This window comes from Mastigoproctus giganteus, chromosome 9, assembly GCF_048544385.1.
Source record: "Mastigoproctus giganteus isolate SK-2022 chromosome 9, ASM4854438v1, whole genome shotgun sequence".
Taxonomy (NCBI): domain Eukaryota; kingdom Metazoa; phylum Arthropoda; class Arachnida; order Uropygi; family Thelyphonidae; genus Mastigoproctus; species Mastigoproctus giganteus.
Window position 1 is genome coordinate 89,938,526 of NC_143583.1, and position 288,358 is coordinate 90,226,883.

The following is a 288,358-nucleotide window of genomic DNA, read 5'->3' on the forward strand; positions in this document are numbered from 1 at the left end:
CAAGGTCCATAAGACAGAAACTTTAAGTAATGGCACTTGACAGTCAAAGAAAGATCAAAGCATGTTGCATTGATTTGAACAGATCCATCATATGCACTTCACATGAACATGCTACACAATTAACAGATTCTACTTCGTTGTGCCTATGTATAGACTATGTTGTACCTATATTTACATATTTAGCTCATTAGTGTACATGGTGTCTGTGTTCAGTTTTCCATATTTGATGTTTCTCAGTCTAATTTGAATAGCCCTTATATGTAACCTGTGAATAATTCCAAGGTTAAATGTTACTGCAGTGCTTTATTCTTCAATTTTCTCTAATATTTATAATACATTTTGATGAATGTATGCAGGAGATACTGAAATGAAACGAATGTTCACTTTCCTGAACCTGCAGCTTTTATACTGCCAGTGCAGGAAGTTTAAATTTTGGATGAAATATTTTACAATTACAGTTATGTTCCATAAAATATGTACATATCTTATAGCCAAAAAAAAAGCCTGTACAGCTTCATTTTAAGGATTTTGCCTTAAGATTTTTGTTTTAACTAGCCTGGTTTCATATAAAATGTATAATTGTAAACCTAAAAGAGATGCTCAGAACCTTCAATGTTTCATCATTCCAATAAAAAAAAAAAAAATTTGAAAAATGTTAGTCAAGATGACTAGATTAAGAAAATGGATGTGTGTGAGATGTTTTTTAACAAACAAAAAAAGAAAATATTTAATAAATGGAAGATATATTTGTGAGTAGAGAAGTTATGAACAGCAATTAAATAATACATTATAAAATATATTCAGCTTAAAGTATATACTACACCAGGGGTTCTCAAACAAAATATATTTTTATCTTTATTGTTTACATTGAATTTTTTTTTCAATGACAACACACCAATTTATAACAAAATGAATACATCAAAATTAAAAAATAATGCCTTTGATACATGGTTTATTTAAGGTTATCTTGCCTTAATACAAATAGATTAATCCTTGTCATATATATTAGTCAAAGCCTTTATGTGGGGATGAAGAATTGTTATTAAAAGTATAAGGTCAAAAACATTTTTTTTTATTATTATTATTATTTTTAATTATTACATTTTTTTTTTCATTATTACATTTACATTTTTTTCATTATTACATTTACATTTTTTTCATTTTAAGCTTCACAACTATGATTAGTTCTGAAGCTTAAAAATCTACTTGTGCAAAATGTTGGCAGGCTGTTGTATGCTCACAATGAAAAAAAATTGATCATGCATAGTGGAAGTTTAGCGAAACTTCTTTATAGAATCTTTTGATTATTTTCTCTGGCTTCTTTGTTCAACTCCATCATACACTTCAATTTCTTCTTCTGTCGAAATAGCTTAGATCTCTCCTTTGTACTTAATGGAGGTGGTGTCAGTGGTCGCATTGCACGTATACATGATCTATATGCCTTACAATGCTCAATATTAGTCTTCGGCATGTTGTATTATAAATTTTTTTTTGTTGAAATTTTTTATAAAATACAGTAGTGAATGACAAAATAAATATTTTAGTTTTTCAAATCGGGCTGCTAGAAGCTGAGATATAGTGGTTTAAAACGTAAATGCAACACGTGTGCAAGTTCACTGTGGCCACACTGTAAGGGTACTGATTGCATCATGTGTCGCTGCTACATGTGGCGCCACATTGCTGGTGCCTGGTACGGAATGGTACAGTGGTGGGGGCAATGAATCATTTCTTGTTGCATTTTCGTGGTGATTTTTTTGTCAATCCATGGATGCAAGTTACTCCCATGCGAAAACTGCCTGGGGATAAATAAAGAGTAAAATATCTCGTGTCACTACCTCTTATTACTGAAATGCTGGGATAGAATAATGATTTGCATTATCTAGGCAGGCACTCCTCATAATAGCATAAAATATTTAAAAATATTTCATGACAAAAAAACAAATTTAAGTCTGGTTCTCTGTTAGATATTTTTGACATATAGTTGGTTAGCTTAGTCCATTTCTGTATAATGCAATTTCAAGTACTAATTTTTTTTCCTTTTATTTTTTATATATTGAAAAATTTTTTTTCCAAGATAAATTAAACGTAAGTTTCCTAAAATATTTTAATAAAAGGTTCTAGGAGTATTTTTGAAATTTAATTTTATATAGCATTAGCACGAATAGCTTACTAAAACAGTGCTGCAATAATAATGTCTTACACAAAGGAATAAAAAAATATATTAATTCAAAATATAATGAATTTATTTTTATATCTCCATTTAAATCAAACATTATTTTTACTGGTTGCTTATAAGTAAAGGAAATGTCTAAAATTTATTAAATAGTATATAATTAGACATCTCAGTAATGAAGATATACCTCATAATTCCTATTGCTTACCAATATTTTTCATTACGTATATGAAATGCACAATTAATGCAGATAACTTTCATTTGCCAGTATCGATTATATAATACTATTTGGGGAAGCCATGTAGAAGGCTTGAGAATTGTATGTTGGAACGCAAGGATGCTATCTAGACTGAAGTTCATTTACTTTGCCCTCTTCAGATATTACTGATACGAGTAGATTGGTCAATTTAATTCTGATCATGTTGAAGTTCTTGACTGTACCATCATTCTTAAGTTTGAGTTCCTGTGTCCAGCCTGTAGGAATTGAAATTTAGGGTGTACATCCTGTTATTGGAAGTCAGTGTTGCAGTATATGAATGTTGCCATTCTTTTTAAGCTTTTGACAGCTACAGCCCTCAGTCTGTTTTTTTTTTTTTTTTTCATTACTACTAGGTAGCTGTTCATATCTAATTTTTAATATTTTATATGTATTTATTTTTATCTTATTTTGTAAATAAACGTAACTTGATGTATTGTGTGAAATTATGTGAGGTCTTAATATAAAGTAAAGTTTTGCAAGGAAAACACTTAATCCACATGGAAAAAAATAAGTTCAGTTTATTTTTATACTTAATATAAAGATACAGTTCCTATATCTAGTACAAACACATACTAAACTATATGCACTGGCTACATTCCTGGATCAAGTGTGCAGTCCTATCATCAGGTCAATAAGAGGTAATTCTACTTATATAAGTTAGTGTGTGTTCCTTGTAATTCATATTACTTAATTTTAATTTTTACTGTTCGTTCAGTTGTCGTAAAGTCTTATTATAGTAACCCCACTTCCCCAACCTGATTAGTTAAATACTGCTTTAATTGAAGAGGTGTTTAACAGTTCTCCAGTCTCCAACAGAATTTGAACCCAAGTTATAACTTAAACCCAAACAAGTGGCAAAGGGTCAACAACCTTTCAAGGGTAGTGTGTTCTAAAATTTGTAGTGCTATACACATAATATGTACCTAGCATTAATAAACATTTTACTGGTGAGTTGGTGAAATTGGGGGTTCGATATAGACAGAAACTATCTTTTGTTAATTTGTATGCAAAAATGGCTGCATACAAATGAGTACAGATTTTTGAAATGCATTTAGGGAGCTTCATTTTGAAAAATTTAGCTGGAACATGAACACACTGGTTTGTGTTCATTGTGACTTTTTGTAGCAGTATTAAATGTAATTGTTTCTTTGTGGTTTGCAGTATCACTTTGCACCAGTGCAATAGGATATTATTCACCCCCCCCATGCTCCAGTGTCACAGAGAATGGTTATTTTGGATTTAGAAATGATTTTCTCATAACTGGTTTTAAAAAAAAAAATTCTCAGAATATTAGGAAATGTGATTGGAATCTGCATAATAAGATGGCAGGGAATATCATAACATATATGCAATTTTAAGATGGTAAAAGTTCTTTAAAAACCAACCATCCTAAATAACATTATTAAATTTCAGTTACATACTTGCAACTTCTTTTTTGAAGGTCTAATTTATATTGTGCTGATGATGACTGAAACTATTCAATCATTGGACTACTTTTTCGGTCCTTTTATTTTATTTTCTAACACATATTGAGCATTCTTTTAGACTTTTTTCTTTTATTAAATCTAATTACTACTTTATCCTTAATCATGTTTCTCAGAATGTGCTTTCATTTGTTATAGGGTCTAAATATTTGGCAAGAGGAAAAGAAGTTGACATACCCACATAACTTGTGGGCCATATTTTCAGGACCCAAAAAACAATGAAAAAAAAAAAAAATGATATAAACATGAATGCTTAAGAGTTATAGCTGTTTGAATTTTAAAAAAATGGCTATGCAGTTTTTTCAATGGTAAAAAATAATTAAAAAGAATAAGTAAACACGTATCTAGCATGAATAAACATTTTACTAGGAATGTGTATGCTTATTATTTTATTACCATTGAAAACTCCTTAGCCATTTATATATAAATTTCAAACTGCCATAGCTGTTTAGAATCAGGAATATGTGAATATAAATTTTTTTTACGTTATTTTCAGGTCCTGAATCAATGCTGAACATACAGCCTGCATGTTATGTAGTACCCTGTTCTTCTCTTTCCTTTTTATCTTTCTTCTCTGCTACTTATATATTGATGACTTTTCATTACATTTAAATCTGAATATTCCATTTCAATTTTGCCTTATTATTGTAAGTTAAGAGAAAAGTGTTATTAATGGCTTGAATAACTATATTTGATGCCTAATCTTAAAATAGTGCATCAACCTCTGCTGAGATTTCTGGTAGCTAAAGCATTGTAATTACATTACCATTTAAACTATTGGATGACATTAGATAATGTCACTTTTACTTCTCTTATGTAAAATTTAGAACTGCCAGAAAACCATATATACAGCCAAACTGAGACCACTCTACTGGCCCCCCTGTGAAATGCCTAATTAACAAATTAAAAAAAGAAATATTAATACCAGATCTAATTATTTACACAGAAAAACATACACCAGTTAATCCTGCAATATACACTGCAAAACCCTTCATCACTTACAAAATGCAAAATTTTAAAAATGACCTTTTGTGTCTAAAGAATGTGGTAATTTCTCCAGACCATGAGGTGCTGGTATACTATATCACTAAATTGTATGTTCTATGATTCGTTTGTTCACTGGTAAGATGAAAACTCTTGGGGTTCATGAGCCTTTAATTAATGGCACTTAATTAATGATTAAAAATCTGAAATATTTTCTGCCTTCCAAAATATAGTCAAACTTTTACTGCAATAGCTCCTGAGGGTTTTTTTTTTTTTTAAATGATTTTTGCAGAGTAATTGAGCAAGAGAAACTGTCAGGCATTGTGCTGGGCTCTCTTTGCAACGAAGGGAATATCAGTGACATGGCATCTCACACATGCCAGTTAACTTGCTTTTCCTCTCCCACTAGTTATACAAACAACTAACCTCAAACAAGTTTTTTTGAAAGATTTGTTATTGTTTCCACATAAATAAGGATGAGCACATAAAATGCAATATTCACTAAAGATGTTTAATACTCTGTGGGAAGCAACATATGTTTTGAATTTGATGCACTTCAAGTGTACCAGATTTGAAATGAATTTTGAAATAAATCTGAAAATGGAAATAACTGATAGTAAAAAAATATATATATGTTTTTCTTAACCTTCTGGAGATGTCAATTTTGAAAGTAGTGCAATACCAGTGATCCTCATGAAGGGAAAGTTTTTTTCTGCTGTGAGCATAAAGATCTGTAGACTGTGGTAAAGAACTGTCCCAGGTGTTCTATAGATATTGGTCTTACATGAGGTTTTTTTGAAATATTCATTATTTTGAATAATAAACAAAAACCTGGAAAGTGACTTTCATTCAGAATAGAGTCAGTATTCTCATTTCATGTGGTTCCAAATTTGAAGAAATTTGAAAATGGAAATAAATAGTATCTAATATATACACATACATTATTTTAAAACTAGTTTTATGTTTGAAATTTAACGTGCTTAATGGACTTTTAAACTGCAAAATATAAGAGACTAATTGAGCCATGTTTATATATATTGAAAATAAAAGATGTACACAAAAGACAGCAGGTTAATTAATGATCCACCTCTTGCAAAATCCCTCCACTCTGTCTCATAGACATTCATTTTCTGCTGCATGCTTTTTTGTAGATACTTCCTTGGGTGCTGTTCTTTTGAACTTGTATCTGTAATTCTCCTGCACTTCCAAACCAGTGTGAACACATGCCACAAGCAGTCTGCATCCATTCACTGTCCAACTCTGAACCCACAGAACCAACTCTTCAATCATTCATCCCTTGTACTTCTGTTTTTTGGAACAACTTTACTTCACATGTATTTCCTAAAAATTCAAGTTTGGCACCAATAAGTGTCTTCTCGGCCTTGAAACTTGTGCACGGTGTTAAGTACTACAGATTCTAAATATCTTTTTTTTGTTTAGAGTTTTCATAAAAAAAAAAAAAAATACACACATATATATATATATAATGATAAATTTACCCATTTGCTTTTTTTTTTAATCTGTTGGCTGTGCATTCCACATTGTGAACGAGGAAACTGAATGCAGTCTACTAATACCAAAAGGTTAGTAATCCCTAGTCTAGCAAATTAAGACCAATCTGTATAATCAGACTACAGTATCCAGATTCAGTGTGTGTGCAGTCTGACCATACAGATTGGTCTTTATTCTCTAGGCTAGGGATTATTAACTTTTTTGGTTAATAATCTTAAAAAGCTCAGAAAAGCATGTATGGAATAGGCCAAGCTTTCTGATTGAAGAATTTGTTTCCTAAAATAATTTTGCCGTAGTCATTCATTTTTATTTAAAAAGATTTAATTAGTATCAACAAAGAGAGGATTTAATGTATTGTTTCTCAAATTGAGGAAATCTGCAACACAGCATCACTTTGCACTAGTTGGCTAAATTGTGAAAGTGCAACTGTATTGTGTGGTCTGTGTACTAGTACAGAGTTTTGCATGCTATATGATTGACTCTATGGGACACCACAAAATACAGTAAAATATTTATAATTACCTGTGTGCCATAACCATAAACTTCTCTGATATGTTACCATCCTACAGTTAAAATTTTTATCTCACCTATGATGCAGAGCTAGTTTGTACTTACCTTATGTGGTGTCAAATTCATATGCTTTCTGTATAATATATTTTGCAACAATGTGGTCATCGTTTGGTTCTTTTTCTTTTCTTTTTTTTTGTTTACTGTTCCTTAGCAAAGAAATGCATAGGTATTAAGAAAATTAACAATTCCTAGAAAATGACATTCTTATTGGAATAAACAAAAACAATCAACTCCTTTTTATTAATTAGGTTTGAAAACCAACATTACAGCAAAAAAAAAAAATTATATATATATCAGAATGGGGGCAGTGTTAGTGAAAGCAAATTTAAGGATTGCTTAAGGTCAAAAACACTGCCCCACTGCACGTTGCCCTGTTGACAATGTACTTCTTTATCTTAATTCATCCACTTTTGTACTCATTCAGTATTTACATAATAATTTTTAAATTTTTAGTCATTTGCTCAGTGGTTCATGTAGGTTTGGCTAGTACTCATGTTCTATTTTAATTAGGATTTATTTATATATGTAAAATTCTTTTAGTCTGCAATTTAGATTTATGCTATGTGAAAAATATTTTGCAAATATAGAAAGTATTTGGACACTCCTCCACAAACATTATATAGCATGCCAGAAATTCATACATATTGGCTCAGACATGCTAATGGCTAATCTTTAACATTAGCATGTCTTAGCTAATATGTATGAACATATGGGTCTACCTTTGCAGCAGCAGCAGCATATTAGGAGACAGTGTGGCTTGGGAATCAGAACTCAGATTTTCAATATGGAATGGCGATTGAGTGCAACATCAGTGAACTTTCTGGATACACACTGGTATGAATCTTCCAAAATCTGCTCTTGCAGATATCCAGAGATGGAAGACTGTATGTTATACCCAAACAAAACAGTGGTTCATGCTCGCACATGTCATCTGCAGAAAACATAAAGTAGGCCCAAAAGGCCACACGAATACCCACCAGTCTGTTAAACATCTTAGGGAGCTGCAACACCAGTGAACTTTCTGTGCACACCCTGCAACTTGTCTGGACCTCCTAAAATCTAATCTGGCACATATTCAAAGATAGAAGACTATATGTTATACCCAAACATAAAGAGGTCTTGCCAACCTCGCGGAATGTGTTCAGCAAGCCATTAAGAGGTGGGTTTATATTTCATGCATGTCACCTGCAGAAAACACCATGAAGCAGGCCACGGGAACACCCATCAGTCTGTTAATCATCCTAGAGAACTGCATAGCCTTAGGTTCAATAGTAGGGAAGCTTTATATAAGACCAATATTGTGATTTCAACTGCAATTGGAGTGATGTCCTCCCCTCCCAATTTTCATGGACTCTAGAGCAATGGCAGAAGTTATTTTTTGTTTGTTATTTGGTTTTTAGGAGCATTAGCAACTAAGGCCATATTGTTCCGGGGATATGCAGTGGTCATTCCCCGACCTTTCCACATCCTCCGTATTTGGTGGTCATAGGCTCGAACCGTGGTCTAATCAAGAAACGTATGCTACGCACTGCTGCTCCTGCCCACAGAGGTGCCAGAAGAAGTTATGGAGGGACAAATCTTACTACACATTTTTTGTTTCAGTGGATGTGGAGATTGTTTTTTTTTTTTTTTTTTTTTTTTTTTAGGAGCATTAGCAACTAAGGCCATATTGCTCCGGGAATATGCGGTGGTCATTCCCTGACCTTTCCGCATCCTCCGTATTTGGTGGTGACGGGCTCGAACCCCGGTCTAATCAAGAAGCGTGTGCTACACACTGCTGCTCCTTCCCACCTGGCTATGGAGGCGCCTGTGGAGATTGTCTAGAAAGTTCTTGTCAGAGTGTATCATCTCAACCACAAAATTTGGCAGAGGTGGTCTGATAGTATGCAGCTATTTAAGCTAGTTCAGGCTTGGTTCATTGGTGGTAGTGGCCAAAACCAGGAAGTCTTCATCTACTTGTATGTTCTGGATAATAACATACTACCCCCACTGTAACAGTTCTATGGCAACAGGCCCTTTCAATATCTGCACAATAACAATCCATGTCACATACAGAATTGGTTTGTGGATAATGATGTTGAAAATTTGGACCACCTGGCTCAGAGCATGACCTCAACTCCATTCAACACTTGTAGGTTGAACTGTAGTGCCAGGTTATGATGCAGCCAGAACAGCCTTTTTCCAGATTGGTTCTGGCAGTTGCTATGTAGGAGGAATGGAGGCATATTTTGACCAACACCTACCAGAAGTTGGTAGAAAGTACACTCAGGAGGGATGAGACAGTTATATAGGTCAAAGACAGTCCTACTGTGTATTAGGTTTTTGAATAAAAAGTGCCTTTTGCAACTACTTACTTCTGTTTGCATCTGAATATGTTTCATCATATAGTGATTATATAGGTTGTCAAAATAAAAATGCAACAACTCACTGGAATTGGCATACTGGTACATTAGAGTATATTCCACATGTGCACCATTTATAGCATGGACTAAGTCAACTGATACTGCAGGTGTGACAGAAGCTGCTGCATGTATGTTTTTAGCTCTCTAATGTTCTATGCTTTTCACTTCATGTAACTCCACAAAAAATGTTGAACAGGGGTAAGGTGACCAGAATATTGGATTCCATTTCTGTCCAGATAAGAGACACCATGAGATCAATGTGTAGGAATTCTATCCTGTTGAAATATGAAATTTAGCTGACAGTCTTCTATCTGCAGCGTCACAAATAACTGACATATATCTAGGTTACAGAACCTGTTAGTTTTTCGGCTTAAGGGGGGAATGAGACCCAACAATCTTATTACTCATAAGGCCTAAGTGATGAATTTACACATTATGAAATGTTGCTTTGTCAAGGAACACGACTCCATTCAGGTAATTAAGAATATTGGTTGAGACTTTGGATCATTTGCATAGCATTTCTCCAGATGATGCATTTATGCAAACAGTTGCAGCCATGTTCAAATGACTGTAGGAATAATTAAGTTTAAACCCACACTTTTGTGGTACAATCCACAAAATAAGTATGTATCGAATTTGAATAGGTTTTAAAAAACTTTGAACTTCCACTTAATAATACAGATTCCTTTCTGTTGTAGCCTTAGTTTTTTGTAATAAATTTTTAAAATTCTGTGAGATTTTTCTGGCATGATGGATATACTTCTTTGGCACTGCATACATTCAACATCCTCCTCCTCCTCTGTTCTAAATTTTTCACCACTATGTTGTTTCAGGATGCTATTGATTTCATAGTTTTTCATCCAATAATTTAAATGAAAAAAATCTAAACAATTCTCTTCAGCTCAATAGTTGTATGCCAAATATATGAAGTTATGCTTGTACCAAAACAGACGACTTTAGTTGAGTCATCCATAAGATATTTTGCCTTTTCTCAAGGGATTTCATAATTGAATCTTAAACAGAGAACTTGTATAATATAATATCTATATAAAATTCAACAATCTCACCTTCCTCCATAAAAAATTATGATTCAAAGCCATTACATTTTAGTGTGAACACCTCTACCTCTGTATAGTCCTTTTCTTGATTTACATACTTTTCATTTACACATTTTGGCTTAACAGCTAAACAATATGTACCATTTTTCAATTCAGGGTGGCTTAGTTCTTGATTTAACACAATTATTAACAATGCATGTGACTGACAACTGTTATTTATACTTGCTATGCAAATATAAATTGTAACTTTATTACAAAATTCACCTGATTAAAAATTTCACAAATGTCTGATGACTAGTCCAGTTTGTGCTGGATGATGTGCAAAATTTTTAATCAGGTTAATTTTATATTAATTATTTGTATAATTAACTGTACTTTTTCTATATAATTTATATAAAATTCTATTTAACTAAATATCAATAGTTTGTATTTAAAATTATATATTTCTTAATCGCAATTTAATATTGATTGTATAATTTTATTTAATTATAACTAATTTTAAAAATATAACTTGTAACTATATTTTCTTTTGTATTGTAACCATAAATATGATACATAAAACTGTTTTGCTTAGTTTGCCTTAGGTTTAACAAAACATAAGTCTAAAAGAAAATATGAAATAAAAAGACAATACAAAATAAAATCTTAAATTAAAATATAATAATAAAATTTAAAAGAATAAGTAAGAGAACAAAATATAAAAGTACGAAATAAGAATGTGTGGCTGTGAATGTATAGCAGCTCTGCACTGTAACTTCATTCTCCGCATGATAAATAAACATTTAAAAAACACTTGCTATACAAATAATCTTGTTATATCGAAATCAACTAACAGAGATACTTTTTGTGCCAACATATCACACAACAAAATCTGTGGATTACATTCCAAAAACTTGAAAAAGATCATTAAGTGAGCTCTCCATTCATTAGCAATACAGAAAATTTACCAACACCAGATGCATCTAAAGAGTGAAAAAGCATTCAAAATTTCTGTCTTCAGAACAACAAAATAAGCATATAACTGACCCTGAATAGGTTTTAAAAAAAAAAAAATATGTTTGAAATATTCCTTTGTTAATATATTGCTTTCCACTGTATCTCTGCCAGTTTCTTTTGTAATAAATTTTCAAAATCTGTAAGATCATTTGTAATCACTATGTAATAATCCCTGGTATTGCACAATGCATTTTAAACATGAATAAATGTCTATAAACTGGCTATCATTTAGGAGTTGAACTTTATATATAACCTTGGTCCTTGCATGTTCACAATGACAAAATAAGCACATATTTAATTTTATTAGGTTTAAAAAAAAAAAAGTTCTGTTGTTCCTTTATTAATATGTACTGCTTGCTGCTGTACCTTTGTTAGTTTTTCATAATAAATTCTTAAAATCTCTCTAAGATCATTTGGGAGTTCAACTCTATATATCATCTTGGCCCTTGAATGCAACTCCTTTTCCATTAAGCCTTGTTGGAAATTGCTATTGATTTACAGTTTTAATTTATGTTGTGCTTTTCTGTCACACTATTATGTAAAACAAGAAAAGACTGTGTGTGTGATCGGCTTATGCAATGTTTAGTTCAAGTGCATGTAGCTAGCCCTTAGTCACCAAACAGCCTACTAGCATAATAAACATACCATATTGAAATTTGATGTGCATTTACATCATGCTGTTTGGTTTTTAGGAGCATTAGCAACTAAGGCCATATTGCTCCAGGAATATGCGGTGGTCATTCCCTTGACCTTTCCGCATCCTCCGTATTTGGTGGTGACGGGCTCGAACCCCAGTCTAATCAAGAAGCGTGTGCTACGCACTACTGCTCCTTCCCACCTGACTACGGAGGTGCCATCATGCTTCATAACAATGATTCTAGGGTATTTATTATTCACAAGACAGGGTCACAGTTTGATGTTATAGAGGCTGATGGTGGCAGGCTTTTTATAGTTCTTTTAAGAAGATATATGCAAATGGCAATCCTAGTGTAAATAGTTATAATTATAGGTTCAACTGGAACTTTTATAAACAGCATTTTCATGATCAAACAGGCTGAAGAATGTATTAAAAGCTATAAAAATAAATTTTTAAATACTTTGGTATATATATTATATTTTAAATCATGTATGGGGGGGGGGGAGATCTTGCAGTCTTGAAAATTTTAAATAATGAACCATTTTGTGGAACCAGATTATACCAGGCTAAGATGTTAATTATATTTAAATTATTCTTTTAAGTTTCAAAAATAAAGCTTGCATTTTTTAATCTAAAGACTGTTTTATAAAGATATATAAAGAATCAAGATTTAGAGGCACCTCCATTTTATCAAGGTTTGCATACAATTGAATGTGATAACAGAGAAATTAAAGCAAACTGACAAAGAAACAACACTGTGAAAGTATTTGTTATGGAAAAAAAAAAAGGTCTATAATTAAATGAACTATCTGAATAGAGCAAAATTTTATGTGCTATGCATGTTTGAAGTTAAAGCACATAAAATATATATTTATTACAAGCTGTTCTTCTATTTCTTGTTCATTGTTGTTAACTATTAAATATAAAATTGTGGTATTTTCATTTTATCAGAATAAAACATTTATTAATAAAAATAATTTAGAGATTTACTGTTTTTTTTTGCAGTGTAAATCTATCTGTTGATTTATATACTAATAACAAACACTACTATATTAATTAATTAATTATTAGCTACCCTACCACACTATTTGGTTCAGTTACAAAAAGCTATGTTTTTATCACAAACCTGTATAATATCACCTGATCATGCCACCTTTTGTATCAGAGCTCTTCACAGTATATCTTCCTCCAAGGTACCTTCAAACTAGGGTTACAAACACATCATGCAACTGCAGTGGCTCATGGATTGTTTTCACTTTACATAATATGGTTTTATTAAGAAAGGGAGGTTGTTCTATTTTGTAGGATTCATATAAAATGTCCCGAATGCTCGTAGACAAGCTTTCATGATGTGCGCTAAAACATCCCAGTGCAAACAGTAGAAACTAGATCACATATAACTAGACCATAACTTCATTAATAAAATCACAGATAGGTGTGCATCCCTTATGGGGACTGTCCACTATACATTTCCAGACTCCCTCTGATTCTGGACTAAAGAAAGGTGAAAGGAGATTTGAAATAAATCTAAACTGTATTATCTTATTTTAGCATTGGCAGACTTTAATGAGGCATCTACTTTTGTGAAACTTTAAATGTTCAGCTTTTCTATATTTTAGTATTATCTATATAGTGTAGGAATGTCACAGGCTTTTGTATTGCTGGCCCAAAGGAAAAAAAAAAAAAAAAAGAAAGAAAAAACAACACAAATTATATGCTTCCCTCCTACCACAGGTAACCCCCAGTGGTCCTTTGAATTTTTTCAAACTGTCAGCCTCAACTACCTGTGGAGGCAACTATTCCAATAATCAACAATTCTCTGGCTAAAAGAAAACTTCCTACAATTTAGTTTAAACATTTTCCCCTGTAATTTTAATTTATAGCCGTGTAATAAATACTGCAATTCTTTTATGTCAGTGAAAGTTCTGTTTTTATTCATTTAGTAATCCCTTTCAGAGCCTTATAAACCTCAGTCAGGTCCCCCTCTAAAGTTCCTGGTTGCCAGATGACAAATCTTGGCAACCAGGCACCTTAGTGGTCACCCTTTTGCTGATCTCACCATGTGAGTTGCCTGTCTTTGGACTATTTCAAGAAGCTTAATATCCTTTTTTTATCAGATGGTTTCCATACATGAACACAGTATGATGTCCTGGCTGCATATTTACACTGATCAGAAAATTTCATATCTGCTTGTACTTTTAACTCCCAGATCCCTTTTTTCCCTCTACTGTTTTTAATTGAATTCCACCAAGCATATAAATTATTTTGGGGTTCCTATTCCCTAAATGTAAGACATTGTATTTTGCTCCATAAAAATGCAGCTGCCACTTTTTGACCATTCTTGAATCCTGTACAAGTCATCCTGAAGGCACACTGCTTGACACTGATCATTAATAACTTTCCCAATCTATATGTCACCCATAAATTTTAACGTCATGCCCTTTATTTGATATCATTCATGAAAATGAGAAACAAATGGTCCAAGAACCAAACCTTGAAGAACCCCACTCCTGACAGTGCACCAATCTGAAGGATATCCATTAATCACAACCCTCTGCCTTCTGCCCTGCAGCCACCCTTCAATCCATCTTAGAATCTTTCCAGTAATTCTAACATGTCCAGCTTATAGAGTAACCTCTCATGAGGGACTGAGTGAGTCAAATGGCTTGTAGGGAACAAACTGTTCCCTACAGCCAGCTTAAAGTAACTGTGTTGAAATAGATTACCAGATTAAATATGATTTTTCCCTTAACAAAACCATGTGTGTTCTTCAGAATTTCATTGATACTGTCTAAATGTCCCTGGATTGCACACTTAATCACTGCCTATAAAATTTTCCCTACCACTGAAGCCAGATTAACCAGTCTGTAGTTACTAACTTCACTCTAAGAACCATCTTGGTGGGGGTGGGAGCAAGAACACTTTTTTTTTAAAATCCTGACTCTGGTCTTGAAATTTCACTTAAAATATACAATTTTTTTTGATTTATTAGCATGACTATATATTTTTTAGAATAAAATATGTTCATAATTATGTCAGCTTTTTTTTTTTTAATAATTTGAATAATGTAAGTTGCTACAACAAATGATTTTTGCAGATATATAAATTTTTAAATTAACAGTGTATCAATATATCTCGCTGAATTTTTTTTTTTTTCCTTCCTGGGTAAAATTTTCTATGCTCACCTTAACTGTAACTCACTGTGTTCGTGGTTTCAATAGTTAAAATTATAAAAAGAACCTAAATATGTAAATAAATAAAATATCTCCAACTTATGTTTTAATTTAGTAGCTAATAATGTGTACAGCAATACAAAATTATTTTTTTTCCCCTTCCAACACCTACTATATACAGCAGAACCTCAAAAATCTGGCATTTTTTTTCAATACAGGTAACCCCCGTATAACACAGTACTTCTACAACATGGTTTCGCTCTAACACAATTGATAAATTGCAGCAATCCTTGCACAACACTGTACTTATATAACATGGTTAAAGAATTTTGGCAAACACCTCGCATAACAGGGTATTTTTGAGCTTTTGTGTGGGGGAACGCTGCTATTATGTTGGATGTAATTTTTCAACATTTCCACTCTTTTTGAAACCCCGCTATTGACTCATTAGTCAAAAAAAATTTTTATTGAGCAATCCCTGTATTTTATTTTGTTGGAAAATCCCCGTGTTATGTTCTGTGCTATTGAACTTGTGGAAAAATCTAGATTTCAAAGTTTTATCACTATTGGATAGCATGCCAGGCCATCCAAACGTTGAAGTTAGGTTTCTACCACCACAGTTGTACTAGATTAATACAATTTCTTTCATACAGCCATTAAATCAAGGCATTATATCCACCTTTAAAACTCATTACATCAGAAAATCGTTACAATGGATTTTGGAAAAAATTGATTCCGAATCTATTGAATTAATGGAGGCATGGAAACATTTCTCAATTGTGGACTGTATCAGAATCATAGCTTTATCGTTCAAAGTAAAACCGTCAACATGAAATGCGTGCAGAAAAATGTATGGCCAGAGTCAGTTCATTCAAGAAATATGGTCGAACCGGCAGAAAACGGAATCGGTGCGATAGTAGAACTTGCTACATCGGTAGCAGGGTAAGGTTTTGATGATATGACTATTGAAGCCCTTTGGCACACAATAGCTTTAGATGCTGATGTGCCATAAAACTCCTAATAAGCAACCAACCAATTGAGCCCTCATGGTTAGCACAGTTGATAGAATCGCCCTCTTCGCCACAGCAGCTGGAAAAGACCTGAGTTGGAATTCCATCGATGACGGGGGGGGGGGGGGGATTCTATGGGTCTTTTTCATGTGACTAAGTTAGTTAGGCTCAGGCCAGGATAACATGGTTTTTCCCTTCCGGAAACTCGGGTTTTTTGTCCCTCAAAACAGAAAATCGACCGCAGGACACATGCAATTTATAGACAATATATGCAGAGCAATATGGCCGTAGTCGCTGATGCTCCTAAAAAAAAAAAAAGATATGATTACTGAAGATGTTCAAGAATCACTGGTAGAAAAGAGGCTGGCGAAGCAGATTTGGTGGAAATGGCATCGGAAGTAAAACAAAATCAATTCAGAGGATGATAGGGCAGATGAAAATTCTAAACTTCCAAATTTTACACTAAAAAGCATACAGGAAGGCATAAAGTTAGCTGAGCACTTAGAATCTTATTTTTTGAATGCAGATTCTTGAATGAAAGGAGCCCAAAAATTTTAAAGGGAGCTTCAAAAATGCTTAGTTCCATACGATTAAGTTCACAAAGGTTTATCGAGCAAAAGCAAACAAAACCAGATTACCGAATTTTTAAAGAGCAGAAGATACACGAAAATCAGCCTCTTTGTTAATATTTTAATAGTATGATATCATATAATAATATTAAAATGTTAGCAAAAAGGCTTTGTGCATCAGGAATAAGCATACTGAAACAAATATTGTAACTAAGACAAAAAATATAAAATAAAACTATTAAAATAGTGAAAAAATAAAGTACAATATAATGGAAACTTTATAAAGAATAGAAGGTAAGACAAATAGAAATAAAATGCAGTATACAGGTAAATACTAAAAATGATAAAGTATTAAAAGCAATAAAAAGAAAATATACACAATGAAGCTTTCAAGCAACTTTATCAACTTCAAAGATAAGTAATATGGCAACCGCCATGTTTTACAGAACACATCTTTGCAATGCCTATGATCCTAGGAGCACAGGCTATTCATCAATCCAGTGTTGCCCACTCTGCTGTTGCTGAGCATTTTTGGCATGAGCAGCATGTTAATTATAATCCACATTCCAACACTGAAATTGACTGAACACATGATTCTTATCATTGCCCCTGGTTGGAAGCACTCTGTATAGCTGTGGTAGTCCCAACATTAATTGTAATCATGGAACCAGCATATACCCTATTATGGAAGAGGTTATTTTACAGCATGGTGAGCTTATAATGTGGCAAATGTATGTCCTATTTATGCAGTCTGACCAATGATGTTTTTCCCCCTCTCACCATTCATGATTGCATTGTTCTAGTGCATGTGTGTTATTCTACAAAATATGATGAATGTTGTACTACTGGTCTTCAAAGGTGATAAGAGAGCACATTGCTCCAAAAGCTTCTTGGTGTATATTTTGTGTTTGTCACTTTTAGTATTTACACTGTATAAAAAACATTATGGGAATCCTGTTGTCTTGAAACTTTACTAGACGTACTGGGTATTTGTGATTGAGACCTGCTAATAGCAGGTCTCGATAACACAAGCTGTCTGTCCAACATTATATTAGTGGGTCTCAATCACACAGGTTGTCTGTCCAACATTAGCATTAGTTGAGGCATATGATACAAGAAAGCAAGCTTATACAGCATCAGCCAAAAAAAAAAAAAAACGCCCTTCCCATTTGGTCACTCCAAATGTTTGTCTAGTTCAGCCTTAAATTTATTTAAGCTATCAACTTCCACAAACAGATGGAAGTCTGTTCCAGCAATCAACTACCCGCTGGCTAAAGGCAAACTTCCGCACATCTATTCTACAACTGTCTTTCCTCAATTTGAATCTATGTCCCTTCAGTTTCTTAATCTGAGCGAGTGGAAATATCCCATCAGCATTGAGCCTGCTCAAACCATTCAAGGTCTTATACACCTCAATCAGATCACCTCTCAGGTGCCTAGTCTTCAGATGCTGCAACTTGCAGAACTTAAGCCTTTCTTCATAAGTGCACCCGTTTGTTCCTCTCACCAATCTTGTTGCCCTTCTCTGTACTCGCTCTAGCAAATCTACATCCTTCTTAAAATGAGGCCTCCAGATCTGTACACAGTACTCAAGGTGTGGCCTGACCGTTGCCTTATACAAAGAGATAATCACCTCCTTTTCTTTGCTACCAAAATTCCTATATATCATTGACAAAACTCCATGACCTGCTCTGGCAGCCCACCTGCACTGCTCAGAGAACTTCATATCTGACTGCACAATTACCCCCAGATCCTTTTCATTCTCAACCTTCCTGAGTGCAGTACCACACAGTTGGTACGTTTCTCTTGGGTTACTGCTACCCATATGCAGTACTTTGCATTTGCTAATGTTAAACTTCAGTTGCCACTTCTCAGCCCATCTGCCTAACTTTTCTAGATCCTGTTGCAGTAGCATACTGTCTTTACTGTCATTAACAACCCTGCCAACCTTTGTACCATCTGCAAACTTGGACACTAAGCCTGATATGCCTTCAGTGATATCACTGATAAATACACAAAACAATTGACCCAACACCGAACCCTGGGGGACTCCTCTAATAACATTATTCCATGTAGAGCAGTGTCCATTTATTATTACTCTCTGCCATTTCCCACTCAACCATCCCTTTATCCATTGCAGCAAGCTGCCTTTAATGCCATACAACTAAAATTTGTACAGTAGTCTTGGATGTGCAATAGTAACAAAAGCTTTCCTAAAATCAAGTATATGATATCAAAATTATTTTTTGCATCCAGTTCCTTTGTGACCACGTCGTAGTATCCAATCAAATTGGTCAGACAAGACTTCCCCTTTAACAAACCCATGCTGTGTCTGAACTACAACTGCAGTCTTGTCCAGATGATCCTGCAGTGTTTCTTTAATCAGTGACTCCATTATTTTTCCTGGAACAGAAGTTAAACTAACAGATCTGTAATTACTTGTGTCACCTTTTGTGAATTGGGGATACATTTGCACATTTCCTTCGAGTCCAAGGATGCCCTCATAATCATGGTTAAGGGCCTGCTTACTTCCTTTGCTGCCTCCTTTAATATAACTGGAATAGATCCCATCCACCCCAGGTGCCTTTCTTATGCTTAACTTCAACAATTTCTCCTCCACTTTGCTCTCAGTTATTACAAAATCACTTAGCTCCCTGTTAGAGTTTGATAAACTTCTGGCATTCCCCTCCTTGAATACGTGGACCAATCCTCATGTGTAAATATAGATGCAAAATACTCATTCAGTTTATCAGCTACATGAGAAGGATCAATAGGCAAACCATCTATGTTAAGTGGACCAATCTGATTCATCCCCTTCCTTCTAAAGTTTACATAAGTAAAGAACTCTTTGCTATAATTCTTTGCGTCGTTTGCCAAAGATTTCTTGTAATCTGCTTTTGCCTGTCTATCCTCCTTTGTGACTGGATTACAGACTAGCTTATATCTGCCATAGGCTTCTGTGTCACCTGATAATTTATATGCATCCCATGCATTTTTCTTCTCTGCCACGAGCCTCATTAATTCATCTAACATCCATTTAGGCATGAACCTTGAACAGTATTTCTTTGTCGGTGTGAAAAGCCTAGTAACCTCCAAGGTTAAGTCCCCAAAGGCTTCCCATTTAGAATTCACCGTTGATAACATCATCAGTTGATCCCACTGTATAGAATTTAAAAACTGTCTGAGACCACTGTAGTCACTTTTACGAAAACAAACTCTTCCCATTACCTTTGATGGTAGTTTCATCTTTAAGTAAATCCCACATCAGTACACTGTGATCACTCTCACTAGTGGATCCTTTATCTGCAAATTCTTAATGCATTAATAATCACTGCTGATAATCAAGATCTCTCTCCCTCTGGTTGCCTCTCGAACACATTGCTGTAGAAAACAATCTTCCAATAAACCTCCAATAACATTTTAGTATTTACCTGTATATTATATTTCTATCTGCTTACCTTCTATTCTTTATAAAGTTTTCTTATATCACTATTATTTAATAAAATTTTATTCTATATTTTCATATATATTATTGTTAGTAGTTACAAGATTTGTTTCAGTGTAATATTCAAATGTGATTCCCAACAATATTTTTAGATTTATTTAGCAAAAAAGCATACTTATTTTATTATGCAATCAAAAGTTCTCCTCAAATTCATATCAGTAAAATTAATTTTATCTGATCACATAACTGCATTAAATTAGGTTATGCTACTGGCTCACATGAGTTTGCTAAGTATAGAATACATACATTCCTGACGTTTAAGTAAGACTAAATGCAACTAGGCATAACATTTTAAGAGTTATAATTATCTATATAATAATGGTGTAGATACACCATAGACAACTCTTAAATGAAAAGCTACGATAATAGTGTAAAGGGCATCATTTCATCTGTATCTTGTGAAGGATGAGCACAATATGAGATACAAATGAAATGATGACCTTTACACTACTATCGTATTTTTTTGTTTAAGAATAAATAAGTCCATAAATCCAGTATCCTTGAGGATGCTGGATTTATGCTTCTTTTTACTAAATAACTCTCCTTTTGATGACAAAAAGGTTACTAAATAGTTAGTTAATAATTATAGGTCATTTATAAATTTTGCGTCGAGAAGTATCTTTTAACAATTTTCAAAGCTGGAGTTTTCCTGGCAAGGAGGTACTCAGAGAGTACCTCCTTGCCAGGAAAACTGCGCCGGCACCTCCCCACCACTGCAGCCTCAACACTGGTGTTGAGGCTGCAGTGGTGGGGAAGTGCCGGCGCAGAGTCTTGCATGGCCCTCACCTGCCAGTCGCTTCTCCCACTCGTCATTCACAACAACTGGAAAGGCTCAAATAGACGTTTTTGTTATTTCCTCGGTTTTAGCCAAGCCGGGGGTACAAGAAACTTTTTTCAGTTACCATAAAGCTCTCTATTTGAGATACTACACTAACGACCATTCGTGACTACGGACCTTTCATCCTGAGTGCCCGGCACTTAATAGTTGACCGATTTATTAGAAAATTATAATGCTGAATAGAGATTTTTTTTTGTGAAATCTTTACTCTAGTTAGCATAACTATATGCATCATAAAAATATCACTTTATCATAGAATTCCTTTCTAATTCGAAAATTATAACTTTTTTTTTTTTTTTTAACAAAATCAGCACTGAGGACACAAATATCTTTTTTTTTTTTTTTTTTTTTTTTTTTTTTGGTAGTTGTTGGTGCATCAGTTTCTGTGGCCATAGTGCACCTCCCAAGGTAAAAACCTTGGGAGGTGCACTATGGCCACAGAAACTGATGCACCAACAACTACCAAAAAAAAAAAAAAAAAAGTACTTTGATCCAAGCCCGAGGCGGGATTCGAACCCGCGACCTTTGGGTTGCCAGGCAGGCACTTTACCCACCTGGCTAGCCCGGTGGGCACTATCATCCTTCACTTTGAAATGCAACATTTTTGTATTTCTTCCTATACATTGCATATTGTTCTTATATTAATTAATCATTAACTGTTAAATGTTAAGTTAATTACATCACATTTCCCACAACCTGAAAATGAAAAATTGCAGTATTATTCATTACTGCAATTTTTGCAGTAATGAATAATACTGCAATAGTATTAAAATTGCAGTATGAGCAAGTATTTTACCATTTCCATATTGTGTAATACACAGAAAATCTTGCACATGTCTAAACACTACACTGTATTTCTTTGACATCTTACTGCGGGACACTGTTAAATTAAATTTAGCTTTACACAATGCATACAAAAAAAAAAAAAAAACAAACTTTCATATAATGTTATAACATATCTAACAGAGTAATGCCTATACCTTGTGATAAGCAACTAGCAAGCTTAATGTCCAATCTGTTAACTAAAGATGAAGGATAAAATTAAGCAGAAATTTGCAATATTTTTTAAAAATTCTGAATTTAATGGAAAAGTTGTGGTCTTACTAACTTTGTGAAAAGATGGAGGAAACACTGTTAGAATGGTGAGCCATAGAAGGAATCAAAAAGACAGTCTCCAACAAAAATCTGGAGTTGGCAGCTATGTTCTTGGTATTTCAGAACTGAATCTCTCTCTCTCTCTCTCTCTCTCTCTCTCTCTCTCTCTCTCCTATTGCTGTGAACAAACAAAGATTGTTTAAAGCTGCAATATTATTAAATTACAGTTAAATCACACCTTACTCTACATGTCTCTAATATCATGTACAATGCTCCTAACATTTTAATTTTTAAAAACAGCATTATTATTGCATCCTTGTTCCATTATTTCACCAGAAGAGATGAGGGGTATTAGGGAATCTCCCAAAAAAAAAAAAAAAAAAACATTTGTAGCTGGATGGGAAAATCAGTTCACACAACCTCCAGATTTATAAAAAAAAGTTACTTTACAAAAGTATTTTTTTAAAATAACTACTGTAATTACAAATATGAAATTTATTCATATTCAAAGTGACATAAAATGAACATTTGTTGTATCACTGGCAAGAGTCTGTACCTTGAAAACAGATGATCATGTTTCTTTATAAGACTTTACAAGTTTTGGTCTACTTTTTAAAAACATCTCGTTTACAAATGAGTTTCTGAATAAACTATCACTCATTGAAATTAAAAAATTTAAGAGGAACTCACTGGAGAAGGTACACTCAGAAGGTTCTGTGGCGAAGCAATAAACTGACTAGTATAATTTTTCATTTATGTTGCACTTGATAAAAGTTCTATTAATAAAAAGTGTTGTTTATCCTCACCAGAATTCTGATTCCAAAATTACATTTTGTGGCCAACAATTTTGCTAGTATCTTTGACTTAAGAAATTTTTTTTTAAAGAAAACTTAATTATTCACAATGTTAACAGTTACAGAAAACTGAAGTGTAAGCTACTCAATTAACAAGGGAATTAATAACAATTAATGGTAACTTAAACTGGCATAAAAGAAATTGTAACTAAACAATGAGTATCTGACTCACCCAAAAACAGACCATTTATTCCAAATCTAGCTATATGGAATAAATGGTCTGTTTTTATGGAACATTACTTTTGCACCTTTTGTTGTTTTTTTTTTTTTTTTTTTTTGCCAGTACGTGAAGGAAAAAAAATTAGAAGTTAAAAATGGACTTTCTAAATAATCATCATATGTGACTTTTATAAAATTCTGTAGTATATTTGTACGTATAAAGAATGAAACCATATTTACATTATAGAAGGAAACAGACAAAAATCTAAGACTAAAACATCTTTCAAACTGTAGTACTTCTGGGCATGTTTACTATAATCATTTATATAGTATGAACCAGAGCTGTAATGCTCAATATGTTCTATGTTGATATCAATATTTGTAAAATAATAAGAGAAGTTTGCCTCAATACTAATGTAAGATTTTCAATTTTTTCGTTTTAATTTCTGGAGAGTATCATACGGAAGTGTTCTACGTACTCTATTGAGATAAACTTCTCTTATTATTTTACAAATATAATCATTATGAATCAACAGGGATTACCTTTATTTTAGATATAGGAAGCTTCTTTTGCAACTCTCCTATTCCAACTCGCTAATAATTCATGGGGAAGGCGATATCAATTTTGCAAAACATGTGGGACACCTTCCCCACTGTCAGAACCACAATGTTCAGACCGTGCGGTCTCAACAATGAGCGCCCTCCTAGTCCAACTCGCTAATAATTATTAGCGAGTTGGACTAGGAGAGTTGGAAAAGAGGCTTCCTATATCTAAAATAAAGGTAATCCCTGCGATTCATAATATAATAGAATATAGGAATTATTGAGCACTTAATAGCTCTCTATTATCAAATATAATCATTTATGAAGTAACGGTTGGATTAAGCAGTTTTCCATACCCATCCTTTGCTTACACCTCTAGCTTCAGAAACCTTTTTAATCAAATTCAGGTTTTAAGTAATGATGCTTGAATATGAAGTAAATTTGCTATACATTTTAAAAACATTACTTTCATGCCTCTTGTTGATTTCAGCAGGTATACTAGAAGAAAAACTATTCAACAGCACTTTATACAAGCACATTACAAACTGTAGAGCTTCTGAGCATGTTTACTATAATCATTTCTTGTGGAGCAACAGATGGATTAAGTAGTTTCCCACACCCATCCTTTGCTTATACCGCTAGCTTCAGTAATCTAGTGCCTCTAGCTTGATTACAAAGCTAGTAGCACTAGCTTTTTAATCAAATTCATGTTCAAGGAAAGAAAGTAATTGAGTACAGTGATGAAGCTTGAATATGAAATAAATTTGCTATATAATTTCTAAAACATGCCTCTTGTTGATTTCAGCAGGTATACTAAAATAAAAACTATTCAACAGTAAATTTTATTTTATTAAATTCAATGTGAGAGAACACAGTGGAGAAGTATGTACTAATTTCTCAAGGAATAATTTTCCCATTTCTTTTTTACTTCCCAATACTCAGACCAATTTTAGGACAAAACTAAATTTGGTCTTTGAGGAAATACAATTTTCTTGATCTTTTATACCAAACAAAAACTGATGGAATAGGCCACCTTTCCTTCTCACCTCATTTTGCTACCTAAGGCTTAAGCTTTTTTTTCTAAGATAGTGACTCTACTTGCAAGGCCAGGAGTATGCTGGTATATTACACAAGATATATTAAAAATTTAAGTTTAAGACATCAGATGTCTCCATAAAGTATTTGTAAATGAACAATGAGGAATTAATGCATAGGCATGGAGCAGAGACAATCTTACACTGAAGAGTTAATAAGGGTACTTTCCCATATTTGTGTAACTAAATTTACCATTTATTTCAATCTATTATTTTCTTAATGCTTCACATTACACCCAGATATATTAACCATTTAACCATGTTACTGGTGATAGCAACAGTCACAAACAAACAAACAAAAGTTAATTTCAGCCTTAATATAATTTAACTCACATCTTTAATAACTCAGTAGTTTTCAATACAGCTGACATAAAGAACTTCTACTTACATCGATATCGGCTGAAGTAACTTATTTTTTGGCAATCTTCAGAGTTCATGTTACACAAAATTTTCACATCCCCACCTCACAAAGTTAAATAATTAAAGGAAAAAACTCCTTGCACTACACAGAAGATTAAAAAAACCTTAATTAAAAAAAAAAAAAAAAAAAAACCCTCTTTTACATTATATTAGTATTAAGTACATAGTATTTATTTTCTCCAAAATGTCAGTGCACATTACAAATTAAAGACAAACTTGAGATCACATAACTTATTACAAATTTACTTTTTTTGTAGTGCTGTGTGCATTTGTTTTGATCTCTAAAACTAACATAACTTTCTGTGTATGAATAATAAAAGTAATGTAACCTGCATAATTTTTATCCATATTTGGCTCATTCATGCTCCATCCCTGTTATCTGAGATTCTCAACAACGTACGTAAAATGCACAAGGCATAATCACATTAAAAATGAAACAACAAAATAACCACTAATTTTGATATGCACAACTTTCTTTGCATTAAAAGAACAATGCATTGTGAATAAATAAAAAATGTCAACAATTTGTCAAATAAAAATTTTGAGTGTCTTCCCTCCCAGCCTCGGGCAATGAATGAAACTGAATAATCCATACAAGATCTCCTTCAAGGTACTACACAACATTTTTTTTTTATGTGTGGTTATTTACTAGGTACAATGAAATAATTATTAAATCAGCAAGATAAATTATTAATTTTAAATATAAATTAATTGTTACTTGTAAGAAAAATTTACAAATTAAAATAATTTCTAAATACCAACATGGTATTAAAAGTAATTAAGACCAGTATTTAGTCCAGTCATTATTTTCTTCCCTTCTTTTTGTTTTGAGCAGTTAGACAAACTGGATCCTGTCCACTTGCAATGCAAAGCTGTTTCTTCAAATCAAGAAGCACTGCCACTTCTCTATCTATTTCTTCTTTAGAAACTTTATTTGATTTTATATGCCGTACCTTTTCACCCTATAAATAATTAAAGATGTATTATAATAATAATAATAAATAATGTTTGTTATAAATAATATAATTTTAATTTCTTGAGAGAGAGAGATATACATGTAAATTAATTCATTCTAATAAAAGATTAAAGAACACTACACTTTTTAACTATTTTTAAATTAAAGAAATTGTGTCAATTATAAGAAAAACATTAGTTGCAAAGATACACTGCTGCACTATTTTAATTAATTTAATTATGTAGTTGTCATTGTCAAGTCTAGAAAAATAAATTTAATGAGGGCTAATTACAGTGGCTGGAGACTAAACACCTGTGAGGTGATCTGATTGAGGTGTACAAGGCCTTGATGAATGGTTTGAGCATGCTGAATTCTGATGGGATTCTTCCACTTGCTCAGATTACAAACCTGAAGGGGCATAAATTCAAATTGAGGAAAGACAGCTGTAGAATAGAAGTGTGGAAATCTGCCTTTAGTCAATGGGTGGTTAATTGCTGGACAAACTTTTAGAGGGAATAGGTATGTGAAATTGTTTTTTTTTTTTTTTTTTTGCTGATGCTATGTAAGCTCATAATGCTTGCTTTCTTGCATCACATCCTCCATTACTATTATACAGCAAATGTTGCACTTTCTTCTTTTTCTCAACCAAATGTTGAGACATAATTTAGTTGTGGTAAAAAGAGGCAATAATGCTTTTGGATGGGAATAAAAATTATCAGCAGCAACCATTTTTTAAAAAAAAATTTTATATCTAACAGCAAGGAAATATATTATGCATTAAAAAATTACTTTATGTAATTACACTATATTCAAAATAAATTATACACTAATGAATTACACTTCTGTTAAATCACTTGGGTTGTTGGACCTTTTGTGTTCTGCAGCTTCTAAGGAAATAATGACAGTTAAGTGTGACCTGATCTTGGATTCTCTTCTGTCAGTTGTAATGGATCATTGAAAAGATTGTTGGAGTTAGGATCTGGTGGCCTGTTGTTTGTGTAATGATCTTTTTCTTGAAGAGGGGTGGAGGTATTCTTACCTGATATTGGAACCCTGCTTGCTGACAGCTGCGTCTCTGTGGCATTTAAATGAAGTAGCCTTCTTTGAATGTTCTTCTATTATAATTTGAATCTGTGGATAGCACTACGGTTTTATTAAAATCCCAGGACTCCCTGAATTCTAAGGCATGAATGGCTATTTCAGTTTTATCCACTTTTCCATACTGGATATCTTTTTTGTGTTCTTAAAGTATTTTTTGGACCTATGTGGACCTATTTGCAGTTGCAGACTATAATTTATATATAGGGTCTCTTTGGTAGTATTCATCTTGATTGGAGTTGCTAAAAATGGCTTTTAGTGAGGTTGTACCTGTGTAGCGGGGATAAATGTCTTGACAGTTCTTCTCAGAAATCATTTTATTATTACAATACCGGCGCCTCCGTAGCCAGGTGGGAAGGAGCAGCAGTGCGCAGCACATGCTTCTTGATTAGACCGGGGTTTGAGCCGTCACCACCCAATACGGAGGATGCGGAAAGGTCAGGGAATGACCACTGCATATTCCCGGAGCAATATGGCCTTAGTTGCTAATGCTCCTAAAAACCAAATAACAAACAACAACAAACATATTACAATACCACTCAATCCGCACAACTTATTTTAATCAATTAAATAATTAATAAATATATAACACAGTTTTCTTGCAATTAGTGCTCTTTCCTAATGAATATAATAAATAAAAAACTGTAGCATTTGTTGTAACTACTCCTCATTAAATTTATTTTTTTAGACTTAACAGTTTCATAATGCATAATTGATTAAAAATAGTGCAGTGCATCATCATCACAACTAGTATTTTTCTCATAATTCACACAATTTCTTTATTTTAAAAACAGTGCAGCATTTTTTAATTAAAAATTAATAGTAGTGGTTAAACTGTTGTTTAACCACTACTAATACAAATGAAACACAAGTAAAAAAAAAAAAAAAAACACTACCTGCTGAGCTATCAAAGCAGTAAGTTTCTCTATCTCAGCTTGATCAATTCCATTTGTAATTGTAATACCAGATGATGCAGAAGCAACTTTCGATTTAGGTGCATCAGAATTCTAGGCCAAATAGAGATAAAATAGTCAGTAAGCAACAACTGTCACTGATTATTCTGAACTAGAAATAAAATCAATTACTAAAATAAAGGTAGAGAACTATTTCTATAGCATTTTTATTAAACAAAATATAGAACAAAAAAACAAAAAATTGGTGAATAGATAAAGAGGATGGAAGATTCACTTTTATGACAAGGAAAAAGTCGCACCTAAGATTATAAAACACTTATTGAAAACTAATGGAAGGAACAATAGATGAAAAACTGAGGCAAAAAAATTAGCACTAACAATATTCATTTTTGATTTTTACAAAAGGGGACCGCAATTTTTAGTAAAGTACTTGAAGGGAAGCCACAGATAATATATATCAGTACAAGTGCTGAGAAGGAAAGGAGTAAGTAAGGACAATAATACCACTTCATCAAGTTGGAAAGCCTGCAGTGAGAACAATAACTGAGAGTGTATAATGTGTAGCTGAAAAGCTATCATACCTCTACCATAAGATTTAAAAGTACACTAAATGAAAATCTTCCATACCTGTTGCAATGGCAGTGCAGAGTGTATGGAGAGCTGCACTGCCACTAGCATAAAGATAAAGCTGTACAAATATAGGTTCATCAATAAGTTTACTGACCCAGATATCCACTGCAAGATTTTTTCTTTACTGCCAGAAATCTTATTTGCTTTCTTGTACAATTCACACACACAAAAAAGTCACTTTCTCAGATGAATATGTGAATAAAGGAAAATCTGCATTTTGAGTGACAATACACAATAATTAATTCTCAAGAATTACTTATGAATAGTGTAAGCATGCTAAAGGAATGCATATTGCACCATGTACAATTCTCAAGAAATGTAACTGACCATGTAAAAACACTGTGGATAAGCATGACTGAAAATTGCATGTTGCAGTGATTTCTGTCAACATAGTAATACACCCACCAATGCAGCAATATGCTGTTTATTTGCTATGTATACTGCAATATATATTATACATTCATTCATTGGCTGGTACAAATGAATATATTTGAGATGAATGAATGGTGGCTGTGCAATTCGTAACTTCATAGTAGGTTAGTTTTTGGAATAATTTGTAGATTTTATTTAATATAATAAACTAAAAAAACTGCATCACCTTAAAAAAAGTAATAACATTTGTAGTGAAATGTATAAGATATTCTTTGATTGCAGTCATTTTGTTTGTTGTAAAGCAAAGGTATTGTGTCAGAAAATGCTTCTATTGCATCAGACAGTAATTGCAAGGTATTGCATCAGCTATTTCTATAAATACGGCGTTGGAAGGGTATACACGTTCATTAGCATCCTGTTTTGCAGAGGTGCAAGCATGGCTCCATATGTTCAGTTGACACCAAGAAAAAAAAGTGTAGCTGCTGCTCTGTCCCAGGAAGGGCTTTCTACACATGCTATCACTGAAAAAATAGGCTGCCACCAATCGACAGTATCCCTGGTGCTGAAATTAAAGTGTGAAACTGGTGATGTGAAGAGAAGACCTGGATCAGGCCATAAGAGAGTGACTGCACTTTCCCAAGATTGATATTTGAAACTTCGTAATTGCCATGCTAGTGCTCCTGATCTAAAACTGGACTTTGAAATGGCCACTGGTGTTGAAACAAGTGCAGAAACTATCCAAAGACGGCTTTCAGAATGTGGTCTGCATGCCTATCGGCCCAAGAAGAAGCTTTTGTTGACCCAACAAATGAGGAAGAAGCACAACTTACAATACAAAGCCCAAAGATATTGTGGCGAAGATGGAAATGCCTGGAGGCATTTCTGGCGTGAGTCATGAATTCGTCATTTGTATAGCCTGTACCATATATTTTAAGGTTGATCTAGTGGACAAACCTAGCTCAACTACAATTCTTTTCTTTGCACCTGATGTAAGGAGTGTACCAATCTCAAATTAGAACTTGGTGCATTACGAGAAGAATTTCAGTCACTGAAGAAATGAGTGCTTGTCTAGAAACAAATGTAACTGGGAGCTCATCATGGACTCAAATATCTTATGACCAGTCAAGTGATGCATCCTCAATTTGGATCCCAGATAAGAACAGTCATGTGCATACCACTCCAGTTGAAGGTGATCTAGTTTTAATGGGAGACTATTGTCAAGGAAATGGGTAATATTTTTTTGTAATAAAGATAGGTGGACTACAAGAAGGATGTTTACCAGGAAAAACAACTAATGATGTTACCAACAGACTGCCAGATTTTAAGGGGGGGTACAGAGAGCATTATTATTCATGTGGTGACTAACTATATTAAACAAACATGACCTGACCATTTGTTGGATAAACATAGGACTATACTAAAAAAATGCAGCGAGTTAGGTCAGAATGTGCATGTGTCTGCAATCCTGCCCAGACAGGATAGGATGAATTATATATGCTGAAAGCCTTGTGGATTATTTCAAAACTTGAGGGAATCTGCAAGACTGGGGGGGGGGAGGTATTTTTTAACATCATGGCCCACACTTGTAGGTAGCTGGGTAGGTTGAAGGAGGAATCTATTTTACAGAGACAGTATTCATTTGAACAATGGCGGATTTTTGTCAGTATCACTGAGGATACCTTAAGGGTTCAGGGAAACTGCTAGTTAGGGGAAGAAGGGTAATATAGATCTGCGTTTATCTGATGCATATAGATCAAAGTAATGTTTGCACTCACTTCAAGAATTCTTGTTTGTCGCCACAACAGCCAATATTGACAAGATGTTCTGAGTGTAGCAACATTTCAAATGAGATGCAACGGGATGTGAAAGATAGGGAAACAAGCTTAATTACCTTCAATAGGTGTGCCAGGGTATGAGTATTCTTCTAAACTATAGAAGAATACTCATAGAAGACATATTCTTACAGAATATTTAAAAAAGAATATATGATGTCAGAATTTGCAGATGACGTAAAGATTGGTAGAGTAGTTAATGATCAGTACCAAGCTGCGCTCCTCATGAATGACTTGAACAGGCTGCAAGAATGGTCAGAAAAGTAGCAGCTATATTTTAATGCAGAAAATGGAGAATAGCAACTCCAAAATATATATACTTGGTGGAGTTGAATTAAAAACAGCAGAGGAAGAAAGGGATCTAGGAGTTAAAATATGGGCAGATATAAAGTTTTCTGAGCAGTCTAAACAGGCTGCCAAGAAACCCATGATGTTCTATCGATGATTTATCGAACATTATCCTGTAGAGATATGGAGGTCATAGTCCCACTATATAAGGTGATTGTAAGACCACATTTGGAATACTGTGTTCGAGTATGAAGGCCTCATCTGAAAAAAGACATTGAGCTTCTTGAAAGGGTCCAAAGACAAGCAACTTACATAGTGAGATCAGCAAAAGGGCAATCATATGAGGAAAGACTGAACGGGCTACAGAGCTTGGCTACCAGGCACCTCAGAGTTGACCTGATTGAGCTTTATAAGGCTCTAAGAAGGTAGTAGTAGTAGTGGCATGTGATGCAAGAAAGCATATGTATGAGCTTATGCAGCATCAGCCAAAAAAAAAAAAAAAAATCACACCATTCCCTCCAAATGCCTGTCCAGTTCCTCCTTAAATTTATTCAACCTGGAAGTTTGTTCCAGCAATTAACCACCCGCTGGCTAAAGGCAAATTTCCGCACATCTATTCTACATCTGTCCTTTCTTAATTTGAATTTATGCCCCCTTAGGTTCGTAATCTGAACAAGTGGAAGGATCCCATCAGAATTCAGCGTGCTGAACCCATTCAAGGCCTTATACATCTCAATCAGATCACCGCGCAGGTGCCTAGTCTCCAGCCACTGCAATTTGCAAAACTTAAGCCTCTCTTGATAAGAGGATCCCTTCATTCCCCTCACCAATCTTGTTGCCCTTCTCTGTACATGCTCAAGTAAATCTACATCCTTCCTAAAATGAGGCCTCCAGACCTGTATGCAGTACTCAAGGCGTGGCCTGACCATTGCCTTATACAGAGGGATAATCACCTCCTTTTCCCTGCTAGCAAAATTCCTATATATCATTGACAAAACCCCATGACCTGCCCTGGCAGCCTGTCTGCATTGCTCAGAAAACTTCATATCTGCCTGCACAATTACTCCCAGGTCTTTTTCATTTTCTACCACCTTACATGTAGTACCACACAGTTGGTACGTTTCTCTGGGGTTACTTCTACCCATATGCAGTACTTTGCATTTGTCAAGGTTAAACTTCAGTTGCCACTTCTTAGCCCATCTGCCCAAATTATCTAGATCCTGTTGCAGTAGCACACTGCCATTAACAACCCTGCCAACCTTTGTATCATCTGCAAACTTCGACATTAAGCCTGATATACCTTCATCAATATCATTGATAAATATACAAAACAATAGTGGACCCGACATCGAACCCTGTGGGACTCCACTAATAACATTAGTCCAAGAAGAGCAGCACCCATTGATTACCACCCTCTGTCTTCTCGCACTTAACCATCCTTTTATCCATTGTAGCAACTTACCCTTAATACCATTCTGCTCCAATTTGTACAATAGTCTTCCATGTGCAACAGTGTCAAAAGCTTTCCTGAAATCCAAATATATGATATCAAAATTATTTTTTGCATCCAGTTCCTTTGTAACCACATCATAATATCCTATGAAATTTGTCAGACAAGACTTTCCCTTAACAAACCTATGCTGTGTCTGAATTATTGCTGCAGTCTTGTCTAGATGATCCTGCAATGCATCTTTAACCAGCGACTCCATTATTTTACCCGGAACAGAAGTTAAACTGGTCTGTAATTACTCGTGTCACCCTTCGATCCCCCTTTGTGAATTGGGGATACATTTGCACATCTCCAGTCCATGGGAACCTCCCCTGAGTCCAAGGATGCTCTCATAATTATGGCTAAGGGTTTGCTTAGTTGCTTTGCCGCCTCCTTTAATATAACTGGATAGATCCCATCCACCCCAGGTGCTTTTCTTACATTTAACTTCAACAGTTTCTCTTCCACTTTGCTCTCAGTTATTACAAAATCATTAAGTATCCTGCTACAATTTGATAACCTTCTGCCATTTTCAAACCTTAATAATTCCTCACGTGTGAATGTAGATGCAAAATACTCATTCAGTTTGTTTGCTAGAGCAGGATCATCAACAGTCGAAGCATTGATGTCAAGTGGACCAATCAGATTCATCCCCTTCCTTTTAGAGTTTATATAAGTAAAGAAATCCTTGCTGTTTTTCTTAGCATCTTTTGCCAAGGATTTCTCGTAATCTGCCTTCGCCTGCCGAACCTCCTTTGTGACCTGATTACAGATTAACTTATATCTGCCATAGGCTTCTGAGTCGCTTGATAATTTATATGCATCCCATGCATTTTTCTTCTCTGTTACGAGTCTCATTAGTTCATTTGACAACCATTTAGGCCTAAACCTTGAACAATATTTCTTAATAGGTATGAAACTTTTAGTAGCTTCCACGATTAATTCCTTGAATGCTTCCCACTTAGAATTTACTGTTGGTAACATCGTCAGTTGATCCCACTGTACAGAATTTAAAAAAGGTTTAGTAAAATAAATGAATGCAGAATTTTCACTATTATAGAGAATTCCAGAACATGTGGGCATCAATTCAAATTACAAGGAAAGAGGTTTAGAATAGATTGTATGAAGTTTTATTTTAGCCAGCAAGCCATTTATTGCTGGAAAATGTTGCTTTCACATTAAGTTGAGGCTGACGGTTTGAATAAATTTATAAAGATCAACTGGATAGCTACCTATGTGAAGAGGAAAGAAAATAATTTGTATTTTCTTATCTACTTGTTTCTGCAAAGGTATAATGAATCACTGATAAGATGGTTTGCCCCCAAAATCCAAATTCAATATTCTAGGATATTCCAAATGTAGACACTTACAACTGGCAGATTAAATAAATATAATTGCAATTTATCAGACCATCCACAAAACCTATCAGTATTGTTCTGAAGGAACTTAGCCTACCTATTATTATTAGCGGGTGTGAGACCTGGTTCTACTAACATCCTGCTAACAAAAAAAAAAAAAAAAAAAAAAAAAAGAAAAATATATTAATAAGAATTATGTCAGAATGAATTTTGGTATTCCTCCAGTATGGTATTCACTTTTGATCTAGACCATTAATTATATTTTAATTTAAAAAATATAGCTATTAAAAAAAATCATTTATAGTATGTTTGTGTACAAAGTATGAAGTTTTATTGCATTTAGTCCCATTACTGTACCTTTGCATCCACTACTGTACTGTTAATTTTCCACTGAGCCTTGGCGTTAACTTCATTTTGGCTCACTTTGCATTACCGACTTTAGGAGAGAGGTAGTTAGGATATTAATTTTTTTGGAAAAAAAGACTTGTTAATAAAGATACATTATTTGCTTTGATTACATAATATTGTGTCATTATGAGGAACAGCATTTAACTCTTCCTTGCCTTTTATCTCAAAAAAGCTACATGGTGCATAAAGTAAACCACATGCTTATTCTTGGATTTTTTATTGACATGCCTGCTACCTTTATATCACGTGCAATTTATTTCTTTACTGTATCATTCATTCTCTCATTAGTATCATTAAAGAGAATCCAAACAAGGGAGAGTCCAGCACCTCGAAGGACTCCACTTATAACTCTGGCCTACTTTGAAGAGTGACCCATTTGTAACAACTCCCTGCCACCTGTCCTTCAGCCTTCCCTCAGTTGACCTTAGGAACTTGCTTATAACCCCTACATGCTCAAGCTTGTACAGCAATCTCCCATAGAGAACCTTGGCAAATGCTTTGTTAAAGTCTAAGTATATAATGTAAAAATTGTTCCTTGCATCTAATATCTGTGTGACCACTTTATAGTAGTTTATGTGGTTGGCCAAACAAGATTTTCCCTTTATAAAGTTGCGTTGCGATCCACTTAAGTCTATCAATCTCATCTTTAGCTCCACTTTGTATGGCACATTTTCCAATCCAAAGAGTTATGTCAACGTGTAATGATGACCAAAGTGTGATGCACTGCTTTGACATTATCAGGTATACACCAACATGTTCTGGTATAAAGAGACCAAACCACTTTCAAACTCAGTAGTTTTTCTATTAGGCACTCCTTGGTAACAAATAATATCAACAAAAAAAAAAAGAAAGAAAAAAAAAAACAAAGTTAAAGAGTTTCTCACATGAAACAAAAATGAGAGAACAGAATAAAAGGGTATCAAGCACACTTTTCACTCAAATATAAAAATAATTCAATAAACAGAAACATGCACATAAACCATGTATGGGACAATGCATTTATTGATACACACACATAAATAAGGAATCCTCATCTGTTCCCCCCCTCAAACACATGTAGTCTCAAAATAGAAAAATGCAATTGTTAGTTATTAGGAGTCATATTACCATGGACAGATCTAAACAGACCATAAATTCTTAATTTTTACAGTATGAAAGATTAGTGAACATAATTTCCATTTCATTTTTGAAATATTCACAAATAATATAATAAAGCACTGAAAATGTTGCCAACAATCTACAAAATGCACACAAAAAAAGAGAATATAATGATAAATCAGGATAGGAACATTGTTCTTAATATGGTACTAATGTCAATGAACTTCTATATAGATCACCAAATATTATTCAGTGTTGGGTGAAAGTTTCCAAAAAACTGCTCAAACAGAAAATTAAAAAAAAAAAATCGATTAAAAATTATCATTAATTGATGAATGCAATAAATCATGTTAACACTTAATAAAAGGTTTTTTTTTTTTTTTTTTTTTAAATTAAAGATATCTAAAACATAACAACAAAAATTCCACTCACTTTCTCTGGGGATACTTGTCTGCCAGCATATTTCTTCTTTAGTTTTTCAATATAATCTTGTTCGATTTTTTTGAAAAGGGGACTTGGCTTAAAAAAAACCGGTTTATAACATTTAAAACTATCAAATTTAAATAATCCCACAGACAAATAAATTATTATTCTAAATAAACAGCATTTTTAATGAATATTTTGGCATATTGTATTATAAAAAAAAAAAAAAACCTTATTATTATTATTATAATAATAATAATAATAATAATAAGGTTTTTTTTTTTTTTTTTTGTTGAAAAGATGAAATACATAACACATACCTTTCCTGTGGTGTGACCAGGCGGCAGAAGACATGTAAATTGTGGGACAAGGGTGTGACATTCATTAGGAGTATTCAGCTGAGCTCTCAAGTTCAAGCATGTATCAGGCATATAAGGGTCAAGTAAAGTAGCAAGCAAACATGCAATATTTGCACTCAGTCCCATTATACTACCTGCTCGGACTCTATATTACAAAAAATAAATAAATAAATAAAAAAAAATATAAACAAAATGACACCTGTTGAATAAAAGCATTCTGAATTTTGTCAGTTATAAAAAAAAAAAAAAAAAAAGAAAAACAGAGGATAAATTTACTAAAGCTACTGTATACATTAAATGGTAATGATTTAGAAAGCATATCTCTCAATATCAATTTCATAAATTTCACTCCAGATTGGTCAGTATCTTACTAATTCAAAAATGACAATAAAAATCTCCAAACTTTTTTCTTTGCAATTACATAGCATTTCTGTTTATGCACACAAAAAAAAAAAAAAAAAAACAAATGCAAGCAAAAATTAACTGATCATTTTCAAATATGATTCCATTAGGCTCTCTCGCCCTGGAAATTAAAATTAACGGAAAAAAAAAAGGACTAACAAACTTTATATTTAGAATCATGCTGTTAATCATTAAAAGTAGTAGCATGTGATAATTAATTTTATGCAATTTTAATTGTATACATTCGAGAACTGTGTGTAGATATTATAAAGCAAGCAAGTTTGACTTTTTTTATTGTTAATACATTAGCAATTATGCACTGAAAAGTAATATTAGTAATCAGATGGGGCTCTAACAGAACCCTATCCCAAGGCTTTAAATGCTTACTTATAGTGTAAGCATTTTAGAATATTTCTCACTCATTAGGTGTGTTTGTAGTTAGTTGTTGTTGTTTGGTTTTTAGGAGCATTAGCAACTAAGGCCATATTGCTCCGGGGATGTGCGGTGGTCATTCTCTAACCTTTCTGCATCCTCCGTATTTGGTGGTCACGGGCTCGAATCCCGGTCTAATCAAGCGTGTGCTACGCACTGCTGCTCCTGCCCACCTGGCTGTGGAGGCGCCTGTCCGAATAGTGTATATGTGGTGGACATCGTCAAAGCCAAGTTATGTCAGAGATCTGGGTATTTTCTTGCCATGAGTATGCCTATCCAAAAGTTTCATTACTTTATGCATGTCCTCCCCAACATTTCTTACTACTGAATACATCAAATACATCATGAATAGTCAAACTAACAGAACAAACTTAGCTGCAAAAAGATCTACACCTCCCAAACACTTCCTTGTTCATTTCACAAATATACATGGTCTCAGTTCCAATTTCAATGATGTATGTTTCCACTTACAGTCTGCAAAGCACTAACGTACTTTTTCTGACAGAACTCCAATTATCGGTTGAATCAACCACTGCTCATCTTGTCCTAATTATTCGCTGTATGATTCCTTTCACTTCAAAGGTGGTACTTGTGCATATGTTGCTCTGATATTCCCTATCTCTCTATCCAATTCTGTCAAATCCATCTGTTGTCTCTATCATTCTCCCAGCAACTCCACTAATCACTTGGACTCTGACTAACTCTCTTTAAAAATTTTCCTAACAGCAAGGTAGGTAATTTTCCTTTTGCGATTTTAATGTTTCCAACTTTCGTATTATAGTCAAATGGATCCAGCCAATCAAGGTGCAGAGACTTTTGCAATTACTAATGATTTCACACAGATTGTTCATTTTTCTACCAGAATACCTGACAATCCTAACTACATAGCCAACAAACTTGATCTTTTTCTCGCAAACAACTCTTCCAAGCATACAGTCAAGGTGAGTGGTACTCTAGGCATCCTGGTCCTCTACAATCACAACTTGGTGATAGCTGCTTCTACAACTGAACCCGTCTCTCATGGCCATTCTCAATCTTGTGTTGTTTAGAATCACAAGAATGCCAAATGGGATGATCTGCAAGATTTCTTTTCTTCTTGTCTTTAGTTGGATTACTATTTTAATCGTCTAATGTCAGTGTTTGCTCAGATCATGTCACTGAAATTATTCTTGTAGGGATGAAATCCTTTATTCCACATTTCACTTTAAAATCTTTTTATTTATCTAAACCTTGGTTTTCCAATAAATGTGCTAAAACTCTTCAAGATAAGTATGTTGCACACTGTAATTGGCTTGAATCCAAATTTCCAGGTTCATTTTCTGCCTACAACAAAGCTTGCAACAATTGTAAAGCAGTTATTAATCAGCCCAAACTAGATTTTGAACAGGCTAATAGTAGAAAATTTGCTTTTCTACTCTTAGTTGATCATTCTGGTATCTTGACCAGAAAGCTACTGACCATGACTTTTGATCATCTGTACTCTCACCTCTGTCAAACCAGTTTGGTTCTATTGCCACCTCAGCTAAAGATAAAGCTCACCTGTTAAAATCCTACTTTTCTTCTAACTTGTGTATTGATGACCTTGGTAAACCACCTCCTTACCATTCTCAGTACCCTCCATTCAATGCCTATTGCGATCCTCCTCCAAAAGGATGTGAGAAGAATTCTGAACAATCTTGATACCAAAAAAGTGCGAAGTCCTGATGGTATTTTTCCACTTGTTCTCAAAACCTGTGCTACTGAGCTCCTGTTCTCTGTTGCCCTTTCACACTTTCTTATTCCACTAATGTTTTCTTGCTGCTTGGAAATTTGCTCATTTCCAACGAGTTCCTAAAAAGGGTTACAAATCCCTCCATTCAATTATTGTCTCATTGCACTTACTTCTATTCTTTCTGAAGTAATAAAGAAATCCATTAACCACCCAATACTAAACAATCTAGAAACCTTCCATCTGATCAATGATTGCCAATATGGATTCTGTCAGTGTCAGTCTACTGGTGATATACTGGCATATGTTACCCATCTATAGATAAATTCAATGGAAAAGTTTGGCAAAATTCAAGCAGTTGCTTTTGACATTTCAAAGGTTTTTGATTGTGTCTGGCATAAAAGGTTTCTAAATGAGCTTCCACCTTATGGTTTGCCAAGTGTTTTTTGTAATTGGGTATCCATTTTTTCTCTCTGACAGCTCACAGTCTAACTTCTCCACTAATGCTAGTGTTCCCCAAGGTTCAGTTTTCTCCCACTCTTTTCCTCTTGACTATTAATGACCTTCTTCCATTGACCAGAAATCCTATCTATAGTTTTGCTGATGATTGCACATTGAATTCCATCTTCCAGTTTAAGAAACCTTGGCCTGCACAAACCACTTCTCGAATATTCACTAATAATTCCTTAAATGCTGATCTCCAGTGGGACAAAGATAACTTAGTTAATTTTGATCCTTCTAAAACTCAGTCCTGTCATATCTCACAAAAAGGATTCTTCAGCTCCTATGCTTATCTTCGATGATACTCAGATTTCTAGCCAAGATCACGTAACTCTATTAGGGATTACTCTGACTTCTAATCTTTCTTGGCATAAGCACACCACAAATACTGCTTCCTCTGCATCTAAAAAAAACTTGGTTTTCTCTTTCACTCTTGGCACTAGTTTTCTTATAAATAGCTACCCACTCTGTCGAGATTTCAAATCAGACATACCATTGAATACTGTTCCCACATGAGTAATTAATGACCCATCTGTAAAAAACTAATGACCCATCTCTCATTCTCTGTCTCATAGACATTCTGTTTCTGCTGCATGCCTTTTCTATAGTTACTTTCATGGGCACTGTTCTTCTGAACAGTGCCTGCCCATGGAAGCCAGAGGATGAACTTCTATAATTCCCACCTATCTCCCTTCCAAATCAGTTTGAACACATGCTGCAACCAGCCAGCATTCTTTTATTGCTCAACTTTAAGGTCACAGAATCAACTTTTCTTCTTCCTCATTTATTAGTCTAATGTCAACAAGTATCTTCTTTCATCTTCTCAACTTTCAACCCATGCATGCTCCCAAGTACAATAGGTTCTAATACCTTTCGTGCTTGTGATTTTCATTAAAAAAAAAAAAAAAAAAAATAGGAATTAGGTCTTAGTTAATATCACATATGGTTGACCAACATGGAGGATACACTAAAATAAGTTGAATTAACTAGTTTACTTTTGATTTTCACGAAGGCTTCTTGTTGTTCTGGTCCCCATTTTAATTTACCCTGTTTTTGTGGGCTAAATCAGAGGATGAACTAACTCAGAACAATTAGGGATTAGAAGTTCCCAGAAAACTACATAATTGTTAAATGTTTGTTGAGGAGGGTTGCATCCATGATAGTCTGCATATTGTTTTCCCTCCCTTTCCTCTTCTCTGAAAGAATTTCAAACTCAGCCCTCTCAAAATAAGTGATAAACAATAAACCAAATATACTCTCATGGAGGACCACTGAAATGGAAATGTGAATATACTTAGTTACCGTCCTATCTTTACATAATGAAAACTGCATATGAGAAATATTATGCTTAAGCACAGGAATCTAATCCTCTTACAGTATACTTAGTATAACTTTTACAGAAATCTTTTTTACAACATGATCATTTGTCTATCATTCAACACACATTACTTGCATTTTTCACTTCTATGAAACAGAAGGTTTAAGGTCCTTTAAAATGGTCTGTGCTTATCACATTTATAAAATCTCCTAAAAGATGGATTGTTTAATATATAGCCTTTACAAATTTTAATTTCCTGGTTTAATTAACAGCCCAAAAATCCAATCTTTTGCTCCAAAATGTGAATAGTCGCACTAAGTAAATCATGCAGTACCCTATTTTTATTGAGGAACCAAGGGGTTACACAAAAATAGCTGATAAGTTGTGAGTCCAACTTTTGATAAAACTACATTAAAATAAAAATAAATTTTCTGTTTACACTCTGAGATGACCAGTGTCAGAGGAGTTCACAAAATAGAATAAAAGAAACATCACCATACTTAGCAGTCACACAGGGCTTCACTTCAACCACTGTCACTGAAAGTGCTGTACTTATGCACCCTTGCACATGACCACCCAGCTACAGCAGTCATTAGGAGATTAATTATTACCATTTCAGTCCCAAAATAATAAGTGGCTCATTTACAAATTAATTTCAGAAGACAACAGGCTCTTTTAGTTGGATGACTCTGTTGCATTGCTTTTTCAATGAATAGTGGCACTTCGACTTAATTTAAATGCAAAGTATTTGAATGCTTTAATATACTTTTTCATTCTATGATTTTCAACTAAACTGCTTTTTAATGCAAATTTGAAATTTCTGTAAATGGCATCAATGCAAATCAGAGCTCTGCTTTCTCTGAATTTTTGTTATTAAAAACAAAAATCGTGCGCTACAGTGATCTATGTTATAGGAGGGCCAGGTGAGCAACAAATTACATGCAAAGTCTACCCATATGTAAGATGTGTTTGTTTATGAAGATAAAAAATATCTGTGAAAATCTCAATATGACTGGAGGAATGAATAAATGATAGTTTTGTTTCATTAATCATGACCAAAACTCATCATTCAAAATGTTGAATATAATAATGATTAATGAAGGAATAAAGACAAAATAGATTGTTTTCAACTGAAGAAAATTTGGTAGGGGAAAAAAGGTTGATTCTAGTAGGAGTAAAAGAATTTGGTATCACACCACTACTTTGTGATCATGCTCGAATCACAAAGGAAAAAAGGAAAAATATTACAATAGGGTTATATTTTCATTGTTTCAAGATATTCTCACACTAGAAACATTTCTGTAACTATTCACTCATTTGGCAAAATGCAGTATTCACATATTGGCTAAATAACAGAGTGATTTTCATTACAATTATTAGTACATAAAAATAATTCACAGTCACCTGAGAAGTTTGTTACAATGGAGTTTCCTGTACAATCTGTAAGGAACATGTTACAAATACGAGGAAATTGGTTTATTAACCTGAATCCATAGACCTAACAGTTTATGATTTTTAATCTAACATTTACATCAATCAATATACTGTAGATCATCAGTTATTCGGAACATCAGTTATCAGGAATAATTTGAAAGGCTGATTTTGTCCTTTTTTTTTTTTTTTTTTTTTTTTTTTTATTAACCTGGTAGTATAGTAAGCACCGGTTATAGTGATCACGCTTGCAAATTGAATTTTGATTCTAATAAGCTAAAGATCAAGTTTACTACCCGTTTATAACAGATTGTACAAACAAAGTACAAACAAACAAGTTTAATGGTACAAACAAATTGTACCATTAAACCGAAAACTGCAAATTGTTTTTATTGTTTTATGGTTGTGACCTTAGAATTCTGTGACCTTCAGAAATATGCTGTAAAATATCACAGAGACTACTGGGTTTTTTTGGAAACTACAAGTGAATTTCAGATTAGTTTAGCTTCAGATTCAGTAAGAATAATATCGGCCCGAAACTCTGCGATTTATTATTTTTCTAAATTTTTTAAGGCAAAATGTGAACGAAAAGAAAATGCGTAGTTTTAACATTGCAACAAAAAACGGAATTTATTAATAGAATTAGAAAAGGTTAAAATTTAGGAAATCTCTGCAAAGAGTTTAATATGGGGACTTCAACAATTTACCAGAATTTACCTATAATTTACCTATAATAGAATTTGTGTCAATTATGGATAATGAAGGAGGATCTAGCAGGAAAACTATGATGTTGAAAACTGAAAATGCTGCTTTAGAGCGTGCACTTTATTTGTGGTTTCTTCAGAAATGAAGCTTAGGTGAACCAGTGTCTGGCTCAATGTTGTGTGAAAAAGAATTGTATTTTAATCAAAAATTAAGAGGTAATGAAGATTTTAAGGCAAGTACAGGTTGGCTGAAAAACTTTAAACTGAGACACGGTATGCGTGAACTAGATATTCAAGGCGAGAAACTTCATGCAGACGAATCGGCAGCGGTGTCCTTTAAAAGTAAGTTTGCTTCACTTATAGCAAATTAAGAGAAAGAAACGTTTATAATGTTAATGAGATGGACTTATTATGGAAAGCATCACCGAGAAAAACCCTAGCCACTAAAAGAGAAATGCCTGCACCAGGTTTTAAGATGAGAAAAAAGCGTGCTATAATTGCTGTAATGCAAATGCTGCTGGGACGCACAGATTGTCTGTGTTTGTTATTGGTAAGTCGAAAAAACTGAGAGCATTTAAAAATCTTTTAATTTGTCTATTTTGTATAAAAATCATAAAAAATGCCTGGATGGATGTTTCTGTTTTCCGAGATTGGTTTATAATTTTTTTTATTTAATTAATCTTAATTATTTAATTTAATCGTAAGGTAAGATTAAATTTATTTAATCTTACCTTACTTTCGATTATCCGGAAAATTTAGCTATCCAGAAGAAGCCTGACATCAATTATTCCAGATAACTGACGCTCTACTGTAATTGTTATTAAAAACAGCTGTTTATTTTGATAAAATATCAAAAAAACAGAAACTGAAAAATTAATGTAATACAATTTTAAATTCACACAAACCACTCCTAAAAAAATTACAGTAAAATATTGGTAAAATGAAATCATTTCCCATCCCCTGAAAAAAATATTGCAAAAATGTTTCATTTTAATGAACATCACTGTAAAGAAAATATCAGTTTAGCACAATAAAAATTCAAAAAAAAAAAAAATAAAATAAAATCATTAGAATAAAAGTTGTAAAAGAAAATAAAAATAATTTTGGTACACACACTTTTTGATCTTTAACATCTGGCACTGACAATGATTTACTAACTATGCAGTTAATTGTCTGTTTAAGATTAGTAGCTTTTGATCTATCTACCATTCTAAAGTCTTACTGGAGGAATTTTGAAAGTAACAAGGGCTTACATAGTTACAATTAGTGAAAAATGTTGATAGATGAGGTACAAGCATTGAGATTATGTTTATAGTTTTATAAATTTGAAAATGGAAGAGAATGTAGTAGTTTCATGTTTATAATGTTTTTCTTTTTTTCCCCAAGCAGAATAATAAAAGTTTGTTTTACTGAAAATAACAAGGGTAAAACAAAAAACTTAAAATTTTCATATAAAAAAATATAAAATTGCATTTAATAAGTAAGTTTCATAAAAATTATTTTGTAATATGTAACATTGTGTTGAGGTTTTTTTATTGTATTTCACTATAATGAAATTTCTTTATAACATATTTGTTTGCCTGTATAAATTTGTCACACTTACATTTCACTAATTATATACAATAAGGAAACAAAGCTGACTGTGAAATCACTACACTCTGCTCACTAATACTAATATGTATCTACACATATTAATGTGTATTAATATGCACTTCCAAATGCAGGCAATTAAAAAACCTAATAACTTTTTACCTTTCTGCTTGTGCACCTTTTATTAACTCCCATGGTTTATTGGACTGAATATACTGATTACCCATACGGCTTATGTTTAAGATAGGACGAATTGCATCTCGTAATCTAATGAGAAATATAAAACAATTAAATAACATAACTGATAACGAGTGGCATATAAACTAAAGTGACTAGAATATATTCTGTTTTAAAACTGCACAGCACATGTGTTAAAAAAAAAATCAATGCAGAAACACTGCCAAAAATATCTTTTACTTTGATTTACAATAAGAAGGATGAAATTCTATGGAATAAAATTCAGTATTTACATACTATATTCAAAAAGATTAAAAGTTTATTGTGATAAAATATCAGTAAAACAGAAATTGAAAAATTAATGCACACAAATCACTTAAACAAATACATCAATAATATTATAGATTATCGTTAGTACAAGGGGTTAAAAAAATGAAATATAGTGGACCCTGGCTTTATGATTGGTTCACTATACAATCAAATCACTTTACAATGGACTCTTCATAATAAAATACCATTCGCTATACAATATGTCATAAGCAGGTCATTATGATCATGTTTGCAAATTGAATTTTAATTCTTTTAAACAGTGATTCCAATAAGCAAAAATAGGAGGAATATTATCCACAGGAGATAAAAGTAAAGATCACAAATTGACACTTTATTACATTAACAATTAACAAAATTAAACGATACTTGAAAATTGGAAAAATATTTTCCACAGGTTAGCAAAATAAAAATAAATTTATGCTTATGTACATAGCTTAATTAATACAATATAGTATGTACATATATTAATACGTACATACCAACTACAGTAGAACCCGGATAAGAAGTTTTCCAAGGGACTGGAGGTTTAGAACTTCTTATGCGGGAAAACTTCTCAGAATGGAAAATGACCTAAGGGTATGAAATATTAATTACACAAATAAAAATGAAAAGATACACATACATAAGTTAAAGATGATTTTTAAGTATTATTTCAGAATTTATAAATATTTTACTGTGCCTATGGAAAACATTTTTAAACTGAGGATTTCTAATTGCTTAATATTCTGTTCATTAAACTCATCACCAAGTTGGAAGAATGAGCTCCTTTGGAGTTTCAACATACCATAAAAGGTCACAATTACAATAAGACAGCAACAATCCACTAAGTAATTCAGACTGTTCATAACCATCAGAACTTAATGCTTAATGTGGTCGACATATCCAATTATGGATATTGATGAAAACAATTGTCACTTCCATTATATCAAAATGTTTATACTGAAAAGGTTTCAGAGCTGAAAGCCTCAGACTACAGAAAATTCACAGCAAAATTCACTAATTGCACAAGTTAGTGCATAGCATCATTTTAGTATGTAGTAAATCACTGAAGTAGGTGAAATGGCATAGTTTCTGTGATATCTCACATTTGTGAATGCCTTCATAACGAGTTGCCCCGATACTGAACTACCTCAAATAAGTAACACTTCGACAATGGATTCTCGAAGGCAACACTTTGCCAATGGGTTCTCATCATATACCACCACTCCTGGGTGCTGGTATTTGCCGAAAATAAGTAACATTAATCTTCTCCACTGGTAAAGAGTTGCTTATTGAAGGTAGTGCAATATCAGGACAGCTCATTGTGAAGGCATTCACAATTTGAGATACATGTATATCAAAAATTATGACATTTCACCTACTTCAGTGGTTTAGTACAAACTAAAATGATGCTTGGCACTAACTTGTTCGATTAGCAAATGTTTATATTGTTTAATATTTTTTAATATTAAAAATAAATAATTTCTATATTTAAAAAATGTATTAAGTGGGAAAACATTATAAGAATACACTGTATATACTTTATTATGAACTTTTTATGCGGGAAAACAGTACATTACAACATACAGGAATCCCTCGATTAGTGCAAGACTCAAATTAGTGCGGTTTATATTTAGCTACCAATTTTCGATTAGCACAGTATTTTTGCTTGGCCTAAAGAAACTAAAGCTGGTGATGCTACAAAAGTCAGTACTAAGCTAAGAAATTAAATACACTGCTAAAGTATGCATAACATTAGAGAATATTATAGCAACACATCGCTTGTTTTCTTAGTGAGCGCGCGCCTCTATTCACAAAAGGAAGTTACTGTTTATTTCGTGTCGTGTCATACCTTCTCCATCAAGAAATAAACAAAAACGAACGCAAGATACAGCGTGGGAAGCTAGGTTGTTTTTCTACCATAAGAAAATAAAAAGAAACGGATTATTTCAAACGTGTATTATTACAACAATTGAAATACTTTCTAACATTATGCACTCTGAAGGACAACACTGGTTGCACCGCATTTATTACGTACATGCAGATCAGTTGCTTTCAGTTGTTCTTGCATTGCGTCTTAATGTGCAGACTCCCGTGTATCTCCCACCATTAATTACTGTGTGAGAGAGGGAAAACTAGGAACTGAGTAACTGCAGCTGATGAGAAGCTTTCCAGTCTGTTTACAGATATGGTCACCATCCTATCTTTAAGTGCTCATCTGTGCCCTGCTTCTTTATTATAACTAACTTCATTTACAGTATATAATCATGGCCACTAAGAAAACTAGTGAAAATAAAATGCATGCACATCTGAATTTTGTGCAGAAATTAAAGCTATTAGAGAAATTGAACTCTGGTGAGTCCGTTTCAAGTCTGTAAAGAAGATGGCATGCAAAACACAAACTATGCCAGATATTGTAAACGGCACGGCTAAGCTTAAAAAACTTTTAATGAGTCTGACACTAAAGGCTCATCAGTATCTCAACTACAGCTTCTTAGCTCTGACTATTTAACTTTTACAGGAATTACTATATGATCATTATATATTATGTATCAAACAATAAAGGTCAAGGTAAATAAAAGCTGTTTTTTTTTTATTGTTTTAACTTTATTTCAGTGTTTCTAATACAAAAATATACGAAATAACTGTTTAAATTTTCAATTATGTAGATACAAAAAAAAAAAAAAAAAAAATCAATTTCATGGACTTTTGGCAGTACCAGACAGCCCTTCCCTCCTATTAGTCCATAAATGAATTACAGATGCTAATTCTGAATTAGCATCTGTAATTCCTCACTCTCTTCCAAACCAGTCTCAACCAATCAGCATCCATTCACTGTGCAACTCCAAACTCAGAGAACCAACTTTTCTTCTTCCTCCTCATTTATCCCTTCTAATTCTGCTCTCTCGAATTACCTTCCTTCACATGCAGTTCTCAAAAATTACAATCTAAAAAAAATCAAGAGTAATGTCAACAAGTACCTTCTGCTCTCTCAGCCTTCAACCCATGCACAGTACTAAGTACCATCTTTTGTGTTTGTGGTTTTCATAAAAAAAAAATTCGAAAAATTATATAATGGGCATACGTGCATTGTTGTAAGTTTTAATTCATAATAAAAAAAAAGTTTCATATATGAGATGTGATCAAAAAGTTTGGGGACAACTAATATCTGAGAAATAAAGATGCATACTGGCTATCTGGATGGATAGCCAGTATGCATCTTTTGGAATTGCTTATAGATCCTGTGTTGAATTCTGAATAATTTCCTAAGTTGTTGGAAATCTGTCAACCTTTCAAAGGTGGACTTTAAGCTCTAGAGAAAAAAAAACAATTACAAGGAGCTAAATCTCATTTTTATGGCATTTGGGGGCCCACACAAATAGTCTTGTGCAATAAATTCTTGAGCAGAAAAATGCCAAATGTTCAAGGTTGTCATGATGCAAGTGCCGATTCTCATGAGCCCATTTTTTTGGCTGTTTTCTCCTAGCAGGATTGAGCAATCATCACAGAATTGTTTTATAGTATTCTTGGTTTACTGTTTGACCATACAGAACAAATTTAATGAACAATGCCCTGCGAGTCAAAAAATATGATAAGCATGATCATCACATTTGATTGAGATTGCCTTGCTTTTTTTTTGGCCTTTTAGAAGTTGGGGTTTTTCACTGAGAGGACTAACACTTTGTTTCTGGTTTTCATTCATACACCCACGATTCATTACTTGTAATGATGGAAGAAAAAGTGGGTCAGCACTTGATTTTTGTGACCATCAATTAACATGCAAAGTACAATACTGGGCTGGTTCCCAGTATGTTCCCAAACCTTGTGTTAAAATTAAATAACATGTCCATAAGAAATACCAATTTCACTAGCACTTTTCAGACAGTTTAATTTTGATCACTCCTGACCAGATCACAAAAAATTAAATTATTAATTTTTGATGATAAAGTGGGGATCATTTTTGTCAGATGAGCAGGCTTCTCAAAACCTTGCAAGCATCAATAAATAAAAAAAAAAAAAAAATCTTCAAATGACAATACAGCATCTTCTCCAAAAACTGTTTTTAGCATTTTGTAGATTTCTGTTGCACTTTTCCCTAATTTGATGAAAATTTGATGTTCTGTAAAATTAGTCATTCTAAAATGCAACAAAACTCATAAAACATCTATTTAATGCATTGTAATTCAGTTGCTGTTATGTGAGTTTCTGGTACAAGAGTTACTTAGGCCATATTGCACCTACCAAAGTTATTAAGGCTACATGTGATAACTGCCCAGGGAGCAGTTGTAAGCAGTCATACATTTGAATTTGTTTAAGGTAGAAGAAAAAAAATTCAGAGTTCTGTAATGTTATCTATGATTTGTGGCTAAGTGACATAGGTTTTTGTAGATTTGAGAGGAAATTGAAGGTCGACTGTAGGGCATGATTGAATAAGGTACATTCAATGAGTATGTGCTTTATAATTAGTGGTTAAAAACAGTGTGTATACTGTAGAGGATTATTTCATATAAGCAGAAACAGATGACTGAGGTGAGTATGATCTATTCAGGTTCTGGATAGGATAACTTATTTTCTATTTTTACAGAGGCTGGAAGTCCATAACTGTGGTTCAGTTTTCAGTTGAAACACCTCGTCATGTGTTTTCATTTTTCATAGAAGTTTTCACTGTCTCATACATATTCTCTGCATCTATAATCAACATGTGGGGCTAGATCATTTGTTGAGGCTATGCTGGAGGGATGTTTTGCAACACCATTTGCACTTTCATTTCTTAGAATATCACTGTGGCCTGGGATCCAAGAGAAGATAACAGTTAAAAGTAATAGTAGAAGCATGTGATTGCAAGGAAGCCAGCCTATGTAGTATCAGCAAAAAAAAAAATTTCACACATCCATTCCCTCTAAACGTTTAGAGGGAATGGATGTGTGAAATTTTTTTAAATTTATTTAAGCTATCAACTTCCACTGTGTGAAATTTATTTAAGCTATCAACTTCCACAACAACAGATAGAAGTTTGTTCCAGTAATCGACTACCCACTGGCTAAAGGCAAATTTCCACACATTTTTCTACAACTGTCTTTCCTCAATTTCAATTTATGCCCCATCAGGTTTGTAATCTGAGCAAGTAGAAGAATTCCATCAGAATTGAGCCTGCTCAACCCATTCAACGCCTTATACACCTCAATTAGATCACCTCGCAGGTGTCTAGTCTCCAGACACTGCAATTTGCAGAACTTAAGCCTTTCTTGGTAAGACCACACTGCCGACTGGGCTAGCCAGGTGGGTAAAGCGCCTGCATGGCAACCCAAAGGTCGCGGGTTCGAATCCTGCCTCGGGCTTGGATCAGAGTAAAATGCAAAAACCTTGGGAGATGCATTATGGCCACAGAAGCCGATGCGCCAACAACTAACAAAAAAAAAAAAAAAAAAAAAGACCACCCCTTCGTTCCCCTCACCGACCTTGTTGCCCTTCTTTATACTCGCTCAAGCAACTCTACATCCTTCCTAAAATGAGGCCTCCAGACCTGTAGTCAGTACTCAAGGCGTTGCCTGACCATTGCCTTATACAAAGGGATAATCACCTCCTTTTCCCTACTAGCAAAATTCCTGTACATTGACAATACCCCATGACCTGCTCTGGCAGCCTATCTGCACTACTTTGAAAATTTCATATCTGACTGCACAATTATGCCCAGGTCTCTTTCATTTTCTACAACCCTAAACGTAGTTTCTCTGGGATTACTTCTACCCATGTGCAGTACTTTGCATTTGTCAATGTTAAACTTCAGTTGCCACTTCTCAGCCCAACTTTTCTAGATCCTGTTGCAGTAGTACACTGTCATTACTTAACAACCCTGGCAACCTTTGCATCATCTGCAAACTTCGACATTAAGTCTGATATACCTTCATCAATGTTGATAAATATACAAAACAACAGTGGGCCAACACTGAACCCCGGGGGACTCCACTAATAACATTAATCCATGAAGAGCATCATCCACTGATTACCACTCTGTCTTCTCCCACTCAATCACTTTTATCCATTGTAACAACTTTTACTTAATACCATACTGCTCCAATTTATACAGTAGTCTTCCATGGGCAACAGTGTCAAAAGCTTTCCCAAAATCCAAGTATATGATATCAAAATAATTTTTTGCACCCAGTTCCTTTGTAACCACATCATAGTATCCAATCAAATTTGTCAGACAAGACTTTCCCTTAAGAAACCCATGCTGTCTGAATTATCATTGTAGTCTTATCTAGATGATCCTGCAATGCATCTTTAACCAGTGACTCTATTATTTCCCCGGGAATAGAAGTTAAACTAACTGGTCTGTAATTACTCGTGCCACCCTTAGATTCCTCTTTGTGAATTGGGGATACATTTGCATATCTCCAGTCCGTAGGGACTTCCCCTGAGTCAAATGCTCTCATAATTTTGGCTAAGGGTTTGCTTACTTCCTTTACTGCCTCCTTCAATATAACTGTATAGGTGAATTGGGGATACATTTGCATATCTCCAGTCCGTAGGGACTTCCCCTGAGTCAAATGCTCTCATAATTTTGGCTAAGGGTTTGCTTACTTCCTTTACTGCCTCCTTCAATATAACTGTATAGGTGAATTGGGGATACATTTGCATATCTCCAGTCCGTAGGGACTTCCCCTGAGTCAAATGCTCTTATAATTTTGGCTAAGGGTTTGCTTACTTCCTTTACTGCCTCCTTCAATATAACTGTATAGGTCCCCCCCCCCCGGTGTCTTTCTTATGTTTAACTTCAACAATTTCTCCTCCACTTTGCTCTCAGTTATTACAAATCCTTTAGATCCCTGTTACAGTTTGATAAACTTCCAGCATTCTCTTCCCTTAATAACTCCTCATGTGTGAACGTAGATGCAAAATACTCATTCAGATTGTCAGATATCTGAGCAGGATCATCAACAGTTAAACCATTGATATCAAGTGGACCAATGTGATTCTTTGCCTTCCTTCTAGAGTTTATATAACCAAAGAAGCTCTTGCTGTTTTTTTTAGCATCCTTTGCCAAAGATTTCTCATAATCTGCCTTTGCTTGCCTAAACTCCTTTGTGACTTGATTACAGACTATCTTATACCTACCATAGGCTTCTAATAATTTATATGCATCCCATGGTAGGATATTTATATGCATCCCGTGGTAGGATATTTGTGGAAGAAGTTCCATGCTGCATTTTTTCCTCTTTTTACTTTGTTGCAATCTTCGTTCCATCAGTGATTGGTATGCCTACAATTTCTTAATTGAGGCTGTGGATGGCAGCCGTCGCAGCTAATAGTACCTGCATTGTAATATGTTCGATGACAGTCAAATGGAGAAGACTCAATAATGAATTCATCAAAAGAGAGGTGGCTGATATATTTTGTAGTCTGCTTTGGAATGGGTGATTTTACATATCAGCAGATAGCTATCACTGCTGAGAGGATTATCAAGCACTCAATACTTGGAGAGAGGATTGGAGAGCAGATCGAGAGATCTACTGCAGAGGTTTACCCAGTAGGAAAATGGATGAGTGAGTAAGCTAGTATTCAGTAATGTTTAATTCTCTGTTGAGTAGCATTTCAATTAGCTCTCCATGTCCATCTGAAACAGAAAAATCACATGAAGGATGATGTCCATTAAAGTCTCCTAATAAGCAAACAGGAGACAGTAAATGCAAGATAAGGTTTTCTAGTTCCTGAATGACAAATGGATGATTGAGTGGAAGATAAATTTAGACTAGTGTCAGAGTGATAATAATTACTATATGTGTGGCAACAGCTTCTAAGGAGGTTTGCAATGAAATGAATCTGGAGGGAATCCTTGAGTCCAACACTATGGCTACACCTCCATTATTAGTGTCAGATCTAGCTGTCACTCAGGGCCATCCAATTCAGACTGTCTAAAGAAAATGGTTGAGCCATGTATTATTACCATGTCTAGACAAATAACTAAACACATTACAAGTTGCAATTTATAGATACAAATTAAGTCTCTGAACTTTTAAATCACACACACCCTCATGTATCTTAAAAGAGTTACTATAAAACACAAATAATGTGCAATACAAAGGGAGACTGAGAGAATACATACTCACTTGATGTTATCCATTAGATTCAAATAACGCTGCAATTCACGAGAAATTTCAGCCAACAAAACCTTGTCATTATCATTTAATTCAATTTCTGGAATCTTTCCTTCAAAGTTATTGGCAATAAATAAAAGAGATCTAAAAAAAAAAAAAAAAAAAGAAAATTAATGCTCATTAACCTATCTGTCCCACCAAAACAACTATCTACAAGATCCCTTTCCAAAAGAAAAGAAAAGAATAAACTGAACAAAAGTTGATAAAACACAAATTTTTTGCTGTTTATACATCTGTCATCTATAAGCATTTAGATTATTCCTTTTTTATTTTTCATCTTGTATGAAAAAAAGAAAAAAAAACTGGAACAAGAAATTTGAAATGACACTTTATCACATTAAATTTTAGCATTATATGGTTTAGATTGAAATAACACACAGAGAGAGAGAGAGAGAGAGAGAGAGAGAGAGAGAGAGAGAGAGAGAGAGAGAGAGGCTTACATCTGGTGAGTATGGGCTTGGCACACCCAGGGACCTGAGCTGGATATCATAATCATTCTTTTTCCTGATTATTCTCTCTCTCTCTCTCTCTCTCTCTCTCTCTCTCTCTCTCTCTCTCTCTCTCAGAGTAACTCAGAATTTTTTTTTTTTTTTGGCTGGTGCAGCATAAGCCCCAGGCTTCCGTGCACCATATGGCTTAAATTAATATTAAAAAGGCTTAAAACATGATTTGGCTGAATGACAAGAAGAGCAAAAAGAGATAACACAGCTTAACAAGCATTTTTCTTTTTTTTTAATAATTATTTCAAAAGACTGGAAACTATATACATGTAAGTATACAAGGTGCAGCTAAAAAGAAATGATAAACATATTTTTTAATCACTTATTATTTTAAATACAACAATTTCAATGTTTATCCTCTTCAAAGTCCAGCCACGCTAGACTTTGAAGAGGATAAACATTGAAATTGTTGCATTTAAAAGCTTTCCAGCCACGCCTATGCAGTGCTCCATTTGCGATTTCCAGAATCTAAAACAGCAGCAGAAATCCTCAGAATATACTGCCATTAATTGCTGCATTGTGTTCTTCTGAATGTCTGCCAAATCCTCAAATCATTTTCCTCTGAGGTGGATTTTAATTTTCAGGAACAGAGAAAAGTTGCATGGCACTGTATCTGATAAATAAGGCAGGTGCTCCAGTACCTTGTTTTTCATTAAAAACTTTCTCACTATAACAGCAGAATAATGCGGGGCATTATCATGAAGCAAAAACCATTTGTCCAGTGATAAACTGGGCAGTGTCTTTCCAATTTTTTCACAAAGTCTTCCTAAAATCTCAGTGTAGAGTGTCTGATTAACAGTCTGATTTGGCAGGACAAATTCAGGATGAACAACACCATGACAAAGTAAACAACAAGCATGGACTTGATCTTCAATCAAGACATTCTTACTTTTGCTAAATGGGGAGAAGAGGAAATTTGCCACTGCATGCTTTGACACTTCTGCTGAATTCTGATGGGATCCTTCCACTTGTTCAGATTACGAACCTAAGGGGGCATAAATTCAAATTAAGAAAGGACAGATGTAGAATAGATGTTGGAAATTTGCCTTTAGCCAGCTGGTGGGTAATTGCTAGAACAAACTTCCATCTGTCGTTGTGGAAGTTGATAGGTTAAATAAATTTAAGGAGGAACTGGACAGGCATTTGGAGGGAACGGCGTGATTTTTTTTTTTTTTTGGCTGATGCTGCATAAGCTCATACACTTGCTTTCTTGCATCACATGCCACTACTACTACTACTTGGTTTGTGGATCATATTGAAAGACTCAGAATTCATCTCCTGTAATTAATGGATCCAAAAAGTCCAAGTTTCATGAATTTTTTTCCAAATTTACACTGCAAACTTCCACACGTTTCTGTTTTCGATTGTCTGTCAGGACATGAGGAACCATTCACGTGCATACCTTTCTCATTTCCAACCACTCTGTCAAAATTTTTCTTAGTGTTTCTTTGTCAATGTGCAATTGTTATGTAATTAGTTTAATGCACATCTGATGGTCTTGGCATACAATCTCTCAAATTTTTTCAACATTCTTGTCTGTCGCTGCAGTTGGTCTTCCTATCTTCATGGACACTTTCCCATTTCTCTCTGAGCTGTTTGTGCCATTCATACATATGTGGCTGACTCGTGGTTTCATCACTTTACACTTTCTGTAACATTATGTTTCTGCATCAATTTAGCAAGTTTCACTAAAAATTTAATAGCACCTCTTTGCTCTAAATTGCAATCACTCATTTTTCTGCCTAAAAGTAAAAACACTGATTCAATTCTAATCAAATAGAATTAAGTAAAAAGAAACTAAGACAAAAAGTCCAAAATTCTCTAAAAACAAATATTGACCAGCAAGTAGTTCAATGGCAATTATTTGTAAGTTCTGCAACTAAGAAAGACAAAGAACGGAAAAAAAAAATAAAAAAAATTGACTGTAGATTTTTTCTTAGTTGCAGAACTTAAAATTTGCCTTTAGGGCAACAATTTTTGCTCCAAATGCAAATTAAAATTATAATTCAGACAAGCATTTCCAGACTTTTTGGGAACTAATATCAAATCCAATTTCTTCCTATTATAAACATTTCTGAGAAAACAGAAGTTACAACAGTACTAGGTGCAATAATTGCTGATGTACTCGACACAGGACCATATTATTTAAAAGTTCACAGTTCATAGTTTTATCAGTTAATTTATTGATGAATCAATAAAAACCACTTGAAAATTTATACTATTTTATGTGCTTGACAGAACAGAGGTTGTCGATGCAAATCTTATATTGCCAGATTTGTCATAAGGCAGATTTGCACAATTTTTCCTGTCATTATATGGTAGGTTATACATTAGTTCAAGGATAGGAAGCCAATGACCCGCATGCCAAGAGTGGCAGGCACAACAAAATATACAGGTGCATGCTACTGTCCAGAGTTTGTATTATGAAATTCTAGTTTATTTATTTGAATATCAGTGTTGTTACATTTTTATAATAGCAATAAAGACTACTTACTAATTTTATTCCATTATTTTTTTTTCTATGTCGTGAATATTGTCATTTTTGTTTCAGTTTATTTCTGATATGCAGAGCAGAAAAGGTTCACCATCACTACACTTTTTATTACCATAAAGAATACCACACTTGACATTGTGTCAACTGTTTGCAACAATGTGACCTCATGGTATGAGACATTTAGAAAGTGCTTCATGGTATATAAAGAACTTGCTTATGCATATGGCACTGCTTATTTGTTGTTTGGTTTTTAGGAGCATTAGCAACTAAGGACATATTGCTCCCGGGATATAGAGTGGTCATTCCCTGACCTTTCCGCATCCTCCATATTTGGTGATCACGGGCTCGAACCCCGGTCTAATCAAGAAGCATGTGCTACGCACTGCTGCTCCTGCCCACCTGGCTATGGAGGCGCCGCATATGGCACTGCCAATACAATGGTTCCAACATACATTTTACTGCAAGTATAATGTAAATGGCACTTTTTCAAATCATTTGAAAGGATCAGAGATCATGTACAAATATATTAGTGTCTGACTGTTCATATTCCAGTATTCTTCAACCTATTTCTAGTTTGTTTTATGAAATCTTTTTCCCTTTCAGTACAATTTATTTCAAAACAAGTTGAGATTTGGCAGTTTTATAACATTCTTCAAATAGGTCTCTGGAAATAGGAAAGTTCTGACTCATAATAACTGTAATATGCAGTTGGTGAAATACACCAACTGTATATGACTCAAACTTTATTAACATAAATTAAAATAGAATAAAAATAAAATAAGACAGGATAAAATTTTGTTGTAAAAAATAAAACAGTACAGTTAAAAGCAACAAAATGATAGATAAAATTAAAATATACAAAATAAAAATGAATACCGCCTCCTTTATCAACAGTGAAACTTGACTCTCATGGCACATTCTTAAATAACATCAGCAGTATCAGGGCTCATGGCACGTGTTACTGTAGGAGCATGGGAATTATCCTCCACATGACATGAAGACTGGAATTGTCTCGGGAGCATGCTATATGGAGCCGTTCATTCCATCCAAGAATCATGGGTTCAAAGAGAGGATGAACATAGACTTCCCTATCTCTATTGATGGTATTATGTTCCGAAGAACAAATCCACAAGCCCTTGAGCCATTTCCGGTTCCAATACCTATGCAAGCAATCAATGATGATGGCATCGCCTGAAGAAATTTGGTGCTTTTCCTCCCAGAAGTGTTCAGCCACAGTAGATTTTCCCATAGTCTGCAGTCTTTATTGTGCTAATCTGTTCTCCATACGACCTTTAAACCTGCCTTCTGCCTGTCCAACATAGCACTCCCCCACATCCTGGACATTTGATCTCACATATAACCCCACTTGTACCCTCAATAGGTACAGGATCTTTTACCTTTGACACAACTGTGTGCAATCTCCTGTCAGCTGCACACACAGCATGTTTGGCAGGTGCATAATATTCTAGAGATCCACTCTGTTAAGCCTGGATAGTAGGAAATGTATGCAGTAGCAGCAGGTGAGAATGCCTCTCTCTTCACTTGTGTTCAGTTTCTCGAATATATTTGTCCAAGATTTGTGGGTAGCCGCATTTTCAAAGATCCGCTGTGACACATTTAATCTCCTCCATTCTATCCTCAAAGGTGATGCAGTGGAACTCAGCCTTAATAGAGCCCTAATTATACTATTCGTATGATTGTTGGCTTGTACGATGTTGTAATGTGTGTATTGTCTCTAGCACATAGGTTTCCTATACACACTCATTTTTATTATGGGGCCATCCCTACAAACCAAAACATCAGGGAAAGAGAGGGTACCGTCTATTTTCACCAAATTTACCTCTTCATGCATGTGGAGGATAATTCCCATGCTCCTACAGTAACACGTGCCATGGGCTGTGATCCTGCTGATGTTATTTAAGGATGTGCTATGACAGTCAAGTTTTACTGTTGATAAAGGAGGCAGTCGCCTTTGAAAGCTACGGTTGTTTTATCACTTTTATCGGTTTTAATTTGTAATATTTTGTATATTTTAATTTTGTTGTATTATTTTTTCACTTTTAACTCTACAGTTGTCAGTGTATTTCATTTTCACAAGAAAAAACAAAATATTTAAGTTGGAAGAGAATGAATGACGAATTCCCCAAAGAAAGAAAAATGTGACCAGACAAAGTCAAAGATAGCACTGGCTTCAAAGTTCCAGAAACTTGATGTGGATAATAATTTCGAATGCAGAATGAATGACTACTGTAGGAGAAAATGAAACCCTCGAATAAATTAGTCACACGAACAATTGATAATGGCGAAGGAGAAGTGCAATTCAGAATGAGACCTCTGAACAATTAAGTGAGAAAAGAGAAGCAAATGAAGCCAGAAACTCTAATTAAATTGAATGACGTAAACAGAAATTGAGACAAGAAGTCCAAATTCTTAAGAACCAAATATCACACAAGGTTATGACCCAATGACAATTACTTGTGAGTTTGCAACCAATAAATTTTCTCAAAGAAAGATTAAAGACAAAAAATCCAACAACTGTGGATTTTTTGTCTTTAATCTTTGTAGCCACAAAAAAACTGTGGCTACAATGGCAAATCAAAATTAAATTCAAATGAGGATTTCATGTGAACACATGTTAAATCTACCTTCTTCAATATTATAAAAATTTCAGAAAAAACAAAATAAAACTTATAATAGCACTATATAATTTGCTTCAGTGGCTACAAAAATCATTGATAAACCCAGTGTGGGACTATGTTGTTTTAAAGTTTGTGGTCAGGTTTATCATCTGAGGTTCAACTGACATTGGCTCTTGATGTTTGTTATTGTTTGTTTGTTATTTGGTTTTTAGGAGCATTAGTAACTAAGGCCATATTGCTCCGGGGATATGCGGTGGTCATTCCCTGACCTTTCTGCATCCTCCGTATTTGGTAGGCACCTCCGTAGCCAGGTGGGAAGGAGCAGCAGTGCGTAGCACACGCTTCTTGATTAGACCGGGGTTCGAGCCCGTCACCACCAAATACGGAGGATGCAGAAAGGTCAATGGAATGACCACCACATATTCCGGAGCAATATGGCTTTAGTTGCTAATGCTCCAAAATAACAAACAAACAAACGTACCATATTTGGTGGTCATGGGCTCGAGCCCTGATCTAATCAAGTAACATGTGCTATGTACTGCTGCTCCTGCCTACCTGGCTAAGGAGGTGCCTTGGAAGTTTATAATACTGTACATGCTTGATAACACAGAAGCTGTTGACGAACATCCTAGATTGCCAGATAGCCTGTCACAGGGTGAATTTACATAAAATTTTTAGTTAGTTGGAAGGAGATGTTATGTGATTTGCTATTTTAGTAGTTAATGAAAAAAAAAGACACTGCTTATCACCTGAGAATTTGTATAAGCTATTTACTGATGCACTACCACCTTGATCTAAACTTAATATAGGTTGTCTACATTAGCAAGTTTTATCAAAACCTCCCATCATAAGGCCCACAGAGGGGAAGCAGCAAAAGAAACAACAGTATAAAACTACATTAAAAACTTTTAAGAACTGCATTAAATTTAAGAAACTGTTGAGATTTTATGCATAGCTTGCTGCAATACAAATAGTATACAATTAAATTAAATACAGTGGTTATTCCAAAGGTAATGCACACTGTGCACAGGCTCCTCACTTCATATGCCTGCACAACTGACACTTATCAGGATAATAATTTGAAATTTAACTTCAACATTAGGGTGCTTGAAACAGAGTTCCTGCATTGAATGTTTGTGTAGGAGCTTTTAATAATGGATGGTGATATTCCTTCAGGTCAAATTGCAGTTTCAGATCAAAATTGAAATTGTATCTAATGCTTACACAAATTTAAAATTATTGCAGTAGTGTGTGGCGAGTCAAAAATAGATCATAACATGATTCCACACTGGTCTCCAAGGTTTTGTGAGGTCAGATCAGTGCTGAAGACAAACAATGCTCAGGAAGACCAAGAACCTTTATGAACAACATATCAGCAGTCATTATTACCACCATTTTGGAGAAAGACAGATGTATGACCTTTGAAGAAACAGCCAACAAATATGGAATATAGAGATCATCTACTCACTGAATTTTAACTGACATGTTACAAAAATGAAAGGTTGCCACACAATGGGTCCCACACCTGCTGTCAGAAGAAGAATGAGCAAAGTGTAAAGGAATTACAATGCAGTTACTCACACATTACTGACAAGAAGGTGAAAGTTTTAAAACACATTGTTGCCATTGATGAGACATGGCCACATGATTTTGAACCTGAATTTAAGTCACAATAAGCTCAGCAGAAGCATCCATCTTTGCCATGCCCCTCTAAATGTTGTAAGCGACAATCAAAAGTGAAACGTGGCCTACAATTATCACAGTATTATTGCAGTTGATCATGTGCCACTTGGAAGATCAGTAACTGGAGACCACTATGTAACATTTCTTCATCAGAAGTGACCACAGATGTCGGAAGCTGGTGTGCCTGCACTCCACAGTAATTTCACAGTACATAAGGGAAACCTTGGAGACCGCCTCAAAAAACAAGAATACTCCATGATAATGCAAAGCCTCATATCAGTCTGTACAGCCTGTTTTCACTGATTAGAAGTGGGAAGCACTACCTCACCCCCTTATAGTTCTGATTATGATCTATTCCTCAAGCTCAAAGAACCACTATGTGAACAAGGATTTCTATTTTAGAAGCTTTGAGCACAGCCATGTTCCAATGCATTAGACAACTTGACTTCTGCAGACAGTTAATCGGCATTCAAAAACTATCTGACTGTTGGGAAGCAGTCACAAGGTGTGAAAGTGACTACATTAAAGGTTTTAACCTAAATTGTTATTATAAAATAAATTCATTTTAAATTAACTGCTTTTATACATTAGTGCATTTACATCATTACTACATAGCTGAAATTTTTGACAAGCCATAGTTTGTACAATAGCATCAGTATTGTAACATCTCAATTGTAAAATCCTTCATATCAACGTTGCCCTCCTTATACTTGAAATAAGTAACACTTCCCCATTAGAGAAGACTACTGGTACTTATTTTTTGTTGAGCACCGCTACTGTTTTGAAGCTGTTTGGCTTCTCATCATGAGCAAGTAGGTATTCAGAGGTATAAGGGTTGACAACCCAGTTGCGACTTATTTACACAATACGAGAGCTGCCAAAAGGTGTGCTATTAATTAAAAAATTAATAATAATTACCTATTTCCATTATTGTTTTGATAATTATCTACTTTTATTTTTATAATCAAATTCAGGAAATTGTAGTCAGGAAATTGTTTTTTATTCTTTCTGAAAACATGTTCAAATAGCTGCTTTCCCAGATTACAGATAAAGATAAGAGCAGGCAGTGATTTGTAAGCCGAACGTGACTCGGGACACTAAACTGCAGGTCTGCCGACTTGCTTTGTTTCGGTCTCAGTCTGCTTCAACCTATCATGCAGTCAGGTTGTATACAGTGTTTATGTGATTTCTGAATTGTGACTTTATTTATTATATTATTTTGCAATCCTTACAATTTAAAATGGCATCAAGTGACAGAGGAGTTAAAAGAAAGAGTGTGAACTTGAAATTACAACTAATTGAGAAATTAGAACAAGGCGTCTCAGTAGCAAGTGTTTGTGAAATTTACAGCATAAAAAAAAAAAAAAAAAAAAAAACGGTTTCTGATACCCATAAATCAAAGGCCAAATTGCAACATAATTTTATATTGTACAGTACTGTATATTGTATTAAAGCTTTTTTTTTTTTTTTTTTACATTAAGAACAATAAAAAAAAAAAAATGCCTCTCCCCCAAGTTACATTCGATTTAACAGACTTCGGCATTAACGGACACCCCTTCTCTCCTATTAGTCCGTTAAATCGAGGGTTTGCTGTAGTTGAATTTTTTAGACAAACCAAAGTTTGTACACTGACATCATTATTGTAACATTTCATATGAGGTGTTACAATAATGATGTCAATGTACAAACTTTGGTTTGTCTAAAAAATTCAACTATGTAGTAATGATACCAATGCACTAACTAATGTCATAGTTTGAGGCTTTCTGCCCAAAATTATTATTAGTCTAAGAAGCACACCTTTTGGCATCTCTCACATTGCATAAATAAGTCGCAACTGGGTGTCAATCCTTATACCTCTGGGTACCTGCCCACTCACTGATGAGAAGCCAAACAGCTTTGAAACGGTGCTGTCTGAGTAGTGGTACTCAACTAAAAATAAGCAATAGTAGTCTTCTCTAATGAGAAAAGTGTTACTTATAAGGAGGGAAACTGGATGTGAAGGGTTTCACAATATGAAATGTTACAATAATAATGGCAATTGTATAAATTTTGGTTTGTCTAAACAGTTCAACTACATAGTAATGATGCACTAATTAATGTCATAGTTTGAATTTTACATAATTTTAAGCTTTCTGCCAAAAACTATTATTAGTCTGCTTTTATTCATTACTTTTGAGATAGCCCTCATACAAAAAAATTATAAAAAATATGTGACATTATAAGTTAATATGAACAGGTTAAGATGATTAACAAGAAATTAAGTTTTTTGAGTACAAACTTGTTCGTATTAGAGGTAATATAGTAAAAAGACAAAATTCTTGGTTCCAATAAAATTAAATTAGAATAACACTACTTACCTGTTAATGAAATTCCCTAGATTATTAAGTAACTCTGAATTATTTTTTAACATCAAATCTTGCCAACTGAATGAAGTGTCCTAAAATAAAAGTACAAAATTTTCTTATTTAATCAGTTGCAGTCAAAAATAAACAAGTTAAAAATGACAAAGCAACAAACAACATGAAAAGGCATATTGTGGAGAGCAATTTATTTTGTTTTATGCTGCAATTGGGTTCAAATAATATGAATTTCAATACTTAGCCTCTTCGTAAATACATATACAGGCCTATGTTTTTTTCGTTTGAGGACTCCTGGGAGTACGTACACAGATCTAAGTTTTTAAAAAGTCATTTCAAGCACATTTTAAATAATGCATCTGTTTCTGCATGAACTGTCTTCAGATTTGTCCAGTACATGCTGCCATCTATCTGTGTTTCAAATAATATTAGACACAGTTTTAAAAAATGACAGTATACAATAGCTTTGAAAATCAGAGGAGAGGAAACATTGCATCCGTTGACCATTATTGTATAATTTTGGCTTAAAAAATTGAAGAAATTTTTTGAAACTCAGATCCAAAGCAGATGAAAAAAAATTATGAGATATATAAATAGATGTAGAGGATATACTACGTATATCTTAGTGCACATGCATCATTTATACACAGCCAATTATAGATTAGCAAATTTGCAATAGCAGCATCATTAAGTTACATCTCATATTGTGAATGCATTCACGACAAGTTGCCATGACATTGCACTACTTCGAATAAGTAATGCTTCACCCGAAGGAGAAGACTGTTGTTATTTATTCTCAGTGGATATCATCACCCAGACGGCACCGTTTCAGGGCTATTTGGCCCTTCTTTTTTGGTTTAGGTAGGTACCCCAGTGATGTAATGATGACAAAACAGTTGTGAAGTATATCTCCACAATATGAGAGATGCCCGATGGTGTATGATATAAGTTAGGACTCTAATGCATTAAGGGCTTATGCCTCAAGCTGCGTAATGCATAAGCCCTTAATGCATTAGAGTCCTAACTTATATCATGCACCATCAGGCATCTCTCATATTGTGGAGATATACTTCACAACTGTTTTGTCATCATTACATCACTTGGGTAAAATTATTTAAAATTATTTTCAGTGGGACCAACTGATGATGTTATCAACTACAAATTCTAAATAGGAAGCATTCAGGGAAGAAACTGTACAAGCTATTAAGGTTTTTATACCAACTAATTCCCTTTCCTTCAGGTGTTAGCATAAGCAAAGAATTCTTTGCTACTTTTCCTCTGAATCCTTAGTCAGAGAGTTCTTGTCATCTGCCTTAAAATAACTTGCATAACTTGCCTAATCCCTATTAGTGACTTAATTTCAAACTAGCTTCTGCTTACTGTATGGTTTGTTTTTCTTGATAATCTCTAATCATCTCATATATTTTTCTTTTATGCCACTGGTCTCATCAGTTTGTTTGACATCCATTTAGGTCTAAACTGTGAACAATATCTCTTTGTTTACTTCCAGATGTTTGTCTTTGATCATTCTCATCATGCCCATTGCATCCCTTGTTCCCCTTCTGAAACCAAACTCTCTTCTCCCATGTTTTACTTCATCCTTCTATTTAATATTCTTATCATTAACTTTACTACATGAAATACCAACCTTATAGGTCAAATAGCTTTACATTTCACTGCATGACTTTTCTTTGCGATTGGCATCATTAATGTAGTCTTAAAACCTTCTGGCCATTTCCCCTTTCTCATATATTAACCTATACATTTCTGCTAATTCCCTTAGGCCCTCATCCCTAGTAACTTTATAAACTTCACTTGAATTCAATTGCTACCTACTGTCTTACTGCATGTGAAATTTTTTTGGAATGTTTACTGATGTTTTATGAATTGTCTTTTAAGCCAGATTCTCTGGTTACTGTGTATTTAATGTACAAAAATTCTATTCTGGAAAAGGGAATTAAAATTTATTAATTATCTTGTCATTCTAGAAGTGGTTCTTAATTTTATGTACAGTTTTAAATATTAAATTAATATCTTGATTTTACCTGGCCTTCTGGTCGGATGTAGAGCAAGTAAAACCTCCAGATATCAACAGGAATACCTGTATCTTTGGCATCATTGCCAAACACTCCAATTCCTCTGCTCTTAGAAAATTTTGTATCCTCGTAATTCAAATATTCTGAAAATCATGAAAGAAATTATGGTTTTAGAGCAATTAAAATTTTTTTTAAAAAAATTAGACTATATAAAAGGAGACAAGCTTAAAAAGTGACTTATTCTGCTGTTATTAAATAGCTGTGCTGATTTCAAAAATTGTCTTCATTTTTTTCCTACTATGTAAAGAATTTTTAAATTAAGAAAAAAAAAAACCTCAGTAACATAAATGAAATAATTATATTTTAACATACTAAATATTTTGCATTGCAATACAAATTGATAATGCATGATTATTATGCTGGTTAAAGGAAATACAAAACTTACAAAAGAATACTGGTATGAAATGAATATTTATCATAATTTATCCTGATTTCCTTTATGAAATCTACATTCTGTGGCCTGCCTTTTATGTATTATTTCCAGATCCCTATTATTAATGTTTCAAACCAATAGGATGGCATTGACAGTTTTCTTATGATTATTTTTCTGTCTTCATTTTTCTCTTGAACTATTCATCCATCTAAGGCTTGATTTTCTACTTCCTTTTGTTTTATTAGCATGGGCCACACTTGCAGACAGATTCCAGACTTGTAAATAGATATTTTCCGAAACAAAGGTAGTTTTTGTCAATATCATTGAAGTTACCTTAAGTGTTTAGAAACTGATAGTTAAGGGACAATAAGGGAAATACAAATACATATTTATCTGATGGTATGGGTTAAAGTAACTCTTGCACATATCACTGTTTGCTGCTGCAACAGATGATACTGGCAGGATGTGCCAAGGTCATGATGTTTCAAATGAATGGAAAACTAATGCTAGGAAAACAAGGTTAAATAACTTCAAGGGGTGTGTCAAGGTAGCAAACTGTAAAACACTTAAGTCTTAACAAATATATATGGTAGTGTCAGGAGTATCATCAAAAATGAGCAAATTCAGGCTCCTGATTAAGACAACTAACACTGACACAAAAATGCCAATGGAAATGCAGTGTTACCTAGAAATAAGGGATAAAGAGTTTCACTATGGGATGTATGGGGGGGGGTTGTTGAAAAGTTTTTAGCCCCATACAGATTGCAAACTTTTATGAGAGACAATATTGCCAATGTGTGTGTTGTCTCTTCTTGTGTGTTCACAGAAAATTTCAGGTTTGTAATATTCTGCTTTAGAGGGTGCTGAAGTGAACAAAAATGGCAACTGTTTTTGAGAAAATCAAGCACTGTGCATTCATTGAGCACCTTCATTTAAAGGGAGTGCTGCCAAAAGAAATTCATGAAGACATGCAGCAAACATTAGGGGAATCTTGTCCTTCATACACCATGGTCAAAATCTGGGTTACATGCAGCAAACATTAGGAAAATTCATGAAGGCATGCAGCAAAGAGAATCTTGTCTTTCCTACACCATGGTCAAAAACTGGGTTGAAGATGCACCCCACAGTGGGAACCCTATTAGTGTTAACACCTGCAAATGTGAATGCCATTCATGATCTGATCATGCAAGACCACACAATAACATTGAAGCTTGTTTGGTTTTTAGGAGCATTAGCAACTAAGGCCATATTGCTCTGGGGGGGGATATGCGGTGGTCATTCCCTGACCTTTCCGCATCCTCTGTATTTGGTGGTCACAGGCTCGAACCTGGTCTAATCAAGAAGCGTGTGCTACGCACTGCTGCTCCTGCCCACCTGGCTACAGAGGCCCCCCACACTGAAGCACATTGAGACAACTTTCAACATCTCCCATGAGTGAGCCCACAATATTGTGGCACATGTTATAGGAATGGAAAAAGGTTTCTCTGAGGTGGGTCCCTAAAGCAATGAATGCAGATCAGAAGCGAGAAAGAGTGAGGTGTTGTCACGAGATTATGCAGCACTTTAAAGCTAACGAAGCTCACTTTTAGGGATGGGTGCACCATTTCAACTCTGAAACAAAAAAAATGATCGAAACAGTGGAAGTATGCCTCTTCTCCCCCCTCTACAAAGCTTTAAGTGCAGAAGTCGGCCAGGAAAACCATGGCACCCATCTTATGGGATGTAGAAGAAATGATAATGGTTGATTTACTGGAATGAGGTGCCAATATCAATGCTAAGTATTATTCTAACTAGACATTTACATGAAGAATTGAAGCTCAAGATGTGTGGGGAAATTGGCCAAAGGAGTCATTTTGCATCAAGACAATGCACCGATGCACACAGTGTTTGTGACTCAGGTAACACCATGTGACTATGGGTCCAAGCTATTACAGAATCTGCCATACTTTCCAGATTCGGCTCCATCGGACTATTTCTAAATCTCAAAAGAATTTGAAAGGACAGAAATTCAACAGTGAGAATGCTCTGGTGGATGCAACAACTGTTTTGAGTCAAAATCTGAATTTCATTTGAGCAGCTTGCAAAAGCTAGCAGATTATGTCAGAAAGTATTTGGGGGGGGGGGGGAACTACATTGAAAAATAAATGGGTTTCACAACTTTCCAGTATTTTTCTATAAGAGGCTAGAAATTTTTTAACCTCCTTTTGTATAATATATTTAGGAAGGACAGATAAATAAAAGAGGTAGGGGAGGGGTCATACTTCTTATCAAAAGCAGCTTGAGCCCGATTAAAGATTTGTCAGATTCAGAATTTTGCATACCAGCACAGTGTGGTGTGAAGCAGGTATTTATAAAGGCAAAAATAAGCGGAGGTGTGCTTGAATTTATTCAAACTACCCATCCCTACTACATTTGATGGGAGTTTGTTCCAACAATTGAACACCTACTTGGCTGAAGGAAAATTTCCATCTACCCTGCAACCATCTTTCCACAGTTTAAATTCATGCCCCCCATGTGCATAATCTAAAAAAAGAGAAAGGACTCCATCAGCACACTGAACCTACTCAATCCATTCAAAGCTATAAACATCTCAATCATATTTTCTCATAGGTGCCATGGTCTCCAGGCAACTAAAAGTCTTTTTTGTTGAACTGAAGCCTTTTCCAGTAAGAGTACCCTTTTGTTCCTCACTAATCTTGTTGCTCTTCTCTGCACCCATTCAACAGATCCAACATCTTTCCTAAACTGAGGCCGCCTCCAGACCTATGTGCAGTACTCAAGATGTGGCCTGACCATTGCCTTAGACAATGGGATCATCACCTCCTTGTCCCTGCTGGAAATATTTCTGTATATCATTCACAAAACACCATGAGTTGTCCTGGGGGGGCTATCTGCCCTGCTTAGAGAACTTCATATCCAACTTCATAATCACCTCTGGCAGTGAGCTAGATGATTTTGTAACAACTGAGAGCAAAGTGGAGGAGAAATTGTTGAAGATAATCATAAGAAAGGCACCTGGGGTGGATGGGTTCTATCCAGTTATATTAAAGGATGCAGCAAAGGAAGAAAGCAAACCCTTAGCCATAATTATGAGAGCTTCCTTGGACTCAGGGAAAGCACCCATGGACTGGAGATGTGCAAATGTGACCCCAATTCACAAAGGAGGATCAAAGGGCGACACAAGTAATTACAGACCTGTTAGTTTAACTTCTGTTCCAGGGAAATTAATGGAGGCATTGGTTAAAGAAGCACTGCAGAATCATCTAGACAAGACTTTAGTTGTAGCTTGAACACAGCATGCATTTCTTAAGGGGAAGTCTTGTCTGACCAATCTGATTGGATACTATGTGGTCACAAAGGAACTGGATGCAAAGAATAATTTTGATATCACATATTTGGATCTTAAAAAGGCTATTGATACTGCTGCACAAATTGGAGCAGTGTGGTGTTGGAGACAAATTTCTGCTCTAGATAAAGAGATGGTTTGTTTGTTTGTTATTTGGTTTTTTAGGAGCATTAGCAACTAAGGCCATATTGCTCCAGGGATATGCAGTGGACATTCCCTGACCTCTCTGCATTCTCCATATTTGGTGGTCACGGGCTCGAACTCCGGTCTAATCAAGAAGCGTGTGCTACACACTGCTGCTCCTGCCCACCTGGCTATGGGGGTGCCAAAAAAGGATGGTTGAGTAGGAAAAGACAGAGTGGTAATCAATGGACACTGCTCTTCTTGGACTAATGTTATTAGTGGAGTTCCCCAGGGTTCAGTGTTTGGTCCATTGTTGTTTTCTGTATTTATTAATGATATCGATGATGGTATATCAGGCTTAATGTCTAAGTTTGTAGATGATATGAAGGTCAGCAGGGTTTTTAAGGACACTAATGACAGTACACTACTGCAACAGGATCTAGAAAAGTTGAGCAGATGGGCTGAGAGGTGGCAACTGAAGTTTAACATTGACAAATGTAAATTACTGCATATGGGAAGTAGTAACTCCAGAGTAACGTATCAACTGTGTGGTACTACATTGACAGTGGTAGAGAATGAAAAGGACCTGGGGGTAATTGTACAGTCAGACATGAAGTTTTCTGAGCAGTGCAAGAAGTCTACAAGAGTAACTCATGGTGTCTTGTCAATGATATACAGGAATTTTTCTAGCAAGGATAAGGAGGTGATTATCCCCTTGTATAAGGCAATGGTCAGGCCACACCTTGAGTACTGTATACAGGTCTGGAGGCCTCATTTTAAGAAGGATGTAGAGCTGCTGGAACGAGTACAGAGAAAGGCAACAAGATTAGTGAATGGAACAAAGGGTTGCTCTTACGAAGAAAGAGCTTAAGTTTTGCAAATTGCAGTGTCTGAAGACTAGGTACCAGCAAGGTGATCTGACTGAGGTGTACAAGGCCTTAAATGGTTTGAGCATGCTCAATGCTGATGGGATTCTCTCTTGTTCAGAATAATCACCTGAGAGGGCATAAATTCAAATTGAGGAAAGACAGTTGTAGGTTAGATGTGCAGAAGTTTGCCTTTAGCCAGCGGGTGGTTGATTGGTGGAACAAACTTCCATCTGTTGTTGTGGAAGTTGTTAGCTTAAATAGATTCAATGCTGAACTAGACAAACATTTGGAGCGAGTGGATGGGTGAAATGAGAAGGGTGTTTTTTGTTTTTTTTTTTTGGCTGATGCTGTATAAGCTTGCTTTCTTGCATCATATGCCTTTACTAATGCTAATTGCACAGTTAGCCCCATGTCTTTCATTGTTCCCTACACGAAACATTAATTGGGCTAAATTTAGAGCATCTCTGAACCTTGACTTTAAAGCGACAGCTCCAAACCTTAACAGCCTCTCTGCAGCTGAATATGCTTTTTATGTACAGTCATCCCTCTTCAGAGCCACTGAATATGCTGCCAAGCGAAAGAAAGTGCATACTCCTTGGTGGACACGGGAACTTACCGATCTCCGAAAACAAACGCATGTGGCACGGAGAGCCTTTCAACGACGAAGGCACTGGCCTGATCCTGAAGTTAATGCTCTCAAGCAAGAGTACAAGGAGAAGCGAAAAATCTACCATAAAGTCATCGCAGAGAACAAATTAAGGTCTTGGAGACAACTGGTTTCCCAAGCAGGGAACACTGACCCCTGGGGGCTCATATACAAGATCTGTAGGAACAAAATTATCTGCCCAAATATATACAACACAGTACAATATCAAAACAGTGAAACATAGGACTGGAACTCAACAGTTGAAAAAATCATTGAAGACATCTTTCCTGAAGATGATCCCAATCTTGACAATATGCACCAAATTCAGATTCGAGCAGACAATGCCACTTACGAAGGTACCCGGGACGTTGATCTTTTCACTGCTGTTGAACTTGGTGCTGTGTTGACCAAGATGAATCCCAAAAAGTGTCCAGGCCTTGATCTGGTAGAAAATGCAGTCATCACCAGATTTCATGAGCTCTACCCTAATATTTTGTTAAATCTTTACAATAAGTGCCTCTTGGAAGGCATATTTCCCAATTTATGGAAGCAGGCACTGCTTAAAATTATTCAAAAACTGGGAAAACCTAATATGGACCCAAGAGTGTACCGTCCAATCTCTCTGTTAGCCAACCTGGGAAAGCTGTTTGAAAGAATGATTGGTCCCAGAATCCAAACTATCCTAAACTCACAAAACCTTTCATCCAACTCGCAGTATGGCTTCAATAAAGGATCCTCCGCGGAAGATGCCAAAGCAGCCCTTGTAAAACACTGTACACATTCCACAGCAGTCTATGAGATGGCTATATCTTTGTGGATTTTGAGGGTGCTTTCGATACCCTTTGGTGGGAGAGTTCCCTCAGGTCCCTTAGATTGGCAAACTGCAATCAATATCTTTACAAAGTCATAAGATCTTACTTCAGTAACAGATCAATTCAGGTCACTGCCCAACACCTCTCATATTCAAAATTTATAAACAGAGGTTGCCCACAGGGGTCAGTGCTAGGACCACTCCTTTGGAACTCCATACTTGACCAGTGGCTCACCAGAAGCTTTGACAACTGCATCAATTTCGCCTATGCAGACAACTTGGTTATTTGCATTGCAGGAAGGTCCAGGAGAACCCTTGAGGACCGTGTAAAGAATGTCCTGGATGATCTCACATAAATTAAAAATATCAAACACAAAAACAAAGCTAATGATCCTCAAAAACAGGTTGGATTACTGCAGACCCCTAAAGCGCTTATTCATGGGAAGCAAATTCCATATGTTGCACAACCTAAACACCTTGGCATAATATTGGACGACAGGCTCAGTTTCCAACCACACGTGAACAGCTTAGCAAACAAAACCAAAGCCTTCACTGCAGCCACCATCAGGATCTCCTGTTCGGATTGGGGACTCACCAAAAGAACTCTGTCTCTCTACTATAAAGCTGTGTTCTTGCTGATTGCCTCCTATGCTGCTGGGGTCTGGTTCCATAGGGTCACTAACAGTAAAATTCGGGCCAAACTCCTTCCCATGCAAAGAACTATGCTGCTTGCAACACACCGAGTAACAAGAACAACATCAACTAATGCACTGCAGGTTCTATCTGGGGGCCTTCCTCTGGATCTGTATATAGCTTCTAGAGGTTTCATCTACAAACACAAAAGAGGCCTACCAACCTCACTCCTTGGAATGGACTGCAATCCTACTACAAATATCAAACAGCAAAAAATAAACCTATGGAATAAACTCCTCTCCCTTTGGCAGGTTAGATGGGATGAAAGTCCCACTGGAGCGGTCACCAGACTTTTTATCCCGGACGTCACCTTTGCCATGAATAAGCCACATTGTAATTGGTTCTACCCACCCATGAGCAAATCCTACATCCTAACAGGACATGGTGCTCTTAAAGCGAAACTGTTCCAATTCGGACTGGCGACAAATCCTCATTGCTCCTGTGGGGAAGAGGAATCCTGGAACCTCCTATTGTCCTGTCCCAACTATGAAGAACAACGGACAACACTTAAAAATAAGGTTCAGAACATCTCAGAAGTCAATCTTAAAGCCTTAATTGAAAATGAGACTAACTTTCAAGCCCTCCAAATCTTCACCAATGAAGTCTTCAGCAGAAGAATGCAGATGCTTCACCACACTGGATAATTCAACAAATTCTTGCTGAGCTGTTCTGTGTCACCTACCAGTCATCCTGGACTTGAATTCTCTTAATCTCTGAGGTTGCTCAGAGATGTCAACCACTGGTGTTTTTTTTTTATTTTATATTTATTTATTATTAATTGATATATTTTATTTATTATTTTATTTTTATTAATTTTTTTATTTATTTATTATTATATATATATATATTTTTTTTTCCCTGCTAGTACTCAGGATTGGGCATCCTGAGTACGGGATTGCTGGCATCCACTGGTATTGCACTACCTCCGGTGGATGCAGGATTTTAGCGCATTACCGAAGCACAGATAGTTGATTATGTCCGGCTCCACGTGCCTTGGGATGGGCATCAGGCAGCAGTTGCTCAGGTGTTGGCTGCTCACATTTCAAGCCCTGATTACACAGATTCTGTAGTCAAGATAGAGACAATTTGTGGAGATAGACCCAGGTCCTGGAGCCGCTACAAACAGGCCACATACATACCCATATCCTGAGTGTGGCACCACACAACTGGTATGTTAATATGTGATTACTGCTCCCCATATGAAGTACCTTGCATATGTCAATATTAAACTTCAACTGTCATTTCCCAGCCCATTTGCCTAATTTGTCTAGATCCTGTCACAGTAGCATACCCTGATTACTATCATTAACCACCCAGTCAACCTTTGTATCATCTGCAAACTTCGACATTAAGCCCGATCTGCTTTCATTAATATCATTAATAAATATATAAAACAACAATGGCCATAGTACTGAACCCTGGGGATCTCCACTAATAATATTAGTCCAAGAAGAGCAGTGACCATTGATAAATATTGTCTTTTCATACTCAACCACTCCTGTATTCATAGCAGTAACTTACCCTTAATGCCACAAGGCTCCATAAATTAGAGCAGTCTTTTATGCACATTCATTCATTCATTTATTGATTGATTAGAAGATAAAATGGACAAGGCATAATTCCTTATGGGTTTAGGTAATTAACTATATAATATGGGTGTAGATACACCATAGTTTACCCATAAATTTGAACTATGTATGTAGTGTAAAGGCATTTTAATTTTATGGGTATGCCTTTAAACTGCATACGTAGTTCAAATTTATGGGTAAACTATGGTGTATCTACACCCATATTATATAGTTAATTACCTAAACCCATAAGAAATTATGCCTTGTGCATTTCATCTTCTAATACATTATTATTTATACACCATTTGGCACCTCTCATATTGTGGAAATAACTTCGCAACTGTGATGGCATGTTGCATTACCAGGATACCTGCCCATTCACTGATGATGAAGCCAACTAGCTTCGAAACAATCGTCTGGGTGGTGGTATCCACTGAAAATAAATAACAATAGTCTTCTCTACTAGAGAAGCGTTTATTTGAAGTAGTGCAATACCAGCTATCTCGTTGTGAAGGCACCCACAATATGAGATATAATTAAAATGATGCCTTTACACTACATATGTAGTTCAAATTTACGGGTAAACTAGGGTGTATCTACACCGATATTATATAGTTAATTCATTTATTGAGTAAATGAATAAGTGACTGGTATGTTAATACTGTCTAAGTTTGCAGTGATATGAAGGTTGGCGGGGTGGTTAATGATAGTAATTAGGGTATGCTACTGCATCAGTGAAGTTTTTTGGCACCCCTCTTCATATCGACTTTCATTTCAAGATTGAAAGTGCACAATAGTATCAAAAGCTTTTTTTCTTTTCTGAGTAGCACAAACAATTTATGAATGAAGCATCCATAATGATTTAATTTGGCCATTTGCTGACAGAAAACCAGAAAAAAAATGTTAAAAAAGTTTGAAAAGTTATTTCACTTGACTGTGGAGAGAACAGGTTTGCATTAACATTTTGGACAAAATTCAAGCAAAACTAAACTTCCTGAATGACATCATTAATAGTAGTAGTAATGGTGTAATATAGTACAAGGAGCCACAGGTTTTGCTGCACTGGCTGAAAGAAAAAAAGAGCAAATAAGAGAAGGGAAGCAAATAATACAAATTATTTGCTTCCCTTCTCACATAGGTAACTATTCAGTTGACTGTTGAATTTATTCAATCTGCTAACCTCAATTACCTGCAAAGGCAACCTGTTCCAGCAATCAACAATTCACTGGCTAAAAGAAAAGAGAATGACAAGTATTTCAGTATAATGTTAAGATGAAAAGGCAGAACAGTGGAAGCCAGTGAATTTTCCAAAACTGGAAAAAAAAAAAAAAAAAAAAAAACAGATGAACAAATCAAAATTCATGTTCATTATTTTTTTTATCAAAAGATATCATTCACTCACAATTCAATCTCTAAGGGTAAACTGTCAATCAGACATTCATTTTTCTCAAGTACTTCAAGTTCTGAAGTTTTTGAGATAAAAAGTTGTGAACAGTGGTTAGAGAAGTGGATGTCGCATCGAGACAATGCACTATATCATACTGCATTATATCATCATGGCAGTTTTGGAATCAAAAATGGATCCTTCACAAGGAACATTTTTTTTGTGGATGTGAACACACACTCAGCAACTCATGCCCTGACCACTCAGCTACAGCTTTCTTTTTTAAATTTCACTAGTTTATTCTCAAAGAGTTTCATGGTTTATGCTGAGAATACACCATAAAACTTTCAAGGCAACTGAAGAAATTAGTTAATAATAAAAAATGGTATCCTTATTTTTCAATAATAAATTCTTTAAAATGATTTTAATCTACTAAAAAAACTGATTTATACAGACAGCTAAATATCAGTATTTCAAGTCTTTCTTACCTACTGCTGCTAAATTATTGACAACAGTATAATTGTCATCTGCTCCTAATTGGGAAGCAGGAAAAATAATGCTATGGAAAGGCACATTATCTTTTGCCATAAACTGGTACAATTGTACTAAATCAGGTCTTTTCCACCAATCTTTCCAATTTTCAGTGTAATTAGCTGTAATAGACAGATATCCAATTGGAGCATCAAACCAGACATAGAACACCTATAAAAGTATTAAAAAATATTTGTATACCTATATGCCCTCAAGAATATAAAGAAAAATTTATTTTTACTGGATAATTATGTATAAAAACATGATTAAACACATTTCCCAATATTTGAAAAAGTGATAAAGCTATTATTTTATAAAAGTATAAATTAATATTATAAAAATAATATTAACAATAAATTAATATTATTGTTAAAACCTTAAAAATGAAAATGACTTAATTCAAATTAAATAACAATCATTCACAATCATGAATGTTTTTTGGAGGCTAGATACTTTTTTTTGGCATAATATTTGTTGGGGATTTAAATAGCATGGTAAGAAATGGCAATTATCCTGGAGAACTATTTTAGGAAAATCTGGAGACAAAGATAAACCTAATAATAATGGTAACAGGTTTCTAGAATTTTGTGCAAGCCTTTCAGAATAAAGAATGACACAAGTTTTCGTGGAGCAAGCATAAGAGAAACACAACAGCTGTAACATAACTGCATCATCAATTCCCAAAGTGTGGTATGTGAAAGGTTTATATAAAGATGATATAATATAAATAAAATTGAACAAATTTATTTCTTATAATTTTTGCTTGATCAGGAAACCAGTCAATGTCTGTATTATTGCTAGTCTTGTTATCTACATAATGTAATAACAGGTTTAATTCAACGTAAACGCCTTGCTCTGGATGTTTGATTGCATTAGAAGAGATCCACGGATTATTATTTTAATTGCATCCACACTAACGATAAAATTCTTAATTCAGTTATTTCACATTTGGTCAATTTTACTGTTAAAAAAAAAAGTCTTAGGCAGAGGATATATATATATATATATATATATATATATATATATATATCTGTCCATGGCACAGTATCAGAGCCTAAACATTGACTGATTTCTAGAAAATTCAGTTTCTGAGATTTTCATAAAATTGCTGAGCAATTACAAGTTTTGTGAAAAACAGTTAATATAACAGTAATTTACATTTGATATAATTATTACACTACATTGTTAAATAAATGTCTGTGTAATAGCACTGACTGTTTCATAAATAATTATACATTTCCATCTTCAGAGAACTGGGCCAGGATGGAAATTACATGCATTCTGGCAGTGCTCAAACAGCATTCCCAGACTTTCCTTCTAAATTAATAATAATTAATTAATGCACATCATACACTGCAGTAGATAAATTACATGTGCAACTATGAAATGCAGCAAAGTTCTTTGTTTTGTTTATTTCACATACAAGGTGTGAACAAAGGGTTAGTGAAGTGAACTAATATTTAGGAGCTGAAGCTTACTAGCTTTTTGGTTGGATCTCCTTTGAAGTACAGCCAGGCCTTTCATAATGCAAGTTCGATTAATGCGTTTTTCAGTTAAATTATACTACTTTTCACAACACAAATTTTTCAGTTAGCACAACCTTTTTTTAAGTGATAGTTGAAAAAGATTTGAATCATGCACTAAGCTTACCGCATGTCAGGCGGGCAATAAACAAGCATTTGCCCGCTGCCCGCCTCACTGTGTTCCATCAACAATCAGAGGCAGACGTATTACTTGTTTATCTCCCGCTAATAAAGTCATGTGCAGACTTGCATTTAAAAATTCAAATTTTTAAATGCAAAAAATAATTTTAATTGTTAAATGAGCAGCGAAAATGTTACTGCAAAGGAGATAATGGTAAAAGAACTAGATGAAATCTTTCGCATCTCAAAGAATCTCAAACAAAAGGTTTGAGGTTCTCTGCAATATTTATTTCGCCAGGGCCTAGAGAGGATTGTTGTCGGTTATCAGAAATTGATTTATGAAAAAAAAGAAAGTTAACATTGTTCAAATGACTCTTCAAATATTTCCATAACAAATAGTTTCTCCATCGTGTATTTTATGCAATAAACATTTATTTCTATAATTATTTTCATTATCTTTTACATGGAATATAATTAAAAAGTTATTTAAAAGGTATTTTTAAAATACTGTATGGACATTCCTGAAGGTCATGGAACAATTATAATTTTTCCTGTTGATTATTATATTCGATTAAAGCATCTCCTTTTTGTGCAATGCGCTCAACAGGATGAATTAATCATGTTAATCAAGGCCAGCCTGTAGTCTACTTGGCACTGCACAGGCAGATTTCAGTGCTTTTGCAACTTCAGGAAGCATTTCTGATAGGTTTCTTTTTGAAATGCTATTAGTTGCTCTGATGCCTTCTGAATAATTCTCTCATTCATTGCAAATCTGTAATCTTTTCAAGGGGACTTTTAAACTTTGGAAAAAAAAAAAAAAAAAGCAAGGGTCCAAATCCAATGGGTATGGTAGATGGCAGACCACAGAAGGAGTGTTTTGCAAGAAGTCCTTGAATGGAGAGAAATGAGTTTACAAGAGCAGTACATCAGCAAAGATTCAGATATGCAACAACTCACCATTCTCTGTGCTCATCAGTGAGGTTCTAAGGCACAAATGTGGCTGAAATGAGTTGCATTCCCAAATCATGTGTTTAAACTAACTGACATATTCCATTAAGAAATACTAGTTTTACTAACAACTTTATAGATAATTAAACATTGATTATTGTGTCTTCTCTGAGAGATGTTTTCAACATTTTGTGGGTAGGCAACAAAACATCTTCTATTCAATGTGTGCTAATTGGGATTGACTGAAAATAAATGAGTAATTCGTGCACTACTGTGTCTAGATGAGCCACAGAATGTGCTGCAACAAGTTGCAATTTGCTACAGTACAGCAACTTCAAGATTCAGTCAGTCTCCAAACTTCATGATTACATTTTGAGCGTGTGTGTGTGTGCGTGCACGCATGTGTGTCTCAAGATGTGACAGGAAGGAGTTTATGATGAAAGTCTTGTTAATATCAATTTGGCCCTGGAGAGGTAATGCAAGACCCAGAAGTTTGAATGTTTCTCAGCAGAGCTAGTGCTTATTAAAAGAAGGGACTGTTTTTATTGAGATAGGATACACTTGAATAGAAAGGTAAAAGAATATTTCTTGGTACTATTGTGGCAAAGTTAGGTGACTAAGAATACTGCTACTTTGAGAGGAGGGGGGAGAAATACACAGACTGCAGTTTAACCCTGTGTTAGTTATGAAGGGTTGATTTAACCCTGACAATATTTCAGCAATTTGTCCTTCACTGACTCTCCACACAGCTGAAACTCCTAATAACTATTATTGAAAATGTTTCCTTTGAATTCTCTGCAGAAAATTCCAGAAATGTCTGTTAATTATCACACAAATGGTAAAAATTCATGATTAAGATAAACCTAATTATATGCACATGTTGACTGATATATATCATGAACAGTTATTGATAGTAAGTTTGCTTTACTGCCACGTGCTTTCCTCCAATTGGTAAAGCTCTCTGGCTTTATTACATTGATGCAATGTCCAGAAATCATGTTTGCTTCACATTTCACCTAGTGAGCACTCATGTCATTGACATGATCTGGTTTAATTTGGAAAAACAGCACAAATTTCACTGAAAACCAAAAACTTAAAATCTAGACCTCTTGGAAAAACAGAAGAAGGCATCTTTCTCAGACAACACACAAACGGGGACTGAATTTTAAATTAAAGACAATTTTTTTCCCCTTTCAAATCCAGGGATCAAATGGCTTCAACATAAAGAATATGAAAAATAAAGATATACCTTTCTGCATTTCTAGGAATAGAAATGAATAAATTAAATTATGAACTAACTTAATTAATAATAAGAGAAATTTCCTTATCCTCCTTATATAAAGTAAAAAATAACATTTTTTCCTTACTTTATCTTTGTAGCCTTCCAGTGGAACAGGTGTTCCCCATTTCAGATCTCTGCTAATACATCGGGGTTTCAGGCCATCTTTTAACCATGAAAAAGAGATTACTTTTGCAGTATTTGACCATAATCCATTTGCAGTTGCTTCATTCAAATGATCTTTAATTTTAGGCTCCAACTATGGTTAAAAAAAAGAGAGGAGATGGGATGGAATGGGAAGGGAGAACAGGGAAAGAGAAAAGAGAAGAATCTGTTTAAATTAGAATGGCACGTTAAACTTTCAGGCAGGTTAATGTTATTAGTATCTGCATGTATAACAATATCACTATTTGTAAACTTAACATAATTATTCTACAATATCTTTAATATTAACTACAATATTAACTTTTCTATGCTACATATCCTTATATGAGGGATGTTTGATAAGTTCGTGGCCTGAGTATGAAAGGGTTGTGGTATAGTGTTAAAAATTTCTGTACTTAATGTATAAATAGTTTCATGCAGTTTCAATAACATCTTTTTTTTAATCACGGATAAGTCAACAAAGCTATGTGAATGAGGAAAGAGGGACAAAATCAGTCACCATGCAGTCATCCAATTGTAAAAAAAAAAAAAAAAAGAGTCTAATGAGAAAAGCAATAGTCCCTTTTTATATGAATATAAAAAAAAATGTAAAGAATGTAAAGGCAATAGTCCCTTTATTTCAAATAACCATATCCTCAATTCATGAGGATATGGTTACAACATTCGAGGAGGATGCCCCTTCCTATTCCGTGGTTAAGAAGTAGGCAAGAAGAATTTAAACAAGGGAGGGAGAGCCTGGAAAATGACTCATGCTGTGGAAGGCCTGCAACATCCACCATTCCAGCAGTTGTTAACAGTGTGCATAATCTGGTGATGAGTGATCAACAAATGACAGTTTGACACATTGCCAGCATCTTGGCATCTCATCTGAATATGTAAGATGCCAAGATGCTGGCAATGTATCAAAATTTTATTGCATAATAACAGATGTTCTTTGCATTGTTTTTTAGCAGATCCAGCAAATTTCCTTACATGGTTTGCGACTGTGGATGAGACATGCATCCATCACTTTCAGCCAGAAACCAAGGAGCAGTGCAAACAGCAGAAACAGATTTTCTCCTTGTCCAAGAAACCAAGTTGATTCCTTCTGCTGGTATGATGACTGCACTGATTTTTTTGGATGCTGATGGGGTGTTGTTAGTGAATTACTAACAGTAATGCCAGAAAGTCACAGGGGTATATTATGCAAACCTTGTTAGGAAACACCAAAGTTCAATGCTGAGGAAAACTCAGCAAATGAGTCTTGCTGCATCAGGGCAACATGCCTACTCACAAGTCTGTCAATGCCATGGCTGCACTGCATGAATCTGGCTATGAAATCCTGGACCATCTCCCATATTTTCTAGATATAGCATCATCGGGCTTTTACCTATTTTCTAATTTGAAAAAAAATACTTGGCTGACATCCATTTTTCCAATAAAAGTAACATCATTACTGCAGAGGATGCATTCCTGGAGACCCAATAGAAAAACTTTCTTTGCGGCTGGTTGTTGTTGTTGTTGGTTTGGTTTTATTGGCGCATTAGCTACTAAGGCTATAATGTGCCAAGACCATGTCATTTATAAAAAAGTTTAAACTTTCAGTGACCTAATTAGTTAGGTCCCTATGTCCAAGGGTATAATAAATATATAAAGGAAAAGTGTATATTTTATATTCGATTAAAAATATTTATTGATTTTAAAAAGCTAAAAACAGCTGACACATTGTCATTGTCGGATAAAATCTGACTGAGTGTATATGGCTCAGTCAGATGATTAAAAGCAGTAAGACGGATATTTCTAAAATCTGGACAATCAATTAAAATGTGTCTCATGGATAAAACTGTGCCACAGTTCTCGCACATAGGACAGTCATCTGCCCTCAGCAAAAAAGAATGTGTAACATGACCGTGTCCTATGCGGAGACGAGCTAGAACAACTTCCTCCTTACGAATCCTGCGCAGACTAGACTGCCACGGTTCAATTACAGGCTTTATACGATGTAATTTATTCTCAGTCTGCCTATTCCACGAATCCTGCCATTGGGAATGTAACTTTTGCTGTACTATTTGCTTGTAGTCTGTATAGGGGACTAACAGGCAGCAGTTATTATTGGGAATTGCTGATTTGGCTGCGGCGTCAGCCAAATCATTTCCCCTAATCCCAATGTGGCTCGGAATCCAGCAGAAGCGGATGTCATATTCGCGTTCATGGAGAACGTGAATCTTCTTCTGAATGCTAGACAGAACTGGATGAGGATTATATCTAACAGATATTAAAGCCTGTAACATGCTAAGAGAGTCGGAATATAAAATGAACCGTTGGTATTGGCATTCACTAATGTGATCCAAGGCTAACTCTACAGCGTGCAGCTCTGCAGTAAATATACTGCATTCAGAGGGAATCTGCTCTGATATAGTGCTGTCTGTAAAGACAGCAGCAGATCCCACATATGATTCTGACTTCGAACCGTCTGTGTAGACTGGCTCGAAGTCGGAATATTCAGTTCGGTGTGCTGAATGAAGCTGCAGGTAGACACATGATGGAGTGTCCGACTTTCCCCAGTTTCTAAGCGACAAGTCGCATGCCGGGACACGAGCATGCCAGGGTGGAAAGGGTTGCTTTGATGTTTGGGCAACCTTGTCTACCTTTTTGCGGCTGGAATGAATACATTGCAGCATTGGCAGCAAAAGTGCCTTGACTCCAAAGGGGAAATATGTTGAAAAGTAACATGAACTTTTCAAATGTCCCTCGTACATTCCCTGTTTCTCTAATAACTGAATTACACAGAAATAATATTTTCTATTGGACCAGAGCCTTCTGCTCTGGTGATCCCTCTCTGCATCCATATACATGAATAAACAGAAACATTGTGTTACAGTTCTGAGTACCTGATGAATCTACAGCTTCATCAAATCATTTTCACAGACACTCAATCTTGTCGATCAAAACACCAAATTTTTGCTTCATTTTTTAACTGTCTTCTCAAAAAACGCATACAGGAGAAAAATTTGTACAAGCGGCACCATTAAATCCTGCTAGAGACAGATTCAAACACATGTCACATTCAGTATAAACAACACGATCATGACTCTGGATAATTTAAAAAATCAAGTTTCCAAGCAATCAATCAAAAGTTAACTGTTCTATTTCTGTGATCACTTCAGGTATTTAAATCCATTCCTCTCACATGTGTATCATCTGTATGGCAGTCAATATAACTTAAAGAAAAGATTAGTGTTCAACTTGCAACTTTTTTTTAATTACTTTTGTTTATTCCCCTTCACTTTATTTTTAATGCTTGTTTTAGTGGTTTTAAACTTGACACATTCAATGGGGTGCACTTCAGGAGAGGTTGAAATTTTTAATGATTTTCCAGCTTTCTTAGTTTCGTTCTTTTCACTTTTATCATATTTTACATTTTTTTTTAAAATTTCAAATCTTCTTTATAAGAATTTGGATATGCAAATTTATAGAGGTGAGTTATCTTTTTAAAAATAAATCACCTCTGTAAATTTCATCCAGCACTCTTAATGGTGTTCTTTTCACTTTCATTATTTTTTACAATTTTTTATTTATTTGCAAATCTTTATGAGAATTTAGATATGCAAATTTATAGAAGTGAACTTTCTTTAAAACAATAACTCATCTATATTTTAAAAAGAAATTTCTGGACATACTTTTTATTAGTATTTTGGATAACTAGAAGTCTTCAGGTCTATAACTTTGGATAGTATTATTATGTAGGGAGATGTGTCCTAACACTTTTATCAATTTATAACTTTTTTTTTTTTTTTTGTTAGTTGTTGGCGCATAGGCTTCTGTGGCCATAATGCACCTCCCAAGGTTTTTTTTTTTTTGCAGTACTTTGATCCAAGCCTGAGGTGGCTAGCCCAGTCAGCTATTTATAACTTATGTTATGCCATATAATCAATATATAAAGTCATAATTATATTCTTTGGATTAACTAACCTTGGGCAAGTCAAGAAAAAGATGTTGAGAACTCTTAAAAGATGGAACCGCTCCACATACTTTACAATGTGGCTGCTTTAATTCTGTAGTATTAATTAATTTGCCACATTTGTCACACTGGTCTCCTCGAGCATCTTCATAGAGGCAAAAAGGACACGTACCTTCTACAAACCTGTCAGCTAGAAACCTAGAATACATATTGTTAAAATATCTCATTTAAATAACACCTTACTGCAATCAAAAGACATTATTAAAATCTTAAGTGTAAATCTAATCCCATAAAAATCTATTTGTGGATCATCCTACCTGTCCACTACCAAAAGAAATACATTCCACTTGCTATGAACTTCATACAAAATGCTTAAGTCAACAATATTGTTATATGGGTGTATCAATAGTTTCCGTAACCTCCCAACTTACAAATACTATACATTCCTGAAAAATAGTTTGTACATCAGGAGCATTTTTCCAATATAATGACCCCTAAAAAAATAAAATATTCACTCCCAAAAATGTATTGATAACTGGAATAAGAATGAGATTTTAAAATAATATCTTTGTTGTAAGACAAAACATTTCACAGATGCAGCTTTCCACGAAGAAACACATTCCACAAAGGTAGCTTTCAATGAAGAAACATACAAAGGCAGCCACTAACAGAAATTACTGATATATATATATATGACTGCAGACTGTTGCCATGTTATGCTTAGCATTCACATTAGCTGAAAAATGCTCACCTTAGTTGAGTCAAGGTATAAAAAGAAATGCTTGCATTAGTCAAATTTGAAATGGTAGGCAGAGCAGTGTATTATTTTACAGTTTGTGGTACTTATATTTGTGTTGTAGTAGTGTCAGTTACTTTACTGCAAGCAAACAATAACAAAAAATGAATTCGGCAGTGATCCCAAATATAGTCCAATTATGATATCAAACTTTGTCATCTCCATCCTTCTCTTACCACAGTCCTTATACCTTCATACACAAGAGTATTATTCTTACTATTCTTATTCTTAGTATTATTCTTACTAACTTCTCTAATCCCATTCTTTCTAAACATTCATTGTGCTGACTGTCAATTTTCTAGTTGTCTGGACCGAGCTAGTAAAAATGTTGCAGCTTTTATACTATTGACCTTATTTTTCTAATGACCATACACTACTTGTTCATTTACCCAGTAGAATACATGTTTTCCATCCTGGTCCATGTCCTTCAAAATCTAGCTAAACCAGCCTAATCTGTAATAACCACAATATGTATCCCTATTAAAGAAATGGCTAATATATCATTTTGCTTAACAACTTCAATTATGAAATAGAAATTTTTGTATGCCCAACACTCAAATATATTTGGAGAAAATACTGATCCAAAATAAATCAATCCTTGGGTAAGCTGCACATTTCCAACCTAAAACATATTAGATGAGTATACGTACAACATAAAACATCCAGAAAAGCATATAATCTTTTTTATGATAAAGATGACCAGAGACACCTATTCATGGCTTTAAAGCACACACATTAATAGCTTCATTAGAAATCACATTAAATGCAGGATGCCACCAAATAAAACAAAACTGAAACTGCATAATAATCTATATGCCCATCGTGCACTGTGTGATAAAGATGACCAGAGACACCTACTCATGGCTTTAAAGTACACGCATTGATAACTTCATTAGGTCTGTATTTTAAAAATATAAAACAATTTCTGATATGCATTTGAAAAATACATATCAGAAACATCAGTAAACTCAAGAAGAAAACTGAACTTGCAATAAAACTGTAAAAGGGGTGTGATTTCTGGATTAACACTCCTAAGCAGTAAGACAAACACTCTGGAACCTGTTGTTGAAAAAAGGGAATATTACAAAATAAACTTAATGAATCTGTATGAGAAAAAAAAGACAGCGATTTTGGCCGCAAAGCCACTTCATGAACCAATGTTCATAGCTAAGGATAAGCCTCAAATTAGATTTTAATTACTTAAAGGATCAAATAAAACAGCCATAGAAGAACAACACAGGAGAACACATGAAGGTAAAAAAAATAACAAAATAATTTATTACATGGATTAATAATGAACTCTGGTCAAGCCAAGTTTAAGTAACTAATTGCTTAAGAACAATATCAGATGCTTAAGACATCCTCAAAATTATCAGAAAAACTGCATTTTTCTCATCAAATTCTAGTCAAATTTGATACCCAAAAATTGAACAGGATGACAGTAAAAGATTAAGTGAACACAAATACAAATCAAAAAAAAAAAAAAAAAATTAGTTGGCTTTATCAGGATTAACGATAAAAAAAAATAAAGAAAAAAAGTGAATATATATATATTTATGTAGCTGAGTGGTCAAGTGAAAAGAGTGCATAGCACGTGTTCCTTGAGTGGACCGGGGTTCGAACCCGCTACTAAATACAATAAATATTTGTATTGATAATCTATTGTAAACTCTACTGACCTGGTTGTCATGCTGGATTATAAACAGAAATTTTAATTTAATGCTGATTGAGTAAATGATTGATTTAATTATTTGCACCAGACACCAGAGACCTGAATTTCAATGATACAGCCAGTGTAATAACATCGGCATAAAATGGTTGGAAGGAAGGGCAAAATGGCTCAAAATTAAAGCAGATAATAATCTTCCCAACCGAAGTATTTTGTATTATATATATGACTGATTAGTCTCAAAATTAAAAAATCATTTCAATATAACCACCTTAAGAAAGAGGTATAGCAATATAATCATGAATATAATCGTGTGTGTGGGTTCCCTGTAATGAATTTTCTGCAGTGTAAGTATTTTTTGTGGAATTCTGATTTCTGACAACTGAGAGCAACAGGTGTGATCTTCTCTTCTGATTTTCAAAGCTATTTCCATGATGCCATCTATTATAAATTGTGTCTACAATTAGCTAGAAACACAGATAAGAGATGACAGCATATAATGGAAAAATTACAAGAAAAGCTATACATTAACAAGTACAGTGTTTTATGTCATTTTAAAAATAAAGATTCTCCAAAGAATTTTGAAGATAACAGATGTTACAGAATTTCCTTGTGTGTGGCACTAGCATTACAAGCATTTTATATTGTTTTTCCCTAGAAATTGATAACTATCAAATTTTTTTATATGTTTAAATTAAACCAATATACACAATTAACACATACACACACTGCCACCTATGATTTCTACCTATGCTGCTAGATGAGAAGACTTTTATCGCCCCACAGTTGAGTTATTCAATCTTAGGTAATGGTATCTAGATGAAAGAAACACTTTGGTTTTCATCCAGTAATCTGGGCTTATCTGTGTTTCATACAGGCTAGATGAAAAAGCACTCAACTAATATTTGCATCAGAGAGCACGAAATGTGTTAAGTTGATAACTAATATAAATATTTACACAGATAATCAATACAAATATTTAATGTGACTATGTAAATCATAAGCTCTTACCTTTCACACTTTTCACAGAAAAGTTGCTCTGTTGTGTCTTCCAAAATGTACTGCTTGTTATAAAGTTTCCAAAATATATCTTGGGATATCCTGTAAAATTACAAGCATTAGCTATATTTAGAGATAAAGATTCTAAAGTTTATCTTCAGTATTTAGAGGTCAAGAATAATTTTTATTCTCATTTTTAAGGTGCATTATTGTCTAAAAGAACCTGTATTGTTCTTAACTGAAATATATTTTCAGTACAGCCATTCCCCGACTTACGTAAGGGTTGTGTTCCATGGAACTCTACATAAGTCAAATTTTACGTAAGTCGGAATTTCCCTAAAGGCTTATGCAGCACTCACAACTATGCACACTGAATTTGATTGAAGCAAAAAAGAAATGCTGAATGAACATGTAAATAGAATTATTTATTCAATTTTTTTTATTTCATGCACAGGAAAAATTTCAAAAGACTGTCAGAGTTCCCTTTCCTGAAATCCCTGTCCTTATTTTTAGCAACAGACCTTACTTGTCACCACTCCCCTTTATACTAACGTGATCAATCCCTGTTATAGGTTCTTGAACTGTTAACAATGAATTATCCTGTATCAAATCCAGAATATTTTTACTCCCAGTGCTTTTCTAACATGCTGATATACACTGCCCTACCATTAATATCCAGACACCCCTCCAATGATGGCTGATCACATCCTAGTCAAGCACCACATGCCAGACAACTATAAATATGTTTGTGGCCTTTGAGACAGTAGTGTAATTATAAATGCAAATGCTGCAATCAACAGAGTTAACGGACTTCCAGCATTGAGTGATAATAGGGTGCCAAAGAAGCAAATCGGTCTGTACATAGAATTTTAAAGGCGCTGATTGGTGATGTGACTGCAAATTGAAGCAGATTACTGCTGAAACTATCACATAACATCCTGTAAAAATTCCAAAGCTGATGGAGTGACAGGAGAGCCGTGCAGAGAATCATTTGCTCAGAACACAGGTAGGCGCACACGCGCGCGCGTGCACACACACACACACACACACACACACACACACACACACACACACACACACACACACACACACACACACACACACACACACACCAGTGAGATGACTGAGACACATATCAGCACCAGTACAGCATGTAGGATGCTGCAAAATACAGGCTACCACAGTTGTGCAGCCATCCACAAGCCATGCTTTCCATTAGACTACAGACCAATGGAAAGCAGTGTTTGGAGTGATGAGTCATGGTACATGATCTACCAGTTTGAAGGTTGAGTCTGGGTGTGGCAGACGCCTGGAGAAAGCTACTTGCCTGACTGTATTGCCCTGAAAGTGTAGCAGGAGCAGCATGCTGGTCTGACACTATTTTTCATGGTTTGGCCTGGGACTATTCGTTATTTTGGACCAAAACATGAATACTAAGGTCTATCTATACATCTTGGACAGTAATGGTTACCTACGTTGTGGCAGCATGCCACAGATGATCCATACCAGTGTCAGCAAGGGCAATGCTAAATTGTCCACATTGTGACAGACTGGTTTGATGACATTACTGAAAAAAAGTTGGACTGGCCAGCCCAGAACCCTGACTTCAATCCTACAGACAAACTCTAGGATGAATTGGATTGTCAGGTGCATGTGCAAAGAGACTGTCAAAAAAACAGAGCTGAAGTGGTCGCCACTTTGAAGGCTAAATGGCAGAAAATATCAGAAAACATTACAAAAAAACTAGTCAAGTTTTTTTTGAGCCTAGAGGCTGTCATAAAGGCTAAAGGTTTTGACACACATTATTAGTTTCCTTGTAAATAAATAGTAATGGTAAGGCATTAATTTTAAAATTTTGTCCTCCACCCTATGGTGAGTTATAAGGACCCCCAGCAGGCTTAATAATACCTCTACTACTTTAAAAATTGCCATATGTCTGAATATAGTTCAAAGGAATGCAAGAATCTATGTACAGTTTTACCCACAACAAAATTTCTGTATATTCCTCCAATCTAGCAGTCCCTCAAAACAGTTACTATGCCTCAATTGTAACAGCAAATATTCTTATATCTCTTCTTTTTTGAGTGTATCATATCTCTACAAAAAAAAAAAAAAAAAAAAAATGCAACCCTTATCTGAAACTGACAGTGCAGAAAAGAGCTTATAAAAAATTTTTCCATTATACGCAAAATTGAACCCAGGCCTCTCCTGATAGTAGTGCAGAAGAATCATGGTGGCAGCCACTACGTCAGCTCCAGGGATATTTTTTATCACTTGATAATGGGTTCATAACCATTACACATGATTGTTTGTTTGTTATTTGGTTTTTAGGAGCATTAGCAACTAAGGCCATATTGCTCCGGGATATGCGGTGGTCATTCCCTGACCTTTCCGCATCCTCCGTATTTGGTGGTAATGAGCTTGAACCCCGGTCTAATCAATAAGCGTGTGCTACGAACTGCTGCTCCTTCCCACCTGGCTACGGAGGCGCCATTACACATGAAAAACAGTATAATTATGCTGATGGTTCAATGGCAACTTTCTTGGAGTGATTGATTTAGCTTGAATTTACACAATATTTAATGAAAAATGGACTAACTTCATATGGTCATCGAAGATCACATGATCAAGATACAGTAAATTTGGAACTGGAATGATACTTACAAATTTTCTCATCTTAGGTAGTTGATCCACAGATGGCTATGTCTTCACACACTATTCTCCATAATGATATTAACAAAATTTGATGAAACATTTGTTGAAAATAAAATTATTTACTTTCATTTTATTTTATTATGCTATTTATGAGCAGTTTGCCTTTAAAATAGGCAAAAGGCTCATATACATATAGCTTTTTTTTCACACAACCAAAAGTTTTTCCAACATGACACAGTTAAAGTATATAGCACAGCAAAAGACAAAAAAAGTGAAATAATTAATAATCAGAGAGCAGATAATGAAGAAACATACTTAGTTTGCTGTTCAGTTGTAGTTCTTCCAAAGTAATCAAAGGATATATTAAACCACTTATAAATTTCTGAATGTAAATTATTATATTTGTCACAGATTTCTTTGGGGGTTAATTTTTCTTCCAAAGCTTTAGTTTCTGTTGCTGTTCCATATTCATCTGTTCCACATACATAGAGTGTATTATACCTTCTCAGACGACAGTACCTGTTTATATAAAAAATTCATTAAATTCCTTATCTCTCTCTCTCTCTAAAATAAACAAAGGTATATCCTAATTTTATTTTTAAAAAAAACAAAAAAAAAAAAAAAAACAGAAAATTTTGCCATTATAAAATCCACAAGTTCAACTGTATTTAATAAGAAAAATATCTACAGGAACACTACATCTCTAATACAATGCATTAGAAGTGCAATTAAAAAGTTTATTCACCTAATGGAATTCCACTTATTCAAAAATGCTCAGCAGATAATCCAGTGGTATTCCAATCAACTTAGTTACATTAATACACTGTAAAGTTGTGTAAACAGAAGAGTGATGGATGGCAGACATGATGACAAATGTTTCAACTTGAAGCGGCAGCAATTTTCATTTGCACTTCTTTGGAGGAGATGAAAAGAATCTTACTTAGCTGAAGATAATTAATGTGATTCTGTGAAAAAAACAGCATCACAGTTATTATTCAAACATATATTTATATCTTTGGATAAAATGTTCCCAAAGTGCATATGGGACATAGGATAGGATCACATAAATTGGATGTAAGACAATTTGGTGCGCATGACATTTCACTGTGATAACAACTTGGTGAAAGACAATTGGTGGGTACAACAATTTAGTGAGTACAATCATTCAGTGTGAGCACAACAATTTAGCGAGTACAATCATTCAGTGTGAGCACAACAATTTAGCGAGTACAATCATTCAGTGTGAGCACAACAATTTAGTGAGTACAATCATTCAGTGTGAGCACAACAATTCAGCATGTTACATAAAGACTAAAAATGAAGAGTCCCCCCCCCCCCCTTCACCATCAGGTAACTAGTTTTTGTTTTGTTTTTTTTATCAAGAAAACAAGGCAAATCATATGCATTTTACAGCCATTATATACAGAAGCCTCACAGCTTTAGGTGTTTGGTGTAAAAATAAACACACTTTTAACTACCTTCCTCCATCCTAACCAAGTAACTTCTGGATTAAAAGCCCTTAATGAGATGCCATGGGCCTTGGAGCAAAAAATGCCTCACTATGCCAGATTGCCTTTCCCTGTAGGGAGCTTAGATTCCATCCAATTCTAATTCTTCATGGAACCCAGCAGATCTTACCTAAAAAAAAGTTCACATTAATGGTTAGTCATACACGTAATTCTTGCACAAAATTCACTGAATCATCTTGTTGTACTTACTAAATCATTGTAACTACCAACCGTCTTTCCTCAAATTGTCACATACAGTGAAATGTCATTATACAAATTATGCACCAAATTGACATGGGCACACGGGACATTCTCCTCAAATACTAGATTATACCTTGGACACTAAGACATAAAAAAATGAAGTTCCTTAGAACCATTTTAACAAAAACAAGAGCAGACAGAATTCGAAATGAGAGGATTACAAAAAGATTACTTAACTACTGACACAAAAATAGCCCAGTCTAGGATTAAATGGCTTGTATACATGAAAAGAATGAAGGAAAACTGCCTAGACAGGTATTTTTAAAATCCATCAAAAGGAAAGAAACTACAAGAATGCCCTGAAGAAAGAGATGAAAGGAAGGTGTCAAGAGGAGTTTGAACTGGTCAATTATTGAAGAGTTGTTGTTGTTGTTGTTTGGTTTTTAGGAGCATTAGCAACTAAGGCCATATTTCTCCGGGAAAATGCGGTGGTCAGTCCCTGACCTTTCCGCATCCTCCATATTTGGTGGTGACAGGCTCAAACCCCAGTCTGATCAAGAAGCATGTGCTACGCACTGCTGCTCCTTCCCACCTGGCTACGGAGGCACTTAATTATTGAAGAAAATAAAATCGTAAACTTAGAAGTAATAGAGAAAATTAACTTAACTAACCAGATACTAACCATCTTCAATAAATGTAAAACATATTCTTAATGATAGTTCTTTCATAATGACATTCAAAAACAGACTGCCTTAGTTTGTTTATAACTTTAACTGTTTATGCCCTGCTACACATAATATCAAAATGGTAATTATAATTACATTACTGAAATTACGCTTACCTTATCTTTCTTTTTTGCCAAATTGCCTCTCACGTTAAACATTACTAAATCCAGACACAGTCACTTTCAAAGCACTCTCCTTGAGCAGTAATAGATTTCTGCCACCACTGGTACAATTGCTTGTAGCAGTTCTGAAACTGTTTTAGCTGGATAGCACATAGAACATTAAGTTGAATCAATAACCGCTTTTTCACTGTGGAAGAAATAGTCTCAATAAATGTCACTTTATTTTCAAAAAAAGAAAAAAAACTGCATGGTGAAAAGTCAGGCAAGTAAAGGGGATGTTGCAACACAATATTGTGCTTAGCAACCTCTTGTTGCATGGCAGCATGCAGGTGCATTGTCATGCAACAACTTCCAATCTTTTGCTGCCCACCATTCTGGATACTTTTTGCCAAATTGTCTCTCACAGTCAGTACAATAACCTGTATGTATCTTTCCTTATTTACAGTGGCATATCGAGGGATAAAATCAAAAATAACTTTCACAGCACTTTTCTTTTTGACCTATCTTGCAGAAGGTTTTTGCCCACAGTGAACTGAGGCAATTTCTAAGTTGATGATTCAGAAAACACTAAGTCTCACTCACAGTGATGATGGACTTTATGAATAATGGATTATTATTAGACTTCCATGTTATGAGATTGCCACAAATTGCCATCTGCTCATTGCACTCATTGTTGGTAAGCATCTCAGGCACCACATGCTGAACAACCCAATGCATATTCAAATCAATACTTAAATTCCAAGACAGCTTCTGTGTGAAATGTTTAAAGTATCTACAAGTTTATCAGCAGTCATACAGTGGTTTTTATGCAAGAGTTACCTGGTGTTACAATTTTTCCAGATATACAAACAGTTAAAGGTCTTTCACAGAATGGTTATTATCTGCTCTTCTATCTAAAAATTTCCAACATCAGATCGGGAATCCTCTCCATAAATCATATGCATGATTTCCAATGTTTCAGAAGCAGACTTGCCAGTTTGCAAAATTTGGTGTTTGAATAACATTTCAAATGTGATACACCTTTCACACCTCTCCTTGTACCTTTATTAATGATAGTACACTACATTCTATTTTCACAAACCCTGTTATGTACCAACCTTCTCAACTATCCACCATCAATTTCTTAAATGATAATCTCCAAGTAATTCTTCAATGGGAAGGAAAAACAACTTCAAATAACTTCAATTTTTCTAAAACCCAGTTATAAAAAAAAAAAAGTTTGTCTGGCCTATGCTCAATCTTCAATAATATTCAGATTTGTGGAGGTGATCACATATCTTTAACTGGAGGATAACTCTGACTTCTTTCTTGGCATTAAGTATATTACAAATATTGCTTCCTATGCATCCAAAATCCATTCACTCTCGGCATTGCATTTCTTCTAAACAGCGTCTGGCTCTGTACAAATCATAAATTCACCCTATGATGGAATAGTTACATTCCTCACTAAACTCCCTATTATACAAATGTTTTTTTTCTGAAGCACTGACTCTATATCAATGGCTCACTTAATATCACTGTTTTTTGTATTAGTATCTATAATACACCTTTTCCTTATAAACCAGGAAACATATGCATTGGCTAGTTGACATCCATTCACAGTTCAACATACCAAACTAACTTTTCCTCATATTTCCTGGAAATTAGAATCTACAGAAATTCAAATTCACTGTCAATAAGTATTTTCTGTTTTCTCTATATGTATGCATAGTGCTGAAGCACTATAAGTTCCAAATGACCTTTCTTTGCTTGGCATTTCAATAAACATACACATGCACATACAAAATGTATAGAGCCTCCACTATTCAGAAAGGGACACCACTCATCTGAATGAGCAAATTCAGGTATTTAAAAAAAAAAAAAAATTCAGTCTCATTACTTTATAATCATATCTCACTGAGTAATTTTGAAACACTACCTTAAAGCAGTCTATTTGGAGGGGAACAGGGGAAAGGCAACATTTGTGCAAATAATATCAATGGTTACATAAATCTTTATATCAGCAAAACCATTTCTGATACTCGTATAAATTTTATACTATTAAACTCAGTGTGGGTGTGTGTGTGTGTGTTAGTTTGCTTCTTCCTTTTCCAAGATTCAACAAATCCAGCGTCAGGTCATCACAATACACAAATAAAATTCAATCTTGCACTTTGTGCTTTATAGTGCAATCCTGTTATGTTTGTTTGTTATTTGGTTTTTAGGAGCATTAGCAACTAAGGCCATATTGCTCCACGAATATGCGGTGGTCATTCCTGACCTTTCCGCATACTCCGTATTTGGTGGTGACGAGCTCAAACCCCGGTCTAATCAAGAAGCGTGTGCTACGCACTGCTGCTCCTTCTCACCTGGCTACGGAGGCGCCAATCTTGTTATAGTAGCAGTAAGGTCAAATGGCATTTTTTTTTTTTTTTTTATGATCATGGTGAACTGAATCTTGCAAAACATGCTGAAAATATTGGCAAAAATAAAATGTGATGGACTTTTAATTCTAAGCTATGATCAACACTCTGTTACTACATGAACAACACTCTGTTACTTCATAACTTGCTGCCATTGTTATACGATACAACGTATATCCCAAACTAGATAGCGTAAGGTTTAACATAAAACTAGATAGCGTAAGGTTTAACATAAAACTAGATAGCGAAACACGTAGTGCTGTAGTAGAAATCTGTTAGCTTAGTATAGTATTATCAATTAATCAGTAAAACTTAATCTTATTAAATTTCATTTTCAATTAAATTGTACTTAAACAGAATCATGACCCAGACTAAAGCAGCAAGCACAAAGTAGCAGTAGTACTATGGCTCACAGGAGAACAGAAGGGGGCAATTCTCCAACACATCACAGTCTAAAAAAATGTGCAAAATGTGAAATGTTTGCTGACCTGTCTAGAACAGGACATGATCTAGCCAAGGATTATGTCTTTGTGTGTGCTAGGTGCAGAGACTGTGAGGAAATCAGGCTGCAACTCAGCATTCTGATGGGTGTATATGAGAGCTTCAGGTGTAGGGTGGATGCCCTCGAGGAAATTAATAAGAGGGCCCATCAAGCTCTCAGCTGCCTAACTCAATGCCAGAGCTCACTCCTGTGCATCAGGCAACACAGCAGCAATCTCCAAGGAAGAATGCACTGGTCCTACAGGAACTAGTTATTGTTGGTCACTCTATTGTCAGAGAGACGGGGAATATATTATGCAAAAAGGATAGGTAGAACAGGACCAGAGTATGTCTGCCAGAGGCAAAAGTTGATGACAATGTAGAAGAGATATCATCTTCACAAAAGGTGATATTGTTGTACACGTTGGCACTAATGACCTTAAGAGTAAAACATCTTCAGATTTCCTTCACAAGTACAGGTCAATGTTGAAAAAAAGTCGCAAGCTAAGGTTGCATTTGAAAGTGTCTGCAATTCTGCCCTGGAGAGATTGTGCAAGGGTCACAAGGTAGAATTTTTTTCAGCATGGTCTGTGCTTGCTAACAGAAGAGATTACTTCTACAGGGATGGGATACACTTAAATAGAAAGGGTGCAAGAATATTTGGTGATGCTATCGAGGCAGAGTTAGGTGGGTCGAAAACTGTTAGATTGGGGAGATTTGCAGACTGAAAGATTAATAGTACCCGCAAGCAGAGGCGAAAGCGATTCTTGCACTGCTGTGTTATCCTAACAGAGCCCATGTATTTATTTGTTCCATGATGACCCCCAGCAACTTGCTCTCTAGGCTGCTGGGGTCATCATGGAACAAATAAATACATGGGCTGTGTTAGGGTAACTAAGAGTAAGAACAGGTGCATGTATACTTGCATGTACATCAATGCTAGACGTATAGTAAATAAATTTGATGAATTTGAACTACTGATCAAGGCATCAAAGGCAGATACTGTTGGGATATCAGAGACATGGTGTCACACAAATATAAGCAGTGCAGAATTGGAATTTGGGGAGTACAATGTGTACAGAAAGGATAGACAAGGTAGGAAGGGAAGAGAGGTTATGCTGTTAGTTAAGAAACACAAAATCTAATGAAGTGCTTCCAGTTGACATGGTAGGCCAGTGCAATGTTGAGTCTGTTCGGTGTGACATAAACACTGGGAAAAGGAAAATGAGAGTAGGAGTGTGTTATAGGCCTAATGACTGATGAGTACAACAAACAATTGTGCAGAGAAATAGAGTGGACCAGTAAATCAGAATGCCTTGTAATAGGGGATTTTAACTTTCCAGATATTGACTGGAACTTGTGGGTTGGTCACTCACACACTAGCAAGACTTCTGTGGATTTATTGGAGGATTGTTTTCTATAGCAGTATGCTCGAGGGGCAACCAGAGGGGGTAATACTCTTGATCTGATTATCAGCAGTGATGACAAGTATTAGAAATTTGCAGATAAAGGAACCACTAAGTTACAGCGATCACAGTCTACTGATGTGGGATTTACTTAAAGATATAACTACCATCAAGGGTAAAGGGAAGGGTTTTTGTTTTCGTAAAGGTGACTACAGTGGTCTCAACTGATGATGTTAAAAACGGTGAATTCTAAATGGGAGGCCTTCAGGGAATTAATCTTGGAAGCTACTAGGCTTTTCATACCAACTAAGAAATAATGTTCAAGATTTAGGCCTAAATGAAGGTCAGATGAACTAATGATGCTCATGGCAGAGAAGAAGATAAATGCGTGGGATGCATATAAATTATGCAGATGACACAGAAGCCTATGGCAGATATAAGCTAGTCTGTAATCAAGTCACAAAGGAGATTAGGCATGCAACGCCTGATTATGAGAAATCCTTGGCAAAGGATGTAAAGAAAAACAACGAAGACTTCTTTACTTATGTAAACTCTAGAAGTAAGGGGATGAATCAGACTGCTCCACTTGATGTTAGTGGTTTGACTGCTGATGATCCTGCTCAGATAGCTGACAAACTGAATCAGTATTTTACATCTATATTCACACACGAGGAGTTATTCAATGAGGGGAGTGACAGAAGTTTATCAAACTCTAACAGGGAGCTAAGTGATTTTGTAATAACTGAGAGCAAAGTGGAGGAGAAATTGTTGACATTAAACATAAAAAAGGCATGTGGAGAAAATGGGATCTATCCAGTTATATTGAAGGAGGCAGTGAGGGAAGTAAGCAAACCCTTGGCCACAATTATGAGAGCATCCTTAGATTCAGGGGAGGTCCCCATGGGCTGGAGATGTGCAAATGGATCCCAAATTCACAAAGGGCGACACAAATAATTATAGACCTGTTAGTTTAACTTCTGTTCCGGGGAAAATAATGGAGTCACTGGTTAAAGAAGCATTGCAGGATCATCTAGACAAGACTGCAGTTACAGTTCAAACACAGCATGGGTTTGTTAAGGGAAAGTCTTGTCTGACCAATTTGATTGGATACTAAAATGTGGTCACAATGGAACTGGATGCAAAAAATAATTTTGATATCATATACAGTCGAACTTCCCTATAACGAATTCGATAAATCCGGCGAAAAAATTCGTTATAGAGAAATTTCGTTATACAGAGAATATCTTTTTTATTAGAAATTGTTATCTAATTAGAAAATGAAAACGAATCTACATTTATTTTTAATGTATTTTATTTCAAAAACACGTATTTAAATTACGTTTACACAATTTTCGCCGGTAAATAACACAAATTAAAAAAATCTGTAATTTTCGTTTGCACAGTACAATTAAAAAATTGTCTGATTCTCAAAGAAAACCTCACATTTGTTCAGAGCATTAAAAACATTATCAGGAACATTTTCACAAAACTGCAGACCCATACGAACCGTTTTAAAAGCGTTAATCATTTTTTCGCGAGTTGGCTTTTCTACAGGTTGTTCTGATGCGTCTCTTCATCATCATCGTTAATTTCTTCATGATCATGGTCGCGTCTAACACTGTTCAGCAGTATTTCAACTTCATTTGGATGATCTGCCGTGATCTACATAAACATAACTATCCATTCTTATTTCATTTTCAATGTTTCCAGATGATTCTAATAATGTCCAAAAAGTTGTTCGTCCAGTCGTTGTTCGACTTCTGTATTCAATGCAAATCCCGCTTTCGAAAACCAATTTTGAATAGTGTATTCAGTGACAACGTTTGTCCAAACTTTTGCCAGTTCAGAGATGCAATCTCCAAGGTTAATTGTAACCTCCAAGTTTCTATTTTCTGATAACACATTGACAATCTTCATTATTATTCTCTTTCTATAATGAAATTTAAAATTTTTAATAATGCCTTGGTCCATTGGCTGGAGTTTTGATGTTACGTTTAGTGGTAAAAACAACTTCGCACTTTTAAGTTTGGCGGAAATATTGGCAGGATGTGCCGGACAGTTGTCAGTTACCAACACCATTTTCCTTTTTTTCTTTTGTTATACGCTTGTCTAGTTTTAATATCCATTCTTCAAAAATATCACTTGTCATCCATGCTTTTTTTTATTAAAGGTGTAGTCAACTTCCAAAGATTTTGTGCCTCTAAAACATCTCTTGGGTTTTTTGATATTCCGATGACTAAAAGTCTTAATTTTTCACTTGCTGTCATATTTGCTCCAATTAGCACAGTGATTCTTTCTTTGCTTTGTTTTCCGCCAAAACATTTATCATCCTTAAAAGCAAGTTCTATTCGGTAAACATTTAAAGAATAAACCCATTTCGTCAGCATCAGAAACATCCTTACGCTCATATTCTTCCAAAATATTCTTTAAGGTATTGTTCCTCCAACTGTTGCCATCTTCTTCGCTTACATTAACATTTTCTCCAAAAATAACCTTTTCCACAATTCTGTGGCGCTTCTTAAATTTATCTAGCCACCCAGTGCTCGCATTAAATTCTGTATGTCCAAGGGACTGTGCAAATTTCAGAGCTTGTTGCTTAATGATTAGGCCCGATATTGGGATATTATTTTCACATATTATTTGCACCCATTTTAGAACAGCTTTATCAACATCTTCGTATATACACAACTTAATTCGCTTCTTGTCTGCTCCTCCAATTGCATTTAAAATTGATTCTGGATTTTTTTTAAATCATAGATAAACTGCTTGCAGATATGCCACATTTCTCCGCAACATCTTTTTTCTTAAAACCCTGGTCAATATCATAACAATCTTTGCTTTTTCATTAATACTTAAACACTTTCTCTTCGACATTGTTTTCGCAATTGTAAAAATTACTGGACTGTGGCTCTTGCCGATACATACACCACAAACTTCGCTGCGCTGGCCATACAGTGAATTGTTAGTACAGGTACCGCCTACTGAATGATGTTTGCTTGCCAATTCAACAGTATCACTCACTTTGAAGAAATATACGACTTTGTGAATTTCTTTTATTCTGCTTTCATTCATATATACACGAAAGAAAATTTATGATTAACGTATGCTGTATGTTACTTTTCAGAAAAAAACAAGAGCATATAGCCTATGTGATTGATGACAAACGAAAAAAAAAAAAAAATTCATGAATACCATCTGCTGGGGGTCCAGTTAAACGAGAACGGCCATATCATATAATGATTGACATGAAGGTCACGTGGTACAGTTGAGGTGAGAAGCGAATGGCACTCAGTAGGCGTTACTAAAAACCGATTATGGTAGCATTCTATGTATTGCCGCCGCAGCATGCTAAAGGTTTACCGCAACGAATTTCGTTTTCACCTGAGCCAACATCAATTTACAAATCTACCCTATTTATTGCAAAATTTACGACCACTTTTAAGAAAACCCATTTGGTTTAATAACTGTAACAAAAATGAAATAAAGACCCTCCTATGGGCATCAATGGCCACACGTGTTCACTAAAAGGATGATTATTTAATTCCAGATGCTAATGCAAAATTTTGGAGGGAAGGAGGCAGTATATTTGAGTGGCTGTTTAGCAGTAAATGCTTGAAAATCTTCAAAAATGCTTTTACTAATTTTTTTAAAAATTCGTTATAGAGAGACTAACACTTCGTTATATGGAGTTAATTTTACATGTAATTTCGTTTCAAGGTGCAATGTTTTGCGAAAAAATTCGTAATACAGAGAAATTCGTTAAATAGAAGTTCGTAATAGAGAAGTTCCACTGTAATTGGATTTCAGGAAAGCTTTTGATACTGTTGCAGATGGAAAACTACTGTACAAATTGGAGTGGTACAGCATTAAGGGCAAGTTGCTGCAATAGATAAAGGGATGGTTGAGTGGGAGATGGCAGGAGTGGTAATCAATGGAGACTGCTCTATGTGGACTACTGTTATTAGTGGGGTCCCCCACGGTTCAGTGCTGGGCCCATTGTTGTTTTGTGTATTTATTAATGAAGGTATTTCGATGAAGGTATATTGGGCTTAATGTCCAAGTTTTCAGTTGATACAAAGGTTGGCAGGGTTGTTAATGATAGTAAAGACAGTATGCTACTGCAACAGAATCTAGAAAAGTTAGGTAGATGGGCTGAGAAGTGGCAACTGAAGTTTAATATTGACAAATGCAAAGTACTGCAGCATATGGGTAGCAGTAACCCAAGAGAAATGTACCAGCTGTGTGATACTAAACTCAGGGTGGTGGAAAATGAAAAAGACCTGGGGGTAATTGTGCAGTCGGATATGAAGTTCTCTGAGCAGTGCAGATGGGCTGCCAGAGCAGGTCATGGAGTTTTGTCAATGATATATAGGAATTTTGCTAGCAGAGACAAGGAAGTAGTTATACCTCTGTGTAAGGCAATAGTCAGGCCGCACCTTGAGTACTGTGTACAGGTCTGGAGGCCTCATTTTAGGAAGGATGTAGAGTTGCTAGAACGAGTACAGAGAAGGGCAACAAGATTGGTGAGAGTAACAAAGGGGTTCTCTTACCAGGAGAGGCTTAAATTCTGTCAGTTGCAGCATCTGGAGACTAGGCACCTACGAGATGATCTGATTGAGGTGTACAAGGCCTTGAATGGTTTGAGCAGGCTCAATGCTGATGGGATACTTTCACTTGCTCAGATTATGAACCTGAGGGTCATAGATTCATATAGAGGAAAGACAGTTGTAGAATAGATGTGTGGAAGTTTGCCTTTAGCCAGTGGATAGTTGAATGCTGGAACAGACTTCCATCTGTAGTTGTTGAAGTTGATAGGTTAAATAGGTTTAAAGCTGAACTAGACAAACACTTGGAGTGACCGGATAGGTAAAATGAGGAGGTTTTTTTTTTTTTTTTTTTGGCTGATTTTTTTTTTTTTTTTTTTTTGTAGTTGTTGGCGCATCAGCTTCTGTGGCCATAATGCACCTCCCAAGGTTTTTGCAGTACTTTGATCCAAGCCCGAGGCGGGATTCGAACCCGCGACCTTTAGGTTGCCAGGCAGGCACTTTACCCACCCGGCTAGCCCGGTCGGCCTTTTGGCTGATGTGCTATAAGCTTGCTTTCTTGCATCATATGCCTCAACTAATGCTAATCTAATAATAATTTAGCCAATCACATCTGGCTTGGTTTTGTTATACAGCACATTTTATAAATGATCCAGTGAATTCATAATTGGTTTTACTGTGATTCTTTTATGTGTACTATATTTTTCAATTGAGCAAAATTTGTAGAAGCAATAAAGTCAATTTTATTACATCAAAGATAAGAAGAGAAAGGAGACATACATGGTATTATTGCACAATAATTAAATGGAAATTAATCACTATTTTCCTTTTTCTTTTATGAGCTGTCTGCATTCACTGTGGGAGGTCCTTCTGCAGCCTTCATACTAGAATACAGGCAGCAGTAGCACCATTACAGCAGAATTCTATGGGGAACCTCCTAAATTGAGGACAGACACTAATTTTATATATATATTTTCTTTTTATTAATTTTAATTATTAATTAATTATGACCTTTATTTTTATCCTTTTTTTCACATGCACGTTACAACAGTTTTCCTGGAAAATATATTTGCTGTAGTTTCAGCAATATGTTCACGTGATAAAATCACGATTAATTTACATTTAAAGAACTCATACTGTTAGAAGTTAATTGGCATGAGAACCTGCGGCTAAATTGTGCCTATTCATGATTTCTTTATAACAAATTATTTTTCAATACTATTATGCTTAGAGATAATTATAGAGTTGTACACACTTCAAGTAGTGGAATGGCTGATAAGATTTGTTTATCAGCCTTGGTAATGATAAACAAATCTGTGATTGAGATAACAGTTCCTGCAAGTCATTTAGAGACCTAAAGATGGATTTATGAATGCACAGTTTGTGAGACACTGAATGAGGACATGTACAACTGAATTTGATAGAATGTGCACTGCGGAAAGCTTTCTCACTCAGTAAAAAGCATGTTAGTTGGATGACCAATATGGAGTATTGCCAGAACTACCACTTCCCGTCTGCTTCATTCAAAGCTAGATACCCATAAATGCCGTTTCTTTTTAATCTTCAGGAGGCCGACCGGGCTAGCCGGGTGGGTAAAGTGCCTGCCTGGCAACCCAAAGGTCGCAGGTTCGAATCCCGCCTCGGGCTTGGAGCAGAGTAGAAAATACAAAAAACCTCGGAAGGTGCAATATGGCCACAGAAGCCAATGCGCCAACAACTAACAAAAAAAAAAAAAATCTTCAGGAGTTCATTACTGACTTCGGTTCATCACAATTAAGACCAGTGAGCTCTTCACGTAGCTTTTATAAGATTTTTATATCTGTGTAGGGTACCTTAAGATGATGAGCAGGTACAAATTGTCAGATTGTTCAGCAGCATGGTCTGCACATTCATTCCTTGAGATGCCAACACAACTTAGTATCCAGCTGAGGGTGATTGTGTGATAGCAAGTTTGGAAGTAGCATAACCTAGATTACATCTTTTTTTTTTAAAATGGGAAGAGGGAGATAAATTAAACTGAATGCAACAACTGCACCTAAGAGTCTGTATATATTACAGACTGTTTAATGTGGCAATTGCATATTTTTTCAAGGGGTTCTTGCTGTAAATAATGTATTCTATATGAAAGAATATTGCAAAATACAGGAAACCACTACAATAGCTATATTAATTTTGAATCAATGATATAAATATGTAATTTCTAAGTTTCCTAACACGTTCTGTATGTTGTAGCCTGACAAAAAATTCTTTCCCCCCAGTTTTCCTCCAAGATGTTGCTCTCGACCCATTTTGCACCCTATCATTGCAAGAAGGTGATGACAGGATTCAAAGTGGATCCAGAATAACAACATCTTGGAGAACATGTTGAAAATCAACATTCCAACTGTGCATAAGCTCCAGCAGTTGAAGTTTTGCAGTTGTTTACTATAGTACATTAAGGGCATGCCCAAACTAGGTTGATATTGGCCACATAATTATATAGTAGAGTTCCCTCCTGAGGTATAAAGTACGAGTTTGTTTCCTTCTATGTTTAGGCTGTGGGCCAGGGATATTCTCAAAATTCCCAGAGCTAACCAAAGAGACTTGTGATGGATGGTATTCAAACATGATAATAAATTTCTCTGGGCACTGTCTCAGACTGCAGATCAAAAATCTAAACAAAACCAAATTATGCTATACAGAGTTACAAAAGCACTTCTATATGCACTCAGGACAGGGAAAGACAATATTTATTACAAAAACAGTCTAAAGGTATACTATACATGCAGCAAAGTTAAGTTTATTCTCCAGTAATAAACCCAACGTATAAAAGTTATTGGCAAGAGGAATCAGATATTCAAACTTTGAGTATCTGATTTCTCTTGCTAATAATTGTCAAGCAAAAACATTGGCATTAATATAATATTATTTAGTATACATGCTTGTTGGGGACCAGGGATAATCTCAAAGCTGGGAAAAAAAGTAAGTATTTTTACTTTTGGTCAGTTAACTTAGAAATACTCAATAAATCATCTAAAACTACAAAACCATCTAATTTCATTTAAATCTGTGGAATTAAATACTTCACTTCCTTATTTTTTAAAATATATTTCTGATTCTGAGTGGTTTCTGTTTTTTTTTAAGATAAACTGATGCTTTTCCATTTATTAGATGATTCAAGAAGAGTTCTGCTGTTGTCATATGCTGGTGCATTACCTCATTACAAAGAAGTTATGAAATTCTACTCTTAAGCATGTTTTCCACTTTTTTTTTTGGATAAATATGATTTGATTTTTTACTTCAAATCTGGCACCTAAGTTTTTTCAGCATCAATATCTGAAGCAAATTTGTCAGACCCATCCCTATTCCCCATAAAAAAAAAAAAAAACACATTTAAACAGCAAATCAAAAGTACCTGGCAAATACATCAGCACTAAGAACAGCCCCAATAATATTTCCTAGATGAGGAACATTGTTAACATAAGGCAAAGCACTTGTAATCAAAATGTTCTTTTCTCCTTTTTTGGGTAACCTGGAAAGATCAAATATATAGATATAATGATATGAAATAATAAAAATAAAAGTTTATTATTTTAGAAAATAAATGCCTTTACAGACAATTTAAAATCAACAAATCATTTATAAAATATATTTATTTTAAAATTATGAACTACTTAAATTTCAAATAATTTCTAAAACTGGTAGTAAAGCAAAAAAAAAAAAAACCATGCATATTGGCATACTTTTTTGGCATTCATTTTTTTAAAATAAAAGCAATAAATAACTAAAAATTGTACACTTGTAATTTAAATGTTAAGTAAGGTGTGCTGCAAATTTTGTTTCAATGGACTTTTTTTTTTGTTCATTTACTTAAAAAAAAAAAATGGTGAATTAGATATATAGTACATTGAACAATAAGAGCACATTTGTTCTCTGAATTTTTTCTGGTCATACTTCTCCAATTCACACACAGTCAATGATGCAAACTGAAGGAACTAAAATTCATAAAAAAAAAACACTTTGAACTTATGTAATTCAAAGGGTATATATGTCACAAATAAGATAAATACGATCTATTTTCTTTATTATCTGATTCAAGAGGAGCTTTCAAATACATTCAACAAACTAATAGATTTTTTATTATTTGACATCCTTTGTACACTAGCATGCTGCTAAATTACTTAACAACGACTTTAAAACTCAAATAGATAGTGAATTTTTTCCTTTTTTTTTTTTTTTTTTTTTTTCAACCTGCAAGTTTAAACACCTGCAAATTACAAGCAAAACCTTTAGGATTCCAATAGGTTAGGTAAGGTTATTGCATGCTTCCAGTTGCAGGATGTAGGGCTATCTTTGATGAAACTTCACAAAGTATGTGAAACAAATAATACAACTTTGCTGAAACAAAAGAAGCATTGAAATCCAACAAGTGATGGGTTTGACTCATCACTCCAAATCATGTCAAAGTATTCATGTAATGGCTGGTCTTCAAAGAAGGATGGTGCACAATTCACAAATGCCTGATGCCATAACACATCTATATATTAAATTATTCAGAATTCACATAACCTGAAAAGTGACATCATGATTTGTTAGAAAAAAAACATGGCATCAAACATTGTGACAGCTTATTCAATAACATTCAGCAAGAATATTGCATTCACTTTTATAAGGTGAAAGAAAGTGTTACATAATACAGCAATATACTGTGCTTTCAGCAATTTGAATAACTTATTCGTAGCTGCAAAATAACATCCTTTATTCACTACCGAGTCCACTCTCCAAATGGATGCATGTTTTGGTTGCCTGAATGGTCAGCACAGTAGTACATCTGTTTGAATTGAGTGATTCAAGCCCCCTTGATGCTAAATACCACTGATGATTGTATTCATTGTCAAAATGATGTTGAAAACTACTCCAACCTAATGGTCATGCTGGAGTATAAACAGAATATTTAACTCCTGGTTACTTCTCAAGAAAGGATATTATATACCTGCTTCTTTTTACAATAAAGGTTACTCAAGCTTTTGTAGATCCCTGCCTCTCTAAATGGTTTCATCACCTTAGCAAACCTTAAAGAAACAATTTTAATATAATTTGAAAAATAAATATATGTGCTATACTGATCATTATTTTGGAAATCTTGCAATGCTGTCACATGGTTATCAAGAATTATGAATATATTTATAATACATTTACTATTAATATATTATAATAGCCTAAATAAAAAAGTAAAGTAGAATTATGCAATGGTAGTGAAAAATTACATTCTGTCCTTGCAAGATGAAGGCTAATTCTCGGGACTCTTCTGATTATCATTATTGTTGGATTTCTGGAGATTTCGCATTCTCTTCTAAGTTTAACTGCACACTGCATTTATCAACAAAGCCTCAAAATGGTAAAGTACTAATTGATTATGATTATCCAGTGGGAAGAAGAAAACTTATTCAAATTTCTTCTAAAATTCAGTAGAAAATCTCATTTCTTCCAAACAAAGGTTCTGCAGTTCCCATGCTCACCTTCAGCAACATTCATTATAGACATATATATATATATATATAAGTGTAAAAATAATATGTTAGAAGAAATAAGGAAAGACAAAAAGAATAAGATGACCATGACCATATTTACTCCACACCGTGGATGGTCGTGTAAGGATTTGGCATCAACAACATGAGGCTCTTGATCAATCATGCATGGTATCAAAAGTGCAGGCGGTTATATGGTGTGGAGCATGTTTCACTGGCAGGAACTTGGACCCCCTGGTGCATGTGGAACAACATATCACTGATCTCCGCTATTGTCATCTGCTTGCTCACTGTGTACACCCCGCTATGTTTCACTTTTTCCGAATGGCGATGGTGTCTTCCAAGATGACAATGCAAGGAGCCATTGGGCACTCGTTGTGCAGGAATGGTTTGAGGAACATGTTATTTGTTATTTGGTTTTTAGGAGCATTAGCAACTAAGGCCATATTGCTCCGGGATATGCGGTGGTCATTCCCTGAATGACCTTTCCGCATCCTCCGTATTCGGTGGTGACGGGCTCGAACCCCGGTCTAATCAAGAAGCGTGTGCTACGCACTGCTGCTCCTTCCCACCTGGCTACGGAGGCGCCCTTGAGGAACATAGTTCTGACTTCCAGCATATTGATTGGCCTCCGAACTCCCCCGATATCAATCCCATAGAGCACTTGTGGGACAATATGGAAAAGCATATCAGGCATCTGGATACACCAATCACCTCCATACCTGCATTGCTGGCCACATTACACACAGCTTGGTTGGCCATACCTCCCAAATGCTTCCGACATCTTGTTGAATCAATGCCATGTCGGATAGCTGCTGTACTGAGGGCAAAAGGAGGACCTATAAAGTATTAGGTAGGTGGTCATAATTCAGTGATCACTCAGTGTATATCATAATGTTTCATTTGCTGTAATTAAACATACTTAAAATGTGAATTACATTTTTTGTATGGTAAAGTAATTTGACCAGTTCAATTAAATTCCATCAATAAGCCTTTAGAAATTCCTCCAGTCTATAAAGGGACCAGAACCCATACCTCTCCAAACAAATAAAAATGGTGAAACAGCTATATCGTCATGCAAAGTACACTGGTTTCATTTAGAGTATAAGAGTCCTGTCCTTTCACACTGGCAACTGCAAATTATGATTACAATGTCCTGGCCAAGGTTAAAACTTTCTCTTGTAGAGGAGTATCTTAAATTCACAGAATGCTTTCTCAAATATGTGCACAAATGTTGGTGCAGAATCTACTTTCTTTTTAATTCATACCATATTAGAAAAAGAATAGGAAGGACAGCAGTATTCTAGCCAAGTTTGAAATTCATATATATCATAATGTTTCATTTGCTGTAATTAAACATACTTAAAATGTGAATTTCATTTTTTGTATGGTAAAATAATTTCACCAGTTCAATTAAATTCCATCAATAAGCTTACTCCCATATGCTATCCCTTACTCTGACATTATCAAACTGATGGAGCTTGTCACATGAGATAGAATTGTATTTTGTGCCCTGCCACAGAATTGTATTTTTCGCATGTAGAAGAGAACATTTTAATACTTATGCCCAAAACAATAGGTTGTTTATACATTCATTGATGAAAAGCTAATAAAACTGGAGAGCATGAAGATACTGCTACCTCGTTTAGCAGGTTTAATTTGTTTCACAGCAAGCTATGAAAAACATAAAAAAAATAAAATTTGTTTGCATATATCAAAGTAAATTTTAAATGTTTATCTTGCATGAGAAAAGATACTAATTTAACAATGTTGCCAGGAAAGAGTGATATGTTTTTAGCTCATTCTTGAATGAGATCATACTACCAAGCAGCTTGAGGCTTTTGCCTTTAAATGTTATTAGTCCATACAGTTTCATTTAAGTATAATGTTTAATCAGTATTTAAAATGTAAATTACATTTTTTGTACTGGAGTAATGAAATGAAATGTAATTTCTTCACTCCAACTTATGTTACATTTTAAAGATATTATACAGAAAGCAGATAACAGTAACTGGATAGTAATTTCAAATAATTATCAACACTAACTATATCAAGTTTTGAAGATACTGACACATTATTGATAACTGATTGTCATTAAGTATTATTAAAAACCAAGCTGTTAAACCTATATCTGCCTACAGGAACTTCAAAGTAAAAGAACTTTACATCCATATACTACAAGATATTATAATTAAGAAAGCTAACATGCCTTATATAGGTGGTGTTATTAAACTCCAGAAACTCCACTAAGAAATTCAACTCAGAAATTCCAACAGTGAACTTCTCTAAGTTTAGGCTTTTTAACACTGCACAAACAATTGATTCTATTGATTACTAATGTTTAACTACAAGACTAATATTTTAGACTGTAATTATTTATTTATAGCCATCTACCAAAGTAGTTAAATTGGCATCATTTTAATTATATCTTATATTGTGAATACCTTCACAACGAGCTGCCATGATAAAACGTTTGCATAAAATGGTGCTGTCTGGGTAGTGGTATCCGCCAAGGATAACTAACATTAGTCTTTTCCACTGGTGAACTACTTATTGGTGAACCACTGGTGAACCACTGGTGAACTACTTATTCGAGGTAGTACAATATCATGACAACTCGTGAAGATGTTCACAATATGAGATATGATTAAAATTATGCCAATTTAATTGCTTTTGTAGATGGCTATGAATAAATCTGATGCACTTGCACTAACCTATATGTTAGTCATACTATCATGTAGCTTTTGCCCTTAAATGCTATTAGTCTATACTATTGTACACCATCAGGCATGTCTCGTATTGTGGAGTTATACTTGTAACTGGGTTGTCACTATTGCAACACCAGGGTAACTGCCCACCCACCGAAGAGAGGCCCATAAGCCTTGAAAGGTTCCATCTGTGTGGTGGTATCCACTGAGAATAAGTGACATTAGTCTTCTCCACTGGTGAAGCATTAATTACTCGATATTGTGCAATATCATGGCGACTCATTGTGAAGGTATTCACAATATGAGATATAATTAAAACAATGCCAATTTAACTACTTTGTTAGATGGCTACAAATAAATCTGATGCGCTTGCACTAACCTATATGTTAATGTAACTGTATGATCTTAATAATCTAATAATATAACAAGTAATACTATTAGAGTTATATTTTACCACTAATTTCAAGCAGAAATGAATAAGATGTCATGAACTGAACAACATTTTAGTGAAACCTAAGGATCTGTAGAACAAGATGATTGAGGTTTTACTTTGCTTTGTTGGAAACTTATTTTAATAAGTGAATAAATAATAATAAAAAAATATATATACACACTGATGAGCCAAAACATTATGACCACCTACCTAATATGATGTTGATCCTCCATGCGTGCAGTCAAAACAGCTCATACCCAGCGAGGCATGGATGCTACAAGTACCAACACGTAACCAGCAGATCCTTTAACTCCTGTAAGGTCCATGGTTGAGACACTGCAGATCAGAGTTACTGTTCCAACACAAACCACAGATGCTCAATGGGACTGATGTCTGAGGAATTTGGAGGCCAGAGCAATACCTGGAAGTCTACCTCATGTTCCTCGAACCAGTCTCAAACAATCCGGGCAGTGTGGCATGGCACATTATCCTGCTGGCTGAAAGACAGCACCACCAGAGGGGAAGACTGGTACCATGAAACGGTGTACCTGGTCAGCAATGATGTTTAGGTAGGTGGTAGACATCAGAGTGCCCGGCACATGGATGACTGAACCCAGGGTATCCTAGCAGAACATCACCCAAAGCATGACACTGCTGCCACCGGCTTGTTTTCATCCCATGGTGCATCCAGGCACCATCACTTTCCCAGGTAAACGATGCACACATACCTTGCTGTCCACATGGTGCAACAGGAAATGTGATTCATCAGACCAGACGACCATCTTCAAATCACTCAAGGTCCAGTTTCAATGCTCGTGTGCCCATTGTAGGAGCTGTCGCCTGTGAACCATGGTTAGCATGGGCACTCAGAGTGGCCTGTGGCTACGCAGCCCCATTTTCAGCAGGGTTCAATGTATTGTGTGTTGTGACACATTACTCCCATCACCAGCATTCCAATTACCAGTGAGTTGCACCACAGTTTGCCCTTCTGTTGCCACGTACCATCCGGGAGAGCCTTCGCTCACCTCGAACATCGATGAGCCGTGGTCGTCAAACACCTTGCCGGCGGTTCATGGGTTCCCCCTCTTTGAACCACTTTCAGTAGGTATTTTTTTTTTTTTTTTTTTTTGGTAGTTGTTGGCACATAGGCTTCTGTGATGAATTGACGTTCAGGTGCCGTCCTACATAAGATACTATACTACATGTGGCCATAATGCACCTCCCAAGGTTTTTGCAGTACTTTGATCCAAGCCCGAGGCGGGAATCGAACCCGCGACCTTTGGGTTGCCAGGCAGGCACTTTACCCACCCGGCTAGCCCGGTCGGTTCAGTAGGTACTAACCACACCTGACCGTGAGCACCCCACCAGCTATGCCCTGACCCAGTCATCTGGCCATTACGATTTGGCCTTTTAGAGTTGTCAAACTCGCTTAAGTCAGCTGCCTTTCCTATCTGAAGAACAAGAGTAACACTGATTAATGGAGCTCAGTATCAGGTGTTTTATACCGTGTCCTGACCCACGCACACATCCAGTCACGGCCAACGCCCATGGCTGTGACGGGACAATTGCAACTTCATCTAAATCTATATATGTACATTGTATTCATTTAGTTGCAATAAAGACTCTCTCTCTCTAGTTCACCTGCAGCTGCTTTGATTTGCATAACGACTTGCTGGTCATAATGTTTTGGCTGATCGGGGTGTGTGTGTGTGTGTGTGTGTGTGTGTGTGTGTGTGTGTGTGTGTGTGTGTGTGTGTGTGTGTGTGTGTGTGTGTGTATATATATAAGGATTTAAATTTTAAAAATTCATTCTGATGGCAATAAACCACTGTGTAAATAATGCACTCACATTATGGAAAACATTTTGGAAATGAGAGAATTAGGTAAGTCATTATAATAATATGAGGGGAGTATAAAAGGGCAGTGGCATAGTGTTAATTTCTGTACTTCATGAATAACACTTTAAATAATCACTCACCAAGTTTCATGCAGTTTCAATAACATTTTTTTTAAATTACAGGTCCTGAAATCAACACAATAAATTGAATGAATGACAAAAGATGGACAAAAATCAGTCACTGTGAAGTCACCCAATAGTTTTGGGAAAAAAGGGCCTAATGCCAAAAGCAATTCATGAGGATATGGTTATAACACTGGGAAGGATGCCCCTTCCTATTCCATTATTAAGAAGTGGGCAGCATAAATTAAATGAGGGTGGGAGAGCCCGAAAGACCTGCAACATCCATCACTCCACAAGTTGTTAACAGTGTACATGATCTGGTGACAAGTGATCAATGAATGACAGTTCAGTACATTGTCAGCATCTTGGCATCTCATCTGAATATGTGTAGCATATAATAAAAGATGTTCTTACTATGAAAAAGGCACCAGCACAAAAATGGCTCCCAGAGTTGTTGACAGCAGATCAAAAATGCATAAGAGCTGTCAAGTCAAGTGAGCATTTGCATCGTTTTCAAGCAGATCCAGCAAATTTCCTTCCAAGATTCCTTCCTTCGAGTCTGGGTGCGAGTTTAGCCTGTGCAGACATTGCTCCTTAAAGCTCTTCAAACAGAGAAGTTTTTCCTGATTTATTTTCTGCTTTATTAGTTTAAATTGTCATATTAACTTATTTTCTAGAGTAGCTTTATATTCCTAGTTACGATACTTAGTTTAAAGTTTAAATTAGACAGAGATTTCGTAGATATTACTTAGTATCGGTAACGGTATCAAATCCACGTGTCACAAATTGAACGAGAGGTCTTTTAACCAAATTTAGTCGATTTATTAACCAATTGTTATATCAAATTATCTTCTATAAGTAGATTATAGATCTAGTCAGGATCCTTAGTTTATTCTAAATTGAGATAGCGAGATTTCGAAGCTAATCAATACTTACGAGTCCGTAGAAATACCGTTCGTGAATTCCCGCCATTTTTACACGATAGCATAAGCTTAGTGTAGTATACTGCATAATATAATATTGTCAATTAATCAGTAAATCTATTAATCTTGATAAACTTTATTGTCAGTTAAATTGTATTTTTAACTCTATATATATATAACGACTTAATCGTAACAAATAAGTAATACATAACTATAGTGGTACACGTGATACGGAAGTTGTATAAAGGGAACACTAGATACCGAAAAAAAAAAATATATATATATATATAACATAACTGTTTTGGGATATAACTTAAGGATTTAATTTTTGTTTTAAATTTTATTGAATTAAATTGGAATCATGACTCTGACCAGAGCAGCAAAGCAAAAGGCTCAAGCTAATGGGAGTGCTGTGGTTCAGGGGAGAACTGAGGGGGGCAGTTGCCCTCTGAATCACAGTCTATTAAAATGCACTGTTTGCTTGATGTTTGCGGAGCAGTCGGGTACAGGACATGATACTGCCAAGGGGGATGTCTTTGTGTGTGCACGATGTAAGGAGTGCAAGGAAATCAGGCGACAACTCAGCGTTGTTATGGGCCTTTATGAGACCTTGAAGGACAGGGTGGATGCCCTCGAAGGAAATAAATTGAGGGGCCCATCAAGCTCTCAGCTGCCCACATCAACGCCAGAGCTTGCACTTGGTCATCAGGCAACACAGGGGCAGCCCCCTAGGCAGAATGCGCTGGTCCCAGAGGAACTAGTAGTTGTTGGTGACTCTATTGTCAGGGAAACGGGGAACATGCTTTGTAAAAAGGATAGGTGGAATAGGACCAGGGTATGTCTGCCAGGGGCAAAGGTTGATGACGTTGTAGAGCGGATATCATCTTTTAAGGGCACAAAAGGTGATATAGTTGTACACGTTGGCACTAATGATATTAAGAGTAGGAGACCGGCGGAATTACTTAGCAAGTACAGGTCACTGTTGAAAAAAAGCCGTGAATTAGGGTTGAACTTGAAAGTGTCTGCAATTCTGCCCAGACACGATAGGAGGGAGTATATGATGAGAGCCTTGTCGATCAATTCGGCCCTGGAGGGATTGTGCAAGGCTCAAGGGGTAGAATTTTTTTCAGCCTGGACTGTACTTGTTAACAGGAGAGATTGCTTCTACAGGGATGGGATACACTTAAATAGAAAGGGTGCAAGAATTTTTGCTGATGCTGTCGAGGCAGTGTTAGGTGGGTCGGAAAACTGCTAGTTGGGGGGGATACAAGGACTAATAGATTAACAGTAGCCACTGGCAGAGGTGGAAGTGATTCTTGCACTGCTTCTATTCAAATGAGCAGAAGTCTGAAAAACAAGATGCAGGATATTTCAGAGACTGCTGGTAGTCATTGCGTTACAAGTAAACACATGGGTTGTGTTAGGGTAGCTAAGAATAGAAACAGGTGCATGTATACCTGCGTGTACACCAATGCTAGGAGTTTGGTAAATAAATTTGATGAATTTGAGGTATTGCTCAAAACATCAAAGGCAGATATTGTTGGGATATCAGAGACGTGGTGTCACACAGATATAAGTAATGCGGAACTGGAATTTGGGGAATACAATGTATATAGAAAGGATAGACAGGACAGGAGGGGAGGAGGGGTTATGCTATTAATTAAGAAACACATAAAGTCAAAGGAAGTGAAGCCAGTTGACATCGCTGGACAGGGCAGTGTCGAGTCAGTTTGGTGTGACATAAGCATAGGGAAATCAAAATTGAGAGTAGGAGTGTGCTATAGGCCTAATGACTCTGATGAGTATAATAAGGAACTGTACAGGGAAATAGAGTGGGCCAGTAAATCAGAGAGTCTTATAATGGGGGATTTTAATTTCCCAGATATTGACTGGAATTTGTGGGTTGGTCACTCGCACACTAGCAAGGCTTTTGTGGATTTATTGGATGATTGTTTTCTACATCAGCATGTTCGTGAGGCAACAAGAGGGAGCAATACTCTTGATCTGATTATCACTAGTGATTCTTCATGCATTAAGAACCTGCAGATAAATGAACCACTAGGTGGCAGTGATCACAGTGTGTTGAAGTGGGATTTACTCAAGGAGGTAACTACCATCAGAGGTAAAGGGAAGGGTTTTTGTTTTCGTAAAGGCGACTATGATGGTCTGAGACAGTATTTAAATTCTATACAGTGGGACCAACTGATGATGTTACCAACAGCAAACTCAAAATGGGAAGCATTCAAGGAACTAATCTTGGTGGCTACCAGGCTTTACATACCAACTAAGAAATATTGTTCAAGGTTTAGGCCTAAATGGTTGTCAGATGAACTAATGAGACATGTGGCAGAGAAGAAAAATGCATGGGATACATACAAATTAATGGGTGACATGGAAGCCTATGATAGATATAAGTTGGTCTGTAACCAAGTCACAAAGGAGATTAGGCAGGCAAAGGCAGACTACGAAAAATCCTTGGCAAAGGATGCAAAGAAAAACAGAAAGGAGTTCTTTACATACTTGAACTCGAGAAGGAAAGGGATGAATCAGATTGGTCCACTGGATATTGATGGTTCAACAGTTGAGGATCCTGCTCAGGTGGCTAACAATCTAAACGAGTATTTTGCATCTACATTCACGCATGAGGAGTTATTCAGGAAGGAGAATGATGTAGGTAAAGTAAACATTGGCAGTGAGCTGGATGATTTTGTAATAACTGAGAGGAAAGTGGAGGAGAGATTGTTGAGGATAAACATAAAAAAGGCACCTGGGGTGGATGGGATCTATCCAGTTATATTAAAGGAGGCAGCAAAGGAAGTATGCAAACCCCTAGCCATAATTATGAGAGCTTCTTTGGACTCAGGGGAGGTACCCATAGACTGGAGATGTGCAAATGTAACCCCAATTCACAAAGGAGGATCAAAGGCTGACACAAGTAATTATAGACCTGTTAGTTTAACTTCTGTTCCAGGTAAATTAATGGAGGCACTGGTTAAAGAAGCACTGCAGGATCATCTAGACAAGAATTCCGTTATAGCTCAGACGCAGCATGGTTTTGTTAAGGGCAGGTCTTGCCTGACCAATTTGATTGGATACTATGATGTAGTCACAAAAGAACTGGATGCAGGGAATAACTTTGATATTATATATTTGGATCTTAGAAAGGCTTTTGATACTGTTGCACATGGAAGACTGCTGCACAAATTGGAGCAGTGTGGCATTGGAGGCAAATTGCTGCTATGGATAAGGGGATGGTTGAGTGGCAGAAGACAGAGAGTGGTAATCAATGGACACTGCTCAACGTGGACTAATGTTATTAGTGGAGTTCCTCAAGGTTCAGTGTTGGGTCCATTGTTGTTTTCGGTGTTTATGAATGATATTGATGATGGGATATCAAGTTTAATGTCTAAGTTTGCAGATGATACAAAGGTTGGCAGGGTCGTTAAGGACACTACTGACGCTATGCTGCTGCAACAGGATCTGGAAAGGTTGAACAGATGGGCTGAGAGGTGGCAAATGAAGTTTAACATTGACAAATGTAAAGTACTACATATGGGTAACAGTAACCCCAGAGCAATGTATCAACTCTGCGGTACTACACTGACAGTAGTGGAGAATGAAAAGGACCTGGGGGTAATTGTGCAGGCAGATATGAAGTTCTCTGAGCAGTGCAGACGAGCTGCAAGAGTAGCTCATGGTGTCTTGTCAATGATATACAGGAATTTTTCTAGCAGGGATAAGGAGGTGATTATTCCCTTGTATAAGGCAATGGTTAGGCCACATCTTGAGTACTGTATACAGGTCTGGAGGCCTCATTTCAAGAAGGATGTAGAGCTGCTGGAACGGGTACAGAGAAGGGCAACAAGATTAGTAAATGGAACAAAGGGTTGCTCTTACGAAGAAAGGCTTAAGTTTTGCAAATTACAGAGTCTGGAGACTAGGCACCGGCGAGGTGATCTGATAGAGGTGTATAAGGCTTTGAATGGTTTGAGCATGCTCAATGCCAATGGGATTCTTCATCTTTCTCAGAATAATCACCTCAGAGGGCATAAATTCAAATTGAGGAAGGACGGATGTCGGATAGATGTGCGAAAATTTGCCTTTGGCCAGCGGGTGGTTGGTTGGTGGAACCGACTTCCATCACTTGTTGTTGAAGTTGATAGCCTAAACAAATTTAAAGCTCAACTGGACAGGTATTTCGAACGAACGGAGGGGTGAAATGGGAGAGGGTTTTTTTTTTTTTGGCTGATGCTGAATAAGCTTGCTTTCTTGCATCATATGCCTCTACTAATGCTAATGCTAAGATTTGTGCCCATAGATGAGACATGGGGCCATTTTTGGCCAGAGACAAAGCTGCAGTCCAAACAGTGGAGACAAAGGAGCAGTCCAAACAGTAGAAACACAGCTCTTCTATCCCATGAAAGAAAGCCAAGTTGATTCCTTCTTGTTCTGCTTAATCCACTAACAACACTCCACCAGCATCCCAAAAAAACTGATGTGAGATGATTGCATTGGTTTTTGGGGATGCTGGTGGAATGCTGGGTAATAGTGGATTAAGCAAACACCCTGTGAGGCATTTTTTGTGAAACATCAAAGACAAAAACTGAAACTCAGCAAAGGAGTGTTTTTCCACCAGGAAAACAGAAGTCTGTTATTGCCATGGCTGCACTGCACGAGTGCAGTTTGAAATCTTGGACCATACCCTATATTCACAAGATCTAGCATCATGGGAATTTCACCTATTTCCTATTGACAGTGATATCACTGCTGCAGTGGATGCATTTCTGAAGGCCCAAGAGAAAACTTTCCTTACAGCTGGAATCAATGCACTGTAATGACTATGTTGAAAAGTAACGTGTTATAGAATCCTCAAATAAACTTTTCACATTCGGGCAGCAAAGTTTTCAAATGCCCCTCATATAATTAATTAAAATCACAAGTTGTATATGATATGTATACGTATGGTAAATTTATAGCATATGTACTTTTATGGCATACATGATAAATTCTGATATATATCTTACACTGGATGTTGCACAGGGTGAAGAGGAGGCAAATTGCTACGTCCAGAGAGCCATGATTTTACTGCAGCATCTATTTCTTCTTCTGTTACACTTCTATCTGGTTTAATCTAATTAGGAAGGGAAGGATAAACAAAAAATAAATAACACACACACATACTTCTCAACATAGTGAACACAAGATGTCTGCAATCCAGGAACAGATTTAAAAGTGTACTGAAAAATAGCAGAAATATTACAAACAAGCAGAATTAGTGCTTGTTTGTGATATTTCTGCTATTTCCTATATACTAATTCTGATTTTACTGCAGCATCTATTTCTTCTTCTGTCTGGTTTAATCTAATTAGGAAGGGGAGAAAAAATAAAAAATAAATAACACACACACGCACACACTTCCCAACATAGTGAACACAAGACGTGTGCAAAGCAGGAACAGATTTTAAAGTGAATAGGAAATGGCAGAAATATCACAAACAAGCAGAATTAGTCACGTCAAGGTGCTTACAATATTTCAAACTGCCAGATGCCATATCAGAAATTTGTTACTACATGTAATGGCCACACATTTCAATCTCATAAAGTCAACTGATCTAGTGAAAGGAAGAATGAGGGCACTGTAAGTGTGCATAAATGGTCAAACAGGCCAAAAAATTAACAGATAAGAATCTGTCATTCCTGAAGAAAGTAGCAAAAGCAGAGAGGGAGAAAGAGAGATCCTGGTATATTGCTGGAACTATGAATATCCATGGGAATGTCTGTAAGTGCATCCAGTCTATAGCATGCTGCACAGCTTGGGTTTTTATGGCAGAGCTATTGCTCACAAGCCCAACATCACAACAATAAAATACCATCCATTGTTTGCAGTGGTGGCTAACACATTATGAACAGCATAAACAAGTGTTAAGGAACAAAAAGTTGCATTACAGACTTCAGATCAGGTAATTAAGTGGAATCAATGTGCTGCAGCATTGCCTGGGTGAATGCCTGAAAAACATATCATCTACCACCACAGTGTACCCACAATGAAATTCTGAGGAAAGAGGATATGGTGTGGGTATGTTTTTCATAGTTCAACCCCTTACTACCATCAATACTAATTCATATGCTGATATCTTTTACAATTCCATGGTACCCACTCACTGGAAATTCTAGAGATGTGGGCCCTCCAACATGATAATATATCCATCCCATACAGGGAGCATGCAAAAACCTGGTATGGGGATAATGAAGTCCAACAACTTGCTTGTCTGGCCAAGAGTCTAATTTGATCAGATATAACATGAATTGGGATGAATTGGAACTCTGAATTAGGGGATGGCCAATATGCATCTCCTCTGCAGGTGAAGTGGCAAATGCACTGGTGGAGGAATAGACACAAATATGTGCTGTCTGTAACAAGAAATCAATTCATCACTGCTACAATATATTGATATTATCACTGGGACCAGAGTAGGCCTAAAGCTAAAAACACAAGTTTTAAGGTTTTAGATTTTGTTTTCCAAATGTGATAGTGTCTGAACTTGAATTAGTATAGTGTATAGTGGACCCCCACTTTATGATTGGTTCACTGTATGATCAAATCACTTTATGATGGACCCTCCATAATAAAATACCATTCATCATACAATATGTGGTAAGCACTGGTCATTTGATCACATTTGCAAATTGAATTTTAATCCTATTAAATGGGAATTCTAATAAGCGAAAATAAGAGGAATATTATCCACATGCTATAAAGCACAAATTTACATTTTTTGCCTTGCTAAATAACAAAATTAAATATGTGAAAATCAAAAGAAATATTTTCCACAAGTTAGCAAAATAAAAATAAATTTCTGCTTACATGCTTAGCTTAATTAATACTGTAATATGTACATAATAACTAATTGATATTTCTGTTCACTGACATTTTTTTTTTTTTTTTTTTGTTATAAAATTTAAAACAGATAGTATGAATCAGAGCTGTAATACTCAATATGTTCTACGTTGATAATGATATTAGTAAATTAATAAGAGGAGTTTACCTCAATATAGTACGTGGAACACTTCCGTATGATACCCTCCAGAAATTAAAACGGAAAAAACGAAAAAATCGACAACTTACCGGTACATTAAAGTAAAAAATAAATAATTAAAGTAAAATTATAAATAATTAAATAATCAATTTAACACAATTCAAAATCAATTCAAAACAATTAAAATTCAAATTAACGCAATTAAAAGAATCTAACGAAAATATTCAAAACGATTTTCCTTCCTGAAGCTGACAAAGCTTTTCGACCGGCTGTCGTGATCACAGGAATGAAAATTACCGAATCAGGCTAAACCTGCAACTTAAATAGTGATTATGTGTCTTCGCGCATGCGCGTAAAGGTCCACGCATCGGAGATCAAATATGGCCGCCGAACATTAACAGAATTCTCGTGTAATTTAATTTCAACGGTTTCTGCAATTAATAGTCGCGTATAATTACGTTGAACGTTAAGTATTTTGGCCTCGTTAAATAAAAAAGTATGTTTTTCGTTAATGGCATGAAAGGCTAATTCTGACGCTGCTGAACGAGAAGCACGAACTGAGGCTTCGTGTTGATTTACACGGATATTAAGAGAAAACCGCGTCGAACCCTGATAAGACGAGTCGCAATCACCGCAAGAAATGTTGTATACCAGATCATTAATTTGTGTTACGAACGCCGAAAGAACCGAGCGATTGTTCAGTATAGTGTGTAACTTCCGTATAGGCCTAGCTATAATTTTAAATTCGGTATCTTTAAAGAATCTGTTAAGCTGTTTGTGCCACTGTTCAACATATGGGACAGAAATAAAGTATTTTTTGATATTACTATTGTTGATTGGTGCAGTATTTTGTATCCTATCCTTAGCTTGTACCCTAATTCGATTTATTGTGTTAATGGGATAACCCCTGTTCAAGAATCTGCTAGTTAATATTTGTATTTCTGAGTCTAAAGCAGAATCCGTCGTTGAATATTTATAGGCATTTAGAAATTGATTAAAGATAATCGATCTTTTGTAGGTGAACGGGTGGTAGCTATTATAATGTAGAAGCATACCGGTGTTTGTGGGTTTTCGATAGATGCTAAATTGTATTTTGTTCGAGTCCCGGGTAAGCGTGAAATTTAGAAAGTTTAATGACTTAGTATCCGTATCTTCCCTTTCCAATGTAAATTTGAGTCTAGAATGAATATTATTAAACGAATGTAAAATGTCTTGGATAGTACTACTATCGGTAATAACTAGAACATCGTCTAAATACCTCCCATAGTATGTGATACGGGGACGAAAAGGTGTCAAATGTATCTGTTCAATCGTTGAGAGATAGATCTCTGACATTAAGCCACTCAGGCTCAAACCCATTGGTAATCCAAAAATTTGTTTGTACACCTTGTCTCGAAAGGTGATGTAGTTAGCCTCGACTAATAGTTTAATCAAGTGAAAAATCTCCTTTATAGGCAGCTTCGTATAATTAATCGGTGTCGAGTTTTTATTTAACATATCCCAAATAATATCTAATGTGTATTCAACGTTTACATTCGTATATAATGAGGTAACATCTAATGAGAATAAATTGTCATTGTCGCCGAGTCTACAGTCTTTAAGATTATTAAATAATGTATCGTAATTCTTAATCCCAAATTGTATAACCTGTCTAAAAGGTTTTATAATGTTATATACATGTGTGGCTAAGGCTGAAAATGCCGAGTTCCTGTAGGAAACAATAGGTCGAATAGGAAACCCAGTCTTGTGTAATTTTACCTGACCAAAAAGTGCAGGAATATTGTATGTTCTGGACTTCAATTCCTTCAACTGAACCATAGTAATGTAGTCGTTTTTACGATATGTGGTTAACGTTTTATTGTATTGATTTACCAAATTGGTAAACAGTGTCGGGTCCACTTCACAATAAGTGGAGGTATCAGATACAACTGAATCTAACTTATTAATATAATCATGTTTATCTAGTATTACCACTGTATCTCCTTTATCTGCCCTCTGTATAATAATGTCCTTATTTTCTCGAAGTTCTCGTAAAGCTGAACTGTCATGTGTATTCAATTTAGGAAGTCGCGTTTCTTTTATGTTATTCACTACTTGGTTAACTTGTTGAATAAATACATCTTTTTGTGGAACACTACGAAGTCCAAATTCAATATCAATTACGCATTGTTTTTTTGGCAGCTTTCGAGGTGGTAAATTATAATTTAATCCTTTGGATAAAAGTGAAATCTGGTCCTGCGATAGTGTACACGAGGAAAGATTTGTAACCTGTTGATATGTCGGTTCGTTGGATACTGGGTGAGGGGGTGTTCGTGAACTAGCCGACATATTCTGTGGTAGAGCGTTATGTGTCTGTGGGGGGGATGTCACCCAACTCGTGTGAACTTGGTCGCAAGCTCGCGACAATGTGTTAGAATTCGCATGAACGTGTCTTGAACTATTCCATGTTTGCAACTTATTAACGTGTCTGTTTTTTATTTCTGAGGCTTGTGCTTCCCGTCGCAAATCTATGTCGGCTAGTTCACGAACAGAATATGTCGGCTAGTTCACGAACACCCCCTCACCCAGTATCCAACGAACCGACATATCAACAGGTTACAAATCTTTCCTCGTGTACACTATTGCAGGACCAGATTTCACTTTTATCCAAAGGATTAAATTATAATTTACCACCTCGAAAGCTGCCAAAAAAACAATGCGTAATTGATATTGAATTTGGACTTCGTAGTGTTCCACAAAAAGATGTATTTATTCAACAAGTTAACCAAGTAGTGAATAACATAAAAGAAACGCGACTTCCTAAATTGAATACACATGACAGTTCAGCTTTACGAGAACTTCGAGAAAATAAGGACATTATTATACAGAGGGCAGATAAAGGAGATACAGTGGTAATACTAGATAAACATGATTATATTAATAAGTTAGATTCAGTTGTATCTGATACCTCCACTTATTGTGAAGTGGACCCGACACTGTTTACCAATTTGGTAAATCAATACAATAAAACGTTAACCACATATCGTAAAAACGACTACATTACTATGGTTCAGTTGAAGGAATTGAAGTCCAGAACATACAATATTCCTGCACTTTTTGGTCAGGTAAAATTACACAAGACTGGGTTTCCTATTCGACCTATTGTTTCCTACAGGAACTCGGCATTTTCAGCCTTAGCCACACATGTATATAACATTATAAAACCTTTTAGACAGGTTATACAATTTGGGATTAAGAATTACGATACATTATTTAATAATCTTAAAGACTGTAGACTCGGCGACAATGACAATTTATTCTCATTAGATGTTACCTCATTATATACGAATGTAAACGTTGAATACACATTAGATATTATTTGGGATATGTTAAATAAAAACTCGACACCGATTAATTATACGAAGCTGCCTATAAAGGAGATTTTTCACTTGATTAAACTATTAGTCGAGGCTAACTACATCACCTTTCGAGACAAGGTGTACAAACAAATTTTTGGATTACCAATGGGTTTGAGCCTGAGTGGCTTAATGTCAGAGATCTATCTCTCAACGATTGAACAGATACATTTGACACCTTTTCGTCCCCGTATCACATACTATGGGAGGTATTTAGACGATGTTCTAGTTATTACCGATAGTAGTACTATCCAAGACATTTTACATTCGTTTAATAATATTCATTCTAGACTCAAATTTACATTGGAAAGGGAAGATACGGATACTAAGTCATTAAACTTTCTAAATTTCACGCTTACCCGGGACTCGAACAAAATACAATTTAGCATCTATCGAAAACCCACAAACACCGGTATGCTTCTACATTATAATAGCTACCACCCGTTCACCTACAAAAGATCGATTATCTTTAATCAATTTCTAAATGCCTATAAATATTCAACGACGGATTCTGCTTTAGACTCAGAAATACAAATATTAACTAGCAGATTCTTGAACAGGGGTTATCCCATTAACACAATAAATCGAATTAGGGTACAAGCTAAGGATAGGATACAAAATACTGCACCAATCAACAATAGTAATATCAAAAAATACTTTATTTCTGTCCCATATGTTGAACAGTGGCACAAACAGCTTAACAGATTCTTTAAAGATACCGAATTTAAAATTATAGCTAGGCCTATACGGAAGTTACACACTATACTGAACAATCGCTCGGTTCTTTCGGCGTTCGTAACACAAATTAATGATCTGGTATACAACATTTCTTGCGGTGATTGCGACTCGTCTTATCAGGGTTCGACGCGGTTTTCTCTTAATATCCGTGTAAATCAACACGAAGCCTCAGTTCGTGCTTCTCGTTCAGCAGCATCAGAATTAGCCTTTCATGCCATTAACGAAAAACATACTTTTTTATTTAACGAGGCCAAAATACTTAACGTTCAACGTAATTATACGCGACTATTAATTGCAGAAACCGTTGAAATTAAATTACACGAGAATTCTGTTAATGTTCGGCGGCCATATTTGATCTCCGATGTGTGGACCTTTACGCGCATGCGCGAAGACACATAATCACTATTTAAGTTGCAGGTTTAGCCTGATTCGGTAATTTTCATTCCTGTGATCACGACAGCCGGTCGAAAAGCTTTGTCAGCTTCAGGAAGGAAAATCGTTTTGAATATTTTCGTTAGATTCTTTTAATTGCGTTAATTTGAATTTTAATTGTTTTGAATTGATTTTGAATTGTGTTAAATTGATTATTTAATTATTTATAATTTTACTTTAATTATTTATTTTTTACTTTAATGTACCGGTAAGTTGTCGATTTTTTCGTTTTTTCCGTTTTAATTTCTGGAGGGTATCATACGGAAGTGTTCCACGTACTATATTGAGGTAAACTCCTCTTATTAATTTACTAATAAAATTTAAAACAGTAAAGAACACGGCACGCACAAACTGCAACTAGCATGATACACGCAAGGAGATATGGAGTAACAAGTTTATGAAGCTTAAAAAATAGAAATGAAGAGAATATTCTGAAAATTTAACATGGAAGGGGAAACACATTTCACCATAATAACATAAAAACTCATAGAATTCCAGCTACTGGTATTACCAAAAATGCAATAAGATCGAGTTTACTATCCATTTATATTAGATTGTACTAATAGAAAAGCCCAATAAACTGGAAACCGCAAAATTGTTTTTACTGTTTTAATGGTAGTGATCTCCAGAAATGTGCTTTAGAAAAATATCACAAAGGCATTTAAAACTGATTCCTATAACCGAACATATGATAACGATGAAAGTGTAGTGCATTTTAATAATTTCAATTGGTTTTTGAATTTTGATTTTATAAAGCAGCTGATTCTACTAACCAGTGATCATGGTAACAAGCACATCCTTATTGCTTTATGATGGGCTTATGATTGTCTCCACCACCGAACCACGTGGACCTTCCTCTCAGCCAAGAGCGGCGTTTATAAACGTGTTGGCTGCATGTTTTGTTTTTGCATCTTTAGTTGAAGTGATTTTTTGTGTTGTGTGCTTTAATGAATATATTAGTTTTAATCAATTTTTTTAATCAATATGTACAATTTCCATTATAAAAAATCACCTTTTAGAGAGATAAATAGCTTAGTTATATAGCGACTTCTGAGGTGTTGGAACGAATTACCAAAAAACAATGTGTTATTGGGTTCACATTACGATATTTTTATGATACGATGGTGTGTCTGGAACTGATTAATATCATAAAGCGGGGGTCCACTGTATATACACAGGAAGTGTTCTCTTCACATGCAAACTATATATTTATGACTTATTTAATTTATACGAATACTCAAGGGCAGTGTTTCTCAACTTTTTCGTTATTGTGGCACACTTTTAAAGATGTTAAATTTTGCGGCACACTTCAATCGCTATTATACTCATACATATTATATGTAGATATATATAATACGTATTTGTAATATATATATAATACATATTTGTAATATGTATTATATATATATATATATTACAAATTATATATATATAATTTGTATTTTTATTATAAAAAATAATTAATATATATATTATTTATAAAGAGAATATGTAAAAAATTAACAAATATATAAAAACATACAAATATACAATTATAACATTTTAATCAGTGAGACGGTTAGGTTTGATGGGAGGCACAGTTTTTTTAATATGAGAGTTTATTGTGGATAGGCTTATTCTCAGCCCCTCTTCTACCAACTTTAGTCTCTCTCTCTTTTTTTGTTTAATCTCGTTTAAAGCGGAAAACTCTGTTTCGTACAAGTAGGAAGTGGAAAATGGCAATAAAATTCTAATTGCCTTTTCGGAAACTCGTGGATATTCATTTTGATTCAAAATTTGCTACTATTAATGTTATTAAAATGAATTTCCGGTGACTGGTCACTACGGATCTCAGTCAATTCTTCTTCCTTTTGCAGATTAAGTTTTAATGTCAGAAGGTTTCTTGTTGCAAATAGGTCTCTACCCACAAATATTTTTGGTATCAAGGGATGGAAAGTAATGCTCAATTATTGTCTTTAACAGCTCTAATGTTTTTCTTATTACATTAATTATTTTAGTATAATTCATTTTGGCAGTCAAAGGAAACATAACAGCAGACTCTCGATTTACCAGGATCAGATTAACCGTGACACTTCAAAACTCCAAATTAAAAAAAAAAAAAAAAAAAATCATAAAATTGAAGTAATAACTAGAATGGGTATAACAGATGTTTTGCAAGTCATAAATAAGCAACAAGAAGCGGCATTATAAGTTGCCATTGGGAGATTAATGTACCCATTACCTTGCAACCCCCACTGTCTTCACATCTACCACTCAAAAAAAAAAAAAAAAAAAAAAAAAAAAACCAAATGTTTAGTTTCTTTTAGTGCATTGTGTCGATTGTTGTGTTTTCATTGCACTGCAAAAAGATAAATTTTGTTTCTTTATTCATGTCAGGGATGTCAATTTTTTTTAGTAAATATTTTTTTTTGTTTAGAAATCGCAAAAATGGGTTAATGCAAAAGAGTTGTGCTTTCAGTTAAACAAAAACTTGAAATTATTCAAAAGTTTGAAAATGGTGCATCAGTTAAATCTTTAATGAATCCTTATAATGTTGGTGACCAAAACCATATGTAACATCATAAAAAATATAGGGAAGCTATTAGATTTAAAATTGACATTGCAAAAAATAAAGGGAAACATTGAATCGGTCATGCGAGTAGTGCGTGGTAAGTTTTTTCGTTTTTTATCTATCGCCATATTTTTTATGTAGGTTCTGAACATTTTTCGATACAGTAAGTCCCCAACTTATGCACTACAAATTCACATAAATTATTTTTCGATTTTTTTTTTTTTTTTAGGATTGTAAAATTTAAAACAAAAAAATAAAATAAGCAATCAATAACGACAATCATGGCACGCACAAATTGCACAAGTGAGATATGAACATTTTTCGATACAGTAAGTCCCCAACTTATGCACTACAAATTCACATAAATTATTTTTCGATTTTTTTTTTTTTTTAGGATTGTAAAATTTAAAACAAAAAAATAAAATAAGCAATCAATAACGACAATCATGGCACGCACAAATTGCACAAGTGAGATATGGAGTAACAAGCAAAAAAATAGGAAAGAGATGATTGTTACAATTTATTTATGGTTTTTTTTATAAGGCTGAAGATTTCAGCGAAGCAGACACACATTTCACCATAATAACGTAAAAACCCAAGAATTCCAGCTATCGATATTTTCACAAATGCAATAAGATCGAATTTACAACCCGTTTATAATTAGATGCACCAACAGAAAAGCCCAATAACATGGAAAGTGCAAATTGTTTTTATTGTTTTATGGTAGTGACCTCCAGAAATGTGCTTTAGTAAAATGGAAGCTCACGTGGTATGATAATAGTGAGTTTTTGCCTTAACCCTGTGAAATTCTTTACAGAAAATTTCATTTTGACCGTTATCATGGTGCTGACTAAGAGAATAAGTGATATCCATACTAGTAAATCTACCAAGAAAAGGAAAGCAATCGATTTGGATCAGAAAATTAAACTAATAAGAATGTGTGAAAATGGTCAAATGTTAACAACTATCGTGCTGAATTCAGATTTGCCAATAATAAATATATAAGCACAATACATTATTAGTCATTCCTGAGCTACGTAAAACTCGACGAAGTAAGAAGTCCAGGAATGTATCTCGGGGACTTGTGGATTTTTTTTGGATTAATCGGGAAATCGATTATCCAGGATTTGTTTTTTACCATATATTCAGGAAAATCGAGTCTACTGTACTCAACTTTTCTTTAAAGGTGAACAACTTGTCAGTAGAAATGAGTAAATTTTCCCACGGGCCTTGCATACTGATATTTAATTTCTTAAGCTGCACGAATAAATCTGCTAGAAAAGCTAATTTACAGCACCACACTTCATCACTTAAATAATCACAAAATTCTGATTGCTCCAGTGAAAAAACTATGAGCATTTCCTCATGCAACTTGTACATATGCATGAGTACATTTTCTTTTGATAGCCACCGAACCTCAGTATGCATTATTAAAGAAAAATAATCAGACTCCAGTTCCTTGCATAATTTTCTGAAAATACGTATTTTTTGTGGTCTAGTTTTGATATAACTGACTGTGTTAACTGCTTGATCAAGTATAAGTTTTAAATCAAGTACAATTGTCTTCGCTACTAGAACTTCTGTGTATAAAAAAGGTTGTGTGGATTGATATTTGAATTGTGTCATTTTACTAAGTTTACAAATCCTTTTTGTGCTCCTGTCATCGCAGGAGCCCCATCAGTGCAAATGCCGGCACACGATTTCCATAATATGCCACACTTTTGTAAATAATTATTCATTCATTACTTCAAAATATCTTGGCCAGTTGTTCTTTCAGTGAGTTCTTAACAACAACAACAACAACAAAAAAAAAGAGATGAATAATTGTGTTGTTTTTGATAAACCTGACCAATGCTATTAATTGGGCTTTCCTGCTAATATATGTAGAATTATCTACTTGCAATGCAAACAGTCGCCAAAATTATTAATATTTTGAACAAATTGTCCTTCAATAGCATCGGACATTTCTTTTATATGCCTGCTTTTTTTTTTTTTTTTTATGTAAACCCCAAACATGAGAGGTATTAGAACCTATAGTACTTAGTATCGTGCTTGGGTTCGAGGTTGAGAAGACGAAAGAAGATATTTGTTGACATTGGACTTGAACTTCTGTAGACTGTAATTTTCAGGAAATACGTATGAAGGAAGGTTGTTCGAGAAAACGGCAGTTGAATGAATAAACAAGGAAGATGAAAAGTTGGTTCTGTGAGTTTCGAGTTGGACAGTAAATGGATGTTGGCTGGTGGCGGCATGTGTTCGGACTGTTTTGAAAGAGAGAGCGGGAATTATAGAAGCCAATTCAGAAGAACAGTGCCCATGGAAGTATCTGTAGAAGAGGCATGCAGCAGAAACAGTACATCTACGAGACAGTGAGTGGAGAGACTTTGTTAAAGATGAATCATTAATTAACCTAACTGCCCTCTTCTGAATGGAATCGAGAAGCCTGAGAGAGGTTTTGGGGGCACCACCCCAGATGTGGGAACATTCCATGGCAGGGCGGATTTGCGATTTATACAGAGTGAGCAGCTGTTTGGAAGAAAAGTAACACCGAGAGCGAAAGAGAAAACCAAGTTTTTTAGATGCAGAGGAAGCAATATTTGTAATGTGCTTGTGCCAAGAGAGATTAGAAGTCAGGGTAATCCCCAAAAGAGATATATCATTTTGCCTGGAAATCGGAGTGTCACTAAAGATAAGCATAGGAGCAGAAGAATCATTTTTGCGAGATATAAGACAAGACTGAGTTTTAGAAGGGTTGAAATCAACTAAGTTGTCTTTGCCCCACTGGAGAATTACCTGAAGATCGGCATTTAAGGAATTGGTAGCAGATTTTCGAGAAGTTGAAGCTGATTGAGCAGGACAAGGTTTCTCAAAATGCAAAGTGGAATGCAATGTGCTATCATCGGCAAAACTATGGATAGGATTTACAGTCAATGGAAGAAGGTCATTAATATACAAGAGGAAAAGAGGGGGCATTAGTGGAGAAGTTAGAAGACAGAGAGCCATCTACCATCACCCTCAGTGAGCGATCAGAGAGAAAACTGGATGGAAACATAAGATGGAAGCTTGTTTAGAAGACCTTTATGCCAAACACGATCGAAAGCCTTTGAGATGTCAAGAGCAACTACTTGTGTTTCACCGAACCTTTCCATTGAATTAGTCCATAAATGGGTAACATAAGCCAAAATATCACCAGTGGATCGACGCTGACGGAATCCATACTGGCGATCGTTGAGCAGAAGAAGGTTTCTAGGTAGTTTAAGAGTTGGCGGTTAATTGATTTCTCCATTACTTTAGAAAGAGTAGAAGTAATTGCAATGGGACGATAATTGGATGGGAGGGATTTTTCACCCTTTTTAGGAACTGGCTGGATATGAGCAAATTTCCAAGCAGAAGGAAAAACACCTTTGGAATAAGAAAGTGAAAAAAAGGCGGCAAAGAATAGGAGTAAGTACAGGAGCACAGGTTTTGAGAAATACCATCGGGACCTGGAGCTTTCTTAGCATCAAGATTCGTCAAAATCCTTCTGACATCCTTTTGACAGAAGACCACAGATGGCATTGAATGGAGCGTGTTGGGAATGGTGGGAATTGTTTTACCAAGATCATTAATACATGAGTTGGAAGAAAAATGGGATGCTAGCAGGTCAGCTTTATCCTTGGCTGAAGTGACAACAGAACCATCTGGTTTGGACAGAGGTGGGCAAAAGTTGCGGCCAATAGCTTTGGCAAGAGACCAGAATTCTCGGCTACCATTAGGGCAAGAAGCAAGTTTTCTACTCTTAGCCTATTCAAACTCTAGTTTTGATTGATTAATAACTGCTTTACAATTGTTGCGAGCTTTGGTGTAGGCAGAAAATGAAACTGGAGAATTAGAAACAAGCCAATTACGATATGCAACATCCTTCTCTTGAACAACCTTAGCACATTTATTGGAAAACCAAGGTTTAGATAAAGGATGAGATTTTAAAGTGGAGTGTGAGATAAATGATTCCATTCCTGCAAGAATAATTTCACTGACACGATCTGAGCAAACGTTGATATCAGAAGTTTTGAAACAGTAATCCTACCAAGGAAAAGAAGAAAAGAAGTCTAGCAGGTCATCTCATTTTGCATTCTTGTAATGCCAAACAATAAGAGGTTGGGAATAGCCATGAGTTAAAGGTTCCATTGGAGAAGAGACAATCACCAAGTTGTGATCTGAAGTGCCTAAAGGACCTCTGACTTCGACCGTGTACTTAGAAGGGTTGTTTGTGAGAAAAAAAAAAATCAAGCGTATTGGCTGTATGATTAGGATTGTCCGGTATTCTTGTAGGTAAATGAACAATCTGTGCAAGGTCATTAGTAATTGCAAATGCCTCAGCAGCTGGACCTGATGTGTCGGTGTGACTAGAAAACAGAAGCCAGCTGGAGTTGTGAAAATTAAAATCACCAAGGAAAATTACCTCACTGTTAGGAAAGTTGGACTGGAGAAAGTCAAGTTGCAAAGAGAGGAAGTCAAAGAGCTCCAAGTGATTAATGGAGTTGGGAGAACGGTAGAGACAACAGATGAATTTGACACAATGAGGTAGAGAGATTTTAAGCCAGAGAAGATCAAAGAGAGGAGATTCCAAATTGCCAAGTCTCTGACAGGGAATATCAGAACGGACATATGCACAAGTACCACCTTTGAGGCGAAAGGAATCATAAAGCGAATAATTTGGGCATCTGAGATGAGCAGTAGTTGAATCAACCAATAACTGAGATTCTGTCAGAAAAAGTACATGGGGTTTGGCAGACTGCAAGTGGAAATGGACATCGTTGAGATTATTGTGCTGTTCGAAAGTGGTACTGTCATTATTTTTTTTACAGCTTCCTCTCCCAAAATACTTTTCACAATTACCCGACATGCTGGTAAAATCAGCCTTTCTGCAATCAGGCAAGTTTTTTTTTTTTTCTTACCACCAGTTCGTCTACTCAAAAGGCTTCTTGAGTTTTATCAGATATTTTAGCCATACTATAAAAGTGTAACTTGTTTTCTAGTAGAGGCCTGCAGTCTTTTAAAATATTCCATATTTTTGGAAGATAAATTCTCTTGTTTCATAGAAAAATGATGCTGCAATTTACTCAGTACCACTAACAATCTTGGGTACCAGTATACAAAAATTCCATCACCAAATAATCATCATCATATTTACAACAACGTTTCTTCTTTTTTGATGTTGATGGTTGCTAGTTTTTGTCATTTTCTCCAAGCTCGTTATCAATTTGCCTCTTCTGATTTCCTTTCACTAAAAATTTATCCATCGCTAATAATTTCTAAAAAAATTAAAGTTACTTCTAGAATGTAATAATACAGTTAATTGAAAATACCTGTTCTATACAAATTAACTGAATATGACATTTTAGAGATATACAAACACAAAAAATATAACACAAAAAGTACTTTTAAAACACAAAGGAACTTTCTTACTATGCTGATTACAAGTTGCACTTATAACAACTGCAGGGTGCCTGGGAGAGTCTCTCAAATGATAAGAATGGCTGAATAAAGGTGAGCAGATCTACTAATAGGAATCAAAACGCGACGTCACACTGACTGATTGAAGGGCCTGGAATCGGTGCAGCAAAATAAACAAATTTTTTTTATTTGGATTAATTTTTATTATAAAACTTGGATTCATTAATTTTTTTATTTGCATTTTTCACGGCACACCTGAAGCATACTTACAGCACACTAATGTGCCACTGTTGATATTTGATTTTTAGGAGCATTGGCAACTAAGGCCATATTGCTCCAGGGATATGCGGTGATCATTCGTTGACCCTTCTGCATCCTCCGGTATTTGGTGGTCACGGGCTCAAACCCTGGTCTAATCAAGAAGCGTGTGCTATGCACTGCTGCTCCTGCACACCTGACTACAGAGGCGCCCTAATGTGCCACAGTGCACAGGTTGAGAAACACTGCTCAAGGGTAATTAAAACATATTTAAAAACAATATTAATTACAGTTGTTTAATTAAGTAATTAGATTAATTAGTTAACAAATTATCTAATTAACAAAAATAATTACATTTGTCTAATTTTTCACCATGATCTCTTCAAAGTACTCCCTCTGAGAATTACACGCCAATTCTATCATCACTGGAAGTACATCTGGAACCTTCTGTAATACTGTCAAATATATCCTATGATTTTTACTGACTACACAGGATATTATTAAATTGCTTTCCTTTGTGCTTCAATTTAACTTTTGAATGCAGAAAGCAAGACAATTTTAATATTTTCTTGAGTGAGCGTCTCAAACACTTACTGAGTTTTTCTGTGGAATTTTGAAAAATTTTAAAAATAAAAACTGTGCAGGAACACTTTTAAATATTAATTTGTTCTTATTTTTACTTGTTTGCTCAATATTAGCACAAAATTACTGCCAATTTTTAAATTGCAGTTTTAAAAAAACTGGAAAAAAAATTTTCTAAAAAAAGTTCATGGTTATTAGTAATTTTTTTTTTTTTTTTTTGGTGTAGTATCAATTTCATCAATTTTTGATTGGACAATAATGGCCACAGGTGTGATCTTCTCCTGATTTTTTAAAGCTATTTTCCTGCTGCCATTTCATGCTATCTACTATTAGTTAGAAATGCAAGTAAGAGAGCATACAGAAAGAATGGTAGATTGTCATGGGAGTCTGCTAACGAGGCTAGTGGGAGCCAGACGTGTTAAAAGCCATTAAGTGATTTTCTTATTTATTGATTTGAATTTATTGTTTTTCTAAAACTTTTGATTTAAATTTAGTAGTACAGCATTATTTTGTGATTTTCTGATTAATCTGGTGTATTTATTCTATACTCGGCCTTGTAATTGCATAAAAGTATCGGTAAGGGTATCAAATCTACATGTTACAAGTTGCAGCTCCGCTGAACGAGAAGTTTTTTAGCCATATTTAGCCACTTTATTGACCAATTGTTACGTCAAATTATTTTCTATAAGTAGCTTATAGACCTAGTCAGGATCGTTAGTTTTATTCTGAATTGAGACAGAGAGATTTGGAAGTTAATTAATACTTAAGTGTCAGTAGATTTACCGTTCGTAACTTGCCGCCATTGTTATACGATACAACGTTATATCCTGAACTAGATAGCGTTGGTATAGTATAGTATAGTATATAATATAATATTGTCAATTAATCCGCAAAATCTATTAATTTTTTTAAGCTTCGCTGTAAATTAAATTGTACTTTTAACTAAATACATATAACGACTTAGATTACAAACGTAACATAATTAATTAATACATAACTTGATACGGAAGTTATATAAACAGAACTCATAGATAATACTAGATACTGAAAAAAAATATATATAGGGTTATAACTGTGTTGGAATACAAGTTTAGGGTTATAATTCTGTACTGAAATTGAAATTTTATTGAATTAAATCGAAATCATGACTCTGACCAGAGAAGCAAAGCAAAAGGCTCAAGCTAATGGGAGTGCTGTGGCTCAGAGGAGAACTGAGGGGAGCAGTTGCCCTCTGAATCACAGCCTTTTAAAATGCACTTCTTGCATGATGTTTATGGAGCAATTGGGTATGGGACGTGATAGTGCCATGGGGGATGTCTTTGTGTGTGCGCGATGCAAGGAGTGTAATGAAATCATGCGAGAACTCAGCGTTGTTATGGGCATATATGAGAGCTTGAAGGACAGGGTGGATGTCCTCGAAGGATCTAAATTGAGGGGCCCATCAAGCTCTCAGCTGCCCACATCAACGCCAGAGCTTGCACTTGGTCATCACGCAACACACTGGTAACCCCCAAGGCAGAATGCACTGGTCCCACAGGAACTAGTAGTTGTAGGTGACTCTATTGTCAGAGAAACGGGGAACATGCTTTGTCATAAGGATAGGTGGAACAGGACCAGGGTATGTCTATCAGGGGCAAAGGTTGATGACGTTGTACACGTTGGCACTAATGATATTAAGAGTAGAAGACGGGCAGAATTACTTAACAAATACAGGTCACTGTTGAAAAAAAGCTGTGAATTAGGGTTGAATTTGAAAGCATCTGCAATTCTGCACAGATACTATAGGAGGGAGTATATGATGAGAGCCTTGTTGATCAATTCGGCCCTGGAAAGATTGTGCAAGGCTCAAGGGGTAGAATTTTTTTCAGCATGGTCTGTACTTGTTAACAGGAGAGACTGCTTCTACAGGGATGGAATACACTTAAATAGAAAGGGTGCAAGAATATTTGCTGATGCTATCGAGGCAGTGTTAGGTGGATCAGAAAACTGCTAGCTTGGGGGGATACAAGGACTAACAGATTAACAGTAGCCACTGGCAGAGGTGAAAGTGATTCTTTCTTGCAATGCTTCTATTGTAATGAGCAGAAGCCTGGAAAACAAGATGCAGGATATTTCAGAGACTGCTGGGAGTCATTGTGGTACAAGTAAACACATGGGTTGTGTTAGGGTAGCTAAGAATAGGAACAGGTGCATGCATACTTGCATGTACATCAATGCTAGGAGTTTGGTAAATAAATTTGATGAATTTGAGGTATTGCTCAAAGCATCAAAGGCAGATATTGTTGGGATATCAGAGACGTGGTGTCACACAGATATAAGGGATGCAAAACTGGAATTTGGGGAGTACAACGTCTACAGAAAGGACAGACAGGATAGGAAGGGAGGAGGGGTTATGCTATTAGTTAAGAAACACACAAAATCCAAGGAAATGAAGACACTAATGACAGTACACTGCTGCAACAGGATCTAGAAAAGTTGAACAGATGGGCTGAGAGGTGGCAAATGGAATTTAACATTGACAAATGTAAAGTACTACATATGGAAAACAGCAACCCCAGAGCAATGTATCAACTCTGTGGTACTACACTGACAGTTGTTGTTATTTGGTTTTTAGGAGCATTAGCAACTAAGGCCATATTGCTCCGGGGATATGCTGTGGTCATTCCCTGACCTTTCCGCATCCTCCGTATTTGGTTGTCACGGGCTCAAACCCCGGTCTAATCAAGAAGCGTGTGCTACGCACTGCTGCTCCTGCCCACCTGGCTACAGAGGTGCCACACTGACAGTGGTAGAGAATGAAAAGGACCTGGGGGTAATTGTGCAGGCAGATATGAAGTTCTCTAAGCAGTGCAGATGGGCTGCAAGAGTAGCTCATGGTGTCTTGTCAATGATATACAGGAATTTTTCTAGCAGGGATAAGGAGGTGATTATTCCCTTGTATAAGGCAATGGTCAGGCCACACCTTGAGTACTGTATACAGGTCTGGACTCCTCATTTCAAGAAGGATGTAGAGCTGCTGGAACGAGTACAGAGAAGGGCAACAAGATTAGTAAATGGAACAAAGAGTTGCTCTTACGAAGAAAGGCTTAAGTTTTGCAAATTACAGTGTCTGGAGACTAGGCACCGGCGAGGTGATCTGATAGAGGTGTATAAAGCCTTGAATGGTTTGAGCATGCTCAATGCTGATGGGATTCTTCCTCTTGCTCAGAATAATCACCTGAGAGGGCATAAATTCAAATCGAGGAAAGACAGATGTAGGATAGATGTGCAGAAATTTGCCTTTAGCCAGCGGGTAGTTGGTTGGTGGAACAGACTTCCATCCCTTGTTGTGGAAGTTGATAGCCTAAATAAATTTAAGGCTCAGCTGGACAGATATTTCGAACGAACGGAGGGGTGAAGTGGAAGGTTTTTTTTTTTTGGCTGATGCTGCATAAGCTTGCTTTCTTGCATCATATGCCTCTACTAATACTAATGCTAAATGCTAACTAACCAAAGTCCATTTTGTCAATGTTTAAGATGTCTCCCACATCTTTGTAATACTGCTGATTAACAGTTTTGCCTGAGAGGATGGATTCATGATGTCTCAACCTATAGGAACTGATAAAATTATAAGTGTACTTTTTTATATTTCATTAAACTTGTATGGCCCTCTTTGGATGTTTCAGCTGCAGAGATTACTGATGATGCCATTTTGTTTCAGGATCATACTCATAAATCCAGGTTTCATAGATGGTAATGACTAATACCAAGAAACCTCAGCCACTTTATCCTGTTGTTGAAAGCCACTGTCATTTCCCTTTTATTTATACAATAACAGATGAGAAACAAATTTAGCAGACATTCTCTGCACATACAGATCTGAAAATAAGCATTGATAATTTTCAAATGGAAAGTTGAGTTTTTTTTTGCAAATCAAAAATATGATATGCCTGTTGTGATGAATTAATTCATAAGCCCTTTCAACATTTTAATCTGTTCTGCTTTTAAATCTTTAAACCAGTCTAAATATTTGTACTTTTTATAAAACATCTTCTGCAAAGGCTGTTCATAAATGTTATAAATTTTTGAAAACATTTTAACAAGAAATCTGCATAAGTTTTAAGTAATCTCACATAAACACTTGTTCTTTTGGACTTATCTCAAAAAAATTACAGGACACTTGACTCGAAATTTTTCACACATTTCTATGTGTTCAATCTCATAATGTTAGGATACTGCATTGTATATGGATATTTAATTCATCTTTTTATTTACAAATATTCAACATAAATCAAGTAATAGAAAAAAGTTTTAATATAGATAAGAAAATTAATTATGAAAGATTTCCACAATAGTAAATAGAGAAGCTATTTGCACAGAATTTTAATCACAAAATTAACAAAAAGTAGAGCAGTAGCATTATTTTTTATGGAAGTACATTCTAAGACCAATAAGTTTAATTTGTTTCCTTGTTTGGAATTTCTAATAAATGATCTACTGAAATAATAATAATATGACATACTTCACTTTCAGTTGCATTTGGTGTAGACGCATGTTCTTTAAATTTCTTTGGACTATCCCCACTTGCGAAATTAGTAGTTGAATAATCAGATGGCAAATGTAATGGAAGCTGCCTACACAGCTATTAAAAATAAAACAAATTCTAATCGTTATAAAAATTTATATTCAAAAGTTAGAATAAAAATACTGTTCTATTTTTATATATATGCTATTAATTCAGAAAAAGAATCTAAAAAATTATAAACTAAAATTAATAACTTAAGCTTGTCAAATGTCTTAATGTTAGATGATATCCTCACTTTCTATGGCAAGAAATTCTATCCTTAATGGTTTTTAGAAAAAATAAAATAAAAATTCAAGCAGTCTATCTTGAGTGAGTGTGATAAAATTTTTAAAGAATATCTTTTGTAAGAGTATATGATGCAGGTTTCATGCAGAAGGCATCCCAGAATTATGTTGCTAACATGGCCTCCGTTTTACTGCATATATTCCTCTGCCCTAATAAAGACATTTTCTGCAGCCATGACAATGAACCAATTTCTTCACATATGGTGTTTTTTTATTGTTTCAGTATTTTGTGTCTTATTTACAAACAGCTTATCTTTCAAATAATCTCGAAGGAAAAAATCTGGGGCACTTACACTGGGCAACCTTGCTGACCAATTAATGTCACCAAAACAAAAAACAAGGAATTCAGGAAATAATTCGCACAAAACCATCACTACTTGACCTGTGTGATTTTCAAAAAATTTATGGGCCAATGATGATGTTGACTGTTAGTGTCACACCAACTAGTTACTTTTAAAAGGCGGAGAGATATAGTGTGGCTTCCCGTGACCCACCACATTCAAAAATTTTCCTTGTTGAGGTCCCACCACATAGTCATCTGACCATTTGGTGGAACCTTGTTCAATGCTTTCACAAACTGCTTAACCTTAGTTGTACTTTGGCTGTTCAAGAATACTCACCCAGACTACAGCACATTTACCAGACCCTCTACTGAACATTTGGTGATGTGCTATCAAATTTCTTGAATCAGAAAGAGGAATGAATATAGAAGTTTTAGATTAAATCTAAAACTTCTAAAAAATTTTAAAATTCTAATAAAAAAATTCTAAATAATAAAATTCTAAAAATTTTCTAAATTCAGATTTAAAATTTTGACAATGCAATAGCTATCTGTAAAACAGAATTCCACAACAGCCAAGCTTTGTTGTACAGCCAAGAATTCCATTTTCAATAATTAAAAGTACTTCATCCCTGGTGGGTGAAAAAATTGTCAAAATGAGAAAAGTTATAGTAAAATAAAATCCCTCCAAAACTTTTAGGACAACATATAGTTATCCAAGTCAATTGCAATTTAATTACAAACTACTTTGAAATGCTGTGAGGCAATATCATACTTATCTATGATTGTCAAGTACGGGTCAGAGTAAGTAACTAATTCGAGTCAACCGAACTTACAAATTTAGGGCACTGAATTTCTGGTAAAGTTACAAAGCCCTCTATTATAATCGGTTACTAGGCTTTTCCAATAATTTCTATATCAGTTCAGCAAACCAAACTGTTATATACACAATAAAGTAAAAACTAACTTGTAGAAAACTAGTTCGAGGTACAGAATCAAATATAAAGAAAATGGGATGAGCCAAAGTGGGACTCTTTTTATGAGTGTGTCTAACAGTTCAGTTTGATGAACTGACATGGAAATTAATAATTAAAAGTTTTCAGCTTTACACCTTTTGGCCTAAAACAGTTCTCACAGGGGGAACCTGAAATGCAGCCTGAAAAAGTTCAGAAATTTGTACCGGGCTTCCGTATACATTTCAAAGTCCTCTTCCATTTCAATGTAACGAAGAGGACTTTGAAACTTTGCCAAAAATTCAATAAAGTAAATTTATTTATCATATAGACATGAAACTATATATATATATATACACACACAGTATTTCATTAATTTCAAAACTTTTTAAGCTCCACATAATAGCCTTTAGTAATTACATTAAACATTGTAGCCTTCTATTTACGGATTCAAGCTGTATTAAGATGCCTGTCCAAGACAAGAGAACCATATTCGAGGGTAGGAGATACTTTCATACGATAGCAATTACACTTAAACAATGAAATAATGCAGATGTTGGAGGATAGGAATAACTACATTTTACTTTAAAAGATTCAATAGAAGCTGAAATGGCATAGTGGAATTAGCAGAACTAGGTTGACATGCTACATGGTGGTCCTTATTCACTTACTACACAGTGTATTATTTCATATAAAATGATGCAGAGTATCACTAAATGAACAATAATTTTAAACCCCATATTTTTAACTGATATTGTAATTCTAATTAAAAAAAAAATATATTCATTCAGAAATCACATATTTACTGTTTTTAAGAATTAAACACTCTTAATATAAGATTCAAACTCACCTTAAGAGCCAGTGACTCACTTCCCTTTAGTACTACACACACTCCTTTCCTGAATGACTCTTGTTCTTTAAGTATTTTGAACCAATTCTGTATATTATGGTAAGGTGTTAATATTTCTAAAAAAGTAAAAATACACAGTTTGACATTCAAATACAAGCTAATAAAAATTATAGATATACTGTAAGTTGCTTAAATATATAATTTTATTAACTTAATGTTTAATCATTTGCATCAATGATGGATAAAATTTGAGCAAAGAAACAGTCTTCTTGCCTTCTCTTACTTCAACATGCTAACAGATGGTATAAAGGTTATAGCAGGGTAAGTATTGTGTTTTATAGATATCTAGTGATAATGACTATAATTTAAAAGGATAATTTCAATTATTTAATCAAAATTACAAATATTCCCTCCAAAAATAACAGCTGTTTCTACAATTTTTTGTAGCATTTTCATTATTAACAGAATTTCTGTAAAATAATAAGAGGAGTTCACCTCAATATAGTATGTAGAGCACTTCCGTATATTTCTGGATACTCTCCAGAAATTAAAACGAAAAAATCGAAAACTTACATTAAAAATAAATAATTAAAAACCAATTTAACACAATTTAAATCAATTTAACACAATTAAAAATCAATTTAACACAATTAAAAATCAATTTAACACAATTAAAAATTAAAAAGAATCTAACAAATTTACAAAACACAAAAACAATACAATATTCCTGCACTTTTCGGTCAGGTAAAATTACGCAAGACTGGATTTCCTATTCGACCAATTGTTTCCTACAGGAACTCGGCATTTTCATCCTTAGCCACACATGTATATAGCATTATAAAACCCTTTAGACAGGTAATACAATTTGGGATTAAGAACTACGATACATTATTTAATAATCTTAAAGACTGTAGACTTGGCGACAATGACAATTTATTCTCACTAGATGTTATCTCGTTATATACGAATGTAAACGTTGAATACACATTAAATATTATTTGGGATATGTTAAATAAAAACTCGATACCGATTAATTATACAAAGCTACCTATTAAGAAAATATTTCACTTGATTAAAGTGTTAGTTGAGGCCAACTATATCACCTTTCAAGACAAAGTGTACAAACGAATTTTTGGATTGCCAATGGGTTTGAACCTGAGTGGCTTAATGTCAGAGATCTATCTCTTAACGATTGAGCATATACATTTGACACATTTTCGACCCCGTATCACAAACCCATACTATGGGAGGTATTTAGACGATGTTCTAGTTATTACTGATAGCAGTACTATCCAAGACATTTTACATTCGTTTAATAATATTCATTCTAGACTCAAATTTACATTGGAAAGGGAGGATACGGATACAAAGTCATTAAACTTTCTAAATTTCACGCTTACTCAGAACTCGAATAAAATCCAATTTAGCATCTATTGAAAACCTACAAACACTGGTATGCTTCTACATTATAATAGCTATCACCCGTTCACCTACAAATGATCAAATATCTTTAATCGATTTCTAAATGCCTATAAATATTCAACGACGGAATCTGCTTTGGGCTCAGAAATACAAATATTAACTAGCAGGTTCTTAAATAGGGGTTATCCCCTTGCCACAATAAACCAAATTAGGGTACAGGCTAAGGATAGGATACAAAATACAAAATACTACCCCAACCAACAATAGTAATATCAAAAAATACTTTATTTCTGTCCCATATGTTGAACAGTGGCACAAACAGCTTAATAGATTCTTTAAAGATACCGAATTTAAAATTGTGGCCAGGCCAATACGGAAATTACACACTATACTAAACAATTGCTCGGTTCTTTCCGCATTCGCAACACAAATTAATGATCGGGTATACAACATTTCTTGCAGTGATTGCAACTCGTCTTACCAAGGTTCAATGTGATTTTCTCTGAATATTCGTGTAAATCAACACGAAGCCTCGGTTCGTGATTCTCGTTCAGCAGTGTCAGAATTAGCCTTTCATGCCATTAACGAAAAACATACTTTTTTATTTAACGAGGCTAAAATACTTAATGTTCAACGTAATTATACACGACTATTAATTGCAGAAACCGTAGAAATTAAATTAAACGAGAATTCTATTAATGTTCGGCGGCCATATTTGATCTCCGATGCGCGGACCTTTACGCGCATGCGCAAAGACAAATAATCACTATTTAAGTTTCAGGTTCAACCCTATTTGGTAATTTTCATTCCTGTGATCACGACATATGGTCAAAAAGCGTTGTCAGCTTCAGGAAGGAAAATCGTTTTGAATATTTTCGTTAGATTCTTTTTAATTGCGTTAAATTGATTTAAATTGTGTTAAATTGGTTTTTAATTATTTATTTTTTACTCTAATGCAAGTTTTCAATTTTTTCGTTTTAATTTCTGGAGAGTATTTAGCATTAGCATTAGCATTAATAGAGGCATATGATGCAAGAAAGCAAGCTTATGCAGCATAAGCCAAAAAAATTAAAGTAAAATAAATAAATAAAAAATAACCACTTCCACTTCACCCCTCTGTTCGTTCGAAATACCTGTCCAGCCGAGCCTTAAACTTATTTAGGCTATCAACTTCCACGACAAGGGATGGAAGTCTGTTCCCCCTACCAACCACCCGCTGGCTAAAGGCAAAAATTTCCGCACATCTATCCTACATCTGTCTTTCCTCAATTTGAATTTATGCCCTCTCAGGTGATTATTCTGAGCAAGAGGAAGAATCCCATCAGCACTGAGCATGCTCAAACCATTCAAGGCTTTGTACACCTCTATCAGATCACCTCGCTGCTGCCTAGTCTCCAGACACTGTAATTCGCAAAACTCAAGCCTTTCTTCGTAAGAGCACCCCTTTGTTCCATTCACTAATCTTGTTGCCCTTCTCTGTACTCGTTCCAGCAGCTCTACATCCTTCTTGAAATGAGGTCTCCAGGCTTGTATACAGTACTCTAGGTGTGGCCTGACCATTGCCTTATACAAGGGAATAATCACCTCCTTATCCCTGTAAGAAAAATTCCTATATATCATTGACAATACACCATGAGCTACTCTTGCAGCCCGTCTGCACTGCTCAGAGAACTTCATATCTGCCTGCACAACCACCCCCAGGTCCCTTTCATTCTCTATCACTGTCAGTGTAGTACCACAGAGTTGATACGTTGCTCTGGGGTTGCTGTTTCCCATATGTAGTACTTTACATTTGTCAATGTTAAACTTCATTTGCCACCTCTCAGCCCATCTGCTCAACCTTTCCAGATCCTGTTGCAGCAGCATAGTGTCAATAGTGTCTTTGACAACCCTGCCAACCTTCGTATCGTCTGCAAACTTGGACATTTAAGCTTGATATACCATCATCAATATCATTTATAAATACAGAAAACAATAAAGGACCCAATACTGAACCCTCAGGGACTCCACTAATAACATTAGTCCACAATGAGCAGTGTCCATTGATTACCACTCTCTGTCTTCTCCCCCTCAACCACCCCTTTATCCATAGCAGCAATTTGCCTCCAATGCCACACTGCTCCAATTTGTGCAGCAGTCTTCCATGTGCAACAGTATCAAAAGCCTTTCTAAGATCGAAGTATATAATATCAAAGTTATTCCCTGCATCCAGTTCTTTTGTGACTGCATCATAGTATACAATCAAATTGGTCAGGCAAGACTTCCCCTTAACAAAACCATGCTGTTGCTGAGCTATAACTGAAGTCTTGTCTAGATGATCCTGCAGTGCTTCTTTAACCAGTCCCTCCATTAATTTTCCGGGAACAGAAGTTAAACTCACAGGTCTATAATTACTTGTGTCAGCCTTTGATCCTCCTTTGTGAATTGGGGTCACATTTGCACATCTCCAGTCCATGGGCACCTCCCCTGAGTCCAAGGAAGCTCTCAAAATTATGGCTAAGGGTTTGCTTACTTCCACTGCTGCCTCCTTTAATATAACTGGATAGATTCCATCCACCCCAGGTGCCTTTCTTGTGTTTATCTTCAACAATTTCTCCTCCACTTTACTCTCAGTTATTACAAGATTCTCTAGCTTACTGCCAGAGTTGAATACACCTCTGGCATTCCCCTCTCTGAATAACTCCTCATGTGTGAATGTCGATGCAAAATATTCATTTAGTCTGTGAGCTACCTGAGCAGGATCATCAACAGTTGACCCATCGATATCAAGTAGACCAATCTGATTCAGCCCCTTCCTTCTAGAGTTTACATAAGTAAAGAACTCTTTGCTGTTTTTCTTCGCATCCTTTGCCAAGGATTTCTCGTAATCTGCCTTCGCCTGCCTAACCTCCTTTGTAACTTGGTTACAGATCAACTTGTATCTATCTTAGGCTTCTGTGTCACGTGTTAATTTGTATGTATCCCATGCATTTTTCTTCTCTGCCATATGCCTCATTAGTTCATCTGACATCCATTTAGGCCTAAACCTTGAACAATATTTCTTAGTTGGTATGTAAAGCCTAGTAGCTTCCAAGATAAATTCTTTGAATGCTTCCCATTTTGAATTTGCTGTTGGTAACATCATCAGTTGATCCCAATGTATAGAATTTAAATACTGTCTCAGTCCACCGTAGTCGCCTTTACGAAAGCAATACCCCTTCCCTTTACCCCTAATGGTAGTTACCTCTTTGAGTAAATCCCACTTCAGAACACTGTGATCACTGCCACCTAGTGGTTCATTTATCTGCAGATTCTTAATGCATGAAATATCACTACTGATAATCAAATCAAGAGTATTACTCCCTCTAGTTGCCTCCCGAACATGCTGATGTAGAAAACAATCATCCAATAAATCCACAAAAGCCTTGCTAGTGTGTGAGTGACCAGCCCCCAAATTCCAGTCAATATCTGGGAAATTAAAATCCCCCATAATAAGACTCTCTGATTTACTGGCCCACTCTATTTCTCTGTACAGTTTCTTATTATACTCATCAGAGTCATTAGGCCTATACACACTCCTACTCTCAATTTTGATCTCCCAATGCTTATGTCACACCAAACTGACTCGACACTGCACTGTCCAGCGATGTCGACTGGCTTCACTTCCTTGGATTTTATGTGTTTCTTAACTAATAGCATAACCCCTCCTCCCTTCCTATCCTTTATGTAGACATTGTACTCCCCAAATTCCAGTTCTGCATTCCTTATATCTGTGTGACACCATGTCTCTGAAATCCCAACAATATCTGCCTTTGATGTTTTGAGCAATACCTCAAATTCATCAAATTTATTTACTAGACTCCTAGCATTGGTGTACACGCAAGTATACATGCACCTTCTCTTCCTCTTAGCCACCCTAACACAACCCATGTGTTTACTTGTACCCCAATGATTCCCAGCAGTCTCTGAAATATCCTGCATCTTATTTTCCAGGCTGCTGCTCATTCCAATAGAAGCAGTGCAAGAATCACTTTCTCCTCTGTCAGTGGCTACTGTTAATCTATTAGTCCTTGTATCCCCCCAATCTAGCAGTTTTCCGACCCTCCTAACACTGCCTCGATAGAATCAGCAAACATTCTTGCACCCTTTCTATTTAAGTGTATCCCATCCCTGTAGAAGCAATCTCTCCTGTTAACAAGTACAGACCAGGCTGAAAAAAATTCTACCCCTTGAGCCCTGCACAATCTTTCCGGTGCCGAATTGATCGACAGGGCTCTTATCATATACTCCCTCCTATCGTGTCTGGGCAGAATTGCAGACACTTTCAAATTCAACCCTAATTCACGGCTTTTTTTCATCAGTGACCTGTACTTGTTAAGTAATTCCGCCGGTCTACTACTCTTAATATCATTAGTGCCAACGTGTACAACTATATCACCTTTTGTGCCCTTAAAAGATGATATCCGCTCTACAACGTCATCAACCTTTGCCCCTGGCAGACATACCCTGGTCCTGTTCCACCTATCCTTTTTACAAAGCATGTTTCCCGTTTCCCTGACAATAGAGTCACCAACAACTACTAGTTCCTTTGGGACCAGTGCATTCTGCCTTGGGGGCTGCCGCTGTGTTGCGCAATGACCAAGTGCAAGCTCTGGCATTGGTGTGGGCAGCTGAGAGCTTGATGGGCCCCTCAATTTAGATCCTTCGAGGACATCCACCCTGTCCTTCAAGCTCTCATATATGCCCATAACAACGCTGAGTTCTCGCATGATTTCATTACACTCCTTGCATCGTGCACATACAAAGACATCCCCCATGGCAGTATCATGTCCCATACCTGACTGCTCCGCAAACATCAAGCAAATAGTGCATCTTAAAAGGCTGTGATTCAGAGGGCAACTGCCCCCCTCAGTTCTCCTCTGAGCCACAGCATTCCCATTAGCTTGAGCCTTTTGCTTTGCTGCTCTGGTTTGAGTCATGATTTCGATTTACTTTCAATAAAAATTTCAATTTCAGTACAAAATTAAATCCTAAACTTGTATCCCAACACAGTTATAACGCTATATTTATGTTTCAGTAACGAGTGTTATCTACGAAATCTACGAGTGTTATCCACGAAATCTACGAGTGTTATCTACGAAATATTTATGTTTCAGTAACGAGTGTTATCTACGAAATATTTATGTTTCAGTAACGAGTGTTATCTACGAAATATTTATGTTTCAGTAACGAGTGTTATCTACGAAATCCCTTTATATAACTTCCGTATCAAGTTATGTATTAATTATTTATTTTTACTAATTATTTATATTACGTAACCTAAGTGGTTATATGTATAGTTAAAAGTACAATTTAATTGCCAATGAAGTTCGACAAGATTAATTGATTTTACTGATTAATTTTCGCGTAGCAATGGCAGCTATTTACAATCGGTAAACACGTGGATTTGATACCCTTTCTGATACTAAGTAATACCTACAAAATCTCTATCTAAGTTACTTTAAACTTAAGTACCGTAAATAGGAATATAAAGCTACTCTAGAAAATAAGTTAATATGTCAATTTAAACTAATAAAGCAGAAAATAAATCAGAAAAAACTTCTCTGTTCCAAGAGCGGCAGAAAGGCACGTCCGCACAGGCAACCCTCGTCCTCAGCCTCCCCACGTCCTCAGAGTATCATATGGAAGTGTTCTACGTACTATATTGAGGTAAACTCCTCTTATTATTTTACAAATATTAATATCAACGTAGAACGTATTGTGTATTACAGCTCTGATTCATACTATCTAATTAACAGAAGTAAGGCAATGTTAATGACTTCAATATCTGAATCCTTCCCTAGGCAGGTATTAGTATTATTCCTGCTCTTCAAGCATATTATTTATACAGCCATAACTCACTATACCTTTCAAAAGCAAGTTTTAATTTCATTATTAAATTTTGGCAATTAAACAATAATTATAAAGCAAACAGGAAAAATGAAGGCCAAATGCAAAATGCCACTAGGCCAACTGTTGGGAAGGGGGGGGAGTTTGTTTCATTTTCTAATTTTGTTAATTGATTTAATGCATAGGAAACCACTTGGTAACTTAGTAACGGCAATATCTGGATCCTTCACTAGGCAAGCAATAGCACTATTCCTACTATTCAAGCATATTATCTACACAGCCAATGTCACAATAAGTTTTAAATATATACGGCACATTGTTCTCGTGCTTATATATATATATATATATATTGTTTGCAAATGTCTCATTACATTGTGTTTCTTGCCACTTTAAATTGAAAAATCACATCTGCATACAGTACACATGTTAATTATCTGCATACAGTACACATGTTAATTATCTGCATACAGTACACATGTTAATTATCTGCATACAGTAATCATGTTACCTTTCCCACATTTTATAATACATGAAAAATCTTATGCATGTATCTTCATAAACATCACAATGTATTTTTTTGGCATCTTAGTGAAGTACAATGTTAATTAGCTTTGCAAACGCATACACAAAAAAAAGAAGCAAATGCTATAAGTAATGCAGAGTACAACACCTGTTGACTACAGCCACATTTTATGCAATGTAGATTGATATATCTAATGGCCAATTCATTAACTAGCCAACATTTACCAATCTGCCAGTGAAAATAAGCAGAAGCTTGTAGAATTTTTTTTTTTTTATTCCAAATTTAACAGTAAAGTCAGTTTTTTCAAGGAACATGCGTCTTATTCAAATATAAATGACCAAATAAAATGTGTTGGAAACAAATTTACATTTCTTTTTTGTTCTTCAGACCCAATTCTGATATAAAAATTCAATTAATATGATGAAGCTCTTTGAAACTAGAATAATAAAACAAGAAAGCCCTGTTTTCATGACATCCACGAAAACAGTGGTTTATTTGTTCATCTATCAGCAGTGGTATTAAAGTAATTTAAGATTTGTAATTAGCATTAACATGTACTTATATTCAAAGATGGAATTAGCATTATGATATTTGTAGGCTAACGGCACCTCCGTAGCCAGGTGGGCAGGAGCAGCAGTGCGTAGCACACGTTTCATGATTAGACCGGGGTTCGAGCCCGTGATCACCAAATATGGAGGATGCAGTAAGATCAGGGAATGACCACCGCATATCCCCGGAGCAATATGGCCTTAGCTGCTAATGCTCCTAAAAATCAAAACAACATGTACACTAACATAAAGGTAGACTACCGAATTCCATATGTATAATATATGAGGAATACAGAAATGAACCAAATTTCAAAACAGTTTTCTGCAAGTTTCTTAAATGAAAGAGTACTCAATCACCTGCTAGTTTCAGCTAGCTTAATTTGGAATTTTGAAACCTATTGACTGAAGGACAGCTAATCAGTGACTCTTACTATCAAATATGTTACTTTTTTGTTGAATAAATGGTAAGGTTGGCTAGCCTCCCTTACAATACTGGGTCTCCTTAGAGACCCTTACTTCATGTTGCCACAAAGACAGTCAACTCTCCAAAAAAAAAAAAAAATTGCGTGTGTACCCTGTAAACACGAAAGATGTTTTATGTGTAAACATCTTTGATGACACCTACTAAATTTCGAACAGCTAGAACCGAAATCATGAATGATGTAATTTATGATCAATCCCGTTACTTACTCTACTGAATCAATGTTAGTGATAAATACGATACACATGCCCACTGCTTACTCTACCGAATGAACGTTTGGAAGAGGTTAGGCCAACAGCCTAATTACCCATTTGATTGTGGTCATTTTTTGAATAATATGATTGCAACAATACAAGTATTTGTATTGTTATAATCATACTATCATGTTACTCTGTCAAGCTTTGTTGCAAATTCCACATGCATCGGTACAAGATCTGCACGAAACGGCAGTATCCACGCATAATATGCTATCGAAACTGGCTTGGCTCAGGATCTCAATGAGCACAAGCACGAGATGGTAACACTGCACATCCCATTTCGCAATGAGGAAACAGAGATACTGTCAGAGATGAAATATGTCAAGTACGATAACAATGAAGAGCTCATACTAAATCGTAAATTGTATGAATTGGACTTGGACATTCGCAAAACAGTTGAAACATGTAAGACGATGTGTCGACACAATGACGATGGTGACCCTGACGAAGCATGTGGTAATGACCTGCATAGCCTTGTAACGCGACTGCGAGAAGAATACCTCTTCGAAACTTTTACAATCATCCAAACAGCGAGATGAATGAGGATCTAAAGCTAGCCACGCTCAACCCACTCAGCGCAATTGCAAAGAAATACGAAATCTTGATAACCAACGAGGACTTCTGCAACTTAATGAGAATGGCCAATGACAAGCAAAAGATTCTATTTATACATGTAATTTAGAGCCTGTTATTTCCCAATCGTGAACCAATTCAAATATTCTTGACCGGCCTAGCTGGTTGCAGAAAAGCGTTTATGATTCGCCTCTTGATGAAGATATACAACTGCTTCAGTAATACAGACAGGTACTGTAACACCTACATTACATGTGCTTCAACTGGTAAGGCTGAAGTACATGTAGACCTTGAATGTGCTCAGAGCAGGCATAAACCAGTTCTCAGCACATCCAAGATCACCTTCCATGATCCTTTGCATGATCTCCTCTCTCGACTCTGTTCGTTTTGCCTTTCCTATGTTTTTTCCACAACCAGCTGGTTTATGTCAGCTCTGAGTAAATCCACAATCACCTCTCATGATCCTTTGCTTTAAATGCTTTACGTTACTTTAAATTTTGCAAGGTATCCATTTCTCCGGTTACCAAAAGGTTTCTGCCATGGGTGGCAATGGTTAGCCCAAAGCCACCTAAGTGGTATGCCCCGAATCAAACATTTTTCTGCCACCAGCTGGTTTATGCCAGCTCCGAGCACATCCACAATCACCTCCCATGATCCTTTGCATGATCTCCTCTCCCGACTCAGTTTTTTTTTTTTTTTTGGTTATGAAATAGAAATGATGTCATTTCTGTCTCGCAAAATCGTGACAAATTGATTTTACCACTGTTGGAAATTTCGCAGGTGCCACCAAAGATGTTTACACAAAAAAAAAAAAAAAAATGCTATAAGTACTGTCTTGTTTAGATCAAGTACTCATTTGCCAATTCAAAAAAATATATATTCATCTGCAAGAGTAAAATAAAAAATTCTTCAGTTAAAAAAATATATTTACCTGAGGAAATATCCTTATTTTCTGTCAAAAGATAGACTGTAGACCAGACTACTATATCTGCAACTCCACAAAACTAAAGAAAATTATGAAGGGATCTGGTTATCCTACAATGTGTTACATATTTTTAGAAATTCATTGCTGTTGATTCAATTTATTAAATACAGCATAAATTAAAAGTAATGTAGCTGAATACATTAACTTAACATATATCTTGAAAACTGCACAAAATAAAAAAGGATAATACTCAAAATCCACCACAGTGAATACTACTTATTATTATTGCCACCAGTTACTGTTATTAGCTGCTTGTTGTAATAAAATCAGTATATTCTAAATAGTATTTAAGATATGCAATTTCCTCATATATTATGATATTTTTCTACTATCTACTGTGATCAGAATTTTCAACTATAAATAAATAGAGATGAGCCCTTTTCCAGGACAGAATCTGGGATTGTCTAATGGTCAGATTTAACCCTGTGCCACATATCTGCCTTTTCATGTTATGCACGGCTGTTGGCTGTCTGGAATAGATCAGACTCCAACATTAAAAGTTTACAATGCACATGAATATTTTCCATTTACTTTTTATTTCCTTCTTATTAATATTACATGTAGTGAAATTCTGAAATATTATCTTTGAAGTTGCTGTAGTATTTTCATTTTAATTACTTTAATATTAAAAGTAAACATTTATTTTGTAATACTCACCTTCATTTCCATCAAATGTGAAAAAGGTATTAAATGCTTAAAAACAATTTAAACGATTTCAAAGAAATAAATCAGAATAAAGGAAATCACCAAGGAATATGCACAAAACGTTGGTAATTGAAAGCATAAAAACATGAAACTGGAGAATATTGAACACCTGTGAGTATTGAAAACAGAGTTTTATGCATTCATCATCAGCCAGTGTAAGGATTAAAAGAGGGCAAGAGAAGCTGGTGAACTTATAGCATGAAAGTTGCATGCTGGCTGTATATCTTAATCTCACATTCCTTTAAAATTTACAAGAGAAAATTCTGATGGGCAAGTAACTGAATATGGTTATGTTGGAACATTAAAACATTCCATATAACTATTTTCAGTTTGTTAGCTGAGGGGAGTTTTAAAATAAGCTGGGCTTTGTTTATTATGAAGCAAGTAATAAAAACTGCTGCAAGGCATAATTAATTCCATCTGGGAATAGTCCAAAGGATGAATGTGATGGTGGCAGTAAACTCTCTTCTTGTAATTTTTCTGAGATACTATCAAACACACACACACACACACACACACACACACACACACACACACACACACACACACACACACACACACACACACACACCTTATATCATGTGTTTACACTACACAAATTCGATCATACACGATTTATAAATAGGGAAACAATGTTGTATATAACACGAACCGAATTTGCCTATGCACGATTCGCCTTTGTGTTTACAAGAAATTGCAGTCAAATGCGGGAATCACCCCAATTGAAAATGCAACACAATAGGAGTGAAGAGAAGGGGAAACACATTTCACCAAAATAAAAACATAAAAACCCACAATTCCAGCTATCGGTATTATCACGAATGCAATTAGATCGAGCTTACTACCCGTTTATAACAGATTACATTGGCAGGAATGCAACTGGAAATTGTTTTTATAGTTTTATGGCAGTGACCTCCAGAAATGTGCTTTAGTAAAATGTAAGCTAGAGAGGTGATAATAGTGTTACTGCCTTTATTCAGTTGCTACATGTGCACGCACAGTTTTGTTTGTGTATCAAGCATGCCTCCTCATTTTGTAATTGCGCTTTATCCCCTAAAAATGGGTAAAATACTTGAAAAGAGTGCGAAAAGGAAGCATCCTGGTGAAGATACTACAGATTCAGAAAGAAAAAGAAAAGCAATATCGATGGACAGAGGCAGACAGAGGTAAGGCTTATGGCCACCCATCTCTGTCAATAAAGGAAAAATACGAAATTTTGAAACGCTGAGTGAAATGAAAGAACATGTGATATTGCGCATGCTATAGACCTAAATGAGGCAACACCAAGAACAATTAAAAAAAATGCAGAGAAAAGAAAAGCAACTTTCATAGCAGGAGCAACTAAAAATGTAACAAAATCCATTCCATCAAGACACAAAGAATTGGAAGAGATGGAACATCTGTCATCTGTTTGGATAGAAGATCAAACAAAGAAAAAGTTTGCTTACGATAGAAGCAAAGGTATAAGTAATATTTTGTTACATAATTATCGTAATAAAATAAGTATTTTTTTACGATTATTTATTGTATTTCGTAATGTTTTGGTTACAAATGTGTGTTCAATCTTGGGTGGTTGGCACCTAAACCTTATTTTTCCCATAAGGCCTGTTATTTATATTGCACGATTCTGCATTGCACAAGGGTTTCTAGGAACACAATTATCGTGTTATATGAGGACTGACTGTGCATATATATACACTGGTGTTCAAAGAAAGGGCATCACCTAGGAATTTCACATTTCTAACTTTTTTTCACGATGGTATGGTGCCTTAATGACCAGCATCAGAAACAGAAATATAAACAAAAGATATTTATTACTAGTTAAGGCAAAGCTAAGTAATATTTGACAGGTGCTCTCAAAATATTCCAAAATGAGCATTTGCAACCTTTATACAACAGTTTTGGTAAACACAACAATTATGGCTGAAATGTTATCAGAAACTTCAGTTTATCATTTTAAATGGAAAACAAAATGAAAAGTTCACTAGGTGCAAACTAATATTTAGCTGAACTGCCTCTGGCCCTGATGACAGCAGCACAACGTCAAGGCATTGACAAGATCAATTTGTGAAGATAATCAACTGATAGTTCGTGGTTCCAAACACAGATTATGGCTTCCTGAAGTTCACGAAGGGCTTTGGTTTCTTTCTGGAAACTGCAGATTCCACATGATGCAGGTTTAGGCTGTTTCCTGGCCAGCTAAGAGTTGTAATGGACTGTTCTGCCAAACATTTTTTCACCTGCAACAAATGTAAACACATTACTGTGAAACCTCTAATGCAGAAACGAAGCTAAAGGAACTAAAGAAGTGCCTACTTACACTTTTCGCCTGATGACAAGGAGCAGAGTCGTCCTGAAAGATGCAGTTACTTGGCAGGTTGAAATGGTCTCTAATGGTTGGCAGCAATTTGCCTTCCAATATAGCCAGGTATCCATTGAAATTTACTGAACCTTTTATAAACAAGGTGGTGTGTTTATAAACAAGGTGGTACACAACAGCTACAAGGTGGTGTGTAATAGAGCCACAGAAAAGGTTCGACAGGCAAAGGCAGTTTATGAGAAATCACTAGCAAACAGAGCAAAGAGGGGGGATAAAGAATTCTTCACATATATAAATGCCAAGAAGAGCAGGACAAACCAGATCGGACCTTTACGTAAGGGAAAGGGGATAGTAATAAATACACCAGCTGCCGTTGCAGATGAACTCAACAGTTATTTTGCATCGATATTTACAAATGAAAAGCCTTTTGTGGCAATGGGAAATTGTGGGAGCGAAGTTAAAAAATATGTAATTAATGATATTGAAATTTCGCAAGATTATTTAATGAAAAAACTTTCAAGCCTACAGACTAGTAAGGCTCCTGGAGTTGATGGAATATACCCTATAATCTTGAGAGAGGCGGCAAGCGAGTGCATTGAACCACTGAGGCTGGTTATGCGAGCATCACTAGACTCTGGGGAGATTCCCTCGGATTGGAAAAGTGCAAATGTATCTCCCATACATAAGGGTGGCTCTAAAAGTGAAGTGGGAAATTATCGACCTGTCAGTCTGACTTCAGTAGTAGGGAAAATCATGGAGGCATTGATCAAGGGTGGAATTCAGGATCATTTGGATAGAATTGAAATTCTCAAGGATACTCAGCATGGTTTTGTAAAGGGAAAATCATGTTTAACAAATCTGGTTCGCTATTTCGAAAGGGTCACTCACGAGCTGGATTTAGGGAATAATTTCGACATTGTTTATTTAGATTTCAGCAAAGCTTTTGACTCAGTCCCACATGAGCGGTTGCTTTATAAGCTGGAACAGGTTGGAATCACTGGGAAAATCCTTAGATGGATAGCAGGATGGCTTCAGGGCAGGAGGCAGAGGGTTGTGATAAATGGCTATTCCTCAGATTGGGTTGATGTAAGAAGTGGGGTTCCCCAAGGATCAGTATTAGGACCACTGTTGTTTTTAATTTTCATAAACGACATTGATGAAGGGATAGAGGGCGTGATGTCTAAATTTGCAGATGATGTTAAAATTGGTAGAGTAGTTAATGATCACTGTCAAGCTGAGCTTCTTCAGAGAGACCTAGATAGACTTCAAGAATGGTCAGAAAAATGGCAGCTGTGCTTTAATCCAACAAAGTGTAAGGTATTACACCTGGGAAACAGTAATCCCAAAATAACTTATTCACTTGGTGGAGTTCAACTAAACCCAGTACTGGAGGAAAGGGACTTGGGTGTTACGATACGGTCAGACATGAAATTCTCTGAGCATTGTAAACAGGTTGCAAGGAAGGCCCATGGTGTCCTATCGATGATCTATCGAACTTTTGCAAGTAGAGATAGGGACGTGATAATCCCATTATATAAGGCCTATGTTAGACCACACTTGGAATACTGTGTTCAAGTATGGAGACCGCACCTAAAGAAAGACATCGAGCTTCTTGAAAGGGTGCAAAGAAGGGTAACTCGCCTGGTGAGATCGGCAAAAGGGCGTCCTTATGAAGAAAGACTTCGAATATGTGGGTTGCAGAGTTTGGAAACTAGACACCTTAGAGGAGATTTGATTGAGGTGTTTAAGGCTCTGAGAGGCATCAGTAAAATGAATGAGGACAAAATTTTCAAGATTATAAATGATGCTAGAACTAGGGGACATAAATTCAAGTTACGCGGGGAAATGTTTAGATTGGACTGCAGGAAGTTTTATTTTAGCCAGCAAGTTATAAATTACTGGAATAAGTTGCCTTCATGGGTGGTAGAGGCCGACAGTTTGGGGAAATTCAAAGGTCATCTGGATAGTACTTTCGGGTAAGGGAAGCGCATAGGATGATAGGATTAATTTCCTTTTTATTTAATTTTTAATTTCATTTTATTATTTTTATTTATTTATTAATTATTATTATTTATTTATTTAATTTTTGTTTTTATCATTGTTTTGTTCGGATTTTTTTTTTTTTTTTTTTTTTTTGGCTGGTGCAGCATAAGCCATAGGCTTTCTTGCACCATACGGCCGTTACTAAAAAAAAATAAACTGCAGGTGACCTACTGCGCGATACAAAATGTGCCCCCATTTGGCTGGTAGAGAATTTCACTGTAGACACCATACAGTCTCGATGGTATTCTTTACCACGTCTACGGAGAATCATTTGTCTCCCATCAGAGCCACGCAGGTTGAATTTCTTCTCATCTGAGAAAATAACCTACTTCCACTTCTCGGGGGTCCATTTGACATGCTCCTTACAACAAATTAATCGGGCCTTTTTCAATTTTTGTGTGAGAAGGGGCTTCTTCTTAGGATGACAGGCTAGAAGTCCATTTTTGAAGAGGCTTCTGACTGTTACTACACTTGCTACCACGTCTATATGTTCTTCCCATTCTCTTTTCAGCTCAGAAGAAGCAGCTTTATGGTTTTTAAGGCATAAGCGCTTCAAAACACAGTCCTGTTTTGGCATAGTGACTCGTTTGTTTGTTATTTGGTTTTTTAGGAGCATTAGCAACTAAGGCCATATTGCTCCAGGAATATGCGGTGGTCATTCCCTGATCTTTCCGCATCCTCCGTATTTGGTGGTCACGGGCTTGAACCCCGGTCTAATCAAGAAGCGTGTGCTACGCACTGCTGCTCCTGCCCACCTGGCTACGGAGGCGCCAACTCGTTTGCATCCGGTTCCTTTTTTCCTATCAGCAGAACCAGTATTCCTGAGTTTGGAAAGAAATCTACTTGTTGTCGACTGACTACAAGACACTCTATAAGTGTCTTGGGAAGAACATATAGACATTCCCATCATATTCTATATAGACATATAGAATATGATGGGAAGAACATCCTTTCTCACGTAAAGCAACAATAGCACTCTTTCTTTGTGGTGTCAACTGCATGTAACTTGCCATCCTGACATAAGCAAAGAATGACTGCAACTCTTGCAGAGCATGCTTATATAGCTGAAAGTAACAGCTGATGCAATATTACATCGGCACCTATGCGTTTCAATCTTATCTGATGCAATCCGTAAGAAATATTGCTATATACTTACATTATTCGGACAACAATTACAATTTTAAGGGGTGATGCACTTTCTTTGATCACCACTGTATATTGGAAAACTCCTCAAACTCTATTTATCACGTAGCCTACAATATGAAGTGAATGTAAGTGCAATGTCCTTATTATGAAATATCCTCTTTGGTGGTTGAAGGAAGTATTTCACAATTTGTCAAACTGGATATTTCAGTTTACTAAACACAAATATCCAAATTTATTGGATATTTGTGTTTAATAAACACAAATATCTGGTAAATTATATATGGATATACAGTAATACCTTGGTTAATGAATCCTCTGGTAACGAAGCTCCTTTATAACGAAGTCGGCAAAAAACATCTTATGGTGCATGTAAAAGCTTGTAGTAGGGATTTTTGATGTGCCTAGAATTCACTTTGTGATATATGGAGCAGTGGTTAAATGTCATTGATATCATGCGTAACTACGGTATTTGTTTTAATATATTTTATTAACTACGTAATTAAATAATAATTTACCAGTATATCACGAAAATGTAAAACAATATCTTTAGAAACCAAAATGCAGATTATAAAGGGGATAGAAGCTGGAGAAAAGAAATGCTATGTAGCGCAATCATTGGGGTTAGCACAATCAACTTTAAAAACAATTTTAAATCAAGCTAATAAAGCTAAGCAGTCTGCGTTAAATTACAGTGATATTACCGCATCCAAATTAACACACACACAGTAGCATTATAGAAAATATGGAAAAAAATAAAGCTAAGCAGTCTGTGTTAAATTTCAATGATATTACCGCATCCAAATTAACACACACACACACACACACACACACACACACACACACACACACACACACACACACACACACACACACACACACACAAGCAGCATTATATGTTGTTTGGGTAAATGATATGACACAATGTCATATGCCGGTCACCAGGTAATAATTCAACACAAAGCATTAAACTTATTTAACCATTTAAAGGCCCAGGAAGCTGAGCAAATCACCGATACCTTTGTGGCTTCTCACGGTTGGTTTGAGAAATTCAAAAAGCATGCAAGAATTCATGGCATTAAACTGATGGTGAGTCCGCAAGTGCCGACATCCAAGCAGCAGCAGAATTTCCTGCACAACTGCAAGCCGTAACAGAACGAGGAAAATACTCGCAGAATTTGGTATGCTACGTGGATGAAAGCGGGCTATTCTGGAAGTGTTTGCCTTTCAACACTTTCATGGAAAGTGTTGGAAGGCAAACATTCATCTGTCCAAAGTGTTGGACAGATGAGAAAAGAGCTTCCGGGTTTAAAGCAGCCAAGGACCGATTAACACTGTTGTTGGGCACAAATGCATCTGGGGATATGAAGCTAAAACCAATGCTTGTTTACCATTCCAAAACACCTCTAGCTATGAAAGGATTCTCTAAACCTAATTTGCTGGTAATATGGAAATCGAATAGAAAGACTTGGGTGACAATGGACTTGTTTACAGATTGGTTTGTCAACTATTTTTGTCCTGCTGTCCAACATTATTGTGAACGAAATAATTTCGAACTCAAGGCACTTTTGCTATTGGATAATGCACAAGGTCATCCTTCAAATCTTGGCTCACTTCAAACATGCATTCCTGTTGAAGTGCTGTTTCTCCTGCCAAACACAACTTTGCTGCTACAACCAATGGATTAGGGCATTATAGCAGCCTTTCAAGCCTACTATCTGAGATGCTGTTGTTGTTGTTATTTGGTTTTTAGGAGCATTAGCAACTAAGGCCATATTGCTTTGGGGATATGCGGTGGTCATTTCCTGACCTTTCCGCATCCTCCATATTTAGTGGTCACGGGCTCGAATCCCAGTCTAATCAAGAAGCATGTGCTACACACTGCTGCTCCTGGCTACGGAGGCACCATCTGAGATGCAGTCAACTGATTGAGGCTAATGATGAAACCCAACAGTTGATCAAGGATTTATGGAAAAATTACAACATTATGAAGGCAATCAGCAATATCAAAGAAGCCTGGGATGAAGTGACAGGTCAGTGTGTTGATGGTGTCGATGTTGTCACAGAACGTGATGGAGTAGAATGTGAAATTTCTGCAATTAGCACAGAAGTTATTCAAATGGCACATGCAATAGGCTTTGCAGAAGTCGCCGTAGCTGACGTTCAGAATTTATTAAGTAGCCATGGTGAAATACTAATAAATGAGGGACTCCAAGAGTTAACAGAGCAACAAGTAAACAGTTCAGAAAATGAAGAGGTTCCCCCAGAGAGGATATTAACAACAGAGACCTTGTATAACTGTTTAAATGAAGTGACTCAGGCCTTAGATGTCTTATCAGAAAATGATCTTGATTTTCAACGAAGCTGCATTGTGAAGAGATCTGTTTTAAATGCTTTAACTTGTTATAGCGAGATGCTATGCAATCGCAAGAAAAAAGTACGACAGTCGACCATAGATGCATTTTTGAAAAAGTCATAGAGTGAACATTAGTGTTGTTTTATGTTATTTTTCATAATAGGTTTTAAGTTTACTGTTTTACTTGACTCTTGTGAAGTTTTCTTTTAACGTTTTATAATATAATATGTATGTTCTCATTTCAAATAAATTTATTTTTAACAATTTGTACCTCTTTTTTAAGTGAAGGAACATATTCATATTCTTGTTATGATATTTCTACCTCCGATAACAAAGTTTCTTATAACAAACTGAAGTACTTGAATGCATCTATTTCATTAAGTGAGGTATTACTGCAATATAAATAATGTCTTATTAATATGAATACTTATTTGTACGACCTTTGGGCTGTTTGTATATGTATTTTATAATGATTAAAGACAAAAAAAAGTCAACTGATAAATCCATTAGTTTAACTGAAGAAACTGGAATAAGAGAAGTTCCATTTCTGAGTAACTTACTGTCTAATATTATTCGATGCATATTATACAGGGTCCAGTCACATTATTAGGACCACCTACCTAGTATCCAGAATATGCGCCTTCCGCAGCATGCACCGTAGCCAGCCGCCATGGGAGGGACTCAATAAGTCCGCAGAAGGTTGCTACGGGTATCTGTGACCATGCAGACTGCAGTGCACCCCGGAGTTCCTGTAGGTTCCTTTGTGGAGGATCCATCTGTCTGATGTGTTGATCAAGGTGGTCCCATAGATTTTAAATTAGTTTAAGATCTGGGGAATTCGGTGGCCAATGGAGTAGCTTGAAGTCTTCGTCGTGCTCCTCAAACCACTCACAGACAATTCTGGCAACATAACACGGTGCATTGTCTTGCTGATAGATACCATCACCCACAGAGAACACTGTCAACATGTACCGGTGTACCTGATTGGCGACGATCGAGAGGTAACCATTTGCATTCAGGGTGCCTTCAGAGGTATCAGTGGACCCAAGCCACACCATGAAAACATTCCCCAGACCATAACGCCACCCCCACCAGCCTGCCTTCTGCTCACAATCGTGTCCGGGTGTCTGTTCTCGGAGGTTTCATGCCTAATATGCCATCGTCCATCCACTCGGTGGACCAGAAACCATGATTCATCAGAGAAGGCCACCTGTTGCCACTCGGCCGAGGTCCAGTGTCGGTATTGCTGTGCAAACTGACAGCTTTGTGATGAATGGCCTTCAGCACGGGTGTTGTCACCAAGCGTTTGCTCTGGAGCCCAATGCGCAACAGAGTTCGCTGCACTGTTGTGTTGGAGATCTTTCTAGTGGCCCAGTGGTTCATTTGGATGGCCAGTTGAGCAACAGTAGAGCGCCGATCGGTCCTGACCAACCATTTCAGCCGACGTTCACCTCTGGGATCAATGCTGCACGGGACTTCACAATTGACATGTCGGGTCATCAAAACTGTCCCATTTGTCCAGTCTTGATATACTTTCACCACTGCAGCATGTGAGCATTTCACAAAGTGTTTCGGAAATGCTGGCACCCCGGCCCGATAGCCAATGATCATGCCTTTTTCCAGGTCTGATTGGTCACGTGCTTTGCCCATGACAGACGTTGTTACTGTGTTCACAGATGCCGAACTGCCTTATATGCTTGCGGTGTGTGAACTTGACACGTGTGCTGTATGATTCGCTAGGCATGTGTGATGTTTGCATTGGGGTGGTCATAATATTGTGACTGGACTCTGTAGTATATATCTTTATAAAATTCAACGGGCATGGCAAGAAAAATAAGACTAAATATATGAATCATCCTGCTGACAAAAGGTGATAATTCTGGCTCTCATTATCACTTGTTCAGACTTTTTAACATAGTTATTGCATATTGGAAGAAATCTGAAAACATTTAAAATTTTTATTTTATAACACTTTGCATAAAGCAAATCTTAATATATGTTTTTATTTATTTCACAATTATTTCATTAATTTATTTCAGATCTAATTTCTGCTGCTAAGAACGAAGTCCAGAACCTCTCGGAATCAAGAAGGTGCTTCTGGCCCCAAGATTTCTTGTTAAGGCATCGGGTACTGTATATATTTATGTTTTCTTTGTTGTGTTTATAAAAATTAGATAAATTATTTTGAAATTCAATTACCTATATTTTCTTCTCGTTGCTTGTTAAAATACAAAACTCCAAATACTCTTTTCAGTATGTTATTTCTTACAAACCACATTCTGCCATATGTACAAGAGCAAGCCGATTAGTAATGCAAAATTACTCACACATGAATACGGAAGAAGGGAGGAATTTATGATGTACATGTGCTGTACTAACAATTACCCTTCAATACACTTAATGTTATTTTTCTGATGTTTCTAAATGAAGATATAGATGGACAAAGTGACAGCCATTTCTGGCAAGTGTGTGATAAAGTGTCTGTTGAAATCAGGTGATCAGTTGGCCACATCTGTCCATCAAAAACTCCTGGCAGTCTATGGGGACTAGACAATTGATCAAGTAATGCCTTGAGCAAATGCCTTCAGGAAGGTGATTTTGATATCAAGGATAAACCAAGAGCCAGAAGACTAACATCTGTCAAACAGTAAAACGAAGAATTCACTGATCAGCTCATTCAAAATGACAGGTACGTAACCACCAGACAAGTGATGGATACTGCAAAAATGTCAAAGGGAAGTGTTTTGACCATTATACAGACTGGGGCATAGAAAAAGCTGTTCTCTGTGGGTGCCTAAGCTGCTCACATGAGATGATGGCTGCAAGAAAGAGTTCTGTAAAGATCTTCTGGAGAGGTTTGGTGGTAGTTCTGAGTGCTTTAAAGGGGTTGTCATGTGATGACCCAGGGGTCTAATATTATGACCTACAAACCAAATGACAATTTGTGAAATAGGCATGCTCGACATCACCTGTAAACAAAAAGGCAAAACTTTCCAAACCACCAACAAAACTTACGGCCACACAGCGCAGATGACATTGTCAAAGATCGCCCAGCTCGTTGAGCATTAATGCCTCACCCACTCTATGGCCCTGACCTCGCCCCATCAGATTTTTTTTTTTTGGTTGGTTGGTTGGTTGGTTGGTATACTGTAGAAATAGCTGTGTGGTAAGGCGTTTGAGAGTGATATGGAACTCATTTCTGACATTAAACATTGGTGTAAACATCAGCCTTCTGATTTTTACTAAAGTGCATTCACTACCTGGGCAGAATGCTGGAGAAAATGAAGCAAGTGTGGTAGTTCTTACACAGATGATATTTCCAAAAAGTTGAAAGATTGCATTTTTCGTATGTGAAGTATAACTACAATATCTCAAATAATAAAGATGTTACAGCTTATAGTGTGTTACTTAAGGCTGTCACAGACATTCTCTCAAATAACAAGCTAAGCTTGCTACCTAGGAGTCTAAATGAATATCTATGAATATCTCACCTGATATTCAGGTGAGAACACTTGAGTCAAGTGCAACAAATTTCAGCAAAGTCTAGCAGTTCTGCAACAACCAAATCAACAACTTGCACCTTCATAATGGTGGGACTGTTAGTACCCTAAGTATAACCCCATGTGCAAGTCCTGAAGTGCAACACATAGCATACTAGAGAGTTTGCACCTGGTTGGTGCAAGCCAGCATAAGCAGGCTTGCAGTCGAGTTGTGGTTTCCACATCACACACAGGTTTGTTTGTTTGGTTTTTAGGAGCATTAGCAACTAAGGCCATATTGCTCAGGGATATGCGGTGGTCATTCCCTTGACCTTTCCGCATCCTCCGTATTTGGTGGTGACGGGCTCGAACCCCGGTCTAATCAACAAGCGTGTGCTACGCACTGCTGCTCCTTCCCACCTGGCTACGGAGACACCCCACACACAGGAATGCTGCCTATCTGTATTACCAATATTATGTGGTAGATGACTCGCAATATGAATCATCTACCACATAATATTTCCCGGTAATTTATTAATTACGTGGTAGATGAATCACAATTTGAATCATAAACCACATAATATTGCCTGGTGCAATACCGCTAGTTTACTTAATGGAGGCTTGAGGTGGTGAAGGTTTAGTCTCCAGAGCAAAACTCCAGCAACTCCCCCATCTCTCCCATCATGTTGTATGATTGATGTCTTTTGAGGTAATGATGGGCATCATGGCAAAGATCCAATCTTCCTTACATTTCAAGGGTACAACTCTAAAATAGTGTTAACAGATCAGCTGCTAGATAGTTCACCAGACCAAACCTATCGATAACTCTGTAATCCAGATCAGCTAATGTATTATCTAGCTGTATCTACTCAACGAGATAGTGACAGGAGGAGTCCGAGTAGTGTGCATGTGGAGGGGGGGCACTGTCAAAGCCAAGTTATATCAAAAAGCTGCATATATTCTTGGTATGTATTAGAAGATGAAATGCACAAGGCATAATTTCTTATGGGTTTAGGTAATTAACTATATAATATCAGTGTAGATACACCATAGTTTACCCATAAATTTGAACTACGTATGTAGTATTAAAACGATGCCTTTTACACTACATATGTAGTTTCAATTTATGGATAAACTATGGTGTATCTATGCCGATATTATATAGTTAATTCTTGCTATGTATATGCTTATCAAAAAATTCAATTACTTCATACCACATGTCCTCCCCACCTTTTCTCACCACTGAATATATGTTTAATAGTCAAACTAATAGAACAAATGCCTGCAAAAAAGACCTAAACTTCCCAAACACTTCCTTGTCCATTTCACAAATATATGTTGTTTCAGTTCCAATCTTAATGATGTCTATTTCCACTTACAGTCTGCCAAGCCCCCAAATACTTTTTCTGAGAGAATCCCAATTATTGGTTGAATCAACTACTGCTTACCTTGTCCTAATTATTTGGTGTACGATTCCTTTCACTTCAAAGGTGGTAATTGTGCATATGTCCACTCTGTTATTCCCTGTCAGGGAATTAGCAATTTTGAATCTATTCTTTTTGATCTTCTCTAGCTTAAAATCTCTCTCTACCCCCATTCTGTCAAATTCATCTGTCGCCTCTATCATTCATCCAACACCAATAATCACTTGGAACTCTATGACTACTTCTCTTTGAAACTTCACTTTCTCCAGTCAAACTTTCTTAACAGTGAGGTAATTTTCCTTGGATTTTAATGTTCCCAGCTCCAGCTGGCTTTTATTTTCTAGTCACAAGGATCCAGCTGTCCGATATGCCGAGGCTTTTGAAATTACTAATCACCAAATAGAGGTTGTTCATTTACCTACCAGAATACCAGACAATCCTAACCATACACCAAACATTCTTTACCTTTTCTTTCAAACAATCCTTCCTTCTACACCATCGAGATGAGTTGTCCTCTAGTCATCTCAGATCACAACTTAGTGATGGTCTCTACTCCAATGGAGACTTTCTTGTAGCCATTCTCAAACTTGTGTTGTTTGGCATTACAAGAATGCAAAATGGGATAATCTGCAATATTTCTATTCTTCTTTTCCTTGGTTTGGTTACTGTTTTAAATCTTCTGATATCAATGTTCAGATTGTCAAGTGAAATTACTCTTGTACAGATGAAATCCTTTATTCCACACTCTACCTTAAAATCTCATCATTTATCTAGCATTAGCATTAGTAGAGGCATATGATGCAAGAAAGCAAGTGTATGCAGCATCAGCCAAAAAAAAAAAAAAAAACGCTCCGATTTTACCCCTCCGTTCGTTCCAAATACCTGTCCAGCTCAGCCTTAAATTTATTTAGGCTATCACCTTCCACAACAAGGGACAGAAGTCTGTTCCACCAACCAACTACCCGCTGGCTAAAGACAAACTTCCGCACATCTATCCTACATCTGTCTTTCCTCAATTTGAATTTATGCCCTCTCACGTGATTATTCTAAGCAAGAGAAAGAATGCCATCAGCATTGAGCATGCTCAAACCATTCAAGGCTTTATACACCTCAATCAGATCACCTCGCAGGTGCCTAGTCTCCAGACACTGTAATTTGCAAAACTTAAGCCTTTCTTCATAAGAGCAACCTTTTGTTTCATTCACAAATCTTGTTGCCCTTCTCTGTACTCATTCCAACAGCTCTACATCCTTCCTAAAATGAGGCCTCTACACCTGTATACAGTACTCAAGGTGAGGCCTGACCATTGCCTTATACAAGGGGATAACCATCTTCTTATCCCTGCTAGAAAAATTCCTGTATATCATTGACAAGACATCATGAGCTACTCTTGCAGACTGTCTGCACTGCCCAGAAAACTTCATATCTGCCTGCACAATTACCCCCCAGGTCCTTTTTGTTCTCTACCACTGTCAGTGCAGTACCACAGAGCTGATATGTTACTCTGGGGTTATTGCTTCCCATATGTAGTACTTTACATTTGTCAATGTTAAATTTTATTTGCCACCTCTCAGCCCATCTGCTCAATTTTTCTAGATCCTGTTGAAGCAGCGTACTGTCATTAGTGTCCTTAACAACCCTGCCAAACTTTGTATCGTCTGCAAACTTGGACATTAAGCTTGATATACCATCATCAATATCATTTATAAATACAGAAAACAACAATGGATCCAACCCTGAACCCCGAGGGACTCCACTAATAACATTAGTCTGTGTAGAGCAGTGTCCATTAATTACCACTCTCTGTCTTCTCCCACTCAACCATCCCTTTATCCATAGCAGCAATTTGCCTCCAATGCCACACTGCTCCAATTTGTTCAGCTTCCATGTGCAACAGTATCAAAAGCCTTTCTAAGATCCAAATATATGATATCAAAGTTATTCCCTGCATCCAGTTCCCTTGTAACCACATCATAGTATCCAATCAAATTGGTCAGGCAAGACTTTCCCTTAACAAAACCAAGCTGTGTCCGAGCTATAACTGAAGTCTTGTCTAGATGAGCCTGCAGTGCTTCTTTAACCAGTGCCTCCATTAATTTTCCTGGAACAGAAGTTAAAACTAACAAGTCTATAATTACTTGTGTCGCCCTCTGATCCTCCTTTGTGAATTGGGGTCACATTTGCACATCTCCAGTCCATGGGTACCTCCCCTGAGTCCAAAGCAGCTCTCATAATTATGGCTAAGGGTTTGCTTACTTCCTTTGCTGCCTCCTTTAATATAACTGGATAGATCCCACCCACCCCAGGTGCCTTTCTTGTGTTTATGTTCAACAATTTCTCCTCCACTTTCCTCTCAGTTATTACAAAATCATCTAGCTCACTGCCAGAGTTTAATTCACTTCTGGCATTCCCCTCCCTGAATAACTCCTCATGTGTGAATGTAGATGCAAAATAATCAGTTTGTTAGCCACCTGAGCAGGATCATCAACAGTTGAACCATCAATATCCAGTGGACCAATCTGATTTATCCTTTTCCTTCTAGAGTTTACATATGTAAAGAATTCTTTGCTGTTTTTCTTTGCATCCTTTGCCAAAGATTTCTCATAATCTGCCTTTGCCTGCCTAATTTCCTTTGTGACTTGGTTACGGACCATCTTATATCTATCATAATCTTCCATGTCACCCATTAATTTATATGTATCCCATGCATTTTTCTTCTCTGCTACATGTCTCATTAGTTCATCTGACATCCATTTAGGCCTAAACCTTGAACAATATTTCTTAGTTGGTATGTAAAGCCTAGTAGCTTCCAAGATAAATTCTTTGAATGCTTTCCATTTTGAATTTGCTGTCTCAGACCCCCCTAGTCACCTTTACGAAAGCAAAAATCTTTCCCATTACCCCTGATGGTAGTTACCTCTTTGAGTAAATCCCACTTCAGCACACTGTGATCACTGCCACCTAGTGGTTCCTTTATCTGCAGATTCTTAATGCATGAAGAATCACTACTGATAATCAGATCAAGAGTTATTATTCCCTCTAGTTGCCTCCCAAACATGCTGATGTAGAAAACAATCATCCAATAAATCCACAAAAGCCTTGCTAGTGTGCGAGTGACCAACCGATCCCCCAAAATCCCCCATTATAAGACTCTCTGATTTATTGGCCCACTATTTCCCTGTACAGTTTCTTATTATACTCATCAGAGCCATTAGGCCTATAATGCACTCCTACTCTCAATTTTGATCTCCCAATGCTTATGTCATACCAAACTGACTCGATACTGCACTGTCCAGCAATGTCGACTGGCTTCACTTCCTTGGATTTTATGTGTTTCTTAACTAATAGCATAACCCCTCCTCCCTTCCTATAATGTCTATCCTTCCTGTACATGTTATACTCCCCAAATTCCAGTTCTGCATTCCTTATATCTGTGTGACACCATGTCTCTGAAATCCCAACAATATCTGCCTTTGATGTTTTGAGCAATACCTCAAATCTAAACCTTGGTTTTCCAATAAATGTGCTAAGACTGTTCAAGATAAGCATGTTGCATATCACAATTGGCTTGCATCAAAATGTCCTGTTCATTTTCTACTCATATCAAAATTTGCAGCAATTGTAAAGCAGTTATTAATCAGACCAAGCTAGATTTTCGATAAGCTAAGAGTAGAAAATTGATTCTTGTCCAAATGGTAGTCGAGATTCTGGTCTCTTGACAAAGCTACTGGCCACAACTTTTTCTCAATCTCTTTTCAAACCAGTTGGTTCTATTGCCATCTCAACTAAACATAAAGATGACCTTCTAGAATCCTACTTTTCTTCTTACTTGTGTATTGATGATCTTGGTAAACTACCTCCTACCATTCCCAATACATTCCATTCAATGCCTGTTGTGATCTTTAAAAGGACATCAGAAGAATTTTGAACAGTCTTAATACCAAGAAAGCGACAGGTTCTGATGGCATTTCTTCACTTGTTCTGTAAACCTGTGTTCCTGAGATTACCACTGTTCTGTGTTGCCTTTTTCACACTTTCTTATTCCACTGGTGTTTTCCTTTCTGCTTGGAAATCTGATAGTATCCTGACAGTTCCTAAAAACAGTCACAAATCCCTCCCATCCAATTATTGTCCCATTGCACTTGTTTCTATTATTTCTAAAGCAATAAAGAAATCCATTAACCACCAACTCCTAAACTATCTACAAACCTTCCATTTGATCAATGAATGCGAAAATGGATTCCGTTAGTGTCTATCCACTGGTGATATATTGGTTTGTTACCCATATATGGGCAAATTCAATAGAAAAGTTTGGTGAAACTCAAGCAGTTCTTGATGTTTAGAGCTTTCGATCATGTTTGGCATAAAGGACTTTTAAATAAGCTTCCATCTTATGGATTGCCAAATGATTTTTGTATGGTATCCAGTTTTCTTTGACTGCATTCTGCGATTGGTGGTAGACAGTCTCTGTCTTCTAACTTCTCCTGTAATGCTGGTGTTCCCCAACATTCATTTCTTTCTCCCACTCTTTTCCTCTTGACTTTTCTTCCGCTGACTGGAAATCTTATCCGTACTTTTTCTGATGACATCACATTGCATTCCACCTTGAATACACCTTGACCTGCACAAACAGATTCAACTTTTCATAAATCCACAACCAATTCCATAAATGCTGATCTCCAGTGTGGCAAAGATAGCTTAGTTAATTTCGACCCTTCTAAAACTCAGTCCTGTATTATATCTCACAAAAAGGATTCCTCTGCTCCTAAGCTTATCTTCAACACCACTAAGATTTCTAGACAAGACTACATATCTCTATTATGGATTGCCCTGTCTCTCTCTCTCTCTCTCTCTCTCTTGGCATAAGCACATCACAAATATTGCTTCCTCTGTAGCTAAAAAACTGGGTTTTCTGTTTCACTCTCAGTGTTGCTTTTATTCTAAACAACTATCACTATGTATAAATCTGAAATCAACACCATGTAATTCATACCATGTGGGAACAATATTCCGTACCATGGAATACTGTTCCCATATCCTGGGCAGTATCTCCATATCTTCTATCAGGCTTCTAGACTTCATTCAAAAGAGGGTAATTATTTTAATTAATGACCCATCTGTTACAAAGTCTCTCCACTCACTGTCTCTCAAAGACATTGTTTCTACTGCATGCCTTTTCTATAGATACTTCAATGAACACTGTTCTTTTGAAATGGCTTCTATAATTCCCTCTCTCTTCAAAACCAATCTGTGCATGTGTCACAATCAGCATCCTTTTACTGTCTAACTTTAAACTCACAGAACCAACTTTTCTTCTGGATTTATTCCTTCTAGTTTCATTTTTTAAAACAACCTCCCTTCACACACATTTCCTGAAAATTACAATCTACAGAAATTTAAATCTAATGTCAATAAGTGTCTCCTTCCACCCATGCTGATACTAAGTACTATAGGTTTTAATACCATCTGTGTTTGGGAGTTTAAAAAAAAAAAAAAACTTATTGATCTGCACTTGTACATAATGGTCAATTCATGATATAATGAATAAAGTCATGACCTACCTGAGACTGAGAAATGTGGATTTTGTCTCTCAGATAAGTTTCAATATGGTGAAGATGACCACAGACCATATCTCTAATTGCAGGGTCAATCTGATGATGTGTATGAAATCTAGAGACTAATGATACTACATGTGGCTGAAAATAGAAAACATTAGCCAATTATAATAACCTTTCAAAAAGAAGCAAGACAACAAAGACAAACAATAAATTAGACTAATATGTAAGCTGAGTTCTAAGAAATACAAGCATAAAAACTTTCTATCTTCATCACAGATGAACAAAGGAAATACTCATAAATCTCATAAAATTATAATTTCTTGTTTTTTTGCTGAATCATATTGTTTCATGTTATTTTATTATTTTCAATAAAAATGATCCATTACATATAATGTAATTTTTGTATATTTGTAGGACTTTTCATATTACTAATTACAAATCAGAAAAAATCCTATATTGTACCATGTCCTTGAATTTACCTTTGTAAAATATGGTCACCATAATTACTAATTATGCCTTTCGGGTGCATAAGCAGGTAACAATGAAATTTTTTGATTTGTGCTATATACACTGGTGTTCAAAGAAAGTACATCCCCCCCCCCTCAAATTGTAATTGTTGTCTGAATAACGTAAGTACAGTCAGTCCTCGTATAACACGATAGTTGTGTTCCTAGAAACCCTCGTGCAATGCAAAATCGTGCAATATAAACAACAGGCCCTATGGGAAAAATAGGATTAGGTGCCAACCACCCAAGATTGAACACACATTTGTAACCAAAACATTACCAAACACAATAAATAATCGTAATAAAATACTTATGTATTTTATTACGTAAGTTTATTACGACTATTAGGTAATAAAATATTGCTAATGCCTTTGCTTCTATCGTAAGTAAATTTGTTCTTTGTTTGATTTTCTATCCAAACAGATAACAGCCGTTCCATCTCTTCCAATTCTTTGTGTCTTGATCCAATAGATTTTAATTACACTTTGAGTTGTTCCTGCTATGAAAGTTGTTTTTATTTTCTCTGCATTCTTTCTAATTCTCGGCGTTGACACATTTAAGCCTGTAGCACGTGCAATATCACATGGTCTTTCATTTCGCTCAAGGCGTTTCACAATTTCATATTTTCATATTTCCCCGGTGGGCCAGAGGCCAGTGTGATTTTGGCCAATAACGCTAGTATAAGGCCGCTACAAATTTATTTTCCTGGGTAAGAATTTTTGACCCAGTCCGCTGCTATGTATCGATATTGCTTTTCTTTTTCTCTCTGAATCTGTAGTGTCTTCACCAGGACGCTTCCTGTTCACACCTTTTAAGAATTTTACTCATTTTTAGGGAATAAAGCACAATTACAAAATGAGGAGGCACGCTTGATACACGGGCGCCTCCGTAGCCAGGTGGGAAGGAGCAGCAGTGCGTAGTACATGCTTCTTGATTAGACCGGGGTTCGAGCCCGTCACCACCAAATACAAAGCATGCGGAAAGGTCAGGGAATGACCACCGCACCGGAGCAATATGGCCTTAGTTGCTAATGCTCCTAAAAAAAAACCCAACAACAACAACAACAACAGCTTGATACACAAAAACAAAGCTGCGTGCGTGCAGCAACTGAATAAACAACACTGTAAAGGCAGAGACACACTAACACCTCACTAGCTCACATTTCTGGGGGTTACTACCATAAAACAATAAAAACAATTTCCAGTTGTGTTTCTGCTAGTGGAATCTGTTATAAACTCGATCTAATTGCATTTGCGATAATACCGATAGCTGGAATTGTGTGGGTTTTTACGTTATTATGGTGAAATGTGTTTCCCCTTCACTGATATAAAAACAAATCCTGTACATTTTCAGAATCTTCTCTTCATTCCTAAGTTGTGCTCAGTTGGGGTGATTCCGCGTTCGACTGCCGTTTCTTGTAAACACAAAGGCGAATCGTGCATAAGCGAATTCATTTCGTGTTATATACGATAACATTCCCCTATTTATAAATAGTGTGTATGATTGAATTCGTGTAGTATAAACATGTGTTATACGAGGACTGACTGTATATGGCAATATTTCTTACAGATTGCATCAGATAAGATTGACATGCGTAGGTAATGACGTAATACTGCATCAGCTGTTACTTTCTGCTATATAAGCATGCTCTGCAAGAGTTGCAGTCATTCCTTGCTTGTGTCAGGATGGCGAGTTACATGCAGTTGACACCACAAAGAAAGAGTGCTATTGTTGATTACATGTTCTTCCCCTTATATTGCTTATAGAGTTTCTCATAATCAGTCGACAGTCAGTAGATTTCTTTCCAAACTCAAGAATATTGGTTCTGCTGATAGGAAATAAGGAATCTGACACAAATGAGTCACTATGCCAAAACAGGACCGTTTTGAAGCGCTTATGCCTTTAAAACTGTAAAGCTTCTTTGTCTGAGCTGAAAAGAGAATGGGAAGAACATACAGGAGTGGTAGCAAGTGCAGTAACAGTCAGAAGACTTCTCTTCAAAAATGGACTTGTGGCCTGTTGTCCTAAGAAGCCCCTTCTCACACAAAAAATGAAAAAGTCCCGAATAATTTGGTGTAAGGAGCATGTTAAATGGACCCCCGAGCAGTGGAAGTCAGTTATTTTTTCTAATGAGAAGAAATTCAATCTGCATGGCTCTGATGGGAGACAAACGATTCGCCATAGACGTGGTGAAGAATACCGTCCAGACTGTATGGTGTCTAAAGCAAAATTCCCTACCAGCCAAATGATATGGGGGTGCATTTCATATCGCGGAGTAGGTCACCTGCAGTTTATAAAGGTTCCGTAAATGCCAATGGATACCTGGCTATACTGGAAGGCAAATTGCTGCCAACCATCAGAGACCATTTCAACCTGCCAAGTAACTGCATCTTTCAGGACGACTCTGCTTCTTGTCATCGGGAAAGAGGTGTAAGTAGGCACTACTGTAGTTCCTTTAGCTTTATTTCTGCATTAGAGGTTCGACAGTAATGTGTTTACATTTGTTGCAGATGAAAAAATGGTTGGCAGAATGGTCCATTACCTTGCCAGGAAACAGCCCGAACCTGAATCATATAGAGAATTGTTGGCATCATGTAGAATCTGCAGTGGCCAGAAAGAAACCAAAGACCCTTCGTGAACTTCAGGAAGCCATAATTTGTGTTTGGAACCATGAATTATCAGTTGATTATCTTCACAAATTGATCTTGTCAATGCCTTGACGTTGTGCTGCTGTCATCAAGGCCAGAGGTGGTTCAACTAAATATTAGTTTGCACCTGTTGAACTTTTCATTTTGTTTTCCATTTAAAATGATAAACTGAAGCAAATTCTGATAACATTTCAGCCATAATTGTTGTGTTTACCAAAACTGTTGTATAAAGGTTGTGAATGCTCATTTTGGAATATTTTGAGAGCACCTGTCAAATATTACTTAGCTTTGCCTTAACTATTAATAAATATGTTTTGTTTATATTTCTATTTGTGATGCTAGTCATTAATATAACATACCATTGCAAAAAAGGGTTAGAAATGTGAAATTCCTAGATGAAGCACTTTCTTTGAACACCAGTGTATAGTAGTGCCATGCCTTGACTATTTTCATAATGGGTGTTATATTTTCTATGCAATGCAATAAGGATTACTTATTTATTTTACTAGTATAACCCAGGGATGTGAGGCACTTTAATGGGATGTAGACTAACTTGGCCGCAATGTAACAAAATCCCATTTGCCTGAGAGGTTCAAGCAAAGATTTCATTGCTCTTTTCTCCTTCTCAGAATATTCATTTTTTTTTTTTTCAGTTAAACAGGTTTGTTTGTTTATTTGTTTTATGGCGCATTAGCAGTTAAACAGGCAAATATACCATAGACCCATGATTTACATTCCCAATATAGCAGTGCCGTGTGGCCTCAGTTTCCACAGTGTCAATTCATCCCCCCCCCACCCCCAGAAAAAAAAAACTCCGGCCTGAAGCAAAAAATTTGTTGGATATGGATAATGTGGCTGAATTCACTCTCAGGACAGGTGAGGGTAAAATTAAAAAAAATCTGGACCATGCAGAGCTCTAGTTTGAACATCAGGAGGACAAAGTTGCTCATTTATCATGGCCCTACCAATCACCTAATATCAATCCCATTAATATTTGCTGAAGTTTCTAGAATAATGCTTGTGGCAGAGGGAAAATTTCAGCTTCATCCAAACTGCATGAATTGGCAACCTTTCTTGTGGATAAACAGAACTCCTGCAGTTTTCCTGCCATGCCATCAGTGCTGCCTTGGCTGCACATGGTTGGCCCTACACCATAGTGACTGACTACCATTTAGTCGCTACACTATAGCAACTAAATATTAGTTAACCTGGAATTAAAGTTATTTATATTAGTTAACCTGGAATTGTAAACTATCCCATTAAAATTAAAAACAATTACCTGGAATTGTAAGGTATCCCATTCCAACCATTCATCTGTCTGAATATCTGGATCCTCCTTTCCACTTTTTGCTAATAAATACCTAAATTAAGAGAAGAACAATAAAAAATAACATAGACACATATATTACAATATACATAGATACACATATATTATAATATATATATACAGGCACTCCCTGACTTACATAATACTTGACTTATGTAAATTCGACTTTACATAAGCTTTTGCCAGCCAGGGCAAACTGAAAAAAAAAATATGGAAATGTATTTTGCATCCCGTAGGAATAAATGGAAGTACATATCGTAATGTGAACCCAATAACAAAGTTGTTGTTTTTTTGCTAATTTGTTCCAAGAACCCGCCAAAATGAAAGTTAAGTTGAAATTTTTGCTATGTAACTAAGCTATTTATCTCTCTAAAAGGTCATTTTTATAATGGAAATTGTATTAGTTTTATATAAATTTATGTCAAATAAGCACAACACAAAAAAAATCACTTTTAACTATAGGATGCAAAAACAAAAAAAAGTCTAATACGTTTAAAAATGCTACTATTGGCTGGGAGGAAGGGATACATGGTCTGGCCGGAGAATGCATTACACTTTCATTGTTATCATATGTTCCATTATAAGAATCAATTTTGAATGCATATTTAAGAGCATATTTAGAAATAGTTTCTCCTCCATCCTCGACAAATCTGCCTCGATCAACTGTCTAATATTCACTTTCCTAGGTATTAGTACATACCCACTGTCTTATGTTTTAGATTTCCCTTTTTCACCTATCTCTGGAAATACAACACCACACTTAAGTTAGTGCATAATAAACTTGCAACTCCAGCTTAAGGTCTTTCTACAAAAACAGGCTTAGTTGGGCACTATTGTATATCAGCTCCCACTTTGAACTACACTATACTCTTCATTTTTATTTCTCCAAAATTATTAGATTTATCAGGTATGGAGGAGAAATTGTTTCTAAATATACTTACTACCTTTTCACCCTTATGGGGTTCAGGTTCTTTCTTGCCTACTCTATCACCAGTAGCACCACTGTACAATCACTAAGTTTCATCATGCCTTAACTTAATATATCACATATTGGGCTCTATATTCACATACAATATTACACATTTAGCCACATCCAACACAGGGGTACCACCTTCCAAATCTTTCCCCTGGAAGGTTTTTTTTTTTTTTTTTTATGAAACCCCAAACATGAGAGGTATTAGAACCTATAGTACTTAGTACCGTGCTTGGGCTGGAGGTTGAGAAGATGAAAGAAGATATTTGTTAACTTTAATTAGACTTGAACTTCTGTAGACTGTAATTTTCAGGAAATAAGTATGAAGGAGGGTTCTTCCAGAAAATGACAGTTGAATGAATAAACAAGGAAGATGAAAAGTTGGTTATGTGAGTTTGAAGTTGGACAGTAAATGGATGTTGGCGGCATGAATAGAAGCCAATTCAGAAGAACAGTGCCCAGGGAAGTATCTGTAGAAAAGGCATGCAGGAGAAACAGTATGTCTACGAGACAGCAAGTGAAGAGACTTACTGTCTCATAGATGCTGTCATTAATTAACCTAACTACCCTCTTCTGAATGGAATCTAGAAGCCTAAGAGAGATTTTGGGACACAGCCCAAGATGTGGGAACAATATTCCATGGTAGGGCGGATTTGTGATTTGTACAGAGTGAACAGCTGTTTGGAAGAAAAGTAACACTAAGAGCAAAAGAGAAAACCAAGTTTTTTAGATGCAGAGAAAACAATATTTGTAATGTGCATATGTCAAGAGAGATTAGAAGTCAGGGAAATCTCCAAAAGAGATATATCATTTTGACTAGAAATCGGAGTGTCACCAAAGATAAGCATAGGAGCAGAAGAATCCTTTTTTGCAAGATATAAGACAAGACTGAGTTTTAGAAGGATTGAAATCAACTAAGTTGTCTTTGTCCCACTGGAGAATTACCTGGAGATCAGCATTTAAGGAATTGGTAGCGGATATTCGAGAAGTTGAAGTTGATTGAGCAGGGCAAGGTTTCTCAAAATGGAAAGTGGAATGCAATAGTTGCCTACACATACTGGATCCATTCTTCCATTTCATTCATCTACTAACAGAGGCCAACATGTGGTTTTTAGCTTGGACATGGTAAGTGAACTCAGTTTTTTATTTAATTTTTACTTTAAATTTTTGCTTTTGATTTTAGTTATAGCTATTGTGGTCAGTGTTATCATCCATTCTCTGTTGGGTCAATGGTAATCAATACACACTACGAAAATTAAAAATTTTTTAACTATATGAAATATCACTATTTGATAGTATGAACCAGAGCTATAATGCTCAACATGTTCTACATTGATATCAATATTTGTAAAAGAATGATAAATTTACTTAAATATGATATGTAGAACACTTCCATATGACACTCTCCAGAAATTAAAACAAAAACAATTAAAAAAACCAAAAATCTTATTTTACATTAAGAAATAATTAAAAATCGAATGAACACAATTAAAATTCAATTTAACACAATTAAAACTAAGTAAAAAGTTAATTTAAAGAAAAAAATTGCAAAATGATTTTCCTTCCTTACAAGATTTTCAGTTTTTTTTAATTGTTTCCATTTTAATTTCTGGAAAGTATCATACAGAAGTGTTCTACGTATCATATTGAGGTAAACTTTTCTTATTCTTTTACAAATTAGAAATATTACTATAAATTGAATCAAAAAAAATCAGTCAACATGACTACTATTGTTAAACAAAAATGTAAAATATATTAGTATTAACCATATAGTGCAAGGAAACCCAGAGCTTTTTACTGTAACAGCCATAAAAAAAAATAATAAATAAATAAATAAATAATAAAAACATTAAACAGCCTATTTGACCCTCTCCTCGTGTAAGCCTCAATGTACCCATGGATGCAACATATTCCAATAATTAACAACTTGCTGACTGAAGAAAACTTCCCACAATTTAATCTAAACCTCTCCCTTTGTAATTTAAAATTATGGCCCCTAGTTCTGGAATCCAGGGAAATTAATAGAGGCACTGGTTAAAGATGCATTGCAGGATCATCTAGACTTCAGTTATAGCTTGGACACAGCATGGGTTTGTTAAGGGGTAGTCTTGTGTGATCAATTTGATTGGATACTATGATGTAGTCACAAAGGAACTGGATGCAAAGAATAATTTTGATATATATTTGGATCTTAGAAAGGCTTTTTTTGATACTGTTGCACAAATTGGAGCAGTATGGCATTGGAGGCAAATTGCTGCTATGAATAAAGGGATGGTTGCGTGGGAGAAGACAGAGAGTGCTAATCAATGGACACTGCTCTTCGTGGACTAATATTATTAGTGGAGTCCCCCAGGGTTCAGTGTTGGGTCCATTGTTGTTTTCTGTATTCATTAATGATACTGATGACGGTATACCAGGCTTAATGTCCAAGTTTGCAGATGATATGAAGGTTGGTAGGGTTGTTAATGACAGTACACGGCTGCAACAGGATCTAGAAAAGTTGAGCAGATGGGCTGAGAGGTGGCAACTGAAGTTTAACATTGACAAATGTAAAGTATTGCATATGGGAAGCAGTAACCCCAGAGTAACCTATCAACTGTGTGGTACTACATTAACAGTGGCAGAGAGTGAAAAGGACCTGGAGGTAATTGTGCAGGTAGATATGAAGTTTTTTGAGCAGTGCAGACAGTCTGCAAGAGTAGCTCATGGTGTCTTGTCAACAATATATAGGAATTTTTCTAGCAGGAATATGGAGGTGATTATTCCCTTGTATAAGGCAATGGTCAGGCCACACCTTGAGTACTGTATACAGGTGTGGAAGCCTCATTTTAAGAAGGATATAGAGCTGTTGGAACGAGTACAGAGAAGGGCAACAAGATTAGTGAATGGAATAAAGGGTTGCCTTTACAAAGAAAGGCTTAAGTTTTGCAAATTACAGTGTCTGGAGACTAGGAACCTGCAAGGTGATCTGATTGAGGTGTATAAATCTTTGAATGGTTTGAGCATGCTCAATGCTGATGGAATTCTACCTCTTGCTCAGAATAATCGCCTGAGAGGACATAAATTCAAATCGAGGAAAGACAGTTGTAGGATAGATATGCAGAAGTTTGTCTTTAGCCAGCAGGTGGTTGATTGCTGGAACAAACTTCCATCTGTCGTTGTAGAAGTTGATAGCTTAAATAGATTCAAGGCAGAACTAGACAAACATTTGGAGAATGTGAATGGGTGAAATTAGATTTTTTTTTTTTTTTTTTTTTTTTTTGTTTGGCTGATGCTATATAAGCTTGCTTTCTTGCATCATGTGCCTTTGCTAATGCTAATCATTTATAACAGTGAAAATTTCATATTCATTAATTTTACTTTACCTCTCAGAGCCTTATACACCTCAATCAAATCTCTTGTAAGGTCTCGTTTCCAAGATCTGCAGCCCACAAATTCAAGGTCTTTCTTCATACAAGCATCTTTTCACCAATCTCATTAGGCATGCTGCCCATCTTTGGACCCTTTCAAGAAGCTCAATGTCTTTTTTATCAGGTGTGATCTCTATACCTGAACACAGGACAAGTGTGGTCTCACCTGCCCTATACAGTTGTATTGTGACCTATTTCTGCAAACAAATATCAATAAATCATTAAACAGGACACCATGGGTTTTCCTTGACACCTGTCTACACTGATCAGAGATCTTCAAGACTGACCACATCATTACTCCCAAATCTCTTTCTTCCTCTACTGTTTTAATTTCATCCCCACAAAGTGTATAAGTTATTGTGGGATTGCTCAAGTTCCCCAAATGTATAACCTTTATTTCTGTTGCATTAAAAGATAGCTGCCACTTTTCTGACCATCTCTGAAATCTAAGTTGTCTTGAAGAAGCTATATTTTTTATCACTGATCATTAACTACTCTACCAGCCTTGACATGTTCTATCTCCTCATTGATGTCATTTAAGAAAATCAAAAACAAAGGTGGGCCCATACCAATCCTTGGGGAACCCCAATTCTCACATTAGCCCAATCTGAAGAACAACCATTAATCACAACCCTCTGCCTCCTGCCCTGTGGTCATCCTGCAATCCATCTTCCCTCTGATTCCAACATGCTCTAGTTTATACAGTAACCTCTCATGTAGGACTGAGTCAAATACATTGCTGAAATCTTAGCAAACAATGTTGAAATTATTTTTTAGATCCAGCTCATGAGTGACTCTGTCAAAATAGCTAACCAGATTGATTAAATATGACTTTACCTTTAAAAAACCATGCTTTGGTTTTTTTGGCATTCCATGGCCGATGTTTGCCTTGTGGCTTTCTGAAAAGATGTGGCTCAATGGTCAGTCTATTTTAATTTATTTTTGTTTCACAATAGTGGTCAGATTGTAGTGGTTGGATTTTCAGTTCAATTTATATCAATATTTCATACAATTCAGGCCTGATGCCATCAAGGAAGTGCCATTAAATCTGTATTAGATGGCATGGCTTCTAAATTATTTTAAGGATGAATTCCTCCTGCAACACCCTTATTCTTAACTTATTTGTCACCACCTATTTTTGTTGCTATAGTTAATTTACTGCTTTTCTTTGTTTTTGCTTTTTACTAAGCTTGCCATACTGTAGAGGTATTCTTAATAAGCATACTCCAATTATACATATATCAGAAGGGAGCAAATCAGCTTCCAAAACTTCAGACAATCCCTCAGCCCTCAGATCTATTTTGAAATATTCTCCAATAACAAGTGTTTTGAATTTTGTAACATTCTTCATTTGTTCTAATGAAGTTATATTTATTATTGTGTTCTCTCTACAGATATTTCTTCTGCATAACAGATATCATGCCCTTCACACATACATTCATTTGAGGTAACTAATTTTAAAATTTTTCACAAAAATCTTTTTTCACAGTTTCACATTAAACTCAGGTTAGCAATTGTGATCTCCTACAAAGATGTTTTTTTTTTTTTTTTTTTTAATTTTTTTTTTATTTATTATACTAGGCATTCTGTGCCAAAAACAGGCATTCCTGACATATCATACAATACCATTCTTAGAGAAGATACATGAATCTGTTTATACAATATACATAAATACATATATTTAAAACACAGATTCAATTAGACCAGTCCAGTCCAGTAAAGGATACTCAGGAATTACAACTGTATTAGATATAAAGCTCACTAAAATGCCATCAGTCCATCGGCTATAAAAAGTGCACACTGATGAAGTTCAGACTTAACAAAGATGCCACCAGAAAGAACAATCCATGTTAGCTGACTTAATTCAATGAAGCCATGATGGGTTCACCAAAGATGTGCTTTCTACATGAGGTACATCTTGACAGACTGCAAACACTGTTAGCAGCCAGTCCAGATAAACCAAATTAAATCCATCAAGATCACTAAATCAGAATAGCAGAAAGAATTGGACACACAAAATCAACTGTGAGAAATGTCATATGCCAATGGAAGGAAAGTGGTAACCTGATTATTCAACCCAGCCAGATAATCTACAATTAAAAAACCTGAGATATGTCAACAGTTGAAATGTATAATAAGAGTTGTGTGATCTCAGACAAGTACATATGTATGGGTTTTGAAGGTCATTTAAAATAACATGTCCATTAATGCACAAATTGTCTCGAATCCTTCCAGTATGCACTGCCATCTTTTATCTGTAATCTCTTTAAGCAATAATTAGCTTTCTTTTATATGGTTTATGAAGTTCATATTTTTTTTATTATTTAAATGGAAAAATGGACTAAAGATCATCTATTACTTCTAATTATAAGCTTTTTAAAAGTGGAAGGAAGTAAAGCGAGTCTGCTATTCACCTATATAAATTTATACCATCTGTAAATCTAAAATTAGAAAAAAAAAAAAACTGAAACCGAGCTTATTCATGTTCTTGAATCTCTTTTATGTGAGTAATAAAATGAATTAAAAATAAGTGATTCTGAACTTTTTACAAAATATGGAAGGAAACTGGAGCATCTCTGTTCTAACTTTATTTACAATACAGTATATGACCTTATGCAGATCTAGCCTCAGTGTGATACACATTTCAGAATTATATTAGCAGAGTCACAATCTGAATATAACTTTTCTTGTTATGTCTTTACATCAGCAACACTCAAATTTTTTTTTTTTTTTTTTTTTTGTCCTAACTTTTTTCCCATTATATATGGGGTCAGCGTTTTTATTGTTTTGGCATGCAATTTTTATGGCCGGATGTCCTTCCTGACGGCAACCCTCACCCTTTATCTGGGATGGGGATATGCAGTGCTTATTCCCTGACCTTCCGCATCCTCCGTATTTGGTGGTCACGGGCTCGAACCCCGGTCTAATCAAGAAGGGTGTGCTACGCACTACTGCTCCTGCCCACCTGGCTATGAAGGCACCTTCAGCAACACTCCCAATGCTGACACAAAACCAATCATAAGAGCAGATTAGAGACTGACTTTTGGGCAAACTTCTGGAGAATTTAAAATATATTCATAACTGTGAGCATATTAACTGCAGTTCTGTTGCCTCACTTAACCTTGTTTTATTTATTTTTTAGTGTATTTTAAAGGTAAATAATCCAAAATAAATATAAGAAGTCTAAGCATTTCTGTAATAACAAATGACAACTCTGCAAACTACATCTTATACACTGGAGATATGGAACAGAACTTATGCAACAGACTAATGGTAGTTTGTAATTAGGATATAGGATTTCTAGATGCAAAAAAATATTCTTTAGTTACAAGAAAGATAAAGGAAATGCCAACTTTTAAGGCATGGTTTAAATAACTTCATCATTATAAACATATATATTTGATTTTTACATTTTCGTCATTTTATTGTGTTTCCTCTCACAATTCCTGAATATTTAAAAAATTATATTATAACATAAAAGTAATTACCTGCATATTGCATTTGGAGAAAAAAGATATTCACCAGATTCAAGTTCTAAGACTGGAAATGTATTGTTTACTAAATAAGGGACTATCTTTTCTGTAAAATCAAATTTAAAGCATGTACATAAACATCAAGAAAATAAAATATTTATACAAATATTTAAGTGCATTTTTAAGAACACAGAGAAATAAAATGAACGTAAAATATACTTTTGTTCAATTAAGTTTTTAAAGTAATTCTAAAAAGTCTGTGCTGATATTAATTTTAAACAGTTTAAGTAATAATACATAAATTTATGTATTATTATATTTATATATTTATGTGCTTTATCATGCATGCACTGTTTCTGCTGCATGCCAATTCCATGAGCACCAATCTTATGAATTAGCTTTTATAATTATACTTTTCTTCCAAACCAGTTCAAACTTGTCTCACCTAGTCAATATCCAATCACAGCTTCACCTCCAAACTGAATTTTTCTGGCCCATCAGCAACTATGATGATGATGATGATGGGCCATCAGCAACTATGGCTATATCCACCATGCTTACGTTGGAAAAATCCAAACTTATCTTTTCTCATTTATCTCTTTTATTTTTCTTCTTTGAAACAACTTTCCTTTATAAACAGTTCCTGAAAATTACAATCTCCAGAAATTCAAGTTTAGCAAATATCTTTTTTTCAAACTTGAAACCTACAAATGGTGGGAGAGAAGTAGACATCCTTTTGTGTTTAGGATCACCATAAGTAAAATTGCTTGAAAAAAAATAATTGCCTTTTTAACTATGAACCTCACTGAAAGGGAACCCAGTATTTAAGTTTGAAAGTTCTGCTTTATTCTTGTAAATGCATGTTTTTTTTTTGTTTTTTTTTTTTAAATAATGCTTTTCACTTGATTAAAATATGAGTGAGTGAGTGAGAGAGAGAGAGAATACGTTCTTTCTGTTGGATAGCACTATGTCTAGCACATGTGGACATTTTGCAATGGAATGACAATACACAAAACAATTTAATCTGCCATAAGTAAAAATGGCATAAAAGTGTGTCAATAAGACGTATCTTTGAATATTTTTGCAACAATGCAACAAATGAAACTAGAAATTTACATTGCTTGCACATCAAGGTCATGCTATTTTGTTGAAAACTGTAGCACATGATTCAGAACACACTTTCTCACTTGAATCAGGAATCTCTTGCTGACAGATGCAAACACAAGGAATTAATGGTTCAAAGAATTACCCAGTTCAAAAAAAAAGTTACAGCGATTCAGTAAAAAGTTAAAAAACCTTTCATTCGGTATTTTAAAATTTAATACCCACATTTTAATACCTAAGCTTTGAAACTTTATAATTAATTAAATGCAATATTTATTGCTCTTTTCAATTAGTATGGATTTTACTTCATTGCAAAAGCAGGCATAATGCTTCATCATAATGAAGACTGTCAAATTCAGTGGGTTACGAGTTTCAGGAGTTTTTCTCTCATTAAACTGAATCCCTCCTACGTGGTTAACTGATGTGCCATCTATTTGTAACACTAATCTCATTTGGGACAGTGAATAAAGTAAAAGTAAAGTAGGATGGACGCCTCCTCAACAATTCATGCTGAGGGAAATGGACCATAATCTGCCACACTGGTCCAGTGCAGGTCGGCAGATCGACCGTATTCAGCAGTCAGGGGCTTGAACCCCGGTCTAACTAAAAGAGCGTGTGCTACTGCACTCCCGCTCCTGACCACTCGGCTACGGAGGCCTTGGGACAGTGCATGTGCATTAGAAAAGTTGTTTCTTTCCCCCTCCACACATTGATTAATAAAAAGGCAATGGTCAGGCCACATCTTGAGCACTGTACGGCCTGGAGTCCTTATTTTAGGATGGACATAGAGCTGCTGGAATGAGTGCAGAGAAGGGCAACGAGAATGGTGAGAGGAACAAAGGGGTGCTCTTACCAATAAAGACTTGTTCTGCAAACTGCAGCATCTGGACACCAGGCACATGTAACATGATCTAACAGCATGAAATGCACAATGCTGACTTTCCTGGTGCACAATGCCCTGTAATTGGTCCCTGCAACAATCAAAAGCTGTGTTATGAGAAGAAGAATCATGGTACAGTGGATTCTGATTATTTGGGCCACCGGTTAATTGGGGCAGCCATTTATTTGAGGCAAATCTTAAAAAACAGAACCAATCAAGAAAATAGCCAGGATTTACTTCGCTTAATTGGGACAACATGTTGTTTAATCGGGGCAGGAGACCGCAGCACTGGAGATTACCCCACGATTGTCTCCGACCGAACCGCGTGGTACGGTCGGATTTCTGGGGGTCACAACCATAAAACAATTAGCAGTCACCTGTTTATTGGGCTTTTCTGTTAGTGCAATCTATCATAAACAGATAGTAAACTCGATCTTATTGAATCTGCGATAATACCAACAGCTGGAATTCTGTGGATTATTATAGTGAAATGTGTTTACACTTCCATGGAATCTCCAATCATATAAAAAAATTGGGGTGGGTCGTGTACAGGGACACAACTGCAATCGTTTAAGGCATGAATCCGTCTTTGTGTTATTAGAGGAAGGGTAAGATGTAAATGAATAAAGTCTTGGTGGTTATAAGTGAAGTATAATTTTATTTATCAAAGGCCAATGATAGAAGTAAGATACATATAGCATAGTATTTACATCGATGTTTCTTACAAATGTTAAAGCTATACAAGTGTTGCCCAAAGTAGGGGGCGATGTAGAAATGTACTTTAAGTTGAACTTTTGAATTTTTCTTTCCAATAATATACGTTTCTTTCATTTCTGTTCATATTTCCTTTGCAATTTTTTCAACATTATGAAAATTTACTTCAATTTAGCACACTTATGGGCTTATAACTTTACAAATTTTATTTTATCGGTTATTATTGCTAAATAATATTGTAGATCCTGTTCTCTACAAATCGACACCAATTTCAACGTCCTATCTCTTCGCAATCCAAAGTTACACTGCCCAAACGGCGCAGCATCGCCATTTTCAGTGTTCACGCATAAGTGCTATCCCTCCCCCCCTCACTGCTGCACCCCCACTACCCACCATTTTAGATACGGTCATAAACCCTCTATCCAACAAAATATAAATCATTAGATTATCATTTATAGTTTACGAGATATAAGCGCAACAAATCTTGCCATTTTTTTGGTTGCTAGAGTTTTCGTAGAGACCCCCCTATACCAGACCAAATTTAAAGACGTATTCATGTCAAAAAATTAATTTTCAGAATCTTCTCTTCATTCCTATTTTTAAAGCTTCATAACTTGTTACTCCGTTCTCACTTGCACGTATCGTGTTACTTGCAATTTGTGTGTGCCATGTTCTTTGTTATTGATTGCTTCTCTTTTTACTGTTTTAAATTTTAACCCCCACCCGCAAATGTCAGTGAACAGAAATGTCAACTAGTTAGTATGTACTTATTACAGTACATATTAATTATTCCAATTATCACGTATATTCTTCCGATTTTCACGTATCATTTAATTTTTTAATTGGTAAGGTAATAAAGGGTAAATTTGTGCTTAATATATCTTTACTTTTATAGCCTGTGGATAATATTCCTCCTATTTTTGCTAATTAGAATCACTGTTTAATAGAATTAAAATTCAATTCACAAACATGATCACAATGACCAGCGCTTAATACACATCGTACAGTGAACGGTACTTTTACTATGGTCAGTCCATAACGTGATTTGATTGTACAGTGAACCAATTGTAAAGCGGTGGTCCATTGTATTTTTAACTATTTATGTGACACTGGATAATTGGGGCAGCCGCTTAATCAGGTCAAAATGCACTAGTCCTGATGTGTCCCAAATAACTGGAATCAACTGTATATGGCTTTCCAATCTGATGGCAACATTAGGTCTAGCAAGAGCCCAGAGAATGCTATTTACAAGAGTGTTTTAATTGACTGCTGCGTGGCAGGAGGAAGGGGTGAAAATACTCCTTCCTGTTATCAAAAATTGATTCAGAGCCTACCAATGAGGATATGCTGTTGTTATTTGGTTTTTAGCAGCATTAGCAACTAAGGCCACATTGCTCCGGGAATATGCGGTGGTCATTCCCTGACCTTTCCGCATCCTCCGTATTTGGTGGTGACGGGCTCGAACCCCGGTCTAATCAAGAAGCGTGTGCTACGCACTGCTGCTCCTTCCCACCTGGCTACGGGGGCACCATATGCTGTATAAAGTTAAGGTTAACTCATTATTAAAAATAAAATTAATAAAAGGTTCTTTGAAATGTAGGTATCCAGTTACCTCTGGCAATATATAATAAAGCATATTATTTTGAATTTATTAGAATAACTCATACAACAAAGCAGAAAATGTGAAATTATATAAATATATTTAAATTCCTCACTAAATATTTACATTATGGTTGTATTCATATAAACTTTTACATTTTGAAAACTTTTTAAATAATAATAGCGTTACTTCAGTCCAAGTTCCTATAAAATTCTTTGTACATATATCTCTACTCTTTTATATTTGTATTTATCACAGAAGCCTGTCAAACAAAGCATTTCACTTGCTTTTTGTCTGATTTTCCAATTTCATCATATGACTGGTTAAGTACACAAGTATGTATACACCATAATAACAAAAAAATAAAATAAATAAATAAACAAAAATTTGCTGGTCCTACATGTCGGCAATGAGAAATCAATGAATTCATCCGTTTGTTTGTCATGTACATTCTCATTTCAGAAGACTCATCTCTAAGATAACTTCATATTAATAATCTACCTCATTTTATTATATTTTACCACAAACTGGTGCAGTAAATCTTTACTTTCTTATATACATGGTTCAAAGGATACAGTCACCATGGTAATAAACTAATTTGATTAGGTCAGTCTAGCAGCTGTAAGGGTGAACTGCCGGTTTTTGTTTTATGTACTCTGTGGTTTATATCTACGGATTAGCATGATTTTAGAAAAGGTACAGTGCAATTAACTCTTATCATGGATGCTCAAATACTGACAGCATTATTTTATGGAATGAATCTTATTTGTTGAAGGAACATGATGAAGCATAACAGTACAATCTACCACATCCAGCTTTCATTAGAAAAGTGAAAAAATTAAAGTTAGTTGGAGAGCATTTCATAATTAGTTTTTTATTCAACACTGGTACAGCTAACTTTATCTGTGTTTAATTGATCAAGAAAAAAATAAATATACACTTAACGACAGCTCATTCATGACTATATCATACTGTTTACCTTACGATGCTAAATAAAAGTTAATCATGTCAAGAAAGTTAAAAAATTGTTTAATTTTCGGAGTTTAATTATAAATAGGTTATCCAAGTTATTATTATTTTTTTTTTATTTAGCATGCCATTATCCCCCTCCCTTTCATTTAACATGCCATTAACCCATGACAACTGAATGCTATTTTGTAGTAACTAAAAAAATAATCATCAACAAATAAATCACATTTAACTTTTCGTATAAATGATTTTTTTGGGCATAAAATTACATTTGAAAATTAAATCTTTGAAATTTTTAACATAAAAAAATCTAAGGAATTAACTAGTTATTAAGACTTAGACACCCGTACAAGTTAGTGCAAACGCATCATATTAGTACGCAGCTAAACTCTAATTAGCACAAATATGCAAAGGCGGCATCATTTAAGTGAAATTCTCAATATTCTCAGCGGATACCACCACCCATAAGTAACAATAGTATTCTCCTTTGGTGAAGCGTTACTTATTCGAAGTAGTGCAATATCATGGCAACTCGTTGTGAAGGTATTTACAATATGAGATATAATTTAAATGATGCCGCCTTTGCATATTTGTGCTAATTCAGGGTTTAGCTGCGTACTAATATGCGTTTGCACTAACTTGTAAAAAAAAAAAAAAAACTAAAACTAAATCTGTCGCAGCCTGAGGCTAAAGCCCTTAACACATTTCGGACTTAGACCCCATATTGAAGCTTGCTAGCTCTAGGTACAATACGCATATATACACACAGAGGGCTAGTTGGAGGCTCATAGAAACGTCATCACAAATAAGTATATTAGGCCGCTATAAACAGTCACGATGAAGATTTAAACTTCTCTTGTTCTTATTAAAGTGGGGATGGTTTCCTATCGGCCCATTACCCTTAGGCTTCTTAAAACCTTAATCCGGCCTTGTATGTAAACACGTCGAACTTATGAACATTGTTTAAGATATTTACCATTAGAATTTACTTCCACAATCTCGATTCCGAGAGCACTAACTTCAAGGGCTATTGCTACTTTAAGGGTTTGAAAATTGAAAGAATCTGTAAAAATTTTCATTTCAAATATATATATAAAACTTGACGGAAACAAGAACACGTTTCTCAACAATTGTGTATTAACAAACACTGCCCTCTATCTATTGAATGTTAGGAGAGGAGAAAAGCACAAAAAAAAATAAATAAATAAAAAATGATTAAAAGTCACTTGGTGTTTACAGCAATCATAGCCGTACCGCATCATGTGGAATGCTTGGGTTTTGCTCTATGGCCAAGGAGAACGGTAATTACTGTAAAGAAAACGAGTAGCAAAACAAAAGAAAAGAAAGGACAGCAACATTACCTAGTCCCTTTTTGCTTATGACCAGCTTGAGCTTTTTCAAACATAATTCAGATTTCTTTTCTTTTTTTTAAGATGATTTATTTCAAAGGGAATAATCACAGTACTAAAGTCACCATTGCGCTCAAAGTACGTTCAAATCTACATGGTGCCACGATAAATGTACTGCCCATTGCTATCTGCAACAAACTTACAAGGCCGAAGAAATTCATGGCGGGCTAGACCACATCCAAAAGCAACAGCAGGCACAGTGCCTGCTGTTGAGCCCAGGAAAAATTAATGAGCCTAGGAAAATCATTTTGATCATGTTTTATTATTATTATTATTATTGCTCTTTTATTATTTCTCTCTGATTGGGGTTTCCACCTCGCGACGGGTATTGCAACTAACTTACCCCAGGAGCTCACATCTAATGAGTATGGACTTGGCACACCCAGGGTCACAAACTGGATATCATCATTCCTCTCCTTCTCTTCCTTAGTAATTCCATCTGTCTCTCTCTCTCTCTCTCTCTCTCTCTCTCTCTCAGAATTTTTTTTTTTTTTTTTTTTGGCTAGTGCAGCAAAAGCCTCAGGCTTCGTTGCACCATATAGACAATAATAATAATAATAATAATAATAATAATAATAATAATAATAATAATAATAATAATAATAATAATAATAATAATAATAATAAGTACACAGTGTGGTTGTTTTGACTAATGTTACGGTTAGTCGAGGAACTCTCTGACTGTCCTACAGGTGTTCTCTGGGAGACCAATTGCTGCTAGGCTCTTGTGTAGGGTCTTTGGCACCATACCGGTGGTTGATATGATCATCGGGATAATTGTTACTTGTTGCATATGCCACACCTATTTTATTTCCTCTCTTAGGTTCGTCTACTTCCTAATTTTTTTTCTTCATGGGTTTTCTGGTGGTTGCCAGAGTTGGGCGCTGCTATGTCAATTAGGTAGGTAGCCTTTTCCTTCTTGTCCACAAGGGTTATGTCAGGTCTGAGAGTAGGAGACAGACGGAGCTACTTAACAAGTATAGGTTACTGTTGAAAAAAAGCCGTGAATTAGGGTTGAATTTGAAAGTGTCTGCAATTCTGCCCAGACACGATACGAGGGAGTATATGATGAGAGCCCCGTCGATCAATTCAGCCCTGGAAAGATTGTGCAAGGCTCAAGGGATAGAATTTTTTTCAGCCTGGTCTGTACTTGTTAACAGGAGAGACTGCTTCTACAGGGATGGGATACACTTAAATAGAAAGGGTGCAAGAATGTTTGCTGATGCTATCGAGGCAGTGTTAGGTGGGTCGGAAAACTGCTAGATTGGGTGGATACAAGGACTAATAGATTAACAGTAGCCACTGGCAGAGGTGAAAGTGATTCTTTCTGCACTGCTTCTATTGGAATGAGCAGCAGCCTGGAAAATAAGATGCAGGATATTTCAGAGACTGCTGGGAATCACTGGGGTACAAGTAAACACAGGGGTTGTGTTAGGGTAGATAAGAAAAAGAACAGGTGCATGTATACTTGCGTGTACACCAATGCTAGGAGTTTAGTAAATAAATTTGACGAATTTGAGGTATTGCTGAAAACATCAAAGGCAGATATTGTTGGGATTTCAGAGACGTCGTGTCACACAGACATAAGGAATGCAGAACTGTGATTTGGGGAGTACAATGTCTAAAGAAAGGATAGACAGGAAAAGAAGGGAGGAGGGGGCTATGCTATCAGTTAAGAAATACATAAAATCCAAGGAAGTGAAGCCAGTCGACATCGCTGGACAGTGCAATGTCCAGTCAGTTTGGTGTGGCATAAGCATTGGGAGATCAAAATTGAGAATAGGTGTGTGCTATAGGCCTAATGACTCTGATGAGTATAATAAGAAACTGTACAGGGAAATAGAGTGGGCCAGTAAATCAGAGAGTCTTATAATGGGCGATTTTAATTTCCCAGATATTGACTGGAATTTGGGGGCTGGTCACTCACACACTAGCAAGGCTTTTGGGGATTTATTGGATGATTGTTTTCTACATCAGCATTTTCGGGAGGCAACTAGAGGGAGTAATACTCTTGATTTGATTATCAGTAGTGATATTTCATGCATTAAGAATCTGCAGATAAATGAACCACTAGGTGGCAGTGATCACAGTGTGCTGAAGTGGGATTTAATCAAAGAGGTAACTACCATTAGGGGTAAAGGGAAGGGTTATTGCTTCCGTAAGGGCAACTACGATGGACTGAGACAGTATTTAAATTCTATACAGTGGGACCAACTGATGATGTTACCAACAGCAAATTCAAAATGGGAAGCATTCAAAGAACTTATCTTGGGAGCTACTATGCTTTACATACCAACTAAGAAATATTGTTCAAGGTTTAGGCCTAAATGGATGTCAGATGAACTAATGAGACATATGGCAGAGAAGAAAAATGCATCGTATATATACAAATTAACACGTGACACAGAAGCCTATGATAGATACAAGTTGATCTGTAACCAAGTTACAAAGGAGGTTAGGCAGCCCAAGGCAGATTACGAGAAATCTTTGGCAAGGGAAGCAAAGAAAAACAGCAAAGAGTTCTTTACTTATGTAAACTCTAGAAGGAAGGGGATGAATCAGATTGGTCCACTTGATATCGATGGGTCAACTGTTGATGATCCTACTCAGGTAGCTAACAAACTAAATGAATATTTTGCATCGACATTCACACATGAGGAGTTATTCAGCGAGGGGCATGCAAGAGGTGTATTCAACTCTGGCAGTAAGCTAGAGAATCTTGTAATAACTGAGAGTAAAGTGGAGGAGAAATTGTTGAAGATAAACACAAGAAAGGCACCTGGGGTGGATGGGATCTATCTAGTTATATTAAAGGAGGCAGCAAAGGAAGTAAGCAAACCCTTAGCCATAATTTTGAGAGCTTCCTTGGACTCAGGGGAGGTACCCATGGACTGAAGATGTGCAAATGTGACCCCAATTCACAAAGGAGGATCAAAGGCTGACACAAGTAATTATAGACCTGTGAGTTTAACTTCTGTTCCCGGAAAATTAATGGAGGGACTGGTTAAAGAAGCACTGCAGGATCATCTAGACAAGACTTCGGTTATAGCTTGGACACAGCATGGTTTTGTTAAGGGGAAGTCTTGCCTGATCAATTTCATTGGATACTATGATGGAGTCACAAAAGAACTGGATGCAGGGAATAACTTTGATATTATATACTTGGATCTTAGAAAGGCTTTTGATACTGTTGCACATGGAAGACTGCTGCACAAATTGGAGCAGTGTGGCATTGGAGGCAAATTGCTGCTATGGATAAAGGGGTGGTTGAGGGGGAGGAGACAGAGAGTGGTAATCAATGGACACTGCTCATCGTGGACTGATGTTATTAGTGGTGTTCCTCAGGGTTCAGTATTGGGTCCATTATTGTTTTCTGTATTTAAAAATGATATTGATGATGGTATATCAAGCTTTATCTCCAAGTTTGCAGACGATACGAAGGTTGGCAGGGTTGTTAAGGACACTACTGACACTATGCTGCTGCAACGGCATCTGGAAAGGTTGAGCTGATGGGCTTCGAGGTGGCAAGTGAAGTTTAACATTGACAAATGTAAAGTACTACACATGGGAAACAGCAACCCCAGAGCAACATATCAACTGTGTGGTACTACACTGACAGTGGAAGAGAATGAAATGGACCTGGGGGTGGTTGTGCAGGCAGATATGAAGTTCTCTGACAGTGCAGACGAGCTGCAAGAGTAGCTCATGGTGTATTGTCAATGATATATAGGAATATTTCTAGCAGGGATAAGGTGGTGATTATTCCCTTGTAGAAGGCAATGGTCAGGCCACACCTAGAGTACTGTATACAAGTCTGGAGGCCTCATTTCAAGAAGGATGTAGAGCTGCTGGAACTAGTACAGAGAAGGGCAACAAGGTTAGTGAATGGAAGAAATGGGTGCTCTTACGAAGAAAGGCTTAAGTTTTGCAAATTACAGTGTCTGGAGACTAGGCACCTGCGAGGTTATCTGATAGAGGTGTATAAAGCCTTGAATGGTTTGAGCATGCTCAATGCTGATGGGATTCTTCCTCTTGCTCAGAATAATCACCTGAGAGGGCATAAATTCAAATTAAGGAAAGACAGATGTAGGATAGACGTGAGGAAATTTGCCTTTAGCCAGTGGGTTGTTGGTTGGTGGAACAGACTTCCATCCTTTGTCGTGGAAATTGATAGCCTAAATTAGTTTAAGGCTCAGCTGGGCAGGTATTTCGAAAGAACAGAGGGGTGAAGTGGAAGTGGTTATTTTTTATTTATTTATTTATTCATTTTTTTATTATTATTATTATTTTTTTGGCTGATGCTGCATAAGCTTGCTTTCTTGCATCAAATGCCTCTGCTAATGCTAATGCTAATGCCAATGTCTGTTGAACGGGATTGTCTTATACGTTATTATGGCGCGGTCCCAGAACAACTTGTGTCTTGGAGTGTCTAGTACTGCCTGGGCTTCGTACTTGTAGTAAGAAACACTTTCTTTGATCAATTGGTATTTCATTGCTAGCTTCTGATTTATTATCCTGGCTACCTGGTGGAGTCTACGAGGGTACTCAGTCTGGGTGATCACCTTGAATCCCACAGTGATGTGTTGAATCGTTTCTGAGGCCAGGTGGCATCGTCGACAAGTGTCATCTGACACTACGGGCTCCTTTGCGATGTACTTTCTATGTTTTCTGGTGTTGATTACCTGCTCACGGATTTTCAGCATTACCCCTTCATTCTCGGAGAAGAGCGTTTCGCTCGTGAGCCATGCGTCGGAAGCGATTTTATCTATGTGATCTTGCTGAAGATCCTAGTAGTCTCTGGCATGGAGTGTCTTCTTTGCCTATCTTTTTGCTTCCTTTGTGACGTCTGGGTGGAATGGAACTCCTCGCTTAGGTTAAATATACTAGTTGTCTATCTTTCCTATGGCCTGGTAGAATGCTGCTGCTGCTGTGTGTTTCTGGAAGTGATCCTTCGTATTAGCTATCGCTGTTTCCTGTTGTTCGATGACGTGTATCAGAACCCTTCCTCCCACTTTCCATGCTATTGTCAGTCTCTCCACGGCTGACTTCGGGTAGTGTTGGTGGCTATTGGTCTTCATTGTCCTTGTCTTTCCAATGATACGGGTGGTTGATATGATCATCGGGATAATTGTTACTTGTTGCATATGCCACATCTATTTTATTTTCTCTCTTAAGTTCGTGTACTTCCTGATTTTTTCTTCGTGGGTTTTCTGGTGGTTGCCAGAGTTGGGCACTGCTATGTCAATTAGGTAGGTAGCCTTTTCCTTCTTGTCCACAAGGGTTATATCAGGTTATATCCTCCAGCTCGGTGTTAGTCCACTCCATGACCCTGAAGGAGTATGTTATCACTGGGGCTGCATAGATGTTAATGGCTTTAACTGCGTTTCGTCCATTCAGCTTTGCTTTCAGGCTTCTGAATCTCAGAGATTTTTCGTTAAGGCACGCCTTGATTTCCTTGTGCCCTAACTACTGAACCTGCATCATCCCCGGGCATCTGTAGGTCTCCCCCCTCTGTCATGGCTTCGAACTCTTCAGCAATCTGTAGTTGGTAGTTTCGGCCGATTAATTTTCCCTGGTGCAATCTGTGGGTCTTGCATTTGTCTAGACCAAATTCCATCCTGATATCATTTCTGAATTCTTTGGTGATCCAGAGTAGTCGGTGGAGTTGCTGATCAGTTTGCGCATAGAGCTTGATATCGTCCATATACATCAGGTGGGTGAGGGTGTCCATCGATCATGGTGGTCTTTGCGGTAGCACAGTGGTATTGTCATTGTCCTCCCCACAGCGGGTGGAAAAGGCCCACGTTCGAATCCCGTCGATGACACGAGAAACTTTAATGGCCTTTTTTCACTCCGTGGCTGAGTTTGTCGATCTCAGGTATAGATTGCAAGGTTTTTCTCCCAGAAACTGGGGTTTTTTTGATCCAGCAAATAGACAAATCGACCAAAGAACCCACGCAATTAACAGACATAAGACACAGCACAGCAGATGAATTTAATTATTCGGGTGGCCTAAATATAATAGTTTTTTTTTTTTTTAGTTTTGTCCATCATGGTGGACAGCAGGTTAAGTGCTAGATAGAACCACAGTGGGCTCAGAGCGTATCCCTGAAAGATTCCTCTCCTGATGGGGATTGGTCTGGTTGTGATGTTCTTGACCTTAATGGTGGTTCTCCACATCTTCATCCTGGTTCATATGATGTTTGTCACAATCGGATTGACTTTGTAGATCTTCAGCTATCAGCCAGTTAAGAGACACGGAGTCGAAGCCCTTGCGGTAATCGATGTAAGCCGTGTACAGGTTTCTGCGCTTCTTGTAGGCTTTCTCTATAACCGCGGCATCTATGGTTAATGGCTCCATGTATTCTTTCTGCTGTGTCTGATGTTCTGGCTCCCCAATCTCTTCTTGCCCTAAGGACCCCCTCCAAGAGGTTTGGTGGGATTTTGTGGGTTAAGGACTGAGTTATAGTGGAACTTAAACTAACATTCCATTTCCTTTGTGGGCTGGTTTGGGCTAAACATTTTCTAGCTTTAAACGCCCATATCTCCGTCCGTTTATGTGGATTGAGCTCAAACTTTGTGAGAATAATTAAAATTAAATTACTTAATTTTAAGTATTTTTGTAGTGCCCCTGGTGTATTTAACATTAAATACTATTTTCTTCAAATTGCCTAGTTATATCATTTAACAGTGCAGGCTGCTTATTGAAAGGGACTAAATACATTGTATATTTTGTTTTTATGATGGACAATAGTAGTTCTGAAGATTCTTCTTGTTCTTTTGGGGGCATGCCTAAGGAACTGACTCCTGCTCTTCAGCATGTAAAAAATTTGAATCCAACGGTTAAATTAGTTGATGTTAGGGCTAAATGCCCTGAACCTAGTCCTAAGAAATCAAACACCTCTCCTAACTCAAGTGAAACATCTAGTAAAGCTAATGAGGATTTATCTAATGCTTTTAGGGCTTATAGAGAACAATTTATAAGTTTATTCAAGGAAGGTGGAATAATTTCTTCTAGATTGATCACCTTATCTTTGTCAATCTGGTCCTAGTCGGAAGACATACTTCACTCTTACAATTCTTGGGCTAACAAAACGGATTTTGAGAATGCCAAGGCTGCTGCTTGGTCTGCTCAGAGGGATCAACTAAAATCTAAAATAGATTCTCTAACTGACGAACTAAACATTAAATCTAATGATAATATTCAACTGAATATTAAGATGGATTCCATGAAGGAGGATCTCATTGCCAAGGATTGCTTACTCTCTGATCTTCAGACTAAAATAAATACTTTGGAGGAAAATTTAACAGATCTTAACCTAAAAATGAACAATCCACTGTGACAACTTCTACTCCTAAGGCTTCCTTCGCCAGTGTCGTTTCCACCGGTGTTTCATCGATTCCTTCTGAAGCTCTGTTACCCCCGGGCGCTCAGGCTAAGCATGTATTGATTATAAAAGCTGACGTTGATTGTCCTCTTAAAACAAGTGAAGAGATACATGAGATACTTACCAATAATTTAAAGCCAGACATTAAATCTTTAAAGATTAATTCTATCAGAAAATTGCGGGATAAAGGTGTTACAGTGGAAACAGCTTCCTTGAGTGATCTTAATTATCTAAGAGACTCTAATAAATTAAATGAAATCTAAACTAAAATCTGACTCTCCAAAGTTATTGAATCCAACCATGGTCGTTTACGATGTACATCAAATTACCTGAGAACAGGACTTTCTTGACAACCTCTTTAATAAAAATTTTTCTAATTCCACTGTTTCCCTCGAAGAATTAACTAATGATGTTCAAATCCCTTTCAAAATGACTGCGAGAAATAAGACTAAGTTACATTGGATCATAGAAGTCTCTCCTAAGACTAGATTACACTTATTGGGAGCTCGAGGACGTATTTTTCTTGGCTGGGCTGCCCATATGATTAAGGATTTATTTATAGCAACTCATTGTTTTAAGTGTCTCCAGTTTGGACATTCGGCTAAATACTGTAGACAAAAAGACCAAACTTGCGGACACTGTGCACAATTTGGTCATCATGCGAATGATTGTCCTTCATCTAACTCTCCAATTACCTGCCCGAATTGTAAGGCACGAAAGAAGAATGCCTCTCACTCTTTCAAAGACCCTCTCTGCCCAGAATTTTTGCGCACTCAGGAGCAAACGAAGATGCGTACAAATTATACTTAAGTTTATAGGATACGATTAGTACCAGTATTTGTTACGTATTTATTGTCTTCTGGCTTTCTATACTGTAAATTGAATTTTGTGTAGTTTTCTGTTTTCGCAGTTATTATAGTAATGTATTGTTCTTTATAACAGTATAAGTTTCATGTTATAAATAGTAGTAGTAGTAGTAGTAGTGGCATGTGATGCAAGAAAGCAAGTGTAGGAGCTTATGCAGCATCAGCCAAAAAAAAAAAAAAAAAAATCACACCATTGCCTCCAAATGCCTGTCCAGTTCCTCCTTAAATTTATTCAACCTATCAACTTCCACGACAGATGGAAGTTTGTTCCAGCAATTAACCACCCGCTGGCTAAAGGCAAATTTCCGCACATCTATTCTACATCTGTCTTTTCTTAATTTGAATTTATGCCCCCTTATGTTCGTAATCTGAACAAGTGGAAGGATCCCATCAGAATTCAGCGTGCTCAACCCATTCAAGGCCTTATATACCTCAATCAGATCACCGCGCAGGTGCCTAGTCTCCAGCCACTGCAATTTGCCGAACTTAAGCCTCTCTTGGTAAGAGGATCCCTTCATTCCCCTCACCATTCTTGTTGCCCTTCTCTGTACATGCTCAAGTAAATCTACATCCTTCCTAAAATGAGGCCTCCAGACCTGTACGTAGTACTCAAGGCGTGGCCTGACCATTGCCTTATACAGAGGGATATTCACCTCCTTTTCCCTGCTAGCAAAATTCCTATATATCATTGACAAAACCCCATGACCTGCCCTGGCAGCCTGTCTGCATTGCTAAGAAAACTTCATATCTGACTGCACAATTACTCCCAGGTCTTTTTCATTTTATACCACCTTAAGTGTAGTAACACACAGTTGGTACGTTTCTCTGGGGTTACTTCTACCCATATGCAGTACTTTGCATTTGTCAAGGTTAAACTTCAGTTGCCACTTCTTAGCCCATCTGCCCAAATTATCTAGATCCTGTTGCAGTAGCACACTGCCATTACTGTCATTAACAACCCTTCCAACATTTGTATCATCTGAAAACTTCGACATTAAGCCTGATATACCTTCATCAATATCATTGATAAATATACAAAACAACAGTGGACCTAACACCGAACCCTGTGGGACTCCACTAATAACATTAGTCCACGAAGAACAGCACCCATTGATTACCACCCTCTGTCTTCTCGCACTTAACCATCCTTTTATCCATTGTAGCAACTTACCCTTAATACCATTCTGCTCCAATTTGTACAATAGTCTTCATTGCGCAACAGTGTCAAAAGCTTTCCTGAAATCCAAATATATGATATCAAAATTATTTTTTGCATCCAGTTCCTTTGTAACCACATCATAATATCCTATCAAATTTGTCAGACAAGACTTTCCCTTAACAAACCTATGCTGTGTCTGAATTATTGCTGCAGTCTTGTCTAGATGATCCTGCAATGCATCTTTAACCAGCGACTCCATTATTTTACCCGGAACAGAAGTTGAACTGGTCTGTAATTACTCGTGTCACCCTTCGATCCCCCTTTGTGAATTGGGGATACATTTGCACATCTCCAGTCCGTGGGAACCTCCCCTGAGTCCAAGGATGCTCTCATAATTATGGCTAAAGGTTTGCTTAGTTCCTTTGCCGCCTCCTTTAATATAACTGGATAGATCCCATCCACCCCAGGTGCTTTACTTATGTTTAACTTCAACAATTTGTCCTCCACTTTGCTTTCAGTTATTCCAAAATCATTAAGTATCCTGCTACTATTTGATAACCTTCTGCCATTTTCAAACCTTAATAATTCCTGGTGTGTGAATGTAGATGCAAAATACTCATTCAGTTTGTTTGCTATCTGAGCAGGATCATCAACAGTCGAAGCATCGATGTCAAGTGGACCAATCAGATTCATCCGCTTCCTTTTAGAGTTTATATAAGTAAAGAAATCCTTGCTGTTTTTCTTAGCATCTTTTGCCAAGGATTTCTCGTGATCTGCCTTCGCCTGCCTAACCTCCTTTGTCACTTGATTACAGACTAGCTTATATCTGCCGTAGGCTTCTGAGTCGCTTGATAATTTATATGCATCCCATGCATTTTTCTTCTCTATTACGAGTCTCATTAGTTCATTAGATAACCATTTAAGCCTAAACCTTGAACAATATTTCTTAATAGGTATGAAACTTTTAGTAGCTTCCACGATTAATTCCTTGAACGCTTCCCACTTAGAATTTACTGGTGGTAACATCGTCAGTTGATCCCACTGTACAGAATTTAAAAACTGTCGGAGAGCACTGTACTCACCTTTACGGAAGCAAAAACCCTTTCCTTTACCCCTGATGGTAATTAAATCTTTAAGTAAATCCCACATCAGTACACTGTGATCATTGCCACCTAGTGGTTCCTTTATCTGCAAATTCTTAATACACGAATGATCACTGCTGATAACCAGATCAAGAGTATTACTTTTTCTGGTTGCCTCTCGAACATGCTGCTGCAGAAAACAATCATCCAATAAATCCACAAAGTCTGACTAGTGTGTGAGTTACCAACCCACAAGTTCCAGTCATCTGGGAAGTTAAAATCCCCCATTATAAGACATTCCGATTTACTAGCCCACTCTATTTCTCTGTACAATTGTTCATTGTACTCATTCGAGTCAGTAGGCCTATAACCCACTCCTACTCTTATTTTTGCTTTCGCAGTGCTTATGTCACACCAAACTGACTCAACAGTGCACTGTTCATCTATATCAACTGGATGCACTTCTTTTGATTTTATGTTTTTCTTAATTAAAAGCATAACACCTCCTCCCTTTCTATCCTGTCTATCCTTTCTGTACACATTGTACTCCCCAAATTCCAGTTCAGCATTCCTTATATCTGTGTGACACCACGTCTCTGCTATCCCAACAATATCCGCCTTTGATGTCTTTACCTTGGGTTAACTTTCGGTTGTTAAGTGTCTCCAGTTTAACATAACAAAAAATTTAAAGGAAATTTCTTTAGCCTCGATTTACTGCTCTGAATTGTATATATATTTTACTGCCAGAAAATGTTCTGATAATTAAATAATAATTATCTAACACAACAAGAATTTTGTTATTTTAATTATTTGCTCTGATGTTCTGTTGTGATTTCCTCTTTAATCACAGCTAATCTTAATTGTATATATTAATAAATGTGACATTATCAATATAATTAATAATACTTTAATTATGTGTATTTTTTTTTTAGCAGTGTATGATACAGTTGTTTTTCGTTGCTGTTGAAGTATGTTCAATGTTTGAATTTTTAATAACAATATAACACCTTATATATTATTTTTACTTCTAAATTAAGTATATATTTGATTCTGGTTGGTCGCAAGTTGTGACTAATTAATTCTCATAATGATTATGCTTATCATTGGACTTGGTTACAGCCAAAGAGGACATGGTTAGATCCATTTTACTGGCTGGAATTGTCCAACCAACATAAATTAATTGTCTATTGAGATTTATGTTTTCAAGTTATATTTCAATAGTATTTTATTGTACAGTATCATGTAAATATGATTATTGTTTATATTGTTGCTGGTGATTACTTACATAAACCCTCTGTTGTGGTAATTAATACATTCTCTGTTGTGCCTTTTACTAGCGAACTATTCCTTTGTAGTAGATGCTATTATTGTTTAAGTTTTGTTTGGTGGATCGCTCCAGCTGGTGGACTATACCTTCGTTGTAGCGTTGCTGGTTGTTGCGGTCTCCTTATTGAAGTCTTCAAAAGTGTTTATGTTAATTGTATTGTTCACAATTTTGTATTATACCATTTAAAAATTTTCACTCCAAATGTGAGTGATCACTTTAAGTACACTAAGTTACTTCTTTTGTTGTTGCCTTAGCGCTCATCCTCCCTCTTGTTTTAATTTGGTAAAATTATTATTTCACTTCTTGTGGTGATAAATTATGTTTTTGTCGGTCTATTTGATTATTACAATTAGTAATATCAGTTAAATTGAGCGATTCTTTTATTACCTTTAATTGTATATAGTAGCTATTCTTTTGTTGTTATTTCTTGAGTGGTTGCTTTCAGAAGTTTTAATTGATTTTTCCAATCACTTTTAGTTGATGTATTTTCTTTAATCACGACTGTGAGTTTAGTCGTCAAAATTCTCTTTATGACTAAGTTTTAGTCGCCGTAATTCTCTTTTGTGCTTCTGAAATTGGGCTTGTTGGTTGCTTCAAAGTGATGCAATTGTACATATTATGGTTTTGTGTATAACTTATTGATTTAATTTATTTACTGTAAGCATCTAATTTCTTCTGTTCTTTTCCCTTCTAGCAGGGTTGATTGGGCTATCTTCCTTGCTAGTTAGGGCTCTTATCTATACTCCTCCTGTTTAGGATTTTTTTTTTTTTTTTTGTCCCTCTAAGATTGCTCCTCCTTACAGGGACTGAAGTTTCTCTACTAGTTTTATTTTTATTTATTACTGTTACTTTTCTTGTCTCTTTTCTCCAACTTTTCTCCTTCCCAAACCTTTCTTTTCCGGTTTCCACATGGTGGAAACCAATAAGTGTAATTATATAGTAGTTCCTGGTGCGCTTCCACGTGGCTAGGGACGGGAGTCTGGACACAGGTAGCTTGCTCTCTGCCTCCTGGCTGCTAAGACTCCAGGGCCGGCAAACACAACAACCATCACAACACACACATTTACTTACACACACTTGCCGGCTATAAATAACATACAGATGCTACAGCGGTATATAGGGATAACCCTGGAGGCCGCAATCAATACAAGAATACCTTGTCTCCAAATTGTCTGAAATCTTCTTGATTATGCAGCTGGTCAGGATCTTGTACATCGTTGGGAGGCAGGTGATTGGCCTGTATTTCGCCAGGTTTCTTGTATCTTCGTCTTTAGGCTTCAGATATGTGATTCCTTGAGTGGGAAACTTCGAGATTGTCTCTCGGTGCCTTATCATTCGGGTGAACTGATCTGCTAGGTGCTTATGTGTGCAAGTGAGCTTCTTGTGCCAGAAGTTGTGGAAGTTATCTATTCCTAGAGTTCGCCAGTTGTGGGAGCTCACTTTTTCCGATCGACTGTTCAGTTCTTTCTCTCGAATCTTCCACTCCCTCATCTTTTGTACGTCCTTGTTACATTCCGTTCTAGTTCCATCCAGGGGGGCCGAATGTTATGTCTTACTTCCCTGATCCATATGTTGCCCCAAAACTCTTCGATCGTCTTCTGCTCGGGCGGTCCATTCCCTTCTAACCAAAGATTCGTGTAGAAGGCTCTTTGGTCCTCATCGAAGATTCGGCTATTTATTTTCCTCTGGGAGGTCTCTTTGTATCGGCCTAGTCTCTTAATGAGTGCGAGGAGGTTCTGCTTCAGCGTGTCCAAGTATTTTCCTATTCTCTGATTTTTGGTTTCGTGTTTTCTGTGGACGCTCTCTCTCTCTCTTTTGGGGTTGCTTTTCACTTTTCCAATCAATTTCTTACTCCTATAACCTCTTCGTACTGAATCAATTGGCCTATTTTTACTCTTAAATCTGCTGCTGAGGTTTTCTATCCCAAGCCGGGGGTTTTTTCTGCTGCTGGTCTCTCATTTCTCTTCCATTAATCGTAGTGGTTGATGTGGCAGCACAGTATACGGCTGTGTGGATGGCCTCCAGTGTTGCACCATTTTTGTCGAGGTAATGCAGTATTATTCGTCTAATCATGACCTCGATTGAGGTGGCCTGAGGACTCTCCACAGGGTTCAATTGGGTCCCATGCTTCGGTATCACGCAGGTCTTTGTAAGGTCCGTTCCTTTGAATTATGTTAGGGCGTTCTTCCACTCCTCTTCTATTCTGGATACGATGACCTCGTGTCTTTGTACCTCAGCTGCTCTGGGTTGTAGTTCTTCCTCCTCTGGTTGACCCTATTCTTTCAAGATGATCGCTCACGTCCTGCTTGATTTTTTCCAAGATTGCAACAGAGAGAGAGACAGAGAGAGATAATCTATTAGGTTCTTCGTGACGATGATCCTTCTCAGGTCCGCTGTTCGCTGTTCGGGGACCTGAATATCCGGAATCGTTCCAACCACTATACGTAGTCTCGACCTGTACATTGTCATATCGGTCTCTTCCTTAGTTATTTCGTAGTGTGCTGGCATTATGTAAATATTCATTTCAATGCTCCACTTTCGTTTTCTTCCGTATTGGGTGGTCGCTAGCGCAGTTATGCAGGAAGCACTTCCAGTTGGTGGGGCTGGATAGTCGTTTAGTGTGGTAGCATAGAGGGCACAGCGCCACTTGTTCCACTGTGTTCCTCGGGAGACTGTCTTCGACTTTCCAACCTTCGGGAGGGTAGGTCCGCTGGAGCAACTTTCGCAATGTTTATTTATTAATTTTTATTAATTTATTGTTATTATTATTTATCACTATTATTATATCCGTGTCAGAGCGTGATGGAACCGCGTTCGCTTCCGCCAAAGCGGGACTCGAGCCCGGGTTCATCAGGCTGGTAATCCAGCGTTGTAGCCACTAGGCCAGAGTGTTGTTTTGTGTGTGCGTGTGTGTTTTTTTTTTTTGTCGATGCTCTATAAGTTTGCTTTCTTGAATCACTTGCCACTACTAATGCTAATGTTAATAATTAACCTCCTCACACTGAGAGAAAAAGTAATGGATTCGAATCCTGTCATTAAGGCAAATATTTTTATCGGCATTCTTCAAAATTCTTTCAAAACGTAGCTGAATTATTCAGTGATGAAGGTGGCATAATGTTATGTACCAGAAGCTCGGATTTTTAGTCCGAAAACAGAATACTTGCAATTAACAGTTACAATATACTGACTCTTCTTGGTTTATTTGGTTCTTAACACACAAAAACATTAGGTGGAAGTTTATACCAACAACTGGTTTCACTTTTGCAGAATTCGAATTTCGGCACATCTATTCCGAAACTTTCATTTCCCAATTTAAATTTATATCTTCTTATGCAAGTCATCTAAGAAAAAATAAAGATGCTATTAGCATTTTGTTTAGCGAACCCTTTTAGCACCTTCATTCAATTTAGTCATTATGTAAATTTATAATTTCAAGAGAGTGTGATTTACTCAAACCTTGCCTTTCTTGGTAGAAATGTCCATTGTACCCACAACTGCCACTGTTGCTCTTCTTTGCGCCTTTTCCAGCAGACCACTATCCCTCCTTAAAAAAGATTGCAACTGTATACAGCTTCCATACCTGTATAAGTATATGTACTAAAAGTGGCCTAACCTTGTCTTATATAACGGGATCATCATCTCTTTGTACCCGCTATAAATGTACCTGAATATCATTGTCAAAGTCCCATGAACTCTTCTCGTAGCAGCTTGTTTTCACTGCTCAGAGAATTTCATGTCGAATTGTATAATTATCCCTAGATCTTTTTCTTACACCACTGTTTGAGTTTTATACAACCACCGAGAAGCTAGCGAAGAAATACCAGTTGACCAAATAAAGTGTACCATACTACAAGCACGAACCCCTAGGCAGTACCAGAGACCCCAACCCACAAGCTGTACTGGGACCGCGCCATAATAACTGATAAAACCATCCCGCACAACAGACCGGACATAACCCTTGTGGACAAGAAGGAAAAGGTTCCTATCTGATTGACACCGGCAACCTGCCAAAAACCCATAGGGAAAATCAGGAAGTACATGAACCTAAGACAGGAGATCAAAGAGATGTGGCATATGCAACAAGTAACAGCCATCCTGATCATCGTGTCAACCACAGGTATGGCGCCAAAGACCCTACATAACAACCTAGCAGCAATAGGTCTCCCAGCGAACACCTACAAGGAACTCCAGAAAGTTGCAATCTTAAACACCTGTAGGACAGTCAGAGAGTTCCTCGACCAAAAGTAACACTAGACATAATAACAACCACCCTGTGTACTTGGTAGCAATTCTCGTCATGAGGTGGAACCCCCAATCAGGGAGAAATAATATAAGAGCAATAATAATAATAATAATAATAATACACTTAGCACATGATAGTGCCCCAGTTCTTATGATTCGTAAAGAAATAAGATTTTGTGTTCAAAAGCGTCAATTGGTAATCGATGTGTACTCCAAAAAGAACCTGATGAAGATGATTTTTAAAATAAACATACTCGGAATGAGCCGAACTTAGAGCCATCTGATAAAATTACCATAAACACCTGTTAACTTGACTGTTTAATTTATATTAAGTTTGAAAGCCAAACAAGGTGGAGGACGGCTGTTCACAAAGCTGGACATCTGGCACCCATATTCAAACTTTTGTCACTTTTAGCAGCAGCAATTTTATTTCAACCTTACTTTCTGTTATTATGAAACCATTTAACTCCTGTTCAATATTATTTTTATTATTATTATTATTATTATTATTAATAGCCATATGATGCAAGGAAGCCTGAGGCTTATGCTGCACCAGGAAAAAAAAAAAGTTCCCGAGTTACCCTGAGAGAGAGAGAGAGAGAGAGAGAGAGAGAGAGAGAGAGAGAGAGTCAAAAGTAGAAGGGAATCACCAAGAAAGAGAAGAATGATGATATTAGAGCGTTCTTGTAACTCCATCTCTAAGAACTTCTTCAAGAGTGAACGTAGATGATAAATATTTAAGTGGGGTGAAAAGATTTGAGTTCAAATCCGAAGGAATCTTTATGTCCCCCCCCCACAACATAGCTGAATTTCTCCATGGCCCTTTGGAGTAGCAATGTTTTTTCTCCCGAAAACTCAGGTGTTTTGTTCAGCACAGAAGCAAATTGACCACACAACGCTTACAATTTACAGACATTATATACGGCGCGATATGGCCTCAATCCCTACAGCAGCAACAACAACATTTTTGGCAAGCATTCTGACGAGTTCATCATCCTCTCACTGTGGCAAAATGAGTGTCTGCGCCGGTAGCAGAGTGGTATCGTCACCGTCCTTCCCACACTGGGTGGAAAAGGCCTGGGTTCAAATCCCGTCAATGACGCGAGGAACTTTAATGGGCTTTTTTCACTCCGTGGCTGAGTTAGTTGGTCTCAGGCGTAGATAGCAAGGTTTTTCTCCCCAGTAACTGTGGTTTTTTTTGTCCAGCAAAAAACAGGCAAATCAACCATAGAACATACGCAATTTACAGACACAAAACACGGGTTAATGTATTTAATTACGGGCAACCCTAAAATAATAATTTGATTTTTTTTTTGTGGCAAAATGAGTCGATGACGCGAGGAACTTTAATGGGCTTTTTTCACTCCGTGGCTGAGTTAGTTGGTCTCAGGCGTAGATAGCAAGGTTTTTCTTCCCAGTAACTGAGGTTTTTTCGTCCAGCAAAACAGGCAAATCAACCATAGAACATACGCAATTTACAGACACAAATACGGGTTAATGTATTTAATTACGGGCAACCCTAAAATAATAATTTAATGTGGCAAAATGAACTTGATATCAGCCCACATAAACTTAGTGGGGTGTAGATTGGACAATTAGGATCCAATATCATCGAATATTCGCGAACTGTGAGACGCAGTATAGTTGACACCATTTTGCTCCTTGTGGAGTCTATGCTGCAACGTATCCAGGCGTACTACACATTCCGTGTTGCATACACATTTATCAGTCAGATGTCCTTACTACGAAGCTGTTTCATTGTACATTTTTCGCTCTAATGGTACCCTATTTTATAAGCTTTTTTTTTTTTTTTTTTTTTAGGAGTCGCAAAATTCCAATATAATGACATATGAAAATTAAACCATGCGGCAGACTTCTTTTTCTCTGCTCAGTAAGAAAAAAAGGTGTTGATTTGTTGTGCCTCTATGTGTCATATTTGTAGTGATCATGCACGAAATATCTCTAACTGTGCATTCATCAGACCACTTCCTCCTAAACCAAAAGCAATACAGCAGTACGGCACCTTGATGCCGATTTCAATCAAGTCTCCTAAACCTAATTTAGTCTCGAATTTAAAGCGAATTTAGTCTCCTAAACCTAATGCAAACTCCACTACACCACTATGATGTCGATTTGAATTAGTTTATTGCCAATAAAATCTGGAGGAAATAAGTCTTAAGAAATCATGGTCATCTCACGCTACTATGCTCCTCTTGTTCACCACCACCATCCATCTCACCTGTGTGTGTTTATATGTACGTGCGTGCGTGCTGTTCTCGTATTATTAGCCATATGGTGTAAGGAAGCCTGAGGCCTATGCTATACCAGCCAAAAAAAATTTCTGATTTACCCCCCCGAGAGAGAGAGAGAGAGAGAGAGAGAGAGAGAGAGAGAGAGAGAGAGAGAGAGAGAGAGAGAGAGAGAGAGAGAGAGAATGATGATATGCAGCTCAGGACCCTGGTTCTGCCAAGCCCATACTCACCAGATGTGAGAACATGCTTCTAAACTTATATGATAAAAATTAGGAATACCAGTCCTGTCTATGCCATATTGTCGAATATGGTCCATATTTACGACCATCATTATTATACCATGTTAATTTTGTTGTTGTATGGTTTTTGGAGCATGAAAAACTTAGACCATATTGTATTATATACACGGTGATTCACTACCAGTGCGACAAACTTGTAGGAGGTGTACGGGGCACAAAGACGAATCGGAATCACATAGCATTGCAGGGTCCGAAATGCCTTCGTCATGCGGTAGAGGACGTTGAACGGGAGGTCGCGTGAACAGCGATCCCGCTGGAAGTCAGCATTTACGAACCGTTTCTGTTGAAGAAACCAAGTAGCAAAAGTCCTCCGGAGTGGATAATCCGCAGGCTCCAATAATCATTGGAGCCTGCGGATTATCATTGAACTCATTATCAAATGAACTCATTTGGTTTGTTGACAGTATCCTCCATACAGTGGATTGGGAAATACCCAATCGTTGGCCTATCGCTCGAGTACTCGTACTCGGATTGCCTTCTACAAGACGTAGGACATTCTCCTCATTGTCTGGCGTCCTCGTCGTTCGCTCTCGATTAATGGTACCTCTTGTGAAACAACCAGTCTCACCTAACCATCTGTGCACACGTGCGAAAATCGTATTATGAGGAGCACGCCTGTGCGGGAAACGTTCCTGGTACAAGCGCAGAGCGGCGCGCCCGTTACAGTCCGCAGCTCCATACTCGAGGTGCATGTTTGCCAGTTCAACGTTTGAATACGCGTCCATCCTACTGCCTCGGGAACCGGTTCGCAAAGCTGACTTCCAGCGGGATCGCTGTTCACGCGACCTCCCGTTCAACGTCCTCTACCGCATGACGAAGGCATTTCGGACCCTGCAATGCTATGTGATTCCGATTCGTCTTTGTGCCCCCTACACCTCCTGCAAGTTTGTCGCACTGGTAGTGAATCACCCTGTATAATGTCTATAAACTGCGTGTGTTCTGTAATCGTTTTGCTGTTTTTTTGGACGAAAAATAAACTGAGTGTTTTCAGTTGGAAAAAACCATGCTACCTTTTCCTAAGACTGACTAACTCTGTCACGCTGTGGAATTCCTCGCGTCATCGACTGGATTCGAACTCAGGCTTTTTTGCTACCGGGAGTAGGGTTGATGATGATTATACTATCTGCGCGGATATGTTAATTTTAATATGCTTTAATTTTAATACCCACGATGATATGTTAATTTTACTCTAGTCTTTTAGCTATATACTTAATTAATTCTGACCTTGTCCCCTACTTCTGGCCATGCTGGGACATTAGCAACATTAGCCGGTCCTGTATTGTACTCAGCTAATTACAATAAAAAACCCTCTCTCTCTCCACAGCAGCAGCGCCACCGCAACTTTGAGAATTATCGAAGTAGCAGAGTTCCGAACTAGAGAAGGTTGATTGTAAGTCTTTGTAATTTGTGTTCTTTTGCCCAATTCTGCAGTAGTTTGAAATGGAGATTCTTTTATGTTGAATTGAATCTTGAACTTGCGCTTACAATCGCTCAAATGAACAAAAAATTTAGTTCATCGTGATTGTTACTCGTATTGACCTTGCAACAATTGAGCAAGATGTCTACCCTTGTTGAATCTATAGCTGTTCATCTTGGGGCAAGTGAACCGTGGCCTGATGATGTTAAGCTGTATCAGCCTTATGAAGTTGAACAAATTTTGTTGCCAGATACTGCAAACTGTTTAAGCGTGCAAGCATTTCTGAAAATGTGTTCCCTTCCCTTTCAGCTTGAAATGAAGATCAATGCAGAAAATATGTCGCCATCAGGACACGTGCCGTTCATTAGGTGTGGAGATTTCGTCATTGCCGACGTGGTTCCCATTATGTCCTTTGTCAATACAAAAGGTATCCATATTAGTGATTATTTGGATACTGCCCAGCATGCAGATATGCGGGCGTATATGTCATTGGTTAAAGATGTTCTAGGTAATGCAGAAATGTATATATCTTGGTTTCATGATAGCACTGTGCAGGAGGTGACGTACCCAAGATATTGCGATATTTATCCGCGCCCTTTGAATTATATTCTGTATATTCAAAAAAAGTGGGAAGTTAAAAAGAAGTTGAAATCAGCCGAATGGTTAAATAAAAGCCTTGAACAAGTATATGAAGAAGTAAATAACTGTTGTGCAGCACTTTCTGAACGACTTCAAAAGCAGACTTTCTTTTTTGGTGAACGGCCGACAGAATTGGATGCTCTTGTATTTGGCCATTTGTTTGCTATTTTGACAACCCCTCTTCCGGATAACAGACTTGCATCCATTGTGAAAAATTATCAGAATCTCGTATCTCTATGCATAAATATTGATAACCGGTATTTTAAGCAGAGTAATGAAGATCTTGGGTGAAAAGTAACAGGAGGTAACTAATAATTATAAATTATATATGAATAAAACAATTCACACAAACAAATTATTGGTTTATTGTTTAATATATTTTTAAAAAGCTCGATTCGTTTATATAACCCAATACTTTTTTGAAGCTTTTCAATATGTAATTCTTTCCATCTGAAGATTATAAGACAGTAATTTGAGAAGATTCTCTAGAACTAGTTGATATTTTTCAGACTATGAATTAGAAGCATTGTCAACAGCAGTGAGGTTGGTTAGTTAATTGGAACTTCTGCAAGGATTTATGAAATACCCAATAAACAAATAATTTTCTCTAAATATTTTATTTATATATAATTTATAGTTGTTAGAGTAGAATTATTAGCAAATGAGTAAGTCAGTAATAGTTTACTGTTCTCAGTGAAAATGTAGTTAAATTACTTTGTGTGAATTTCGAGTAATTAGGTTATATTATATGTCAGTCAAGCTACCCATAGCAATGACTAAATTGTGAGCCATATTACACACATTGTAAATAAAATATTTAATTTAATAATGACCAGAGTTGGCAGTTTTTATTTTTTACCTATATAGTAGTATATCAAGTATCTTGCCAAGCCGTGTGCATATGTACACCACACTGTTTCTATAAATAAATTAATTAAATATAAAATGTGAAAATAACAAAAATTAAATGAATAAATATTCATTTCGTTTTTGTTAGTGTCATTTTTTTTACAGGTCTGTATTCAGCCCGCAATGTGTGGGACAGTGGTTTTCAACCGGGGTGCTGTGGCACCTTAGGGTGCCGCAACATTCCAGGGGTGCCACAAAATTTTGGTTTAAGTTACTTAAACCAAAACTTAAACTTATTATTTTTTTAATTTATATGTTTATTTCATTATAAATAGGTGTACAGTATCTTTTTAATTTTGTGATGATCTATAATTGATGTTTACTTAATACCTCTATATAAAGAATAAAATTATATATTGTGTGTATATATATATATATATATATATATATATATTAATATTATATAAAAAGAACTCTTTATTATATACAGAAGGCACATTGCTATATATATATATATATATATATATATAGAATCAAATTACTAAAGCGTAGAACTGTGATGTTATATTTACTAATGCTATAATTATTAAAGCATCGGTCGGGCTAAATGTCATCCAGCCTGTAGTCTGCAAAATTACTATTAATATTCTTTATTATAATTTCTATCTTATTATATTATACCCATCTTACAGGTATGTATGGACTTCTTTAGGTCCTAGTTATACAGGCAGATGACAACAGAAACTGATAGCTCTGCCAGCCATGGGTTTGGTATTTTGTAGGGGTTTAGCCCTCGACAAAGTCTCTTGCAAAGTATCTTTTCCCATGGACGGCTATTTATATATAATTTTTATTGATTTTAATATTTATGTTTAACCATTGTTTTCTAGGGTTTGGTTAGTTCATGGATTGCTTCATGTTTTTAAACGACAGGAAGGCTTCTACATTTTACCATTATTTCACCACTATATATATATATATATATTGAGTAGGGGTGCTGTTATTAAAAAAAAAGGTTGAAAGCTACTGATGTAGAATGTTGATCTAGAAAAAGAGTAATCTCAAGTATATTGTTTGTAGTTCTTGTGAGTCATTCTGGCGGTGGGTAGTCAATTCCAGGACAGTCTATTAATCTTACTGTATGTTCCAGCATATATAGTAATCTGTCATGCAAGATCAAGTCAAATGCATTGCTAAAGCCCAAATAAACAATGGCAGAGTTATTTCCTACATCCAACTCATTAGTGATATTGTCATAATCATTTATTGTGTTAATTTTTAAATGAACCACTCTTTTACTACATGGTTAATACAAAATTAGTTTATTGAGTTCTTTTGACCTAATTTCTAAACTTATTGCAAAGGTGACATCCCATCATCAGGCCACACAAGGCTGTTAACAGCTCCTCACATCTCACTGCTCTGACTCAGAGCAGTCTTAAGCAGGTTTACAAGACAGAGTTCGACAAGACTTGTTTTCAGTGGGTTTTCATATTTAAAGATTGATGCAAAGAGACCATTAAATTTGTCAATTTGATTATCAGTGATCTTGCCATGTCGATTCCATAAGGTCCAGTTAGCCTTTTCCAGCCTAATCATTTCTCCAACACTATTACAGATTAACATATAACTATATGCTTTTGAGTTTTTATTATTCAATAATTATCTGGTGCTTTTGTTTTAAATATCAATTTCCTTATTCATCCTACTTGTGCTCTATATTTTAATGGTTTATACAATTTGTGATGGTAGCTTTAGTCATTCAGTAATTCTCCTGGGTTTATCCTTTATATGCTATCTTCCCAGTTAAGAGGCCATGTAGCAACCTGGGTTGCCCCTCTCTTGAAATTAAAATCCCTGCCCTTACCTTTAACAAATGTGATATTAGTCATCATTATCTGTTATGGGTTCGTGTATTATCAACCCTCTAATGCTCTGAGGGCTGCAGGTGATGAATAATTTCAGAATATTCTTATATACTTGTCCCTATGCTTGTAAATAGGAGAGAAGGCATAATTCAAATAGCAGAAGACTACTGTAAAGGGCAAGGATTCAGTTACAGGTACAGCTACCAAAAATGGCAGCAAGGAGAAGAGAGGGAAAGCAGTGATTGACGGGTTGGGACTCGGACCCCTACAGAAGTGGGGGTATTATTCAGCCTTTTCCGAAACCAAACACCTTTTCTTTTTTTGTTTTTAATTACACATTTTTCATTACGCATCCAAATAATTAAATAATTGGCTAATCACATATTAACACCACTTGACATTTCGAACATTGATGTTCGAAATGTCAGCAGGACACTGTACCTGTAACTTAATCTTGACCCTATGAAGTATCATATAGCGAGCAAGGGAATGATGCCAGCAGTGGGGAATATTGATCAAAAATTAGCATTATACTTCCCAATGAGGTAGAATGTGCATTGAAGAAAGTGAAAAATCAAAAAGCCCCAGGTGAAGAAGTTACTGTAGAGGTGTTAAAATTAGGAGGAAGAGACATGACAGAAACTGGCAAGGCTCTTCACAAAATACATTAGGAAAGGCGTGACACCTAAGGAGTGGAATAATGCAATTATAATTTTGTTGCATAAGAAAGGAGATAAATTGGAAATTATGGACCAATTAGCTTGTCCCACATCTGCAAGTTGTTTGCAAGGTTCATTACTAACAGATTAGAAAGAATGCAATGAGAATCAACAGAAAGAGCAGGCTGGCTTTAGGACAGAATTCTCAACTATGGATCACCTTCATATTATATCACAGGTAATGGAGAAAGCAAATTCAATAAAAACACCATTATTCTGGCATTTGCGGATTATAAAATGGCATATGACTACATACAGCATAAGGCAATGTTTCGGGCAGTAGAAAGACAAGGAGCCGACCGGGCTAGCCGAGTGGGTAAAGTACCTGCCCGGCAACCCAAGGTCGCGGGTTCGATTCCCGCCTCGGGCTTGGATCAAAGTACTGCAAAAACCTTGGGAGGTGCAATATGGCCATAGAAGCCGATGCGCCAACTACCAAATCAAAAAAAAAAAAAAAAAGAAAGAAAGACAAGGCATAGACATCTCATACATTATGATTTTGAAGAAAATTTATGAGAATGCTACGTGCTTCATTAGACTAGACAAAGACAGTAGCAAATTTAAAATTGAGAAAGGAGTTTAACAAGGGGACAATATCTCTGAAGTTGTTTACTGCTGCCCTTGAAGAAGCTTTCAGAAGATTGAACTGGTCGCAGAGAGGAATCAATGTGAATGGAGAGTACCTAAACCATTTACGATTTGCAGAGGACATTGTGATCATGTCATGATCCCGAAGAATTAGCACGGAAAATCTCAATCAGTTATGCAGAGTTAGTGAGGATTTCGGACTAATGATGAATATAGTTAAAACGAAAGTAATGATGAACAAGTATGCCACAGGAAAGGATATAATCATTGAAGGAGCAGTAATTGAAAAGATGGATTCATATACAGTAAGTAAGCCCCCGACTTGCGTAAGCCCTAGTTATGTAACTTAGCACACGTAAATTTTTTTTTCACTCAATATGTATATATATATATATATATATATATTATTTTATTTTTTTTTTTTTTTAGGATTGTAAAATTTAAAACAGTAAAAAAAATAATAATAAAAATAAATAAGCAATCAATAACAATGAATACGGCACACACAAATTGCACAAGTGAAATACGGTGTAACAAATTTACGAAGCTAAAAAAATAGGAACGAAGAGGAGATACTGAAAATTTAATTATGGTTTATATATATATATATATATATATATATATGACTGAAGATTTCAGTGAAGGGAACACACACATTTCACCATAATAAAGTAAAAACTTGCAGAATTCCAGCTATCGGTATTATTGCAAATGCAATAAGATCGAGTTTACTACCCATTTATAATAGATTGCATTAACAGAAAAGCCCAATAAACTGGAAACTGCAAATTGTTTTTATTGTTTTATAGTAGTGACCTCCAGAAATGTGCTTTAGTAAAATGTGAGCTCGTGTGAGGTGATAATAGCATGTTTCTGCCTTAACCCTGTGAAGTTTCTTAACAGAAAATTTTATTTTGACCATTATCATGGTGTCTAATAATAGACTAGTAAATCTACCAAGAAAAGCAAAGCGATTGATTTGGATAAAAAAAAATTAAAATAATCAGGATGTATGAAAATGGATAAACAGTAACAAGTATCGTGCGGATTTAGATTTGTCAGTGTGAACAGTGAACACAATAATAAAGGACAAAGACAGAATACGTGAAGCATGAAGGGATTGTCACCAATGAAGTCAACTATAATAACCAAGGCTATGAAATACACATCAGTTTTTACAGTACGATAACATATGTGTTTTCTTTTCTTATGTGCTGCTCCGGCTACTTCACCACTGTCCCCAGATAAAGTTTTTAATTGAACTAATTAAAAATATATAACTAATTGATTGAAAAATATACCATTTTTCTTCATTCTTCTGAGGATATGTGAATTTTAGTATATCAGGGATATAGCAGCAATATTTTATTAGTCATTCCCAAGTTACATAAAACTCGATTTACGTAAGAAGTCCTGGAACGTATGTCGGGGGCTACTGTACTTATCTTGGACAAATCATTAGCTGTAATAATCATAAATGGCTGGAAGTCAAGAAAAGAATAAAATTTCAGATGGATAGCATTCAGGAAATATAGTCACATACTGAGGAGCAATATCTCAATTTGCTTGAAATGCAAAATAATGAACCATTGTATGCTCTCCCAGCATGACTTATAGAAGTGAAACTTGGGCACTCACTAAAAGAATGGAAGATAAACTGAAACTACACAGCAAGGACTGTGATGAATAATATTATTAATCAGGCTGTTGAATAAGAAGAGAAATGTGCATTAGGCAGCAAACTCAAGTAGAGAACATTCTCATCAAAACTAAAGAACTGAAATGGAATTGCACAGAATGCATAGCTCAAAGACATGATGGTAGATAGACTAAGAAAATAACAGAATGGTACCCAAGAGGAGCTTAAAGAAAACCTGGTAGAAGATAACGGAGATGAATAGATGAAGTTAGTAGGCGAAGTATTCAGTTCTCAATTACTGCCCTCTCGGCAACAGTCTGGAAAGGGGACCCTCTTCTAAAGATTGCCTGATGAACATACTGATATTAATAATAATCATCTAGTTAATTTGAAAATAGTCCCCTGTGGCATATCAAGAATTTTAATGTTAATAGTTTTAACCAAGTCAACTGAAAATTGTCTTGGTATCTGATTGTTGCAGCTGTGATATGTTAATTTTCTTGGTACTGCTGCCAGGTAGACAGTTATTGTTCTACAAGATTAATCTAAAAGATTAATTTTCTTAGTTTAAAAATTGATTGTCTTTTCCACTAATACCTTTACTCTTTTCTTCCTGCTTTGCTTCTTTTCCAGGGATGCCTGTTTCTCTCATCCCCTTGCTTTCTATCCACTTTCCTTTCCCTCCATTTTCCATACTACTCGTGCTATATCCTTTCCTTTCTTTGAATACCATGTGGCTCCCAGGCTTGCCTGATAGCCCCAGTAAGAGTCTCAGCTAGAAAGTGGACCAGGTGCACCTCTACATGGCCAGAGTTGGGACAGGGGACCAGGTGTCCTCTGCCTCCTGGCTGCAAAGTCGCCAGGTGTCGGCACTCAACATAACAAGACACATACTTATACACCTACATATATATATACTTACTGGCCTGGCCTTTGTCTTTTCAGATGCTATAGCGGCATATAGGGGGAACCCTGGAGACTGCAATTAAAACAAACACCTTGACCTCGAGTCCCCTGTGGCAAGTTTCCTTTCCAATTGCCCCAGTTAATAAGGAGATCTAAATTTGCATGCCTTTATAATAAAATTATTAAATAAAATAATCTACTTTGAACTGAGAAGAATGCTATGTGGTAATATTAAATTAGTTTTAAAGAATATATGCTTTTTCCAGAGGGTAAAATTTAAATTACATTTATTAGTGAGTTTGTAAAATTTTTTTTATAAATTTTTTCACCCAGTCATTCCTAATATTAAAATGAAGTGCCTGAATTCCTTATTGAATTCTTTTATTGGGACAATGTTTATGCTCTACAAAAATATAAAGTACAAAGAAAATTATTTTTAAAAAGTTAGATACTGTAATTACAAAATAATTTGTGTATTTTAGCATTATTGAAATTTACATAATTAACACAACACTCTTTAGTGTTCACTAGTCAGTTCCAGAAGGTCGTTTTGCGGAACCCAGTTTAGGAACCACTGACTTAGAGGACAACACTACTCCTCCGCCTGAGATTGCCTAACTATCTCAGGTGGAGGGGTAGTGTTGAAGAAACCTTTCAAAATTCCACCAGTCTGTGATGGAACTTGAACCCAGACGCTCTAGTGACAAGTGGCAAAAACCACTATACAGTCATAGAGAGAGAGTTTTTTTTTTTTTTTTTTTTTTTTGAGTGGGTATATATCTTTACCAGGATGTGACACGTTTTTTTATTGTTTAACAGTGAGTCCATCAGCAACTGTATCCATAGGTGAGATGTAAATTTCTTTACAGGTGATCCATATATAGGTTGAAAAGACTGGGAACCACTGTACAAGCACATGGGTAACCAATTACCATCTATTTATAGTTCAACTGTAAATTTATTAGACTAACTTTTCTAATAGTGATTTTTCATGATCATATTTCTGGTGAATTTTTAAGTTTATCTGAAGTTCTGCTGATATAGAATTTTTACTCAGCTGGGGAAAAGAAAGAGGAGAAGTTATTACAAATTCTAAATTTCAAATCAAAAGAAAGTGTGCCACATTAAAGCATTTTAATTAATCCAACCAGTTGTTTTGAATATCTTTAAGTTATGTTTAAATTAGATTTCGCTTTCTTGCAGCCTCAGATTACTGCTAGCTCTAGGCATTTTCTAGAAATGAATGTAATAATTTCAAGGAAGACTCATAAATGCTATGAAAATGTTGTACAGTAATGGACAGGTGCACTTAGGGTTTACAGTACTGAGATGTCGGGATCCTGGTCAATTTTTTTCCAGTGTTGATACAAAAATACCAGTTTTTTGGTCCTAATTTAAAACATAATTATCCATGATTTATTCACATAAAGGTTGTAAAATTGACAACAATAAACCATTAATACTGCTGAATTTGCAAATCAGGGATTGTTATACACAGTAAAAATGCAAGAGAAACCTGAAAATGTCATGAAACTGTAAGACAAAATCTTACAGATATATTTCTCTTAGTAAGTAGTGTGTGTGTGTGTGTGTGTGTGTGTGTGTGTGTGTGTGTGTGGAAGTAAAGCACTTAAGGAATAATGAAAACATCATTATGGAAATATTTCCATTAGTGGCAGTAGATCTGGTAGTGCAATTAAGGAATATGGTGAACAGTAGTATGGCAGGGTTAAAATTAAAAGCTTCTGAAAAATAGTTTAATCCCTCTATTACACCTCTACTTGAGGATGTGACACTTAGTGCATTTTGGGAAAGGGTGTCGGTTTGGAGCAGTTCAAAGGTATTGTGAATGGGTGAACTTGGTAAAAGATGAAAGCGTTTCGTTGTATGGAAAAAATATTGTTTTTCCCACCAAAGGAAAGTGAGTTTAAAGAATAACACTGTGATTGGGTCAGGTTTACATTAGATAGGGAAAAATACGTAAATGCGTGCAAACCCCTCCGGAGTTTGCACATAAGCTTGCATATAAAAAAGTAGTACAAGGGGCAATTGTAACTTGCAATCAATTCAATAAATAAATAAATAAATGAGAAGGAAATAAGGTGCTCGCACCAAAAGAGGGGTTTGTGGTTGTTGTTCAGAGGGGTTGCAGACTTCCAATGGTAGTTCTGGGTTCAGTTCGAGTCTAGTTCTGGGTGTGTCCAGCTATATAGTGAAGGGTTCTGCCAGCTAAGGAGGAGGGGGAGGGGGGAGAGAGAGAGAGAGAGAGAGATCACCGCACAAAAGAATCCCACCGTGAAAGAGAAAGAAGGTAAGTCCTCTGAACTGTGTTGTTTTGGAAATGGTACTTAGATAAAGTGGGAGATTATTTTAAAGTAAAGTTGAAGAAATGTGAGAAATAAGGAAATGTTTAGTGTTGAGTTGGTTTATTGGTTGAAGTTGTAAAGAAAATTGATATTGCTAAATTAAGAGAGATTACATGGAATTGTTAGCATTAAGTTAGTGACTTATGGGTTGCTGTTGTGAAGAGAATTGATATTGGTAATTAAGAGAAATATGAGGAAGTGATTAAGATTGAATTAGTTTAGTGTTTGAAGCTGTAGAGAGAGTTGAGATTGTTAATTGAGAGAAATTTTATGGGAATTATAGCATATATTAACAGATTAAATGAGAAAAATGAATAGATTAGATGTAAATGAACACCAGTTTTGTATTGTAAGTAGATTTGTGTGATAAATGAATTTTGTTTTATATTTGTGTCATTGCTCTTGAGTAACTGACAGCTCACATATAATATATATATGATATATAATGTATATATTCGTGTGTGTGGGGGGGGGGGGGAATATCCCTCAGCTCCTGGAAATTCTAATTTTTTAACACAGTCAGGTAGCTTGTGGGGGCTTAGTGCTTGATGGGAGCTGCTGTACGAAAATCATAACAATGGCCACTGACGGCAATACTAAGGTACAGAGAAATAAAAATAAATAAATACCCCCCCCCCCCCACAACTTAGATTTGGTTTCCTTGCCAAGTTTAACCGTTAGTCCCTTTCTTTTGTTAATATGGATATAGTGCCGTCAAAAGGGAAATATTTTTTTTATTTTTGATAAAAAGGAAATAAGATTTTTCGAAGATGAGGGAATAAATCGGAGGCGGTTAAACTGCAACTCGTCTGTGACTATCTCGGTACAAAGCACCAACCAGCACAGAATCCAAAAGGATGTTTTCTGTCACTAATTAAATATGTACCAAAATTAGATCCAGTTTAAATGATAACACTATTGAGTTCCTTAAGAGCTCACTTTATTCGGACAGGTAGTGTGGATGCTTATGTTTTTTGTTTTTAGAATAACTGTATGTTTAATAATTTTTGCTAGAATATTTATTATTGTAAAAAAAGTTTGATTTAAAATGCAAATTCAAGTAATTACTTGTTTTTTCCTTACTTTATTGCACCTAATTGTCATCAAAATTTCTTGCAAAAAATGGGTGTGTTTTTTTTTTTTTTTGGAATACTGGTATAAATTAAAAATACCGAAATACTGGTGTTACGATTTTGACAGGTATTGTGAGCCCTAGGTGCAGTGGTTGATTGACATTATACAGTTGCTGTGATCTGATTTGTCAACTTGAGAATATAAATACTCTGAGGCCTTTATTAGTAGGGTTGGGGTTTATGATCTCCGAATGCCCAAGTAAACATTTTCAATCATTCATTTTTATTTTTGTAGGTTCCACTGTTGAAACAAATTTGAGCCCTTGCAGCTTGCTTAGTGGTTATGATTGCTGTCCTTCCACACCATATTCAGAAGGCCTAGGTTCACTTTCTTGGAGATGTGAGGAATTTGTGTGGGCTTTTTTTATATTGTCGCCAAGTTAGTCTGTCTTAGGTTAGGATTACATGGCTTTGTTCTCATAATTTTTTTTTTTTTAATACAACAAAATGAGAAAATGAACTATAGAATACACACAATGTATAGATACGATATGCTGATTCAGTGCCAAATTCTAAACCAGTGAACTACATTATTCAAGGGCAAGGGAAGTATTCTTATTATCCATCTACCTTTTATGTGGTTAGTGTTTTTAATTATTCCCTTTCTTCCCCTATTTCATTGCTTTTCAAGTTACCTTACAGGTATGACAGTGGTTTAATCCTTTTTAATAACTTATGTTTTTACCATTGAGTTCATAAAAATAAAAAAATATATAAAAAAAAACAAGATAGTTGCATATGGAAAGTGGTGATATTATTTTTAGGCTGATAATATATCTATACTATGTATACTATACTATATTCAAATACTATGTAGTACTTTTTTGAATGTTAATGAGGTTTGACTATAGAAACTTTTGCTCAGATTAGAGTGGCACTGATGTGCATTTATTTATTAATCTGTATGACATCAGCCATAGGTGAATATATAGATTTGTCCACCCTATTAAAAAAAAAAAAAAATAGAAAGATTTCAAATAAGAAATCAGTAACCAAAAATAAATAAAAGGATTATAAAATGTTTCAGCAAAATTGTCACATCTTATTTTTACTTCCACAAACTTTTCAACTATGTCAACAAAGTTTATATTATTTGTGTAAGATTTTCAATAGGCATTGACTATTTTCTTCTTTTCCTTTGCCAGTTTACTTTATTGCTCTTCTGTCACCTATCTTGAGTTATACTAAAAAGTAAAAATATTTATTTTATAGCCATTGATACCACTAACACAAATAAATACCCGCCTTCTCACACACTATTACATGACGAGAACCATTGGTGTATTCTGCAAGTTTTTTTTCCCAGTCACGGATATGTTTATACAGGCCATTTGAATTAAAAGGTACCAGGGTCTACTTTGTTTATTTTTTTATTTTATTTATTTTATTTTTTTGCAAATTTCATGTGCATGAATGCATATTATACATTCATGTATAGGAAAACTTTTTAGGCATAAAAAAGCAAGAATTTGGCAAAAGTGCGAATGAAGACACTTATAATGCTAATCTATATGGCGTGATTGCTTTAAATGCAATTTCTTGTTACAAAGAGAAAGAAAAGCAAATGAAACAGCTAAAAATTAGTTTTCTATTTAAGAAAAATTAGACCAGTATCCGTGTCCTTGCAGAAATACAACGGTGACTTGTTTACTTAATAGCATCTATTACGTTAAGTTTATACAAAGGAGAAAAACAGTGCAGGCTTGAAGGCATAAATTGTGTTAGAGACTAAATGCACAAGGCATAATTTCATATGGGTTTGAATTAACTATATAATATTGGTATAGATTCATCATAGTTAACCTATAAAATTAAACTGCATATGTAGTGTAAAACCATCATTTTAATTATATCTCATATTGTGACTACCTTCAGTACCTTCGAATAAGTAATGCTTCTCAAGTAGAGAAATAACAGTATTCTCTACTTGAGAAGCGTTACTTATTCGGAGTAGTGCAATACCTAGTATCTCATTGTGAAGGTAGCCACAATATGAGATAAAATTAAAACGGTGCCTTTACACTACGTATATAGTTTAATTTTATGAGTTAACTATGGTATATCTACACCAATATTTATATAGTGTTAGAATCATGTACATGTATTGGATTGGGCCACCAATTTTCTTTTTCTTTACAGTAATATTTTTATACTTTATTGAAAGTGATAAATGCGATCTTAAAGAACGTCTACTTTTTTATATGCATAAAATATTTATTTTTTCTTGTGAGAACATATCTTTTGTGTGATATGTGTCGTATGCAAGTCAGTACACACAGAGGTTGTTGGCCTCATTGTTCATCATTTTTGTTTTTCATTGTGGTTCTAGGAATGTAACTACAATGAACAAGAACTTCCTGTATTTGTTTTCTTCTGAATACAGAAAGAAAAGAAGAAAAGGTATAAAATAAACATGTTGCCGTTAATTGATATCTAAATTAAAACTGCTCTTATACTAATATAAAATTTTTGCTAAATGCAGCAAGCACTAATACTTGGGAGATGCTACCATACAATTAAATAAACTAACTTATTAAGTAAACTATAAACTTAAAAAATATATATATAAAAATGAAATAAATGCAAAAACCAAACAAGCAGGCAACGATCTGCATTCACCCAGGTTATGGCACTATCTGAATAACCAAGGATATTTATTATAAAACTGAAAACACAGAAAAATAAATCTAAATTAATAAATTATATTCTAAATTACAATGTGCAGAAATTGTTATCCTTACAAACAACCTAACCCTACTATTGGATATCTGCTACCGAGTGATTCAAAAATGAAGTAAAGTGAAGTAGATAGATCAGACAGGTTGCAAAGAAAGCGATGCATTACATTTCTGTTACTTACAACTGTATAATATTTATTACCCTCCAGTATACTTTTTTTTTTTTTATCCCATTTTCTCTCTCTTGATATTATATGTATCTCTTCACAAGTGATACTACAATCACAAATCTTACATAACTATACATGTGAAGCATGTATGGACTGTCTAAAGCTAATAATTCTGATTAAAACTACATTTAATCTATGAATTTCTGTTGATCCAATTTTAATGAAATTTGCAGTGGCTGAACAAATATTTTTTAAAAGTCTCAAATATAAAATTTCATGAAAATCTGTCTAGTGGGAGCCAGATTATTAATTGTGGACAGATGTGATAAAGACAGTAGGTGCATATATATATATATATATATATATATATATATATATATATACACGCGCACACACACACACACACACACACACACACACATGTGCCTAAAAACTATGGATATGAAAATTGACATTTATTATTATTGGGACATACACAGATTAATAGAGAATATCTGAAATTTTCCTACAGATCGTGTAGGCTTTTAATATGAGCCCTACTAATACGGATGTGTTGGCAGGTCCTTTACATAGCCTCCTACAAAAGAAGTCACAATATACAGGAACTTCCCAACTTACGTAAGGGTTACATTCCGTGGAACGCTACGTAAGTCAGGGAATTTCCCTCAAGCTTGTGCAGCACTCGCTGAATTGATTGAATCAAAAAAGAAATGTTCGACGAACATGTAAATAGAATTATTTATTGCGTTTATTCAATTTTTTATCTCATGCGTAGGAAAAATTACAAAAAAAGAGAGCAGACAGGAATAATGTCGGCAAGTTTTATCTCTCGAGCATCGTTGCCAGAATCGACATCTTCATCTGATAAGTACACCGCTGCAGAGGTTGAGGACTGTGAAGATTTAGAAGGGGTTGACCCCTCAACCTTACTAAAGAACATATTAATGGATGACTGGACAGTGGCTTTTTTCTTTTCATCGTAGATTTCTTTGTAGCAAGCAAGCATATCATTCACCCCTCTGTTAACCTTTAAGAATTGTTCGCTGTCAGGATCCATCTCAAACCTCGCCATTGCCATCTCTGGTGATGAAGCATCTCTGCTTGCTCGTTTGGTTCATCTTGAGCTTCGTGAGCATTTTCTTCTTTCACTATTGCTGCCTGCAAGTCAATATGTTATTCGTTAGATAATTCCTTCTCTTCTTTCTCTATTAACTCCTCCACGTCTTTGGCATCAGCCTCCAACTGAAGTAGCTCCGCAACCTTTACAATCTTATCGGTAACCTCTTCATATGATTCGTCTTTTTCAAATCCTCCATGGCCTTTTACGTGTCGTGGGCATATTTTCTTCCATGTGGCATTTAAACAACTTTTAGTAATTTCCGCCCAGGCCTTATTAATGTTTAAGATGCCGTGGTAAATATTGTAAGATTTCCAAAATCTTTCAGTGTAAAATTTTTCTCATCGTCTACTGCAGACAATGCCTGAGCAAATGTGCGTAAATAGTATGCTTTTAAATTCGAAATAACACCCTGATCGTAGGTTGGATGAGTGAAGTCGTGTTTGGCGGTAGAAATATCTCTCACGTTCGAATTGAAATCATCTAGATGCGTGGGATGTCCAGGAACATTATCTAATAGAAGCAAAATTGTGAAAGGAACGTTGTTGTCTTTACACTATTTTTCAACCTCGGGAATAAAGCAACATTTAAACCAATCCTCAAAGAGATATTGTTATCCACGCTCTCTGGTTCGATCGGAAATGCATGAGTAGGGTGGCTTTATTGATGCCCTTAAATGCACGAGGATTTCCAGAATGGTGCACAAGCAGTGATATAATCTGTAATCTCCTACTGCATTATCCCCAAGCAAGAGCGTGGCTCTATCTTTTGATGCCTTGAAACCTGGCATTGTATTTTCTTCTTTGGCAATGTATGTTTGATCCGGCATTTTTTTTCCAATACAGAGCAGTCTTGTTAACGTTAAAAATTTGATGCGTTGAATAATCTCCTTCTTCAATAATTTTTTCCAACATGTCACAAAATTTCTCTGCAACTGCAGAATAGGCACTGGCAACGTCACAGCATACTTTAACGTGGAAACCAGCATGATGCTTGAACCTATTAAACCACTTGTTGCTTGCCACGAACTTGGGTTGGGGTTTGCCATACTTATCCTTAATATCTTTATAAATACTTGTTGCTTTTGCTTGAATGGTAATTAGACTCAGGGGCACTTGCTTCTGAAACTGATTTTTCATCCATATTATTAATAGCTGTTCCATCTTCGATATAGCACCTGAACGCTGTTTTGTGATCACTGTTGATCTTAAGTGCATTGATCCTTTGACATGTTCTTTTATACATGTTCTTTTATACAGGTACTGTCCTTTAAAATTGTATTCACTGTTGAAGCAGCGAGGTGACAAACTTTGTCCTGCTTCGTACTTCTTAATCATTGTAATCTTCATTTTTAAATGAATTTTGTTTCGTTTCCTGGCACTATCACTACTTGCACTTTTCATTGGTCGCTTTCCCTTCATTGTAATACATAAATAAGAATGAAGAGAAGTTTTTGAAAATTTGTTTTTTATATGATTGAAGATTTCAGTGAAGGAGAACACCATAATAGTGTACAAACCCACACAATTGCAGTTATTGGTATTATCGCAAATGCAATAAGATCGAGTTTGCTACCTGTTTATAATTAGATGCTCTAACAGAAAAGCCCAATAAATCGGAAAGTGCAAATTGTTTTTATTGTTTTTTGGTCATGACCCCCAAAACGTGCTTTAGAAAAATATCATAAAGGCGTTAAAAATTGATTCTTATAATGGTAACAAATAATAATGGTGAAAGGGTAGTGCAATTTCCATTTTAAATACGACCTTTTAGAGAGATGAATAGCTTAGTAATATAGTGAAATTTTCAACTTCCAAGGACTTGGAACGAATTACGAAAAAAAAAAAAAAAAAAAACAGTGTTATTGGGTTCACATTACGATATTTTCACGATACCTCCATTTATTCTTATGGGATGCAGAATATGTTTTACAAATTTTTCAAGTTTGCACCGGCTGGCAAAAACTTAGGTAAAATCAAATTTCTGTAAGTTGAGTATTACATAAGTCGGGGGGGTTCCTGTATAGGTAGGCAAGATGTGGCAACCTGGGGACCAGGTTCCCACTTCAATGGTTGAGATAGTATGGTATGGAAATATTCTTTCGGGTCTATATCAGAATCATCATTCTACTCTTCTGTTTGTCATGGGTTGAGTCCCTATTTGGATATCAACCTCCATTGTTATTGGTCTCTTGAGTCTTTCATTTGTAGATAGCTCTGAAAGCCTGTGTTTTCCTTTAGGCATTGGAGCAATTCTCTTTTGGGTCTTCCTGGTGGTCTCTTATCTCCAATTCTTCCTGTCAGTACTACATTAGGTAGCCTGTGTTGTTTCATCTGGTTCACATTTCCAAACCACTGAAGTTGTTTTTTGTAGATCTGCTCTCTGTTATGCTGCATTCAAAATTTAGATCTTTAGCATTAGCATTAGTAGAGGCATTTGATGCAAGAAAGCAAGCTTATGCAGCATCAGCCAAAAAAAAAAAAAAAAAAAAAAAACCACTTCCACTTCACCCTCTGTTCGTTCAAAATACCTGTCCAGCTGAGCCTTAAACTTATTTAGGCTATCAACCTCCACCACAAGGGATGGAAGTCTGTTCCACCAACCAACCACCCGCTGGCTAAAGGCAAATTTCCGCACGTCTATCCTACATCTGTCTTTCCTCAATTTGAATTTATGCCCTCTCAGGTGATTTTTCTGAGCTAGAGGAAGAATCCCATCAGCATTGAGCATGCTTAAACCATTCAAGGCTTTATACACCTCTATCAGATCACCTCGCTGGTGCCTAGTCTCCAGACACTGTAATTTGCAAAACTTAAGCCTTTCTTCGTAAGAGCACCCCTTTGTTCCATTCACTAATCTTGTTGCCCTTCTCTGTACTCGTTCCAGCAGCTCTACATCCTTCTTGAAATGAGGCCTCCAGACCTGTATACAGTACTCTAGGTGTGGCCTGACCATCGCCTTATACAATGGAATAATCACCTCCTTATCCCTGCTGGAAAAATTCCTGTATATCATTGACAATACTCCATGAGCTACTCTTGCAGCCCGTCTGCACTGCTCAGAGAACTTCATATCTGCCTGCACAACCACCCCCAAGTCCCTTTCATTCTCTACCACTGTCAGTGTAGTACCACAGAGTTGATACGTTGCTCTGGGGTTGCTGTTACCCATGTGTAGTACTTTACATTTGTCAATGTTAAACTTCATTTGCCACCTCTCAGCCCATCTGCTCAACCTTTCCAGATCCTGTTGCAGCAGCATAGTGTCAGTAGTGTCCTTGACAACCCTGCCAACCTTTGTATCGTCTGCAAACTTGGACATTAAGCCCGATATACCATCATCAATATCATTTATAAATACAGAAAACAATAATGGACCCAACACTGAGCCCTGAGGGACTCCACTAATAACATCAGTCCACGATGAGCAGTGTCCATTGATTACCACTCTCTGTCTTCTCCCCCTCAACCACCCCTTTATCCATAGCAGCAATTTGCCTCCAATGTCACACTGCTCCAATTTGTGTAGCAGTCTTCCATGTGCAACAGTATCAAAAGCCTTTCTAAGATCCAAGTATATAATATCAAAGTTATATAATATCAAGGGCATTGGAGCAATTCTCTTTTGGGTCTTCCTGGTGGTCTCTTATCTCCAATTCTTCTGTCAGTACTACATTAGGTAGCCTGTGTTGTTTCATCTGGTTCACATTTCCAAACCACTGAAGTTGTTTTTTGTAGATCTGCTCTCTGTTATGCTGCATTCAAAATTTAGATCTTTCCTTACTTCTTCATTAGTTTTATGTTCTCTCCAATTTGTTTTATTTTGATTTTCCTTCGGCATCTCATTTCAAATTCAATTTTTCCTTTCTTTATTATTTATTCTCCATGTCTCTGATCCATAAGTTTCTGTGGGTATGATGACAGTTTCATATAGTTTAATTTTTAGACTATTTGCGATTTTATTGCTCTTCCATATGTTTTTCAGTTTGTTCACGTTTGTCTATCCAATGTTTAGTCTGTGTTTACTTTGGTCAATATTAACTTTCTTGTTATTAGAGAGCCCAGGTATACAAATTCTTGTACTTGTTCTATTTGTTGATTTCGGATGTTTAATTTTATGTCTTCTATGTTTTTTACAATTTGCATTACTTTGGTTTTATTAATATTAATTCCATAATTGTTGCTTGTTTTATTGATGTTTGTTTATATATCTTTTAGTTGTTCTTTGGTTTCTGTTAAAATCACAATATCATCTACATATTTTGTGGTTTATATTTTTTCCATTTATTATTGTGCCTCTTTTTTCTTCAGTTGATTTCATTAGTTCTTCTAGGTAGACATTAAATAGATATGGAGATAAAGGGCATCCCTACACGACTCCTTTCTCTATTTCAAATTTCTCTGTTTTAAGGTCATTGAATTTTACTGTTGCTCTTGTATTTTTGTAGAAATTGTTTACAAACATGATTATTTCTTGATCAAGTGGGATTTTTTATTGTGCTTCATTAAATTTTCTCTGTTTACAGTCAAATCCTGCTTGAAATCAATGAAGTACAGATAAAGAGTTTTCTTCTTATTCCAATATTTTTCTGCAATGATGTTTAGTGTGAATATTTGGTCTATTGTTGATGTCTTTTCTAAATCATGCTTGTTCTTCTGTTGTTTCTTTATATATTTTAAATATCCTATTTTGTAAGAGCCTTATAAATATTTTATATATAAATGGTTTAAAAGGGTAATGGGTCTATAATTCTGACAATTTTCTTTATCTCCTTTTTTATGTATAGGTACTGTTATTCCACTTTTCCAGTCTTCTGGTATATCACCTGTAAATAAAATTAGATTTGAGGTGTTTGAACATTGCATTGCCTCCAAATTTCCATAGTTCTGCTTGGATACTATCATTTCCAGGTGCCTTGTCATTCTTCATTTGGCTAATTGCTTTCTGAATGTCTTTTGTTATTGTGTTATGCTTTATCTCTTCTATTATCTAAAACAAGAGCATTTTTTTTTCTATCCCCTTTGAACAGGATTTGGTAATATTCTTTCCATATTTTTTTTAAATTCTTGCATATTTCCTGTTTTTATATTGTTTTTATTTTTCATCGTCAGTGTTTTCGGGATGTATGTTTTAGAGAGTTCCTTTATAACCTGGTAAGTTTTTTTTTATAGTCATGGCATTTATTTGCCTCTTCGCACAGCTTTGCTTTATCTTCCAACCATTTTCTTTTAGGAGCTTTACATAGGTTGTATTGTTTTTTGGGTTTTTATATTTTTTCCCTTTTTATCTTGAATATTTTCTTTGTTTAGGAGGTTTTCCATTTGTCTTTTTTTTTTTTTTTTTTTTTTTTTTTCAGTCCATACGTCTAAATTTCCTGCTGTAATCCAAGGATTATTTGGTTTTGGTTTAGTTCCCAAGGTTTCTATGGCTGCATCTTTAGTCATTTGTTTAGTTTTCTCCCATATATTTTCCACAGATGATGAATAGTTTATATCTTTTAATTTTTCTTGTAGTGTTTACCCATAAATTTCCTTTATTTTGTCTTCTTCAAATCATGATATATTTAATGTTACCCTATTGTTCTTTGGCTTTGTAATTTTAAATTTCCATTTAATTGTTGCTGCTAGCAGTTTGTGGTTGGTGTCAAAATCTGTACTTCTAAGAGTTTTAACATTTTGAATGGATGGTTTCCAGTTATTTATTAAAATTTAGTCTATACAGTGTTTTGTATTTCCATCTGGTGATGTCCATGTATATTTATGTTGAGATCTGTGGTAGAACAGTGTGTGTGTTGGTGATGAATAATTTGTTTTCTTTGCCAAAGGTTCAAGGTTTCTTTTCCTCACTCATTTCTGTCTCCTATCCCAAATTTTCTTAATATGCCACTGAAGTCTGTCGAAAAGCCTCCAACTTTAATGTTAATCTCCCATTATTATTAAAATATCTTTTTTGTTTGTGTTATCTATGGTTTCTTGTAGGTTTTAATAGAAGGAAGCTGTCTCTGTGTCATCATGTAAGGAGTCGGGGGCATATACCTGGATTATTTTTTATGAACATTCCTTTTTCTTTACCTTTTTATTCTTAAACTTTATCATTCTTGAGCTGTGTGGGTGAATTTCTATTATTGAATTTAATAGATATTTCTTTACTATGAAAGCAACTCCTCTATGTATGTTGTATTTTCTCCTTGAGTAAAATAGTCTTCCTTCTTCTGTCCAACATCTGACATTCCTACGATATCCCATTTGATCTTTTTCAATTCTTCTACCAGTTTTATTTTCCCAGGGTCTGCAAAACAATCCTCTAAAACTGATCAATTAATAAAGTGATCTTATGTTTAGCATTGAGAGATACGTCTATATGAAAGTGAGGGAGCACACCATCTTTGAGATGAATCTCCATGAAATTAAGACGTGTTGAATAACTCAGTTCTGAGACAAGCCAATTATTCAACAAGCATATCCAGGTAAATGCCATCTTTTTCCATAAAACAGAAAAGCCCATAAATTTTTTGATATGAAATGACAGAAAACAAATTTTTGGAAATCCTATGCATTCTCAATAACTTTATTTTTCAGTACAGCAGTTGGCTTTCCTGTTCTAGTAAAAAAGCACTATTGTCACTGAAAATTCACTGCTGACATATCATCCTCTACCACTTTCTTTTGCAAGGCACAGCTAAACTCATCATCTGTGTTTACATTTGGTTTTATGTCTGCACTAACAGCAAATTATAAGCTTTTGAAAATAAATGCTTCCAGAATACACCAAATTGTTTGAAGCATATTTATCTTATGGCTACATCTGTAAGTGGATGTTTGTGGACTTTGCCAAAGTACTTCTTTTACATGGTTCATTCAAATTATACCAGTTGTAAATTGACTTATTAGTATAGCTTATGCTGCACCGGCCAAAAAAAAAAAAAAAAAAACGAATAAAACAATGATAAAAAAATAATAATAAAATAAATAAATAATAATAATTAGTAAAAGAAAAGGAAATTAAACCTATCATCCTATGCGCTTCCCTGACCCAAAGGTACTATCCAGATAAACTTTGAATTTCCCCAAACTGTCAGCCTCTACCACCCATGTAGGCAACTTATTCCAGTAATTTGTAACTCGTTGCTAAAATAAAACTTCCTGTAGTCCAATCTAAACATTTCCCCCATAACTTGAATTTATGTCCCCTAGTTCTAGCATCATTTATAACCTTGAAAATTCCGTCCTCGTTCATTTTACTGATGCCTCTCACAGCCTTAAACACCTCAATCAAATCTCCTCTAAGGTGTCTAGTTTCCAAACTCTGCAACCCACATATTCGAAGTCTTTCTTCATATGGACACCCTTTTGCCGATCTCACCAGGCGAGTTACTCGTCTTTGCACGCTTTCAAGAAGCTCGATGTCTTTCTTTAGGTGCGATCTCCATGCTTGAACACAATAATCCAAGTGTGGTCTAACAAAAGCCTTATATAATGGGATTATCACGTCCCTATCTCTACTTGCAAAAGTTCAATAGATCATCGATAGGATACCATGGGCCTTCCTTGCAACCTGTTTACAATGCTCAGAGAATTTCATGTCTGACTGTATCGTAACACCCAAGTCCCTTTCCTCCAGTACTGGGTTTAGTTGAACTCCACCAAGTGAATAAGTTATTTTGGGATTACTGTTTACCAGGTGTAATACCTTACACTTTGTTGGATTAAAGCATAGCTGCCATTTTTCTGACCATTCCTGAAGTCTATCTAGGTCTCTCTGAAGAAGCTCAGCTTGACAGTGAACATTAACTACTCTACCAATTTTAACATCATCTGCAAATTTAGACATCACGCCCTCTATCCTTTCATTGATGTCATTTATGAAAATTAAAACCAACAGTGGTCCTAATACTGATCCTTGGGGAACCTCACTTCTTACATCAACCCAATATGAGGAATAGCCATTTATCACACCCCTCTGCCTCCTGCCCTGAAGCCATCCTGCTATCCATCTAAGGATTTTCCCAGTGATTCCAACCTGTTCCAGCTTATAAAGCAACCGCTCTTGTAGGACTGAATCAAAAGCTTTGCTGAAATCTAAATAAACAATGTTGAAATTATTCCCTAAATCCAGCTCGTGAGTGACCCTTTCAAAATAGCGAACCAGATTTGTTGAACATGATTTTCCCTTTACAAAACCATGCTGAGTATCCTTGAGAATTTCAATTCGATCGAAATGATCCTGAATTCCACCCTTGATCATTGCCTCCATGATTTTCCCTACCACTGAAGTCAGACTGACAGGTCGATAATTTCCCACTTCACTCTTAGAGCCACCCTTATGTATTGGAGATACATTGGCACTTTTCCAATCCAAGGGAATCTCCCCAGAGTCTAGTGATGCTCGCATAATTAGCCCCAATGGTTCAATGCACTCGCTTGCCGCCTCCCTTAAGATTATAGGGTATATTCCATCAACTCCAGGAGCCTTATGGCCTGTAGGCTTGAAAGTTTTTTCATTAAATAATCTTGCGAAATTTCAGTATCATTAATTACATATTTTTCAACTTCATTCCCACAATTTCCCATTGCCACAAAAGGTTTTTCATTTGTAAATATCGATGCAAAATAACTGTTGAGTTCATCTGCAACAGCAGTTGGTGTATTTAATACTATCCCCTTTCCCTTACGTAAAGGTCCGATCTGGTTTGTCCTGCTCTTGGCATTTATATATGTGAAGAATTCCTTATCCCCCCTCTTTGCTCTGTTTGCTAGCGATTTCTCATAAACTGCCTTTGCCTGTTGAACCTTTTCTGTGGCTCTATTACAGATCACCTTGTAGCTGTTATAGGCTTCAGTACTTTTTATTGCTCTGCAACTTTTCCATGCCACCTTTTTCTGCTCAAGTAATGTGGCAACTTCACTATTCATCCAACTTGGAACCCTTCTCGTGGAGTATTTTTTTAATGGTATATATGCATTCCAGGCATCTATGATTAATGTTTTAAAAGCGTATCACAGTTCAAATGTATTCATTTTCTGCACGATATCTACCCAGTTAATAGAGGCCATGTAGTACCTTAAGGCATCGTAATTTCTTTTTCTGAAATTAAAACCCATTCCTTTGCCTTTTACTTCTGCTACCTCTCTCGTCATCATCCACCGTAGAACTCCGTGATCACTTCCTGCTACTGGTTCCTCTACTGTCAGCCCTGTTATGTCATCTGATTCATGTGTGATGATGTCTAGGATATTTTTTTCTCTAGTACTTTCCCTGACATGTTGATACAAATAACAGTCATCTAGTTGATTTAAAAATTTTGTTCCCCATGTTGAGTTTCCTTCCCATTTACTCCAGTCAATTAGAGGCAAATTGAAATCACCCATAATAAGACATTGACGCTTACTTGCCCATTCCATTTGCATGTAGAGGCTTTCGTCATCATCTTCACAATCACCTGGTCTGTAGATTACTCCTCGCATTATACCTTTGTTTCCAACTGTCTCACACCATACAGATTCTATACTAGCATGCGAAACATCTGAATCCAGGAAAGCTAGCGTCGCACTCAGGCTGCTTCTGATAAGCATTACCCCACCACCCCCTTCTATCTACCCTATCCTTCCTAAATACATTATACAAGCCGTACTGAAACTCATCACCCGCAATTTCCGGGTGGCACCACTTCTCCGTAATCCCTATTATGTCCGCTTTACTTGTTTTAACCAGCAGTTCGAATTTGCTCATTTTATTGACGACTTCTAACATTACTGTATAAACAATTAAGACTTACTGTTCTTGTATATTTAACAACCCTTGAAGATTTTTAGGCTCTCTTCCCTGGCATTAGCTACCCGCTTACTTGAAACGTTTCTGTCCCCAGAACATCTAGATAATACGTCCAGTTGGGGTAACAGATAAGAACTCTTAAGGTATGTGCAAGAGTTACATTGACCAATATTATCAGATAAACGCGTGTCAGTATTACCCACATCCCCCCTAACTAGCAGTTTCCCTGAGCCTTTAAGGTATCCTCAATAATATTGGCAAACACTTTTGCACCACCTTTGTTTAAGTGTATCCCGTCTGCAAAACAAATTCCTTCTACCTACAAGTGTGGGCCAAGCTGATAGAAATTTCCCCCCCTAAAGCCTTGCAGATTCCTTCAAGTGTTGAGTTAATCCACAAGGCTTTTAACTTATAATCCCTCCTATCATGTCTGTGCAGAATTGCAGACACATAGACATTGTGGCCTAGCTCGTGGCATTTACTCAGCATGGTCCTGTATTTTTCCAACAAATCGTCAGATCGTGTACGTCTAATATCATTAGTCCCCACATGAATAATAATATTCTCTTTACTCCCCTTAAAATCTGACAATCTGTTGGTGACATCATTAATAGTTGCTCTTGGTAGACATACCCTGGTTCTACTCCACCTATCCTTATTACAAAAAATATTCCCCGTTTCCCTGACAATGGAGTCTCCTAATAAAACTGTCCTTTTTAACCAGAGTAGTTTGCACTTGGTTTTTCTGTTTTGAGGCCTGAATCGGGCGTGCATCACTTCGTAGATTGCTGGAGTCTTGAACTCCCAGATGCATTATTGTCGAGGGCAAGCACCCGTTTTTTCAGAGACTCAAATTGTTCCATCAGTGCACCAAATTGTAATTTAAGATCGGTGCACTCCTTACATCGATCACAAATAAAAATCCTCCAGGTGAGCTATGATTAGTCACCAAGTCGACCTTGGAAAAGATTCCACAGGTTCCGCAACGGATTAAATCATGACACTCGTAAATCGCCATCGGCTATTTCTGTGTGAGTCACGATACCCTCTGACGTGTTTAAGGCAGATCTCGTAACTACCGTTATAAAATTAGCTAAATATCAATGAAAATTAACTTTAAAATTATATATCTATAATATTAAAATCAAACTGTTACATGAAAACCTATAACAAAATCCAACAATATCTAAATAAATCAAATATTTAAAGCACTAATCAACAATCCACTTAACTGAGGAGCCCTGACGAAGCGCGTCCGCTCACCTCGAATGCCAACACTGGACTTATACTGTGGCGGGTTCTTTTCATACTGTGTATGGAAGGCACACTGGATATTATCACCGAATTTGCGTTTGCAGACTGGATACAATGATGATTTGACTTGTGGAGAATGGAAATTACACATTTTCCAGAAATTAAAAAAAAAAAAAAAAAAACAGTTATAGCCAAAAACCTAAGCCACACTTTACCATATCCCTTAATTTTGTCATTTGCAGCAGTAATGTGGTCCTAAAGGAATAATAACAATATTTGGGTTCAAGTAAAAAGTAACTTCATAACAATAACTTATTTGTTGTGAAATTAATTTGTGAATTAGGGGTAATGAAACAATCTACAACAGTGGTTCCCAAACTACTGAGATCTACGGATTCCTTCAAAATTTAAAAAAGTTTGCGGACCCCCTATATATTTATATAGGGGTCCACGAACTTTTTACTTGAACCCAAATATTATTATTCCTTTAGGACCACATATAAATATATAGGGGGCTTGCAAGCCCCCTATATATATGTTTGTGTGTGTGTACATATGTATGAACTCTGGATTTTCTGAAAAGAAAATTCAAAGTTTTATGTTTAAAACAACTCAACTTTATTCTTTTATTTTTATATAAATATATAATAGCTTTATTATTCATCAATTTGCTATACATACAACGAATAATTTGATCAGTTCTAGAGGATCGTTTCGCAGACCCCAGTTTGGGAACCGCTGATCTACAACATTCTTGTAGGTGGTAGATGACTTTCATCAACCGGTGAAATACCACCACTTTGCTTATTGGAGGCTTGAATTGTTGAAACCCATGTTTAGTCACTAGAGCAAAGTTTCCGGCATCCACCTCCACCCATACTTCTCCTTCAACCCATGCACGGTACTAAGTACTATAGGTTTTGATACCTTTCGTGTTTGGGGTTTTCATAAAAAAAAAAAAATTCATCGAATAAAATCATAACGTATAAATTTAAAACAATATAATAAGAAAATTAAACACAGTTATAGTTTAATATATTTCATTATATTTAATTAAGATAAATAATCGACCTAGTCAAGATCCTTGATTTATTCTGAATTGAGACAGCAAGATTTTGGAAGTTAATACTTCAGTGTCCGTAGATTTACCATTCGTAATATACCGCCATTGTTATACAATAAAACGTTATATCCCGAACCAGATAGCTTTAGCTTAGTATAGTATATAGATAGTATGAATCAGAGCTGTAATACTCAGTACGTTCTACGTTGATATTAATATTTGTAAAATAATAAGAGGAGTTTCCCTCAACATAGTACGTAAAACACTTCCGTATGGTACTCTCCAGAAATAATTTCTGGAGAGTATCATACGGACGTTTTCTACATACTATGTTGAGGTAAACTCTTCTTATCATTTTACAAGTATAGTATATAATATCAATTAATCAGTAAAATTTATTAATCTTGTTAAACTTCATTGTCAAGTAAATTGTACTTTTTAACTAAATACATATAACAACTTAGATTTTACAAATGTAACATAATTAATACATGACTTGATACAGAAGTTATATAAACGGAAATTAGCATTAGTAGAGGCATATGATGCAAGAAAGCAAGCTTATGCAGCATCATCCAAAAAAAAAAAAAAAACACCCTTCCACTTCACCCCTCCGTTCGTTCAAAATACCTGTCCAGCTGAACCTTAAATTTCTTTAGGCTATCAACTTCCACAACAAGGGATGGAAGTCTGTTCCACAAACCAACTACCCGCTGGCTAAATACAAATTTCCGCACATCTACCCTACATCCGTCTTTCCTCATTTTGAATTTATGCCCTCGCAGGTGATTATTCTGAGAAAAGCCAGTCTCCCATCAGCATTGAGCATGCTCAAACCATTCAAGGCTTTGTACACCTCTATCAGATCACCTCGCTGGTGCCTAGTCTCCAGACACTGTAATTTGCAAAACTTAAGCCTTTCTTCGTAAGAGCCCTTCATTCCGTTCACTGACCTTGTTGCCCTTCTCTGTACTCGTTCCAGCAGCTCTTCATCCTTCTTGAAATGAGGCCTCCAGACCTGTATACAGTATTCAAGGTGCGGCCTGAATAATCACCTCCCTATCCCTGCTAGAAAAATTCCTGTATATCATTGATAAGACACAATGAGCTACTCTTGCAGCCCGTCTGCACTGCTCAGAGAACTTCGTATCTGCCTGCACAGTTACCCCCAGGTCCTTTTCATTCTCTACCGCTGTCAGTGTAGTACCACAGAGTTGATACGTTGCTCTGGGGTTGCTGTTTCCCATATGTAGTATTTACATTTGTCAATGTTAAACTTCATTTGCCACCTCTCAGCCCATCTGCTCAACCTTTCCAGATCCTGTTGCAGGAGCATAGCGTCAGTAGCGTCCTTAACAACCCTGCCAACATTTATATCGTCTGCAAACTTGGACATTAAGCTTGATATACAATCATCAATATTATTTATAAATACAGAAAACAACAATGGACCCAACACTGAACCCTGAGGGACTCCACTAATAACAGTCCACGATGAGCAGTGTCCATTAATTACCACTCTCTGTCTTCTGCCACTCAACCATCCCTTTATCCATAGCAACAATTTGCCACCAATGCCACACTGCTCCAATTTGTACAGCAGTCTTCCATGTGCAACAGTATCAAAAGCCTTTCTAAGATCCAAATATATAATATCAAAGTTATTCCCTGCATCCAATTCTTTTTGTGACTATATCATAGTATCCAATGAAATTGGTCAGGCAAGACCTTCCCTTAACAAAACCATGCTGTCTGAGCTATAACTGAATTCTTGTCAAGATGATCCTGCAGTGCTTCTTTAACCAGTGCTTCCATTACTTTTCCTGGAACAGAAGTCATAGGTCTATAATTACGTGTGTCAGCCTTTGTCCTCCTTTGTAAATTGAGGTTACATTTGCACATCTCCAGTCTGTGGGTACCTCCCCTGAGTCCGAGGAAACTCTCATAATTATGGCTAACGGATACCTTACTTCCTTTGCTGCCTCCTTTAATATAACTGGATAGATCCCATCCACCCCAGGTGCCTTTCTTGTATTTATCTACAACAATTTCTCAACTTTAATCTCAATTATTACAAGATCATCTAGCTCACTGCCAGTGTTTACTTCACCTATGGCATTCCCCTTCCTGAATAACTCCTCATGTGTGAATGTAGATGCAAAATATTGATTTAGTTTGTTAGCTACATGAGCAGGAACATGAACAGTTGAATCATCGATATCAAGTGGACCAATCTGATTCATCCCCTTCTTTCTAGAGTTTACATAATTAAAGAACTCCTTGCTATTTTTCTTTGCATCCCTTGCCAAAGATTTCTCGTAATCTGCCTTCGCTGCCTAAGCTCCTTAGTAACTTGGTTACAGAACAACTTATATCTATCATAGGCTTCTGTGTCACATGTTAATTTATATGTATCCCATGCATTTTTCTTCTCTGCCATGCTTCCCATTTTGAGTTTGCTGTTGGTAACATCATCAGTTAGTCCCACTGTATAGAGTTTAAATACTGTCTCAGACCATCGTAGTCGCCTTTACGAAAGCAATAACCCTTTCCTTTACACCTGATGGTAGTTACCTCCTTTAGTAAATCCCACTTCAGCACACTGTGATCATCTGACATCCATTTAGGCCTGAATCTTGAACAATATTTCTTAGTTGGTATGTAAAGCCTAGTAGCTTCCAAGATAAGTTCTTTGAATGCTTCCCATTTTGAATTTGCTGTTGGTAACATCATCAGTTGGTCCCGCTGTATAGAATTTACATACTGTCTCAGACCATCGTAGTCGCCTTTACGAAAGCAATAACCCTTCCCTCTACCCCTGATGGTAGTTACCCCCTTTAGTAAATCCCACTTCAGCACACTGTGGTCACTGCCACCTAATGGTTCTTGTATCTGCAGATTCTTAATGCATGAAGAATCACTACTGATAATCAAATCAAGAGTATTGCTCCCTCTAGTTGCCTCCCGAACATGCTGATTTAGAAAACAATCATCCAATAAATCCACAAAGGCCTTGCTAGTGTGTGAATGACCAACCCCACAAATTCCAGTCAATATCTGGGAAATTAAAATCCCCCATTATAAGACTCTCTGATTTACTGGCCCACTCTATTTTTCTGTACAGTTTCTTATTATACTCATCAGAGTCATTAGGCCTATAGCACACTCCTACTCTCAATTTTGATCTCCCAATGCTTATGTCACACCAAACTGGCTCGACACTGCACTGTCTAGCGATGTCGACTGACTTCACTTCCTTCGATTTTATGTATTTCTTAACGAATAGCATAACCCCTCCTCCCTTCCTATCCTGTCTATCCTTTCTGTAGACATTGTACTCCCCAAATTCCAGTTCTGCATTCCTTATATCTGTGTGACACCACGTCTCTGAAATCGCAACAATATCTGCCTTTGATGTTTTGAGCAATACCTCAAATTCATCAAATTTATTTACTAAACTCCTAGCATTGCTGTACATGCAAGTATACATGCACCTGTTCTTTTTCTTAGCTACCCTAACACAACCGATGTGTTTACTTGTACCCCAGTGACTCCGAGCAGTCTCTGAAATATCCTGCATCTTATTTTCCAAGCTGCTGCTCATTCCAATAGAAGCAGTGCAAGAATCACTTTCACCTCTGCCAGTAGCTACGGTCAATCTATTGGTCCTTGTATCCCCCAATCTAGCAGTTTTCCGACCCACCTAACACTGCTTCGATAGCATCAGCAAACATTCTTGCACCCTTTCTATTTAAGTGTGTCCCATCCCTGTAGAAGCAGTGTCCCCTTTTAACAAGTACAGACCAGGCTGAAAAAAATTCTTCCTCTTGAGCCTTCACAATCTTTCCAGGACCGAATTGATCGACAGGGCTCTCATCATATACTACCTCCTATCGTGTCTGGGCAGAATTGCAGCCTTTTAAATTCGACCCTAATTCACGGCTTTTTTTCAACAGTGACCTGTACTTGTTAAGTAATTCCGCCGGTCTCCTACTCTTAATATCATTAGTGCCAACGTGTACAATTATATCACCTTTTGTGCCCTTAAAAGATGATATCCGCTCTACAACGTCATCAACCTTTGCCCTTGGCAGACCTACCCTGGTCCTGTTCAACCTATCCTTTTTAGAAAGCATATTTCCCTGACAGTAGAGTCACCAACAACTACTAGTTCCTTTGGGACCAGCGCATTTTGCCTTGGGGGTTGCCGCTCTGTTGCGTGATGCCCAAGTGCAAGCTCTGGTGTTGGTGTGGGCAGCTGAGAGCTTGATGGCCCCTCACTTTTAATCCTTCGAGGACCACCCTATCCTTCAAGCTCATATAGGCCCATAACAACACTGAGTTTTCGCCTGATTTCCTTACACTCCTTGCATCGCGCACATACAAAGATATCCCCGATGGCAGTATCATGTCCCGTACCTTACTATCCACAAACATCAAGCAAATAATGCATTTTAAAAGGCTGTGATTCAGAGGGCAACTGCCCCACTCAGTTCTCCGCTGAGCCACAGCACTCCCATTAGCTTGAGCCTTTTGCTTTGCTGCTCTGGTCTGAGTCATGATTTCGATTTAATTTCAATAAAATTTCAATTTCAGTACAAAATTAAAACCCTAAATTGTATCCCAACAGAGTTATAACGCTATATTTATGTTTCAGTATCGAGTGTTATCTACGAAATCCCTTTATATAACTTCCGTATCAAGTTAAGTATTAATTATTTATTTTTGCTAATTATTTATGTTACCTAATCTAAGTCGTTATATGTATATAGTTAAAAGTACAATTTAATTGACCATGAAGTTCAACAAGATTAATAGATTTACTGATTAATTGACAATATTATATTATGTACTGTACTAAGCTTATGCTATCTAGTTCGAGATATTTTGTATCGCGTAACAATGGCGGCAAATTACGAACGGTGAATCTAAGGACACGTAAGTATCGATTAACTTTTTTGTATTAGCATTAGCATTAGTAGAGGCATTTGATGCAAGAAAGCAAGCTTATGCAGCATCAGCCAAAAAAAAAAAAAAAAAAAAAAAACCACTTCCACTTCACCCCTCTGTTCGTTCAAAATACCTGTCCAGCTGAGCCTTAAACTTATTTAGGCTATCAACCTCCACCACAAGGGATGGAAGTCTGTTCCACCAACCAACCACCCGCTGGCTAAAGGCAAATTTCCGCACGTCTATCCTACATCTGTCTTTCCTCAATTTGAATTTATGCCCTCTTAGGTGATTATTCTGAGCTAGAGGAAGAATCCCATCAGCATTGAGCATGCTTAAACCATTCAAGGCTTTATACACCTCTATCAGATCACCTCGCTGGTGCCTAGTCTCCAGACACTGTAATTTGCAAAACTTAAGCCTTTCTTCGTAAGAGCACCCCTTTGTTCCATTCACTAATCTTGTTGCCCTTCTCTGTACTCGTTCCAGCAGCTCTACATCCTTCTTGAAATGAGGCCTCCAGACCTGTATACAGTACTCTAGGTGTGGCCTGACCATCGCCTTATACAATGGAATAATCACCTCCTTATCCCTGCTGGAAAAATTCCTGTATATCATTGACAATACTCCATGAGCTACTCTTGCAGCCCGTCTGCACTGCTCAGAGAACTTCATATCTGCCTGCACAACCACCCCCCGGTCCCTTTCATTCTCTACCACTGTCAGTGTTGTACCACAGAGTTGATACGTTGCTCTGGGGTTGCTGTTTCCCATGTGTAGTACTTTACATTTGTCAATGTTAAACTTCATTTGCCACCTCTCAGCCCATCTGCTCAACCTTTCCAGATCCTGTTGCAGCACCATAGTGTCAGTAGTGTCCTTGACAACCCTGCCAACCTTTGTATCGTCTGCAAACTTGGACATTAATCCCGATATACCATCATCAATATCATTTATAAATACAGAAAACAATAATGGACCCAACACTGAGCCCTGAGGGACTCCACTAATAACATCAGTCCACGATGAGCAGTGTCCATTGATTACCACTCTCTGTCTTCTCCCCCTCAACCACCCCTTTATCCATAGCAGCAATTTGCCTCCAATGTCACACTGCTCCAATTTGTGTAGCAGTCTTCCATGTGCAACAGTATCAAAAGCCTTTCTAAAATCCAAGTATATAATATCAAAGTTATTCCCTGCATCCAGTTCTTTTGTGACTGCATCATAGTATCCAATCAAGTTGGTCAGGCAAGACTTCCCCTTAACAAAACCATGCTGTGTCTGAGCTATAACTGAAGTCTTGTCTAAATGATCCTGCAGTGCTTCTTTAACCAGTGCCTCCATTAATTTTCCTGGAACAGAAGTTAAGCTCACAGGTCTATAATTACTTGTGTCAGCCTTTGATCCTCCTTTGTGAATTGGAGTCACATTTGCACATTTCCAGTCTATGGGTACCTCCCCTGAGTCCAAGGAAGCTCTCATAATTATGGCTAAGGGTTTGCTTACTTCCTTTGCTGCCTCCTTTAATATAACTGGATAGATCCCATCCACCCCGGGTGCCTTTCTTGTGTTTATCTTCAACAGTTTCTCCTCCACTTTACTCCCAGTTATTTCAAGATTCTGTAACTTACTGCTAGAGTTGAATACACCTCTGGCATTCCCCTCGCTGAATAACTCCTCGTGTGAATGTCGATGCAAAATATTCATTTAGTTTGTTAGCTACCTGAGCAGGATCATCAACACTTGACCCATCAATATCAAGTGGACCAATCTGATTCATCCCTTTCCTTCTAGAGTTTACATAAGTAAAGAACTCTTTGCTGTTTTTCTTTGCATCCCTTGCCAAGGATTTCTCGTAATCTGCCTTCGCCTGCCTAACCTCCTTTGTAACTTGGTTGCATATCAACTTGTATCTATCATAGGCTTCTGTGTCATGTGTTAATTTTTAAGTATCCCATGCATTTTTCTTCTCTGCCATATGCCTCATTAGTTCATCTGACATCCATTTTGGCCTAAACCTTGAACAATATTTCTTAGTTGGTATGTAAAGCCTAGTAGCTTCCAAGATAAGTTCTTTGAATGCTTCCCATTTTCAATTTGCTGTTGGTAACATCATCAGTTGGTCCCACTGTATAGAATTTAAATACTGTCTCAGTCCATCGTAGTCGCCTTTACGGAAGCAATAACCCTTCCCTTTACCCCTAATGGTAGTTACCTCTTTGAGTAAATCCCACTTCAGCACACTGTGATCACTGCCACCTAGTGGTTCATTTATCTGCAGATTCTTAATGCATGAAGAATCACTGCTGATAATCAAATCAAGAGTATTACTCCCTCTAGTTGCCTCCCGAACATGCTGATGTAGAAAACAATCATCCAATAAATCCACAAAAGCCCTGCTAGTGTGTGAGTATCCAGCCCCCAAATTCCAGTCAATATCTGGGAAATTAAAATCTCCCATTATAAGACACTCTGATTTACTGGCCCACTCTATTTCCCTGTACAGTTCCTTATTATACTCATCAGAGTCATTAGGCCTATAGCACACTCCTACTCTCAATTTTGATCTCCCAATGTTTATGTCACACCAAACTGACTCCACACTGCAAATCTTCCAAAACTTCCAAATCTCACTGTCTCAATTCAGAATAAATTAAGGATCCTGACTAGCTACTTACAGAAAATAATTTGATATAACAATTGGTTAATAAATCGGCTAAATATGGTTAAAAAAAACCTCTCGTTCAACGGAGCTGCAACTTATATATTAACTTATTTTCTAGAGTAGCTTTATATTCCTAGTTACGATACTTAGTTTAAATTGATACCCTTACCGATAACTAAGTAATACCTACAAAATCTCTATCTAAGTTAAAATTTAAACTAAGTATCGTAACTAGGAATATAAAGCTACTCTAGAAAATAAGTTAATATGCCAATTTAAGCTAATAAAACAAAATAAATCAGAAAAAACTTCTCTGTTCCAGAAGCGGCAATAAGCTACGTCCGCAGAGGCTACCCTCGTTATACAGGACTGAAATCGGAGCTAATACTCAATACTGAAAAAAATATATAGATATATAGAGTTATAACTGTGTTTGGATACAAGTTTAGGGTTATAATTTTGAACTGAAATTGAAATTTTATTGAAATTAAATCGAAATTATGAGTCAGACCAGAGCTGCAAAGCAAAAGGCCCAAGCTAATGGGAGTCCTGTGGCTCAGGGGAGAACTGAGGTGGGCAGTTGCCTTCTGAATCACAGCCTTTTAAAATGCACTGCTTGCTTGATGTTTGTGGACAATCAGGTACAGGATATGATATTGCCCAGGGGGATGTCTTTGTGTGCGCGCGATGTAAGGAGTGTGAGGAAATCAGGCGACAACTCAGTGTTGTTATGGGCCTATATGAGAGCTTGAAGGACAGGGTGGATGCCCTCGAAGGATCCAAATTGAGGGGCGCATCAAGCTCTCAGCTGCCCACATCAACGGCATACACTTGATCATCACGCAACACAACAGCAACCCCCGAGGCGGAATGCGCTGGTCCCATAGTAACTAGTAGTTCTTGGTGACTATTGTCAGAGAAACGGGAAAATAGTATGTAAAAAGGATAGGTGGAACAGGACAAGGTTATGTCTGGCAGGGGCAAAGGTTCATGACGTTGTAGAGTGGATATCATCTTTTAAGAGCACAAAAGGTGATATTGTGCTACACATTGGCACTAATGATATTAGGAGTAGGAGACTGGCAGACTTACTTAACAAGTACAGGTCACTGTTGAAAAAAAGCTGTGAATTAGGGTTGAATTTGAAAGTGTCTGCAATTCTGCTCGGACACAGTAGGAGGGAGTATATGATGAGAGCCTTGTCGATCAATTCGGCCCTGGAAAGATTGTGCAAGGCTCAAGGGGTAGATTTTTTTCAGCCTGGTCTGTACTTGTTAAGAGGAGAGACTGCTTCTACAGGGATGGGATATACTTAAATAGAAAGGGTGCTAGAATATTTGCTGATGGTATCGAGACAGTGTTAGATGGGTCGGAAAACTGCTAGCTTGGGGGGAGCCACTGCCAGAGGTGAAAGTGATTCTTGCACTGCTTCAATTAGAATGAGCAGCAGCCTGGAAAACATGCAGATTATTTCAGAGACTGCTGAGAATCATTGCGGTACAAGTAAACACATGGGTTGTGTTAGGGTAGCTAAGAATAGGAACAGGTGCATGTATACTTGCGTGTACACCAATGCTAGGAGTTTGGTAAATAAATTTGAAGTATTGCTTAAAACAAAGGCAGAAATTGTTAGGATATCAGAGACGTGGTGTTACACATATAAGGAATGCAGAACTGCAATTTGGGAAGTACAATGTGTACAGGAAGGAAGGAGGGGTTATTCTATTAGTTAAGAAACATAAAATCCAAGGAAGTGAAGCCAGTCGACATCGCTGGACAGTGGTGTCGAGTCAGTTTGGTGTAATATAAGCACTGGGAGATCACAATTGAGAGTAGGAGTGTGCTATAGACCTAATGACGCAGATGAGGATAATAAGAAACTACAGGGAAATAAGGTGGGCCAGTAAATCAGAGAGTCGTATAATGGGGGATTTTAATTTCCCAGATATTGACTGATATTTGTGGGTTGGTCACTCACACACTAGAAAGGCTTTTGTGGATTTATTGGATGATTGTTTTCTACATCAGCATGTTCAGGAGGCAACTAGAGGGAGTAATGCTCTTGATCTGATTATCAGTAGTGATTCTTCATGCATTAAGAATCTGCACTGAAAGGAATCACTAGGTGACAGTGATCACAGTGTGCTGAAGTGGGATTTACTCAAAGAGGAACTACCCTCAGGGGTAAAGGGAAGGGTTTTTGCTTTCACAAAGCCGACTACGGTGGTCTGAGACAGTATTTAAATTCTATACAGTGGGACCAACTGATGATGTTACCAACAGCAAACTCAAAATGGGAAGCATTCAAAGAATTTATATTCGAAGCTACTAGGCTTTACATACCAACTAAGAAAGATATTTCGTTCAAAGTTTAAGCTGAAATGGATGTCAGATGAACTAATGAGGCATATGGCAGAGAAGAAAAATGCATGGGATACATAAATTAATGGGTGACATGGAAGTTTATGATAGATATAAAATGGTCTGTAACCAAGTCACAAAGGAGATTAGGCAGGCAAAGGCAGATTATGAGAAATCATTGGCAAAGGATTCAAAGAAAAACAGCAAAGAATTCTTTACCTATGTAAACTCTAGAAAGAAAAGGATAAATCAGATTGGTCCACTGGATATTGATGGTTCAACTGTTGATGATCCTGCTCAGGTGGCTAACAAACTGAGTATTTTGCATCTACATTCACGCATGAGGAGTTATTCAGGGAGGGGAATGCCAGAGGTGATTTAAACTCTGGCAATGAGCTAGATGATTTTGTAATAACTGAGGAAAGTGCAGGAGAAATTGTTGAAGATAAACATAAAAAAGGCACCTGGGGTGGATGGGATCAATCCAGTTATATTAAAGGAGGCAGCAAAGGGAGTAAGCAAACCGTTAGCCATAATTATGAGACCTTCTTTGGACTCAGGGGAGGTACCCATGGACTGGAGATGTGAAAATGTGACCCCAATTCACAAAGGAGGATCAAAGGGCGACACAAGTAATTATAGACCTGTTAGTTTAACTTCTGTTCCAGGAAAATTAATGGAGGCACTGGTTAAAGAAGCACTGCAGGATCATCTAGATAAGACTTCAGTTATAGCTCGGACACAGCATGGTTTTGTTAAGGGAATGTCTTGCCTGACCAATTTGATTGGATACTATGATGTGGTCACAAAGGAACTGGATGCAGGGAATAACTTTGATATTATATGTTTGGATCTTAGAAAGGCTTTTGATACTGTTGCACATGGAAGACTGCTGCACAAATTGGAGCAGTGTGGCATTGGAGGCAAATTGCTGCTATGGATAAAGGGGTGGTTGAGGGGGAGAAGACAGAGTGTGGTAATCAATGGACACTGCTCATTGTGGACTAATGTTATTAGTGGAGTCCCTCAGGGTTCAGTATTGGGTCCATTATTGTTTTCTGTATTTATAAATGATATTGATGATGGTATATCAAGCTTAATGTCCAAGTTTGCAGACGATACGAAGGTTGGCAGGGTTGTCAAGGACACTACTGACACTATGCTGCTGCAACAGGATCTGGAAAGGTTGAGCAGATGGGCTGAGAGGTGGCAAATGAAGTTTAACATTGACAAATGTAAAGTACTACATATGGGAAACAGTAACCTCAAAGTAACGTTTGAATTCTGTGGTACTACACTGACAGTGGTAGAGAACGAAAAGGACCTGGGGGTATTTGTGCAGACAGATATGAAGTTTTCTGGGCAGTGCAGACGGTCTTCAAGAGTACTTCATGGTATCTTGTCAATGATATACATTAATTTTTCTAGCAGGTATGAGGAAGTGATTATCCCCTTGTATAAGGCAATGGTTATGTATACAGGTCTGGCGGCCTCATTTTAAGAAGGATGTAGAGCTGTTGGAACGAGTACAGAGAAGGGCAACAAGATTAGTAAATGGAAAGAAGGGTTTCTCTTAAGAAGAAAGGCTTAAGTTTTGCAAATTGCAGTGTCTGTCGACTAGACAGGCTTTATACACCTCAATCAGATCAACTTGCAGGTGCCTAGTCTCCAGACACTGTAATTTGCAAAATTTAAGCCTTTCTTCATAAGAACAACCCTTTATTCCATCTGTAAAATCTGATGTCAGATTACAGACGTCAGTGAAGTCTTCGTCAGATTTTGTCAGTCTGCAATGCTGGAAGTCGTGTCTCTCAGTCCTCACCTTATGTCATTCAGAAAAAAAAGTCAATTATGCCAACTGAGAATTACCTCATCTAACTGTGTAACCATCTGTATTATACCTCTAAATTGCATTTATTCTCTGCTTGGTTTGCCTATTTTTCTAGGCAAAAAATACAAGTTTCCAGCAGGAAAAACCTTGCTCTTTATGCCTGAGCCCAAAAAGTGTAAAAAGTCCAAAAAAGTTCCTTGTGTCATTGACGGAATTTGAACTCTGGCATTTTCCACTCAGTATTGGGAGGAAGATGATTATAACCACTGTGTGATACCTTTACAGACCTCCCCCACAAGGAGTTATTTAGAAGCAAAATCAACAGAGAGTGGAGACACAATGCTCAACATTGGGGATCACCAATTAGCAGACTAATTTTTGCATAAGGCAATTATTTTTACAATTGTCTAATCCTGCTTACTTCTTTAGCGAACTGAGCAAAAGCTTCATTCCATTCTCTATTCTTAAACAAGTCATTCCAGGTGTATGAGTCGGAGCCAATCTGCCTAATTAACATATTCCTTGGTATATCATATCTTACACACTGCAGTAAAATATGCTCTGTATCCTCTACCATCCCACAAATACACATTGGAGTTTCTTCTACACTAAGCTCTACCAGACTTTTCTTTAACCCATGTCCAGTTATTAACATTGGAACATTCCTAGATCAGACCAAAATGAAATCTCTTTCATAGTTTTCACCCCGGGCAGAAAGGCAAAGGTAACACGCCCCTTAGCAGAACTGCTCCATCTTTCCTGCCATACACAATCTATATCTTGCTGTAACCTTTTCTTTTCTACTTTCAAATCGTGTCTTCCATACTCTCTTCCCTCTTCTCTACAAGATTTTATTCCCATAAGTTCTATTCTCTTATTATTCTTAATCACATTGTCCTTTTAAGTATAATCAGATCCACTGGTTCCTTTCCTGCAATAACTTTCAGAGCATCATTTGAAACGATTCTGCAAGACCGCGTCACCGCCAGAAGGTCAAATCTCTGTGCTAAAATAAGACTTCTTTTAACGTGGCTATTAGTCACTCTATGACTACAAGCCCCACATGCATATGTCACAATCAGTAGAGATATACATTTATAGAGCAGGTCTAAGGACTTGCCTTTCACTCCCCATTTTACCTTTGTGACTTTTCTAATTTTTAAATAAATCCTCGCTTTATCTCTTAATTTCTGCACGTTTGGCAAAAGGACATCGTTTCGTCCACATAAACTCCTAGGTACTTGACCAAGGGGGCATATGCTATCGACATACCAAATATTTTTGCAGTTGGCCTTCTTTCACTGAGCTTCCCTTTGAGGAGAACCATGTGAGTTTTTTTTTCATCGATATCTCCATTTTATGGACCTCAGCCCATTTCTCCACTTGTCTCATACATGGCCCTCTTAATTCTCTCCTCCAATTCTTTTGTAGACTTTCCCACCACCATTATTAACAAATCATCAGCATATGGTACCGGTTCACATCTTACCCATTCCTGAACCAGTAGCTCATCCAATACAATATTCCAACTGTAGGGACCTATGATTGAATCCTGTGGAGCACCTCTTATTACTTCCCGAATAACTTTCCCATATTTCGTTACAATTGTAACTTTCCTATCTTTAAAATAATCTGTTAAAACTCCATAGAACTGTCCAGTACACTTCATTTTTCACATTCTTGCTAGAAAGCTTGGCTACCACATACGATCAAATGCCCCCTTAAAGTCAAGAAATATACCCAGGACATAATTTTCTGAAGTCACGTCTACATATTACACCATTTTAACCAGATCATCTTCAGTAGATCTGCCCCTCCGAAAGGCAAACTGCCTGGGGCTACTCATTCTACTACTCTCGTAATATCCCTCCAATCTATTCATCAACACTCTTCCAAAAACCTTTGCGATAACCGGCAACAATGCCACTGGCATATATGATCCAGGATCTGTCCTCTCTTTCTCTATTCTTTAATAATATTTTAATGTATTCCTCCTTCCAACAACTAGGATAGGTTTTCTCATTTAAGCACACATTATATACTCTACCAGTTCCTTTCCAAGTTTCAAACCGAACTTCTTTATTACTTCGGGTAGCAACCCATCTCTGCCTGGTGCTTTCTTTATCTTAACTTTCTCCAATGTTATCTTCAATTCTTTCTCCGTAATTACCCTTTCAATTTCCTGCTCCCCTACATATTCATCATTTAATTTCCTGATTTGTCTTTGTTCTCCACTGTCCAAACTTATTTGATCTATAGGAAACAATCATGAATGCAAACCATGCATGGAGGACTCACAGTCCCTCGTACTCTGATTTTCTATTTTAATAGTACGATAAACTTGATCAACTTTCATTCTATCAAATAATAATTTGTATGGTAATCTCCATACGTTCTTATTCATTTCCTCTTTTACATAGTTTCGCCATGCTTCTCTCTTCTCTTTGTGAATTCTACCAACATATTCCCGTCTTATTTGTTGGTATTGCCTCTTTAAATCCTCCATTTATTCACTTATTTTTCTTCTCCGTACCCTCTAGAAATTCCTCCTAGCCCTGTTCACTTTCCTCCTCATTTTAGCTAATATGTAATCAGTCGACAGTGAATAGATTTCTTTCCAAACTCAAGAATACTAGTGCTGCTGATAGGAAAAAGGGAACCGGACGCAAACGAGTCTCTACGCCAAAACAGGATCGCGTTTTGAAGCGCTTATGCCTTAAAAATCGTAAAGCTTCTTCGTCTGAGCCGAAAAGAGACTGGGAAGAATATACAGGAGTGGTAGCAAGTACAGTAACAGTCATAAGATGCCTCTTCAAAAATGGACTTGTAGCTCGTCGTCCTAAGAAGAAGCCCCCTCCTCACTCCTCACACAAAAAATGAAAAAGGTCCGAATAATTTGGTGTAAGGAGCATGTCAAATGGACCCCCGAGCAGTGGAAGTCAGTTATTTTCTCGGATGGGAAGAAATTCAACCTGCATGGCTCTGACGGGAGACAGACGATTCGCCATAGACAAATAGACGTGGTGAAGAATACCATCCAGGCTGTATGGTGTCTACAGTGAAATTCCCTACCAGCCAAATCATATGGGGGTGCATTTCGTATCGCGGAGTAGGTCACCTTTTATACCATCACGAAAAAGGATTAAAAATGTGAAATTCCTAGGTTTTCTTTGAACACCACTGTATATGACTGTACAGTTTTAAAATACTTGTGGTTCGTTATAAATACAAGTACATTTTAGTAAAATTTTTATTCTGATGAATAAAAATTTCATTATCATTATTAGCCATATGCTACAGCAGAAGCCTGAGGCCTTTGCTACACCAGGCAAAAAAAAACAAAACAAAAAAAATTCTGAGTTACCCCGAGAGAGAGAGAGAGAGAGAAAGAGAGAGAAGAATGATGATATCCAGCTCAAGACCCTGGGTGTGCCAAGTCCATACTCACCAGATGTTAGCCCCTGAGGTGAAGTTTCTGACAAATAGAAAAATTGTACATTGCTGAATCAACGATTTCTTTAAACAGTACTTTTTTTATTTTTTTTATTTATTTATTTAAACGTGTTTGTAAACCCCAAACACGAGAGTTATTAGAACCTATAGTACTTAGTACCGTGCTTGGGTTGGAGGTTGAGAAGAAGATATTTGGTGACATTGGACTTGAACTTCTGTAGACTGTAATTTTCAGGAAATGTTCCAGAAAACAACAGTTGAATGAATAAAGGAGGAAGATGAAAAGTTGGTTCTGTGAGTTTGAAGTTGGACAGTTAATGGATGTTGGCTGGTGGTGGCACGTGTTCGGATTGTTTTGAAAGAGAGAGCGGGAATTATAGAAGCCAATTCATAAGAACAGTGCCCATGGAAATATCTGTAGAAGGGGCATGCAGCAGAAACAGTACGTCAATGAGACAACGAGTGGAGAGACTCTGTTAGATATGAGTCATTAATTAACCTAACTGCCCTCTTCTGAACGGAATCAAGAAGCCTGAGAGAGGTTTTGGGGACACTACCCCAGATGTGGGAACAATATTCCATGGTAATGCCGAGAGCGAAAGAGAAAACCAAGTTTTTTAAATGCAGAGGAAGCAATATTTGTAATGTGCTTGTGCCAAGAGAGATTAGAAGTCAGGGTAATCCCCAAAAGAGATACTGTATATTATTTTGCCTAGAAATCGGAGTGTCACCAAAGATAAGCATAGGAGCAGAAGAATCATTTTTGCGAGATATAAGACAAGACTGAGTTTTAGAAGGATCGAAATCAACTAAGTTGTCTTTTCCCCACTGGAGGATTACCTGGAGATCGCCATTTAAGGAATTGGTAGCGGATATTCGAGAAGCTGAAGCTGATTGAGCAGGGCAAGGTTTTTCAACCTGGAGAGTGGAATGCAATGTGCTATCATTAGCAAAACTATGGATAGAATTTGTCAATGAAAGAAGGTCATTAATATACTGGAGGAAAATAGTGGGAGGCACTAGCATTAGTAGAGACGTTAGAAGACAGAGAGCCATCTACCATCGTCCTCAGTGAGCGATCAGAGAGAAAACTGGATAACCAATTACAAAAAACAGTTTGGGAAACCATAAGACGGAAGCTTGTTTAGAAGACCTTTATGCAAACACGATCGAAAGCCTTTGAGATGTCATGAGCAACTGCTTTTGTTTCACCGAACTTTTCCATTGAATTAGTCCATAAATGGGTAACATAAGCCAGAATATCACCAATGTATCGACACTGACGGAATCCATACTGGCGATCGTTGATCAGATGGAAAGTTTCTAGGTAGTTTAAGAGTTGGCGGTTAATTGATTTCTCCATTCCTTTAGAAAGAGTAGAAGTAATTGCAATGGGACGATAATTGTATGGGAGGGATTTGTCACCCTTTTTAAGAACTGGCTGGATATGAGCAAATTTCCAAGCAGAAGGAAAAACTCCTTTGGAATAAGAAAGTGGAAAAAGGCGGCAAAGAATAGGAGTAAGTTCAGGAGCACAGGTTTTGAGAACAGGTGGAGAAATACCATCGGGACCTGGAGCTTTCTTAACATCAAGATTCGTCAAAATCCTTCTGATATCCTTTTGAAGGAAGACAACAGGCGGTATTGAATGGAGCGTCTTGGGAATGGTGTGATTTACCAAGATTATTAATACATGAGTTGGAAGAAAAATGGGATGCTAGCGTGTCAGCTTTATCCTTGGCTGAAGTGACAACAGAACCATCTGGTTTGGACGGAGGTGGGAGCAGAGATTGGCAAAAGTTGCGCCCAATAGCTTTGGCAAGAGACCAGAATGCTTGGCTATCATTAGGGCAAGAAGGTTTCCAATGTTTCTGTTGCCTTCTTAGCTAAAGATAAAGTCAAATTACTAGCTTCCTTCTTTTTTTCTAACTCTTCCTATTGATAATCTTCGAAAACTATCTCGTATAATTCCTAGTACACTTCATTTAATCCCTGCTGTGGTCGTCCATCGAAAGGATGCCAAAATATTTTAAACATATTGATGCGAAAAAGCTCCAGGTCCTGATGATATTTCTCCACTTGTTCTCAAAACCTGTGCTCCTGAACTTACTCCTATTCTTTGCCACCTTTTTTTTTTTTTTTTTTTCATCTTCTTATTCTATGGGTGTTCTTCTGCTTGGAAAATTGCTCATATCCAAACAGTTCCGAAAAAAGGGTGAAATATCCCTCCCATCCAATTATCGTCCCAATTGCACTTACTTCTACTTTTTCTGAAGTAATGGAGAAATCAGTTAACCACCAAATCTAAACTATCTAGAAACCTTTCATCTGAACAACGATCGCCAGTACGGATTCCGTCAGTGCCAATTGACTGGTGATATTGTGGCTTATGTTTCCCATCTATGGACGAATTCAATGGAAAAGTTTAATAAAACTCAAACAGTTGCTCTTGACGTTTCAAAGACTTTTGATCGTGTTTATCGTAAAGATCTTCTAAATAAGCTTCCAACTTATGGTTTGCTAACTGTTTTTTGTAATTAGGTATCCAGTTTTCTCTCTGACCGCTCACTACAGTTGATGGTAGATGACTGTGTCTTCTAATTTCTCCACTAATGCTGGTGGTCCCCAAGGTTCCATTCTCTCTCCCACTCTTTTCCTCTTGTATATTAATGACCTTCTTCCATTAACTGGAAATCCTATTCATAGTTTTGCTGATGATAGCACATTGCATTCCACCTTCCAGTTTGAGAAACTTTGCCGTTCAGAAAGAGTTTCAAATTCTCGAATATCCGCGATCAATTCTTTAAATGGTGATCTCCAAATAATTCTCCAGTGGAGAAAAGATAACTTAGTTAATATATGAATGTTAAAACTCACTCCTGTTTAATAATTCGCAAAAAAGGATTCCTCTGCTCCTAAGCTTATCTTCAACGATACTCAAATTTCTAACTTGGCATAATCCCAAAGTCTTTCCATTCCATTTCTCACAGGCGTTCTGTTTCTGCTACAAGTCTTTACTATAGATATTTCCATAGGCACTGCTCTTCTGAATTGGTTTCTGTAATTCTCTCTCTGCCAAAACCAGTCAGCATACTTTTACTATTCAACTTCAAACTCACAGAACAAACTTTACTTCTTCCTCATTTATTCCTTCAATTTCTGTTTTATAAAAAAATTTCCCTTCGCACGTATTTTCTGAAAATTGCATTCTACAAAAATTCTAAAAAATCTAATGTTTTCAAGTATCTTCTTCATCTTCTCAAACTTAAACTCATTCATGGTAGCAAGTACTATAGGTTCTAATACCTTTCGTGTTTGGTATTTTCATAAAAAATCCATTGACTGCGATCCTATATCTACAATAACGTCAACTGACACACATACATCAGAACAAAACTTTTGTAATTATTTCTAACAAGAAACAGAGACAGATTTTGACTCTATGAGATAAAATGCTTCATTTCCTTGTAATTCATTCCATAAAACCTCATTTGAGTGTGCGGTATACCCAAAAAACTTTCCAGCTTGTAAAAAAAAAAACAAACCATAAAAGTACCTCTAATTTAATGGAATTGGAAGTTAAAAACAGTTTTATTGTTACGGGGCGTTAAGCGCATCAGCAACTTTTGCCATATTGCGTCATATAATATATCTATAAATTGCGTGTGTTCTGTGGTCGATTTGCTGTTTCTGGACGAAAACTTGAGTTTCTGGGAGAAAAACCATGCTACCCTCGCCCAAGACCGACAAATTCAGCCACTTTGTGAAAGAAACACAAGATTTTAATTTCTCATTGTCCTCTCTCTCAGGCAATTTAGCTTTTGTACACTAGGAACCTGCTAATGAAGATTAATGAATGTTAATCAATTTCTTATCTCAGTTTTGTGTCAACCCAAACTTGCGACCACCGGCTGATTTGGATATCTCTCACCAATTTTTAAAGTATACTTATTTGTATCAGCCATGCCCATATCGTAGCAAAAAATTCCAGTGACTCGCATACTTTCGACTCTATGTTCCCATCATAGGGTATTACACCTCTTACACCTCTGTGAATATTTGTGAATCCCGAATACTGTACCAGCCAATTATTATGGACCTTATACTCTTCTGAATCCTCATTGTACTTATAAAGTGCGCTGTCAATAAGTATATTTTCTGTTATCTCTTCCTTTTTTGTTAAATTTCTCATCCTAATAAATTTATATGAATCCCCCGACATTATTACCATTAAGGGTATTGCAGTGGTCCTCGATATTTATTTCCATTTGCTATTTGCAATAAAGAAATGATCGATACAATTAAATATCTCGTTCAACTGATGTAAAAAAATGAACACGTTTGTTTTATGTTGCTTAGGTGTGTCTTTATTTGGTCTACAAAGTATCAGATATACAGAGACTGCATTTGAAGTTCAGTCTAAATCCAAATTAGTTATAATACCATGTTATGGTTTTATTTATATCCTCATCTGGCAAGTGATCAGATTTAAGAACACCCTTAAACCATCTTCAATCTAGCTCTCAAAAATCGTAGCTCATTGACAGTTTTGTGGCAATTCCACAAGAGATAAATTTCAGTAACATTATATTCTGTCAGTCTGAGAAAGTGTCTTTTAAGTACTCTGGTAGAGCTCGTTGCTTGACAGTGTGATTTATTTTACTGTCCCAAGGCAAGAATATTATTCGTTTTTGTTATTGTCAACTTGTTAAATATTTTAAGTATGGGTGTCTATAATTTGGCCATATTTAAGTACTGTAATCTTTGTTCTTGTTAGGTGGATGATATCGATCTGTCGAGTTCGATGATTTATGATTGAAACTACTGCTATAAATAAGTAGATAAACGTATATTACAGCGTCGTTTCCTTCAAAGTGAAGATTAAGCTTTTTATCTTATTTCACAACTAATATATTAAATCTATAAATGTATTAATTTAGTAGACTTTTTAGAACATTTTCAAGAAGAGATGAAATACAGCAAATTTCTTTTTTTTTTTTTTTTTGTTTTCTTTTATATATGTACTTATGAACAAAATAAGATAACGTCCTTTATTTCTTTCTGGTTTTCAAAAGACTAGATTAAAAGGGTTTCAAAAATAATTACAAAATATAATACAAAATATAATTACAAAATGTGTACAAGATTAAGCTAGTATTGAACAAGATATCATGTAACCCGTGTCCTCTAGCTGCATATCTGTAAAGGGATATTCCATTGGAAATAATAATAATAAATTCTTCTTTTAACACGAACCTCTTCATAGTTTTTTTTTTTTTTTTTTGCATGCGATTTAACTTAAACACCAGTTGAATTAAACCTTACCTTATGGTGAAATTATTGATTAATGTTTTTATGGGAAGCAATCGTTTTATATATATATTTTTTGTAAGAATATAGCAAAAAAAACCCCTACAAAATATAATTAGAACTTATGAATGAAAGATCTGATAATATTCAGTTTATATGAGTATGATTACCAAATGTCCCGGGGATAATCTTCGGAATTGACTATCTGTATCTGGAAACTATTTGTTCCTGGAATGTTCCCGATTTTTATAATGTTCCTAGAGAGATAACTCACCAGAACTCCCACTGAAAATCATCTGATGCTCGAAACTACTCTTTCCAATATGGTGACATATTCGATTTATGACCAGTTAGATTTAAATTGCTTTATTAATGAAGTAATTAATTAACATTATTAATCACTATCGTAATGACTCTGATGTCATTTGTTTATTATTATTGAATTCTGTCCCTGGAAATACAGAATGGTATATCTTTATTTTCTATATTCTTTAAGCTGGAACAATTTCGTCCCTGTATTTAAACAGGAAAAATTTGTAATTCTAGCTATTAGGAGTCAGTGTATTGTGCCTGTAACTCACGTGTATTGTTTGGCCAGTTTGTCTGGTTTTCTTAATGAAAAAGCCGAGTATCCGAGTAAAACCATGCAACTCTCTTCGGAAACTTGATAATGTTATCATGATGAGAAAAGGCCCATAAAAATTCCTCTATCTTGACGAGTTTCGAATTCTGGCCTCTTCCATAAGGTATGGAAGGACAGCGATCGTAACCAGTGTGCAAGTGAGAGGGCGGCTTCAAATGTCTAAAAGTGTCTTTTAAATTTTTTTAAATTATTGTTCATATTCTTGAATTGTCACATGAGACCAAAGAAGTTTACATTTATAGCAGGAGTACAATGATTCACACTAAGAAATACATTTAGTTCACTTATAGCCATAAGGAAGATAGACAAGCGGTATACCCCACTCAACCTAAGCGACGAGTCCCCCTCCCAACCAGGAGGAACAAACGAAGCTAGAAAGATGGCCAAAAAAGACACTCCATGGCAGACGCTACAATGATCTCCATCAAGATCACATAGATAAAATTGATTCCAATGCATGGCTCACGAGCGGAACGCTCTTCCTCGAGACTGAAGGATTCATGCTCGCCATCCAAGACCAGGTAATCAAAACCACGAACTACAGAAAATAAATCTCCAAGGAATCTTGAATAACAGATGACACATGTCAACGATGCCACCTGGCTTCAGAAACGATCCAACACATCGCCGTAGGATACAGGGTGATGACCCAGAGGGAGTACACTCATAGACACGAAAAAGTGGCGAGGTTAATACGTCAGAAGCCAGAGCAAAAATACCAGCTTGTCAAAGAAAGTTTACTGTAATACAAGTACGAGCCTCGGGCTGTACTAGAGACCTCTACTCATAGACTATACTGGAACTGTGCCATAATGAAAGACAAGACGATCCGAACACCAGACCAGACGAAACCCTCATGGACAAGAAGGAAATGGCTACTTATCTGATCGACATAGTAGTGTCCAACACCGCAACCTCCAGAAAACATACGAGAAAAAGATCAGGAAGTGTTCAGACCTAAGACCGGAAGTCAAAGATATGTGGCATATGGAACAAGTAATGGCCGTCCTGATCATCCTGTCAACCACCTGCATGGTGCCAAAGAGCCTCTATAAGAACCTAGTAGCAATAAGCCTTTCAGAGAACACTTACATGGAACTCCAGACAGCCGTGGTCCTGAATACCTGTACGATAGTAACAGAGAGTTCCTTGACCAACAGTAACACCAAACATAACAACAACCAACTAGTGTACTTGGTAGCAACACCCGTCACGAGGTGGAACCCCCAATCAGGGAGAAATAATATAATATAATAATAATAATAAATTACAAAAAAACCAAAACCAAACTATTACATTAGGGTCACCGGTAAGTTATTACATATAAAAAAAAAAAACTAAATCAAATTATGATATTAGGGTGCCCTGTAAATTATTACATCTACCCATATATTATTTTGTCTGTAAATTGCGTGTGTTCTCTAGTCGATTTGCCTGTTTTGCTGGACGAAAAACCCGAAGAGCATCGGTATACCATAATGATATACCAATCTTAAAATCAAGCTATTAAAATATGGAATAAGAGATACTTAATTATGAACTTCATTTTCTTGACCCCTTAATAGTGCACAACTTTGTTCACTGACGTAAGTCTCTTCGGAAAACTTGTCACTGGAAAGAGAGAGAGAGAGAGAGAGAGAGAGAGAGAGAGAGAGAGAGAAATAAAATTGTTTTGATAGTCTTGACTCTAATCTGCGCTTGTTACTAAGCAGCTAACAGTAAAAAGTTGATTTCCAATGTTTAGTATATATTATTGATAAGAGATGGCAGCACATACTTTAGTTAAAAGTGTTCTGGTTAGAGATTAAGGCATATTATCTGTCGAGGGAATCCGTTCCAGAATTTTCTTGGAAAATTATTATTATTATTATTATTATTTTAATCAAATATCAATTAGTAATTAATAGGATAATAAAAAATATTAGGAGACTGTATATTTACTTATTTATTAGAATATACTGATCGTATGCATAAGGAACGAAATGGGGAAGGGTACTCGGAGTATTTTTAAAAGTGAATTCTCACTTTCAGAGCAGTTGTTTGATAAAGAGATTTGAGAAGAATTCGTAATAATCATAATGTATCTCGTATTCAATCTGTACAATCCCACGTTCGTAATAATCATAATGTCGTATTCATTCTGTACAATCCCACGTTCTTCCGATTAATATTTAAAGAATGTGAGATTGAATAGAATGATAATGTTAGCTAATCATAACGCAGACATGATCTGTAATAGCCATTTAATATATTCCAAGGAATTCTACAGAATGACAATTCCACCACCAAAAGGAATGTTAATATCAGGACCTCCTGGCCGTCCACAATTACGCTAGTTCAAGCTGCCGCCACCAAGTACAATAGGAAATATCTAGAAAAGAAGGAACGTTTCTGTTCTTTCATTTCATTTATATTCCATCCGTACAAAAGTATAAGACAGAAGATGGTCACACCTAGTATGGTACTACTTTTAAAATAAGTATTTCGCCCCAAAAGAAATGTCAATTATCCTGAGCAGTCGAGGCACTACTACACATGTTTATTTTACTTTAAAAACCCACATTTAACTTACAAGTAAAGAAAAGCCTGATTTGCTGTCAAAAGCACACCTTTGTATAAGCAGTATACCCATTCTTATCATACCCTTCCTACCGATCCAGCTGCCAAATACATTTCTCTAGAATGTCAACTTTGGACACTCAGGAAGGCACTTCGTTTTAGTGGTCAACAACGCTGACTAAGCGTTAACTTCCTCAGGTCTAGTCTATTATTTTTCCTCAATAGGTTGTTTGCATTTATGATTTGATTTCTGTGTCCCTTTTCAATATGAAAATTCCACTGCCGTTTAATCCGCTACAGTTTTCCCAGCCTTTTACAACTCGATCTGATCCCCGTCACCCCCTCCCCATAGATGCTTTGTTTCGAAGCTCTGTAACCCCAATGAATAAATTGTTGTCGTAATTTTTGCTATTATAATACAATTTATTCTCCTAAGAGTTGACGTTTGGAATTTCTGGTCCCATCCATGAATTTCATAACCAAGAAATTTTGCTCACAGATGAGCAGGAACAGCTACGTTTATATTCTCGTGCAGCCATCTTGCTGTCAAATTCTTTTTCAAGTCTTGGAAAATGTATTTTAAGTGAGGTGAAGGAAAACAAGGACACTCTTTATTGTTGGGCGTCTATTTATATTTACGGTCAAGTAAAGGATGCAGCTCCTGTCGTCAGTATGTTAAACAAATGTACTGTACAAACGGAAAACGTGTACTGTTGTCCATTAATAAGAAAACGGATATAATTTTAAAACACGAGAAGTGTGTTAACTGTACCAGTTTTGTGACCGATTATGAAGCAGAGAAATAAACAGTTTACAAAAACTGAAATAACTTTTAAAATTTTATTCCTAATAAATCTATTAGGAATAAAATTGATTAGTCCGCAATTAGTTCAGATAATCGATGGCCTGTTTCTGTATTTTACTGATTAGCAAGATTTAAAGGTTGTGTTACCGCCCTGAAAACTGTATTACAGAAACATTTTCAAGATGAAACCTTTTAAATAAGTGGCAAAATGTTTCCCTTTTGTGAGTGCTATTTATGTTTAAAAAAAAAGTAGTGCAATGCCAGGATAGATGTTTGAAATGGCGAAGTTGACTTTGAGCAAGAAGACCAAGAGCATCAAAGAATAGCAAAACAACCTTTGTGTTTTGTGCACATTGGAATAGAAATATGGAGGTGGAAATGTTCCTTTTATTGTATATCTTTCCAATTTTTCACTTTGTTTGTTGCTCACATATCTGTAATCTGATCGCCTCAATTTGTAATCCAATTTAACTGGGTTACAGAGTGAGGCGATCAGATTACAGGGAGTAACGAGTTCAATAAACTGTTGTAAAAGTTTTATGTAGACGTCACAATGCGAGAAAATAAGTTGATTCATTTATACACTGTGATTGGCACTTATTCGTGCCATAATACAAAGAAGATTGTGCATTTATAAATTTAAAAGAATTTTAATCGATTGGAAACTGAATCACATGATTTTTGGATCATTATGTATTTTATCGGGTTTCATGGGCAGTCATATCTACAAAGCAGATGTGAGTGCATGATTTTCAGCTCATTTCCAATCGCATCAACGCAAGATGATCTATGTTTGCTTTCTTGAAATAGGTTTAATTGTCTTTCCAAAAACATTAGAAATTACTGCACTGTACTTATATTCAAACCCAGCAAAGTTAAAAATATCACAAAGTCTACTGTACTTAATCGAATTATTCAGTAGGCTAGATTAGGATTAATACTACAAATTGAGTGCCTTTTCAATATATCAGGGTAATAGTATCAATAGTTTCTTCGAGCTGTTTTGTTGTTAAAGCAGTTTCTGATGATGCAATACTTTTTTTAGTAGTTTTTAATGGTTAAAAAGCTGTCAGAGAACAACAGGGATATCACAAACAAGTAGCATGAGTCCAAATCTGAATCCAATCGACTATTTTTGGAACAAACTGGAACTCCAGAGCGCTCCCAATCACCTAATAGCACATCAATCAAAATGTAATGGACACAAATTCTTCATGCCTGCTGCTACAGTGATCTAAAAGCACCGTGAAGTCTGCTGTACAGCAACAGGTATTTTAAAAGTCTGCCGGTTTTCAATAAAGAGTATAATGTTCAAACTAATACGTTACCTTAGAAACGAAATAAAAAGAATGTATTTTCACAGGTCAATCTGCCAAAGCAGCCAAGCTGCATTTCTAGGAAAGAAAAGGACAAGAGTTTTTCTAAATGAAAAACTAAATTAAAAACTCTTGTCCTTTCCTTTTTTTCCATGCTCATATACTTTTCTTGCTCTCCAATAAAACATGTTTTTTTCTGCTCCATTGGAAAACTTTTATTTTTGACGACGATATGTAAGACTGAAACCAAATATAAAATCAAATAATATTTAAAAAATAATCATAAATAAATAAGCATAACCAGAGCGAGAAATATGGTAATAAAAGATTGAGAACACACTGCGTATAGGAATCAGCCGGACTGCGATTGTGAAAATGTCGTAAATAAATATTCCAGTATAAATAAATGTCACACTAGGGTCATCCAGAATATTAATTCAACTACTCAAATATATTTATGTTCGTGAATTGCGTGTGCTCTTCCGTTCATTTACCTGTTTTGCTGGAAGAAAAACACCAAGTTTCTGGGGATGAAAAATCTTGTTATTCCTGAAACCGACTAACTTAGCCACGGACTGAAAAAAGCCCATAACAGTTCCTCGCATCATTGACGGGATTCGAACCTGGGCCTTTTCCACCTGGTGTAGGAAGGACGGCGACTGTGCCACCCGCGCATAAAAATATTTTACTAAAATAACTGTTTTAGTTTTCTCAGTATTATTGCGATTTTCTTCGCATCGAACACTTTGAAAAGATGTATCTTGTAACAATCTTAAGATTTGTTGGTTAATCTTACTTTGTGCAGCTTAAAAGAACCGTTTCACCATGCAGAAGATCTGATGATTCTCTTTTATATATGCGCATTATAGCTTTAGTTGCTAATGCGCCAATAAAATCTAAACCAAACCAAAGTACACGCAAAAATCATTCAAAATAATGACTCTATAGGAGAAAAGAAATAAATAAACTAAGAGTATGAGAGTTATTCGTTCTATTGTATTCAGTTCTATTCAGTATTTATCTGTATTATTATTGGTAGTGGCAAATGATGCAAGGCAACTACTCAGTTCATCTGATCCTTCATTTCTGTCTATTCCTTAATTTTATTCAAACTGACTTCCTTCCACGATACCAGACGGAAGTTTGTTGCAACAAATTCCCTGGCTGAAAGCTAATTTTCGCTTTTTAATCATCCTTTTTCAATTTATGTTCCCTTATGTGTGTGTTGTTCGAGAAAGAGTAAGCTTTTCATCAGCGTTTAGGCTACTCAATCCATTCAAAGTCTTAACCACTTCAATCAGATCTCCTCGCAGGTACCTACTTTCCAAATTTTGCAAATTTGCAGAGCTTGCTTTGTCATGATAGCAATACCCTTTTGTGTCTTTAATTGTTGCCCTTCTCTACATCAGTGCAACAGTTCCACATCCTATAAATTAACTGTGAGAATTATGGGAACCACCTGACAGTAATTAACAGTATATATTGATTTTACGCTGCTCTAATTAAGCCAAACTATGAATCCTGTCGCTTTAGGTTTTATCGTCCTTAATATAGACCCACTGACCAGACCATGGGTCTATATTGGCATATACTTTATCCCAGACACTACTTTATCCCAGAATTGGCCTATTAGTCTTCATGGCTTGCCTCTGATGCACAGAAATACGCTCATAATAGCGTATTTATGGCATAGTATAGGCTCGAACCACAAAGATGTAGCACTCCATATCTGCACATTACCACGAGGTCGCTTATACCTCCTGTGACACCCTTATGGGTAGCACAGTATTGGTACAATCACCATCCTCCCCACACCGGGTGGAAAAGACTTGAATTCGAGTCCCGTCGATGATGAGAAATTTTATGGGCCTTTTTCACAACATGGCTGAGTTAGTCAGTCTCGCGCGAGGATAGCATGGTTTTTTATTCCGGAAACTCTGGTTTTTCTTCCAGCAAACAGAAAATTCACCACAGAACGCATGTAATTTACAGACATAAATATATACGGCGCAATATGGACTAAGTCAGCTAATGCTCCTAAAACTCTACCACTACTACTACCTCCTGTGAACAACATATCAAGATTTGTTAGAACTCAAAGCAGAGGATGGAAATGGGAGATCATGATTTGTGTGAGACATAATGCAATCCAAAACACTATTTCTTTCGAAGTATGTAATATGAGCTTTATAATGAAGTTTTTCTAGGGAGAATCACCATAACAGTATACAACTATTATTCTTCATTTAGTTCTAATGATTCTATTATCACTTGATAGGTAGAAAATATTTCATAACACCGTAATGTTTTGCTTTATACTTTATAATGGGACCTTTATAATGGCGTACCACTTCTCATCTTTCTTTGTTTTAGTTTTCAGTTGCCTCGTTTGTCTGCATGTCTGCTTCTTGTATGCCTGCCTGTGATGCCAGGACAATGTCCTTTTCCCTTATATACGTTGGACGTGAATTTATCAGGGTCTGGACATTCCCATGCATAAAAATTCCTGTCTTGATTAATATGTCGGGGTCAAATAATAAAGATGTCATATAGAAGTCGCCACTTGAAGAACCGATTAGCGGACCTACAGAGTAATAAAAGAAGAAATGTCATTCTGGATGTAATATATTGGTTTTCTGAACTGTTTCTTAACCCCTTAGCAACACATGAACTATTTAGTCAGAGATTAAAATTTACGGCGGCCCATCACGCCAACTTATTTCCAGCCTAGCAGATGGTTTATTTGAGATATTCGCTAAGAGGATACAATTTATATAACGTTAAATGTCACGACTGTTGTCTGGCTTTATACTTTTTTAACCTTCAGGTTGCTTTAATTTTTATGTAAATGAATTAACAAAAGCCTATTTGTCTACGTTGCTAAAAATACATTAATCTTATATTAAGAAGTAAGTCACTATGAGTTGTCATGTAGCTAAAAGCAAACTAGGTTTGCTACAAAATGTATCAACCTTCATATTTATGATTCAAGTCCCAGCTTTCTTTTACCACTCACACAAAAGTAAGTTTGAAGATTACTTTCACTTTCTGTATTTAAGCATTGTCCTGAGAGTTCGTAAATTAGTTTTAGGAGGTGGCCATATTTCAATGACTCTTGAATATGTATCATTGCTAAGTTTTATTTTTAAATTTAAATCATTTTATGAACTTAAATTATATTTAAACATTTTTTAGAATCAGAGCATGCACGCTTTGTTTGTGGGAACTCTTCGCTGCATTCTAATATAATCTGAAAGAATCACTCCGAATTTGAATCTAAGTCAATGAACTTTTAATCTAAGTCAATGAAATAACTGAATTAAGAAGAGGATTACATGACTACGCAAGCGTCGCAACCAGAAATTCATATTGGGGGAGGAAAACTTATATCGGAGGTACAGTGTGTGTATGTCCATTATATTTATTTCTTTTATTAAGAACATATAAAATATCAACTTGTATTTTAACTTCGAAATTAAGTCTAGTTTCCTTTTAGTTTTTAATAGTATCTTAAGGTGGATAGTAATAAAACTAATGGTAGGAGATTTGTAATACTTTGAACTGATATTATGAAATTGTTGTGGTTGCAAATGCACTCTTCCATCCAACCCTCCTCCCCCAGTTGCTTACTGATGAGATGTGAAAGATGACTCTAAAAAAAGAGTCGACTTTTGTGGCGAATGCATGACTACACACAAATTTTCAAAGAAAAAAAAATAATAGAAGTTGACTTATACGCCAGAATATGGTTGTTTATTTGTTGTGGGTTTTTGATGGATCAGCAACTTATGTCATATTGGTCATATTATATAATATATAATAATATCATTCTTTAATAAGTTAAATCGTATACATTTGTGATTCCATTCGCAGAAAACCAGAGGAATCTTGGTCACCTGTAAGTATTAACTATACAGGTGACCAAGCACAGACATACAAAGTTCAGCGCTACAAAATAACCATTAAAAACAAAATATCAGAATAGAAAAAAAATAATCGTAATTAAAACAAACAAGTTTACAAATTAAGCATAACATAAAATGGCAACAGCATACTAGGACCGGCACTTGCACACCGGTCCTTTACATAGAGTAAGAGAGCCAAGATGTCATCTCAATATGACTTGTCAATAGACCATAGGTCGATGTTGAGCGAGTTGACAGTGTCCAAAGTCATATTAGGGAAGTGTTTCTTGAAACTCTGTAGCCTTGAGCACAAAGATGAAGTACTACGGAGGTGTTTTCCTGGCAAACTAACCAACCGTGTTCCAGGATTTTCATGTAATCATGCTTAGATGAACACAAATGAAGGAATGCCTTTATTTCCCACACATGGGGACTGTGGGCATGTATTGCAGGTGGGAACAGAGTGCAGATTTGGATGTCGTGTAGATCCAGTAAGACTGCAAGTTGGTCCACTTCAGAACCCAGAATTCTAGACCCCATAGTTTCTTGAGGCTGGTGTCAAGTGCGGCAGACCAAACCTTCACGACATACTGAAGTATTTCGAGGTATTTCTTGATTATTTGTTTATTGTGAGTTCTGTACAAATCTATTTTCATTCCCCAGAAGGCTCCTCGCAAGGTTTTGGAGTACTGAGCTTGGATATCTGTAAATTGTGTGTGTTCTGTTGTTGAATTGCTGTTTTCTGGACGAAAAATCTGAGTTTTCGGGAGAAAAAAAACATGCTACCCTCCTCTGAGACTGACTAACTCAACTACGTTGTGAAAATGGCTCATAAAATTCTTCGCGGAATATACTGTATATCTCAAACAAGTGAGCTACTCTGAAAGAAGGGTTTTTATTCCGCAGGAATATGTGGTAGTATTCAACAGATGACCCAAATCATTATTGAAGCAACCTTAAATGAAATAATTGGCAATCCTGTTTGGTACATCCGAGACATGTACTCAATGAAAAGGCTCCATCTGTCGAGGATAACTATCCAGAAGTAGTTCGACTTTTAAGTTATCAAGCAAACAATAGACACATATAGTTTCTGCTCACCACTAAAAGTTTTAATGTGCAGTCTTTGGAAGAGGCTGTCTGTCAAAGAGCATTCCTTGAAAACCAGCCCTGGGTGCAGTCGTCAAATTATTGCCCAAGGCTCAAAGTTCACCGACCGACCAACCTTCTTACAACATTTATCTCCCCCCTCCTTTCCCTATCAGTCTTGTCGTGTTCACCTAATGTATTTAAAGAAGGTACAATTTATTTCAGAGGAAGGGAAATGACATGATGGAAGGAGAGAGAACAGTGCAATTTATTATTATTATAGAGTTTCAAATGCGGAAAAACAAAATAGTTTTTAAGGAATTCAAATGCCGTGTCGACTGAATATGTGTCTCGATGACCGTGATTATTATTTAAATACAAGACCCTCTCATCGTTAATACGAAGTGGTAACATCTTTATCAACAGCAGCATTGAGTGTGAAATACTGTTCAAACAGTAACAGAATTAACTCAGAGTTGTAATTCGAAATGGATGAAATTTTTATTATTTTACATAAAATTGAGTAAATGCACTTGCAGTGGAGAAATTTTAAAATTAATTTTCATCCATTTCTAAAAACCTGCCCTGTCGTGAGGTGAAGACTGTTTGCAAGCTCGATTACAAGAATGTCATATTTTATTCAATGCTGCCTAAATCCCCCAATGCTGCTCACTGTTAAAAAAAACAAAAAAAAAAAAAAAAAAACTTACTTATCATTTAATTATATGCATGAAAATTAATTTACAAGAAATGATCGAGAGGGAAACAGCGAAAAATACTCCCTTCCCCACAACTCATTGCATTCATTAAACTTATTTGAAAGTTAGTAATCCTGGAAAATATATAACGCCTCGTGGCATAAGATGCTGTACGGCCCACCCCACCTGATAAACCCTTATAAATCACTAGGAGTCGTACGATGACAAAGTCCCAGTCCACCAATTTTCTACTCGAGATTGCAATTTCAGGAAATAAAATTCGCTATCCACAATGAGAAAAAGTCATGATTCCTATGATATTGTATTAGTGCATATGATCAAGGAATTGAGCACCACTGTCCTAATGCGTAAAAATGAATGTCTGTGTACCAAAACCAGTGAAGGGGCACATCGCACTTCTTCACTGGTGGGCAGTCCGGATCCATTTCTTGTCTTGTAAGAAATGAATCTGGATTCTCGGGAATTGTATTCCGTGGTGAGCGTGTCCTCGCGACCTATTGATATCCACCTTTTTCTCACTCCTTACTCCCACTTTTATTTTCGCGAACAGCGCAATGAATGATTACAATCACCATCCTTCCACCTCGTGTGGAAGGGTTCGAACCCCGTCTACACGAGAGGAACAATTCTGGATTTTTTTTTTTTTTTTTTTAAAGAAGCTAAAGAATACGCCCAGTTTACAAACTCCGACACCTCATGGATTTGGAGAAAAATAAAGACAATAACATCCACTTTCAGATTTCCAGTTATGATGGTGACTTCCAGGTGTGATGGTATTCCTTGAAATTTCCTGTTTATGAAATTTGTTCCCACTGTTCCAGAGCTTTTGTCGCTTACATACAATAATAATAATAATAATAATAATGTTCTTGTTATACTGTGGTACGACAGCATGCATAAGAGGAATTATATATTGAGATTCTGCGAGGTCATCATTAACAGTATTTTATGGTTATGTGGTTCGAACCATGGACCACTAAAACGCGTGTGCTACTATATTATCACATTGTTGTTGTTGTTGTTGTCATAGGGTTTTAGGAGCATCAGTGACTAAGACTATTTTTCCGTGTATGTAAATGTCTGTAAATTGCGTGTGTTCTGTGGTCGATTTTCTGGTCGAAAAACCCGAGTTTTCGAGAGAAAAAACCATATTACCCTCTCCTGAGATCGATTAATTCAGCCACTCTGTGTAAAACCCCCATAAAAATTCCTCACGTCATATTTTCACATTGACTCATCAGCTGAAAACATCGGCTCCACATTAAAAGCAATTGATAACATTATTTATCAAAAGTCAGGAGTCTGAAATTTTCTGGCAACTTCTGATGAATTAGCAAATTTATTAAAATTAGTGTCTACAGATTCCAGGAGAGCAGGATAAATTTATGTCGTAGAATGTTATTTTGGACCCGAGATATGAGTAATCATAAAACAAAGTTTATTTTGAATTTCTTTATCATCTTCATGAATTACACCAAACGAAAAGGAAAGACTATTAAAAAGTGTGCGACAACTTGACGAATGTTTTTAAGTGATGATGCAATATGAAAAATAATTCGCGTCTTTAATTATTTATTTATTTTTTTTATGTGAACCCCAAACACGAGAGGTATTAGAACCTATAGTACTTAGTACCGTGCTTGGGTTCGAGGTTGAGAAGACGAAAGAAGATATTTGTTGACATTGGACTTGAACTTCTGTAGATTGTAATTTTCAGGAAATACGTATGAAGGAAGGTTGTTCCAGAAAACGGCAGTTGAATGAATAAATGAGGAAGATGAAAAGTTGGTTCTGTGGGTTTGAAGTTGGACAGTAAATGGATGTTGGCTGGTGGCGACACGTGTTTGGACTGTTTTGAAAGAGAGAGCGGGAATTATAGAAGCCAATTCAGAAGAACAGTGCCCATGGAAGTATCTGTAGAAGAGGCATGCAGCAGAAACAGTACGTCTATGAGAAAGCCAGTGGAGAGACTCTGTTAGAGATAAATCATTAATTAACCTAACTGCCCTCTTCTGAATGGAATCAAGAAGCCTGACAGAGGTTTTGGGGGCACCACCCCAGATGTGGGAACAATATTCCATGGCAGGGCGGATTTGCGATTTGTACAGATTGAATATTTGTTTAGAAGAAAAGTAACACCGAGAGCGAAAGAGAACCCCCAGTTTTTAGATGCAGAGGAAGCAATATTTGTAATGTGCTTGTGCCAAGAGAGATTAGAAGTCAGGGTAATCCCCAAAAGAGATATATCATTTTACCTAGAAATCGGAGTATCACTAAAGATAAGCATAGGAGCAGAAGAATCCTTTTTGCGAGATATAAGACAAGACTGAGTTTTAGAAGGGTTGAAATCAACTACGTTGTCGATTTCAACTTTGCCCCACTCGAGAATTACCTGAAGATCGACATTTAAGGAATTGGTAGCAGATTTTCGAGAAGTTGAAGCTGATTGAGCAGGACAAGGTTTCTCAAAATGGAAAGTTGAATGCAATGTGCTATCATCGGCAAAACTATGGATAGGATTTCCAGTCAATGGAAGAAGGTCATTGATATACAAAAAGAAAAGAGTGGGGGAAAGAACTGAACCTTGGGGAACACCGGCATTAGTGGAGAAGTTAGAAGACAGAGAGCCATCTACCATCACCCTCAGTGAGCGATCAGAGAGAAAACTGGATAACCAATTACTAAAAACAGTTTGCAAACCATAACATGGAAGCTTGTTTAGAAGACCTTTATGCCAAACACGATCAAAAGCCTTTGAGATGTCCATTGAATTAGTCCATAAATGGGTAACATAAGCCAGAATATCACCAGTGGATCGACACTGACGGAATCCATACTGGCGATCGTTGATCAGACGGAAGGTTTCTAGGTAGTTTAAGAGTTGGCGGTTAATTGATTTTTCCATTACTTTAGAAAGAGTAGAAGTAATTGCAATGGGACGATAATTGGATGGGAGGGATTTGTCATCCTTTTTAGGAACTGGATATGAGCAAATTTCCAAGCAGAAGGAAAAACACCTTTGGAATAAGAAAGTGAAAAAGGCGGCAAAGAATAGGAGTAAATTCAGGAGCACAGGTTTTGAGAACAAGTGGAGAAATACCATCAGGACCTGGAGCTTTCTTAACATCAAGATTCATCAAAATCCTTCTGATATCCTTTTGGCGGAAGACCACAGGATGCATTGAATGGAGCGTGTTGAGAATGGTGGGAGGTGTTTTACCAAGATGATTAATACATGAGCTGGAAGAAAAATGGGATGCTAGCAGGTCAGCTTTATCCATCAAAATCCTTCTGATATCCTTTTGACGGAAGACCACAGGAGGCATTGAATGGAGCGTGTTGAGAATGGTGGGAGGTGTTTTACCAAGATGATTAATACATGAGCTGAAAGAAAAATGGGATGCTAGCAGGTCAGCTTTATCCTTGGCTGAAGTGACAACAAAACCATCTGGTTCTTACAGAGGTGGGAGCAGAGATGGGCAAAAGTTGCGGCCAATAGCTTTGGCAAAAGACCAGAATTCTCGGCTACCATTAGGGCAAGAAGCAAGTTTTCTACTGTTAGCCTGTTCAAACTCTAGTTTGGACTGATTAATAACTGCTTTTCAATTGTTGCGAGCTTTGGTGTAGGCAGAAAATGAAACTGAAGAATTAGAAACAAGCCAATTACGATATGCGACATTCTTCTCTTGAACAGCCTTAGAATATTTATTGGAAAACCAAGGTTTAGATAAGGGACGAGATTTTAAAGTGCAGTGTGGGATGAAGGATTCCATTCCTGCAAGAATAATTTCACTGACACGATCTGAGCAAACGTTGACATCAGAAGTTTTGAAACAGTAATCCGACCAAGGAAAAGAAGAAAAGAAGTCTCGCACGTCATCCCAGTTTGCATTCTTGTAATGCCAAACAACACGAGGTTGGGAATAGCCATGAGATAAAGGTTCCTGAAGAAGAGACAATCACCAAGTTGTGATCTGAAGTGCCTAAAGGACCTCTCACTTCGACCGTGTACTTAGAAGGGTTGTTTGTGAGAAAAAGATCAAGCGTATTGGCTGTATGATTAGGATTGTCCGGTATTCTTGTAGGTAAATGAATAATCTGTGCTAGGTCATTAGTAATTGCAAAAGCCTCAGCATCTCGACCTGCTGGGTCGGTGTGACTAGAAAACGGAAGCCAGCTGGAGTTGTGAACATTAAAATCACCAAGGAAAATTACCTCACTGTCAGGAAAGTTGGACTGGAGAAAGTCAAGTTGCAAAGAGAGGAAGTCAAAGAGCTCCAAGTGATTAGTGGAGTTGGGAGAACGGTAGAGACAACAGATGAATTTAACACAATGAGGTAGAGAGATTTTAAGCCAGAGATGATCAAAGAGAGGAGATTCCAAATTGCGAAGTCTCTGACAGGGAATATCAGAACGGACATATGCACAAGTACCACCTTTGAGGCGAAAGGAATCATACAACGAATAATTTGGGCATCTGAGATGAGCAGTAGTTGAATCAACCGATAACTGAGATTCTGTCAGAAAAAGTACATGGGGTTTGGCAGACTGCAAGTGGAAATGGACATCGTTGAGATTAGAATTGAGACCACGTATATTTGTGAAATGAATTAGGAAGTCCTTGGGAGGTTTAGATCTTTTCGTAGATAAGCTTGCTCTAGTAGTTTTACAATTCATGGTGTATTCAATAGTAAGAAAAAGTGGGTGGGACATGCTGTATGAAGTAATGAAATTTTTGGATATTGCGTACACATGGTAAGAATATACCCAGATCCTTGACATAACGTGGCCTCGACAATGCTCCCCGCATACACACTACTCGGACTCCCTCCATTCACTATCTGGCAGAGTAGAGGTAACAAGATTATACACTAGCTGATCCGGAAGCCTCCTAGAGAGTTACCAATAGGTTCGGTCCGGTGTACTAACTAGCGGCCGGCCTGCGAACACCGTTTTAGAGCTGTACCCTCGAAATATAAGGAATATTGGATCTCGCTACGACGTTCATCATAACCTCAAAAGTCATCAATCATACTGCATGATGGAAGAGATGGGGAAGGGTTGACCGGAACTTAGCTCTAGAGACTAAACATGGGTTCCACCACTTCAAGCCTCCAATAAACAAAGTGGTGGTATTTCACCGGTTGATGAGAGTCATCTACCACCTAGTACTGCCTGGTAACATAGAGGGGCAGCGTTCCTCCATGTGGTGTGGGCGCCACACCTCGACCCCTGCTTACGTTGGTTCACACCTGGGTGGTCACCCACCATGTACTTGTGCATGGGGGTTATACCCAGGATTACTAACAGTCCCACCATCGTGAAGGTGCAAGCAGAGGATTTGGCTGTCACAGACCGTCCGGACTTCGCCGAAATTGGGTCCACTTGACTTGAGTGTCACCCGAATATCAGTTCCATCAGCGTTTTAGACTCCCAGGTAGCAAGTACAGCTTATCTGGCATATCTGGGAGAATGTCTGTGACAACCTCAAGGACCATTTAATGAATTAAAGGATTTTGGAAGTGATTTGCTCAGAGAATGAAATCTTTTAAATATCCTTTATGAATTGCACTTTGCAGTATATTTACTTTAATAATTTAGAATTATATTACTTAGAATCATGCGCTTCACATAAAATTTTAGCAATATTGCCCATGTCTATACTAGGGCGAAAGATTTATTTTTTTAAAAAAAACTTTTTCTCCTTTTTATAGGATGTTTTCTGCCCCGTGATGGGTACTGGTACGAAGTGATGGGGTGGTTAGTTACGATGTCCGATTACTATTATTATTGTTATTGTTACTGTTGGTCATATATTGAGATGGTGCGAGGTCATTATTAACAGTATTTTGTGGTTATGTGGATTCGAACCATGGGCCACTAAAACGCGTGTGCTACTATATTATCACATTGTTGTTGTTGTCATAGGAAACCCTATGACAACAACAAGAATGTACAGATATTCAGGATCACGGCTGTCTGGAGTTCCATGTAAGTGTTCTGTGAAAGGCTTATTGCTACTAGGTTCTTATAGAGGTTCTTTGGCACCATGCAGGTGGTTGACAGGATGAACAGGACGGCCATTACTTGTTCCATATGCCCCATATCTTTGACTTCCTGTCTTAGGTCTGAACACTTCCTGATCTTTTTCTCGCATGTTTTCTGGAGATTGCGGTGTTGGGCACTGCTATATCGATCAGGTAAGTAGCCATTTCCTTCTTGTCCATGAGGGTTACGTCTGGTCTGGTGTTCGGATCGTCTTGTCTTTCATTATGGCACAGTTCCAGTATAGTCTATGAGTAGAGGTCTCTAGTACGGCCTGAGGCTTGTACTTGTATTACAGTAAACTTTCTTTGACCAGCTGGTATTTTTGCTCTGGCTTCTGATGTATTAACCTCGCCACTTTGTCGTGTTTATGAGTGTACTCCCTCTGGGTGATCACTCTATATCCTACGGCGATGTGTCGGATTGTTTCTGAGGCCAGGTGGCATCGTTGACATGTGTCATCTGTCACTCAGGATTCCTTGGCGATGTATTTTTTGTAGTTCGTGATGTTGATTACCTGGTCTTGGATGGCGAACATAAATCCTTCGGTCTCGGGAAAGAGCCTTCCGTTCGTGAGCCAAGCATTGCAAGTCATCTTATCTATGTAGTCTTGACGGAGGTCACTGTAGTGTCTACCATAGAGTGCCTTCTTCGCCCATCTTTCTGCCTTTGTTTCTTCTGTCTGTGTGAGTGTGGTCAACTTGTTTAGTTTGAGTGTTGTATTTTCCTGGAAGTAATCCACAGGTTCTTAATCGCCCTCTTCTCTAGTTCAAATGAGATCAATCAATCACCTCCTTCCCTTCCTCATTCTTTACGGGCTATGGTCAGTCTCTCGTTTATTATTATTATTATTATTATTAGTAGTAGTAGTTGTTGTTGTTCTTCGTATTATTATTTATCTTGGATTCATCCCCTGTATAGCCATCTAGCTGTAGATGTATTCGTAAAAAGTATAACAGATTACACAAGTATTTACAAGGAAATGATTGAGGTTAAGATAATAATAAAAAAAAGCGAAAGATAATAGTTATCGACAATACAGTATAGTCTTTACTGGAAAGTCCAAAGTATACTTATCTTAAGAAAAAGTATTTTATAGTATCCCTTTCAACTTATTTCCTCAGTTTCCTATAAACAGTTAGGATTTTCGTCGTCTTTGGAACGACTTGCAGTTTACAAATATTAAAGATAAGCTAAGATAAAGTTTGTTGGAGATTCAGTAAGGTTCACCTGGAAACTCTGCCGACAGAAAGCTTAAATCTGGGATAGTTATGCATTAAGTCTGGTATGGGCATAATACACGAGTGGAATGCCATAAGAAATGGCGCGCTGTATTCTGAGTAGTCGAGCGCCAAAAAACTCCCAAAGAGCAGAGTAAGGAATAATAATATGTTCCTTTGGTGATGGTGCCTAGGAAATCAACATCTGCAAAAACCAAACAAAATTTAAAACTTCTCACACAGTAGAATTTTGGTATCTAAAATAAACAAGCAACTGCAGACTTTATTCCCCTTCACACACACACTTTCCTTTCCCAGCAATCCGAACCGCCGTTGGCACCGCTTAATAATTCACTGCTGAAACTCCTCATCCAAGACAGGCATTTTTCTTTCGTGTTTCAGATGGTCGCTGGAGGAACAGTGTATAGCGTTACTTGTCATGCGGCACCGGGGGTCCCCAAAACTCCACGGTATACTCTGTGTTGCCAAAACTCAGTAAGAGCAAAAGAATGTAAGTTTGTGTAGTAAGCGTAGTGTAGTGTTAGGTTGTTGGTCTGTTGTTCCTCCGGCCATTTAGTCATGTGGCTCCCATTGCCCGTCTAGCACCTCGGGGTCCAGCACTGGAAGAATATCACTCCTAAATATTTGGGACGTGTATGTGGAGGATACTTCGTCAAGTGTGCGCTCACGACCTTGCTTCCGGAAAAACCTTAGAAGATAGATTTCTGTTCAAGGGGGGTGCAGCCTATGATTTAATTATTTATCACCTTTCCAGCAGATGTCCATGCATATCCCTCTTCTTCGGGAACGGTGACTGATAATGTTTGCACTATTAGTGTTCTTGGTTTCATGATCAAAATAATGAATCCACGTCTCATACTGGCACCAGTTGGGAAAATAAGTCATTCTGGACCTTGTTACTCATGGTCAAAAGTTACTATCTGCAATTCTTTTGCATTCTTACAGAAAATGTAAAGACCTTTAAAATCCTTTAGAGGATGTTCTCCGAATGTTATGAATGAATTTAAACACTACTGACGTCATCAACGACTGGAAAAACGCTTCTGCAGTGATACAATATATACAAGAAAGGAAGAATGCCTGAAGAAAGTACTCAGAAGTACCTTACTTCAACTGTAAAGCTTTGAATTACTCTTCTGCATTTAAAATGAATTTTCCCCTTTTACTATCTTGCATGCTATATCGAGGAAGAATTTTGTATCGAAACCAAGCTTTGTAAGCAAATCTTTGTACAAATTATAACATGAATTAATAGAACAGAATAGAATAAAAGTTGGACGAAAAACCCAGGAAACTCGGGTTTTTCGTCCAACAAATAGAAAATCGACCACAGAACGCAGGCAATTTACATACAAAGCAATATGACCTTAGTCGCTGATGCTGCTAAAATCCTACAACAACGACAGCCGAGGGATTCATCGGTCAATGGTTCATACAAACAGGCTCTTCATGGAGCCAATACTCTGATTAATCTGATCTCCCGTGACATGACGGAGCTTCATGTACTGAATTAGCATGACATGTTTCCAATTGGCATGCAATGTGATAGCAATTGCATGCCCTGGAATTCCTGCATCATGAGCGTTCCCACTTAAACCGTGTACTGTATATCATTCTGTAGTAACGCTGTAGAATGAACAAGAGGAAATTAAACCCTAAAAATCCTTCGTTATGGGTAGGATTTTTAGGGTTTAATTCCGTCTCCCTTGTAGAAAAAGGACATAAATACTGGATCTGCTTTTTTTATCCATAACCACGCTTCCATTTTATATAAACTATGTCACAAAACGAGATACAATAAGTTATTAAAATTTGCATAACTACTCTATAGATTATGTGATATCTGAAAAAGAAATACAAATGTTTATTGAATACCTCTCGTATTTCACAAGAAAAAAGATATCAGCAGTGGTATACTCGTACTTGCGAAGAATTCAAAATTGAAAACCGATCGCTGAATTTGCTACTCCAAAAGCACAGAAAATAAACATTTTGGTAGAATTTGTTTTCTAACGTTCTTCGTAAATTTTAGCTTAAATCGCTCCACACTATTATTTTCGTTTTTGAAATTAATAAAACATTTCTCTAAATGATGTTCCCTAGGCATTGCTTTCCTCCACACTCAAAGGGTTTATAAATCTTGCTGCAGGTTTGAAATGAACACTGCTCGTTATATCTGTGTGTTTTTTTTTTTATTAAACGTTACAAATGCACGATGAGACCTGGAACATCATTGATCCAGTAGGTCATGACTCCTCTCAGCCCCAGGTCCGATTCCTTTAATTCTGCATAACTCCTTTGTTTCTCCCCGAATAGCAAATTTAAGTAATTATCTCCTGCAATTGTTCATCCTACAGAATCCATAGGTCGCATACAAAATCCTCCATAAACTTGTCATAATAATCTCTTCGACATAAGAATTCCACGATCACTTTATTGCCCTCTTTTGCTTTCTTCGTTCCGTTGTCTCCATAGATTAAAATTTTGGCATGAATATGTAGTATCACCTGAGCGAACATTTGTCCCAAAGATCATATGCAATATCTAAAGACTTTCATAGAGCGCAAAGTGCTCCTTTATTACAAAGCGCTATTCAGTAAACTGATTATTACAATATGACCTGTGGACGTGACTTCATACTGCAGATATTTATGTTAAACACTCACCACGTTTTATTGTGAGACAGCATTGCTTTAAACCCTTTCGAAAGCAGGTCGCTGTGGCTTCATGCCAACAGAACTTGATTACTTCATCCTACTCAAAGTATCTATCTAAAATAGAGTGTGTTTTGCTTAGAGATATTCGGAGTACATTTTATTCTAGAGAGATTTATCTTCCAAGCACTAAACAAAAAAAAAACAGTTATTTTGAAGCCAATGGTTGGTTTTGCCCAAGGGAAGCATAAAGAACTTCTGTCATGTTCCGACAGTTATCGACCTTATTCTTTGCTGCCATTACTGTGCAACGCCATAATTATAGGATAAAGTGTTCTCTGAAATTAGCTTCGAAATAAAGAGCATGTGACCACCTCTACGCATAGCTGGTTTGGAAGTTGCAAAAATGCTGACATATACGTGAAATTTAAAGGAATGGCTTGGAAATAGAAATAATCAAGTTGTGTAGTGCTTTTGAGAAATTGCAGTATGCAACAAAAATTGAGTAGAAAATTCTTTCACCGAAATAATCCTTGAAGGCAATTAATAGAATTGGAGGCTCTCCACCACGCAGTAGTTCAAAAGAAGATCGCCATCACCAAACATATAGTTGGTCCTCAGAGAGGTACAATGCACCATCGTCTAGGACTGAAAAGGGGGCTCAAGTACAAAGGACCACTCATAAATTGAAGCAAGAACTCCTTGCTTGTCTTTTCTCCAACGTTATTTCTCACATCTGGGCTTCCTGAACTCTACAAACCGGTCCTGACTAGACATACCGCATCCCAATTTTAATTGCATCATATCTCGTCATAGGTGAGAAGATATTGGGCCACTTGGGAGTTGTAATTTCTGTTGATAGTTTTTGTCTATATCTATGAATTAAATACCTACATTTAATTTTGTTTACATTTATTTTTCTCATCTAATAAAGTTTAAGTTTGAAAAGCCAACAATACATAAAATTCTCGTGGATTCTCTGAATATTTCTTTAGCCAGCCGATAAAGAATATGACTCTTTCTGGGAAAGTGGCTGTTCAAATTTAATATACAAGAGCTGTTTTATGAGGAAAGGTAATGCATAGATCTTGGCGTAGGCGTGGTGGATAATTAATTTTGAAGTAATAAAAATATTGACAAATGCAAGGTACTGCATAAGGGTAGCAGTAATCCCAGAATAATATAACGTACCATATGGTACCACAGTACCACGCTTAGGGTGGAGGAGAAGAAAAAAGATCTAGGGATAATCGGACGGTCCAACATAAAGTTCGTTGAGCCATGCAGACAGATTTCTAGAATAGCTCTTGGTGTCAATGATACACAGAAATATTTCCATCATGGATAAAGATGTGATTATCTCGTTGTACAAGGAAATGGTTAGGCAACATTCTTGCATACAGGTGTGAAGGCCCATTTTAGGAAGAATTTCGATCTGGTGGAACAGGTGCAGAGAAGAGCAACAAGGGTAGTATTTTTGCTGTTGCTTACCAAGAATGACTTCAGCAAATTGCAGCGCCTAGAAGCTAGAGACCTGCATCGAGACCTTATTGAAGAGTTTAAGGCTTAAAATGCATTGAGAAAACCACTTGCTATTGGCATCTTTGCCCTTTATCGGACAACACACATCTGAATACTTACTAACTCAAAAAATGTTACAATTTTTTATAAAAAAATTCAGGAATATTAAAATTTTAATTAATAATTTGAAACTTGTTAACTATAATTGGAGACATCCCGGGAACCATCTACTGTCACTAAATAGACCCACACCCACTCTATTGTAATAATGTATTGCGAAATACTGATTTTTTAATTAGGAAGAACTATTCTTATTCTCAAGTTAAATTTAATTTCAGAAGATATTTTATATTTAATGAATTTGATTATTAACTTCATTTTGTTTTCAGTTTGTTTACTTTTTGTTTATGGAATCAATAATTTGTTGATGATTGTCTCCTCCCTCACACTTTTTTTTCAATGAAAGACTTTAATTTAATGGGAGAACGTAATTAAATTTATTATGCAATTCCGCAATTTGTTGATAAGGATTTTCCATTCTTAATACACTTTCTTTGATCAACTGGTATTTCATCGCTAGCTTCTGATGAATTATCTTGGAGACCTGGTCGTGTCTGTGAGTAATCCCTGTGGGTGATCACCCTACATCCTATGACGATGTGTTGGATCGTTTCTGAGGCTAGGTGGCGCCTCCGAAGCCAGGAAAAAGACTACCTCCGTAGTCTTTTTTTTCTACTGGGCAGGAGCAACAGTGCGTAGTACACTCTTCTTGATTAGACCTGGGTTCGAGCCCGTGATCACCAAATACGGAGGATGCGGAAAGGTCAGGGAATGACCACCGCATATCCCCTGAGCAATATGGCCTTAGCTGCCAATGCTCCTAAAAACCAAATAACAACAATAACAACAACAACTGAGGTCAGGTGCCATCGTCGACATGCGTCATCTGTCACTCCGGGTTCCTTGGCGATGTATTTTCTATAGTTTCTGGCGTTGATTACATGGTCTTGGATGGCGCGAGCGTCCCACTCGTGAGCCATTCATTGGAAGCCATTTTATCATTGTGGTCCTGATTGAGGTTATTATAGTGTCTGCCATGGAGTGTCTTCTTCGCCCATCTTTCTGTCTTTGTTTCTTCTGTCTGTGTAGGTGTGGTCTCCTTGTTGAGGTTGAATGTTGTGTGCCTCTTGTCTATCTTCCTTATGGCCTGGCGGTGTGGCGCTGTGTTTTTCTGGAAGTAATCCTTCAGGTTCTCTATCGTTTACTTCTGTTGCTCGATGAGATTTATCAGGCTCCTTCTTTCAGAGCTATGGTCAGTCTCTCCGAGGCTGACTTCGGGTGGTGTTGGCAGCTCTTGGTCATCATTGTCCTTATCTTTCTCATGATCTCCTCCAGCTCGGTGTTAGTCCATTCTGTGATCCGAAGCAGTATATTAGCATTGGGAATGCATAGGTGTTTATGGCATTAACTGTTTGCCCTGTGTGTATAGGTGTTTATGGGTTTAACTGTGTTATTATTATTATTATTATTATTATTATTATTATTATTATTATTATTATTATTTCTCTTATATTATTTCTCCCTAATGGGGGTTCGGTTCCACCCCGTGACGGGTACTGGTACAAGAGAACAGGGTGGTTGTTATATCTGGTGTTACTGTTGGTCGAGGAACTTTCTGACTATCCTACAGGTGTTCAGGATTGCGACTTTCTAGTGTTCTCTGGGAGACCTATTGCTGCTATGATGTTATGTACAGTCTTTGGCACCATATCGGTGGTTGACATGATGATTGGGATGGTCATTACTTGTTGCATATGCCATATCTCTTTGATCTCCTGTTTTGGGTCCGTGTACTTCCTGATCTTCTCCTGATTCATGGGTTTTTTGGAGGTTGTCAGCGTTGGGCAACAGTATGTTAATCAGATAGGTAGCCCTTTCCTTCTTGTTGACAAGGGTTACGTTCTGTCTGTTGTGCAGGGCTGCTTGTCCGTTATTATAGTACAGTCCCAGTACAGCTTGTGGGTCGGGGTCTCTAGTACGGTCAGGGTTATAATAAATTTTAATAATAATGAATAATATTATAATTCTTATAATTATTATTTTTATTATTATTTGCTAGTGCTGTATAATGCTGCTTCTTTGCATAATTTGTCATTATTAATACTATTAATTTATTGGTTCCTAAGGGGAGTACTACGAAAAAACAAACTTTAAAGGTTTGTTTTTTCGCTCGAAACATCTTTGGGCGCCATTATCAAGTTAAATAGAGCAGAAAGAGAAGAATAAAGAGATAATACGAGTTTTAAAATCGAATTAGCATAACGTCTTAATCTAAAATTAATATTCTAGATTTTTCTAACATAACTAAATTACAGAAACTAATATTGGAAACAATAAATGGTTATTTTAAATAAAATAATTACAAAATATGTGCAATTATCGATAAGAATTAGTGCAAAATAATTCTATTTGATAATTTGTGTACATTGATAAGCTTTTTAACTAAATGTTAATAATAAGATATATAATATGTCTTAAACATTTCCGGTTATGTTTACACTCCTAGAACATGAATTCTGCTCTAGATTAGATGTAACCTTTTCTTTATCCGAATAAATAATAATTATATATATTATTTATATTCTGTATATTGTTTTTGTTATCGGTTACGAGATGGCGCTACTAACAGCTGATAATGTCATATATGAACAAACATGGCGACACCCATACGGATATTGACACGTGAGGAGTACAAATTCTAATTTGTTTTTTCCTAAATAAATTCGAATGGGACACTTCTTCCTGAAATTCATCGAGAATCCATAATGGTATTTGGTTAAAACGTTCCCTATAAAAAACAAGTATGTTTTTGCCGTGATTGAAATAAAATGGTGATAGCGGTATAAACGTTTAGTAGTGCAGACAGAAGTGGCCATTTCAAAACTGGAAGGCTTTAACCTCTCGAACAAAAGAGCGAAAATTGAAGCACTGGAGAGTGAAGTGGGTATGAGTGAATTAGGCATTGCTATATACAACAATAGTGTACAGAACCATGCATGTTATCTCTTGGGATTCAGGAAGGTCCCAACGCTGGGTCCCAATTTCCTGAAACGCATAAATGGATGTGAACCGAGAAGTAAGGCTCCAACATACGCTGCAGAGAGTGAAGACTTCCTGAAAGTGAATTGTGAGGATCAGGCTTGGGTGAATCTGTTATCCTGGAAACGAAGTGGGAGAGAGAAAGAGGTCTCTGTTGGTTTCCTGTTCGAGGGATCCACTACCACAGTTTGTACCGCTATTGTTGCTATACAGTTGAGAAACTAAGGACAATCATAAGGAAGAAACGTCGTGGATTATTGGTAGTAAGTGTGAATGTGGTGCTGCTTCGTGATAGAGGACACCCCGCGCAACCTCTCGCAAAAGAAACCCCTGTCACGATGACATTACCATTAGTAACGCAGTTGTTACGATCGCTGTCCCATGCCGTGTGGGACAACGGTAAAATAAATAAATAAATAAGTTAGAATGTAACCCGAGCCCGGGTGAATTTCGTCAAGATTCCAAAATGGCAAGAATAGGAATTTATGGATTTTATTATTATTTATTTATTTTTATTATTATTATTTATTTATTTTTCCATGTTGTGGCCGAGTTAAGCAGTCACGGCAACGTACAATGGATTCTATGAAAATTCTATATATTTGGAATTTTTAAATATTAAAAATAAAGTTTTCAGGGTTAAAAAAAAAAAAAAAAAAAAGAAAGAAAACAAACGTGTAACCCTGATCTAAGACAGAGAAACTCGGCGACGATGTAAAAAAAATAAACCGATGAAAATTCTGCCTGTCTGGAAAGTATTCAAACCCAAGCCTTTTCCATACAGTGTAGAAAGTTGTTGTTGTTGTTGTTTCAGGAGCATCAGCAACTAAGACCATGTTGCTCTGTGTATACTGTCTGTAAATTGCGTGTGTTCTGTGGTCGATTTTCTGTTTGCTGGACGAAACACCCAAATTTCCGGGAGAAAAAACCAAGCTACTCTCGCCTAAGACCGATTAACTCAGCCACGTTGTGAAAAAAGCCCATAAAAATTCCTCACCTCATTGACGGAACTCGAACTAGATCTTCACCACCCTGTGTGGGAAGGGCAGCGATCCTACCAACTGTACTGCCCACGAGGGCAGTGTAGAGAGGACAACGATCGTAACCACTACATTCCCCTCTTGAGCCTTCCAGCATTATTTAACATTATACTAATTAGAGCTTTGTACGTTCAAAGGCCACACTATTTTTACTGAGCTTACTTCCTTCCCATACATAGTGCCTACAATGTATTTATGTATTTTTATACTTCTTGTAAAGATCTATATTATGACTTATCGTACATATATCTCAGATTGTAGATAATTGTTTCCACAGGAAGATGAAAGGATGGAAATGTAGACAAGTGTCTTGTAATGGACTTCACCCCTCCTCATAACCCTCTCCAGCGTCTATACGTTAAGCCTATCTTCCCTTCTGGCAAAGGCTTGCTTTTCTTTGTCACAGGCCGCTAAATAGCAAACCAGTCGGCTTTAATTAAATCACTATGCAAATGTCAAAGCGTGGAAAGAATTCTTTACTAGGGAAGAAGCCATAAATCAGACCTAACATTCCGTCGACGGCTTGCTCGCAGCAACCCATAGAACACTGCTTCGTGTTTTTCCTAACCCGTACAAGTTTCACACCCGATAAAGATCACGTGCAAGTTAATAAGCCAATGTTTATTGCATCAACACGTGCCCTATTGTTAGTGACATCATTCCAAACAGTATACATACTATGAATATTGGAGAACATTTTAATTTTATAGTGTTTTAAGTGTACACGAATTGTCCCAACTTATGAATATTGATGCCCAAATGGAGACGAGTGCCTAACATCGTAGAAATAAATTATGAGTAAATTTTCTCAAAATATGAGTATTAATGGCATAATTTATTATTTATTTATTAAACATGTTCCTAATCAGGGTGGATTACAGCGATTTTCCCCCAGGAAAATGGTAGGTTACAGCGATTGCATGTTGTACAACATGCAATCTAGCGGTGGTGTTGAATTACTAAAAATGTATAAATACTCAAGCTATAAAAATGTAGTCAGCTTTCACATGTAAATACAGGGTAATTATAAAAGAATTCCCATATTTTAAAGTGCTATAGTTTATTAACTAATTAAGCAAGAATGGTGATCGTTCTCGCGAAAACGTCAACTTCAATATGGGCACAATTTGTTGATCTGAATATCCACGCGATATTCGAATTCCTTCCATAGTCAATACGGCGCATGTCTGGCGTAACAGACATGCGCTGGATCGACTGTGGAAGGAATTCTGTCAACGTAACAGTTGCAACAATTCCTTCCAGTTGCAAAGCCTTCAGCGATTCTTTCCTTTAGGTGTTGTCATTCGGATTTTTACAGAATAACAACATTTTTAAAAACAATATGAACACTTTTTAGTTGTTCACCTGTCCCAAATTGAAAAATTTCGGTTTTTAGCCCAAAAGAGTGCACGATATTTTTTATTAACTATATATATAATTTTCTAACCAACAATTTTCTAACCTACAACAACCAACCAACTGAGAGTGGTATAGACCTTAATTTGAGAAGTAATTTTTGGTAACATAACCTTTAAAACCCTCAGTAACGAGAGCACACCTGCTAAAGCCGGATGCAAGAAGCATCTTATATTTTTGAAAATGCAAATTGCAGGTTTTAGGACAGCAATCAACAATTTGCAAAACAAAATATAATCACCAGCAACATCGAGTTTAGCTTTTTTGAAGTGAATAACTTTATTGGAACATCCTAACAGCATATTAGCTACATTTTAAAGAAAACAATAACAGAACAGACTGAAAAAGGAATTCAAATCTTGATTAAGGTCCTAGATCTTGAGCAATTATAATTGCGTTGAATTCAATTTTGTAATAATAGAGTTTATAGAGGTTGCTCATTCCTAAATAAGGGACAGCTTTTTTGAGTTAATCTGCATGCGTTTTTGTACATATCAATTTAGATGTCATTTTTCAGTAATCATTTTATCAATTGCGGTTGTTAATTTACATTTGCTTTTAAATTCTCTAACATAGTGAAATGTTCTTATAAATGGTGAAAACTTATCGAGAGATGATGCTTTGAATAAATAGTATATAAGCTTATAGTAAATCATACTCTAAACTATAAATTGAGTTTGTCTTGCAGGAGAAAAACAACAGGCGGTTCAAGGTCCTTCATTTAGCTTCCCACTCCGTATTAATTCTATGGAACAGAAGGGCTAGTGGGTGACCTTCAGCTGTCTGATGTTTTTCCTTCTGCTATATTAACAATGCTGATCACTGTGTGAAAACGGCTTGGTGTCTACTTCTGTAGCATTAAGGGATGCCTACCTCCAGTCAGGAGAGAGAGAAATTTTTATGATTTTTTATCACAACGTATCCGAGTTCGTTGGCACTGTGCGATGGACGGAGTTTCTACTGGTAATTAGAGTTTTCAGCCAGCAATAAAACTAAACTAAGCATAGAATACACGCAATCGTTATTCGAAACTTCGATGTATCGTACATCTAATTAAACAAAAATTCTCATCAGATTTTTTCTTGAAAATTCAGAATTAGTTTGCTGAGCAACACTTTCACTCAGATCGGTTCATTTTCAACAAGGCACTTGCTTTCTCTGGCATTGTGTTTACATCCCACTTTTCCATTTTGACAAAACTGAAAAAGCAGATCCAGCCCCTTCACATTTGGAAGGAGGAGGGGAGCAGAGGAAAATCTGCTTACGTATAATGCAGAACAGGCAATAACATGCTGAAACCTATAATGTGTTATGAAATAAAATAAAGACATGAACTCAAGTAACTCGGAGCATTAATCATCAAGGCGAAAGCTTTTAAAAAACTACCGAAATCACAGCGCTTGATGTAATTTTCTTCTTACATAGTCAAGGCAAACAATAATCTGTACTTGAAAGATAAGCCTTCACGTGAAGCAGAGAATATCATTTTGTAAAGAACTCGTTATGATTTGCTCCGGTGTTACACTATAAAAAAATAGTACTTCAGAAATGTTATTGCGATTAGAGGCCGCCGTAACCGAGTGGTTAAGCGCGCGGATGCATAAGTACACGTGCCTTGAGTGATCCGGCTTCAAGCCCGTGACTGCTGAATACGGTTCTGTTTTTTAGTACTGTATTCTCTCTACCGTGAGAACTCCTTTGACCGTGACTCTTCTGGTCATCCTGGAGTATAAACAGAAAATTTATTTATAATGCATGCACTTTCATTAGCCATTTCGGGGATTATTAGCCCTACCTTATCAGTGGATTAAGTATCCAGCTGATAACACATTTAAGGACTGTATTTTAAGGAAAAAACTCTTCTTTGTCATGGTTACTTATATAAAAATTATATTGAGTTCTGTGATCCTCGTAGTTTTGTAAATAAATAAATAAATAAATATGGTGTTGAAATCGTAACGAAAATTGTTTTGACAGATCACTGACTCGTGGCGAGTTTTTTGTTTACTTTTCTTCCCAGATGGAAATTCTAAGTCTTTTAAAAATAGCTGTTGGCATATTATAATTGCTTCCAGCTACTATTATGTGTCACAAAACTAGACATCAAACTTATGAAGAGTACTACTTAAAACTCATAAATGGAACATTTTACAACCATTCTAGTTGGCAGTACAGCAGTTTTATTTCGCTTTTCCTGCTAGTGACTAAGCGAGAAATAACTTGGTAAACAAAGCCCAAATATTGGCACTGACCTTTTGAATGCTGCTTGTTGTGTAGTATTGGTGAAATATCAAATTAAAAAACAAAACAAGCAGATTTCATAGGATTAAATGAAGGAATAAGGCAATACTCCCCTGCTTCTAGTAGAGCTCGGTATCCCGCCACGATCCCAGTGTACCCATCTAGATAGTAGACACTGTAAATACTCAAAACCCCTGGCTAGAATAAGACGTTAATCTCTCCTGGCAGCCATAAACGCCAAGGCCATGAAAGGGACCATGGGGGTACATGTTAAAAACGCTTATCACTACTGTCACAGCTTCACAAAGATGGTCGCGCAGATTTCGTGACATCATTCAGGTGTATCGACTGACTCCCTGGCCAGAAACGTGGTAGGGGTGATGAGCGATACTATTATCGTGCTGACCCACTAACAAACAGACACATTTATCACGATGACACATCTAGCTCTTGGTGCTCGTGGAACATTGTTGCTTTCTGCGGGTAACTTCGTTTCCGTCTCGTCAAAGATAAACACCCACACCGAAGTACGAAAAGGGCGAGCGAGAAAGAGATTCCATAAAGATATGGAACCTCCCTTTCCCACTTTCCCAAGAGAGGAAAAAGGAAAAGGGGGGAAGAGAAGGAAGAGAGGTATCAAGACATCTTTATCACTTTCGTGTAAGTACATAAGATAGCTAGCTATCTCGTGGGCCGTGTACCCCAATAGTGGTTGGATGAAAGGTAGCAATGTTGCTGTTGAAAGTCCTCTGTTTTAAACAAAACTCAGGCAACGCCCATTTGATGTGTGGCGCTATCTGAGCACGTAGTTGGACTAAAAGCGCGGTTCTTCTTTCTTAATAATAGCTAATTTATTTCGGTAATGATTTGAACTCAACGAATATTATAAAATAAAATATAATTGCTTATTTACTATTTGAAAACATCACAAAAGAAATCGACCTTCATGATCTTGGTCACATTATTCATGTACCATGGCGCTGTAAAAAAAGTAGATCATTTACCAATAATGAACAATAATATGGTACAGAAGAAGCTTAAAATTGTAAGCCACAATAGCCCATATATCAGCAGGAGTTTGTGTGACGATAATTTTCATGGCTGATGTAGTACAAAAATCGAAGTCTTGTCCTAATTTGAAAAGGCAGCCTGTGGCATCTCACAGACCTAGTTGTAGCTGTGGTACATCACATAAATTAATAGTTTGGGATCGGCAAAAGCCAAGACCCTGTTTCTAACCTGCTGTTCAGCATTTTATGATAGGACAAGAGGTGGGAAGGAAAGAGGAAACTACTTCTCAAAGAGGAAGTTTCCGACCCACCTTGGCGCCCTCCCTTTTCACATTAGCATGATAGTTAGTGACAACTCCTCAGAGGTTGCATAAATGCATGGTATTCCCTGTATTTATAGATACAACCTACCAGTTATCGTCACCTGATAATTCCAGTTGCTTTTCAACTGCGCGTCTTTTCGCTCGAAGCAATTAATGCAGATGCTATTAACACCTGTTCAACTATCGTGTTAGTAAATAGGATAAACAGGTACATACTTTCATCGATTGTAAACAACTGATGTTTAATAGAAGTAATAATATGAATTCGTGAAAAAAATTTGGAATTATACAGTAAAATAGCCGATTTTAATAGTAATCGGAAGAAATTAATCAATAATTATTTTATTGATTATTTACAATTATTTTAGATAAACATGGAAAAGTATATAAACGGCGCAACTGCAGCAATCATTCAAATAGCGATGGTGTCAAGAGTATTTTCTAAAAATATTCAACAGTCAATATTAACCTAATAAAAGCTGTAGTGGGAAAACAATCTGTGTAAGTAATCATATATTTTATGGTATTTAGTTTAATGTTCGCTTTTTTTTTTTTCTATTATAACACGTATATTTCGTCATAATAAACTGTATTATAATTTGGAAATGATCCTACATGGTGATTATCCACGGATTAATATTTAAAATGAACAGCTCTTTTACCTCGTGGATAATGCAAAATTAGTTTATTAATTACATGCTTTGACCTAAATTGAAAACTCATTACAAAGGCGATGTTTCAGAATCATTTTAGAATTTAATTTGTAAAATTGTTTAGAATATAAACTTAAATTTGCCTTGTGTTCCTCTTATTTTAGTTCTTTAATGTTTGATGGTGAGATCCGGCAAAGGGTCCTGGAACGCCACTTTGGTAATAAGAATTTAGGAATTAGG

The 288,358-nt window shown here is 36.3% G+C and overlaps 2 protein-coding genes across 3 annotated transcripts; one reads left to right on the plus strand and one right to left on the minus strand.

The window, feature by feature from the left end:
• Window positions 1-25,475: 25,475 nt before the first annotated feature.
• Window positions 25,476-188,172, minus strand: MetRS (methionyl-tRNA synthetase 1). Of its 2 annotated transcripts, none has more exons than XM_090381706.1 (22): window positions 188,042-188,172; window positions 181,814-181,904; window positions 173,895-173,976; window positions 169,470-169,599; window positions 150,380-150,451; window positions 139,777-139,892; window positions 137,347-137,466; window positions 117,441-117,547; window positions 104,280-104,396; window positions 89,813-90,016; window positions 86,855-86,944; window positions 83,390-83,576; window positions 79,362-79,532; window positions 75,361-75,574; window positions 65,009-65,142; window positions 62,964-63,043; window positions 53,243-53,374; window positions 44,808-44,912; window positions 36,521-36,704; window positions 36,210-36,296; window positions 28,285-28,395; window positions 25,476-26,297 (listed from the first exon to the last, which is right to left on the minus strand). In XM_090381706.1, the coding sequence occupies exons 1-22, from the start codon at window positions 188,142-188,144 to the stop codon at window positions 26,139-26,141; spliced, it is 2,796 nt and encodes a 931-aa protein (XP_090237832.1). In that variant the 5' UTR covers window positions 188,145-188,172; the 3' UTR covers window positions 25,476-26,138. The 2 variants fall into 2 exon arrangements, with proteins under 2 accessions (XP_090237832.1, XP_090237831.1); XM_090381705.1 differs by having other exon boundaries at window positions 150,380-150,452; window positions 169,465-169,599.
• Window positions 188,173-208,442: 20,270 nt separating this feature from the next.
• Window positions 208,443-219,840, plus strand: LOC150080533 (metaxin-2-like). The gene is made up of 2 exons (XM_090382097.1): window positions 208,443-209,449; window positions 219,449-219,840. The coding sequence occupies exon 1, from the start codon at window positions 208,648-208,650 to the stop codon at window positions 209,434-209,436; it is 789 nt and encodes a 262-aa protein (XP_090238223.1). The 5' UTR covers window positions 208,443-208,647; the 3' UTR covers window positions 209,437-209,449; window positions 219,449-219,840.
• The last annotated feature ends 68,518 nt before the right edge of the window (window positions 219,841-288,358 follow it).

Excerpts from the sequence above, each read along its gene's own strand:
- MetRS (XM_090381705.1), bottom strand. The coding sequence starts at position 188,144 with ATGAAAATTTTTACAGATTCTTTCAATTTTCAAACCCTTAAAGTAGCA. Across the intron at positions 169,600-173,894 it reads GGGATACCTTACAATTCCAG|CCACATGTAGTATCATTAGT; the intron begins GTAATTGTTTTT and ends TTCTATTTTCAG. Across the intron at positions 79,533-83,389 it reads TTTTTCTTGACTTGCCCAAG|TTGGAGCCTAAAATTAAAGA; the intron begins GTTAGTTAATCC and ends TTTTAACCATAG.
- LOC150080533 (XM_090382097.1), top strand. The coding sequence starts at position 208,648 with ATGTCTACCCTTGTTGAATCTATAGCTGTTCATCTTGGGGCAAGTGAA.